General features: G+C 43.3%; 3 protein-coding genes across 9 annotated transcripts; all 3 read left to right on the top strand.

Moving 5' to 3' along the window:
- Positions 1 to 101,203: 101,203 nt before the first annotated feature.
- Positions 101,204 to 187,175, top strand: PHF20 (PHD finger protein 20). Of its 7 annotated transcripts, none has more exons than XM_073683696.1 (20): positions 101,204 to 101,474; positions 135,228 to 135,344; positions 135,451 to 135,622; positions 136,101 to 136,185; positions 136,402 to 136,481; positions 137,713 to 138,088; positions 138,552 to 138,653; positions 139,170 to 139,373; positions 139,494 to 139,697; positions 142,510 to 142,557; positions 152,207 to 152,482; positions 159,796 to 159,981; positions 161,517 to 161,603; positions 163,679 to 163,828; positions 164,207 to 164,370; positions 165,880 to 165,979; positions 167,279 to 167,474; positions 174,664 to 175,024; positions 180,836 to 181,016; positions 181,777 to 187,175. In XM_073683696.1, the coding sequence occupies exons 2-20, from the start codon at positions 135,262 to 135,264 to the stop codon at positions 181,914 to 181,916; spliced, it is 3,195 nt and encodes a 1,064-aa protein (XP_073539797.1). In that variant the 5' UTR covers positions 101,204 to 101,474; positions 135,228 to 135,261; the 3' UTR covers positions 181,917 to 187,175. The 7 variants fall into 7 exon arrangements, with proteins under 7 accessions (XP_073539797.1, XP_073539794.1, XP_073539800.1 ...); XM_073683693.1 differs by having other exon boundaries at positions 174,664 to 175,057; positions 181,777 to 187,173; XM_073683695.1 differs by lacking the exon at positions 101,204 to 101,474 and adding an exon at positions 121,474 to 121,537 and having other exon boundaries at positions 174,664 to 175,057; positions 181,777 to 187,174.
- A 10,186-nt stretch (positions 187,176 to 197,361) lies between these two features.
- On the top strand, positions 197,362 to 203,692 carry SMIM19 (small integral membrane protein 19). Its single transcript, XM_073681155.1, has 4 exons — positions 197,362 to 197,510; positions 198,830 to 198,993; positions 199,788 to 199,912; positions 202,740 to 203,692. Exons 2-4 carry the CDS (start codon positions 198,860 to 198,862, stop codon positions 202,793 to 202,795), a joined length of 315 nt encoding a protein of 104 aa, XP_073537256.1. The 5' UTR covers positions 197,362 to 197,510; positions 198,830 to 198,859; the 3' UTR covers positions 202,796 to 203,692.
- Positions 203,693 to 206,793: 3,101 nt separating this feature from the next.
- EDEM2 (ER degradation enhancing alpha-mannosidase like protein 2) lies at positions 206,794 to 220,491 on the top strand. The gene is made up of 11 exons (XM_073683692.1): positions 206,794 to 206,996; positions 208,228 to 208,338; positions 210,470 to 210,509; positions 212,101 to 212,206; positions 212,585 to 212,710; positions 214,553 to 214,764; positions 216,730 to 216,871; positions 217,580 to 217,704; positions 217,877 to 218,021; positions 218,124 to 218,245; positions 219,940 to 220,491. The coding sequence occupies exons 1-11, from the start codon at positions 206,890 to 206,892 to the stop codon at positions 220,393 to 220,395; spliced, it is 1,692 nt and encodes a 563-aa protein (XP_073539793.1). The 5' UTR covers positions 206,794 to 206,889; the 3' UTR covers positions 220,396 to 220,491.
- The last annotated feature ends 51,561 nt before the right edge of the window (positions 220,492 to 272,052 follow it).

Below are 272,052 nucleotides of genomic sequence, written 5' to 3'. Positions count from 1 at the left end.
CCCATCCTGTAATGATGTCTCCAATCCTGTAAAAATGTCCCCTGTTCTATAATAATGTCTCCTGTCCTGTAATAATGTCCCTTACCCTGTAATAATGTCCCCTGTCCTGAAATAATGTCCCTCGTCCTGTAATAATGGTCCCCATCCTGTAATAATGTCCCATCCTGTAATAATGTCCCTTAACCTGTAATAATATCCCCTGTCTTGTAATAATGTCCCTCAGCCTGTAATAATGGTCCCCATCCTGTAATAATGTCCCCAATCCTGTAATAATGTCCCGTCCTGTTATAATGTCCCTTAACCTGTAATAATATCCCCTGTCTTGTAATAATGTTCCTCGACCTGTAATAATGTCCCCTTCCTGTAATAATGTCCCTCAGCCTGTAATAATGTTCCTGTCATGTAGCAATGTCCACATCCTTGTCCCCTCTTGTAACAATGTCCCCCATTCTGCTGCTCCTTACATACGTCAGTTGCTGGCCTCTGATTGGACAGTGGCTGGTATCAGTATTGCGGTACAGAGAGCTGGTCTCTACACTGCGATACATTTCAATTGAATCTGTCCGAGGATGCACATTCAGCAGAAAGGAAGCGCTGATGTCTGCGGGCTCCTGGCTCGCTGGATACGAATATCTCGGGCCCAAGGGCCGCACAACAGAGTCTCAGGGACCTCATGCAGCCCGCGGACCATGTGTTTGAGACCCCTGATATAACATACACAATGGCTACAATGTGGAAAATCTTCAATAAATTCTTGGCGTATGCAAGTACCGTTACGGACATATCTGCTGCAAAAACTTCATGGTTTAGCCTTGTTTCACCTGTCTGAGCTTCATGGTGTGTTTACAGACCAAGATTTCTGGACTGGTCATGGGTTTCCTGGCCTGAACTCAACAGCTTCATACTTGTTCAGGTCAAGAGACTCACAGCCAACTCTTATATTGTGGTCCATACTTAGAAACGTTTCAACGTGCATTGGAGAAGCCGGCCTTCAATGAGGATTTAGATGGTGATTTAAAGGTAAGCTGTCAAGAAGCTAGACCAAAGTGATGCTGCAGTTTGTATAAAAGCGATGTTAATCCCAGTGAATACCCGGACTAGTCCAAAATCGCTGTCACTCATCCTGCAGCAACACTTGGGTATAATGATGGGATTAATAAAAAACAGGAAGACGATAAAGGGCTCTTCCTAAAACAATACATTAAACTTGACGGGTTCCCTTTAACCCCATATTTGTCAGTTTCATAAAATTATGCTGCATGTCATTCCACCCATGATTAAAAAAAAACAAGTTTTGAAAGAAAAATGAATACTTCACAACTATCTCACAGGGTTTAACAACCATAAAACCCATAAAACGGTGTGCTTAATATCTGGACATTCCATGACCCTAGGTTTGTCTAACTAGATTTTTAAGGAAATAGTAAAAATTGTAACAAAATTTAAGTTTAAAACATTTCACAAATGTAAACACATTACAAAAACCTGATTTATAGGACAAAACTTACAACTTTATTATTTAAAAAGATAGACTTTTTTTTTACAATTTGTGCTGCATTGCTGCAACTCGTGAACGTTTTCTCAATAAGAGGCTTATAAAAACATTAACCATGGATCCTAGTAAGTTTGGGGTGAGTAGTGGAAACAAATGAAGATATTTATTGTAAACACTTAAAGGAATTGTGTAACATAAAATAAAAAATAGATATCTAAAGCATTTATTAGAAACAAAGGGATATTCTCCTGTTGTCTGCTGTTTAACCAGCGCTGTCCGATCAGGTGGTTGGTGCCAACCTTAGACATGATGACTGAGCCATCCAGATGTCACAGAATCGCTTCAGCCTGTGATTGGTTGCGGAGTACAGTATTACAGAGTATTGTTGGCTGGTACAAGATGGCACTGAATGTTTCTCATAGTTATAAGCTCCTGGAAACTGCTCCCCTCCCAAAAGATTACAATTATCTCCAAGTGTTTACTTGAATTAGAAGTCTCATACTCGAACTTTCTATGTAACAAAGGACATAAAAAAGGGCTTCCATCAACACTTGGGTCCTCTCAGTGCAGTAGTGATGGGCAATCCCCGAGCGATCTGAGACAAAGAGCCGGCTCCCTGCTATAAACTATGAGAGCCAGCATCCCAGTGAGAGCCACTAAATTCTCGGAATGGCTCTCACTAACTTAAAATGACAGTGTTCGGCCCACCCAAAACAAAGTGGGTGGGGGAGTTTTGGCTGCATTAATTTAATCTTAAATGCGTTTCACCTATGGTGAACAATGATTTAATAGGGATCCATTTAAGATCCACAAGAAACAACTCTTTTTGGAGAGCGACACCAAGTTATATAGATCACCAAAAACTGTCGGACTGCCATCACCACAGTGCAGAGGGTATAAAGTCTATTGGCTTCAATGGGCAAGTGAACTAAACACTAAACCCAGGGCTGTCACCAGGAATTTCAGGGCCCCATACTAGCAAAATTTTTGGGCACACTTGAGACTCTACCCAGGCTCCACTTCAGCTCCACCTCCTCCCCTTGAACCTTCCACAGTCCCACCGCTCACTCTTGGAAAAACTCCACTTCTGCACCACATCCTCACCAATCACACATTAACAGTTCCCGGCTGTTAGATTAAAAAGCTGCAAGATACGCCGCAAAATGCTCGTTGAGGCTGGTTCCTGTCCACTCCCCTCCCCCTCCTGGTCAAAGCATCCCAACTTTCATTGGTAAGGTTATTCGTGTTGCAGTTTATTATGGCACTGCCCTGTGATTTTTGTACTTAAAGCTACCTTGCCATGCAAGTATAATTAGTATAAGGATTGCTACCGGTACTGCACTTATTTGTAGCAGTAGTAACTATGGGATCTGTGATCCAGGTTGGTGGATCGGTCCAGTTTCACTGTCTGCATTTAACTATTTGTCTTTGTATTGCTAATACTTGTAATTATAATATAATAAAGTAACATTGTTTTATATACCATTCAACTCCTGATTCTCATTTATCTTCTATATTGTCCTGGAGCTGGTATGTTTATATGCGCCACGGCACCAGTATGTGCCTGGTGCGTGTGCTTTATAATATGACTTTGGCCTTTTCTATATTCATGTATATTTTAAATATAAGATTCCTCAAAATCCTGATAATTATTTGTGGGAATTATTTCTCTTATTTGTAGCTGCAGGATATATAATGAACACATTTTCCCCATATTATGAATGCCTGGTTGAAAATAAAGCATTATGTAAAACTAGCTGTATTCAATTTTAACCACAGATACCTACAATGTGTTAGTGCAGCCATCTGCATCCAGAAGGTATTTTGCAGACACAGTACACCTCATGACTGCCCAAAAAAACCTTCCAGGAAGCTGAGCACAATGCAAACAAATATATAAAAAACAGTGCTGTTTGTATGCTGGTCGCTATTCCATTATTACCCTCAAATAGTTAAAGCACCACTGCAGAGTTTTTTGTTTATTTTTATTGCAGCACTGGAGTGGTGCTACTATACTAAGTTCTGTGCCACTAGTTATATACTTACCAGCAGCTGTCTTCTGCTCTTCGTGGCACCGCTGCGGTCCAGATCCTCCATATTGTGACTGCAACTTCTGACTGAACAGAAATCAGAAAAAACGGTCACAAGCTCTCGATGTATGTGTTATACTCACCAGGTGAGATGGATCCTCTAAGCCAGGGATGTCAAACTTAAACACACAGAGGGCCAAAATGAAAAACTTGGACAGTCACAGGCCAACCAGTATACAGTATAATGGGCCCCACATAGTCCTCCATACAGAATAATAGGCCCCACATAGTCCTCCATACAGAATAATAGGCCCCACATAGTCCTCCATACAGAATAATAGGCCTCACATAGTGCTCCATACAGAATAATGGCCCCTCCACAGTCCTCCATACAGAATAATAGGCCCTACATAGTCCTCCATACAGTATAATGGGCCTCACATAGTGCTCCATACAGAATAATGGCCCCTCCATAGTCCTCCATACAGAATAATAGGCCCTACATAGTCCTCCATACAGAATAATGGCCTCACATAGTCTTCCATACAGAATAATGGCCTCACATAGTCCGCCATACAGTATAATGGGCCTCACATAGTCTTCCATACAGAATAATGACTCCACATAGGGGTGGTGATTCTGGTGTCATGGGCCAAATGTAACCACCCTGCAGGCCAGATTTGGCCCACAGGTCAGAGTTTGACACGTATGCTCTAAGCCCAAGGCCCAAGTGGGCACACAGGCTATTGGCGTCAGTACAGCAGGAGGGTGTAACATGTGGGAAACAGAAAGCAAAGCCACAAGAAGCCACAGGAAAAACATGTAGAAGCAAGCTAAAAGTTTTAATAAAGTCCTGGAAACCACAGACAAGCAGGAAGGATGCTGTAAATCGCAGGCAAGCAGGCAGGATGCTGGAAACCGCTGGCAGGTGGGAGACATTCAGGAGATCGCAGGCAAGCAGGCGGAATGATGGAAAACGTAGGCAAGCAGGTGGGATGCTGGAAACCGCTGGCAGGTGGGGGATGTCCAGAAAACCACAGAAAAGCAGGCGGGATACTGGAAACCTCTGGTAGGCTGGAGACATCCAGGAGACCACAGTCAAGCAGGTGGAATGATGGAGACCACAGGCAAGCAGGAAACATCCAGGAGACCACAGACAAGCAGGCAGGATGCTGGAAACAGCTGATAGGCGGGGAACATCTAGGAAATCACAAGAAGCTCTGAGCCTCCAGTTATCCGCTGCTGCTCCATCATATCGTCTTGCAGCAGCACAGTGTAAGTACAGCAGCTCTGCATTAACACTGCTTGCTGTGCTCCTGTTGTGTGAAGGGGGTGACCAAAAACTGAGGACTCGCAACATGTTTAATCTGAGGAGGGGGAGGGGAGTATGTCACATAAGGACTGGATCCTTGCTATAAATGTCCTGCTCATTCCCTCATATTCATGATATTATCCCTCTTTCTGTGTTCAGCATACAGGACAGGGATGTGGTTTCTGTAAGTCTGGCATCTCTGATCTGTTCCTGGACCTGATGGTGGGGAAGGGGGAGTTAGGGATGTGCAGGTCTGTGATCCTTCCCTGGTCACTCTGTCCTGGTCACCCTGCCCTGGTCACTCTGTCCTGGTCACGCTGCCCTGGTGTCACATTCCCCTTGTCAAGCTTCCCTGGCCACTCTGCCCTGGTCACTCTACCTTGGTCTCACTGCTCTGGTTATACTGTCCTGGTCACTCTTCCTTGGTCACACTGTCCTGGTCACTCTTCCTTGGTCACACTGCCCTGGTAACTCTGCCCTGGTCACTTTTTCTTGGTCACGCTGACCTGGTTACTCTTCCCAGGTCACACTGCCCTGGTCACTCTTCCTTAGTCACACTGTCCTGGTCACTCTTCCTTGTTCACTCTGCCCTGGTCACTCTTGATTGGTCATACTGCCCTGTTCACTCTTTCTTGGTCACACTGCCCTGGTCACTCTTCCCAGATCACTCTTCATTGATCACACTGCCCTGGTCACACTTCCTTGGTCACACTGCCCTTGTCAATTTTCCCTGGTCACCCGAGTTTGGTCTTTTTTTTACTGTTTAATAGGTAGGAGTAGCTTGGAGATTTTTTTTTATCTTGCTTTCAAAAAAAAAAAAGGATGCTTGCAATGATGATGAAAATTGATGCCTGGACCACAATTAGATGAAAATCAGATCCGGCACACTGAAAAAATATGTTTTTCTTGTATGTAAGAAAAAACCTGAATGAGGCTTTAGGCTGACTTACCAGTAGGGTGCATTAACCCCTTTACAGCCCATGACGTACTAATACGCGTCTGTGCCCTGGGCTTTAAGAGCCTGACAAGTATTAGTACGTCATCGCGATCGCACGCGCACACAGGCTGTGCGGGCGCGATCGCCGCCGGGTGTCAGCTGATTGTCACAGCTGACACCCGGTACTATGTGCAGGGAGTGGTCCCGCACCGCTCCCAGCACATTAACCCCCGCAATGCTGCGATCGAAGTCGATTGCAGCATTGCGGTGGCAAGGGGAGGTGACCGGTATACTCACCTCCTCTTCTGGCCTCCAGCGCTGTCTGCCGCGGCTTCCCGGGTGTTGCCATGACGACCCGATGTCGTCATGACAACATCCGGGTCACCAGGCAGCAGGAACATTGTTTGGTCATGCGCAGTGCACGAGCAAACAGTGTTCTCACTGTGCAGCGCTGACTGCCTGCATGGCACAGGGATGGTGCTCCATCCCTATGCTATACAGGCGATCAGAATAAAAAAAGTGAAAGTCCCAGAGTGGGACAAAGTAAAAAAGTGTAAAAACTCCCAGAAAGTGAAAAAAAAAAAAAAAATTGTAAAAATATTGAAAAAAAAAATAAAAAAAATAATCCACAAAAAAAAAAATAGAATGTACCCATCAATAAATATTATTATGAAAAAAAAGCAAAAAACAATAAAAGTACACATATTTGGTATCGCCGCGTCCGAAACGACCTGACCTATAAAACTGTCCCACTAGTGAACACGGTAAAAAAAAAAAAACGAAGCAAAAAACAATGCTTTATCACCATACCGTCAAACAAAAAATGGAATAACACGCGATAAAAAAGACGAATATAAATAAAAATGGTACCGCTGAAAACGTCATCTTGTCCCGCAAAAAACAAGCTGCCATACAGCTCCATCATCCAAAAAATCCAAAAGTTATAGCTCTCAGAATAAAGCGATGCAAAAAAATAATTTTTTCTATAAAATAGCTTTTATTGTGTAAAAGCGCCAAAACATAGAAAAACGATATAAATGTGGTACCGCTGTAAATGTACTGACTCGAAGAATAAAGCTCCTTTATCAATTTTACCACACGCGGAAAAGAATAAAAGAAACAAACAAAAAAAAATTCCTGAATTGGTGTTTTTTGTTTATTCTGCCTCCCAAAAATGGGAATAGAAAGCGATCAAAAAATGTCACGTGCCTGAAAATGGCACCAATAAAAACGTCAACTCATCCCGCAAAAAATAAGCTGTCACATGACTCTGTAGGCCAAAATATGGAAAACTTATAGCTCTCAAAATATGGCGATGCAAAAACTAGATTTTACGAAAAATGCGTCTTTTAGTGTGTGACAGCTGTCAATCATAAAAACCCCATATGATTCTGGTATCGCTGTAATCGCACCGACCCGAAGAATAAAGTCGTCTAATCACTTATACCGCACGAGGAACGGCGTAAAAAATAAACTCTCGGGTTAGGGTTGTGCTAGATTTAGGGTTGGGCTAGGGTTAGGGCTGGGGTTGGGGTTAGGGTTGTGATGGGGTTGTGATTTTTTTCAAAAGTAAGAAAAAAAGATGACGATATGGCGACTAGTGTTGAGCACAAGTGCTCGCTACTTGAGTTTGCATCGGGTGCTCGGGTATGCATTGAGTATCGTGGGTATTTGAGTGACATGCTCGAGTCTCCGCCCCATATGCTTCGCGGCCAAAATAACTTTGTGGGGATTGCCTGCCATGCACGAGCGATCCCCGCATGGTTTTTTTGGGGTGTCTAATAACCGTGAAACATCCGGGGCAGGGACTCGAGCATGTCACTTGAGCACACGCAGTACATGGTGCATACCTGAGTACCCGATGCAAACTCAAGTAGCGAGCACTTGCGCTCAAGACTAATGACAACTTATTCAATATGATGACCTAATGTTATCAAATTCTGTGTCGTACCTCTTGGCTCAAAATGTTCACTATACCCCTTGATAAAATCCTTAAGGGGTCTAGTTTCCAAAATGGGGTCACTTGTGGGTGTTTCCACTGTTGAGGCACACAGGGGCCCTCCAAACGCGACATGGTGTCCGCTAACAAATTGAATGGAAAATCGGCTCAAATTGTTAGCGGACACCATGTTGCGTTTGGAGAGCCCCTGTGTGCCTAAACATTGGAGCTCCCCCACAAGTGACCCCATTTTGGAAACTAGACCCCCATGGCACCTATCTAGATGCATAGTGAGCACTTGGAACCCCCAGGTGCTTCACAAATTGATTCGTAAAAATGAAAAAGTGGAAAAAAAAATACTTTTTCATTTTTAAGAATCAATTTGTGAAGCACCTGGGGGTTCCAAGTGCTCACTATGCATCTAGATAGGTGCCTTGGGGGGTCTAGTTTCCAAAATGGGGTCACTTGTGGGGGAGCTCCAATGTTTAGACACACAGGGGCTCTCCAAACACGACATGGTTCCAATTTGTTAGCGGACACCATGTTGCGTTTGGAGAGCCCCTGTGTGCCTAAACATTGGAGCTCCCCCACAAGTGACCCCATTTTGGAAACTAGACCCCCAAAGGCACCTATCTAGATGCATAGTGAGCACTTGGAACCCCCAGGTGCTTCACAAATTAATCCGTAAAAATAAAAAAGTGTTTTTTTTCCACTTTTTCATTTTTACGAATCAATTTGTGAAGCACCTGGGGATTCCAAGTGCTCACTATGCATCTAGATAGGTGCCTTGGGGGGTGTAGTTTCTAAAATGGGGTCACTTGTGGGGGAGCTCCAATGTTTAGGCACACAGGGGCTCTCCAAACGCAACATGGTGTCCGCTAACAATTTGAGCCGATTTTCCATTCAATTTGTTAGCGGACACCATGTCACGTTTGGAGAGCCCCTGTGTGCCTAAACATTGGAGCTCCCCCACAAGTGACCCCATTTTGGAAACTAGACCCCCAAAGGCACCTATCTAGATGCATAGTGAGCACTTGGAACCCCCAGGTGCTTCACAAATTGATTCGTAAAAATGAAAAAGTGGAAAAAAAAATACTTTTCCATTTTTACGGATTAATTTGTGAAGCACCTGGGGGTTAAAAATGCTCACCACCCATCTAGATAAGTTCCCAGGGGTTCTAGTTTCCAAAATGGGGTCACTTGTGGGGGGTTTCCACTGTTTAGGCACATCAGGGGCTCTCCGAACGCAACATGGCGTCTGCTAATTATTCAAGCAAATTTTACAATCGAAAATTCAAATGGCGCTCCTTCCCTTCCGAGCCCTGCCGTGCGCCCAAACAGTGTTTTTTCCCCACATATGGGGTATCTGCGTGCCCAGGGGAAATTGCACAACAAATTTTGGGGTCCATTTTTTCCTGTTACCCCTGCGAAAATAAAAAAAATTGGGTCTAAAGTAACATTTTTGTGAAAAAAGTTAAATGTTCATTTTTTTCTTCCACATTCCAAAAATTCCTGTGAAGCACCTGAAGGGTTAATAAAGTTCTTGAATGTGGTTTTGAGCACCTTGAGGGGTGCAGTTTTTAGAATGGTGTCACTTTTGGGTATTTTCTGTCATAAAGACCTCTCAAAGTGACTTCAAATGTGATGTGGTCCCTAGAAAAATGGTTTTGTAAATTTTGTTGGAAAAATGAGAAATCGCTGGTCAACTTTTAACCCTTATAGCTCCATAACAAAAAAAAATGTTGGTTCCAAAATTGTGCTGATGTAAAGTAAACATGTGGGAAATGTTATTTATTAACTATTTTGTGTGACATATCTCTCTGATTTAAGGGCATAAAAATTCAAATTTTGAAAATTGCAAAAGTTTCAAAATTTTCGCCAAATTTCCCTTTTTTTCACAAATAAACGCAAGTGATATCGAAGAAATTTTACCACAATCATGAAGTACAATATGTCACGAAAAAAACATTCTCAGAATCAGGGGGATCCGTTGAAGCGTTCCAGAGTAATTACCTCATAAAGTGACAGTGGTCAGAATTGTAAAAATTGGCCTGGTCATTAACGTGCAAACCACCTTGGGTTGTAAAGAGGTTAAAAATCAAAGTGCCTAGGGCAGCATGAGCGCTAAATACAACCCTGCATGTACGTAACAATAAGTCTATGAGAACCTCATTCTGGCTCTCATAGACTTACATTGAGTTATGACTTCTGGATCACCCAGCAAACACCGCAGTCACAAACTGCTGGAGACCGACCGGAGCGGTGCGGATAAAAGATGAGATTGTGGCTGGTAAGTATAAGACTAATGCCAGGGAACTTCGATTAGAAACACCACTCCAGAACTGCAATAAAAAAACAAAGGAGTGGAGCTTTAATAGGAGATCAGTGCAGAAGAGGCAGAAAGCTCAGAGCTTTTGATGGTGTTATCCAGTTGCAGAGAAAAATTATTTAGTGAAATCTAATTTGAATTATTAGTAGGGAACCTGCATAGTTTTTTAAATTGTTCAACCTGATAAGTTAGTTGTTTTCCTATTAAATTGAGGCTAGTGTCCGAGATGGCAAAAGTAGATTTTAAAGTTCACTGAGGACTGGGAATAGTGACAATCTCTGTACAATGTTACTGGATATATAGGTGCTATATAAGCAACTGGAAATAAATGCCCCTTTTAATTAAACATATTGGTCAGTTTTATTGCAGGAGCAGCAAGGCATTATGTGAAAGTTTTAATAAAACACCCTAAAACAATTCAGTGCCACAAGGACCTTGTCTTAAAGAATAACTATTGTTTTAACTTTTTTTTTTTTATAAATCAATAGTACATGTTAAAAAAGGAAACTTTGTAATATACTCTATCAGAGAAATCAGCTTCTTTCTCCTCCCGAACTCATCATTCATTCTCAAAATCCTCCAATTCACGGGTAAAATCTGTCTTCAGTGAAAACGTTTTTTCCGTTACTGATGGGAGTTGATGCTCATAAAGTTCTATGGAGATCTGTTAATATCGTTTCAGGAGAACTTGTAGCAGAATGTGTGACTGTCTCTGGCTCCTCCCTCCTCATCTCTCCCCTCTCTGTAGAATATTTGAAGCACCACTTGTCATCTGAGTAATGGCAAAATCTGTCTTCACTGAATACAGCTTTTACCCATGAATTGAAAGTGAAAGATAAGTCCAAGAGGAAAAAGCAGATTTATCTGATATATTACAAATTAGTTTATTTTCATATGTAGTATTGATTTATGAAATAAAAATAAATGTTAGTTACTCTTTAGTTGATGTGCATTATTTTTCTCTTGATGTGTTTTAACATTATCTTTCTTAAAATATTCTGATATATTCTCACCCTGCTCTGTTTTATACATTAGCAAGCACCTACCTACACAATGAATGTCACTAAAGTAATCTCTGTTGCCAAGCTGCCTTGCTTCACATCACATCTAGTATCCACAGTTGGGTAAACTCTGATGTAATCATTAACTTGAATTGCAAAACATATGCAAAAAAGGTGTCCTATTCCATATGTTTAACTGGGATATGTTGGCCCCAACTGTATTGGAAAGCATAGTTGACTGCACATTTCAATAGTCCTATATAAAAAAAGAAAGTATACTATGTAGCATACTTTGTATAGCAATCAATGAAAAAAGTATGTGACTGTAAAGGCAAACAGGGTGTCTGACTAAATGTTCAGTTGAACCATTATAAATAGTCCTATCTGAAGTTAATTTCTAACATTATCCTGCGTTTACTTACTCCTAACAGCAGCATAATAATGGGGTAATTCTGCCCCTATGGGCTGGTAGGACAGATGAAATTTTTAATACCATGGCAGCTAAACTAATTAAAGGGAATCTGTCAGCAGGTGTGTCAATGGCTGTGTGCCATTGTTTCCATACAATGAAGGTTTTATCTCCAGGAGATTATCACTGCAGGGAATGATGCTTGTGAGCCCTAGTCTGACCACGCCCCCCCTCTAATAAGCAGCTTATTGTCAATAGACAATGTACAGAGAAAGTTGTGGTGTGGATGGGGTCAGCTTTCTGAGCTCTGCTACATACTCCCGTCTCCAAGATTTCTTGCGTGCTGCACCAATCCTTTCGAATGCACTACCCAGGACAATTTGATTAATTCCCAATACCCACAGTTTTAGCGTGCCCGATAAAAACATTTCTTTAGACGGGCCTATCGCCTCAACATACTTATCTAACTGTCCCAGTTTGGTCCATATTAAAATTTTCTTCAAAATCATGTTCATGCCATCCATGCACTGAATAGCCTTTGTCTGTACTGTACACATACTGGCCAGCGACCAGTTCATGTAGTGTTATATATTTACCCTATTTGGCTGTATTATACAATATATGTACATTTTACCTTTTGTGTCTCCTCTATTTCCTTATAGACTGTAAGCTTGCGAGCAGGGCCCTCACTCCTTTTGGTATCTGAGTTATGCTTATTCTGTAATGTCTTTATTGCCTGTACAAGTTCCCCCATAAAATTGTAAAGTGCTGCGGAATATGTTCGCGCTTTAAAAATAAAAATTATTATTATTATTACTACATCTAAAAACTCTGACTGTGTCACAATTGCTGCACCCAGTAAACCAAGTCATAGAATCAGGGTCTATTTTCCTATATTATGCTGCTCTCAGATGCGGTAGCAAAAACCTGGTGACAGCATCCCTTTTAATGTCCCCTCTACTCTATAAATGCTAACCTAGCTCCACTTACTGTGAGTTTATTTTGCTGCTCTTAGGACTAAGGGAAAAAAAGATTCAAATTAGAAATAATATCTTCCCTAACGTCATACTAGTAACATAATAATGGGGACATAGCAAGAATACCCCACAAAGGGCAGCCTCTTCCAACAATGTAAAGTCCAATCTATAATGCCCTAAAAAAGCATCGTGCAAGCTCCTAAAAGTTGAATTGCAAATTTGATTCAACAGAATCAAAAAGTTCTTTAAGCCCAGGAAGTAAAACCTGGTCTGGTGAAACATGCAGTGTTTGCCTGTTTGTTAGGCAATCCCTGCATGTGTCACAGCTGTCTAACAGCCGCAACACATGCAGCCGCAGCGGCTCGAGTATAGATGCCGAGCACGCTGAAAATATTCGGGCAGCTCCCGAGCATGCTCGGTGAAAGGGTTTACCGAGCATGCTCGCGCAACACTAGTCTTCACAAAATCAGGAGGAATATGATTTTGGAAGTGATGAGAAATCTTTACTGCCTCTATAAGGCTATGTTCATATGTTGCGTTTTTGGTGAGTTTTTTATGCAAATTAAAAGCTGCTTTTTACAGTATCAAAAAGAAGGAGTGCAAAGCACAAACAACGATAATAGCCCAATTGTTAGAAAGATAGAAAAATACTTTATTGAATATTAAACATCAGAGAGTCTGGGGAGACGATAAATCCACATAAATCCAAATATAGTTGCATAGATCAATACACAATTGCATAAAAGCATTAAAATCAAGCACTACATCACACGAAGTGTGGCTATTACATGGAAGGTGTCCGTTATTTAAAGCAAATTGAAATGGACAAAATGCTGCACTATATGAATCAAATATACATACGAACATTTATGTTCAGTCAGGAAGAGCAGCATCATCACCATGAACCGATGGTCACATTCCCTATCACCACAATATATAGATGGATATAAGTCAAAAAAGGTTTTTTTACCTCTGTAGGGGGAAAAGAGCGTGTGATCTTTTCCCCCTACAGAGGTAAAAAAACCTTTTTTGACTTATATCCATCTATATATTGTGGTGATAGGGAATGTGACCATCGGTTCATGGTGATGATGCTGCTCTTCCTGACTGAACATAAATGTTCGTATGTATATTTGATTCATATAGTGCAGCATTTTGTCCATTTCAATTTGCTTTAAATAACGGACACCTTCCATGTAATAGCCACACTTCGTGTGATGTAGTGCTTGATTTTAATGCTTTTATGCAATTGTGTATTGATCTATGCAACTATATGTGGATTTATGTGGATTTATCGTCTCCCCAGACTCTCTGATGTTTAATATTCAATAAAGTATTTTTCTATCTTTCTAACAATTGGGCTATTATCGTTGTTTGTGCTCTGCACTCCTTCTTTTTGCTATATGTTAACGATGGCCCCTATATAATCCGACTAGTAGATTGCAATAATGATAAATGTGGATATACCATATATTACTTAGTTACATATTAGTGGCAATTCTAAGTCTGATTCTAATTTCTTTCTCTTTTTTACAGTATCAGCAAAAGCTATGAGAATTCAGAAATCTCATGCACACGCTTGGTATTTTTTTCCTGACTGAATTGGAAAACTGTTGCTTTTTTGAAAATTGTAGGATCTAAATTCTTTCATTGTTTTTGCAGCATTATTTCACCCATAGAAAGCAATGAGTAAGTGCAAAAAAACAGCAAAAACGCAGCAAAAAAACGTTGGCATCAGTTTTTGGACCGTTTTTGGTGATACAAACCAGGTACACCAGTATGAGAAACCCATTTATTTTTATGATTTTTTTCCAAGTTTAATCCATAATGTCTTGGTGTCCTCAACTGAGCATGGCAGTTAGAATTAGTACAATTTAATAAAATTAGTGATATGTGTAAAACTAAACAAAACCTTACCAATGTGTGAAAGTGAACAATATCTGACCATCTCAATGCCCAACCAATGTTTAAAAGTAAACAGTGTCTGACTAACTCAATGCACTGCCAATGTGTTAATTAAACTATGCCTGATCAATTCAACTCCCCCCGCTGTTTTTACATTTGCAATTGTGTATTTTTATGTAGTTACATAGGTTGAAAAAAAGACCGGGATCTATCAAATTCAACCTTTCTCCACCAATTATAAACTCACAAACTTTTTTGTTCAGCATAGTCACTATTTTTTCAGACAATAAACACTTTTTCCACTTAATAATTTAAAAAAAACACAACATTTGAGCTTGGTTTAAGTTGTTATACATGCAGCACATAAACGCATGTTCACAATGGCCATAAATCAGAAAAAAACTACAAGAAGCAAAATTAACATAAACCCTGCTGTAAATAAATAAATAAACAGCAAAAGTGCATTTAAATAAAATAGGGTTCTTAGTAACACTGTTTTTGATCAAAAATAGCATGAAAGCTATCCCACCACGGCAAGGTGAACCCATTCGAGATAGTCCTACTCTGCCTAACATTAAAAACCTTACCATGTATCAAAGGTGACCTCAGTATGTGAATAAGGGCAGACAGAGGACCGGGTCCCGAACTGTGGACACCAGCCTAGAGAAGCTTTAAACGTATTATCCAGCTCTAGGAAGGGAGGCCACACTCTGGCTTGCACAGAAGGCAAAAAATACAAAGGAAAAACACAAAATTTGAGCTTGGTTTAAGTTGATATACAACCAAGTAGGGAAAACAACACCCAATATATGAATAAAACATCATTTTTTATTGAATCAAAGTTATAAAAAATGTCACATGGCCAAATAAAAACATGTAAAACAGGGGAAAGAAAACAGGAAGAATCACAGGGAAACGTATACAAAGTGGGTATCTGTAGTTGGTATAAATAATGCAATAATATACTAGCAGTGAATAAAAAAACACATATATTAAGAATGTATGTGTCCAATTGTCCAAGAAAAGGGGAATGGTATCCTTCACATGTATTCATGAATATATAATATACTTAATGCTATAATAGGCATAGGACCAGAAACAAACACACATGTTATCCAAAATAATCAAAGGTATATCATAGTGCTAAGATAATAGAAAAGAGTATAATACCAAGTATGGCGACTCAAATACCAAATCAGGTTTTGGCTGCAGAAAAAAAGCAGCAAAAAAGCAACATGTGAACATAGCCTAAAGCTGAGGAGCAACATCTGTAATGGCTCGGTTGAGGATTTGATCCACTGACCTGTTGCTGCTTGGTCGTTCCCGTCTGCTGAGCTATTATCTTTTCTTCCCAGTCCAAATGCTGATGGTTCCAATTGTCTTTATTCTTCCTTCTGGGTTTGCTCATCTCCAGGTGTCTTTCATTTTCTCGTTTTGGCCTGCCCTATCACATTCTTGGTTGGATTTTATATGTTCTCCCTTCACTGCACTTCTTTGCTGGCTATACCTTTAGGGGGACTTGGGTTTAGGAGTTCAAGTCCTTCAGCTAAGGGATTTACCTTGCATGGTAAAAACCAGTTGAATTCCAGCAGTGAGTCTGTTTGTTTGCCTTCCCAGTTCCTCATCCTTCACCTCTTAAGGTTTCTGGCAGGTTATACTTGTTGCATTTACTTTTTGCCCTCCTTAGCTTTCCCTCTCTACCCTTTATGAATGTGTTTTAATTTTCTCCCCCTGGGTTTTCATACCTTTTGCACACTCTCCTCTTGTTGACAGTGTGTTGCGGCCTCCCCACTGGTTGCTCAGGCATTTTAGGGAGCCAGGTCCGAGGTGGTGTTTATGAGTTGTGCAGCTAGGGTCTTTCTAGTCTGTACAGTGACCAGGTGGGTGTGGGTGCGGCGTCTCCCTGTAGTAGGCTTTCCCTTTTTCTGTATCCCGTTAGTGAATGTGCGTTACGTTCATAACAGCATCATGAACAAGCATAACAGATTTGCTCACACAGAACTTCCTTAAGTGTCTCCCTGCTTGTTGTATTTCACAGCTGTCATATTGCCTAAGCGGAGTCTGACAGACTTCTTTTAAATGAAGGCAGCAGAATGCGAAATACAGGAAGGCATAAAGAACTACCCTGAGCTCGCTTTTAGATATAATCACATGTGACTTTCTAAGGAATTCCACAAGCCTTGGGCTATCATGTCTTGAAGGTTAGTTCTACACCTGTCTGTTTGGGATACAGCTGCAGCAAACAAGATCAAACGAAGTAGGACTATGAACTTTCCATTCTTGAGCTGACTTGATTGACAGGGAACACTTCATGTTCTATCTGGTTAGGTTGTGGTTTCATAAGGCAAAGACCTCCTTCTGTAGTAGAAAAGAAGGAGTAGGGTCCAAGGAACAATAGTGTGGCACCCCAGGCCTGGTTGCCACAAATGTAATTAATCTGCGCCTGAGAGCAGGAGGGAGGTTCCCTGGTTAGGGACAATTAGCATGCAGCACCTCCTGTCCTAGGCCAGTAGAGGCAGCTGGCTGCCCTATAAAAGCTGGAACTGGGGCAGGGTTAGGAAGACCAGAACCCACTTCTGAAGTGACCAGAAGGGTTTCTTAGAGGAAGGGACAGGTCAGCAGCAGCTGAGGAGGCCGTGAGGCAGAGGAGAGACTGCAAGCTAGGGACAGAGGCGATGAGAGCCGGTCCTGGCAGATAATCAATCTAACCGGACATTGGGGTCCGAGGCTGTCCGGGTTATCATTACTAGCAGCAAAGAACCAACCCGCGAGGGATTTCAGGTCCCTTGGCCTAAGAAGCCTGGAGGCTCCTCCACACAGAGGGATCAGTACAGCGAGGAGAAAGAAAAAGGTACCCAAGGCCCGAGTCGCAAGCCATACAGGCGAGAAGTACACGGCAAGCTCAGGGACGTGGGCTATTACACCACGAAGAGGGGGATAGTCAGAAATAGCATAGAGAGAACGGTAGGCCTACACACTCACCCTGACCAGTGGGGCTCCCCCGAATGCTCTTAGACACCCAGGCCCATTCCTAACCGGTACTACTGTTGGGTCATTAATAACATCTACAATAAAGACCCAGAAATGTTTTGAAAGGGACTCTGAACTTTTACTATTGCGGCCGGCACTATCACACCCAGCATCCACCTACACTGCCCTGAGGCCACACTCCTCCCGTGGGGAGTTATCCTACCCTTGAGCTGCACACCAACACCAGCCTCAGCGGTCTGCCTAGCAGCGGCGGTTATCCCTGACCGCAATCCACGGGTGGCGTAGTCGGACATTCACAAATCTATAAATAGACTGCCACAACATTGGTCTGACCACCCTGAGCCACGGGACCGGGTTGCCACTACTACCCCCATCAGCACCATACACCAGAAGACCCGGTTTCGAGTACCCCACGGCCCAGGGCGTGAGTCAATAGGACTAACACTCGTATACGAGTTCTAATGGAGACATCGGAGGCATTGAGAAATGAAATCCACAGCTACAAAAATACTTTCTTTCCTTACCAAAGGAAAATACAAAGACATTGGTCCGATTCATTATTGCTGTTACTCTAATTTTCTAGAGTAATTTGCTCTGTTTTAGAGGCTTTCAAATTTCCGTTTTATTCTCTACAGGATTAGTGTAATTTTTTAAACTAGCCTTTTTAATTCTTTTTTTTTTTACTTTTCCTTGTCAACTTTGCTGATCCAGATGTTTTATACAAATTCATGAAATGAGACTCTTACCAAATTCTGCATTTTTTTGCCGTACCTCACTTCAGTCCCTGCCTGAAGTAAGGAGTCTGGTGGAGTTTTTAATTTGACACAACAAAAAAAAAGTGGCATCAAGAAATCACAAACGATGAATCAGAGCAACAGTCTGGGAGTCAACTTAATGGTCCAACCTAAACTTTGGAGAAGATCAACAATATTTTGCAAATTGAAAAGCAGCAGTTCTTTGAATGTGGCTTTTGTAAGCCAGTCATCTAAATATGGTAATAAGGTGATCCCTTTAGTTGTTAGAATGGCTGCCAAAGCCATGACAGTCTTGTCAAGGTTTGATCAGCTGAGGAGATCCCAAAGGAAAGAACTATGAATTGGAAGTGTCTTATCACTCCTCTAAACTGAAATCTTTGGGCCCAATTCATCAAAGCTTTTACGAAAGAATTCTGGCATAATAGCTCTGAAAACTGCAAATCTTAGGCACAACTTGGAGTTTGGCATTTTAATGCCAATTTCTCATAATGAAAAAAATGGGCACAGCTAGGGCAGAACAGAACAGCTCATTTAATTCATGACGAATTGTGGTGTACCCTATGCCAGAAATCTCACTCCACTACATGATTGGAGTAAGATTTCTGGGGTGGCGCACAGTAACGCAAGCCACTCTTCAGACGCTTCAGATTCATTCATGAAGAGGTGTGCACCTCTTCATGAATCAGGAGCATCTGACTCCAGCAAGTCCCCTCATCATGCAATGCCGGTCTTGATAAATCAAGCACTTCATCTTTTAAATCTAAGGGACCATGAAATCTCTCTGATTTAATATGGAAAGCATAGTTCTGATGGTCAGTATACTTAACTTTTTTGAGAATGAATTGATTTAAAAATCTACTATTATCCTCCATTTTCCAGAAGGACAAGAAAAAAAAAGGGGGAGTAAACTGTTGAGCCTCTTTCATGGAAAGGAACATCCTCTAAGAAAACTTCTAAAGAAATGGAGTGAAGAAATCCAATAGATGTTTCTAGTATCACCTTGGAGCTAAGTCAGGGGGTTTTAGGAACCCCTGACGGTGGGGTGATTAAAATTAATGGAGTAGCCTTGTTGAACAATTTATAAGACCTCCTTGTCTTTTTGAGGCTTAACCAGAGATACAACCTTTCTAGCAGGTCTACTTCTAACACAGGGAACTCCACCTCTCTATTCAGTTTAGATTCACAAAGTCTACTAGGTTCAAAATTAAGACTACAAATATTATATTTGGATAAATCACTGACCCAAGGGGTTTTATTCATAAAGCCCTGTGAACAGCAACAGATCTGTCTGAAAACCTAATCTGTCAGGAGGCTGTATCATAAAAGAAATCAGAAGCTAAACTGATCTGTGTAAATGATGATAAAATTTCATCCCTAAGGGCTCTGGCATCAATGTTTTATTGATCCAGACAAATCCATTTACGCAGACTTTTAGTCACTTCAAAAGTGGCAGCAGTAATGGAAGCAAGAGAACAAGCTACAGAATATCCTCTAGAAGAAATTATAGCATTTTTTCAGATGATTGCATTCAGTCATCATAGCATTTTTGAAAGACTCATTTACTTGAAGACCCTGGTACCCCAAGAGGTAAAGTCGGATGCTTCAGCCCAGTCAATATCCTGATCGAAAGGCTGGATGGAATTAAGTAGTTTCTGTAATTTTTCCTATGGAAAATATGACATTCCAATATACTATTCTTCCTCTTCATAAGGCCACATTCACATGTTCAGTATTTGTAAGTCAAAATAAAGTATTTCTCCCAGAAAATTATTGCAATTGCACATGTTTTGCTATACACGTTTATTTCCATTGTGTGTATTGGAACAACACAAAGAAACAGAGGAGAAAAAGGCAAATTGGACATAATTTCACACAAAACCCCAAAAATGGGCCGGACAAAATTATTGGCACCCTCAACTTAATATTTGGTTGCACACCCTTTGGAATAAATAACTGTAATCAATTGCTTCCTATAACCATCAACAAGCTTCTCACACCTCTCAACTGGAATTTTGGATCACTCTTCTTTTGCAAACTGCTCCAGGTCTCTCATATCTGAAGGGTGCCTTCTCCCAACAGGAATTTTAAGATCTCTCCACAGGTGTTCAATGGGATTGAGATCCGGACTCGTTGCTTGCCACTTCAAACCTCTCCAGCGCTTGTTTTCATCCATTTCTGGGTGCTTCTTGAAGTATGTTTGGGGTCATTGTCCTGCTGGAGACCCATGACCTAGGACGCAAAACTAGCTTTCTGACACTGTGCACTACATTGCAACCCAAAATACTTTGGTAATCTTCAGATTTCATGATGCCTTGCACACAATCAAGGCACCCAGTGCCAGAGGCAGCAAAACAACCCCAAAACATCTTTGAACCTCCACTATATTTGACTGTAGGTACTGTGTTCTTTTCCTTCTAGGCCTCATTCCATTTTCGGTAAACAGTAGAAACAGTAGCTTTAGTTAAAAGGTAAAAAGATCTATATTGGTCTCATTTCTTCACAAGACGCTTTCCCAGAAGGATTTTGGCTTACTCACGTACATTTTGGCAAACTGCAGTCTAGCTTTTTTATGTCTCTGTCAGCAGTGAGGTCCTCCTGGGTCTACTGCCAAGGCGTTTCATTTCATTCAAATGTTGATGGATAGTTTGTGCTGACACTGATGCACCCTGAGCCTGCAGGACAGCTTGAATTTCTTTGGAACTTGATTGGGGCTGCTTATCCACCATCCGGACTACCCTGTGTTGCAACCTTTTATCAATTTTTCTCTGCCGTCCACATCCAGGAAGATTAGCTACAGTGCCATGGGTTGTAAACTTCTTGATTATGTTGCACACCGTGGACAAAGGAATATTAAGATCTTTGGAGATGGACTTGTAACCTTGAGATTGTCAATATTGTTCAACAATTTTGGTTCTCAAGTCTTCAGATAGTTCTCTTCTCATCTTTTTGTTCTCCATGCTTAGTGTGGCACACACAATGAAAAGATTGAGTCAACTTTTTATCTGGTTTCAGATGTGATTTTCATATTGCCCATAGCTGTTACTTGCCACAGGTGAGTTTGAACGAGCATCACATGCTTGAAACAAAGTTGTTTAACCACAATTTTGGAAAGGTGCCAACAATTTTGTCCTGCCCACTTTTAGTGTTTTGTGTGAAATTATGTCCAATTTGCCTTTTTTTCCTCTGTTTTTATTTTGTTGCTCCAATACACACAAAGGAAATAAAATAAATATGTGTATAACAAAACATGTGTAATTGCAATAATTTTCTGGGAGAAATACTTTATTTTCAAGAACAATTTCAAGGGCGCCAAGTCGGCCATGACTGTATACACCATACTGTGTGAATATATACAGTACAGACCAAAAGTTTGGACACACCTTCTCATTTAAAGATTTTTCTGTATTTTCATGACTATGAAAATTGTACGTTCACACTGAAGGCATAAAAACTATGAATTAACACATGTGGAATTATATACTTAACAAAAAAGTGTGAAACAACTGAAAATATGTCTTATATTCTAGGTTCTTCAAAGTAGCCACCTTTTGCTTTGATGACTGCTTTGCACACTCTTGATGAGCTTCAAGAGGTAGTCACCGGAAATGGTCTTCCAACAATCTTGAAGGAGTTCCCAGAGATGCTTAGCACTTGTTGGCGCCTTTGCCTTCACTCTGCGGTCCAGCTCAACCCAAACCATCTTGATTGGGTTCAGGTCTGGCGACTGTGGAGGCCAGGTCATCTGGCGTAGCACCCCATCACTCTCTCTCTTGGTCAAATAGCCCTTACACAGCCTGGAGGTGTGTTTGGGGTCATTGTCTTGTTGAAAAATAAATGATGGTCCAACTAAATGCAAACCGGATGGAATAGCATGCAGCTGCAAGATGCTGTGGTAGCCATGCTGGTTCAGTATGCCTTCAATTTTGAATAAATCCCCAACAGTGTCACCAGCAAAGCACCCCCACACCATCACACCTCCTCCTCCATGCTTCATGTTGGGAACCAGGCATGTAGAGTCCATCCGTTCACCTTTTCTGCGTCGCACAAAGACACGGTGGTTGGAACCAAAGATCTCAAATTTGGACTCATCAGACCAAAGCACAGATTTCCACTGGTCTAATGTGCATTGCTTGTGTTCTTTAGCCCAAACAAGTCTCTTCTGCTTGTTGCCTGTCCTTAGCAGTGGTTTCCTAGCAGCTATTTTACCATGAAGGCCTGCTGCACAAAGTCTCCTCTTAACAGTTATTGAAGAGATGTGTCTGCTAGAACTCTGTGTGGCATTGACCTGGTCTCTAATCTGAGCTGCTGTTAACCTGCGATTTCTGAGGCTGGTGACTCGGATAAACTTATCCTCAGAAGCCGAAGTGACTCTTGGTCTTCCTTTCCTGGGGTGGTGCTCATGTGAGCCAGTTTCTTTGTAGCGCTTGATGGTTTTTGCAACTGCACTTGGGGACACTTTCAAAGTTTTCCCAATTTTTCGGACTGACTGACCTTCATTTTTTAAAGTAATGATGGCCACTCGTTTTTCTTTACTTAGCTGCTTTTTTCTTGCCATAATACAAATTCTAACAGTCTATTCAGTAGGACTATCAGCTGTGTATCCACCTGACTTCTGCACAACACAGCTGATGGTCCCAACCCCATTTATAAGGCAAGAAATCACACTTATTAAACCTGACAGGGCACACCTGTGAAGTGAAAACCATTTCTGGTGACTACCTCTTGAAGCTCATCAAGAGAATGCCAAGAGTGTGCAAAGCAGTCATCAAAGCAAAAAGTGGCTACTTTGAAGAACCTAGAATATAAGACATATTTTCAGTTGTTTCACACTTTTTTGTTAAGTATATAATTCCACATGTGTTAATTCATAGTTTTGATGCCTTCAGTGTGAATGTACAATTTTCATAGTCATGAAAATACAGAAAAATCTTTAAATGAGAAGGTGTGTCCAAACTTTTGGTCTGTACTGTATATCCATACATACACACATTTGTATTGCAGCCACAGCACCTACATATTAATTAACTCATTAACTTTCATAGGTAGTACTGACCAGTCTCTATATTTCTGAACAGGGTTGCCAATCATCCGTAAATTCCTAGAAAGTCTATAAAAATATTAACACTTTTTGCATGTCCACAAAAAAATGGCCCATGATTCTTCTTGAAGCTGGATGAGATTGTTCACATTATTGTTATTGCCTCAATTGTACGGTTCACAGTAAATGCCACTAATGTGTTCAATCAGTACCCTGAGCTATAGTATGTCACTTAAATAGTTTCTAGCCCTATATTTAGGAAATTATCCACTAAGTACAAAAGACTAATCCCGAAGAGCAGAGCAACAGAGAGCTTAGTTAACCTAAAACTTTTGTATAGTATTCTACCAGAATTAAGTTAAATCAAAGGAGAGAAAATTGCCAAGATTATAAAGCAAAAATAATAACACTGATGAAACAGTCCTACAAGGGCAACTACCTTGTCTGTTTTAAACTTGCTGTAGACATTAGATAAAAGCTGGCTTAACCTGCCATCTACTGACTTTGAGAGCAGCCCAAAAAAGTTCAGGCATGTTGGAGTTTAGCATGTCTGATCATTTGTTTCTCTGGGGAACTCATCATTGCTAGCTGTGTCTTGTCTGTTCAATCTATATGGTCAGATCCACCCTTCCCAATATTTGCTTTATATGTTGGACATAAGCAAGGGCTGCTTCTCACAAAATGTACATTTGGCTAAGGTGATTGGGCGCAGCCTGGCTGTTACTGACAGTCCGACTCCCACTGTAAGAGCCGGGATTGGTGACAATTTAGATACTTGGCATTAATCCCTTAGATGTCATGGTCAATAATTACCACATTTACCCATGTAGTGTAAAGAGGAAGGGGGTTCTCTCTGTCATCCCATTTCTTTTCCCCGTAACAGAATCGCAGGGTGCTGAATGTTGCCATAGAAGATACTGTAGATCCCTAACAATGGCAATCTGATGTGACATGTATCCAAACCTATTACACTATAAAATATATTAAAAAACAGCTCTCTAATAGTACACATTATTACTGTGCAAGTAACTACCAATAATATTATGGTATTTAACCCTTTCACCCCAAGCCTGTGTTCACCTTCCTGACCAGGCCAAATTTTTAAATTCTGACCAGTGTCACTTTAAGAGGTAATAACGCTTCAATATATCCCAATGATTCTGAGAATGTTTTTTCGTGACACATTGTACTTTATATTGGTGGTAAATTTAGGTAGATATTTTTTGCGTTTATTTGTGAAAATATTAGAATTTTGGTCGAAAATTTCACAGTTTTCAGACTTTTAATTTTTATGCCCTTAAACCAGATAGTTATACCACATAAAATAGTTAATAAATAACAGTTATTAAGGACTGGAGTTGTGCATCCCTGTTCTGGAGACATGCACCCGTAAATTAAGCGGGCTCTCATCCCTACAGGAATGCCAAATATGTGGACGCTATATGTAGTTTAGGCTCACTGGGGCTCAGAAGGGACGGGGCATTTGGACTTAGCAGTGCAAAATTTTCTGGATTTCTTTTAGGGGGGCGAGGAGCCATAGCACTTTTCAAGAGCTTTTGTGCTACCAGTAAGATGGAAACCCCCTATATTTCTATTGACAGATAATGGACCTGAGTGGTTGCTTTTTTTGTGGATTGAGTTGAAAGTTTTATTGGAAATATTTTACATAACATTTTGGATCACATTTATCTGGCGCTATATGCTGAGCACTTACATCGGGGGTTTCCATCTAAATCTCCTAATGACTTGATACAGATGAAACCCCTGAGAGATCCATTCACTATAATGAGGCAGCAGAGTTACTCTGAACTCCGTCTGACCTCTGTTCACAGGTGTCCTTCTTTTCAAAGGCGCAGAAAACTGTGACCGACCCGACCGACACCACTGGATCATAGGCCAAACAGTTCACACTGCCTCCATCTGTCTCATTATAGGGAATCTTCCGCCAGGGGTTTCATCCAAATCATGTATTTTAGAAATGTACACACACACAGAAACCCCGATGTAAGCGCTCAGCACAGAGTGCAGGATAGATTAGAGCCGAGCCTTACTTTGGTCTTTGAGATGTAGAATGAAGAAATCAACAGCAGATCAAGAAGAGGAATTTTTATTTACATTCGTCTTTTTGATTGTGTTTTATTCCACTTTTTGCGGTATCGCGAGAAAGCATAGTTCTTTGCCAGGTTTTTTTTTTTTTACAGTGTTCACTGAAGGGTTTAATTAGCATGACCGTTTTATAGATAAGGTCATTCTGGAAGCAGTGGTACCAAATATGTGTACTTTTTTTTGTATATTTTTATATCAATATACTTTTGCATTAGTATAATTTTTTTTATTTATTTGGTTAGTTTTTTTTAAATATTTTCATTTTTTTTACTTAGTCTCTCTATGGGACTTCAACTTTTATTTCTTTGATCATTGGTCACATGCATTGCAATACAGATGAACTGCTATGCATAAGACCTAAAGAGATGAACTGGAATATAAGCTGGTATGCATGCAACGTGTAGGCACATGTTCACTCTGACCACTAAACAGAAAAAAACTAAGATAAAAACAAAATGAGCAAATACCCTGCAGTAAATAAATAAATAACAACAGTGCATGAAAATAACGTACTTAGTATACATAATTTTGATCCAAAAAACGTAAAAGCCGTCTCACCGCGTCAATGTGACCCTATTCGGGATGGTCCTAACCTCTAGTATTAAAACCTTACCATATGTCAAATGACATAAATGTGAATAAGGGCTGAGCAGGACTGAGATCCCGACAAATGGACACCCAGCCATAGTGAGAAATATATAAACGTAAGAAAAGGGAGGGCTCCCCCTTATTTGCACAGAGTGCAATAACCTAAAACAAAAAACCTAAGAGATGAACTGAAATATAAATTGGTATGCATACGCGTAGGCACATGCCCAGAAAGATTCAGGCAGCGTTGAAAGCAAAAGGTGGATTTACAAATTACTAACAAAATAATAAAAATTAAAATTGAGATTTTTAGGAGCAAAACAGTAACAATGCAGTGACATGACAGGAATCTGCATAACTAACAATATGCTAAATAATTGCAAGTCAAATTTATGTATGATTGTCTATACAATTATGGTAGTCACACGTTCGTAGCAGTAGTGGTGAGATATGAAACCTTTTGCTTGTCAGTGTATAGTATTCAAAATAGTGTTTAGCTTGTTAACCCTTCAAATGCTTTCCATCATCTAACGCAAAGTAGAATGAATAATTCAGTTTTTTTTCCATTAAGATGTAGACTTAGCCCCAAATTTGTATGTTCAAAAAGGAGTAATAAGAGAAAAAAGAATACTACGAATTTTGACACAATGTTTTTGGAAAATGGAAATATGTGGTTGTATACTGTTTGGGTGCAAGGCTCAGAAAGGAAGGAGTGCCATATGAAGCTGAAATTTTGCAGCAATGGTTTCCAGTTGCCGTATTACATTTGAAGAGCCTCTGAGGTATTAGTACAGAGGAAACCTCCCAGAACTGACCTCATTATTGAAAACTATACCCCACAAAGAATTTATATTGGCATGTAGAGACTATTTTGAACTGAAAAAATATTTTCAAGAAATTAAGGGGCAAAGTAGAATGAATTGTTTGCCGCTGAGGGCTAACAATGAAAATTATCTTTTTCCCAATTAGGGTTTATTTTTTTTCAACGTTGACTCTGTGGTACATATCATATATTAACTTTATTCTGTGGGTCAGTATGATTAATGACATAGGAAATTTATATAGTTTCGGGAGATATAAAAAGTATATACCCCTGTTAAAATTACACATTTTTACCATGTAAAAAAATATATATCTAGAAGAATCATTTCAGAACTTTTTCCAGCATTAATGTAATCTGTACAAATCCATTGAGAAACAAATTGAAAGCATTTTAATAGGGAAAATTAAAAATAAAAAATAAGCTAAAATAATGATGCGTAAGTGTGAATGCCCTCTTATAAGTAAGGATGTGGTTGTGTTCAGAATTAGCCAAGCCTAAATAAACTCGTGTTACATAGTAGTCAGTACACAGTTGCCATCATTTATAGCGATTCTATTTTAGCTGTACTTGTATGATTTTTCTGAGATTTTCTTAGTTGCATTTCAGTATGTCTTTGGCGTGTTGGAGGAAACCGGAATACCAGGAGGAAACTCACACATACACAGGTGGAACATACAAACTCCTTCCAGATGTTGCCTTTGAACTCAGGACCCCAAAGCTGCAAAGCAACAGTGCTAATCACTGAGACACTGTGCTAATTATTTTATGTCTTTGTTTTGCTTTTTCCATACCAAAAGATTTATGTTTGTTTTTCAATTGAATTGTACAGATTATTGGTGACATTAACCTCTTTCTGACATTGTCAGTAATAGTACATCCCTGTGTCCTGGGCCTATTGGACCAGGTACATACTATTATGCACAATGTGATCGTGCCCGCACACAAGCTGTGCAGGGCGATAGCCGCCGTGTGTCAGCTGATTCTCACAGCTAACACCCGGTGCTATGTGCCAGGAGTGGTCCCGCACCGCTCCCACCACATTAACCCCCGAAATGATGCGATCGAAGTTGATCGCAGCATTCCGGGAGCAAGGGGAGGTAAGCGCGCACCTCTTACCTTGTCTCCAGCGTTCCACGTTGTTTGTGCTATGTCCCTGTAGTTGCCATGGTGACCCAATGTCCTCATAATGACAATCGGGTCACCACGCATCAGCCCGTTAGTTAGATCATGCTCAGTGCAGGTTCTAACTAACTTGTTAGACCAACAAAGAGGTATAAAGAACTACAATATAGACAATTATTAATACATAATTTTTATTGAATACATGAAGAAATAAAAACAGACAACAAGACTAAAATTAAAAATAAATCTAAAACATAATTAAAATAAGACTCAAGAGGGGGAAGGGGGATGCTCACAAAAAATATATATAGTCAAATGGGTCTATCGCATAGATTTAATTACTAGGTAGATTATTCATCGTCACCATTTCAACAAACATACTCATCTAGATATGGCGGTATAGTGTCAATATATACAAAAAATGTAAAAAATATAAAGTGCCAGTGCAAAGAATATATTAATTATCAATTTATCCAAACTTTAGAAAAATTAAGTAAAAATAGCAGACATCGGGCGCCGCTTGCCGCGCATGCGCTCCCTCGGTACTTCCGGGGTAGGAGATCCGGAGCACGTCACTGAAGGTCGTATTGCCATTTATGACGCGTGTCCAGTACCAACCACTCCGGAGGCCGACAGGGTGCACGCGCGCTGCGGCGCATGACGCTTGCAGCAGCCATATTTAGTTGTGGAATTCAACCTATTTCTTGCCCATAGTGCGTGCACCAGAAAGAAAAACAGGGAAGGGAGAAAAAGAGGGAATGATAGAAAAACCAAACGGAAGTGACGTGCTCCGGATCTCCTACCCCGGAAGTACCGAGGGAGCGCATGCGCGGCAAGCGGCGCCCGATAGTAAGGCGCTTCCAATTGATTAATAATGCGGAGCAGCTGGCAGGACTACATTTAAACCCTTACTCCTCCTCACACCACACTCCCTGAAGAAGCGAGGAGCGAAACGGCGTTGGAGTGGTGTGAGGGGGCCAGGGTATGCTCACTTATCATTCTCTTTATGTTTATGTGGTCTCCTATATTTAGATGTATTATATGAATTTCTCAGGATCTCCCCATTAGCGAGAGCCTGCATATGACAGGAATTTAAGAAAATGTATGGCAGTTGATCTTTCCTAAATGGGTATTCTGTGATGAATTAAATTATATTTTTTCTTATATTTATTGCACAAGCACTTTACGCTTATTGATTTTGGAATATATATCTCTGTCATTACATTTCCACTTTTTAAGTGACTACATATGCCTAATTTATAATAGTGTGGGATTTTTTCTTTTGGGCTAATTCATGTGCTTCTCTATATATGGCGGTATTTATAGCAATAATTCAACACATATTGTCTGCTATTTTTACTTAATTTTTCTAAAGTTTGGATAAATTGATAATTAATATATTCTTTGCACTGGCACTTTATATTTTTTACATTTTTTGTATATATTGACACTATACCGCCATATCTAGATGAGTATGTTTGTTTTTCAATTGAATTGTACAGATTATTGGTGACATTAACCTCTTTCTGACATTGTCAGTAATAGTACATCCCTGTGTCCTGGGCCTATTGGACCAGGTACATACTATTATGCACAATGTGATCGTGCCCGCACACAAGCTGTGCAGGGCGATAGCCGCCGTGTGTCAGCTGATTCTCACAGCTAACACCCGGTGCTATGTGCCAGGAGTGGTCCCGCACCGCTCCCACCACATTAACCCCCGAAATGATGCGATCGAAGTTGATCGCAGCATTCCGGGAGCAAGGGGAGGTAAGCGCGCACCTCTTACCTTGTCTCCAGCGTTCCACGTTGTTTGTGCTATGTCCCTGTAGTTGCCATGGTGACCCAATGTCCTCATAATGACAATCGGGTCACCACGCATCAGCCCGTTAGTTAGATCATGCTCAGTGCAGGTTCTAACTAACTTGTTAGACCAACAAAGAGGTATAAAGAACTACAATATAGACAATTATTAATACATAATTTTTATTGAATACATGAAGAAATAAAAACAGACAACAAGACTAAAATTAAAAATAAATCTAAAACATAATTAAAATAAGACTCAAGAGGGGGAAGGGGGATGCTCACAAAAAATATATAGTCAAATGGGTCTATCACATAGATTTAATTACTAGGTAGATTATTCATAGTCACCATTTCAACAAACATACTCATCTAGATATGGCGGTATAGTGTCAATATATACCAAGAATGTAAAAAATATAAAGTGCCAGTGCAAAGAATATATTAATTATCAATTTATCCAAACTTAGAAAAATTAAGTAAAAATAGCAGACAATATGTGTTGAATTATTGCTATAAATACCGCCATATATAGAGAAGCACATAAATTAGCCCCAAAAAAATCCCACACTATTATAAATTAGGCATATGTAGTCACTTAAAAAGTGGAAATGTGATGACAAAAATATATATACCAAAATCAATAAGCGTAAAGTGCTTGTGCAATAAATATAAGAAAAAATCAAATTTAATTCATCACAGAATACCCATTCAGGAAAGATCAGCTGCCATACATTTTCTTAAATTCCTGCCATATGCAGGCTCTCACTAATGGGGAGATCCTGAGAAATTCATATAATACATCTAAATATGGGAGACCACATAAACATAAAGAGAATGATGAGTGAGCATACCCTGGCCCCGTCACACCACTCCAACGCCGTTTCGCTTCTCGCTTCTTCAGGGAGTGTGGTGTGAGGAGGAATGAGGGTTTAAATGTAGTCCTGCCAGCTGCTCCGCATTATTAATCAATTGCAAGCGCCTTACTATCGGGCGCCGCTAGCAGCGCATGCGCTCCCTCGGTACTTCCGGGGTAGGAGGTCCGGAGCACGTCACTGAAGGGCGTATTGCCATTCATGACGCGTGTCCAGTACCAACCACTCCGGAGGCCGACAGGGCGCACGCGCGCTGCGGCGCACGACGCTTGCAGCAGCCATATTTAGTTGTGGAATTCAACCTATTTCTTGCCCATAGTGCGTGCACCAGAAAGAAAAACAGGGAAGGGAGAAAAAGAGGGAATGATAGAAAAACCAAACGGAAGGGCAAAAGAGGGAAAATGGTATGAAAAAAGGGGAAAGAGAGAGAGTGAAAGGGGAGAATAGAGGAAGAAAAAGAAAGAATGTGAAAGAATACAAAATATGAGAAGAGAAAACAAATAAATAAGGAAGAAAAAATAAATAATAATTGTGTATGTAAAATATAAAGGGATGAGGTAAATAAATAAAGTGAATAAATAAATAATAAGTAATGGGAAGAAAAGAAATGTACATGGAAATGTATGTGAAATGAATGAAAATAATGTGAAAAAATAGAAGAATGATGAAAAAGTGTGGAGGTGAATATAATAGAGATAAAGCACAAAAAATAGTGAAATAAAAAACAATTAGAAAATTTTGAAAATTAGAAAATATGTGTTATGAGTGTGGAAAATGATGACAATCAAGTAAAAAAAGAATGTGATAGTGCAAAGTGCAAGATGGAAGTGCAAAAAAAAAAAAAAAAAAGGGGGATCAATTGAATCATAATACTAATAATAAAAAATCGAAAACACTGTGTGATCGTGCACATGACAAAAAATATATATATTGAGAGGGGATCAAAAAAAGATCTCTATGATCCCCCTTAAACATACAACGTCACGGCAGGCATGAAAGGATGAAAGATGCAAAAACAACATACATAACCCCATCACTCCAGTCAAAGAAAAACCATTGAGCCTAAAAGAAAAGAAATGAAATACAAAAAAACACAGATAAAAGAATATAAAAATATATAAATATATGAATATATATATGAAGGACAGAGGTCGCAGTGGAAAACAAGGTGACACATCAGAGGGAAAATTAGATCACTCATAAGAAGCTACCAAAACCCCACTGTTCATTAAGACCATCCGGTCTCATGCTTTTTAATGTGGTGATCCATTTACATTCCATCTGTAATAATTTTTTGGCTAAATTTCCCTTTCTGATGCTAGGATAAAGGCGGTCAATACCCCTGAATCTCAGAAGGTGTTCTTGATGGGGATGATACTCCCTAAAGTGTCTGGCTACCGGTTTTAATTTGGCAATGGCTTCCAGGTCATCAGGTTGCAATTTCATGGCAGATCTAATATCTTTGATGTGTTCCAAAATCCGGACTCGCAACTCACGTGTAGTCATCCCAACATAATACAATCCACAGGGACAAATGGCCAAATAGATAACATATGAAGTCTTACAATTTATAAAGTGCAGAATTTTATATTCACGCGTTGCCTTGGAATCAGAGAAGCTATTAGTCTTCTCTACCTGTCTGCATGCCTTACAGCTCCCACATTGCCAAGATCCCCATTTCGGGCCTTTAGAATTAAACAAAAATTTCGAAGGTGGTATTGTTTGATGGCTATGGAGCAATGTATCCTTGATTGTTTTTGCCAGTTTAGCCGTTAGGCTCGGTTTGTCTGATATAAAGGTGGAAATAGTTGTGTCCTGTCTTAGGATAGGCCAATATTTGCCTATTACCTCAGTCATCTCCTTCCATCTCGAATTATAATTCGTGATGAGTCTAGTATGATTTTTTTGATCTCTCTTTTTATCTTTAGCTGGAACAAGGAGAGACTGTCGATCCAGTTGTTTCGCCCGTAGATAGGCCCTATCTACATTTTGTTTCTTGTACGCACGCTGTGTAAATCTACGTTCAAGATCCTTGGCCTGTTGTTCAAAAACTTTCTCCTGACTGCAAATCTGTTTAGCCCTAATGAATTGGCCCGTGGGAATGGCTTTTATTACATGTGCTGGGTGTGCTGATCTGGCATGCAGAAAGGAATTTACACTCGTATCCTTCAGATAAATATCAGTGTTTATTCTTCCATGTGTATCGATCCTGATGCTGAGGTCCAGAAAGTTGATCGTGGTTTGGCTTATCACCGAAGATAATTTGATGTTATAGTCATTGTTGTTTAGATGAAATAAAAACAGGTCCAGGAGTTCCCGAGAGCCCTGCCAAACAAATAGCACATCATCTATGAAACGCATCCACGAGACCACAGAGCCAGAAAAAATATCCTCCTCATTCTGTACTAGTTCTCTCTCCCACCATCCTAAGAAGAGGTTTGCGTATGAGGGGGCACAGGCCGCCCCCATCGCCACTCCCCTCTTCTGCAGGAAATGACCATCTTTGAATAGGAAATAATTGTGGGTGAGAACATATTCCATCAAGATTAGGATTAATTCAGATAAAGATCCACTTAAGCTTTGGCTCCTCAGGAAAAATCTCAAAGCTCTCAAGCCATGTTGGTGTTCAATGTTAGTATACAATGACTCCACGTCACAAGTAACTAAAAACATATCCGACTCCATATGAACCCCATCCAATCTTTGAAGAACCTCCATGGAATCTTTAACATAAGAAGGTAATTCTCCCACAATTGGTTTCAAATAAAAATCCAAAAACTTAGATATTGGTTCAGTCAGGCTGCCATTTCCAGATAGAATTGGACGACCTGGTGGATTTTTCAAATCCTTGTGCACTTTGGGGAGTAAGTACAATGTGGGAATTAATGGAAAGTGCACTTTAAGGCCTTCCATAAGGCCCTTCGAAATGATGCCCTGCTCATGGGCTGAGTCCAAGATATGGAATAATTCCTTTTGAAAGACAAGAGTGGGATCACCGGGCAGGCGAGTATAGCACTCAGTGTCACCCAATTGTCTGAGTGCCTCTCTTTCATAGAGTTCTATTGGCCATGCCACAATGTTCCCACCCTTGTCCGCTGGCTTAAAAACCACATCTCTCATTTTCTTTAGCTCCCCCAAAGCCCGCCTCTCCCCCTTTGTGAGATTGTCAAAGGGTCTATGTGAGGGGATGTGAGTTAATTCCTCACATACCATACGGACAAAAATTTCAATGGAGGAGCTAAGACCCAAAGAGGGAACGCAATGGGATCTCTTCTCTAAAAATGTAGGTGTCTTACCCGCAATATTTTCCGTTTGTTCTGCCAGAAGATCTTCTAGCGCTTGAAGCGCCTCCAATTCCTCTTCTGAAGGAAAAGAGTGAGAGGATTGTTTATTTTCATGAAATTTAAGTAGGAGAAGTTTTCTGGCAAATAAAAACACATCCTTTATTGCCACAAAACTATCATAATTGGCAGTGGGACTAAAGCCAAGACCCAAAGATAATACTGATAATTGGTCAGCAGAAAAATTTATCCCAGATAAATTAATTACCTTTAAAGATCCATTTTCATCATTATCCCGATCCAGGAAGGCCTTTTGTTTATTAGCAGTCTTCCTAGTATAGTAACGGGATGCCTCAATGGCTGAGTTGGAGTCCCTACTTGCTGATTCATTTGTAGCCGTACTTGTAGATGATGCCATAGACATCGTCCTTTTTCTGACAGAACGGTTTTTCCACTTGTATACTTTATCCGTCTGATAATCAGATACATCCCTTTGATACTTGGTGATCTTGACCTGTTGGATATCCTTGTCCCATTTGCCCAAAGCCTCCTCCAATTCTTGTTCAAATTTCACCAATTGATCCTTACTAAGATTGTTGTTTATTTTATCTTGAAGGTTTTTAATCTTCTCCAGATCTTGAAGACTTTTTTTTATCAATATCAATCAGAATATTCAGAAAGGTGTATTAATAATTGTCTATATTGTAGTTCTTTATACCTCTTTGTTGGTCTACTTTGTATGGTTTGAGGTATTTTGTTATATACTTCTTTGAAACCTGTGGTATTTCCTTCTTCTATAGGATCTATTCTAACTAACTTGTGCCTGTGCAGGGCTGACAGGCTTCATAGCATAGAGATGCTTCTGCATCTCTATGCTTTGCAAGTGATCAGCCTGCAAAATATGAAAGTCCTATAGTGGGACAAAGTGTAAAAGTAACAAAAGTGTCAGAAAGTGAAACAAAAATAATTAAAAAAAATATATATATAAAAAAAAAGAAAAGAAAAAATAATCCCCCAAAAATAAAAATATACTGCACCCATTAATAAATATTATTATGAAAAAAAAACAAAAAACAATAAAAGTACACATACAGTTGTGGCCAAAAGTATTAGCACCCCTGCAGTTCTGTCAGATATTACTCAGTTTCTTTCTGAAAATGATTGCAATCACAAATTCTTTGGTCTTATTCTCTTCATTTAATTTGCTTGCAAGGAAAAAACACAAAAGAGAATGAAGCAAAAATCAAATCATTGATCATTTCACACAAAACTCCAAAAATGGGCCAGACAAAAGTATTGGCACCCTCAGCCTAATGCTTGGTTGCACAACCTTTAGCCAAAATAACTGCGAACAACCGCTTCCGGTAACCATCAATGAGTTTCTTACAATGCTCTGCTGGAATTGTAGACCATTCTTCTTTGGCAAACTGCTCCAGGTCCCTGATATTTGAAGGGTGCCTTCTCCAAATTGCCATTTTGAGATCTCTCCACAGGTGTTCTATGGGATTCAGGTCTGGACTCATTGCTGGCCACCTTAGAAGTCTCCAGTGCTTTCTCTCAAACCATTTTATAGTGCTTTTGGAAGTGTGTTTTGGGTCATTGACCTGCTGGAAGACCCATGACCTCTGAGGGAGACCCAGCTTTCTCACACTGGGCCCTACATTATGCTGCAAAATTTGTTGGTAGTCTTCAGACTTCATAATGCCATGCACACGGTCAAGCAGTCCAGTGCCAGAGGCAGCAAAGCAACCCCAAAACATCAGGGAACCTCCGCCATGTTTGACTGTAGGGACCGTGTTCTTTTCTTTGAATGCCTCTTTTTTTTTCCTGTACACTCTATGTTGATGGTTTTTGCCAAAAATCTCTACTTTTGTCTCATCTGATCTGTTAACATTCTTCCAAAACGTTTTAGGCTTTCTCAGGTAAGTTTTGGCAAACTCCAGCCTGGCTTTTTTATGTCTCGGGGTAAGAAGTGGGGTCTTCCTGGGTATCCTACCATACAGTCCCTTTTCATTCAGACGCCAACGGATAGTACGGGTTGACACTGTTGTACCCTCGGACTGCAGGGCAGCTTGAACTTGTTTGGATGTTAGTCGAGGTTCTTTATCCACCATCCGCACAATCTTGCGTTGAAATCTCTCGTCAATTTTTCTTTTCCGTCCACATCTAGGGAGGTTAGCCACAGTGCCATAGGCTTTAAACTTCTTGATGACACTGCGCACGGAAGACACAGGAACATTCAGGTCTTTGGAGATGGACTTGTAGCCTTGAGATTGCTCATGCTTCCTCACAATTTGGTTTCTCAAGTCCTCAGACAGTTCTTTGGTCTTCTTTCTTTTCTCCATGCTCAATGTGGTACACACAAGGACACAGGACAGAGGTTGAGTCAACTTTAATCCATGTTAACTGGCTGCAAGTGTGATTTAGTTATTGCCAACACCTGTTAGGTGCCACAGGTAAGTTACAGGTGCTGTTAATTACACGAATTAGAGAAGCATCACATGATTTTTCAAAGGGTGCCAATACTTTTGTCCACCCCCTTTTTTAGGTTTGGTGTGGAATTGTATCCAATTTGGCTTTAGGACAATTCTTTTTGTGTTTTTTCATTGAAGACAAATTAAATGAAGATAATAATACCAAAGAATTTGTGATTGCAATCATTTTCAGGAAGAAACGGAGTATTATCTGACAGAACTGCAGGGGTGCCAATACTTTTGGCCACCACTGTATTTGGTTTTGCCGCGTCCAGAATGACCTGAACTATAAAACTGTCCTACTAGTTAACCTCTTTACTGAACATGGTAAAAAAAATAAAAAAAAAAAAAAGAAGCAAAAAACTATGATTTATCATCATACCGCCAAACAAAAAATGTAATAATACGCGATCAAAAAGACGAATGTAAATAAAAAAGGTATCGTTGAAAAAGTCATCTAGTCCCGCAAGAAAACAAGCCACCATGCAGCTTCATCAGCCGAAAAATTAAAAAGTTATAGCTCTCAGAATAAAGCGATACAATTTTTTTTTCTATAGAATAGTTTTTATTGTGTAAAGTGCCAAAACATAAAAAAAGATATAACTGTGGTATCGCTGTAAACTTACTGACTCGAAGAATAATGCTTTCTTATCAATTTTACCACATGTGGAATGACATAAAAAAAAATACAATTCCTCAATTGTTGTTTTTTGTTTATTCTGCCTCCCAAAAATCAGAATAGAAAGTGATCAAAAAATGTCACGGGCCCGAAAATGGTACCAATAAAAACGTCAACTTGTTCCTGCAAAAAACAAGCTGACTTTGTCAAACATAAAAACCCGATATGAATCTGGCATCGGTGTAATCGCACCGACCCGAAGAATAAAGTTGTCTAATCACTTATGCCGCACGAGGAACGGCGTAAAAAATAAACTCTAGGGTTAGGGTTGTGTTAGGGTTAGGGTTGTGCTAGGGTTAGGGTTGTGTTAGGGTTAGGACTGTGCTAGGATTAGGGTTGTGCTAGGGTTAGGGTTGTGCTAGGGTTAGGGTTGTGCTAGGGCTAGGGCTGTGCTAGGGCTAGGGATGTGCTAGGGTTAGGGATGTGCTAGGGTTAGGGCTGTGCTAGGGTTAGGACTGTGCTAGGGTTAGGACTGTGCTAGGGTTAGGGTTGTGCTAGGGTTAGGGTTGTGCTAGGGTTAGGGTTGTGCTAGGGTTAGGGTTGTGCTAGGGTTAGGGCTGTGCTAGGGTTAGAGCTGTGCTAGGGTTAGGGATGTGCTAGGGTTAGGGCTGTGCTAGGGGTTAGGGTTGTGCTAGGGTTAGGACTGTGCTAGGGTTAGGGTCGTGCTAGGGTTAGGGTTGTGCTAGGGTTAGGGTTGTGCTAGGGTTAGGGTTGTGCTAGGGTTAGGGCTGTGCTAGGGTTAGGGATGTGCTAGGGTTAGGGCTGTGCTAGGGTTAGGGTTGTGCTAGGGTTAGGCTTAGGGTTGTGCTAAGGTTAGGGTTGTGCTAGGGTTAGGGTTGTGCTAGGGTTACGGCTGTGCTAGGGTTAGGCTAAGGGTTGTGCTAGGGTTAGGGTTGTGCTAGGGCTAGGGTTGTGCTAGGGTTAGGGTTGTGCTAGGGTTAGGGTTGTGCTAGGGTTAGGGTTGGGATTAGGGTTGTGTTGGGGTTGTGATTTTTCGAAAGTAAAGAAAAAAAAATGATGATGATATGGCGACTAGTGTTGAGCGCAAGTGCTCGCTACTTGAGTTTGCATCGGGTATGGCCCCATATGCTACACGGCCAAAAAAAACTCGCGTGGATTGCCTACCATGCATGAGCGATCCCTGCATGTTTTTTTTTTTGGGTGTCTACCAACCGTGAAACATGCAGGGCAGGGACTCGAGCATGTCACTCAAGCACCCGCAATACATGGTGCATACCCGAGTACCCAATGCAAACTCAAGTAGCGAGCACGTGCGCTCCAGACTAATGACAACTTATTCAATATGATGACCTAATGTTATCAAATTCTGTGTCGTATCTCTGGGCTCAAAATGTTCACTATACCCCTAGATAAAATCCTCGAGGGGTCTAGTTTCCACAATGGGGTCATTTGTGGGGGGTTTCCACAATTTAGGCGCATCAGGGGCTCTATAAACACGACTTGGTGTCCGATATCGATTCCAGCCAATTTTACGTTCAAAAAGTCACACAGTGCTCCTTCCCTTCGGAACCCTGGCGTGCGCCCAAACAGTGTATTTTCCCCACATATGGGGTATCAACATACTCAGGAGAAATTGCACAACAGTTTTGGGGTCCATTTTCTCTTCTTACTCTTGTGAAAATAAAAAATTTGGGGCTAAAAGATCATTTTTGTGGAAAAAGTTTGATTTTTTTATTTTTATGGCTCCATGTTATAAACTTCTTTGAAGCACCTGGGGGTTCAGGGTGCTCACCACACATCTAGGTAAGTTGCCTGAGGGGTCTAGTTTACAAAATGTGGGGGGGTTTCCACTGTTTAGGCACATCAGGGGCTCTCCAAACGCAACATGGCGTCCGCTAATTATTCAAGCAAATTTTACATTCAAAAAGTCAAATGGCGCTCCTTCCCTTCCGAATCCTGCCATGCACCCAAACAGTATATGGGGTATTGGCTTACTCAGGAGAAATTGCACAAAAAATGGTATGGTGCAATTTCTCCAGTTACCCTTAAGAAAATACAAAATTGGAGGCTGAAAAACATTTTTGTGGAAAAATGTGAACGTTTTATTTTTATGGCTTAATTTTATAAACGTCTCTCCTCCAATCATTAGGGCAGCGCAGGCAGCTGTAACAGTCACTGCAGGCACCTTTCACTATACATTGAGCGCGCTGTTATCGTTTCCCCTGGCCGTTGACTGACTACCAGCTGTGCACAAACATGCCCGATAGAAGGCTGCCACTCAAGATGTAGAGCACACATGCCAAACTCTGACATGTGGGCGAAATTTGGCCCGCAGGGTTTTAGTATTTGGCCCACGATGCTGGCACTGCCCCCCTGCATTGCACCTTCAACTGTATCGGCATCGTGGATGCTGATACAGATAAAGAAATGATGGAAGAGGGGGCCCATCAGCTCCCTCTGCATGTGACATCTCAGCATAGTGGGAGCAATGATACCACTATTTCGAGCCCACTGTGTTGAGCAGTGAAGAGCTGCAGAAGACACGCTGCAGAGACCGGAGCAGCAGGGGACCGGGGTAGATGTATTTTACTTTTTTTTAAATGTGGGGCCCGTTATACTGTATGGAGGACTATGTGGGGCCATTTTACGTACGGAGGACTATGTGGGGCCCATTATTTTGTATGGAGGACTATGTGGGGCCATTATTCTGTATGGAGAACTATGTAGGGCCCATTATTCTGTATGGAGGACAATATGGGGCCATTTTACTGTATGAAGGACTATGTGGGACCCATTATTCAGTATGGAGGACTATGTGGTGCCATTATTCTGTAAGGAATAAGGAAAAATGTCCTCAATTGTAGACATGTTTTTAATAAATATCAAGGTTGGCCCACTGTTACGCTCGCGCCGGGACTGACTGGCATGAGCGTGATTAGTGATCCCACTGTACCATGAACCGAGGAGTGCCTGGAGGGGCGTAACTAAGTATCAACCCGATCCGACCAAGGTCGCACGGCGGCTCAGTCGACTCTGTGAACCAAGGAGGAACCGAGCAGAGGGACCAGGTGCTACTCCAGGTCAGACCCCGGTCACAGCTGTTTACCCACACTGGGGAATGCAGGAACAGGCAGGTTAGACTGGCATACAGGCAGGTGGGTATTGGCAGGCATGGCTGGTATGCAGACAGGTGAATACTGGTAAGCACGGCTGGTATGCAGACAGGTGGGTACTGGCAAGCACGGCCGGTATGCAGACAGGTGGGCACTGGCAAGCACGGCTGGTATGCAGACAGATGGGTACTGGCAAGCACGGCTGGAGGGCAGACAGGGAGATACTGGTAAGCACGGCTGGAGTGCAGACAGGGAGATACTAGCAGGTTGGAGCGCAGGCTGGATAGGGTCCAGTACAGACTGGGAGACAGGAACAGAGCCGCAGATGCGGTAGACAAGCAGAGTAAAGCGAAACCGCAGGTGCGGTGGGCAAGGCAGAGCAGAGCAGAACCGCCGGAGCGGTGGTCAAGGCAGAGCAGAGAGGAACTGCCTTAGCGGTGGTCAAGGCAGAGCGGAGAGGGACCGCCGAAACGGTGGACAAGGCAGAGCAGAGCGAAACCGCAAGTGCGGTGGACAAGGCAGAGCAGAGCGAAACTGCAAGTGCGGTGGACAAGGCAGAGCAGAGCGAAACCGCAGGTGCGGTGGACAAGGCAGAGCAGAGCGAAACCGCAGGTGCGGTGGACAAGGCAGAGCAGAGCGAAACCGCAGGAGCGGTGGGCAAGCAGAGCTGAACAGGGCTGAAGGTGCAGGCAGAGAGGACAGGACTCTGTTCACATGGAACAGACTGGAAAATACAGGAAGATGGCTAGAACACAGGAGGTAGATACGGAGGAAGGGAAAAGGGACAAGCAGAACCAGATACACACAAGGTACTTACTATGAAGTAGCGAGTGGACACAAAACTCACAAACAGAAGTACAGAGACAATGAGTAGGAGTTAGGTGCAGGTTCAGACACTGCAAGAAAAGGGAAGGTATGGACATAGAGACAAACAGGTAAGAGGCTAGGAGACAGTTCAGACAGGAACTGATACTGCAACGAGATACAAGAATGAGCCTGGGTATACAGCCCCCAGGGTGGCGGAAAGAGACTAGAAGTCACAGGTAACAGGCCTGGGTATACAGCCCCCAGAGTGGCGGAAACAGACTAGAAGTCAGAGATAACAGGTCTGGGTATGCAGCCCCCAGAGTGGCGGAAACAGACTAGAAGTCAGAGATAACAGGTCTGGGTATGCAGCCCCCAGAGTGGCAGAAACAGACTAGAAGTCAGAGATAACAGGCCTGGGTATGCAGCCCCCAGGGTGGCAGAAACAGACAAAATACAGGACAGGACCTGGCAATTCAATTGCAAGGACAAACTGAGTGAAGGTGTTGCTCAGGCACCTCCTTCTGGGTGGAGGGGGTTTAAATATCCAGTGACTCACAGCAATAGGCTGGGGACTCATTAGGAGCTCGCCCACAGCAGCTATAAGAATCAGGAAGTAACAGGGCTGCCGCCCTAAGCCATCAGACAAGAGACATGCACACCGCATGAACTGGAGCAAGGTTTGCAGGCTGGACTGATGGGCAAGATTGCGGTCTTGCATAGTGGGAGGTGGTGCACTATGCAAGCATGCCGCCAGGGATGTTACACCCACGATGTTGTCTAAGTTTTTAATTTTGGTCCTCTGTGTTTTTGAGTTTGATATCCCAGGTGTAGAAGGCGTGATAACCGCATGCTCACTGTATAGTGAAAGGTGCCTGCCTGTGCTGCTCTGATGATTTGAGTAAGTGGCTGCAGGGAGAATATAACTACAATTTCTCCCTGTTGACGTGCTTCCAACTTTAAACTGAGCTCTGAATTGCTGCAATAGCTACAATCCACGGTGAGACATGGCAATTAGTAGATAGGATTTATCTCATATATCCCTTGCTACTGGGTTGCCACCTTGTAAGAGATGTCCTTTAGATGTAAAGAGTTACCATAGAGGAAGAAAATAGAAAAAAAAATTGAAGCAAAAAATGTGGTCATGACAAACTGTTATGGGGGGGGATCTGCTGCTGACACTGTTATAGGGGTAATGTACCCCAATTCTGTACTAATATCCCCCATCCTGATATATATATATATATATATATGTCCCCATCCTGGTATACATGGCACCCCCATCCTGGTATACGAGGTCCCCCAATCCTGGTATACATGGTCCCCATCCCCAGCCTGGTATACATGGTCCGATATCCTGGTATCCATGGCCCCTATCCCCATCCTGGTATGCTTGGCCCCCCATCCAGGTATACATGGCCCCCATCCAGGGGTGTACATAGAAATCATGGGGCCCCATAGCAGAAGTTCCAATTGGGCCCCCTACCCTTCAAAAAAAATTAAAAGAATTAAATATTTGTCGGGATCACAGAAGAGCATATCTCACAACTTTCCAGCCTTTACATAGTAATTTTCCTCCTGCTGAAGTCCTAGATTCCTCTTTCATTGTCCCCATAAAATATGATGCACACAAAAGTGCCCCCTAAACACAGTATGATACCCCCTTGGTGAATTCCTCCACATTAGCCTCCACATGCACGGTATAATGACCCTACTGTACCCCACTTCAACTACCAAGGCAAAGTATAGTGACCCCAACACAGTATGATCCCCCAACTGTGACACCCACACAGCTCTCCATACAATATAATAGCCCCACACTGTATAATGGCCAGCACTAGCCCTCCAAACAGTATGATGGACCCCACACAAACCTTCACACTGTATAATTGCTTGCTTACAGTATAATACACCCCCCATGATCCTCCACAAACTATAATACACTTCCCATGGTCCTCCGCAGAGTATAATATACTCCTCATGGTCCACCGCAAAGTATAATACGTTCTCATTGTATAATACGCTCCCCATGGTCCTCCACAGAGTATAATACGCTCCCCCCATCATCCTCCTCAGGGTATAATATGCTCCCCATGGTCCACCATAGGGTATAATATTCTTCCCATGGTCCTCCACAGGGTATAATATGCTTCCTATGGTCCTCCACAGAGTATAATAAGCTCCCCATGGTCCTCCACAGAGTATAAGCTCCTCATGGTCCTCCACATGGTATAATACGCTCCCCATGGTCCTCCACAGAGTATAATATGCTCCCTATGGTATAATATGTTCCCCATGGTCCTCCATAGGGTATAATACGCTCCCCATGGTCCTCCACAGAGTATAATACGCTCCCCATAGTCCTCCACAAGGTAAAATGCAGCCCCCTATGGTCCTCCATATTGTATAATACGCTCCCCATGGTCCTCCACAGGGTATAATTGTTATGATCTGCAACAAGTACTAAGGAAAGATAGTCTTACTGTAGGGACAGCTTTCCCCTAAGCTGAATCCCTACGATGTAGCGGGCTGCCTGTTCCTAGTGAACAGACCCGCCTTAGTCCTCGGCTAGTCTGAACAAAGACCTATACAATTAAGGGAGGGGTCCCTAAATGAACTAAGGACTGGGACAAAAATGGGACACCTCCTAAACAGAAGTTGTTGCAGAGCACAAAAGACAAACTGACAAAAAGTACTAGAGGTCCCAGAGGACCAAGCGAACTGACAGAGATAGGCACCGAAGCACCTGGCTAGAAAGACAGTCAAATAACACTGAAGTCCAGCAAAGCCAGAAGGGCGGAGCTGGAATATATAGGCAGATGGTCACGTGACCGCAAAACACAATATAGCAAAAACTAACAGGAGGGTTCTATCAGTACCCCCTCTTTTTTGAGGATCCTCCAGATCCTCCAGGCCCAGGCCTATCCGGAAACCTCCTGTGGAAAGCTTTAACACGCCTAGGAGCAGGGACATCATCCGTCCTTACCCAGGAGTTGTCTTTGGGACCGAAACCCTTCCAAGAGACAAGATACTGTAATCTCCCTCTATGCCATCTAGAATTCAAGATACAAGAAATTTCAAACTCGCCGTCCTCCACCACAGGAGGGACTGTGACAGTGGCGCCCCCACCAGACACGTCAGCCTTTTTCAACAAGGAAACATGAAACTCAGGATTAATCTTCCAGGAAGTAGGGACATCCAACCTAACAGCAGATGGGTTAACAACCTGAAGCACTTTAAATGGACCCACAAACTTAGGACCCAGATTTTTAGAGGGAATCCTCAACCGCAGGTTCTTCGAGGACAACCAAACCATGTCACCCACAGTAAACAAAACCTCTTTATGTTTCCTGTCAAAATACATCTTGGACTTCTTGTTAGCCTCTTGCAGGTTACAACGTACATTAGTCCAAACTCTCTCCAAATCACAGGAAAAATTCTCCTCCTCCGGCACCGCCGACACCAATTTGGAGAACGAACCAAAAGACTGATGTCTCCCAGTACAACAAAAAAAACGAGAACACCCAGCAGAGGAGGATGTATGATTGTTAAGAGCAAATTCTGCGAGAGGCAGAAACTCAGACAACACCTCTTGATTGTCTGCCACAAAACAACGCAAAAACTGTTCAACATCCTAGTGCCCACCTAGCTTGACGGGCATTCAAGCTTGGCAGCATCCAGATAGATCAAATTTTTATGATCTGTGAAAACCTGAAGAGGAAAGCTAGCGCCTTCCAAAAAATGACGCCAGTGTTCAAACGCAAGTTTAATAGCCAGCAACTCCCGATTTCCAGCATCATAATTCAGTTCGGTTTCCGAAAATTTTTTCGAAAAGAGGGCACAAGGATGTACTCCACCCTTGTTCTCCTGAGACAAAACTGCTCTGACCCCCACTGATGAAGCATCGACCTCGACCAAAAAAGGCTTGGTCTCATCAGGCTGCATAAGGATAGGGGCAGAACTGAACCTCTCTTTGAGATACTCAAACGCTTCAATGGCCTCAGTAGTCCACTGGGCCGTATTCGCACCTTTCCTGGTGAGATCGGTTAGAGGTTTAACAATTACAGAAAAATTCTTAATGAATTTCCTGTAATAATTGGCAAAACCCAAAAATCTCTGTATAGATTTCAAACCAAAAAGCCTAGGCCATTCCTGCACAGCCTGAACCTTCACTGGGTCCATCTCAAAGCCCTCGCTGGAGACAATGTAGCCCAAAAAACTAATTTTCTGCACAGCGAACTCACATTTCTCCAGCTTAGCAAAGAGTGAATTATCACTTAATAACTGCAAAACTTCACGTACACTCTGCCAATGGGACTCAGGATCTGGTGAATAAATCAAAATGTCATCCAAATACACAACCACATTCTTACCAATCAAAGGTCTCAGGATGTCATTAATAAGGTTCTGAAAAAAAATGCAGGTGCATTGGTAAGACCAAAAGGCATCACCAGATTCTCAAAATGACCTACCGGAGTGTTAAAAGCAGATTTCCATTCATCACCCTCCTTCACACGTAACAAATTGTATGCCCCCCGGAGATCAATTTTGGAGAACCACTTGGCACCCACTAACTGGTTAAACAAGTCAGGAATTAACGGCAATGGGTAGGAATTGCGTACGGTAATCTTATTCATTTCACGAAAATCCAGACATGGATGTAAACCGCGTCCTTTTTTTAACAAAGAAGAATCCAACTGCCACAGGTGACTTAGAAGGTCTAATGTGACCAGCAGCAAGGCTAGTCTGTATGTACTCCTCCAAGACCTTTCTTTCAGGGATAGTCAGATTAAACAAGCAACTTTTGGGAAGAGTAGCACCCGGAACAAACTCAATGGCGCAATCATAATCCCTATGAGGAGGTAAAACTTGCGACTCCTCCTCCGAAAAAAACGTCCAAAAATCTTGAATAGGTGCCAATAATTCCCCTTTTCCCACAGCCGCAATGCGACCATTACAACATTTATCATAGCACTTCGGACTCCAAGACTTAATCACATTAGTAAGCCAGTCCAATAAAGGATTATGCAGTTTTAACCAAGGCAATCCTAGAACAACTGGAGAGGGCAAATTATCCAAAACGACCAAGTCCAAAATTCCTTGGTGACCTCCATTGATAGTGAGAGGAAATGCAGCAGTCTTGTGAGTAATACATTTCAAAGGAGTTTTATCAATTGCAACCACAGAAATAGGTGATGACAAAGGTTTGGATTTCAATTTAATGTTTTCCAAAAACCCTTTATCAATCACATTAAGTGTTGAACCACAATCCACAAATACCTGAAATTCAATCAAATCTCCCTGCATAGTAGTACTCCCAGAATGAAACACTCATGCAGAGCGTAAACAAGCTATACGGGCGTAATATTTTCGTTTGAGTCCCAGGTCCTCTGGGAATGAATCACAGCGCATTGGGTTTATCATGTCACTTTTGCACAAGGAACCACAGGGATGGGCCTTTTCGCTCCAACCTAATGATCCGTGTTTTAGATCAGTGGAAGATTTTTTTTCTGCTATGGGGTTGTTGTATGACGATCCTGATCGAGTCTCTTCTGCTGAGACACAACTGAGACGTTTAAAGCAGGGGTCAGGTGATGTTGAAAATTATTGTACACACTTCAGAAGGTGGTCTTCTGAAGTGAGATGGAATGATTCGGCGTTAAAATGTTTGTTTGTTGCTGGTCTAAGTGAAAGGGTTAAGGATCTGCTGATTGCTTTCCCTGCACCTGGAAACTTGCAAGAAGCCATGCAATTAGCTATACGGGTGGACAGGAGACTGCGTGCCAGGGTTAATGAGGCGAAAACTCCTGCTATGGCAGCTCCTAGTCATCAGAGGGTCTGTTCGGACGACGGAGAACCGATGGAGATTGGGGCGATGTCACTCCGCTCTCAGGAAAAAGACAGCAGGTTTTCCAAGGGATTGAGTTTTTATTGTGGTAAATCTGACCATTTTGTTAAGAACTGTGAGCTTCTGTTAAACAAAGAAAAAAAATGTCAGTTACGCCCGTATTGCTTGTTTAAACACTAAGGGAGTATTTGTCACGCTGTCTTTGTATACTGGAGGTAGGGGGCCTAAGCTGACCCTAAGCTGGGGCCCTGACTAATCCCTCAACCTGGAGGTACTGTTAAAGGTACAGAGGTCCAGGCCGCCAGCGTAACCCCTACCTCCTGAGGATCCCTGCACCTAAGTAATCTAGTCCTGAGAAGGACCCCGATCACAACAAAAGGGGACAAGTAATAATATGCCCACACACAGTACTTAGACGAACGAGACAGTACAAGGGAAAAACCAAAACCACCTTGCATACAAAAACTACACAACTACAACAGAGGGAACACCAACGGGAAAGGAGATAAATGATAAAGCGAGGAAGGGAAAAAACACTCCAAATACACTTATCTCTGAAACTCCAAATACCACGATCCGCTCTGTTAGTCTGCATGAAATGCTTTCACCGACACTTCCCTAACAGACCAGCAGGCATTTGAAGGAGTCTCACTACAGCAGCATTTATTGCAGCTGGGCGAGGCTGGACCTCGTCTAGCACAGAGAGAGAGAGAATTAACTCCCTCACTGCCGAAAAACACAAAGCACCAAAAAGTCAGCTGCGAGAAGTCAGGCTGTGTAATCGTGACGATCTTCGTGGCGACACACCCGTGACAGTACCCCCCCCTTCTACGAGGGGCCTCCGGACCCTCAGGGCCAGGTTTATCCGGGTGAGTTGTGTGGAAGGCCCGAACTAATCGGTCTGCGTTAATATCCGACGCAGGAACCCACATCCTCTCCTCAGGACCATACCCTTTCCAATGAACCAGGTACTGAAGGGACCGGCGATTAAAGCGTGAATCGATGACCCTCGATACCTGGAACTCCAAGTTACCCTTGACCACCACTGGAGGGGGAGGTAAAGGTGACGGTACCACCGGCGCCACATACCTCTTAAGCAACGATCTGTGGAACACGTTGTGAATTTTAAACGTAGGGGGGAGGTCAAGACGGAATGCCACCGGATTAATAATAGAACTGATTCTGTACGGCCCGATGAACCTGGGACCCAGTTTCCAGGAGGGAACCTTAAGTTTTATATTCCTGGTAGACAACCATACCCGATCGTTCACACTTAGGTCCGGACCAGACACTCTCCTCCTATCAGCCATACGTTTGTATCGGTTCCCCATAGTATTCAGATTCTTCAGCACCCCTCTCCATACTGAAGCGAGTGATGAGGAAAATCGTTCCTCCTCAGGAACCCCCGAAGAGCCCCCCCCTACTGAAAGTACAAAACTGTGGGTGAAAACCATATGCCCCAAAAAACGGGGACTTACCAGTGGACTCGCTCCGCCTATTATTAAGAGCAAACTCTGCCAGAGGTAAGAAAGAAGCCCAGTCCTCCTGGTTCTCTGACACAAAACACCGGAGATATGTCTCCAAGCTCTGGTTCATACGTTCCGTCTGACCATTGGTCTGAGGATGAAAAGCCGATGAGAACGACAAATGCATCCCCCGCCGTGCACAAAACGCCTTCCAGAACTTGGACACAAACTGAGACCCCCGATCAGACACCACCTCGGAGGGTACCCCGTGAAGCCTCACAATCTCCCCAATGAACACCTGCGCAAGAGTTTTAGCATTAGGGAGAGCCGGAAGAGCGATAAAATGTGCCATCTTGCTGAACCTGTCCACTACAACGAGTATGACCGTTTTACCCGAAGACGGAGGGAGGTCCGTAATAAAGTCCATAGACAGATGAGTCCAAGGACGCTCCGGGATCTTCAAAGGTAAGAGGGCCCCAGACGGACGGGTATGTGAGGTCTTAGAGCGCGCACAAACCCCACAGGACGCGACAAAAGTTACCACCTCCTTATGTAAATTAGGCCACCAAAACCGACGCGAGAGGAGATCCACAGTTGCTCTACTCCCCGGGTGTCCTGCAAAAACTGAGTTATGGTGTGCCTCGATCACCTTTTGTCGCAACTGATCTGGAACAAACAGTCTACCCGGAGGTCCAACAGGGGCGTCCCCCTGAGCCTCCAATACCTCCTCCTCCAGCTCAGAGCATACTGCCGAAACCACCACCCCCTCCTGAAGGATAGGAATCGGGTCGTCCGTATTCCCGGCCCCAGGGAAACTACGAGATAAGGCATCCGCCTTTACATTTTTTGACCCAGGACGATATGTAACGACAAAATTAAACCTGGTAAAAAACAATGACCACCTAGCTTGTCTGAGATTCAGACGTTTCGCGGACTCCAGATATAGCAGGTTCTTGTGATCGGTGATGACGGTGACCGGATGGACTGCCCCCTCCAAAAAATGGCGCCACTCCTCAAAAGCTAACTTAATGGCCAAGAGTTCCCTATTTCCGACATCGTAATTCCTCTCAGCGGACGACAATTTTTTAGAGAAAAAGGCGCACGGATGCCACTTACCAGGGGACGAACCTTGTGACAATACTGCTCCCACCCCTACCTCGGAAGCGTCTACCTCTACAATGAATGGCTGTGACGCATCAGGTTGAATGAGTATGGGTGCCGAGGCAAAACATTTTTTCAAGGAGGAGAATGCTTGACAAGCCTTGTCAGACCACCTAGAAAAATCCGTCCCCTTTTTAGTCATGTCTGTGAGAGGCTTAACCATGGACGAGAAATTACGAATGAACTTCCGGTAATAATTAGCAAACCCCAGGAAACGTTGTAGTGCCTTAAGATTCTCAGGCCGATCCCACTCAAGAACTGCCCGCACTTTCCCAGGGTCCATACGAAAACCGGATGCTGAAACCAGGAAGCCTAAAAACTGGAGTTCCTGTACGGCGAACACACACTTTTCCCATTTGGCATACAGTTTATTATCCCGCAAGATCTGTAACACCTGCCTAACGTGCTCCTGATGAGACACCAGATCCGGCGAGTAAATTAAGATATCATCCAGATATATGACAACAAACTGTCCCACCAGGCGGCGAAAAATGTCATTAACAAAGTGTTGGAACACCGCCGGGGCATTAGTCAGACCGAATGGCATGACAAGGTTCTCATAATGCCCCTCCGGAGTGTTAAACGCCGTCTTCCACTCATCCCCCTCCTTCATCCTAATCAGATTGTACGCCCCCCTGAGATCCAACTTAGAGAACCATTTGGCGCCCACGATCTGATTAAAGAGATCGGGAATAAGTGGGAGCGGATACGGATCTCGGACCGTAATCCGATTAAGTTCACGGAAATCCAGGCAAGGGCGTAGGCCTCCATCTTTCTTCTTAACAAAGAAGAACCCCGCAGCCACCGGTGAAGATGAAGGTCTAATATGCCCCTTAGCCAGACTTTCTGAAATATAATCCTTCATGGCCTGCCTCTCAGGACCAGAAAGGTTATACAACCTAGCTTTAGGTAACTTGGCCTCAGGGAGCAGTTTTACAGAACAGTCATACTCGCGATGAGGAGGTAGTTCCTGGCACCCTTTCTCCGAGAATACATCCTCAAAGTCCGCCAGAAATGGAGGTAAGACCCAAGGAGTAACCGCACCGATGACCGTGTTCATGCAGTTTTTATTACAGAATTTACTCCATTGGCTTATCTCTCTGGTTTGCCAATTAATAACCGGGTTATGCTTAGTTAACCAAGGAAGGCCCAACACTATAGGAGTGGGAAGACCCTCCAACACGTAGCAAGACAACAGTTCTTTATGTATCGCCCCCACTTGAAGTTTTACGTCATGCACAGCTTGCAAAAAACTTCCCTGACCGAGAGGCCTGGCATCGATCGAGAATATGGGGATGGGTTTAGCCAACTCACTCAATCGCATACCTTGAACCCGGGCAAACCGAGCATCAACCAGATTAGCCCCGGCCCCACTATCCAGAAGAACAGATATCCTCTCAATTCTCGTACCCACCACCACCTCCGCCGGTACGAGAAACTGAGACGAACCTAGGGACGAAATACCTACTCCCAGATTGCCGTCCACCACACAACCTGGGATCAACAGTTTTCCGACGACTCTTCACTCTGCAAGGGACGGGATGGACACCCCCCAATAAAATGTCCCTTTCTCCCGCAGAAGAAACACCTTCCTGTCTTATGGCGCACCACCGGTCCCCTCCCCTGAAATGATGTCCCTCCTAATTGCATAGGCTCCTCTGGACTGACCAGGGGAACCACCATATGAGGGGACCTTGTAGGAGGTGGAGTCATCACAGGGGGTAGAGTTATCCCGCACCTCTCCCGAAGCCGTCTGTCAACGCGAATAGCAAGGGCCATAGCGGCTTCCAGTGACGCGGGAGAGTCATACTGTGCCAACACATCCTGTAATTTGTCAGATAAACCTTGACAAAACTGGCTCCTAAGAGCCGGGTCATTCCACTGGGTGTCCGTGGCCCACCTACGGAACTCCGAACAGAATTCCTCCGCCGGACGATCTCCCTGCTGGATCCTACGTAACTTAGACTCAGCAAGGGAGATCCGATCTGGGTCATCATATACGAGTCCCAGAGCAGCGAAAAACCTATCCACTGACTGGAGAGCCGGGGAGCCCGGGGGAAGAGAGAACGCCCAAGATTGTGGGTCCCCTTGTAGGAGCGAGATGACAATTCCCACCCTTTGTTCTTCACTCCCCGATGACCGAGGCCGCAGCCGAAAGTACAACTTGCATGCCTCCCGGAAAACAAAAAACTTGTCCCGCCCCCCAGTGAACCTGTCAGGGAGAGCTACTTTAGGTTCTGGTCCGGCTTGCTCCTGAGGATACAAAACCTTGGACCTAACGTCCGCCAGCTCCATGGACAAACTCTGCAACTGCCGAGCTAGACCGGCTACTGGATCCATGGTAGCTGGAGAAAAACTAAGTGGTCGGTGAAAATGTCACGCTGTCTCTGTATACTGGAGGTAGGGGGCCTAAGCTGACCCTAAGCTGGGGCCCTGACTAATCCCTCAACCTGGAGGTACTGTTAAAGGTACAGAGGTCCAGGCCGCCAGCGTAACCCCTACCTCCTGAGGATCCCTGCACCTAAGTAATCTAGTCCTGAGAAGGACCCCGATCACAACAAAAGGGGACAAGTAATAATATGCCCAAACACAGTACTTAGACGAACGAGACAGTACAAGGGAAAAACCAAAACCACCTTGCATACAAAAACTACACAACTACAACAGAGGGAACACCAACGGGAAAGGAGATAAATGATAAAGCGAGGAAGGGAAAAAACACTCCAAATACACTTATCTCTGAAACTCCAAATACCACGATCCGCTCTGTTAGTCTGCATGAAATGCTTTCACCGACACTTCCCTAACAGACCAGCAGGCATTTGAAGGAGTCTCACTACAGCAGCATTGATTGCAGCTGGGCGAGGCTGGACCTCGTCTAGCACAGAGAGAGAGAGAATTAACTCCCTCACTGCCGAAAAACACAAAGCACCAAAAAGTCAGCTGCGAGAAGTCAGGCTGTGTAATCGTGAAGATCTTCGTGGCGACACACCCGTGACAGTATTTCTTCCAGGGAGTACCTCATTGCAGGAGGAGTTGATTGAATTTCAGGTATTTGTGGATTGTGGTTCTACACTGAATGTGATTGATAAGGGATTTTTGGAAAAACTTAAATTGGAACCTAAACCTTTGTCATCTCCTATTTCTGTGGTTGCTGTTGATAACACTCCTTTGAAATGTGTTACTCACAAGGTTTTTGAATTTCCCCTCACTATTAATGGTATTCACCAAGAGAATTTGGATTTAGTGGTATTAAATAATTTACCTTCTCCAGTAGTGTTAGGTTTGCCTTGGTTAAAACGGCACAATCCTTTACTGGACTGGTCTACTAATGAGATTAAATCTTGGAGTCCTAAGTGTTATGATAAATGTTGTAACGGTCGCATTGCTGCTGTGGAAAGAGGGGAATTACCTGTACCTATTCAGGATTTTTGGAAGTTTTTTTCAGAGGAGGAGTCACAAATTCTACCTCCTCATAGGGACTATGATTGCACCATTGAGTTTGTTCCTGGAGCTACTCTTCCCAAGAGTTGCTTATTTAATCTTACTATCCCTGAAAGAAAAGCCTTGGAGGAATACATACAGACGAGCTTGGCTGCTGGTCACATTAGACCTTCTAAGTCACCTGTGGCTGTTGGATTTTTTTTTGTAAAAAAAAAAGACGGCGGTTTACGTGAATGTCTGGACTTTCGCGAAATTAATAAAATTACCGTACGCAATTCCTACCCACTGCCGTTAATTCCTGACTTGTTTAACCAGTTAGTGGGGGCCAAGTGGTTCTCTAAAATTGATCTCCGGGGGGCATACAATTTGTTGCGAATGAAGGAGGGTGATGACAGGAAGACGGCTTTTAACACTCCGGTGGGTCATTTTGAGAATCTGGTTATGCCTTTTGGTCTTACCAATGCACCAGCGTTTTTTCAGAACCTTATTAATGACATCCTGAGACCTTTGATTGGTAAGAATATGGTGGTGTATTTGGATGACATTTTGATTTATTCACCAGATCTGGAGTCTCATTGGCAGAGAGTACGTGAGGTATTGCAGTTATTAAGTGACAATTCACTTTTTGCTAAGCAGGAGAAATGCGAGTTCGCTGTGCAGAGAATTAGTTTTTTGGGCTACATTATCTCCAGCGAGGGCTTTGAGATGGACCCGGTGAAGGTTCAGGCTGTGCAGGAATGGCCTAGGCCTATTGGTTTAAAATCTATACAGAGATTTTTGGGTTTCGCCAATTATTACAGAAAATTCATTAAGAATTTTTCTATAATTGTTAAGCCGCTGACCGATCTCACCAGGAAAGGTGCGAATACGGTCCAGTGGACTACTGAGGCCTTTGAAGTTTTTGTGTATCTCAAGGAGAGGTTCAGTTCTGCCCCCATCCTTATGCAGCCTGATGAGACCAAGCCTTTTTTGGTCGAGGTTGATGCTTCTTCGGTGGGGGTCGGTGCGGTTTTGTCTCAGGAGAACAAGGATGGGGTTCATCCCTGTGCCTTTTTTTCGAAAAAAAATTCTGAAACCGAAATTAATTACGATGTTGGTAATCGGGAATTGCTGGCTATCAAACTCGAATTTGAACATTGGCGTCATTTCTTGTAAGGTGCTAAATTTCCCATTCAGGTTTTCACTGATCATAAGAATCTGATCTATCTAGATGCTGCCAAGCGCTTGAATGCCCGTCAGGCTAGGTGGGCACTTTTTTTTTTGCGGTTTAATTTTTCTGTTACTTACATCCCGGGTACTAAGAATGTTAAAGCTGATGCTTTATCTCGCAGCTTTTCTCCCATTGTTGGTACCGAGGAGGAGGAGAGCATTTTACAAGAAGGAGTTGTGATAGCAGCATTGGACTCCGTTTTGGAAGATGGGATTCTGAAAGCCCAGGAGGATGCCCCATCTAACACTCCCCATGGGAGGTTGCTTGTACCTAGAACCTTTAGGAGAGAGTTGTTTGTGGAGTATCATGAGTCTCGGTTGGCAGGTCATCCAGGAATTTATGAGACTAAGAGACTGGTAGGTCGCAGTTTTTGGTGGCCTGGGTGGCAGAAGGAAATCATTAAATGGGTGCGTCAATGTACGGTGTGTGCTAGATCAAGGGCTTCACATGCTCCTGCTGTGGGGTTGCTTTGCCCTCTGGAGGTTCCTAGTGCACCTTGGACGCATCTTGCAATGGATTTTATTACTGACCTTCCTGTGTCCTAGGGTTTCACTGTCATCTGGGTGGTCGTGGACCGTTTTAGCAAGATGTGTCACTTGGTTCCTTTCATTAAACTACCCTGCGCTAAGACACTCGCTAAGGCTTTTGTCAAGGAAATTGTCAGACTCCATGGCGTTCCCACCGACATTGTTTCGGATAGGGGACCTCAGTTTGTGGCTCGTTTTTGGCGTGCCTTTTGTGACAGGTTGGGAGTCTATTTGTCATTTTCTTCTGGGTATCATCCTGAGTCTAATGGACAGACAGAAAGAAAGAACCAGGATGTTGAGCAGTTTTTGCGTTGTTTTGTGGCAGACAATCAAGAGGGGTGGTCTGAGTTTCTGCCACTTGCTGAATTTGTTCTTAACAACCATATATCCTCTTCTGCTGGGTGTTCTCCGTTTTTTTGTTGTAGTGGGAGACATCCGTCGTTTGGTTCGTTCTCCAAATTGGTGTCGGCGGTGCCAGAGGAGGAGAATTTTGCCGGTGATTTGGAGAGAGTTTGGACTGATGTACGTTGTAACCTTCAAGAGGCTAACAAAAAGTCTAAGAAGTATTTTAACAAGAAACGTCAAGAGGTTTTCTTTACGGTTGGTGACATGGTTTTTGGTTGTCCTCAAAGAATCTGCGGTTGAGGATTCCTTCTAAGAAATTGGGTCCGAAGTTTGTGGGACCATTTAAGGTGCTTCAGGTGGTTACCCAGTCTGCTGTTAGGTTGGAGGTTCCCTCCTCCTGGAAGATTAATCCGGTGTTTCATGTTTCCTTGTTGAAAAAAGCTGATGTATCGGATAGGGTTGCCACTGTCACAGTTCCTCCGGTGGTGGAAGACGGTGAATATGAAATTTCTCGTATCCTGAATTCCAGAAGGCATAGAGGGGAATTGCAGAATCTCGTCGCTTGGAAAGGTTTCGGTCCTGAGGATAACTCCTGGGTAAGGGCAGATGATGTCTCTGCTCCTAGACTTATCAGAGCATTTCACAGGAGGTTTCCTGATAGGCCTGGGCCTGGAGGATCCGGAGGATCCTCATAGAAGAGTGGGTACTGTTAGAATCCTCCTGTTAGTTTTTTTTCTATTTTGTGGTCACGTGACCTGCTGCCTATTTAATCCAGCTCCGCCCTTCTGGCTTTGCTGGACTTCAGTGTTACTTTGACTCTTAATCTAGCCAGGTGCTTTGTACCTATCTCTATAGTTTGCTTGGTCCCTGGACCTCTAAGTATTTTTGTCTGTTTGTCTTTTTACTCCGCTACAACTTCTGCTAGGTGTCCAATTTTGTCCCAGTCCTTAGTACTTTTAGGGACCCCTCCCTTATATCTATAGGTCTGCGTTCAGACTAGCTGAGGACGAAGGCGGGTCTGTTCACAAGGAACAGGTTGCCCGCTGCATCGTAGGGAATCAGCTTAGCCCTATTGTAGGGACAGTTTTCCTATCTTTCCTTAGTTCTTGTAGCAGATCATAACAGTACTAAGGAAAGAGAGGGGAAAGCTGTCCCTACAGTAAGACTAAGCTGAATCCCTACGATGTAGCGGGCTGCCTGTTCCTAGTGAACAGACCCGCCTTAGTCCTCGGCTAGTCTGAACGAAGACCTATAGAATTAAGGGAGGGGTCCCTAAATGAACTAAGGACTGGGACAAAAATGGGACACCTCCTAAACAGAAGTTGTTGCAGAGCACAAAAGACAAACTGACAAAAAGTACTAGAGGTCCCAGAGGACCAAGCGAACTGACAGAGATAGGCATCGAAGCACCTGGCTAGAAAGACAGTCAAACAACACTGAAGTCCAGCAAAGCCAGAAGGGCGGAGCTGGAATATATAGGCAGATGGTCACGTGAAAGCAAAACACAAGATAGCAAAAACTAACAGGAGGGTTCTAACAATAATACGTTTCCCATGATCCTCCACATGGTATAATACGCTCCCCATGGTCCTCCACAAGGTAAAATGCAGCCCCCTATAGTCCTCCATAGGGTAAAATGCATCACCCAATAGGGTAAAATGCACAGCCCCATAGGGTAAAATGCACACACCATAGGGTAAAATGCACCCCTCCTACCCCATAGGTATAATGCAGCCCACAGTCCTCCGGTATTATGGCCACCATGTACTCACTGATTTAAATAAATAAATAAATAAATACAATACTCACCGCTCCTTGTTCCCCTGCTGCTTCAGTCTCCGCAGCGGGTCTCCTCACCTCAGCAGCTCCCTTGTCTCTGACACAGCATGGAGCGCAATGAAGTGAAGTCATCGCATCAGACACAGAGGGGGAATTATGGGAAAGGGAGTGTCAAATTACGCTCCCTCCTCCATCATTGCTTTCAACTACCGATACAGTTGAATGCAGGACGAGGGTCGCTGGCTGGCCAGCGGGAGGGTCCAGTGTGGGGAGGGCCCGGTGTGGGCGCTGACACCGGGCCCCCCTGGCTCATGGGCCCCATAGCAGTCGCATGTCCTGCCGCCATTGGCGGTAAGCCACTACCCCCATCCTAGTATGCATAGCCCCCCCATCCTGGTATGCATGGCCCCCATCCCCATTCTGGTATACATGGTCCCCCATCCTGGTATACATGGCCCCCATCACGCTGCACTTATAAAAAAATAAAGGATTCTCCTCACCTTCCCTCCGCTCCCTTGCGGTGTGGCTGTTCTGATGACAGCAGCTGATTTCAGCGAGTGAGCAGCTCATGACATCACTGCCATGCGCCCTCACACGCCGAGGTCAGCTGCTGGAATATTCACTGCTCCCCACACCCAGGACTATAGCAGTGGAGAGCAGTAAATATTCATTCTTCTTACTGGTGGGCACACTGTTAGCCGGAGCCCCCGGCTCCTGCAGTGGCTTGGCGATCATGCGAGCCCGCTATTAAAGAGAATGAATAGTCACTGCTCTCCCCTCTCATAGTCCCTCCCACCTCTCGCTTCAGTGCATAGAGGTGGGTGGGATTATGGGCGTGGGGAGAAGTGAATATTCATTGTCTTTAACAACGGGCACACGTGATTGCCCCTGCCTCCTGTGACCTGACCTTTTTTACGGGGTCCCCCTGTAATCTAGCCAGCAAAGGCTAAACAAACAGCTATGGGATGATATTAATAGCCAAGGAACATTGTTGGCTAATGGCCCCTTCCCCGGCTACTAATATCAGCCCCCAGTGGTCGGCTTTCCCTGTGCTGGTTATAAAAATGACACGAGAGCCCATGCCATTTTTTTTTTTTATTTTTGGCTCAGTGCCCACGATCCGGACGTAGCAGCGCTTTGGACGCATATTTTTTGCTGCATCCAAAATGTTGCATTCTATTGAACGCAGGTAAATCCACATGTTTTCACTGAACCATGCGGATTTACCTAGTGGTCAAATTTCTGTTGCGGAGACTAGCGACTCCGCATGAGAATTTGACATGCTGCAGTCCTGAAAGATGCGCTGCATGTCATTGTCCACGGGTGATTCGCAGCCTCTGATGCACGCATAGTGGACATGGGATTTCTAGAGATCCCATCCACTATGCTGTAACATCTGGATGCTCCGGGTTTGACTCTGTATAAACACGCAGCGTCAGACCTTCACCAGCTCCTGATGGTGGCCACGTACCCAAACTCACCTGCAGCATGTCAATTTCTGTAGCGAACACGCCAGTCTCCGCTGCAGATTTTGAGAGATTGAAGTGTCAGTATATGCGGTGGATTCACATTTACCGACAACAAAAGTGTGGCATTAGAACACCGCATTTTGGACGCAGCAAAAATAAGCTGTGTCCAAAGCGTTGCTGAGTGCTGATCGGGGGGAAGTAGCGGCTAACGAACCAGCTGTGAGATGTTATTAATGGCCACAGACCATGTTTGCCTAATGGCACCTTCCCAGGCTAAAAATAGCGTCTCACAGCAGCCACATAAATTACATGAATAGAAAAGCTAATGAAGATTGGGTAAATGGGACTAGCTGACACCTAGCTCTTTTGTTTGGCGATGACAAGGTGTCAATGAGACCTTTTCATGACCAAACTTAATTAAAGTAAAGTAAAGATTTAAATAAACACACAGACACAGAGCAAACACTTTATTTGAATTACAACAGACACATTCTTTAATCATTCAAATTAACCAATATGCTCACCCCAGTTCTGATGGTAATCCAAGGTTTAAGGAATGTCCTACCAAATAACTTTATTTAACTCTAAAAATCATTCATTGATGTACAAAAACGCTTAAAAAACGCATCAGCAAATGCGTCAAAAACGCATAAAAAACGCATGTAAAAACACATATAAAAAAGCATGCGCTTTCCCTGCCAAGGAGAAGCAGAAATGCACCGAAAATTTCTGCTTCAAATACGCATCGTACGCACATAAATAAACACCAGTATCTCCACAATCAGGTCTGTAGATATGTACAAAGTTCCATACTCTCAGCTGCGTTACCTATTCCTGATATTCTGGAAATCCACATGCTTTAAAGCACCACTCTAGCATATTTTTATTTTACCACTGGAGTGGTGTCACTAATGTAAGTTCCCTGCTCATAGTAATATATTTTCGAGTGCCATCTTCATCTGTTTACAGCGCTGCTGAAGTTGTCTTCTGCAGTTAGTGACCTGCCAGATCTCTCCAGTGTTTGGTAGGTGAGCCGGAAGTCACTTCTCAGTGTAAGTCAGAGAGCCAGAATGAGTCTCTCAGACTCACGTTGAGAGCTTGTGACTGTTCCCTCAGACTGGTGATCAGTCAGAAGTTGCGGTCACAAGAGGTGTCGGGAACAGCTGAAGACAGCGGCTGGTAAGTATATTACTAGAGGCAGGGAACATGGATTAGTGCAACCACTCAAAAAAAAAAATATTAAAAAATTCTGGAGTGGTGCTTTAACAAAAATACTGTAAAACAATAACCATACTGACATCTTGTGGCTGTTCTTATAACAGCAATCATAGATGCTTAGATAAATCCAATATAACTGAACCTAACTCTTTATGTCCACCACAGTTTCCTTAATATTACCTGAATGTACTGCTCCTAATACTAAGCAATGAACTCTCACATTGACTGTTGCACTAATATTGCTAAATCACAAGCAACCAGTAGATAACATCTTGTTGCCTGGCTCTAACATTGTTCACAGATTTTTATGGCCTTAGGCTTCAAGTCTGAAGTCATATGTGCATACTTCCAGACACATTCGCACTCGGACAGGAAATACGGTCATGTGCACAAGCCCAAAAAGTAAGATCTTGCTCTTTCACTAACCCAGCGCTGCCATGTAGTTAACTGGTAACAGCTTGATAAACAGCTTAAAATACGTGGCAGCGCTGGATTAGTGAAAACAGCGAGATCTCACTCACTGACAGTAATTCCTCATAAACTGGGAAGAAATGGTTGATGAGGTAAGGGTGGCTGGGACCCTAGGAGGTAGCGATCATGCTATCATAGAATTTCGCATAACTAGAGGAGGAAAAAATGTGAAGAGTCAGACTTAAAGGTTGGATTTCAGAAAGGCAGATTTTAAGAGACTCAGAAAGAGGATAGGAGGGATCAAATGGCTGGATGTCCTTAAGGACAGAAATGTCCAGGAAGGATGGAAAATTTTGAAAAATGAGACTCTCAAAGCACAATCGTTAACAATCCTTAAAAGAGGGAAGAATAGGAAGCATTTAAGGAAACCAGGATGGATAAACACAGAACTTAAACACATGCTAAAAAGGAAGAAAGAAATGTTTATCAAATGGAAAGAGGGAGGCATATCTAAAGAAGAATATAATGCTGTCTACAGAACCTGTAAGGATCGTATCAGATTAGCTAAAGCTGATAATGAATTAAGGCTTGCAAGAGATGTCAAAAGCAATAAGAAAGGTTTTTGGGGTTTTGTCAAAAGTAAAAGAAAAGTCAAAGAAGCTATAGGATTTTTACAGAATGAAAATGGTAAAGTGGTAAAAAATGATGCTGAGAAGACTGAACTTATAAATTCCTATTTTGCATCTCTTTTCTCTCAGAAAGTAAATGTAACATCAACTGATCTTCACTGTACTACTGAAAGAATAGAAGAATCCATACTATCTATAAACAAAGAGATATCGAGGGAATACTAAGCTAACATAAATGAATCCAAATCTCCAGGGGAATCCTTAGTTAACATAAATTAATCCAAATCTCCAGGTCCAGATGAATTACATCCTAGGGTACTGAAGGAGCTAGCAGAGGAAATTACTCCCAGAAGACTAGAGAAGAGCAAATGTTGTCCCTATCTTCAAAAAGGGGAAGAAGGTGGATCCAGGGAACTATAGGCCTGTGAGCCTTACTTCTATACTAGGAAAGATCTTTGAACAGATTATTAAACAACATGTATGTAGGTACATGGATAAGAATGAAGTGATTAACCAGAGTCAGCATGGGTTTGTAACTAACAAGACATGTCAGACAAACTTAATTTCCTTCTATGACAAAATCACTGACTGGGTGGATCAGGGAAATGCAGTAGATAAAGTATATCTTGACTTCAGAAAAGCATTTGACAAAGTATCTCATTACCATCCTTATTGAAAAAATGACCAAGTATGCAATGGACCAGGCAACTGTTAGGTGGATCCATAACTGGCTTAGTGATCGGACTCAAAGGGTGGTTGTAAATGGCTTCACATCCAGCTGGATGAATGTCTCAAGTGGGGTACCACAGGGCTCTGTCCTGGGACCTGTATTGTTCAACATCTTTATCAATGATTTAGATGAAGGAATTGAGGGTAAACTGATTAAATTTGCTGATGACACAAAGCTAGGAGGGATAGCTAATACTAGAGAAGAGAGAGAGAGGATTCAAAAAGACCTAAATAAACTGGAGCAGTGGGCAGCAACCAACAGAATGGTTTTTAACAGGGAAAAATGCAAAGTACTACATCTGGGCAATAGAAATGAAAAAAGCATATACAGAATTGAAGGAATAGATCTAAGCAACAGTACATGTGAAAAAGACTTAGGTATACTAATAGATCATAGACTGAACATGAGTCAACAGTGTGATGCAGCAGCAAAAAAGGCAAATACAATTTTGGGATGTATTAACAGAAGCATACAGTCTAGATCACGTGAAGTCATTATCGGTCTTTACTCCTCTTTGGTCAGACCTCATCTGGAATACTGTGTACAGTTTTGGGCACCACATTTTAAAAAAGACATAGACAAACTGGAGCAAGTTCAGAGAAGAGCGACCAGAATGGTGACTGGTCTGCAAACCATGTCCTATGAGGAACGGTTGCAGGATTTGGGAATGTTTAGCTTGCAAAAAAGAAGACTGAGAGGAGACTTAATAGCGGTCTACAAATATGTCAAGGGCTGTCACATTGTAGAAGGATCATCTTTATTCTCATTTGCACAAGAAAAGACTAGAAGTAATGAGATGAAACTAAATGGGAGGAGACACAGATTAGATATTAGAAAAAACTTTTTGACAGTTAGGGTGATTAATGAGTGGAACAGGCTGCCACGAGAGGTGGTGAGTTCCCCTTCAATGGACGTCTTCAAACAGAGGCTGGACAGACATCTGTCTGAGATGATTTAGTGAATCCTGCTTTGAGCAGGGGGTTGGACCAGATGACCCAGGAGGTCCCTTCCAACTCTACCATTCTATGATTCTATGATTCTATGAGGAACAGTTAGAGGGTTTGGGAATGTTTAGCTTGCAAAAGAGAAGACTGAGAGGAGACTTAATAGCGTTCTACAAATATCTCAAGGGTTGTCACACTGTAGAGGGATCGGCTTTATTCTCATTTGCACAAAGAAAGACTAGAAGCAATGGGATGAAACTGAATGGGAGAGAGAAGATACAGATTAGATATTAGAAAAAACTTTTTGACAGTGAGGGTAATCAATGAGTGGAACAGGCTGCCACGAGAGGTGGTGAGTTCTCCTTCAATGTAAGTCTTCCAACAGAGGCTGGACAGACATCTGTCTGTGATGGCTTAGTGAATCCTACATTGAGCAGGGGGTTGGACACGATGACCCTGGAGGTCCCTTCCAACTAACCTTCTATGATTCTATGACTGCGAGAAGGGTTGCATAAGGTTGTGGGATCCGGCTCTGCATGCAGGAATCCTATGACTCAGAAGTTTGGGCCTGACGTTTGCTATGAAGTCGGGCACGTTCAGTGGCATTAAGGTTACTTATGAGCACAGTTGCAAAAAACGTACAGTACAGACCAAAAGTTTGGACACATCTTCTTATTTAAAGATTTTTCTGTATTTTCTTGACTATGAAAATTGTACATTCACACTGAAGGCATCAAAATTATGAATTAACACATGTGGAATTATATACTTAACAAAAAAGTGTGAAACAACTGAAAATATATCTTATATTCTAGGTTCTTCAAAGTAGCCACCTTTTGCTTTGATGACTGCTTTGCACACTCTTGGCATTCTCTTGATGAGCTTCAAGAGGTAGTCACCGGAAATGGTCTTCCAACAATCTTGAAGGAGTTCCCAGAGATGCTTAGCACTTGTTGGCCCTTTTGCCATCACTCTGCGGTCCAGCTCAATCCAAACCATCTCGATTGGGTTCAGGTCTGGTGACTGTGGAGGCCAGGTCATCTGGCGTATCACCCCATCACTCTCCTGCTTGGTCAAATAGCCCTCACACAGCCAGGAGGTGTGTTTGGGGTCATTGTCCTGTTGAAAAATAAATGATGGTGCAAGTAAACGCAAACCGGATGGAATAGCATGCTGCTGCAAGATGCTGTGGTAGCCATGCTGGTTCAGTATGCCTTCAATTTTGAATAAATCCCCAACAGTGTCACCAGCAAAGCACCCCCACACCATCACACCTCCTCCTCCATGCTTCACAGTGGGAACCAGGCATGTAGAGTCCATCCGTTCACCTTTTCTGCGTCGCACAAAGACACGGTGGTTGGAACCAAAGATCTCAAATTTGGACTCATCAGACCAAAGCACAGATTTCCACTGGTCTAATGTCCATTCCTTGTGTTGTTTAGCCCAAACAAGTCTCTTCTGCTTGTTGCCTGTCCTTAGCAGTGGTTTCCTAGCAGCTATTTTACCATGAAGGCCTGCTGCACAAAGTCTCCTCTTAACAGTTGTTGAAGAGATGTGTCTGCTGCTAGAACTCTGTGTGGCATTGACCTGGTCTCTAATCAGAGCTGCTGTTAACCTGCGATTTCTGAGGCTGGTGACTCGGATAAACTTATCCTCAGAAGCAGAGGTGACTCTTGGTCTTCCTTTCCTGGGGTGGTCCTCATGTGAGCCAGTTTCTTTGTAGCGCTTGATGGTTTTTGCAACTGCACTTGGGGACACTTTCAAAGTTTTCCCAATTTTTCGCACTGACTGACCTTCATTTCTTAAAGTAATGATGGCCACTCGTTTTTCTTTACTTAGTTGCTTTTTTCTTGCCATAATACAAATTCTAACAGTCTATTCAGTAGGACTATCAGCTGTGTATCTACCTGACTTCTGCACAACACAACTGATGGTCCCAACTCCATTTATAAGGCAAGAAATCCCACTTATTAAACCTGACAGGGCACACCTGTGAAGTGAAAACCATTTCCGGTGACTACCTCTTGAAGCTCATCAAGAGAATGCCAAGAGTGTGCAAAGCAGTCATCAAAGCAAAAGGTGGCTACTTTGAAGAACCTAGAATATAAGACATATTTTCAGTTGTTTCACACTTTTTTGTTAAGTATATAATTCCCCATGTGTTAATTCATAGTTTTGATGCCTTCAGTGTGAATGTACAATTTTCAAAGTCATGAAAATACAGAAAAATCTTTAAATGAGAAGGTGTGTCCAAACTTTTGGTCTGTACTGTATATGTAGTAAAAATCACCAGTCTGGGGCTGCCCACTCTATTATTAAATTAAAGAGTAGCACCAGACTGGGGATAAGTACTCTTTAAATATTCAGGATATACAACCATGCACACCCAATATTAGAAAAATGAAAAAGTCTTTATTGCATGATTACACACTGACAACACAAGAAAAAATAAAAACAATTAAAAACAGACAAGGCATAGCAATATTCATGGGGGAGGAATAATAATAGTGTTCCAAAGCAATAAATCCCCCTTAGGTCACAGGTATCATTTTTATTTTTACTATCTCATAATACAATAATGCTTATTGACCAAGCTATGTCGCCCTAGTAAAGGGTAGCACAGCGCCACTAGACCAAATATAGATGATAAACCAAACACCCCCAAGTAATCAAACCATACATCATAATAAATCAATGAATGAAGGAATGAGTGGGAGTAGTAATCTACTAGAACTAGGGGCCCGTATAATATCAGCGTTTATCAAAACATATCATCCCACCTGATATACGATATAGGATAATGAGTAAAAGCCATGTATGGCAAAGCGGGCACTCCTAAGTGGTCAAGGGAAAAGTCAAAAATAATAAAATGACATAGTTACCTGTTGGCACCAGAGACCCTACGCGTTACGCTGCTAGACCGCAGCTTCGTCAGGGGTATGTTGTCAGTGAACACATGTGTATATTAAATAGTCTATCCAATTTAGTGTGATTCCCTTCAGGTGAAAATTAATGCCCTCACTAAGTCTCTCCAGCATCGTGGCGGATCGGACGGTCATTTCCTGTTTTCACAGCGTGCAGCCCACGTGCTGTGGTGTGACACAACCGGAATTGAATAAGACGTCATATCCGGTCGGCGAATCGCCGCCCCTTCCTATCTCTCATGCGTTCCACCCAGACGCCTTGGTGGAACACAACCGGAGCTAAACAGAAATCATCATATCCGGTTTTAGGAACCGCCCCCTCAAAGATCGTGCGGGACACAGTCCCCCAAAATAGTCACGATAGGAAAATGGCCGACATTCCAGGGGAGAACAAAATGTAAAAACATATATGTACCTCAGGAAGTAGCGCGTCCGCTACAAAAAATATACCGGTACAGAGACAAAAAGGGCTAGCCCTGATCAAGGAAAGTGCCTGACCAGGCCAAGAGCAAGATAAAAGATGTGATTGAAGTCAGAAAGTCACCAAATGTGCATAAGAATGTGACCAATCATGACGATACAAACATAAACATAAGACAAACCAACCACAGACAAACATAAAACAGACAACAATCATATACAGATTGTAGGCCATTACAAGGTGGCTGATAAAGTCTGATGGCAATATATATAATATACATACAAATATAAGGACATGGCATTTGAAATGATTACTGGAGATTAGCTTGTTATGGAATGGAGGAGATGCACAAGCCAGCCACACGAGGGGAGATGAAAAAATAAAAAAAAAAAAAAAAAAAAAAAAAAAAAGGAAAGGAAAAGAAAAAGAAAAAAAAAGGGGGAGACCAGAGAGCCCTCAATCTAAAGCTGGACTCCAATAGCAAGGATACCATAGGAATTTAAGCCAAGTAACCAGTAAATGAAAAATCCTCATTTATGCCCCTAGGGGCCACTGTATCAAGAACAAAAATCCACCTTGATTCAGATCTCAATAGATCCTTAGTGTGATCCGAGTTACGTGAATTAGGCCTCATTTTTTGAAGGCCCATAACTCGCATTTTATTGGGGCTACCAGAATGGCATTGGAAGAAGTGCAAAGCCACCGATGAGATGGCCTTGCCCTTCTTCAAATCCTGCTCAGCAAGATGGATGTTGGAGACATGTTGCTGTACCCGTCTGCGGAGTTCCTGCGACGTTTGACCAACATAAACCTTCGGACAGGGACAGGTCAATGCATATACAACATTAGTAGACCTACAGTTGATAAAATCCCTCAAAGGGTATTGATGGTTGTCAATCGGATTAGTAAAAATTTTACCAGATGAGAAAAATGGACAAGCAGAACAATCGCCACAAGGGAATGAACCCTTAAATTTACTGCCGCCCGAGGTACTACAACTGGGGCGTGTATAATGACTATGCATAAGTTTATCCCTTAAATTAGGGGCGCGTCTAGCCGTCAACAACGGTCTCTCTGGTAAAATGTTAGAAAGACGACTATCCATCTTAAGTATATTCCAATGTTTCCGAAATAGACTACCCACTTCATTCCATTGATTGTTAAACCTGGTAATAAATCTAATCTGTGTATCCTCCATATTAACACGCGATTGTAGCAACATCTCCCGTGGTTTGACCAAGACCTTCTGGTGAGCCTTGGAGATTACCGCTTTAGGATATCCACGTTCCCGAAAGCGTGAGGTTAAATTTCTGGCCTCGGTATTGTAGTCCTCCTGTGTTGTACAGTTCCTTTTGGCCCTTGAAAATTGTCCCACCGGTATACTGTCTCTCAAGTTTCTAGGATGAAAACTTTGGTAGTGTAGGAGACTATTAGTGGCAGTCGATTTCCTATGTAATTTGGATACAGCCTGGGAACCAACCCCAGAATTTAAGGCCACATGGGAATCAGGTCTATCACAGTGTTCTAATGTCCTAGTCAATATGCTAATCCAACATGACAGGGATCTTTTTCAGACATTGAAAATTCGTATTAAATCATTGGAAACTCAGATGTCCAAATATGATTATAACAAATTCATAGTGCCCTTCCAAGCCAAGTTGAGGGACACCATTGATCGTTTTGATAAGGATACCATGGAGAGGAAAAGAGCCAAGTTAAATAGGGATAAAGCCGATTATGACAGGAATCAAGCCTATAAATGGAAACATAGGGGTAATTTGCGCAAACTTTCATCTGTTAAATATACGGAAGGAGGTTCTCTGTCAAGTATAGGCCATAGTGATCATTTTTTAAGCTCAGAAACGAGCGACACCGACGGCGGACGAGACGGGGGAAACGTAAGCAACGGCAGCAAAAAAATAGGATCAAATTCTGTGAGGACCATGGCCACCAGGACATACAAGAAGAGGAACAGATTCTAAGCCAGAACTCTGACCAACTCCAGATTATCAACCTTTCTACTTATACACTAAATGATGTTGAAAGGTCTGTATTACAGAAGGGTCTTTCCTTCTCCCCCATGGTACCAGTCGATAAATTCATCTTGCTAAAAGACTTATATCTCTTTTGTAGGAGAATTATTCTCAAGGTCATCTACACTAAATCTGATTTATTCTCAGACCTCTCTTCCCCCACTGATAAACAGGTCTTCCGAGACTTACTTGAACTTCTAGAGGACAACCAGTCTTACCAAGGTAGGAAAAAGTTTCCGCATCGATCACCCTCTAATATTTTACCATCTTTGTCTTTGGTTCCAGCAGTCTCTACATTTTTTGAAGTTATGAAAGATGAGATCAGGAGATTACCTGTCAATAATATATCTCATCAAAATTTAAACATTATGGAGAGGCGTGCCCTCCTTTGCCTGCAGAAAAACCAGGAATTCCTGATAAAGGAAGCAGACAAAGGGGGAAACATTGTTTTATGGCCTCGTGGTATGTACACTGCTGAAGTACATAAACAGCTTAATAACACCAGATTTTATTTGAGACTTCCTTCGGACCCCACACAGGTCTTTTCGGCTAAGCTTGAACGATTACTTTTGAAGGCTTTTTCTATGGTAACTATTAATAAACAAGAGAGGGAATTTATGATAGTGAGGAAACCTTCCATACCCACCTTCTATGTTTTGCCCAAAGTCCACAAAAATCTGGAATGTCCACCGGGTCGACCTATTGTGTCAGGCATAGGAAGTATTTGTGAAAAGGCATGTATTTACATAGATTTTTTCTTGCAGCCCCTCGTTACCAGTTTACCCTCTTATCTCAGAGATTCATCTCATCTGATACGGACTCTCACCTCTCTTTGTCTACCTGACCATTTCCTATTCATCACTGTTGATGTTGAATCGCTATATTCAAATATAGCCCATAAAGACGGCATAGCAGCAGTCCTTTATTTTCTGAATGCTACAAGTGGAGGTAATCGCCTACATGACTCTTTCATTGTGGACCTCTTGAATTTCATTCTTACTCACAATTATTTTGTGTTTGATCATATCTTCTATCGACAAATCTCTGGGACCGCCATGGGGGCGCGGTGTGCACCCTCCTTTGCCAACCTTTTCCTGGGTTGGTGGGAGGACACACACGTGTACCCCTTACAGGCATACAACCGGGGGGTCTTTAAATGGCTACGCTTCATAGATGACATCTTGATTATCTGGACGGGCACGGAAACTGAGGCACTTGCATTTATTGATAGGCTGAACGTCAATGATTTTAACATTCATCTTACCCACTGTATATCTTCCTCTGCAGTGAACTTCCTGGATCTGGAGATCAGGAAAGTGGGTGACTCACTTGTATCCAAATTACATAGGAAATCGACTGCCACTAATAGTCTCCTACACTACCAAAGTTTTCATCCTAGAAACTTGAGAGACAGTATACCGGTGGGACAATTTTCAAGGGCCAAAAGGAACTGTACAACACAGGAGGACTACAAAACCGAGGCCAGAAATTTAACCTCACGCTTTCGGGAACGTGGATATCCTAAAGCGGTAATCTCCAAGGCTCACCAGAAGGTCTTGGTCAAACCACGGGAGATGTTGCTACAATCGCGTGTTAATATGGAGGATACACAGATTAGATTTATTACCAGGTTTAACAATCAATGGAATGAAGTGGGTAGTCTATTTCGGAAACATTGGAATATACTTAAGACGGATAGTCGTCTTTCTAACATTTTACCAGAGAGACCGTTGTTGACGGCTAGACGCGCCCCTAATTTAAGGGATAAACTTATGCATAGTCATTATACACGCCCCAGTTGTAGTACCTCGGGCGGCAGTAAATTTAAGGGTTCATTCCCTTGTGGCGATTGTTCTGCTTGTCCATTTTTCTCATCTTGTAAAATTTTTACTAATCCGATTGACAACCATCAATACCCTTTGAGGGATTTTATCAACTGTAGGTCTACTAATGTTGTATATGCATTGACCTGTCCCTGTCCGAAGGTTTATGTTGGTCAAACGTCGCAGGAACTCCGCAGACGGGTACAGCAACATGTCTCCAACATCCATCTTGCTGAGCAGGATTTGAAGAAGGGCAAGGCCATCTCATCGGTGGCTTTGCACTTCTTCCAATGCCATTCTGGTAGCCCCAATAAAATGCGAGTTATGGGCCTTCAAAAAATGAGGCCTAATTCACGTAACTCGGATCACACTAAGGATCTATTGAGATCTGAATCAAGGTGGATTTTTGTTCTTGATACAGTGGCCCCTAGGGGCATAAATGAGGATTTTTCATTTACTGGTTACTTGGCTTAAATTCCTATGGTATCCTTGCTATTGGAGTCCAGCTTTAGATTGAGGGCTCTCTGGTCTCCCCCTTTTTTCTTCTTTTTCTTTTCCTTTCCTTTTTTTTTTTTTTTTTTAAATTTTTTCATCTCCCCTCGTGTGGCTGGCTTGTGCATCTCCTCCATTCCATAACAAGCTAATCTCCAGTAATCATTTCAAATGCCATGTCCTTATATTTGTATGTATATTATATATATTGCCATCAGACTTTATCAGCCACCTTGTAATGGCCTACAATCTGTATATGATTGTTGTCTGTTTTATGTTTGTCTATGGTTGGTTTGTCTTATGTTTATGTTTGTATCGTCATGATTGGTCACATTCTTATGCACATTTGGTGACTTTCTGACTTCAATCACATCTTTTATCTTGCTCTTGGCCTGGTCAGGCACTTTCCTTGATCAGGGCTAGCCCTTTTTGTCTCTGTACCGGTATATTTTTTGTAGCGGACGCGCTACTTCCGGAGGTACATATATGTTTTTACATTTTGTTCTCCCCTGGAATGTCGGCCTTTTTCCTATCGTGACTATTTTGGGGGACTGTGTCCCGCACGATCTTTGAGGGGGTGGTTCCTAAAACCGGATATGATGATTTCTGTTTAGCTCCGGTTGCGTTCCACCAAGGCGTCTGGGTGGAACGCATGAGAGATAGGAAGGGGCGGCGATTCGCCGACCGGATATGACGTCTTATTCAATTCCGGTTGTGTCACACCACAGCACGTGGGCTGCACGCTGTGAAAACAGGAAATGACCGTCCGATCCGCCACGATGCTGGAGAGACTTAGTGAGGGCATTAATTTTCACCTGAAGGGAATCACACTAAATTGGATAGACTATTTAATATACACATGTGTTCACTGACAACATACCCCTGACGAAGCTGCGGTCTAGCAGCGTAACGCGTAGGGTCTCTGGTGCCAACAGGTAACTATGTCATTTTATTATTTTTGACTTTTCCCTTGACCACTTAGGAGTGCCCGCTTTGCCATACATGGCTTTTACTCATTATCCTATATCGTATATCAGGTGGGATGATATGTTTTGATAAACGCTGATATTATACGGGCCCCTAGTTCTAGTAGATTACTACTCCCACTCATTCCTTCATTCCTTGATTTATTATGATGTATGGTTTGATTACTTGGGGGTGTTTGGTTTATCATCTATATTTGGTCTAGTGGCGCTGTGCTACCCTTTACTAGGGCGACATAGCTTGGTCAATAAGCATTATTGTATTATGAGATAGTAAAAATAAAAATGATACCTGTGGCCTAAGGGGGATTTATTGCTTTGGAACACTATTATTATTCCTCCCCCATGAATATTGCTATGCCTTGTCTGTTTTTAATTGTTTTTATTTTTTCTTGTGTTGTCAGTGTGTAATCATGCAATAAAGACTTTTTCATTTTTCTAATATTGGGGGTGCATGGTTGTATATCCTGAGTCTTTTTTCTTCCTTATTATATCATATAACTATATCAGGTTACTGTAGCACCCCGTAACATTTACTATTTCATAGCAGTGCCCACCTTTTTGCATAGGATACTCTTTAAATATTCTTGTAAAAAGAAAAAAATGAACTCTGTGTGTAAATCATGTTGCCATAGGAATCAAGTTTTTTTAATACAGTAAAAAATTCTCTCAAACATTTGGGTTTATTCATGAGAAGTAGAAGTGGCTGTGTTTTCTTGTTTTAGTAAAATACAAAGAGCGCTAAGGCTAGGTGCACACTGTGTCTGTGCACATTGTGGGACACATATATTCAGGAACTATGTGCCCAATAATGGCCTCAGTCAGGATCAATACATAGGCATCCGTCCACCAAAAACACCCACCGTATATACACTGCTCAAAAAATAAAGGGAACACTTAAACAACACAATGTAACTCCAAGTCAATCACACTTCTGTGAAATCAACCTGTCCAGTTATGAAGCAACACTGATTGTGAATCAATTTCTCCTGCTGTTGTGCAAATGGAACAGAAAACCGGTAGAAATGATAGGCAATTAGCAAGACAACCCCTATAAAGGAGTGGTTCTGCAGGTGGTGACCACAGACCATTTCTCTGTTCTACAGTGTCCATTTTAGGACATGATCAGATATCAAAATCAAACATCAGAATGATGTCAGTTTGAGGCTAAATACCTTGCCTGAGAACTGATTTTGATAAGTGATTCTGACAAGTGATTCTGACAAGTGATCCTGACAAGTGATCCTGACAAGTGATTCTGACAAGTGATCCTGACAAGTGATTTTGACAAGTGACTTTTACAACTGTAATAATAATAAAAAAATATTCACTGTTCGCCGATGGGACTTTAACCCAAAACTCCACATCTAGAAGCCAGTGTACTAACCACTAAGCTATAAACTCAGCTGATGAAACCTAGGAGTTCTATTTGGTTATATGATTTTTAGTGCAAACCTTGTCTGAAATTGATTGGGACTTTCAGAAATCCCCCTCCCCCCGAGCCAAATTCAAATGATGTTTTATTTTGATGTGTGAGTCTGATGTGTGACTTTCTTCAAACATCAGAATCACAATGACTTTTAGTCACCCTGAGTATTTTCATGGTTGATCTCATAAGACAAGAAAAGCTCCCAGTCAGTATCACTTGACTGGATAGCTTAATGGTAAGGCATCAGCCTCTAAAACTACAATGTCTTGTTTCAAATCCCATTGGGAATGTTATTTTTTTTTGTAATTATGCCTATTTAGCACACAAGCTACAGGGGTGTTTTACTTTTAATATCTATATCTAACATTCAGATTGTCATCCTAACGTGTTAAGAGTTTCAGACACTGTCTATTTGCATGGTAAATTACTCAGGGTGATTCTGATTCTGATGTTTGAAGAAAGTCACACATCAGACTCACACATCAAAATCAAACATTATTTGAATTTGGCTGGAAGGAGGTATTTCTGAAAGTCCCAATCAGTTTCAGACAAGGTTTGCACTGAAAATCATATAACCAAATAGAACGCTTAGCTTTTCTCAACTGAGTTTATAGCTCAGTGGTTAGTGCACTGGCTTCTAGACGTAGAGTTTTGGGTTCAAGTTCCATCAGCGAACAGTGAATATTTTTTTATTATTATTACAGTTGTAAAAGTCACTTGTCAAAATCACTTGACAGGATCACGTGACAGGATCACTTGTCAGGATCACTTGTCAAAATCACTTGTCAGAATCACTTGCCAGAATCACTTGTCGAGATCAATTGTCGAGATCAATTGTCGGGATCACTTGTCAGGATCACTTGTCAGAATCACTAGTCAGGATCACTTGTCAGAATCACTTGTCAGGGTCACTTGTCAGGATCACTTGTCAGAATCAATTGTCAAGATCACTTATCAAAATCAGTTCTCAGACAGGGTATTTAGCCTCAAACTGACATCATTTTGATGTTTGATTTTGATATCTGATCATGTCCTAAAATGGACACTGTACTGCTCTCACTGGCTTCTAGACGTAGAGTTTTGGGTTCAAGTTCCATCAGCGAACAGTGAATATTTGATTTTGATATCTGATCATGTCCTAAAATGGACACTGTACTGCTCTCATCCTTGTTGGTTGTTGTTTAAGTCACTTTTGCATTTTGCCATTGCTCTCACCCCTAGAGGTACAGTACAGTAGCATGCGGCGGTGTCTACAACCCACAGAAGTTGCTCAGGTAGTGCAGGTCATCCAGGATGGCACACTAATTAGAGCTGTGGCAAGAAGGGTAGCTGTGTCTGCCAGCACAGTGTACAGAGCATGGAGCAGATACCAGGGTACAGGCTAGTACACCAGGAGATGTGGAGGTGGCCGTAGGAGGGCAACAAACCAGCATCAGGACCGCTACCTCCTCCTTTGTGCAAGGAGGAACAGGAGGAGCAGTGTCAAAGCCCTGCAAAATGACCACCAGCAGGCCACTAACATCCATGTGTCTGCTCAAACTGTCAAGAACAGACTCTATGAGGGTGGTATGAGGGCCCAATGTCCACAACTGGGTGTTGTGCTTACAGCGCAACACCGTGCAGGGCAATTGGCATTTGCCAGAGAACACCAAGATTGGCAGATTCGATATTGGCGCCCTGTGCTCTTCACAGATGAGTGCAGGTTCACGCTGAGCACATGTGACAGACATCACAGAGTCTGAAGATGCCGTGGAGAAGGTTCTGCTGCCTGCAACTTCCTCCGGCATGACTGCTTTGGCAGTGGGTCAGTAATGGTGTGGGGAGACATTTCTTTGGAGGGCCGGACAGCCCTCCATATGCTAGCCAGAGGTACCCTGACTGCCTTTAGGATGCTGAGATGAGATGCTCATACCCATTGTGAGACCATATGCAGGTGCAGGGGGCCCTGGGTTCCTTCTGATGCATGACAATGCTAGGCTTCATGAGGCTGAAGTGTGTCAGTAGTTATTGCATGATGAAGGCATTGATGCTTTGGACTGGCCTGCCCATTCCCAGACCTGAATCCAAAGGAGCACATCTGGGACATAATGTCTTGTTCCATCCACCAACGCCACGTTGCACCACAGACTGTTCAGGAGTTGACTGATGCTTTAATACACGCCTGGGAGGAGATCCTTCAGGAGAACATCCGCCATATCATCAGGAGCATGTCCAGGCATTGAAGGGAGGTCATAAAGGCATGTGGAGACCACACATACTACTGAGCATCATTTCCTTGTCTTGAGGCATTTCCACTGAATTTGGATCAGCCTGTAATTTTATTTTCCACTTTGATTTTGAGTATTATTCCAAATCCAGACCTCCATGGGATATTAATTTTGATTTACATTGATCATTTTTATGTTTTACTGTTCTCAAAGCATTCCACTACGTAATGAATAGAGATTTGCAATTGGAACATTTCATTCAGTGATATCTAGGTTGTGATATTTTAGTGTTCCCTTTATTTTTTTGAGCAGTGTATATATTGTAGGGATTGTACTCACTTGGGTGCGATGGGAGGCAAACAGGAGGCATGTTCCTTTAAATCTTCATGTTGGTTTACCTCATAAACCCAGCAAAAGTAAAGGAATACAAACAGCCTTTAGTTCAGGCAAAACAAAGTAAAATGTCCATTAAGCAAGTCTCTGCTTAAGCCAGTCCTGTGGACACACATATGTTGGCCAATCTATGTGCTAAGAACCTTCCTTTACTGTAATTTTTCATAATAATATTACAGAAAACATTTTTGAAATATTTCATGTGTACATTTTGTAGCGCTTTCTTATGTTTTTATAGCAGCAATGCAGTTTCAATGTCTTAGAGCAATTACTCTTAGCAATTTAGGAGGCAACTTTGACCTTTTTTCATAGTTTGAATTTTTTTAGTTGGCTCCTGTTCATATTAGTTAGGATGTGCTGGCCATTTTCGCTATGTTTCTAATTCTCTTTTTGGCATGTGCACTCCCTCCCCCATCAGCCTCAGGTGATTTTAAGCAGTTAGCTGGTTTAGTCCTGACACATAAATTGTAGGCTTGCATTTCAGCCCTAGAGAGGTGACAGAAAAAAATAAGGATCCAACAATGAAAGACGCCTTGATGCTGTGGCTGTTAACCACACCCAGAGGTGAGGTATGTGGGTAGCTGGACCTGCCCAACTCTCCAAGCTACCCATAACCCTGTCCCAGTTGCACCAAATGAACCTCTCAGTGCTTATGTGCACTAAAGGAACACTCCGGGTTATATCACAGAGGACAGCCATCTCTGTGACACATACCTCCCATCGACTATGCGACCATCAGCCACCTTACATATCTCCCCCTCTGCCTAAAGCCGTTGGGGCTTGGCACCTTCTACTACTAGACAGGGGATTCTCGAGAGGGCATCGGCATTACCATGTAGCTTGCCTGCTCTGTGCGCTACATGTAAGTTGAAATCTTGTAGGGCTAATAAGCAGCGGTTGATCCTAGCATTTTTCCCCTTTCTTTCCCTCATCCATCTGAGTGGGGCATGGTCTGACACCAATTTAAACTTCCGACCCAACAGATAGTACCGTAGCGTGTCCACCGCCCACTTTATGGCCAAGCATACCTTTTCTATGACCAAATAATTCTTCTCACATGAGGATAGCTTCCTACTTGGGTAGAGAACAGGGTGCTCCTCCCCGTGAAACTCCTGGAACAGGACTGCTCCTAAACTGACATCTGAGGCGTCAGTTTGGAGTATAAACTATTTCTTAAAGTCGGGGGCAGCCAGAACCGGTTGCCTACACAGAGCCACTTTCAGTTCTTGAAAGCCCGTCTCCGGCTCTTCAGTCCACTTGGCCATAGCTGATTTTGTCCCCTTAAGGATGTCAGTCAGGGGTGCGGCCATCATGGTGAAGTTTAGGATGAATCTCCTGTAGTATCCCATGATCCCCAGGAAGGCTCTAACTTGCTTTTTTGACAGCGGTCTCGGCCATGTTTGGATTGCCTCCACTTTACTGATTTGGGGTTTGATCTCGCCTCTACCCACTACATATCCCAGGTATTTGGCTTCTTCTTTCCCCATGGCACATTTCTTTGGGTTTATTTAAAACCCCGCCATCCTTAGAGCATCAAACACCACCTGGACCTTTTCCAGGTGACTCTCCCAGTCTCGGCTGAAGATAACAATATCGTCCAGGTACAGTACAGACCAAAAGTTTGGACACACCTTCTCATTTAAAGATTTTTCTGTATTTTCATGACTATGAAAATTGTACATTCACACTGAAGGCATCAAAACTATGAATTAACACATGTGGAATTATATACTTAACAAAAAAGTGTGAAACAACTGAAAATATGTCTTATATTCTAGGTTCTTCAAAGTAGCCACCTTTTGCTTTGATGACTGCTTTGCACACTCTTGGCATTCTCTTCATGAGCTTCAAGAGGCAGTCACCGGAAATGGTCTTCCAACAATCTTGAAGGAGTTCCCAGAGATGCTTAGCACTTGTTGGCCCTTTTGCCTTCACTCTGTGGTCCAGCTCAACTCAAACTATCTTGATTGGGTTCAGGTCTGGTGACTGTGGAGGCCAGGTCATCTGGCGCAGCACCCCATCACTCTCCTTCTTGGTCAAATAGCCCTTACACAGCCTGGAGGTGTGTTTGGGGTCATTGTCCTGTTGAAAAATAAATGATGGTCCAACTAAACGCAAACCGAATGGAATAGCAAGCCGCTGCAAGATGCTGTGGTAGCCATGCTGGTTCAGTATGCCTTCAATTTTTAATAAATCCCCAACACTGTCACCAGCAAAGCACCCCCACACCATCACACCTCCTCCTCCATGCTTCACGGTGGGAACCAAGCATGTAGAGACCATCCGTTCACCTTTTCTGCTTCGCACAAAGACACGGTGGTTGGAACCAAAGATCTCAAATTTGGACTCATCAGACCAAAGCACAGATTTCCACTGGTCTAATGTCCATTCCTTGTGTTCTTTAGCCCAAACAAGTCTCTTCTGCTTGTTGCCTGTCCTTAGCAGTGGCTTCCTAGCAGCTATTTTACCATGAAGGCCTACTGCACAAAGTCTCCTCTTAACAGTTGTTGAAAAGATGTGTCTGCTGCTAGAACTCTGTGTGGAATTGACCTGGTCTCTAATCTGAGCTGCTGTTAACCTGTGATTTCTGAGGCTGGTGACTCGGATAAACTTATCCTCAGAAGCAGAGGTGACTCTTGGTCTTCCTTTCCTGGGGCGGTACTCATGTGAGCCAGTTTCTTTGTAGCGCTTGATGGTTTTTGCAACTGCACTTGGGGACACTTTCAAAGTTTTCCCAATTTTTCGCACTGACTGACCTTCATTTCTTAAAGTAATGATGGCCGCTCGTTTTTCTTTACTTAGCTGCTTTTTTTCCTGCCATAATACAAATTCTAACAGTCTATTCAGTAGGACTATCAGCTGTGTATCCACCTGACTTCTGCACAACACAACTGATGGTCCCAACCCCATTTATAAGGCAAGAAATCCCACTTATTAAACCTGACAGGGCACACCTGTGAAGTGAAAACCATTTCCGGTGACTACCTCTTGAAGCTCATCAAGAGAATGCCAAGAGTGTGCAAAGCAGTCATCAAAGCAAAAGGTGGCTACTTTGAAGAACCTAGAATATAAGACATATTTTCAGTTGTTTCACACTTTTTTTGTTAAGTATATAATTCCACATGTGTTAATTCATAGTTTTGAAGCCTTCAATGTGAATGTACAATTTTCATAGTCATGAAAATACAGAAAAATCTTTAAATGAGAAGGTGTGTCCAAACTTTTGGTCTGTACTGTATGCCGCGGCGTATTGCTTATGAGGTGCAAGGATTCGATCCACGATTCTCTGGAAGGTTGCAGGGGCCCCCTGCAGTCCAAACGGCATCCGGACATACTGGAAGCACCTATCCGGGAAAGAAAACGCAGTCTTCTCCTTGGCTCCCTGTGCCAATGAGATCTGCCAATATCTCTTCATCAAATCCAAGATGGTAATGTACCTTGCTGGCCCAAGTCTCTCAATCAGCTCATCGATGAGTGGCATGGGATATGCATCGAATTTGGAGACCTCTTTCAACTTCCGATAGTCACTGCAGAATCTCCATTCGCCATCGGGTTTTGGGACCAGGACAATCAGGCTCGACCAACAGTTCTTGGATTCCTCAATGACCCCGAGTTTCAACAAAAGATCCACCTCCTTGTAGATCACTTCTCGTCGGGCCTCCGGAATTCGATAGGGCTTCAAGTTTACGCGCACATGTGGCTCCGTCAGAACTTCATGTTCTACGACCTTTGTGTACCCCGGCAATTCCGAGAACAGGTCACTGTTCTGGAGCAACTCCCAGCGCTGCTGTTTTTGGGCCTTCTACAGCGTCTCCGCTAAGGCAACACCTCCAACCTCGCCTTCTGGCTTGCCCAGCAAGCACGGAGTTTCAGCCAGCTCTCTGTCTTGCCATGGCTTGATGAGGTTGCCGTGGTAGATTTGATATGGTTTCCGCCTTCCTGGTTGATGAATCTTATAGTTCACATCACCATGCTTCTCCACCACCTCATATGGCCCTTGCCATTTGGCCAAGAATTAACTATCCACAGTAGGAATTAGCACGAAGACTTGGTCTCCCGGATTGAACTGCCTCACTCTGGCTGACCGGTTGTAGACCCTGGCCTGAGCTTCTTGTGCCTTGAGGAGATGTCCTTTTACGATGGGTATCACCTTCGCAATCCTCTGCTGTATCAGTGCAACAAGCTCGATGACGTTTCTGTGGGGCATGACTTTGGCTTCCCAGGTTTCCTTTGCTATATCAAGAAGACCCTGTGTATGTCGGCCATACAGGTGTGTGAATGGCGAGAACCTAGTAGAGGTTGGTGGAACCTCATGGATGGAGAACAATAGATACGGTAGGAAACAGTCCCAGTCTCTACCGTCCTTTTCTATGGCCTTCCTCAGCATACTCTTCAGCGTTTTATTAAATCTTTTCACAAGGCCATCTGTCTGAGGATGGTACACTGAAGTCCTCAGTTGGGAAATTTGCAGGACCTTGCATAACTCCCTCCTCACCTTACTCATAAAAGGTGTTCCCTGGTCGGTCAGGATCTCCTTCGGTAAACCTGTCCGAGAAAAAACGTGGACCAATTCGCGGGCTATACTCTTTGCGCAGGAGTTTCTCATGGGAAGTGCTTCAGGATAGCGTGTGTCATAGGCCAGGATGACCAATATGTGTTGATGCCCACGAGCAGATTTAACCATCGACCAAGTCCATAGCAATTCTCTCGAACGGCACTTCAATAATGGGCAATGGCACTAGGGAACTTCGAAAGTGAGAGGTGGGGGCTGTTAACTGACATGTAGGGCAAGACCTGCAATACTTTAATATTTCCAGGTGATGCCCAGGCCAATAGAACCTCAGCACGATCCGTTCCTCCATTTTTTCCACTCCCAGATGTCCCCCAAAGATATGTGAATGGGCCGTGTCCAACACCTTCCGTCTATAGGGGTCCAGCACTATTAACTGTTCCACAAGCTCCTCCCTCACTTTCATGACCCAGTACAACAATTCCCCACTCATCATAAAATAGAGAAACCTTGTGTCAGACCCCCTCCTGTACAACCATATTTATGACCATGACATTATTAAAGGCTTTCTTCTGAGTTAGGTCCCTATGTTGGACAGACCCAAAATTCTCGCTGGTCAACCCTAACTCTGGAATGTCAGACTCAGGGGACAATACCCCCTCATCCCCCACAAGGACACAAAAGGGAAACTCGTCTGACTCTGGGTGTGGTGATACCTCATTAGGATTAACTGGTTTTGATATCCGAGCCAGCAAACCCAGAACCCTTCCCCCACAGATCCCAAAACAAACAAAAGTCCCGGCCTATAATAATAGGGTGCAACAAGTCCTGAACGATGCCGACCTTGTAAGACTCAGTACCGTGGACAGTTTCAATGTCCACTCAGGCCATGGGGTAGTCCTTAGCATCACCATGAATGCACCATACGCCAATCTTTATCCCCAGGATCAGTTGGAGAGGAAGGGTGGCCCTCACAAGGGTCACCAGACTCCCGATGTCCAGCAGTGCCATTACCTGCCGCCCGTTCACCTTCACGGTACACGCTTGTGGCCACTCGCTGGGTGGACAGTTCACGTTGCAGGTTGGATACTCATAATATGAACAGTCCTAGGATGGAGTCCATCTGCTCAGGGGTCAGGGGACAACGGGTGGCTATATGGCTTGGGCCGTGGCACCTCCAGCAAATTACATCACCTGTAGGGACCTTGGGCATTACATCCCCCGCCCCTTTGCCTTTGGCCTTGGACACCCCACCCCCTTTTGGGCCTCTGCCCCCTGTTGGGACCCTCAGTATGGAGTGGGCTGCCTTCCCAAGGAACCATTAAACCCCCTGCTATCTCTCGACCAGTCCAATCAGTTCATCAGCATTCTGGGCATCACCTTGGGCAACCCAAGTCTGTATTGGCCTCGGCAGGGAGTGCACAAACCAGTTCATCACCACTCGCTCTACCATCTTTGCAGGCGTAGAGGACTCCGGCTGCAGCCACTTCTGGACCAGGTGCAAAAGGTCAAACATTTGGGAGCGAGGGGGTTTTACGCCCAGCGGTGGACCCACTGTGCCCTGACAGACATTGTCACCCCCAAGTGCGCCAGAATCTCAGTCTTTAGCTTGCCATACTTCTTAGCATCCTGCAAAGCTAAGTCATAGTACGCTTTCTGGGGCTCCCCTGTCAGGTATGACGCCAGCACCTTAAATAAATATAGAAAATTTAATAAATTATGTAAAAAACAAATCAAGGCAGCAAAGACTGAGGCAGAGAGAATCATTGCCAGAGAAAGTAAAAATAACCCCAAAATATTCTTTAACTACATAAATAGTAAAAAAACTAAAAAATGATAGTGTTGGCCCCCTTAAAAATAGTCGGAGTGAAATGGTGGATGAGGATGAGAAAAAAGCCAATATGCTAAATGATTTTTTTTCAACCGTATTTACACAAGAAAATCGCATGACAGAAAACATGATTAGTGATAACAAAAATTCTCCATTAAATGTCACTTGCTTAACCCAGCAGGAAGTACGGCGGCGTCTAAAAATCACTAAAGTTGACAAATCCCCGGGCCCAGATGGGATACACCCGCGAGTACTGCAGGAATTAAGTAACGTCATAGATAGACCATTATTTTTAATCTTTAAAGATTCCATAATAACAGGGTTTGTACCACAGGACTGGCGTATAGCAAATGTGGTGCCAATATTCAAAAAGGGGACAAAAACCGAACTTGGAAATTATAGGCCGGTAAGCTTAACCTCCACTGTGGGTAAAATCCTGGAGGGTTTCCTAAGAGATGCTATACTAGAGTATCTGAAGAAGAATAACCTCATGACCCAATATCAACATGGGTTTACGAGGGACCGTTCCTGTCAAACTACTCTGATCAGTTTTTATGAGGAGGTAAGTTCGGGATTGGACCAAGGAAATGCAGTGGATGTTGTGTATATGGACTTTTCAAAAGCTTTTGATACGGTTCCACACAAAAGGTTAATACATAAAATGAGAACAATGGGGATAGGGGAAAATATATGTATGTGGGTTAAGAATTGGCTCAGTGATAGGAAACAAAGGGTGGTTATTAAAGAAAAACACTCAGACTGGGTCTTAGTTAACAGTGGGGTACCACAGGGGTCAGTATTGGGCCCCCTTCTTTTTAACATATTTATTAATGACCTTGTAGGGGGCATACAGAGTAATATTTCAATATCTGCAGGGTAATCAATACAGAGGAGGACAATTTTATATTACAGGAGGATCTATGTAAACTAGAAGCTTGGGCTGATAAATGGCAAATGAGCTTTAATGGGGATAAATGTAAGGTAATGCACTTGGGCTGAGGAAATAAAATGTATAATTATATGCTTAATTTTAAAACACTGGGCAAAACTGTAACTGAAAAAGACCTGGGTGTATTGGTGGACGACAAGCTCACGTTTAGTGGCCAGTGTCAGGCAGCTGCTGCAAAGACAAATAAAATAATGGGATGCATTAAAAGAGGCATAGATGCTCATGAGGAGAACATAATTTTACCTCTATACAAGTCATTAGTGCGACCACACTTAGAATACTGTGTACAGTTCTGGTCTCCGGTGTATAAGAAAGACATAGCTGAACTAGAGCGGGTGCAGAGAAGAGCGACCAAGGTTATTAGAGGACTGGGGGGTCTGCAATACCAAGACAGGTTATTACACTTGGGGTTATTTACTGTGGAAAAATGAAGGCTTAGGGGTGATCTTATTACTATGTACAAGTATATGAGGGGACAGTACAAAGACCTTTCTACTGATCTTTTTACTCTGAGGCCTGAGACGGGGACAAGGGGGCATCTTCTACGTCTGGAGGAAAGAAGGTTTAATCATAATCACAGACGCGGATTCTTTACTGTAAGAGCAGTGAGACTATGGAACTCTCTGCTGCATGATGTTGTAATGAGTGATTCACTGTTAAAATTTAAGAAGGGCATGGATGCCTTTCTTGAAAAGTATAATATTACAGGTTATATATACTAGATTCCTTGATAGGGCGTTGATCCAGGGAACTAGTCTGATTGTCGTATGGAGTCGGGAAGGAATTTTTTCCCCAATGTGGAGCTTAGTATTAGCCACATGGTTTTTTTTTGCCTTCCTCTGGATCAACATGTTAGGCTATGGGTTGAGCTAGATGGACTTAGTCTTCCTTCAACCTTAAAAACTATGTTACTATGTTACCTCTGCCCACTGCTCTGGCGGAAGTTTCTCCCTCTCAGCAACCCTTTCAAATACAATCAGAAAAGCTTCCACATCTTTCCCAGGGGTCATCTTCTGCAAGGCCAGTCTTACCGCCTTTCGGTAGTGGGAGTCATCAGCCGGACTTGGGGTTGGGGCGGCTCATCCTGCCCTGGATGGCAGTTGCCAGAAGCTGCATCTGCTGCTCCTGCTGGAGCTGCTGGATATGCTGTAACAACAGCCTGTTGGTCTCCTGCTGGTGCTGCTGCGACTGGATCCGGTGTTTCAGCAGGTCCTCCATTTTGTCCGGCGTCGCTTGCTGACTTGTGGCAGACTTCACTTAGGATATGCAGTCCTGCCTGTAGCAGTCACACGTATCATTAAATGAGGTGTGTCCAAACTTTTGGTCTGTACTGTATATATATACATACATACATACAGTACAGACCAAAAGTTTGGACACACCTTCTCATTTAAAGATTTTTCTGTATTTTCATGACTATGAAAATTGTACATTCACACTGAAGGCATCAAAACTATGAATTAACACATGTGGAATTATATACTTAAAAAAAAGTGTGAAACAACTGAAAATATGTCTTATATTCTAGGTTCTTCAAAGTAGCCACGTTTTGCTTTGATGACTGCTTTGCACACTCTTGGCATTCTCTTGATGAGCTTCAAGAGGTAGTCACCGGAAATGGTCTTCACTTCACAGGTGTGCCCTGTCAGGTTTAATAAGTGGGATTTCTTGCCTTAGAAATGGCGTTGGGACCATCAGTTATGTTGTGCAGAAGTCTGGTGGATACACAGCTGATAGTCCTACTGAATAGACTGTTAGAATTTGTATTATGGCAAGAAAAAAGCAGCTAAGTAAAGAAAAACGAGTGGCCATCATTACTTTAAGAAATGAAGGTCAGTCAGTCTGAAAAATTGGGAAAACTTTGAAAGTGTCCCCAAGTGCAGTTGCAAAAACCATCAAGCGCTACAAAGAAACTGGCTCACATGAGGACCGCCCCAGGAAAGGAAGACCAAGAGTCACCTCTGCTTCTGAGGATAAGTTTATCCGAGTCACCAGTCTCAGAAATCGCAGGTTAATAGCAGCTCAGATTAGAGACCAGGTCAATGCCACCCAGAGTTCTAGCAGCAGACACATCTCTACAACAACAGTTAAGAGGAGACTTTGTGCAGCAGGCCTTCATGGTAAAATAGCTGCTATGAAACCACTGCTAAGGACAGGCAACAAGCAGAAGAGACTTGTTTGGGCTACAGAACACAAGAAATGGACATTAGACCAGAAGAAATCTGTGCTTTGGTCTGATGAGTCCGAATTTGAGATCTTTGGTTCCAACCACCGTGTCTTTGTGCGAAGCAGAAAAGGTGAACGGATGGACTCTACATGCCTGGTTCCCACCGTGAAGCATGGAGGAGGAGGTGTGATGGTGTGGGGGTGCTTTGCTGGTGACACTGTTTGGGATTTATTCAAAATTGAAGGCATACTGAACCAGCATGGCTACCACAGCATCTTGCAGGGGCATGCTATTCCATCTGGTTTGCGTTTAGTTGGACCATCATTTATTTTTCAACAGGACAATGACATCAAACTCACCTCCAGGCTGTGTAAGGGCTATTTGACCAAGGAGGAGAGTGATGGGGTGCTGCGCCAGATGACCTGGCCTCCACAGTCACCAGACCTGAACCCAATCGAGATGGTTTGGGGTGAGCTGGACCGCAGAGTGAAGGCAAAAGGGAAAACAAGTGCGAAGCATCTCTGAGAACTCCTTCAAGATTGTTGGAAGACCATTTCCGGTGACTACCTCTTGAAGCTCATCAAGAGAATGCAAAGAGTGTGCAAAGCAGTCATCAAAGCAAAGGGTGGCTACTTTGAAGAACCTAGAATATAAGACATATTTTCAGTTGTTTCACACTTTTTTGTTAAGTATATAATTCCACATGTGGTAATTAATAGTTTTGATGCTTTCAGTGTGAATGTACAATTTTCAAAGTCATGAAAATACAGAAAAATCTTTAAATGAGAAGGCGTGTCCAAACTTTTGGTCTGTACTGTATATACACACACAGACACACACACACATATCATCTTACCGCAAGGTGTACTTTTTTTGCAGTGGCCATCTATGTGCTGCACTTTCCTAAATACTAAAACAAACTGTATGCAGACGCATGCTAGCCAGACAGAGGCCAAAAAAACACACATTTTTGGCCTCTGTCTGATGAATGGGGGCCTATGGGAACATTATAATATACATTGAAAAAAGTAGGCTTATGTGCACAAGACGCAATGTGCACCTAGCCTTACTCAAAGAGCACACTAGATTTATTTGTACTCAGAGCTTAGGCTAAGTTCTCCCCCTGCTGGTTAAACATGTTCACATACATTACATACTAGATTATTGTTTTTTTTTACTCGAATAACTTTATGGTAGATTTATATATGGCATATACTGTATATCAACTGCAAAATCGGCAACAATAATTCTGCATCAAATATTTAAGCGAACTTACTTTTATTTATATTGTGGCATATTTAAATCAGTGCAGTGAGTATCCTCTCCGGTGGAAAAATCTACAGCAAAAGCATACATACTTGTGCAGTTTTGATGCAGATTAGACCCATAGTAATGACTGATAGTTTTTTCCATGTGTGAAAGCCCTGTTCCCTTGCTTTATACTGTTATCTTCCTTTGGACATTGCAACACAAATCTCATTATCGCCAAATCAAGAAGTTTGGAAGCTTGCACCCACAGCTAATTTCAACACCCAGCCACAGATAAAAAGCCACCTCCTGGTGGTAATTAACTATCCATTGGAAGAGGTACCCCGGAAATACAAACTGAAATCACAGGCTCTCTGATGGGCATTCAATACTGATACGGTTGTGTTCCCCTGTAACATATCAACAACGTATGAGCCAAATGAGAAGGTAGATTTGCATTTATTGTTTACTTTTTGATGAAAATTGTAACAAAAATCATTTCTTAGGCAGCCAAAATGACTAGGTAAAGCATTAAGGGGGTTTTCCAGGACTATTTTTTTTTCTTATTGGGTTAAGAAGGGACAGGCAGATAGTTGCTAATTATCTGCCTGTTCGACCTAGCACCGATCTCTACTGGCTCAGAGCAGTCATGGATCGCTCTTGCTGCTTCATGTCAACTGAGCAGCTCTTCCTAGTTGCTGTTGACGGGCCATGACCAGGGCCGCCATCAGGGCATTACTGCCCTTACTGCTGTATGGGGCCCGGTGAACAGCAGTAAAGAGCGGGGGCCCGGGCCTGGTCCGGGGCCCCCCCCTCTTGTGCTTCTGCTCACTGGGCCCCGGGGTAACGCGCGTTGTCGTGCCACCGCCGCCGGCATATATCTCGGTGCTGGAAACTTCTGCCTTGGAGCCCGTGCAGCTCCAAGGGAGACCCTCCGCCTCTTCTGTGAAGCGCTAGAGTCGGAGCGTACGTGATGACGTCATTGCATACTCGCCGGTATCGAGCGACAGGATGCCAGTACGGAAGTGGAGCTGCAGGGATCGTTTGAGGCGTAAGTATGAAAAACTTTTCTTTTTTTTTTATATAATTCATTAAATGGTCTTGGGGAGAGCATAAGATGGACTGGGGAGTGGGCAGAGCATTATGCATAAAATGGACTGGGGAGTGGGTTATAGTTAGTGGGGGCGCAGTGGTGGATTACAATTTATATTTGGAATGGTGGGTTGCATAATAACTAATTATATATTAATAGTGGGTGCACGTCTGTATTCAGCTGCGTAGTGTAGAAGTTGGGAAATGTGCTCTAGATAATTGTGTGTTATTTTATGCAGAGACGAGTCCTGGCTGGAAGAAGTAATGGCGGTCTGCGCTTGATGAAGGAGAAAAGCGAATATGAAGGACTTCAACTAGAGACGTCACTGGTGAGTCAGTGTGTTATCTGTACATTGACACTATACTATGTACAGAGCTCCTGTGTATAATGTCACTGGTGATCACTGTATTACCTGTACACTGACACTATATACAGAGGTCCTGTGTATAATGTCACTGGTGATCCCCGTATTACTTGTACACTGACACTATATACAGAGCTCCTATGTATAATCTCACTGGTGATCCCTGTACAGTGTGGAAAAAAAGTATTTAGTCAGCCACCAATTGTGCAAGTTCTCCCACTTAAAAAGATGAGAGAGGCCTGTAATTGACATCATAGGTAGACCTCAACTATGAGAGACAAAATGAGAAAACAAATCCTGAAAATCACATTGTCTGATTTGGAAAGAAATTTTTTTAAAATTTTGGTGGAAAATAAGTACAGTATTTGGTCAATTACAAAAGTTCATCTCAATACTTTGTTATATATCTTTGTTGGCAATGACAGAGGTCAAAAGTCTTCACAAGGTTGGCACACACTGTTGCTGGTATGTTGGCCCATTCCTCCATGCAGATCTCGTCTAGAGCAGTGATGTTTTGTGGTAATATTAGTAGTGTGTTTTTTTTTATTAATGATCAGTATTGTGGTATTCGGTCACTATGTGGTGGCAATATGTGGTCTGGTCATGGTGTGGCAGTATTTGTCCCTTGTATGTGGTATTATTTGGTCACTATGTGATGGTAATATGTAGTCTGATCCTGGTGTGGCGGTATTTGTTCCTTGTATTTGGTATTATTCGGTCACTATGTGGTAGTAATATGTGGTCAGGCTATGGTGAGACGGTATTTGTCTTTTGTATATGAAATTACTGGTCATTTTAAAAAAATTATGTGACACATTCCCTTAAGGAAAAATAAATAAAAATATACCTAAAAAGAGTATTGGATATTTTAAGAAATGTTTAATAGGTTAGAGAGGAATAGGGCCCGGCTAAAGGAGTCTACCTTGTCGTGGTGGCGTCTTAAAAAAATCTTTTGGCCAAAACAAAAGCTGATGGCTATGTATGTGATCTGGTTCGATGGGAATTGTTAATGTGTGATTGGTGAGGACGTGGTGCAGAAGTGGAGTTTTTCCAAGCGTGGGTGGTGTGACTGTGGAAGGTTTGAGGGATGAAGGCGGAGCTGGGGTGGAGGCATAGTCTCAAGGGGGCCCGAAAATTTTGCCAGTATGGGGCCCTGAAATTCCTAGTGGCAGCCCTGGCCATGACTACAGATGTCATGTTGATTGACAGCCGGCTCTCTGCAGTTATGCACACTTTCAGTATTTGGTGAGTTTTTTACCTCAGTATTTGTAAGCCAAAATCAAGAGTGGAACAGTCAGAGGAAGAATATAATAAAAACACGTCATCACTTCTGCATTTTTCACCAATTTCTGGTTTTGGTTTACAAATTCTGAGGTAAAAAACTCACCAAATACTCAGCGTGGGTACGTGGCCTTACATGCTAGATCCGAGCAGCTACTTCAATATGGGTCTATCATGGGCGGGACATGCAAATTCATCATAAAGTGGTGTAACTTACTGCAGGCTGGCAAACATTCCTGATGACAATGTATGCTGGGTATTAGATGAGCCTGATTCATTAAGCAGCACATGCCTCTTAATGATTTAGGTTAGCGTACACATCATTAACTGGCATGTGCTATGCAAGTCCTAATGAATCGCCCCTATGTCTTCTGTTTTCATCAGATTTTACCTAATCCCCACAGATTTTTAAGAGGTTGTCCACTACTTTATCACTGATGACCTATCCCTTGGATAGGTCATCAATGTCTGATCAGTCAGGGTCAGACACCCAGCACCCCCCCCCCCCCACGCCAAACAGCTGTTCTCGTTGACATTTCTTCTTCTGATAGCGGCAGGGTACTGAACATCCGCTTCCTATTCAAATAAACCAAGAACAGCTGATCCGCGGGGGTGCCAAGTGTCAGACTCCTACCGATCAGACATTGATGACAAATTCTTTAATAAAAAACAGATGTATGTATGGATCAAAAAATCTCTATGAGTTTGTATGCTTTCAGTTTAAAAAATGGACAGCACTCTGATGTGTATGAAAGATGTGTCAATACAGCCTTAAAAACATTTAAGCTTTTCATATAAAAAACATTTTACAAAATACTCTAATTTTTACATTAGCCATTAGAGAAGACAGCAGCAGGGGGTTGTAATTTCCAACCCAGAGTGCCCAGTATGTAACCCCATAGTGATGAAGCCACATCTTTCAACTATTACATGTACCACTTTGTGGTAATAACTTTGGAATGCTTTTCCATATTCCAGTGATTATGAGATTGTTTTTTCGTGACACACTGTACTTTATGTTAGTGGTAAATTTAGGTCGATAAATTTTTTTTTGGAACCAAATTTTTTTTTTTATTAGGAAGTTATAAGGGTTAAAAGCTGACCAGCGATTTCTCATTTTTCCAACAGAATTTACAAAACCATTTTTTAGGGACCACATCACATTTGAAGTGACTTTGATAGGCCTTTATGACAGAAAATACCCAAAAGTGACACTATTCTAAAAACCGCACCCTTCAAGGTGCTTGAAATCACATTCAAGAAGATTATTAACCGTTCAGGTGCTTCCCAGGAATTTTTGGAATCTGGAAGAAAACAATGAACATTTAACATTTTTTCACAAAAAATTTACTTTAGACCCATTTTTTTTTATTTTTGCAATGGTAACAGGAAAAAAAAGGACCCCAAGATTTGTTGTGCAATTTCTCCTGTGTAAGCCGATACCCCATATGTGGGGAAAAAAAACTCTGTTTGGGCACATGGCTGGGCTCGGAAGGGAAGGAGCGCCATTTGACTTTTTGAATGTAAAATTTGCTTGAATAATTAGCGGACGCCATGTCGCGTTTGGGGAGCCCCTGATGTGCCTAAACAGTGGAAACTCCCCATAAGTGACACCATTTTGGAAACTAGGCTCCTCAGGGAACTTATCTAGATGTGTGGAGAGCACCTTGAACCCCCAGGTGCTTCACAGAAGTTTATAATATTGAGCCATAAAAATAAAATTTTCACATTTTTCCCACAAAAATGTTTTTCAGCCCCAATTTTGCATTTTCATAAGGGTAACAGGAGAAATTGCCCCGTACCATTTGTTGTGCAATTTCTCCTGAGTAAGCTGATACCCCATAGGTGGGCAAAAACCACTGTTTGAGTGCATGGCAGGGTTCAGAAGAGAAGGAGCACCGTTGACTTTTTGAACGCAAAATTGGTTGGAATCGAGAGCGGACGCCATTTTGTGTTTCGAGAGCCCCTGATGTGCCTAAACAGTAGAAACCCCCCACAAGTGACCCAATTTTGGAAACTACACCCCTCAAGGATTTTATCAAGGGGTATAGTGAACATTTTGAACCCAGAGATACGACAGAATTTGATAACATTATGTCATCATACTGAATATGTTGTCATTAGTCTTGAGCGCAAGTGCTCGTTACTTGAGTTTACATCGGGTACTCGGGTATGCATCAAGTATCGCGGGTGCTCGAGTGACATGCTCGAGTCCCCATCCCGCATGTTTCACAGTTGTTAGACATCTGTTTAGCTGTGTCCTTTTCTTCAGAGGTTCACAAAACTGTGGCCGACTGCACTTTTATGCACACCTAATAAAAAGACGGACACTGTGGGATCACAGGCTGGACGGCGTCCACGGTGCCTCCATCTGCTCATTAAAAGGAATCTTCCGCCGGGAGTTTTGTCTGAATCACGTGTTTCAGAGATTTATAAGGAAACCCCAGTGTAAGCGCTCAGCGCAGAGTAGATGTTAGCCGAGCCTTACTGCGATCTTTAGGACGCAGAATGAACAAATCAGTAGCTGGTGAAGAATTGGTTTTATTTATTTTTTACGCAGTTCCTCGTGCGGTATAAGTGAATAGACAACTTTATTCTTCAGGTCGGTGCGATTACAGCGATACCAGCTGTCAATCGGGTTTTTTTTAATGACAGCTGTGACACAATAAAAAAAACTTTTTTTTTTAAAAGATTCGTTTTTGCATCTTCATATTTTAAGAGCTATAATTATTCCATATTTCGGCTGACAAAGTCATGTATGGACTTGTTTTTTGCGTGACAAGTTGACGTTTTTATTGGTACCATTTTGGGGCACGTGACATTTTTTGATCGCTTTCTATTCCGATGTTTGGGAGACAGAAAAAAAACAAAAAACAACAATTCAAGAATTGTTTTTTTTTTTCTTATGCCATTCCGCGTGTGGTAAAATTGATAAAGCAGCTTTATTCTTCAGGTCATTAAGTTTACAGCGGTACCACATTTTTATTTATACTCGTCTTATTGATCATGTTTTATTCCACTTTTTGTTCGGCGGTATGATGATAAAGCACTGTTTTTTGCTTCGTCTTTTTTTTTTTTTTTTTTTTTACCGTGTTCACTAAAGGGGTTAACTAGTGGGACAGTTTTATAGATCAAATTGTTCTAGACACGGCAATACCAAATATGTGTACTTTTATTGTTTTTTTTTTCCATAATAATATTTATTTATGGGTACAATATATATTATATATATATAATTTTTTATTATTATTATTTTTTTTAAATATTTTTACAACTTTTTTTATTTACTTAGTCCCATAGTACTATGGGACTTTCACTTTCTGCATTCTGACTGCAGTTATAAGGTATAGCAGTGCAAGATCACTGGTGTCCGGTGACCCGAATGTCGTCATGATGAAATCGGGTCACCATGGCAACGATCGGGACCCTGCGCTAATCGCGCAGGGTCTCCAATCCAAGGTAAGAGGGGCTGTTTTTCCTGTCCCTGCTCCTGAAATGCTTAGATCAACTTCGATTGCAGCATTTCTGGGGTTAATTTGCCGGGAGCAGTGCGGGACCGCTACTGGCACCGAGTGCCGGGTGTCAGCTGTGAGAATCAGCTGACACCCGGCAGCGATCATGCCCTCACAGCCTGTGTGCGGGCCCAATCGCCGGTCAGTAATAGTACGTCCCTGGTCCAATAGGCCCAGGGCACAGGGACGTACTATTACTGACCACATCATAAAGGGGTTAAAATGTCCAACTTCATGAATACATTGGGGAGCACAGGAACGTGGGTATATGCACTTCTACTATCTGAGAAAGAGTGTTAGCTCCGCCTTGTGGGCTATACCTTCTCCTCAGACAATAGGCAACTCAGCTTAACGCCAAAAGCAAGACAAAAGTAACCCCCCCCCCCCAAAAAAAAAAAAAAAAAAAAAAATTCTATAACAAAGAACAGCCAGGAATCAACATGACCTAAATACGGGAAACAAAAAAACATTGACCACAGGCAACCAGAACTGACCCCAGGATAGAAGAACAAGTAATGGGAATTGTGTCCTCTACTGTATTCAACGAGAAAGGAATTTTACAGTAAATGGACCACCTAGCAGACAGTGTCCTGTAGCACCTTACACTCCAAGCTGGCATCTGTAGAATCCATAAAGTGGATCTTGTAGAATTTGATGAAGGTGTGCACAGAGGCCCAGATGGCAACCGTGTACACCTGAGAAATCGAAGCCTGATGAATGAGCACCCAAGAGGCCCAGACCGCCCTTGTGGAATGAGTGGTAACCCAAAAGGGGCGTAGACATTTATCTAGGCCTTGTAGGCTTGCACGATACATAGCCTGATCCATTTACAGACTCAGAGACCCTTCCGTGGCCCATTATGGTTCATGAAAAGAGAATCAATGCTGGAGGGCTTCAGTAACAAAAAAATAGGCCTTAATGACACTGACCAGATTCATCAGAGAACGCTCCAGGGGATGAACTGGAGATGGGCAAAAGGAGGTGAGGATATCCTCCATTGATGTGGAAAGCTAACAACACCTTCAGAAGAAAGAATGGCACTGAGCGTGTAATGCATGTGTCTGGATGCAAGGCACAGAGATAACGAGGCAGAAACAGTCAGGGATTGATCTAATACTATTTATATACAGTTACAGTTAAATAAAATTTCCCAAAATCATATTAAACTAGGGCACATCAACATGCATAAGTAAGAGTGTGCCCATGCAACTCCAAAAATATGAAAAAAACAAAGGAACTAGGAGTTTGTTGTGCAAAAATATGACAAAATCTTTATTAAATACACATGTATACATATTAGCAAAAAGACAATATAGGTAAAAGCAGTGTGCATAAAGACCAGTGTCAGGAAACCCCCCCCCCCCAGGGGTATAGAGGCATGCAGGGCTTTTATATCAAGGAAGTCTTTCCTGTGGGTCACCTGATCATGACCAGCACCCAAAGTCACTCCACCTGCAAATCTTCCAGCACAATTCAGTTCCGCTTGATTTCGCCTGGCCAGCAGATGGCAGTCTTTCCTCATTAATGGCACATTCTGCAAGAGATCTTCAGGGAATTCACTGCTTCTTATTACAACTGTAACACTTTTTCCTGATGAAGAACAAGTAAGGAAAGGGCAGCGAACTCAAGACACTCTGTGCATGGAAGTTATGGCACCATGAAAGGAACTTTGGTGAGATACTATAAAGAGGCTCAAAGAGAGACCCAGTGAGTGCAAACAGAACAAAATTGAGGTCCTAGGATTCCAATGGATGCCTGTGGCGAGGTACAATAAGCCTTGTAGAAATGTTTAACTTGTCTGTTAAATGCCAACATACGCAGAAAGAGTATGACAAAGGCAGAAACCTGTCCTTTTAAGAAGGTGAGACTGAGGCCTGCATCCAGACTGAACTAAATAACTGGAGAAAACCAAGGCATGAAAATCCTTCTGTTTTCACTAACGAAAGTAGGACCTCCTGGTATGTAAGGTAAACATCTGGAAACTGAGGCTTATGAGCATTCAGCGTGGTCTGGACAACAGTCAGACAGACCTGTAGATCTTACAACCTTGCCTTCTACAGTCTCAACAATTAAGCAGATGAGGTACAATTGAGATGGAACAGAAGATAGTGCAAAGGATCGTCTTGACGAGGAGGAAGGACGATGATAAAATTAGATAAGGTTGTGACCGAAGGAATGCCCTTTCCCTTGACCTGCTTGAGAACTCAGGGGGAGGAGCTGACGAACAGGAGGTAAGATATGGATTTTTAAGTGTGCAAAATGTGTTTATTTATGTACTTTGTAGCAAGTTTTTTGCAGCAGAAACATACCAAAATAAAAGCATATAGTAGCTATACCTCATGTTATCATTAAAAACAGTCTTTTGATAGCTGTTTTTAGATCTATATTTTACAGCCAGAAAGAGGGACATATAAACACTGAAAATATAGCCAAAGGGTATATTCACAGTTTATTTTTACGTGAATTTTTAATGAAATACTCTCAAATATCCAAATCAAAAAGCGCTTAAAATGCTTTGAATACTCTAATGTGGATTTTAGAGCAGATGCTTTGAAATCCTAGTAAAAAACTGTGATTAGTAGTGATGAGCGAACGTGCTCGCCACTACTCGGTACTCGCTCGAGCATCCCTGTGCTCGACATGCTCGGCACGTATTTCCAGGGTTGCTCTTTAGAGAGCCAATGAACATGCAGGGATTGCCTGCCATGCACTGTAATGCCGTAGCCATGTTGGTTGTGGCATTACAGTGATTGGCTGGGCCCATAGCGTCATCGAGTCTATTTAAGACCTGGTGCCTCTATGCTCGTCACAGTCTAACCCGGACACAGGCAGAGTAGGGAGAGCTGCTGCTGAGTGAGGGATAGAATTGGTGCTTGTTTTAGTGAGGTATTCCACAGCTATATATCCATCTAAACTAACAGTCCTTCTGAGGACTAATTCAGCTGCATATATTCAGTGGTGATAGCAGGAGTTAGGCAGGCAGGGTATGTGACAGACTGCAGTGTATACAGCACAAGAGGGTCCATTGCACGTTCTGTCTGCTGCTGTTACAGATATTTGTAGACAGAGCCCCAGATATCAGGGGCCAGGGCTAATTTTTTTTGGATCTTAATCCTGATTATTTGCTTAAAAGAGTATACCATTTTTCTGCTCCATTCGCTTGTTAGCACTGCAGAATACAGTCAGGTCTTTTCCATATTACAGCGATAAAAATCCAGAGATTTGTAGTGAACGTGGAAAATATTGGCCTCCATTTACATTTTGTTGCAGCGTGTCACTGAAGCTATTCACACAAGGTCGTTGTGAAGAATAGTAAGCTACAGGCCTGCTATTTAAAACCGTGCTTGTCCATCAGACGTATCACATATAACGCGGTCCAAATTCAGCCATTTCTGTCCTCCATTTACAGTTTGTTGCAGTGTGTCAGTGAAGCAATTCACACGTGCTCGCTGTGAAGAATAGTAAACGACAGGCCCGCTACTTAAAACCGTGGTTTTCTGTCATACATATCACATATAACGCGGTCCAAATTCAGCCATTTCTGTCCTCCATTTACAGTCTGTTTCAGTGTGTCAGTGAAGCTATCCACACAAGGTCGCGGTGAAGAATAGTAAACTACAGGCCCGCTATTTAAAACCGTGGTTGTCCATCAGACGTATCACATATAACTGGGGTCCAAATTCAGCCATTTTTGTCCTCCATTTACAGTTTGTTGCAGTGTGTCAGTGAAGCTATTCACACGTGCTCGCTGTGAAGAATAGTAAACTACAGGGCCGTTATTTAAAACCGTGGTTGTCGGTCAGACATATCACATATAACTGCGCTCCAAATTCAGCCATTTCTGTACTCAATTTACAGCTTGTTGCAGTGTGTCAGTGAAGCTATTCATACAAGGTCGCTGTGGAGAATTGTAAACTACAGGGCTGGTAAGACGTATCACATATAACTGCGGTCCAAATTTAGCCATTTGTAGTGCACATGGAAAATATTGTCCTCCATTTAAAATGGGCAAGGAGAATGCCAAGGGACAGGGAAGTGGATGTGATGATGATGGTGCATGCAGAGGCCAAGGCCGTGGGCAAGCTCAAATTGTGCCACAACAAATACCCACATCTGGTCGCCCGACCTTCCTGTCCAAATTAGTAGGGGACCGCAGAACACCACTATTGAACACAGAGCACTGTGAAAAGTTTGTTGGTTGGATAGCAGATAATGCTTCCAGTTACTTTGCCACCACCACCCTGTCTTCCACACAATCAAGTCTCAGTAGCCGTGAGTCGGGACCGCATATTCCTCACCCTGATCCTCCTTCCTCCCACCATGCCGAGTGCCCAGAGACAACTGACTCCACACTTGGTCACTCCGAAGAGCTGTTCACTTTTCCATTTATAGATTCGGGCCTCTCACCCAAGCCAGCTTCGAGCGGGGCAAGAGAAGAATGCGTGTAGCTATGCCCAAATATCTGAGCAGTCACCGTCACACGAAGGCAACGATGATAAAGTGCAATTACTGTCGCAAGAGGTGTATGATGATGAGACACAATTGCCAAAAAGTCAGGAGGACAAGGGTGCAGAAGTGGAAGACAAGGTGGTGGACAATATAGTCACTGACCCAACCTGGCAGGGGGACATGCAGAACAAGGCAGCAGCACACAGGGGGAGGGAGGCATAGCACCACAATATGCAGGAAGAAGCAGTGTGATGGCCACAGACACAAGGCGGGCAAGCGTTCCCCGTAACACCAACATGACGGAAGTTGCCAGTACAACTCTTAGGTCTTCCCAAGCCTAGTTGTTTTTTAAAGACTCTGCAGATAACCCCAAAAAGGCCATTTGCACCATGTCAGGCCAGCATCAGCAGGGGTAGCAGCCTGACCACCACCAGCATGATCAGGCACATGACAGCAAAGCACCCGACTAGGTGGGCCGAACGCCAGGGCCCAGAAACAGTGTCTGCGGGTGACACCACTGCTTCTTCAGCTGTTGTGCGTGCATGCCAATCCCTTGTCCATGGCGCATGCGAAGATGCCTCCCGCCCTGCAACTGTCGTTGCGCACTCTCAACTAGCACCATCAGCAACCACGTCCACGTGCCAGCGCAGCGTTCAGTTGTCCCTACCCCAGTCCTTGGAACGCAAGCGCAAATAAGCAGCCAACACCCCACAGGCCACACTACTAAATTCACACATTTCGCGAATGCTTGCGCTCAAAATGTTGCCTTTTAGGCTTGTGGAGACGGAAGCTTTCCGCAACCTTATAGCGGCGGCCGTCCCTTGGTACTCGGTCCCCAGCCGCCACTATTTCTCCGGTGTGCTGTCCCCGCATTACACAAGCACGTGTTCCAGAACATTAGCCGTGCCCTCAACAATGCAGTTACTGGGAAAGTCCACCTAACCATGGACACGTGGACAAGTGCTTGTGGGCAGGGACGGTACATCTCGCTGATGGCACACTGGGCTAATATAGTGGAAGCCGGGACCCAGTCGGACCTAGGGCGGAACACGTCCTTCCGACGTCAAGGATTGCGGGCCCTGGGTCAACCAGGGTTGCTCCCACATTCTACAGCTCCTGCACCTCCTCCTCTTCAGCCTCCATCTACGAAATGACCACATCAGTCACAAGCTGGAAGCACTGCGGCACTGCCTTGGCCAAGCGGCAACAGGCTGCGCTGAGGCTAATATGCTTAGGTGACAAACCGCACACCGCTGAAGAGTTGTGGACAGCTCTGAAAGAGCAGGCAGATCTGTGGCTGACACCGCTGAAACTACAGCCAGGCATGGTCGTGTGTGACAAAGGTCGGAACCTGGTGGCGGCTCTGAAGCAAGGCGAGCTCACACACATACCATGCCTGACACATGTGCTTAACCTCATGGTTCAGCGGTTTCTCAAAACCTACGCGGAGCTGCCGGATCTGCTTGTCAAAGTACACCACGTGTGTGCCCATTTTAGAAAGTCAGCTACAGCTTCCACCGCCCTTGCAGTGTTTCAGCATCGTTTGCAGCTTCCGGCTCACAGACTGGTGTGCGATGTCCCCACGCGTTGGAACTCTACATTGCAGATGTTGGGAAGGATTTGTGAGAAGCAGAGGGAAGTTGTTGACTACCAGCATCAACACAGCCGTCGGTATTCAGGTCAGCCTCCACACATAAGGCCTCAGGAGTGGGCATGGATGTCAGACATCTGTGCCATCCTCCAAAACTTTGAGGACTCCACCAAGAAGGTGAGCGGTGATGACGCCATAATTAGTATCACCATCCTGCTTCTCTGTCTTCTGAAACGCTCGCTGTTCACAATTAAAGAGGAGGCATTGCAGGCGGAGCATGATTAGATGGAGCAAGGAACCATACAGGGTGATTCCATACAGCCCAGCCTCATCTCATCCCAACGTGGATTGGGTGACAATGAGGAAGAGAAGGAAGAACAGGAGCTAGTTTCCTGCACTATAGAAGGTACTACCAGCACAACTGTCATTCCGTCTGTTCAGCGTGGATGGCCTGAGGAGAGGGGGGAGGAGGAGGATGAGGAGAGCATGGTCAGTCGTCTTGGTGAGGACATGGAAGTCTTGCCTGTTAGCAATCTGGGACACATGGCTGAGTTTATGTTACGCTGCCTTTCCTGTGACCCTCGCATTCTCCAAATTTTGGGTGACAGTCATTACTGGTTGGTGACACTTTTAGACCCACACTACAAGGAGAACTTTCTATCTCTTATTCCCGCGGCGGACAGGTCTGCTAAAATGGGGCAGTACCAGAAGGCCCTTGTTGCGGAATTACACATTTTGTTGGACAACCAAGGAGTACAGGGGAGAGACACAAATCTGATCCAGCAGAGGTAGGGGAACACGGTCAAAGTTCTGGGACAGCTTTCTCAGACCCTACCATCGCACAAGCCCTGATGCGCAGGGTAGTCTCATAAGGAGGGAAAAATTTGGGAAGATGCTGAAGGAGTACCTTTCCGACTATACCAACGTCCTCCGTGATTCCTCTGTGCCTCCTATTATAACTGATAGGAGCCTGTCAACTAAAAATGCTGACAGACTGACTCTTATAAAAATGAACAAGGGCTGGATTGGTCCAGACATCTCAACACAACCGAATGATAGCAGCGTAACATAAACTCAAATACAGTGTCTTTTTATTGGGAGGTCTAACTCTACTCCCATGCACCTGTCTTCACACCCAGACATCGGTATACTCTTCCTGATTTTGTCTATTTGCTCTTGTCCTCCCCATCCTCCAACACCATAACACCACCACATCACCATATCTACATCTCTTGCAAGGGTCATAGGAGTGCCTTAAATTTTTTGGAAACCGTTGCATTCACTGCATAGGCAAACAGTATGGGAGACCCAATTCCCAATAAGGCTATGTGAAAATTTCTGCTTCATTTCCGCATGTCCTCTCCCGGAAAAACGCATGCGGAATTGCGCACGCGTTTATCGCGCGTTTTCGACATGCGTAGTTGCCTTGCGTTTTTTATTGCATTGCAAAGGCAATTCCGCTTGCGGAAACGCAAAATTAATTGACATGCTGCGGATTTTTGCGCACATCAAAAACGCAGCGGAAAAATCCACAGCATGGGCATAGAACCTGCGGATTCCCCTTGGGGACCATGGGGGCGGATTACCTAGCGTTTCACAAGGGTTTACGCTGCGGAAATTCCGCAGCATATACGCTTGTAAAACGCTACGTGGGCACATACCCTAATAGGAACATTTTTTCCATGAGGCCCTCCGACCTCTACATCTCTTGCAAGGGGCATTGGAGTGCCTCCAGATTTTTTTCAGCCGTTGCATTTACTGCATAGGCAAAGAGTATGGGAGACCCACTTCCTTATAATGGGTACATTTTTTTCATGAGGCCCTCCAACCTCTACGTCTCTTGCAAGGGTCTTTGGAGTGCCTTCAATTTTTTTGGCAGCACTCACTGCATACCCTATAACTGTATAGCAGAACTGCTCCTTTCTAATGGGACCATGTCGTTACTGAGGCCCAGCTCTACGTGTCTTTAAATTGGAATTGGGGTTTTCCCAAATTTTGGCAGCCGTTGTACTCTCTGCATACCCTGAAACTGTATAGCAGAACCGCTCCTTTCTAATGGGAACATGTTGTTACTGAGTAGTGATGTGTCGGTTGCGAACGATCCGACACAAAGAGACGGCTCTCTGCTGTGATTGATGGGAGCCGGCACCCCAGTGAGAGACACTAACTTCTCTAAATGGCTCTCACTGGGTGTAAAATCGTGGTGTTCGTAACTCTGTCCACTCTTCAATTTAATTGGCTATTTGTGAGTGGCCGGAGTTTTGGCTGTGGATGGGCAGAGTTTCGGCAGCATCTACGTCATCTTAAATGTGTTCACCTCTGTGTCTTTAAGCTGTTATTGGGTTTTTCTCAAATTTTGGCAGCCGTCGTACTCACTGCATACCCCATAACTGTATAGCAGAACCACTCCTTTCTAATGGGAACATTTCCTTACTGAGGCCCACCTCTATGTGCCTTTAAATTTGTATTGGAATTTTTCCCAAATTTTGGCAACCCTTGCAGTCACTGCATGGGCATTACCACTATAGGAGACCCATTCCTTTGCAATAGGAAATTTTTTTTATTACTGAGGCCCTCCTCTATGTCTCTTCAAAGGGGTATTGGGGTGTGTCCAAATTTTTGGCAGCCCTTGCATATGCGATAACAGTATAGGAGACCCGCTTGTTAATAATGGGAACAACAAAGCATAGCCGGCTGATGGCTCTCTAACAATAGCGAGGGCCACCTGATGGCCCTATAAAAATAAGCTTTGTGACTTTCAGAGTCCCTCTTTCATAAATGAAACAGGATGTGTCTGATCATGTATCACACACCACATGGCCAGATAAGGTAGTAAAATGTTAGAGTTACATTTACCAGTGAATGTATTTTTCACCATTGAAAGCAATGCAAAAACGCTATATCTGAACACAGCCCAAGGTGTGGAGGAGTATTTTTGTTTTCGGTTATTTAGTTTGCCTTATAAACAAGTCATTACCCTGAAAGGATGTTCCTTTACATATTTCCCAGGAAATTCCATTTTGGATTAGTTTTTGTATGTTTTATTGTGAGTCGGTAAGTGGCGTAATACTCTGACCACGTTGATGACAGCAGTGACCTGGGTGTGAGAGACGCTGTAGCGAAATGCTCACTCAGATGTGCATGCCTCTTCATGAATCAGGAACATCTGATAAGTGGCCAGTTGGAGATCGACTAGCCACCAATTTAATGGGTGGGGTTGCCACTCTCCCAAACCCCTTTGCCACAGCTATGCAGAAACAGCTTGAGACCATGGCCAGTTACAATACATAAACTGTTAACAGAAAATACTGCCCGTTTCTGAGGGTCAGCCCCTTACAGCGTACGTGAGCCGTAGGGCTAGTACATGGCGAGAGCACTTTACCACAGGACTATAGTCATTCCCTCACACAGGAGCAGCCGGCTGCCCACACCATGACTCAGCAGCACCACCCAGCCTCACAGCTACGCCACGCTCTGAGGAAGAAAAATGCGCGCCAAAGCGCAGGTCACGTGACGATCCCGCCCACAGAAGGCAGGCGGGAAGGAGACGCCCCGCCCACTGTGCGTCCTATCACTCAGACCAGTCCGCGGCGACACGCCCCCTCCCGGCCGGCGCCTAGTGCTTGTCTTGTGCGCGTCCACGTCTCCTCCAGCACCGCGGGAGCGCGCACAGGCCATGCCGCGCAGTGTTAAAGAGAAGGAGGGCTGAATGTGCTGGAGAGAAAACTCGTATTTATCCTTTAGTAAGTGGCACAGCGTCCCAACGGCACCGAGACGAGGAAGAAAGAACTGCACTTCTCTGAGGCGAAAGAGGAGGATGTCACCGGCCTGAGCAGCACGCAGGTAACAGCTACACTCCCATACTCCCCACACATGACGTTGACACGAGTGTCCGTGAGTGGGCTGGGCGGCGCATGCCGCTGTATGTTTTCTGAGTTGGTCGGCGATGGTAATCGCACAGTGCTTCTCCGATGCAGATCGTGCGATTAGTGATCGGGGAGCTGCAGAGTAATGGGGTGACGGAGGGGGCGACACCAACCCTCCGGTCTCCCTCTTTCTGCCTGCTGCTGATGGAGACACTGGCCAACCAATCACAAAGTGCGCACCGCTGATTGACAGGCGCGCTGCCCTTTCCGCGGAGTGGGCGGGACTAATGATTCTTTTATCAGGTCCCTTTAAAACTATAGTCCATGCTGCCTTAGACACGTTTCCCTCTGAGTCGTGGAGGGTGACGGGTTAATGATCACCACGTAGGGTTACTATTAGAATCGCGGCGGAGCAGCGCTGACTGTAGCCGTCTAGTCGCCTCATACAGGATGGAGCGGGGCTGTGACGCAGCCCGATTGTCGCATGGTGACTCTCTGGTGTGAGCGCAGTGCTCAGCAGGGAGGTGGCAGTGCTGCCCGCGCCTGTGCCTGCTCATTAATCCGCAGGCTGCCGGGCCAGGGCAGATCCTGGTGCTGACCTGCAGGCCTACTGCCCCCGTGTGCCCTGCACTGAGGCTGGGGGATCAAGCCCTTTATTAACTGGACTACGGCTCTGTTCACATTTGGCATCTCAGCAATGATGGGGGCGCCTGAGCCCTGGCATGCTGAACTCTAGTGGTGCCAGAAGGACCTGACCACGTAGGGTCTTGTCATCGTATCTGGCATTTTACCATTTTGTCCGGATTCGTGACGGAGCCTCCAGTGTGAACGTGTGCTAATGTCGTGTCACCGCTGTCGTAGGATTGGGTTGTGCACACCACATGTTTGAGAAATCTTTATAAAGGGGTTTTCTGATCTAAGAAGAAAAGTCTGCAGTGACTCTGACCTCAGCCTGCCAAACCGTGCCAGTGTGTGATGGGCAGCTGTCACGATTCCCTGGTATTCCCCGTGCTGGCGGGCGATCACGTGACCCCATGTATCTGATTTGCATACTTACCGTCACATCCCGACTGAATTCCTGCTTTTCTCTGTATTGAATAAAAAAGTTGCCGCGTTATTACAAGTATGCACATCTCATACATGTGGTCACGTGATCGCCCGCCTACAGGCAGAGAGTGCACACTGTCAGGATTCAGCAGTCACAGAGTAACTATAGGCTCTTTTTTTTTTTTTTTTTCAGACTAGAAAGCCCCCTTTTTAAAGTGAGACTAACATTTATGAATGACTTTAGGTTCCTAAGCAAATAAAAAATAAATAAAATCTGTCGTTGCCTCCTGGATCGGCTCTGCTCTCAGCTGGACCGGCTCTGATGTCTCATGGCCGCTGATCAGCTGCAGCACTCAGAGTGACTGTTTATATCAGGAGATGACCAGGGGCACAGGGCTGTGAGGAGCAGTGGTACTGGTCTGGGAGGGAAGTGTAGATCATTAGGGTATGTGCACACGATGCAGAAATGCTCGGGATTTTTTCCTGAGCGTTTCTGCATCTCTCTGGCAGGAAAAAACGCATGCGGATTGTACATGCGGTTTCCTGCCAGGGACATGCGGAAATGAAGCGGTCTTCACTTTCATTTCCGCATGCGGGTTGACAAGCGCTTCCCAAGCGATTTTAGCATCACTTGGAAAGTGCTTGTCAACTTCACACTATATAAATCCATGCAACCGGCATGGATTTATATAGTGTGTGATGTCAAAAAATAAATCTATACGTTACCATCTGATGGCCCCAGGTGTCCTGCTTCATCGGTCCCGGCTGCCGGCAGTGAAGACTGTAGGACCTTCCGACGTCAGCGTCACGTGACCCGTCACATGACTCTGACGTCAGCGAAGGTCCTTCATTCAACCGCGAAGTGCGCGGGAAGCCGGCAGGACGCAGCGCGGGCCGTCAGAAGGTGAGAATATATATATTTTTTATTTTATTCTTTTTTTTTTATGGTACCTGGGTCTGGATGAGAGTCCTCTCATCCACACCCGGGTACCATCCGCACATTAGACCGCATGAAAAGCGCATCAACATATACAGTGATGCGGATTCCATGCGGTCTAATGCAAGTCAATGGCGGCAAAAGAGCAGCGTTTCCGCAAAATTAATTGACATGCTGCGGATTTGATGCTCCGCATCATGGGCACAGCACATGCGGATTTCCATTGGGGAACATTGCTGCCCTTCTACCATGCGTTTTTCATGCGTTTCCGCGGCGTTTACGCAACTGCAAAAACGCCGCGGAAACGCATGAAAAACGCATCGTGTGAACTCAGCCTTATTATTATTTTTTTTTAACCCTGGGCCATAATTCTCCTGCAGTGGACAACCTCTTTAGTATTTTTATTATTTTACAAAGAAAGTAGCGGTCACTTACTACTTCAAGTCTTCATATGTAAAATGCCTACAATGGATGACTAGTATGGAGAACTTGTGGATGGGGCATGAAAAGAGCTCGCTCTGCTCCTCATGGTCCCCTCTAATCATAGACACCTCCCTTGAACCGAACTCACTTGAGTCGGTGTTATTGCAATTTAAAAATGTTGCTAAAACTTCTTTATTCCCTAATCCGTCCTCTGCATGTAGTGGTGTGTAAGTGTACTGAAATACTTACCCATCACCATTTTTCCTGGTTTCTAGCAGCCCTACGGTTCTCCTCTGAAATCTGACTAGCCACCTCACACGGGGGTTTGTGTGGACCGGAAGTCGCTTTCTCAATATAAGTCTATGGAGCCTGGTTCTGAGTCTCAGACTTATCCTTGGAAAGCTGCTACTGCTCCAGACAGTAGAAGCTGTGAGCAGGGAAAACTGAAGAACAGTAACGTGGTCTAGAAGAGGACTGAAGCGGCACTGGAAACCAAAGTGAATATCTCAATACATTTACACACCGCAACATACATAAATGGATGGATTACAGAATACAAATTTGAGGAGACCTCTTTAGACTATCTGCCCACGATGCAGAAATGCTCCGGATTTTTCCTGAGCGTTTCTGCATCTCCCTGGCAGAAAAAAACGCATGCGGATTGTACATGCGGATTGTACATGCGGATTGTACATGCGGATTGTACATGCGTTTTCCTGCCAGGGACAAGCAGATGTGAAGCGTTCTTCACATACATTTCCACATGCGGGTTGACAAGCGCTTTCCAAGCGATTTTAGCATCACTTGGAAAGTGCTTGTCAACTTGGTCACACTATAACCGGCATGGATTTATATACTGTGACCGAAAGAATAGTAAAAAATAAATATATACTTACCCTCTGATGGCCCCCAGTGTCTTGCTTCACTCAGTTCTCCCTTGCCGGCAGCGATACACTATAGGACCCGCCGACGTCAGCGTCGCTTGACCCGTCACATGACTATGACGTCAGCGCAGGTCCTTCAGTCCATCTCTAGCTGCCGGCATGAAAGGACGAGTGCAGCGGGGGTCATCAGAAGGTAAATATGATATTTATTTTTTATTTTATTCTTTTTATCAGTTTCTATGGTACCCGGGTCCGGAGGAGAGTCTCCTGTCCTCTAGACCTGGGTACCATCCGCACATTGGAACGCATGGAATGCACATCTACATATACAGTGATGCGTAATCCATGCGGTCTAATGCAAGTCAATGGCGGCGAAAACGCAGCACTTCCGCAAAATTGGTAGTGCTGCTTTTTTTTCCGCAATGATAATCCGCAGTGGAAATTTCTGCAGCATATGGACAGCACATGCGGATTATCATTGGGGAACATTGCTGACCTTCTACCATGCGTTTAAGCGTTTCTGCAGTGTTTTTGCCGCTGCGGAAACGCTTAAAAAAACGCATTGTGGGCACACAGCCTTAAAGAGGACCTTTCACCAGTTTTATCATGATAAACTGGCCAAGGGTGCATTATCAGATATTCTCCTCTAGGGGCAGTTACTTTTTCTTTTGCATGACAACTCCTGATAATGATTGGGCAACGTAAGTCACACTCGGGAAAATAAAAAAAAGTACACTCTCCACCACACTCCCCTAAAAGCCTAAAACTCGACAGCCCTGCTCTCCTTTGTGACCACTGCACCTACTTTGTATAGAAGAACGCTTTGTGTCATTACAAGCACTATTGCAGTTCATATTTCATGGCACTGTTAGTGTGGGGGGATGGGGAGTAGAGCAAAGCTGTGTGCCATTACAGACCCCTCTTGCAGCTTTTATCTCAGGGCACTGTCAGCTCTGCTCCACGTTGTGAAGAGGTTTTTCAATCCAGCAAAGAGAATTAAAAGCAAAAATATGATGACCATTAAAATAATATATTGCATGGGCATAAAAAATATATTTGCTGCATTTTGAGGCTAGCTGACTCTTGATCGCAGATAAAGTCCAAAAAAGGTCAAAACTACTAGTATAAAAACATAGAGCCCACTAATTAGATTATATCACACATTGACAGTACCTGAATAACAAAGTATTAACCCTAGAATGGGCATATGTACCATCGACCACCATGTAACAAAAAAAGAAACACTCTTGTAATGTAATGAAGTCTTATACAAGCTGAAAGATGCTAATGCCCGTGAGTGCCGAATCTATAGCCGACTAATTCCAAGTATTGAAAATAAATTGTATCGTGTCAGTACAAACCGACAACCACCATCTTTTATACATACTTTGTATTGTTATAAGCCTATTGTGCACTGAGATTGTTTATTATAGCCAGAGATGAACTGAAATTAACCATTTCTTGTGAATACTTTGTATCAGTGTGAAGCTTACACATTACAATAGCTTCAATTAACTAATGTAGAGAGAGAAAAAATATTGTCAGTATAAACTGACAAAAATATTGTGTTGTGATCATTCCACATCAATACAGAAACATTAATGCATCAAAACTGTCAACCATATCCAGTGGCTCGTGTCAGTATAAACTGACATCAAATATTCCTTTGTGAACACTACATTAAAGCGAGCCTGTTGTGCACCATCATTGCCAATTAGCTACTGTAAAGAAAATGCAACGTGCCAGTGTGAACTGCCATCAGCCCGATGCACACTTAGCATTAATCCAAATCTGCTGTGCACAAAAGGTTGCCAAACATAGCCACCATAGGGAAAATGCCCAATGTCAGCGCAAACTTACACAAACCATCTCTCATGAAAATTCTGCATCAATACAAATCTGTTGTGGACTAAGATTGTTAGTAGTAGTTATTACAGGAAAGTGTATAGTGTCAGTATAAACAAGGGCTGGAGTCAGTAAGCCAAACCTCCAACTCCTCAATTTCCCTGACTCACTCCCAACTGACGCACTGGTCACTACTCAGCATGTACATAAAGTGCAGCACAGATTCATCTCCACTAAAAGACGAGATCCTTAGATCAGGAACAGAACAGACATTTAATAACTTTCCCAAATCCTTATGAAAACATTTACAGCACATCCTGCATTGTACTACTGTACCCAATTTATTATATATTTTAGGAGTCAGTCCATTTTATACAGGGCTGTGGAGTCGGTAAGCCAAACCTCCGACTCCTCAATTTCCACGACTCCGACTCCCTCATACACGGCTCATGTTTAAGTGATAAATTTACTGTAGAACAGATTCATCTCAGCTAAAAGTCTAGACCCTTAGATCAGGAATAGGACAGACATTTATAGGACATTTCATAACTTTCCCAAATTCTCATGAAAAAATATTCCCCACAAATTGCATTGAACTACTGTACCCAATTTATTATATATTTTAGGAGTCAGTTGGTCCATTTTGTACCAACACCACCAAAATGGACAGCCTTGATTATAAACTGAAATCAATTATCTCCCATAAATACTTTGTACCATTATAAGACTATTGTGCACTGAGATTCATTTTATTCTAGAGAGGGTTTATGGCATCAGTATAAACTGACATCAGCTATCTTTATGAATACTTAAATAAATGTGAGCCTATTCCTTAAAAAAATATATATATTCCTGGAATGTATGTCATGAATTGGTGGGAATCCTATATATTAAATTAATCCATGAAATTTAACAAATTAGTTTTGTAATTTTAAGCCTTGAGGGGTTTGTAGCTGAACGATCCAGAACGCCTCACGGGGGAGAACAATTCTTTTCCAATCTCCAGCCCTTCTGGGTTTGGAGACTCTCAATACTGTGAAATCTAAATGAGCTTAAATCAGCATTGTGAACGGTCAGGAAATGTTTGGCTGCTCCTGATGGTTTCAAACATTGAGAGTTTGAGCTGTCTGCAATATGCTCCGATACATATGTCAGACAGCGAGCTGTGCAATGTATCCTAAATATCAACGTGTGTGTGCTCACAATTGATAAATGATTTACTGTAATTCTAAAGGCACATTTGCCATTGCTGGAGTGGAACATTTTCGTTTTCAGAACTTAAGATAATTGCAGACTTCGGTCCTGAAAGACGCGCTGCATGTCAGTTTCCGCGGGTGATCCGCAGCCTCAGATGCGAACATAGTGGATGTGGGATTTCTAGAAATCCCATCCACTATTCTGTAACATCTAGACGCTGCGAGTTTAACGCTGCATAAACACACAGCTTCAAACCTGCAACATTTCCTGATGGTTTGCACATACCCTTAGGAGAGCAGGGATGTGTCATTGCATGTCTCTCAGGAGAAAACCTATGCAAAGCTTCTCTGGGGGTGTAGTTTTTTTTCGCCCTGCATGAGGCCTCCTAATTATGATTGGCCAGCATCATGCAGGAGAAACATTACACGCCCCCCCCCCCCCCCAAACATTTCTGCTAATACTTCTTTGGTTGAAGGGGAAAATAGAATCTTGACTTTGTAAGCCAATATCGTCATAATGGAGATAAAAATTAAAATATTCAGCCCTGCAGCCACTATTCCATGATCTGGCCAGTTTAACATGCTGAAGCTGGCAGAATTTTTGCTTTCTTGGCCTTGTTTCAGAGAATATGAATGATGACAAAAAAACTTTTTCTCCACTCATGGTTATTGGTTGGGTGAAGCCATTTATTGTCAAACTACTGTGTTTTCTCTTTTTAAATCTTAATGACAACCAAATCTACGGATCTACAGGAAAAGATAGTTGAACTGTATAACACAGGAAAGGGATACAAAAAAAATATCCAAGGAATTGATACTGCCAGTCAGCAGCGTTCAAACTGTGATTAACAAATGGAAAATCAGGGGATCTGTAAAAGCCAAACCACGGTCAGGTAGACCAACAGAAAATTTTGGCCACCACTGCAAGGAAAATTGTTTGGGGTGCAAAGAAAAACCCACAAATAACATCAGCTGAAATTCAGAACTCTCTGAAAACTAGCGGTGTGGCTGTTTCAATATGCACAATAAGGAGGCGCTTGAAGAAAAATGGGCTGCATGGTCTAGTCGCCAGAAGAAAGCCATTACTACTCAAATGCCACAAAGTATCTCACCTACAATACACCAAACAGCACAGAGACAAGCCTCAAAACTTCTGGAACAAGGTAACTTGGAGTGATGAGACCAAAATTTAACTTTTTGGCCACAACCATAAACGTTACATTTGGAGAGAGGTCAACAAGGCCTATGATGAAAGGAACACCATTCCTACAGTAAAGCACGGAGGTGGATCGCTGATGGTTTTTTTTGGATGTGGGAGCTACAAAGGGACAGGAAACTTGGTAAAAGTTGAAGGAAAGATGAATGCAGCTCGTTATCAGCAAACACTGGAGGTAAATTTGCACTCATCAGCCCGGAATCTGCGCATGAGATGTACTTGGACGTTCCAACATGACAACGATGCAAAACACAAGGCCAAGTCTACCTGTCATTGGCTACAGCAGGACAAAGTGAAGGTTCTGGAGTGGCCATCTCAGTCTCCTGACCTCAATATCATTGAGCCACTCTGGGGAGATCTCAAGTGCGCAGTTCATGCTAGACAGCCCAGGAATTTACAGGAACTGAAGGCTTTTTGGAAGAATAGGCAGCTTCACATCTGAAAAAATAAAGAACCTCATCCACAACTATCACAAAGACTTCAAGCTGTCATTGATGTTAGAGGGGCAATACACGGTATTAAGAACTGGGGCATGTGAACTTTAGATCAGGGTCATTTGGATGTGTTTTGTTGTCATTAAGATTTAAAAAGAGAAAACACAGTAGTTTAACAATAAATGGCTTCACCCAACCAATAACCATGAGTGGAGAAAAAGTTTTTTTGTTATCATTCATATTCTCTGAAACAAGGCCAAGAAAGCAAAAATTCTGCGTGTGTGTGTGTGTGTGTGTGTGTGTGTGTGTGTGTATATACACTATGCTGACAGACACAACAAACCTTCTTGCCACAGCTCACATTGATGTGCCATCCTGGATGAGCTGCACTACCTGAGCAACTTCTGTTGGTTGTAGAGTCCGTCTCATGCTACCACGAGTGTGAAAGCACAACCAACATTCAAAAGTGACCAAAACATCAGCCAGAAAGCATTGGTACGGAGATGTGGTCTGTGGTCCCCACCTGCAGAACCACTCCTTTATTGAGTGTGTCTTGATAATTGCCAATAATTTCCATCTATTGTCTATTCCATTTGCACAACAGCATGTGAAATTTATTGTCAATCAGTGTTGCTTCCTAAGTGGACAGTTTGATTTCACAGAAGTTTGATTTACTTGGAGTTATATTCTGTTGTTTAAGTGTTCCCTTTATTTTTTTGAGCAGTGTGTGTGTATACAGTACAGACCAAAAGTTTTGACACACCTTCTCATTTAAAGATTTTTCTGTATTTTCATGACTATGAAAATTGTTCATTCACACTGAAGGCATAAAAACTATGAATTAACACATGTGGAGTTATATACTTAACAAAAAAGTGTGAAACAACTGAAAATATGTCTTATATTCTAGGTTCTTCAAAGTAGCCACCTTTTGCTTTGATGACTGCTTTGCACACTCTTGGCATTCTCTTGATGAGCTTCAAGAGGTAGTCACCGGAAATGGTTTTCACTTCACAGGTTTGCCCTGTCACGTTTAATAAGTGGGATTTCTTGCCTTATAAATGGGGTTGGGACCATCAATTGTGTTGTGCAGAAGTCAGGTGGATACACAGCTGATAGTCCTAATGAATAGACTGTTAAAAATTGTATTATGGCAAGAAAAAAGCAGCTAAGTAAAGAAAAAAGAGTGGCCATCATTACTTTAACCCCTTAACAACATCTGACGTACTAATATGCGTCTGTGCCCTGGGACTTAAGAGCCAGACCCGTATTAGTACGTCATGGCGATCGCGCGCGCACACAGGCTGTGCGGGCGCGATCGCCGCCGGGTGTCAGCTGATTGTCACAGCTGACACCCGATACTATGTGCAGGGAGCGGTCCTGCACCGCTCCCAGCACATTAACCCCTGCGATGCTGCGATCGAAGTCGATCGCAGCATTGCGGGGGCAAGGGGAGGTGATCGCAGATACTCACCTCCTCTTCCGGCTTCCAGAGCTGTCTGCAAAGGCTTCCCGGGTGTTGCCATGACGACCCGATGTCGTCATGACAACATCCGGGTCACCAGACAGCAGGAAGATTGTTTGGACATGCGCAGTGCATCTCCAAACAATCTTCTCCCTGTCCAGCCTGCATGACACAGGGATGGTGCTGCATTCCTGTGCCATGCAGGCGATCAGAGAAAAAAAAGTGAAAGTCCCAGAGTGGGACAAAGTAATAAAGTATATAAACTTTCAGAAAGTGAAAAAAAAAAAAATTGCAAAAATATAAAAAAAAAAAAAAAAAAAATAATCCACCCAAAATAAAAATATAATGTACCCATCAATAAATATTGTTATAAAAAAAAAAAACAATAAAAGTACACATATTTGGTATCGCCGCGTCCAGAACAACCTGACCTATAAAACTGTCCCACTAGTTAACCCCTTCAGTGAACACGGTAAAAAAAAAAAACGAAGCAAAAAACAATCCTTTATCACCATACCGCCAAACAAAAAATGGAATAACACGCGATCAAAAAGACAAATATAAATAAAAATGGTACCGCTGAAAACGTCATCTCGTCCCGCAAAAAACAAGCCAACATACAGCTCCATCAGCCGAAAAATCAAAAAGTTATAGCTCTCAGAATAAAGCGATGCTAAAAAATATTTTTTTCTATAAAATTGCTTTTATTATGTAAAAGTGCAAAACATAGAAAAACGATATAAATGTGGTACCGCTGTAAACGTACTGACCCGAAGAATAAAGCTGCCTTATCAATTTTACCACACGCGGAACAGAATAAAAAAAAAACAATTCCTGAATTGTTGGTTTTTGTTTATTCTGCCTCACAAAAATCGGAATAGAAAGCGATCAAAAAATGACACGTGCCTGAAAATGGCACCAATAACAACGTCAACTCATCCCGCAAAAAACAAGCCGTCACATGACTATCTGCCAAAATCTGGAAAAATTATAGCTCTCAAAATATGGCGATGCAAAAACTAGATTTTACAAAAATGCATCTTTTAGTTTGTGACAGTTGTCAGTCATAAAAACCCCATATGATTCTGGTATTGCTGTAATCACACCGACCCGAAGAATAAAGTCGTCTAATCACTTATACCGCACGAGGAACGGCGTCAAAAATAAACTCTTGGGCTAGGGTTAGGGCTGGGTTTGGGGTCAGGGTTGTGCTAGGGTCAGGGTTGTGATGGGGTTGGGATTTTTTTTCAAAAGTAAGAAAAAAAGATGACGATATGGCGACTAGTGTTGAGCGCAAGTGCTCGCTTCTTGAGTTTGCATCGGGTGCTCTGGTATGCATTGAGTATCGTGGGTATTTGAGTGACATGCTCGAGTCTCTGCCCAATATGCTTCACGGCCAAAAAAAACTTTACGGGGATTGCCTGCCATGCACGAGCGATCCCCGCATGTTTTTTTTTTGGGTGTCTTAATAACCGTGAAACATGCGGAGCAGGGACTCGAGCATGTCACTCGATCACACGCTGTACATGGTGCATACCTGAGTACCCGATGCAAACTCAAGTAGCGAGCACTTGCGCTCAAGAATAATGACAACTTATTCAATATGATGACCTAATGTAAACAAATTCTGTGTCGTACCTTTGGGTTCAAAATGTTCACTATACACCTTAATAAAATCCTTGGGTATAGTTTCCAAAATGGGGTCACTTGTGGGGGAGCTCCACTGTTTAGGCACATCACGGGCTCTCCAAACGCGACATGGTGTCCGCTAACAAATTGAATGGAAAATCGGCTCAAATTGTTAGCGGACGTCATGTTGCGTTTGGAGAGCTACTGCGTGCCCAAACATTGGAGCTCCCCCACAAGTGACCCCATTTTGGAAACTAGACCCCCCAAGGCACCTATCTATTATGCATCTAGATAGATGCCTTGGGGGGTCTAGTTTCCAAAATGGGGTCACTTGTGGGGGAGCTCCAATGTTTGGGCACACAGGGGCTCTCCAAACACAACATGGTGTCCGCTAATTATTCAAGCAAATTTTACAATCAAAAAGTCAAATGGCGCTCCTTCCCTTCCGAGCCCTGCCGTGCGCCCAAACAGTGTTTTTTCCCCACATATTGGGTATCTGCGTGCCCAGGGGAAATTGCACAACAAATTTTGGGGTCCATTTTTTTCTTGTTACCCCTGTGAAAATAAAAAAAATTGGGTCTAAAGTAACATTTTTGTGAAAAAAGTTAAATGTTCATTTTTTTCTTCCACATTCTAAAAATTCCTGTGAGGCACCTGAAGGGTTAATAAAGTTCTTGAATGTGGTTTTGAGCACCTTGAGGGGTGCAGTTTTTAGAATGGTGTCACTTTTGGGTATTTTCTGTCATAAAGACCTCTCAAAGTGACTTCAAATGTGATGTGGTCCCTAAAAAAAATGGTTTTGTAAATTTTGTTGGAAAAATGAGAAATCGCTGGTCAACTTTTAACCCTTATAGCTCCCTAATAAAAAAACATTTTGGTTCCAAAATTGTGCTGATGTAAAGTAGACATGTGGGAAATGTTATTTATTAACTCTTTTGGGTGACATATCTCTCTGATTTAAGGGCATAAAAATTCAAATTTTGAAAATTGCTAAATTTTCAAAATTTTTGCCAAATTTCCCTTTTTTCACAAATAAACGCAAGTGATATCGAAGAAATTTTACCACAATCATGAAGTACAATATGTCACGAAAAAAACATTCTCAGAATCAGGGGGATCCGTTGAAGCGTTCCAGAGTAATTACCTCATAAAGTGACAGTGGTCAGAATTGTAAAAATTGGCCTGGTCATTAATGTGCAAACCACCCTCGGGGCTTAAGGGGTTAAGAAATGAAGGCCAGTCAGTCCGAAAAAATTGGGAAAACTTTGAAAGTGTCTCCAAGTGCAGTTGCAAAAACCATCAAGCGCTACAAAGAAACTGGCTCACATGAGGACCGCCCCAGGAAAGAAGACCAAGAGTCACCTCTGCTTCTGAGGATAAGTTTATCTGAGTCACCAGCCTCAGAAATCACAGGCTAACAGCAGCTCAGATTAGAGACCAGGTCAATTCCACACAGAGTTCTAGCAGCAGACACATCTCTTCAACAACTGTTAAGAGGAGACTTTGTGCTGCAGGCCTTCATGGTAAAATAGCTGCTAGGAAACCACTGCTAAGGACAGGCAACAAGCTGAAGAGACTTGTTTGGGCTAAAGAACACAAGGAATGGACATTAGACCAGTGGAAATCTGTGCTTTGGTCTGAGGAGTCCAAATTTGAGATCTTTGGTTCCAACCACCGTGTCTTTGTGCGACGCAGAAAAGGTGAACGGATGGACTCTACATGCCTGGTTCCCACCGTGAAGCATGGAGGAGGAGGTGTGATGGTGTTGGGGTGCTTTGCTGGTGACACTGTTGGGGATTTATTCAAAATTGAAGGCATACTGAACCAGCATGGCTACCACAGCATCTTGCAGCGGCATGCTATTTCATCTGGTTTGCGTTTAGTTGGACCATCATTTGTTTTTCAACAGTACAATGATCCCAAACACACCTCCAGGCTGTGTAAGGGCTATTTGACCAAGTAGGAGAGTGATGGAGTGCTACGCCAGATGACCTGGCCTCCACAGTCACCAGACCTGAACCCAATCGAGATGGTTTGGGGTGAGCTGGACCGCAGCGTGGAGGCAAAAGGGCCAACAAGTGCTAAGCATCTCTGGGAACTGCTTCAAGATTGTTGGAAGACCATTTCCGGTGACTACCTCTTGAAGCTCATCAAGAGAATGCCAAGAGTGTGTCCAAACTTTTGGTCTGTACTGTGTGTGTGTGTGTGTGTGTGTATATATATATATATATATATATATATATATATATATATATATATATATATATATATATATATATATATATATGTATATATGTATATGTGTGTGTGTGTGTATGTGTACTTCAAGAGATTAAACGTGAATAAGGCTTTACATGGTCACTCAATGCTTTGTGAATAGGAGGCCATTTTCAAATAATTGAAGAATTGGATTCTCTTGTTGTGGATCCTCTGATTTTTGGCTTGCAAATACTCAACAGAACACTAAGTAAAAAAAAAAAAAAACAAAGCCCAAAACATGGGATACGTTCCTATGTAGCTAATATGCAGCAGAAGATCCACTCCAATTTACAGTACTCGCATGTACAGACTGAAAAATACCCACAACCTAAAATGGCCTTCTCGAGGTCAGTGCCCATTTGCAATCCAAAGAATGACATTTGCAGTTTACCAGCCCTACTTTTTTTGTCATCAACCAAAGTGGAAATACCCTCTGGATACTTTCCTACTTTGTATGTTCACACAATGCGATCTCGCTGCATATTTTTGTGGGAACTTCTGAAACGATGGTAAAATAATAATAAAAACTAACAATTGCATCGTGTGAACATGTCCAGGTTTGTTGCAAAAATATCCATCTTTTTGTTCCATACCTGTGAAAGATTGTTTCTACAGAAGGAGCCCCCTCCCCCGAGAACTAATAGCCAACCGTTCAGGGCTGTCAACATCCAAGTGAGCTATGACCAGGGAGCGCTTGGACTCCTATCCTCTGCAGAATCTGCTGCTGGGGGGAAAATAGCACCCACGAAGGGTGGGTTGTTTTTGTTTTTTGTTTTTTCTTCACAGAGGGGTTTGAGTAGAGGACCCTCTTTTATTAAATCCTTTTCCTATCAAAAGCCATTTATGCTGAAGTCAGATGGTTTTTGTCCGCTTTTTATGGTAGTTTTTTTTTTTAACATCTAGACGACAGGGTGCAATGCAGAGGACAGCTTTTTACTACGTAGCTTATGCCCTTCCTGACATGGCCAATTTTTGTTTTCGTTTTTTCTTCGTACCCTTTTTCCAAGAGTCATAACTCATAATTTTATTTTGCTGTCCACATAGATGTATGAGGGCTTGTGTTTTGCAGAAGTTGTACTTTTGAATGAGACCATTAATTTTACCACATGGTGTACTGAAAAATGGGGAAAAATCCAAATGCTCTGAAGTTGGGAACAAAAAAAACAAAGGCAATTCTGACATTGCTTTTTTGGGAATAGTTTGTTTTTACGGCATACATTGGAAAAAATGACCTGGCAGTATGATTCTCCTCATTGGTACCATTACGGAGATAACAAATTTATCCAGTTTGTTTTGTTTTTTCCTTTCATTTTAGTGGTGAGAAAAAAATTGTCACTATTGTCCAAGACACTTAATACTTTTCTTTTTTGGTCAATGGAGCTGTGTGAGGGCTTTAAATTTTTTGGCGGGGAAACATGACATTTTTTTTATACCATTTGAGGATAAATATAACATTTTGATAGCTTGTTAAAGCATTTTTTTTTTTTTTTTTTGCAAAATTGCAGCGCCAAAAAAAAAAACAATTTTGGCGTTTTGAATAAATTTTTCCAGTACGTCCCCATGACCGCAACATAGGAAGAGTAATCCCATATTCTGTGTAGGGACAGGAAGCGCAAGAGGTTAAAAGCCCTCCCACCCCCCAACCTCCTCAGTGTTTTTCCTATCCCTACACAGGACAGGGTGTACAGGAGGAGCGCTGATGCAGGAGCACTGGTGTCAAGATAATACCTCAGGGGACCCTGGGGGATCGGGAGGGGGGCGAGGCTCTCTCCTTCCCGCTGTCAAGCGGGTCCTGGGCCGTCACTCCCTGTCGGGAGTCCCTCAGCCCTCCGGTGTGCTGGAGCCTCCGGGTGTTGCTTCCCCCATCGCCAGGGCTCTCGGCGTCCTGCTCTGGGTGGGTCCAGCTTCTCCCGGCTTCAGGACCGCCTGGCGTCGAAACCGGAAATCCGGAGATGACTACTTCGGTGGCGGTCGCACAGGAAATTCAAACCGCGGTTAGACCAGACGCCAGGGAGCAGGAGAAAATGACTGGACGACCAGGTAAGGTATAAGAGGGGGGGCTGGGGAGCATCAAAGGCAGGCTTACAGCTTGGGCACCCCTGACAGCAAAATGGCAGAGATGTCTCACCCTGATACATGACTGTGGGGCGATCCAGGGAGGGTAAGTGTACCATTACCCTTTTTTATATGGCTAATGGAGCTTACGCTTACCAGACCCTCCATATTTTTTATAGGATGTCTCTGTGCAATTACCACCTCCTTCTGAGAAAAAGGAAGGATACGGTGAAAAAGGCCACAGTAAAATCCAAGAGGTGCCTGGATTGTAACATCAGACTTCCCAACTCATACAAAATGTCTGTGCTGAATGTAGAGCCTCCATGCTAAAGGAGGAGCACGGGGCTTTATTGAACGAGATGCGTAATATAATCAAAGAAGAGGTTCAGACTTCTATTTCATCTCTGCAGCCCCCAGGTTCAGGAGTCCAGGATGTCCAGTGCACCAAAAGACCCAGAGAAGAGATAGCACCATCTTCTGAGGGTGAAATCGACCCATCTGGCGACTGACAGTGAGACCATTAGTCCACCTCAGGGCGGGGAACGGAAAAGATATATGTTCCACTCAGATGGTATGGATATTCTTCTACGAGCAGTCCGAAACACAATGCAGGTAGAGGAAACGCAGAAGAGCAGTAACATTCAGGATGAGATGTATGGTGGTCTTAGAACCCAGAGATCCATGTTTTTTCCTGTTAATGCCCATGTGAAGGACATGATACTAGAGGAATGGGAGGATGCGGAGAAGAGACTCTCTATACCACGAGACTTCCGCTTCCGACTATCTTTTGACCCAGAGGACACCAATGTGTGGGACACTATTCCTAAAATTGACGTCCCGGTGGCTAAGGTGGTCAAGAAAACCTCTATCTCATTTGAAGACTCTTCAGGACTTAAAGATCCTATGGATAGGAAGGCGGATGGACTTTTGAAAAAAGCCTGGGAAGCTTCAGTGGCAATTATTAAATCTAATATCGCTGCTACATCTATTGCCAGATCCATGAGAGTCTGGCTAGAAGAGCTAGAGAGTCACCTACGAGATGACACCCCGAGGGAATCTCTCCTTCAATCATTGCCCCTATTAAAAATGGCAACAAATTTTATGGCCGACGCTTCAGCGGAATCTCTCAGATTTGCGGCCAGAAATAATGCGCTTTCCAACTCAGCCCGTAGAGCTGTTTGTTTAAAAACCTGGTCTGGAGATACAGCTTCCAAGAACTAACTGTGCTCCATTCCATTTTCAGGGCTCAGAGTATTCGGACCTGTACTAGATGACATTCTAGAAAAAGTGTCCGATAAAAAGAAGGGCTTCCCTGAGGAGAAAGAAGGAGCAGCCGTTTCGTAAACCGTTCCCCTCCCGTAAATATAAAAAGGGGGGTCCACAAGCTGGAGTTTTAATAAGGGGAACAAAGATAGAAAATACCAGCCCAGTACTAGTTCCCGTCCAAAACGACTGACTGTCAAGAGTAGGGGGGCGATTAAAGTTTTTCTGAAACAGTTGGCATCGGGTAACTCAAAATCCCTGGATACTAATAACTATAGCGCAGGGTTGCAGGATAGAATTTTCTCAAAATCCCCCACAAAAATTCCGCCTGACGAGAGGTTCCCCTTCCTCTCTTTCCTGTCTGCAGGCAGACATAGAGAAGCTGCTACATCAGAGGGTTATTGTACCAGTTCCAGAACACTAACAACATCAGGGCCATTACTCCTCTCTGTTTTCAATAAAGAAACGATCAGGGGAGTTCCGTACGATTATCAACCTGAAACCCCTAAACTGATGGGTCCGCTACAAAAAATTCCGCATGGAATCGGTAAGATCAGCCATCCCTCTAATAGACATGGATGCGATAATGTGCACCCTGGACCTCAGAGATGCATACTACCACCTGCTAATACATTCCTCAAGTCAGCAATATCTGTAGTTTGCACTACCATCAGGCAGTCAGATTCTACACTACCAGTTCCGATGTCTTCCCTTTGGCCTGTCCTCTGCTCCCAGAATCTTAACAAAGATCCTGGCAGAGGTGGTAGCCTATATCCGACTCAGGGATATTGCCATTATTCCGTACTTGGACGACTTCCTGTTGGTAGCAGGATCTCCTCTAGGTATGACGCAACATTTGGAATTTGTCCTACAGACATTAACCAGCCTGGATTTTTCTTTGTTCACAATCTTGTCCCAAGTACATCACACATCTTCCTGGGAGCCCATCTCGACTCTCGAATACGAATATCTTGCCTCCTGGAAGACAAGATGCTCTCAATTCCACAAAGGATTCGTTCTTTTGCAAGAGAGAAGAAACCTTCAATCCAGAAGGCAATGAGTATTTTGGGAATCATGACGTCATGCATCACCTGCGTCAGATGGAGCCAGTTCCATTCCAGGCCTCTACAGAAATGCATCCTGGAAGTGACAGACGGACATCAGAATTGCCTAGACCGGAAGATGTCTTTGTCCAGAGACGCCCAGGACTCTCTACACAGGTGGCTCGACCAGAAGAATCTACAGAAGGGAGTGCAGTGGATTCTGGAACCTTGTCTTTTAGTGACCACGGACACAAGTCTCTCAGGATGGGGAGCTCAAGTGGGAGATTATCTCCAAGGAACATGATCCACAGAGATTCAGACCTGATCATCGAATTTTCGGGAACTACAGGCAATCTGGGAAGCCTTACAGAGAAGGGGGCGGTCTTAAAGGACAGACATGTAAAAATTGTCAGACCACATCTCGGCAGTCTCTTTCATCAGACATCAGGGCGGACCAAGACATCCACTTCTCCAGTCCCTGGCCAACAGGATATTCTTAGGTATAGAGAAGATAGTGAGCTCCATTTCAGCAGTTCACCTTCGGGGATCCGATAATCAGGAGGCAGATTACCTCAGCAGGCGTCATATGAAGGCTTCATAATGGGAACTGAAGGAAGAGGTGTTCCAGCAACTAACTCGCAGATGGGGTCAGCCGCACCTAGACCTTTTTGCAACCAGTACAAATGCAAAGATGACATCTTTCTTCTCTCGACCCAGGAGATCATCCTCTGGCAGTGGACGCACTCTCACAATATTGGGGAGAGGGCCTAACATATGCCTTCCCACCTGCTCCTCTAATTCCGAGAATGCTGCGGAAAATTCAGGAAGATCGGGCGACAGTCATAGCAATTGTCCCGTTCTGGCTAAGGAGAAGTTGGTTCTCCCTTCTACGTCATCTAGCGTTGGAAGACCCAATCCTTTTACCATTTCAGGAAGATCTTCTGACGCAAGGTCCACTGTTGCATCAGAATCTTCAACAACACCAGCTCTCAGCCTGGCTTCTGAAGGGGAGATCCTGAGGAACCGGAACTTATCCGCCAGAGTGATCCAGACTATGCAGGCTAGTAGAAAACCTGTAACCCAGGCCATATATATATAAAAAAAAAAAAGAAGTATGGAGGACCTTTTGTCAGTTCCACAGGACGGTAGACACCTGCGATCCTTGATTCCTTGCAGGCGGGATTTGACGCAGGTCTTAGACCAAGTACCTTGAAGGTACAGATTGCGGCACTAGGTGCTTTCTTCGACACCTCATTGTCCTTGCATCCCTGGATAATCAGGTTTGTCAAGGCAATCCAGAGACTTAGGCCTACCCAGAGAATTTCTTCCCCTCCTGTGGGATCTGAATCTTGTCCTGAGAGTCCTTTGCAAACCTGCCTTCGGCCCAGTTAATGAATTGGGAATAAAGAACTTGACTCTGAAAACAGTCTTCTTGGTGGCAATCACCACGGCTAAACGGTTGGGTGAAATCCAGGCTCTATCTGTTGTCGAGCCTTGTATGCAGATTCGGGATGATTGCATCATTCTGAAGCTGAATCCAAGTTTCTCCCCAAAGGTGGTGTCATCGATTACCTTAAACCAAGAAGTGGTTCTTCCATCATTCTGCGAAAACCCTAGGAATCAGAGGGAGGAAGAGTTCCACCATCTCGATGTCCGCAGAGCAGTGTTGGCCTATTTGGAAGCCACTCGGAATTGGAGATTAGACTCTAATCTTTTTATACAGTTTGGGGGGAAAAATAGAGGCAGGAAGGCTTCAAAACCATCCTTAGCTAGATGGGTCACATCCATGATTAATCTAGCATATCTTTCAGAAGGACAGCCTCCCCCTGAAATTATCAAAGCCCATTCCACCAGAGCAATTTCCACCTCATGGGCAACTAGAGCAGGGGCTATCATTGAACAAATATGTACCGCAGCCACATGGTCAGGACATACTACCTTCTGCAAACACTACAAGCTAGATGTTCTCACAGCAGAGATCTGCTTTTGGTAGGAAGGTACTTCAGGCATTTATTCCACCCTAAGCTATGAGTTCTTGGGTTTACTCCTATGGTTCTGTCATGGGAAAACGGAATTAGTCTTACCGGTAATGATGTTTCCAGGAGTCCTCATGACAGCACCCTTATTTCCCTCCCTATATTGCTACTGTATGTGACTCTAACATATGTCTAAGCAGTCTAAAATAAAATTTTGTTGTACCCAGCCAATGTGGTTCTTGGAAAATCACTGAGGAGGTTGGGGGGTGGGAGGGCTTTTAACATCTTGTGCTTCCTGTCCCTACACAGGAGATGGGATTACTCCTCCTATGGTGCTGTCATGTGGACTCCTGGAAACATCATTACCGGTAAGACTAATTCCGGTTTTCTGTTTATGGTGTTTACCAATTGGGTTGATTATTTTTAGCTTTAGATAATCAGACTTTTCTGGATATGGCAATAACACATAAATGTATTTTTATTTTTCATGGATGAAAAGAAGAGTGATTTGAACTTTTTTTTTTTGTGCAGAAATATTGGGATACTTCACTTAAGGCTAAGTGCCCACGATGCAGAATTGCTGCAGATTTTTTCTGCATCTCCCTGGTAGGAAAAACGCATGTGGATTCTACATGCATTTTTCCTGCCAGGTAGAAGTGTTCTTCACATGCATTTCTGCATGCAGGTTATCAAGCGCTTTCCAAGCGATTTTAGCATCACTTGGAAAGTGCTTGACAACTTGGTCACACTATATAAATCCATGCAACCGGCATGGATTTATATACTGTGACGAAGTTAATAGTTGAAAAAAAGAATAAAAATGGTAAAAAAAAACATACTCACCTTCCGATGGCACCTGGTCTTTTCTCTGGTGCGTCCAAGCTCTTGTACGGCTCACAGTGGTATAAAAGGACCTTTCATGATGTCATTTAGTCATGTGACCGGTCACGCGACCGACGTCAGCGGTCGCGTGACCTGTCACATGACTAAATCACGTCATGGAAGATCCTTTTACACCATCGCGAGTCGCCGGGGGACATCGGAAGGTAAGTATATGTTTTGTTTTTTCTTCTTTATTTTTTACAGGTACTATGGTACTCGGGTCTGGAGGAGAGTCTCCTCTTCTCCAGACCCGGGTACCATCCGCACATTGAATCGCAGAATATCCGCATGTGCACATGTAGTAATGCGGATATTATGCGATTCAATGCAAGTCAATGGCGGCAATTACGCTGTGTGTCCGCAAAATTAATGGACATGCTGCGTATTTTTCTGCAATGATATCATTGGGGACCATGGGACACGTATTACCAAGCGTTTTTGCTGCGGACATTCCGCGGCAAAAAGCGCATAGTGGGCACACAGCCTAAGAGAGCGACTCCATGTTCTGCAGCGCAAGTGGTGAATAAAGCATAATAAAGTTAATTTTCTTCTTATAGCAGCACTTTCAGTATGGCTCCTGTGCAGCATTTTAATGCTATTAACCTGCTGATTAATCCTATAGCTGCAGGTTAATAATATTTGGGGACATAACCAGCTTCATTTTTAAATAAGACTGGATTAACACGTGATATACACACTTTTTGTATATCCTGGCCCAACCACAGATCTGATCACCACAACTAATGGCATCATAGGTCTTAAGTTTTGACATTTTGGTGATTTTCCATGACAGGATTTAATTACATGTAATATATGGCTCACTTGTAGCTCTCTGATTTTTTATTTATAATAGTAATTCCTGGCCTTGGGTATGTAAAAGACTTAACAGCATGACTTTTTATGACTTGTGTCTTCTCTTTTGGACAGTGGAATATTACCAGAATTTTATGAAAGATTTTTAAAGTAAAGTTTTATCTGTAGGGAGCCTGTAACTGTATTTTAGGGTAATTCCAAGATCATTGTGGCATAAAGAGAAAACAATACAACTCTGGCCACAAAACAAGCCGTCATACTGCTATGGTAAAAGAAAAAAGCTGCTAGAGTGGCACTGTCACCTCACTAGAAGGTGCTATCAGTCCATGTGGTAGCACAAAAAGCTATACTTTATTCATACAGTGTCTTGTATAGTTACGGGGTATATGAGCTTACAAGATGGGTTTACTTTTCAATTTTGTGCTACATTCACAAGAGATGAGTGCTATCGCTTGTATGAAATTGAGGTGTTAAGGGCGTGATAGAGCACCTTTAAAGGGACATTCTGGAGTCTGTCAGCAAAGAATGACTGTTCAAACCAAGTGCAGGCGCTCTGTGCAGCCTGCAAAAACATTACTACATCCTTAACTTTCAATTTTGCAAAAACCCCTTTATCTCCTACCCATACAAAGGTGGCACACAAAAAACATCTCATGATAGGTAAACTCTGTGAGCTGTTGCAAGACCTTTGCAACCTTATTGTTTCAAAACATACGAATGGCATTGGTTACAGAAGAATTTCTAAACTACTGAAGGTTCCAGTGAACAATGTTGGGGCCATAATCCGGAAGTGGAAAGAACCTCATTTCACCATAAACCGGCCCCGACCAGGAGCTCACTGTGAGATTTCAGACAGAAGAGTGAAAAGATAAGTCTTCTGACAATTCAATAGCCAAGGACCACCTGTGGAGAGCTACAGAAAGACCTGCAATCAGCAGGTACAATTGTTTCAAAGAAAGCAATAAAGTACTCAACCTCCACAGCTTTTATGCACGCTCACCATGCAAGACTCCATTGCTGAACAAAAAGCATGTTTAAAGTTTGGTCAACAATTAAACAAGCCTGTGAAATACTGGGAGAATATAGTCTGGTCAGATGAGGCCAAAATTGAACTTTTTGGATGCCATAATACACACCATGTTTGGAGACCAAAGGGCACTACATATCACCCCAAAACACCATACCAACAGTGAAGTTTGGAGGTGTGAACATTATGGTGTGGGGTTGTTTTTCATCATACGGCACTGGCAAACTTCATGTAATTAAAGGAAGGATGAATGGCTAAATGTACCGAGAATTTTTTTTTAAAAAATCTGCCATCTTCCAGGATGATGAAGATGAAGCGAGAGTGGACAGTTCAGCAAGACAAGGATCCCAAATACACAGCCTGGTCTCTGAGCTAGACAGGAACAGCCATAGGGCTGGATGTGGCTCACAGGCCAGTTTGAGATCTGTTGGTGCTCAAGTAGACCAGGGCAATGAAGTGTACTGTAGAATATAGCACAAGGGATACTTTAAATGGTTACCAATAGTGAAGACATATTCCCGCTTTCAATTTTTTCTTTTTCACAGCAGATTAGGAAAATAATATCAATAATCTAATTGCTTACCATTAACAATTGCTCCAATCTGATTTGCTTCTCAGCTGCACAATGGTAGTAAAAACTTGTCATAAGATAAGTGGCAATAGGCAACCGCTTTATTTTTCTTGCGCTGTTTTTTTGGCACAGCCACCATAAATTTTTAGTGAAAAAGACTTTATAACACAGGTGAAGCTGGACAGAAGTAGCTGTCCAGCCAAAACTACCACAAAACAACCTAGGAGAGCATCCAAAGAACACTACAAATCTGCATGCAGATTAAAAGAGGTCCTGAAAATTACTTTTCCTTGACAATCCTATTTGTGTGCATCATGAGAGCGTATTTAGAGGAGTAATTGCAGCACATCCATAGAATATAAACCTGGCTTCAAAGGGAATATGTTGTTATAACCCAGCCCTTTAACTTGGAGAGTCTGTAGGTGTGTCTCATAATACTGTGCCCTGTTTGTATTGCAGTCCCTTTTTTGCATGGTCTTGCAGATGTGTTTACAGCATACCTACTCCTTTTTCCGCATAATCTGACCATCTGGAGTGATTCAATGCTGCTGCAAGCTGGAAAGTATAGCTGTCATGGCAGCCATACCACGCCAGGAGACTATTGTCTAGCGTGCAGGTACATAGCACCACACTAGATGGCCAGATTGCTTCAGGAAAACACAAGTGTAGTGTACGGGCCAACATTTCTTCTGGAATAGTGAAGGCCAAGGAAATTACCCGGCCCACTCCAGGCCATCCACGTTTACACAATCCCCACCCCTGTGAGTCAGGTTTGCTTCAAATTTGCCAGGATTGTAAATTAAAATTCGGGACAACTTTGGCAAATGTGGGACAGGTGGCAAGTAATTGTATAGGTTTGCCTTCAATGAAAAGGAACTGCCATAAAGACAGGTTCCATTGTTAACGGTGTTTTTTGGAAGTTTAAAGAGTAAATGAACTTATGTTGAATCTCTTTACATGTGGTAGGCCCTTTTACTTGTGCGCAGATCGGTGAAAGTCCGGACGCTGGCAACCCTTATAGATCATTAAGAAAAAAAAAAAATCTTATGCATTAGATGGCTGTCGTTCAAACAATGAGTACGCTGAATCTTCTTTCTCTGCCAAAATTGATCTGTCATTATTAAAATTCTAAATTCGGAGGTAAAATCTGTGTTCAGTGAAAACATTTCCCCATTACTGAAATAGGAGATGGCAGCTGCTACTGATAGAATCTTAGGAGATGGCAGCTGCCATCTCCTATGTAGACGGGAGGAGGAGGAGCTAGAGGCAGAGCTCCGCCCTAGATAGAATCTTATCAGTAGCAGCTGCCATCTAGGGCGGAGCTCTGCCTCTAGCTCCTCCTCCTCCCGTCTAAATAGAATCTCATCAGTAGCAGCTGCCATCTCCTATCTCAGCAATGGGAGAATCAGTCTTCACTGAATTGAGAATTTTGATGATGACCAATTTTGGCCGAGGAAGAAGCAGATTTCTCTGAGATATATTAGAGGTGCTTATTTTCATATGTACTGTTGACTTAAGAAAAAAATAAAAATTAAAACGACTGTCAGTGAGTTAGCAGCCATCTTGGTCTTCAGTTGCAGCGCTATCCCTGCCGATATCTGGGAATTTGGCTGACCTTAGACCGAGAATGGGGGGAGGGGTGTCTTTAGAAGTATACCGCTCAGGTCACATTTAATTAATCGAAGGATTTGCTCACATGTTTTTTGTCACAAAAAAATGCAGCATTTTACTGTACCAGCAAAGTGAATGAGATTCCTGAAGTCTCGTGTAGATACTGCTTATTTTTTTTCCTTGCAGATTTGAGCATGTCAATTATTGCAGCATTTTTCACCCATTCAAATAATTGGGGGAACTCCTATTTTACGCAGCGTTTTTTCCTGCTGATGGACGCATGTTTTTTATTTACTTGCATGCTCTTGTAAAATGAAAGCGGAGCGGTGATGGGCAACATTAGTGTTTCTTTTAGATACTTCTGCTAAAAGTGCCCCCAAGCGTGTGGGACTGAGCTGCAGTACTAGGCCCAGCCGGTCATTGTTTCATAGCAGGTTTGTGTTCTCCAGTGCTGGATCTGACTGCAGACCGGCATAGAAAGGGATTACAGTCAGGCATTCATATTGTGGATCATATTGTGCTAGCTTAGGGCACTCGGGCTGAAACAGCCTGGTCTTGAGGTCAGAATGTGAATTTGCTTCAGAGGTGTGCCCAGAACGATCAAGGGTTGGGCAAATATCTGGAAAACATTGTAGCTGCACATGCTTCTATGTATTCTAAGCAGTGGCCCTCCATTACTGCTGCACCCAAAGACGTGTGGCCCCTTCTCTGTAAACTATGTTGTGGGTTTTTCACCCCTTAAGAACCAGGGGGATGTTATTTATGTATTTTTCCCTTTCAGTTTTATGCTTCTCATTTTTTTCCTTCTCCTTCTTCCAAGAGCTATAACTCTTTTTTTTATTTCCATTTAAATAGCTGTATGAGGGTGTGTGTGTTTTTTGTTTTTTTTGTGCAGGACAAGTTGTAGTTGTGAATGATGCCATCTATTTTATCATCTGATGTACTGAAATACAGGGAAAAAATCAAGGGTGATGGAAAATGGCAACAAGCACAATTTCCACCTCCCCCAAGACCAGTAACCTTTTATTTTCCCACTGATACATAGTATGGATCCTGGTCATCTGTCGGAGGAGTCGGGAAGCCCCTATACACATTAGGCTGCTGGGGGGTTTGCCTAACTTTAGCCTATGGGCACTTGATGCAGGGTTTCCCTTTTACTTCTAGGGTATAATTTATCATTGTAAGGGCGCCATCAGAGGCCGTCTAGATCGGAGCACAGTGCTCAGACTGGCCGGCGGCTCACCCTACCTAAGCCTTGCAGCCGTCACTCTCTGGTGAGGAGAGCCGCCGGCCAGTCCGAGCACTGTGCTCCGATCTATAGGGCCTCTGACTGCGCCCATACTGATGTAAATGTGATTGGAGGGAGCCTACAGCAGCAGGACGGCTGCAAGGCTTAGGTAGGTAGAGCCGCCGGCCAGTCCGAGCACTGTGCTCCGATCTATAGGGCCTCTGACTGCGCCCATACTGATGTAAATGTGATTGGAGGGAGCCTACAGCAGCAGGACGGCTGCAAGGCTTAGGTAGGTAGAGCCGCCGGCCAGTCCGAGCACTGTGCTCCGATCTATAGGGCCTCTGACTGCGCCCATACTGATGTAAATGTGATTGGAGGGAGCCTACAGCAGCAGGACGGCTGCAAGGCTTAGGTAGGTAGAGCCGCCGGCCAGTCCGAGCACTGTGCTCCGATCTATAGGGCCTCTGACTGCGCCCATACTGATGTAAATGTGATTGGAGGGAGCCTACAGCAGCAGGACGGCTGCAAGGCTTAGGTAGGTAGAGCCGCCGGCCAGTCCGAGCACTGTGCTCCGATCTATAGGGCCTCTGACTGCGCCCATACTGATGTAAATGTGATTGGAGGGAGCCTACAGCAGCAGGACGGCTGTCTGATCAGTCAGGGCTCCTTCATAAACCAGCAATAATTAGTAATAAAGTAACATCGCTGTGGGTTTTTAGGGGAGTTAGATTGCGAGAACATAAGCCTATCCAGTAGTAGTGATGGTGTCTGTACATGTCTATCGGCTCCACACCTGGAAGTGGATGCGTTTTCTCTGCGGCAGCGCTGATATGCGGCCAAGCGGAGGCCACAACCATTGGTGGCGGTCACCCTGCACATGTCGGCTGAGCAGGCCTCCCGCTGCGGGGCACAGGCTGTGTGACCCTCCTGCCATCCTGGGAGTAGTCCCGCTCCGGAGGTCACATCCTGCCGGCCTCCTAGGACTAGCCGCTGTAGTGGACTCTCACCAGCAGGGGGCGCTGGCGGCAGAGCACGGGATGCGTCAGCTTGTTAACCTTTTGTGGTGCCCGCGGTCCCCGCTCCTGTCCAGCTCTTCGCCTGTGCTGGAGCCTCGTGTACATGGCGGAGCTCGGTAACACGCCCTGCCGGTAGCGCCGGCTGCTCCCCACGTGGGTCGGGGGCTGTGCCTCAGCACTGACTCAGGAGGAAGGGAAGGCAGCGCCGGCCCTGACGTGACTGTCTGCAGCGGGGAAATCACTCCGTGCCAGGTACTGTATGATCGCCCCATCTGCCATATGTGACTGGGAGAAGACATGGAGCGCGCTCCTGTGTCGCGATTTGTGACAGCGCGGTTGTCGGCTTTTGTCTGGCGGGCAGGGATGAGATGCGGTCGGGGCAGCAGTGGGGCTGGAGAGCGCTCTCCGCACATTGCTCTGCTCTCTTGTTCATTGCAGTGAAAGCTTATGAATGGCGCTGTGTTGTGTGCCAAGTCCGCCAGAGGGCGCTGCGTGCCAGCTGCGAGATCTAGTAATGCCTGCTGTCAATGGAGCCTTATGTGATGGAGCTGTGTGCACCGATCCTTTCCCCACCGTGCCACACTGCTGTGCACGGATCGCATCCCCCACCGTGCCACACTGCTGTGCACGGATCGCATCCCCCACCGTGCCACACTGCTGTGCACGGATCGCATCCCCCACCGTGCCACACTGCTGTGCACGGATCGCATCCCCCACCGTGCCACACTGCTGTGCACGGATCGCATCCCCCACCGTGCCACACTGCTGTGCACGGATCGCATCCCTGGGGAACAATTGATGGATCCGCTGGCTGCATGTTCTCATAGATTCTTATGATGGGTTGAGAAATGGACAGCACCACATGGGAAACTTCCTTCTGGTAGGATCTGCTGATTCTGACCAATTCTGCTAATTGCACAGCAGATGGGGACATTTTATACTCCGTTCACACACAGCGGAATGTGCTGTGAATTTTAAAATTGAAACGGTGTTCACTATTCGTGCTGAAAAGCTGCAGACTATCCCCATTGAAAGATGGCGTGGCTGATCCACGTGCAGATCTGTATCTGTAGCTTGGATATTTGTTGTGGATTCTTTGAAAAGTACACATCTGATCATTACCTAGTGCTAAGAGCAGATCAGAATCCTTCCCGGCTGCTCCATAGGCACGCTGACGTCAGGAGCTTGTCTGCCTCTGTCAGGAGCAATATTCCAGGACAACACCAGATATGGGAACATTAATACATTGAGCCAGCACTATAAATGTGATTGACACGACTACTGAAGCAAATCATCAGCCTGAGTGCACATATTAAAGGGCTTCTCTGTGGCATCAAGAGGCCCTGATGACATTGTCAGTAGATGTCTACCAAGACGCATTATAGGACAGCTCTGCCATACCTGCTGATCCTGCCATCTGCTAGCGCATCATCATCAGCATTGCTCGCCTGATGTGGAAGTGATTGGTAACGGAGAAGACTTTTGTCACAAAAGTAGTCTCCTGTTCAATAACCCCCACTGCCATATTGGCCAAGGCAGAGACCTGCTAAGGCAGAAAGGCTGTCTCTGGCAGTATTGGTTTGGCCACCTAATGGCTGGCATGCAGTGCTGCAATGTCCACTATGGCCGCCCTCCTTTTCTGACCTTACCAGCTGTTTGCTGGGGGTGATTGAGAGCCCGATCAGCTAATTACTAGTTTACTGGTGTGTATCAATTAAGGTGAAATGTCAATGCCTGATTTTGGGTGGGCTTTTTAAATTGTTGGGAGTGTTGTGTTTTTTTGTTTTTTTTTATCGTGGTAATGTAAAAAACAACAAACTTTTGGTAAAAAAAAATTAAAAAAAATGCTGACTTTAATTTGTCCTTTTATCCATGGCTGATAATTGTAATTGTTACTTTAGTATGTTTGTGTACTGGGTTTGTCATTGTTTTTAAGATTGTTGGTAATCTTTGTAGAGCTTTCAAGTAAAGCCCCCTTCACACTAAGCGAGATCGCTAGGGAGATCGCTGCTGAGTGACAAGTTTTGTGACGCAACAGCGACCTCCACAGTGATCTCGCTACGTTTGAAACGTAGCAGCGACCAGGCCCCTGCTGTGAGATCGCTGGTCGTGTCGAAATGGCCTGGACCATTTTTTGATCGTTGAGGTCCCGCTGGGTAGCATGCATCGGTGTGTTTGACACCTTACCAACGACCTCGTTGGCGACTGAGAAGTCGTCCCTCATCGAGGTCTGAATCGTCAGAGTAGCTGCTATGTGACAGGGTCCCAACGACCGCTGACCTCGTTATACAGGTCGCTACGGGTCGCCGTATCGTTGCTGCGTCGTTGGGAAGATCTGACTGTTTGACATCTCACCAGCGACCACATAGCGATGCAGCAACGATCCCTGACAGGTTGTATTGTTGTCGGGATCGCTGTAGCGTCGCTAAGTGTGACGGGGCCTTAAGGCTGCAGTCGTATCACAATTATCGTGCAGTGTAAACAGGCTGCTGATGCTTAAGCAAAACGCTCAGTCATCAGGTGAAATAATGTTTTATGAAACATAAAATGATCATTGTTCTCGACAGGGCTGTGTAGTCTGAGCCCATTTTGGTGGAGTTGGTATAAAATAGACCAACTCTAACTCCTAAAATATATAATAAATTGGGTACAGTAGTTCAATGCAATTTGTGGGGAATATTTTTTGATGAGAATTTGGGAAAGTTATGAAATGTCCTATTCCTGATCTAAGGGTCTAGACTTTTAGCGGAGATGAATCTGTGCTGCAGTAAATTTATCACTTAAACATGAGCCGTGTATGAGGGGGTCGGAGTCGTGGAAATTGAGGAGTCTGAGGTTTGGCTTACCGACTCCACAGCCCTGCTTCTTGACCTAGTATAGATTGCTCATTGCGCATCGTTTACTTTCGTCTGCCTGTGTAAATGGACCCTTGTATATGGGGGCCCCAGACAATTTGTCGGGGAAGTTCGTTTCAAGTCTGGAAGTTATCTCCTATCCATGAGAGAGGGGTTCAGGCTATGTTCGCATGTCCAGTACTCATCAAATTACTTCATCAAAAAAATTTCAACTGGATCCGTTTATCAGCAATCCTGAGAACCGGGGCTCTGAAGTACCCCTGCTGAATAGAGTGGAGGTTGATCATGCGCACTGCCACTCCATTCATTCTATTCGGAATGCCGGGGATCAGCTGAGTGCAGTGCTTCCCAATCTCCAATGCTCCCATTATGGGCAGAATCACAGAACAGCATAAAAAATCGTTTCATCCAGAAAAGTAGGAAGATTTTTTTTTCTCACTTGTCATCTGTATACAGTCCATTTTTTTACAGTAGCAAATATTCATTTAATTGCAATTCTGTAACATAGGAAACGGTATCTTTAAAAACCAGTGGCCCTGTATGGCAGTCGACATCCGCTTTTTTTTTTTCTCTCGCACTCGTAGACTTAAATGGGTGAGTCTCGTTGAATTTCCAGAGGAAAATAGTGCATGCTGCTATTTCCTCCCTCCTTCACCCAAACAAATTTGGTCAGTGAAAAAAAACATTCATCTGTACTACCTTATTGAATGGCATTGGTACGGTGTGATATTTTATTTTATAAATGGATAGCACTCAGACCAAAAATGCGGTTGGCCATAAGAGTGCATCGGTAGTGTGCAGAATTGATCACCGCTCCATTCAGATGGGGCTCTCCAGTTCTCAAGATCGTTGGGAACCATGGTAGTCAGCCCTCCAGGGATCGGAAAGTCATTCCCTATCCTTTGGGTAAGGGATACATTTCAAATTTAAAGGGATTGTCCACTACTCGGGGAAAACTTCCTTCTCAGTCCTCGTGTTTCCTCCTTGTAAAATAATAACACTTATACTTGCTGCCAGTGTCGGCACTGGCTCCTCTGGGGATCGTGTAACAGGTCACCCGATTCCTGCTGCCAATCAGCACTTTTTTCATTCTCCCCTGTTCGGAAAAATCGCGTACATCCAGAGGAAGTGTGAGCTGCTCTCTACTTTCCTCCAGATGCATGTGATTCGATGGAAGGCGGGGAGAGCGAAGTTGGCACTGATTGGCTGCAGGAATCGGGTGACCTAATGTTACACGATCCCCCGAGGAGCCAGTGCTGATGAGCTTAAGGGGGTTTTCCCACAAACAAAGTTAATTTTAATCAATAGATTTTGGAATAATAATTTCCACAATTGGATGTTTAAATAAAATGTTCCTGTGCTGAGATAATCTTATAAATGTGCCCCTGCTGTGTCCTGTGTAATGGATGTGTCTGACCATACAGGAATGCAGGAATATGGTCTGATCATGTTCAAGGCAGCAAGTGGTTAAAAGAAGTGTCTGGACCACTCTTCTGGCATTTTCTGCTATGAAGACATGCTGTACAATAAAAGTAATTGGGAAGAATCAAAAGAAGCCCTTGGGCGTATTTTTGAGCATTTTGCCATGGTCTGCATTTCAAAAACCACTAGTGCTTCCTCCTTCATTAGTCACTGGAGTTTAAAGAAGAAACGTTGGGGTGGGGGGGCTAAACGCTAGGAAACTCCTCAAGAGTATGCTGAAAAAGACTCTTCAGGGGAAAAAAGTCTGGTGTTTCCTGAAATATCTTCTTAAAAACTGCATTCGCCCACCAGAAAGACGCAGTGTACACACACCTCTCCCTGCATGGATGGTTTTGAAACCAGTGCCAGGAGTGAATCATTAAAGGGGTTTTCTGGGATAAACTTAGTTCCACAGAGGCTTGCAAACATGTAAAATAATAAACTGATCTGTGAAACTGCCTTCCCGGTCCAGCTGTCTCTTCACTGCTGCCTATCTTTGACAGGCTGAAACCGTGACATCATGACTACAACACACGTGACCTCTGCAGCCAATCACTGAGCGTAGCAGCTTGTATCATTCACATAAGAAGGGTGAAGAAAGCCTCCTGCATGTGCTAAATGAATGCCAGTTCTTCTTCACAAAGCCTTTCTATAAATTAGAATCAACTGGTATAATTGAGCAGAATGAATGTTAAATGCTCATCATAAAAAATCTATAATGCATAAAAATTTGTGATAAGTTGTCATAATTCAGAAGACAATCTGGCTGTGGACTTGTCTCTGGCATATATTTTTTCTCATATAAGACTTGTATCATGTCTCCGTGAGTCATCCAAGAAATGGCTGTGTTCATCCACAACAAAGACCTCTGGGGACATCAGTGGATGATCAATCAAGGAGTGATTAAAGGGACAGTGTCACCTAACAAGTAGAGGAGCAAAAAAAAAAATCGCCCATTTGCTCTGTACATATATTTATTATATTTTAATATCTGTGTCCTTATCTTTGTTTCCATCGTTACTTGTGTCATAGATATAGCCGTAATGTTGAGTGAGTTCTGCAGTCTCCCTGGGTCTTCAGTAAGAAACACAAATGACAGATTTAGACTATGTTCACATACAGTGTTTTTATTTCTTTTTGCTACTTTTATTTTAATTCAAATTAAAATAGCGTGGCAACAGAAGCTGTGAGACTTAAGAAATCTCATGCACACATTTTATTTTTATTTTTTTTTACTAAATTTGAAATCTGCAGCTTATCAATTCTTTCAGCGTTTTTTGCAGCATTTTTTTCACCTATAGGAAGCAATGAGAAAGTGAAAACCCGCCGGGAAAAAAAATGTAATGATGTTTTTGGTGAAATAAAATTAACTTTATTAAACATATACTGTAAACAAAGCACACATGTAATCCGCACCCGAAAAACACATTAAATGCTGAAAAATGGGAGTTTTGAACACGGCGGTTAGGCTGCAGATAAAAATGTAACAAAAATGCTGCATGTGAACAATAGCCTAAGAGTTATTCATCTGTGTAGGTGAGCAATGCTAGATCAGTGAGGGTCCTGACCACTGTGTTGCCATCAAACATTGGTCTCATACGTTGGTTTTCTTATATTTTAAGCTTATGGGTACATGGCAGTATATATTTAGGATTTTGTTTTAGTTTTTTTCTATCCAAATAGATTCTCTAAACCTTTAAAGGAACCTGTCAGATACGTCCCTGCCTCATTCAGCTAGATTGACAGGTCTCTCCCCATACACACCTAGTGAGAGGGAGTTGGTCAGCCTGGTCCCTGACCTCCTGTATATTTTCTCTGAAACCCCACAGTTCTTCAAAATAAAGCATACATATTTGCAATAACCGAGCTGGTCTCTGATTCATACTGCCTGTGGTTCTGACAGATTACCGTATCTTTTAAGTTTCTGTCCTAGTGGCAAATCCCCTTTAATGTTCAGGTTTGACCAATGTTTGTCCACCAATGTAAGACCAATGAGATTCTAAACCTTTTGATTAGTAGCTTAAAGTTAGAGACGGAGACTCTGATTCCAGCGATGAGTCACTTACTGGGCTGCTTGCTTTAGCTTTGACAATCTACTTCTAATAAAACTGTTCTGTTTTTTTTCTTTTGTTTTCCCTTGTTTTGTTTTTTTTGTATCATTTGAGGACTACTAAACCTGCTGCAGTGGAGTCCTCCATATTAATGATCTCTGTATAACCTTGCCCCCACGACTGATGGGCAGCTTTCTGCCTATGCAGAGTGTACACACAAAGCTGCCTATGAGCGGTGTGGGCGGGGTTATACGGAGCTCAGAATTCAGAGAAAACAGTGATTTTATAAATAAAAAACACACAACACGCAGCTCTGTAAGTGATCACTAGAATCAGTGTCTCTGCCCCTACATTATGCTGCTGTCAGATGGGGTAGCAAAAACCTGCTAACAGATTCCATTAATCCCAGTCTGGGTCAGAGCCTGATATGCTCCTCTGCTAAATAGTTAGATTAGTGAAAATATCTATTTGCCCTTCTCGGGTACATGGCGGTACAGAGAAGACCCTTTGCATTAACTATTTTTTGTTTGTTTTAAATAGGCTTGAATGGCTTTAGTAAAGGTTGGTGTGTACGATGACGAAGCACCCACCAAACCGTAGAGGAATCTCCTTTGAAGTTGGAGCACAGCTGGAAGCCCGTGATCGACTGAAGAAATGGTATGCTTGGCTACACTTGATGCCCCCTATAATGTGCCTGCCTCTCGGGCATCTTTGACCATTGCATTATTGTAATAACTGGTTGTTTTGCCTGTCATGCTGCCAGGTATGCTGCACACATTGAGGAAATTGATTATGAAGAAGGCAAAGTGTTGATCCATTTTAAACGGTGGAATCACAGATACGATGAATGGTTTTGCTGGGACAGCCCTTACCTTCGTCCTTTAGAAAAGATCCAGCTAAGAAGGGAAGGCTTGGTAGAAGATGAGCCCACGGCGGTAATTATACATTTTTTTTTTTTTACGTTATTTTTTTCTTTGTCCTTTTGAGGCTTTTCTTGTTATTTAGTAATAAACTTTTCTCTATATATGAAAGGACAAAGGCTCTCTGAAGGGTACAGATTGGCCTTACCCCTAGTCATTTTAGTGAGCCAGTTTAAAGGGATTTTCCAGTTTTGGGTTAACCCTTGTCTACAGTGTGTTAAGAAAATAAACTGCTCTTCACTTGCTGTCCCGGGTCCAGCCTTGAGTCTCCTTTAGTGCGCTCAGACAGATTGTCTGCAGCGCTGACATCACATTGAGGCTGGGGTCACACCTGTCTATTGTCTCTCATCCAAGCGAATCGGGCTGATTATGTTAATCACACTCTGACCACCGTGTTATCTGATTTTCTTGGACGTGGAGATTTATTATTTAGGGGTCCTCTACTTATCTCTATGCTACGTGTTATTACTTATATTCATTGTTTTATTTTTAGGTTTTTCGTGTAAATGAACAAGTTTTGGCTTGTTGGTCCGATTGCCGATTTTATCCAGCAAAAATAACATCTGTCAACAAAGACGGTAAGAATATACAGTTAAACGCTGTTGACCAAAAGGATAATCCAGACCGTAATTGACAGTCTCCCATATGTACAATAGAAATGGCTGTATAGTATATTATACATGTGAGCTAAAAGCCCCCAAATCTATGCTGTTTGTATGTGATGTATCCCTGTAATTTGCATTATTTTTTATGACTACATAAGTTTATTACACTGTTCCCTTTCTATATTTTAGGCACTTACACTGTAAAGTTTTTTGATGGCGTTATTCAGACAGTTAAAAACATTCACGTGAAAGCCTTTTCCAAAGATCAGGTAAGTGTCTGAGGTCCTCATGTTTTATGAATTGGATTTCCATTGATTGGATCTAGTAGTAATTGCATTTTACTGTTTTTTTTTTTGTTTTTTGTTTTCCTTCGCCATATTTTCTTTGATTTTCATTACAGAACTGTTCAATTCTAAATGACTAATATCTTTGTAGTGTGTTTCGGGGTTGATGTGTCTTTGATGATTTGCAGCCAGGAGTAATGCAGTGACTTGCTAATGTTCATTTTTTTCTGTCGTGACTCTTGTGGGATCTTTAATAATTTTATATTGGTCGTGTTCTCTTCCAGTTTGTAAGAAATTAAAAGTAGAAAGAGTATTCTCACCTCAGGCATTTATCGACTGGATTTGTCATAGATTGCAAAGAGTCCAGCAACTTTTTCTTTAGGCTGGGGCCTCACGGTAACTTTGGCTGTGCCACTAGTCGTGCGACCAAAGTTTACTGGTATAGCGCAATGCAATACAAGTTTTTGGGGTCACATTGCGACCATGAGGGTATTGTGAAAAGCAAGTCCAACTGCGTCAGATTTTCTGCAACTTGCTTGTCACATTACCCTTGTTGCAATGCCAAACCATTCACTTCTATTGCACTGTGATGTAGCAGCGACTCCGAGCAAACTCTAGTCGCACGACAGGTGTCTTTGCGTAGCCTTCCCCCCCACACTTCTAAATCAATTGCAACATATGCAGCCATGTTTCATGTTCGTTTGTTGGTGTGTGTGTGTGTGTGTGTGTGTGTGTGTGTGTGTGTGTGTGTTTTTTTGTGTTTTTTTTTATAATCTCGCTACCATCAGTGGGTACTCTTTGGATTTTTGGCACATTTTGTGGTATACCACTTTAAACATGGAGCTAGCCTCTTGGTTTTGATTAAAATTATATTTAGTAAAGCGGGAATTGATGTTGCGCTACAGAGATGACATAATTGCCTGACTGCTTTGCATTAGTGAAGTCACTTAGCTAAATGAGTTCCCAGAAGATGAAGCGTCATTATAGTATCATTATAATCGTAACCTATGTAATATTCATAGGCTTTAGTGATTGAGCCGACAGTCCATCATTTATTTTATTTTTATTTTTTGTGGACATGAATGTTTTCCTATCCTCTGTGCCTCGTCATTAGGACGGCACCATATGGCTGTGGTTTTATTTCATGTACGCTGTAGGTTTTCTCAGCTTCCAGCAGTAAAGCTGTGTGTATACTAACTGGGCACTTCCTCTATAGGCGAATGCTGCTCGTTCGAAGCACAGCGAGCGGCCCACAGAAAGCACTTCACCTCCCGATAAACACAGAGGGAAATTTCGGGAACAGAGGAAAAGTTCAGAGAACACCACCATAGAGAAAGAGAAGCCGCAGACCCCAGATAAGAAAGCCGGGCAGGCGAACAAAGATAAGAAACCTGTACCCTGTGAAAAGAGCAAAGTTCCTGCAGTAAAAAATGAGAAGGAGGACAAGGAAAATATATCGGAGAATGAAAGAGATTCCTCTGCAGAGACCCGCTCAGAGGAGAGGAGTGGGCAAAACGACAGCTTGAAAGTACCGCATGAAAATGGAGACCGGAGGAGGAAACGTGATCGTTCATCCTCTCTAACATCATCTGGTAGGTTACTCTCATGGGAGATGGAGGCTGGCTATATGTTGTAGCTTTGATAAATCTGAATTCCTAAAACCACAGGACCATCCTTTTTGGAAGAATTTTCCTAAATTGAATAGATATATTTCTTAACTTTTTTTTTTTTTTTTTTTTTGTGACTGTGGAAATCAGCATTTAGTTTTGTGAGCATGAGACAATGCTTCTCCCGACCCCACTCTTCCTGACCCCTACATACACATGCATGCTCGGCTTACAGAGCGTGCATGTGTCTTGTATGAAGAGAAGGGACTAAGTTGCTGCCAGACAGCACTGCCTGCTGCCCTTTCCAGAACCAAAGGATCAGAGTTTTGATTTCAAACTTCCGGATCCTTCTAGCAAGAGGCCCCCATGTATGTTAGTTGGTCGACCGTTCCTGCCAAAATGGGTCAACTTTGTGTATGGAGCTTAATTGTTAACATATTATTGACAGATCCAGGTTCTCAAACTCTTCAACCAGTGACCTTAGAGCTAAGAAGAAGGAAGATCTCCATAGCATCAGAAACTCATAGCAAACGTCCGCGCCTGGAAAAAAGTTAGTACACCTAACATGCTTGCATCTGTGCAGCCATTTCATGTCGTAAAGAACTGTCCGACAACTGTATACATTGTTAGTTAGATCTGTGACCTGAAGAGGCTGGTGTATGTACCTTGAAAATACATGTACAAACACTAGCCTCATCAGCTCCATAGCGACCTTTCTTCTATCTCTACCCCTATTTGAAGCAATTGCCAGCTTTTACAGCTGAACAGACAACTGGAGGTCTCTCTCCTTGGATCCCCCATCTCAAATATTTATGGCATCTGTCTCATCAAGAGGCCCTTTTAACTGGCAATCTGCATTGCACGGCATCCAAAAAAAAATACTGTATTAAAATTTGTGTAATTCCTATTATAAACTCAATGAAATAATTTACAAACTGATTACAATGATCTAAAGTAACAAAAGTAGTAATACTCCCCTTTCCAATACCATGCCACTTATTTTAGACCACTCTAATCTGTTAAAAGTAAACCCTAAATAAATGGACATAATTTATTTTTCATCTAGAAAAGAGTGTCGCTGCTGCGAAAACTGAAAATGTGTCTGACGGAGAACAGCCTAGTGCGGATGATGAGAGTGAAAAGGATCCTAAAGCGGTGCAGCTCTCGCCCAGCAGAAGTCAGGAGGACCTTAGTGTTGTGGAAGTGAAGGCAGAAGCTGCACCAGAGGTGGAATTGGTGCATCAGAATGGTCCATCCGTGGAACAAGATGGTATGTTTGTGTCCTGACATTTGTTCTTTCAGTAAATTTTCAGAATCTGAGAAATGTGAATTTTTGAATGTACTGTCAGCTGAACGTAATTTCCCATATCTGTCTCCACGCCACTTTCAGTTAAACTGAGAACAGAGGTCTGTACATCTGTGGATCATGTGAAACCTGACCCCCCTGAAGTGAAAGGATCGCCGCTGCCTTTAGAGAATGTTGTCAAGCCTGCCACGGCCGATGAGCCGTCTGTTCTCCCAGACATCAAAACCGATAGCCATGAGAAGAACCTCTCTGGACCAAATGAAATTCAGATGATCACGACACTATCAGGTGAATATGTAATGTGTTCTGTAACTGCAGTCATGATGTGGAATGTGTATATGCTAGAAATACAAGCATAGCATGGAGAATACAGGTCCTTGTCTGCTTCTGTTAACCTGACTTGCACAATATAATGTCCTCGTGATGTGGCTGCTGCTTTCTTTACCGGATGTATGTACAGTACATTTGTGTTAGCCCTAGTATCTTCTGTATGTAACCCTTGTTACTAGCAGTTTCGTAGCCTATTTGACTTGCTTGGCACATCTAAACAGCATGATCTCTGCCGTATCCTAAATACCAGTCTGCATGAAGGGGTAAGAGGTCTTTAGTCTTTTCACTAATCTGCCACCATTTGTGTCTAGTTTGACATTAGCTTCTTCCATTGTGAGTTTTGACGGTCAGCCATTGAAAGGACAATTCCATCTCTGAATGTTATGACCTATTGCTACGATGCCCAATAATCTCGAGGCGCCAGAGGATAATCCATGAAAAGTTAGATCCTTATTCCATAATATTAAAAATAAAATCATAATTGGAAAACAATGCAATGTTTCAGTCATATCTCACCTTTCTCAAGCCTCAAATACAGTTGTATTTTGAGGCTTGAGAAAGGCCAGATATGGGCGAAATGTTGCCTTGTGTTCCTATTATTGTGAATTTTTTTTTTTTTTTTAATAATATGGAATAAAGCTCTAACTTTTTATGGATTATCCTCTCGGGGTCCTCTGGATTCTTGGATATTGTACTGTTTTTGGTCATAGTGGTAGGCTCTACCGAGCAAGCGCAGAATTTCAGTGGTGCTTGGGGCTTGGACTGTTGCTAGGATGCGCTATATTAGTATGATTGTTGGGGGGTCAAGCTATGGGACACCCCCATCACTTTAATGCGAAATGCTGTGGTCCCTTTAGGTTTTCTATTGCACAGCCAGTTGTTGGAAATAGGGAATATGTATGTCAGAGCCTTTTCATTATCCGAATAGGTGTCAGTCTCTGTAATTGAAATCCCTATCTCTGAGGAAGTGATGGCATATAATCCCATTTAAATAGTAGCGGTCACCAGTCTGAGGCTGCCTTTTTTTATTCAGTGAAAGAGTGGGCAGTCCGTGATGGTGGTTTAATAATTAGGTAATTGTCAAAAGTGCTCATAAGTAACCCTAATGTCCCCTGAAAATCCTTGGCTTTGTAGCAAAAGTTGGGCCCGAACTTTCGGGTTTTGAGACCTAGGAATGCACAGCTGGATCCCACAACCCTCTGTGGCCCCTCCTGCAGTAAAACTGTTACCAAGCGAGTGCTGTGTTAGTGCAAAGAGTGAGATTTCGGTGTTTCGCTACAAGAGCAGTCGCTTAGGGATGTGAGATACCGCTCAGCTTTCCAGGATCCCACAACCCAGAAGTTAATGCCTGACTTTAGTGGAAATTCGGGCCCTTTCGCTGTGCATTAGAGCAATTTGACAGTATCTCGAATGTGGTTCGTTAAATAAAAAGCGCAGTCCCAGTCTGGTGATAGGTACTCTTTAAGTTATTAAAGAAATGCTAGATTTTAGCCCACCTCCCCTGTAATGCTTGATTGCTTTACTAATTGAATGCCTGTTACTGCACATACTAGGGAACAGCGAGCGCCTCCAGCGTGCACTGTCTATTTGGATTCTTACATTTCCTTACCTACCAAGCATGAATTGCACATTCCTCCCACCCAATTTTATGTTTTATGTAAGCATCTGTAATAATCAGGGAATTTTGTAAATTTTGGTAACTATTTTAATCGATTTTAAATAGAAAAGTATTCGAAAATGCAACCTATATAAATATTCCATCTTCTGCTTTGTTCACACTAAACTGAAGCCTCCTGGATCTTTCACAGGTTCTGTAATCTTAACTGGAAGAAAGTGCAGCATTTAGCGCTTTTTTTTTTCCCACTAAAATGACAGACAAACTCTGGAAACCCAGTGGCCCCCATTGTAGTCAAAGGGTCTGTCGGGTATTAATTTATGGATCTGTTTCCTGCTCCTATAATGGGGACAAAAACAGAAGTCGCATAACAAGTGTGAACCTAGCCTTAACTATTTTAGATGTTCTTACCTTCCTTGTATTGCACTTAAAGGGGTTGTCCATTACTTGGCCAACCCCTATTTGATCTAAATGTTTGTCCCCAATTTAAAACAAAAAAGCTTCTACTCCCCGTGCAGCACTTTTAAAAGCCTCTTCCGAGTCACAAAGAGCACAGTGTAATCCGGAGAGTCTGAATGGCCGGCACGTGACTCAGAAGAGGAGCAGAACATTCCTGAATACTGGAGAAGATGACAATCAGTCAGTATATGAACACTGACACTAAACTAATGTTTATACAGGTCTAGGGGAAAAAAATTAACTTGAGCGCTTCTTTAAAGGAATGGTTCAAGTTTACGGTCACTATGTGACTGCAGACTTGTAAATCCTCACAGTGTGCACAGTGAGGACTTGCCAGCACCAGAGAATCCTGACAGTGCACACTGTGCGCTGCGAGGATTCACAAGTCTGCTGTCGCTTAGTGACTGCAAACCTGAACCCCAAGTCTGGACAACCCCTTTTAACCTTATCAGCAAAGTATTCCAAGATAATTATGGGACAAGGCATCCACCGCATGTCTAAGGACAAGTAAAGAAATTATGCCATGTACAGAGAAAAAACAAATTGAAATATGTGAATATATAATAGATACTGAGCTAATGTTAACAAAACGTGGATGATACAAACACCAGAGCTAAATCTTCTGATCGTATAAGTCACCGCTAATAATGTGAGGTGTGGTAGTGCTAATGTCTTTATCTGGGTTTTTTCCCTTAGCTCCTATGAAGCGGAATCCACGATCTGCTAAATACAGCAGAGAACCTTGTAAGATGCTTTGCTTTATCGCTTTGCACAAATATATCCTCAATATGCCCAATAGTGATCTAGTGGCCTAAAATCAAAGTTGTGCACACCCCTCTATAAGTAATGCTGCTCTTTTTCTCCAAAGGCAAGCTTTCTGCATAACTTTCTATCTTTTAACTTGTACACATCTTTGCTTGTTTTTTACTGGCTGCATTTAAAGCACAATGCCACACTTCTTAGTGCTTATCTTTCTTTCAAAGTTAAATAGGATGCATTCCTTGGTATTAACCTTTTAGGTTATGGTAAATGAGTTTTTGCTTCCTCCAAGTCAGGCTTTAGATGGCCATAATGTGACTGTATTTTAGCACCTGTATCATGGCCACAATACCGGCTTCCCTTTCCCCCTTATAACGACATAAGTTCAAACGATTAGGACGTGGGAGATCCAGTTATTATGGCAATAATGCAGGGCAAAAGCGAGTTCATTTTTCAGCCATCTGAAAGTGGTATGGATTCACAAGCAATTTTTGTCCATTTTCTTTATTCTTAAAACCAGGATTTAAAAAAAAAAACATTAACTTTTAATTGTGTAATGTATTGCAATTTCTTTTGTAGCGACAATTTTTTTTTTTTTTTTTTTTTTTTTTTTTTTTTAATGATTGCATTTAAACATAAACCACTTACACCTGTTTGGAGGTTTTGAATGTTTTTTTTTTTTTTGCATATTTAGATAATTTTCACATTTGAGTCCAGTAATACAGGAGAACCAGTTGCAAGTGTTGACCCAACTGCAAGTCTGAAGATTGAAACTAGCAGCATTATAAGAATGATGCTGTTAGTGCGAGTGATCAGGGTTGTCCGGTCTCTTGCTAAAAGGCTGCAGTCATTTTGTGACTGCAGAATTCTGAAATCTCACAGCATGCACTCCGCACGCTGTCAGGATTCTCTGGTGTCTGCAGCAAGAGAATCTGGTCATGTGACCGAAAGTACTTTCATATGATTTGCATTCTTCCAACCACATTCCGACTAGACGTGCTCTTCCTCGTCCTCGCTTGTATTAAGCGAAGTCGCACACGTCTAGTCGGAATGTGGCCGCATGCATGCAGGTCCCTTTCTGTCAAGGGACTGCAGACACCAGAGAATCCTGACAGTGTGTAGTGGACACGCTGTGAGGATTCAGAAGTCTGTATTCAGAGTGACTGCAGACTTTTAGCAAAAGACTGGACAACCCCATTAAGCATGTCTCTGTATTGGGCCTGTTTTAAGTAAATTTACAGGGGTTTTTAATTTTCATGACAGTGGTTTCCTACCTATGGAATACAAATCATAAAAAAAAATAGCAATAGTACTCCTCCTCCCCTGGCCTGTGATTTGGCTGCAGCTATGAGGCCACTGAGCACAGTGATTGTCTGCAGCAGTGATGTGCACTGTAATCATGACGTCACTGTTGCAGCCGAAACAGAGCCTGGAGTAGCTGCTGGGACTGGGAAAGGGTGTACTTTCTTCGGAGACCACTATATTAAAAGTGGGAAAACCCTTTTAAGTTGAAAGGAGACCAGTTCATGAATAATTCTTACATTGTAATGCTGCTTTTCTGCTGGTGTCGAGCACATCAGCCAGACCTCTTTTAACAAGGACACTTGGGGAATCATGGTGAACATGCACTTCTCGTGTTATTTCCCTTATTCAGTACTGGGTCCTGTATACATGAGTTCCATGTACAGGTGCAGAGCCTGATAGGCGACATAGAAATTACCTGCACCCTTGTATGAGCGGAGATGGCTGCGATCTCCTTTACTGGAGAAGATGGTGTGAAGCTACAGGGAGTTTCTTTAGTTTGGACTGGTTAAACATATTTTTATAAGGTTTCCCTGCTGAAATAGGTTAGTTCAAATGAAGTTTAGGGCTTAGCTCAGACAGACTTTGAAATAATTTTTTGCACGTCAGTAGAAGTGGAAAGCACACGTTTCTCAGCAAAGATAGTCCATTAAGGAACTCAAAAAGGGTTTTCTGAAGTTCTGTGTTTGGAAGCACCTGATGATTGAGGATTTGGGCCAGCGACTTGGTTGTGCCACTGGCCCGAACTGTGCACACGCCAATGCTGCAAGCAGATGGAGTCTAGTCCCAGCTTCAGAGTGGCGTTTACCAGCTTTGTGCTCCTTGCCTTGGAGACTGGCCATCTCTGGTAGACTGTAGAGGTGGCCAATATACTTGGGAATTAATAATCCCCACCCCCATATTCTGTTTTTACAAGAATTCTGCAATTTTGTCCATTTGTAGAAGATGAGACAACCCTTTCAATGGGCATCTATATCTAGGTTTATGGTTTCTATTCTGAGATCAGTGTAAAGCTATGTTCCCACGATCAGTATTTAGCGAGTGTTTGATGTTGCAGATTTATGTAGCATTTCTGCACCCATTAGGTTACTTGTTTATTTTTTCATTGCTTTTTTTTTAGTGGGTTGTTTTTTGTTTTTTTTCATGTGCCATGTTTTAACTAAAGCGGCTTTGTTTTTTATTCTTCCTGGTATTCAGCTGTGATAAAACTTTGATAGTCGAGTGGTTTACATGAGTTTTTTTACATTACGTATTTTCCGCATCTAATGCCAATTTTTGAGGAAAATGTGCACATAAAACGTAGCGTACCCGTAAGAAGTTAACGCGTTGCTGATTTCAAGCGCATACTGCAGGTCAGTTTACACAGCCTAAAAAAAAAAGCAGTGGGCATGAGATTTCTACAAAACCCATTGCTTGAACTGTGAGAAGATTATTTTTTTTTTTCTTCCAATGCAGAGTCAAAAACTCATCATGGAAACTTAAAGTGCACCTGTCAGCAGGATTGTGCTCAGTAAACGACATATCCTGTCAGGTGGGCGACACTACACTGATTAAAATGATACCTTGGTTGATGAAATCCGTACTGATGTTCTTGTGTAATCTTTATTTTAAGTTTTAAGATAATGTGATTCTGGTGCTTCGGGGCAGGACTTTTGGGCAGGGCTTTGTGGTGCTCTGCTTATATATTCACCTGTATGCCTTCTGACAGGTCACTGTGCCTTTACTGACCTGCCTCCTATTTTACATACATGCATATAGTATTGTGGGTTTCTAAAAAAAAAAAAAAAAAAAAATTCATCCATCAAAATGGCGTCGCTATTGCACAGGAGTCGGCGCCATTTTGATGGATGAAAATTTTTTTTAAGAAACCCACAATACTATATGCAGTATGTAAAATAGGAGGCAGGTCACTGAAGGCACACAGATGAATATATAAGCAGAGCACCACAAAGCCCTGACCACAAGTCCTGCCCCGAAGCACCAGAATCTCATGATCTCAAAACTGAAAATAGTGCAAAATCCTGCTGCCAGGTGCGCTTTAACCTAAAATAGGGTTTGAAGCTGAGATTCAAGCTGTCACTTACTGGCTCCATGCTCTAGTTTTAATAAAAATCACTGTTTTATCTGCGGCAGCTCTTCTAGTCCTCTCATGGACAAGCTCTGTATAACCTTGCCCATGCCATTAATTGGCAGATTTCTGCCCACACTGCGCACATGCAGGAAGCTGTCAATCAATGATGTGAGACCGGGATAGCTGGAGCTCATATTTTATCCGCTGTATAAGTATTGAACACATCACCAATTTTCGAAGTAAATTTATTTCTAAAGGTGCTGTTGACATGAAATTCTCACCCGATGTCGGTAACAACCCATCCAATCCACACAGGCTAAGAAATCAAACCACAGATGTCCTTAAATTGTGTAATAATGAGAAATGACACAGGGAAAAAGTATTGAACACACTTGCTGAAATGTAATAATTCGTACAAAAGCCTTTGTTGGCGATGACCACTGCAAGACGCCTCATGCATGGAGAAACTAGTCACATGAAATGTGTTACAAGGAAAAAATGAGAACCTGTAAAAAACAAATAAAGATAGCGAAGGAGGAAACAGAGAAACGTATTGCTAGGGAAAGTAGATCAAATCCCAAACTGTTCTTTACGTATATAAATAGTAAAAGGATTAAATCGGATAATATTGGACCGATAAAAAGTGAGGAAGGCAAAATCATAGAGAAAGATGAGGATAAAGCTAATCTATTAAATAATTTTTTTTAGACAACTTTCACAAAGGAAATCGAACTAACAGGAGAAATGAGAAGTGACGAGCTTAATCCTCCACTAAGTATGACAAATCTAACCCAAGCTGGGGTACAGAAACGCCTCAGTAACATTAAAATAAACAAATCACCAGGACCTGATGGCATACACCCACGGGTACTAAGGGAACTAAGTAATGTGATAGACAGACCGTTATATCTTATATTTAAGGACTCTGTTGAGACTAGGTCTGTACCACTTGATTGGCGACAGGCGAATGTAGTGCCAATATTCAAAAAGGGAGCGAAAAGTGACGCCGGAAACTATCGGCCGGTGAGTCTGACGTCCGTTGTGGGCAAAATTTTTGAAACCTTCATTAAAGAGGCAATTACGGAGCATCTTGATGCTAATAATCTTTTAATCCCGAACCAACATGGATTCATGAGGAATCGCTCCTGCCAAACAAACCTGATTGACTTCTACGAGGAGGTTAGCTCTCGAGTAGATCAGGGGGAACCAGTGGATGTCGTGTATCTCGACTTCTCAAAAGCGTTCGATAGCGTGCCACATAATAGGTTGGTATACAAAATGAGAATGATGGGGCTGGGGGAAAATGTCTGCAAGTGGGTAGCAAACTGGCTAAGGGATAGAAGGCAGAGGGTGGTTATAAATGGAATATACTCAGATTGGGTAAGCGTCACTAGTGGGGTACCACAGGGGTCTGTACTAGGCCCAATGTTATTTAATATCTTTATTAACGACATAGTCAACGGGATAAATAGTAAAATGTCAATATTTGCAGATGACACAAAGTTATGTAAAACAATTAATACAAAAGAGGACAGTGCAGACCTACAGAGGGATTTGGATAAGCTGGGTATGTGGAGCATTAAATGGCAAATGAGGTTTAACGAGGAGAAATGTAAGGTCATACATATGGGAAGGAAAAATGGAAGTCACCAGTACTCACTGAATGGGAAATCATTGGGGAATTCAGAGATGGAGAAGGACTTGGGCATCTTGATTGATAGCAAACTAAATTGGAGTGCCCAAAGTCAGGCCGCTGCTGTAAGGGCAAACAGGGTAATGGGATGTATCAGAAGAGGTATAGCTGCAAAGGATGAGAACATTGTTCTTCCACTGTACAAAGCACTGGTCAGACCACACTTGGAATACTGTGCTCAGTTATGGGCCCCAATATATAGAAAGGATATAAATGAGCTTGAAAAGGTACAAAGGAGGGCAACAAAATTAATAAAGGGAATGGAGGGACTGCAATACCCAGAGAGGTTGGCAAAACTAGGACTATTCAGCTTGGAAAAGAGAAGGTTGAGGGGGGACATAATAAATGTGTACAAATATGTTAGGGGACAGTATAGAGATCTTGCCCGGGATTTGTTCAAAAGGAGGGATATTACGGTAACAAAGACTGGAAGAGAAAAGGTTTCAGCACCAGCATAGGAAGGGGTTCTTTACGGTAAGAGCAGTGAGAATATGGAATTCACTGAGTGAGGAGACGGTAATGTCGGATTCACTACACCAGTTCAAGCGGGGACTGGATGCATTTCTAGATACCAGGCAGATTTCAGCATATACTTAAAAATAAAATAGTAGGTTGATACAGGGATTTATTCTGACTGCTGGTTTCAGAGTCGGGAGGGAATTTTTCCTCAGGTGAAGGTTGGCTAAATCATTTGGGGTTTTTGCCCTCCTCTGGATCAACTTTAGCAATTACAGAACTAACAGGTCGAACTTGATGGACGCAAGTCTTTATTCGGCTTTACAAACTATGACTATGAATTGCTCAGGTTTCATTTTGGCCCATTGTTCCACACACTCTACAAATCCTGCTTGTTCTGTGGGCTCCTCCTATGAACTCTGAACTTTAGTTCCTTCCATACATTTTCTATTGGATTCAGGTCAGGTGATTGGCTGAGACATTCTAGCAGCTTTATTTTCTGTCTCTGAAGTCAATTGAGAGTTTTCTTGGCTGTGTGTTTGGGATCATTGTCTTGCTGAAATGTCCACCCTCGTTTCATCTTCATCATCCTGTTAGAAGGCAGCAGATTTTTATCAAGAATGTCTCTGTACATTTGTCCATTCATCCTTGCTTGAAATTATATTAAGTTTACTAGTGCCGTATGCTGAAAAACAGCCCCACACCATTATGTTCCCATGTCCAAACTTCACTGTTGGTATGGTGTTTTGGGGTGATATGCAGTGCCTTTTGGCCTCCAAACATGGTGCATGTTATGGCGTCCAAAGAGTTAAATTTTGGCCTCATCCAACCAGATTATACTGTACCAGTATTACACAGGCTTGTCTAAATGTTGTCGAGCAAACTTTAAAATCGCTTGAACATGCTGAACAAAAAACAATAGTTTTGCGGGATGAGAGTGCATACAGGTCATGGAGGTTGAGTGCACTACTTATTGTTTTCTTTGAAACCATTGTACCTGCTGATCCCAGGTCTTTCTGTAGCTCTCCACATGTGGACCTTGGCTCTTGGATAACTGTTCTGCTAATTCTTTTCACTCCTCTGAGTGTAAACAGTGCTCACTGGAACCTTCAGTAGTTTAGAAATTTCTTCTGTAACCAATTCCATCAGTATGTTTTGCAACAATAAGATTGCAAAGGTCTTGAGACAGCTCATTTGGTTTTACCCATCATAAGATGTTTCTTGTGTGGCCCCTTGGTAATGACACCTTTTTATAGGCCATCAGTTGAACCAGCTGTTACTATATTTCACTAAGTGATAGAATTGCTTTCTAATTACTGATAGCTTTCAGCTGGTGTCATGACTGTCCATGGATTTTTGCACCTTTCTTCATGTGTTCAATACTTTCTAATTATTACACACAGCTTAATTTATGGCCATCTATAGTTTGATTTCTTTGCCTGTGTGGATTGGATGGGTTGTTACTGACATCTGGTGAAAACTTCATGTCAAGAGAACCCTTAGAAATATATTTACTTAGGAAATAGGTGACGTGTTCAATTGTCAGTAGGACAGACCAGCATAACCTACCGGTCTTAAAAAAAACAAAACAAAATCCTGCTGACCCTACCAAGCTGAACTAATACTTTCCATATTCAGAAGGAATGTCCGTTCTTGCTCCCTTGTTTGTGCATGTACATGCTCTTTGGTAGGTTGATGTAGTTAGCACTATTTTAAAGGCATCTTGTCAGCAGGTTGTCTTATAGTGTAAGTGGTTTAACGTTGATCTGTCACCAGATTTCTAAATTAAAACTGAATACATTATTACATAGGTTTTTTTTTTTTTCTCTCCAGGGTTTTAAAATAATAAACTCCTGCATTGCTGACTAATCTCTCCCCTCTCCTCCACTGTTGGCTGTTGGCCTTTGACGGGCTGCAGCAGTGACATCGCAACTACAGCATATGTGACTTCAGGCAATAACTGGGTTCAGCAGCGCTGCGGATTTAGGCTGCATGAGTTGCTGAGTCCAGTGATTGGCTGCAGTGGTCATGTGCTTTGTAGTTGTGATGTCACCACTGTAGCCCGTCAACAAACACCAAGAGTAGTGCTGGAGAGCAGGAGTTAGTGAGTATTGGTGATGGGTGCAAGTGCTTGTTACTCAAGTTTGCCTAGCGTGCTCGGGTATACACAGAGTGACCCATTCGAGTCCCCGCGGCCGCTTGTTTTGCAGTTGTTGGACAGCCACCAAACATGCAGGGTTTGCCTGACAAACCCAGGTAGGGAACTCTAACATGTCACTCAAGCACCTGCGATACTCTGTGCGTACCCGAGCACCCTAGGCAAACTTGAATGACGAGCGCTTCCACTCATTGCTAGTGAGTGTAGATAATTTCATTATTTTTATCTACAACAGTGTTTCCCAATCTCCAGTCCTCACAGCCCCCAATAGGTAATTTTTCAGGATTTCCTTAGTATTGTACAAGTGGTGGAAATATCATCAAGATATCAGGAGTTCTCTCACCTGTGCAATGCTAAGGAAATCCTGAAAACATGACCTGTGGGGGACCGTGAGGACTGCAGCTTGGAAAATGCTGATCTACAGCAAGCCGATGGTTAAAAAATGTATAGATGGAAATTCCCTTTTTAAAATTTAGCACTTTGAGTCCAGATGAAGAATGGAAAGAAGTGTAAGTGTGTAGTCTTTCCCTGCCCATCTAGTGTGAGATCTCAGCAGCAGCAGGGAAGAGACCTAAGAGTGTAACCTCAGTCTCCAACTGATTACTCCTCAATCATAAGGGATTATACAGATATTCTGACATGGGTTGTCAAGGTAAGTATACCAGTCTCATCGGGTTTCTGAGATCTGTTTTATAATGTGTGCAGTTTGTGATGTGAAATCTGATGACAGATCCGCTTTAAGAACATTTTACCGTTTGTAAATTAAGACCATTTCATAGACCATTTGAAACGTCCTATTTGAGTATTGTATTGAGGAGTGAACGGAGAAATATAATTCTTTCTTAGTGACTTTTACTAACCTTTTTGTCTTGTGTATTTGTACTCTATTCTTGCCGCAAAGCTATTGTAGTTACTCTTGGAGGCATTCAGCTTTCAGAATCTCTATGTACTTCTTTTAGGCCGGGTTCATTTACAGATGCTCAGTATGGTTAAGGAATACTTTAACCTATAAGGAAGAGTATTCCCTGTAGTTTTATTTATACATTTTTTTTTATTATTATTAAAGAACCCGAAAATTTCAATACAATTTTTTTTTTTTTTCTTTTTCTGTCCTTTTTGTATCTCTCGAGAAGAGTACCCCACACACAAGCGTTCTGCTCAGCCGAACGTTCATGTGTTTTCAAAGGGGAGAGAGGAAAAATCTACTGCCAGACTCCCCTTGGGGCCCCCATGCACATTAAGCCTAACGTCAGCCGAATCCTCTGATATCGATGGGTTCAGCCTACCGTCTGTGTATGGAGGTCCCCGAAAGATCATTGTTGGAGATAAGGATCCAGCATGTCCAATTTCGGAATACCGATCCTTGTGTGTTCTGAAATAAGCTGCTGCCAGAAATGTCTGGCACCATCTCTTTCAGAAAACACGAGCACTCCTGTGTATGGGCAAGGCAGCTTTCTAAAGTCATTACATCGGCTTATCTTCCCTGAAAACAAAAGAATTTGACATTAAAACTCTACTGCCCAATCCTTCTCTCCTTTGACATCATGGGTCAAGATAAAGCCTGGTGGCCCTCATACATATCAAATGATGGGGCCACGCCTCCAAATTATCTGCTGTAAAGGACCTTCTTTTAATGTATATCAGGGCCTAAAGTGAGGAATGAAAATTCCTTCTGGTCTTGCATTAGCATCAGACTATTAAGGATTTATGTACTTCTATATGAACTCTGTTTGAACCCGACCTTAAAGCCTCCCCTCCCCCCAGCTTAGAGAATAAATAATGATCGACAGAGCCGCTCTTTAGTTGCCTTTTCTGTTTTTAGCTTCTATTCCTTTTTGATTTTAATTTCCTACATTTTTACTTTTATTTTATTTTTTTGTATTTTTTTTTGTATTTTATTTTATTTTTTGTTTTTATTTTATTTTTTGTTTCTTGTTTTGTTATGTCCTTGCAGTAACAAATACTTTGAAGAAGCCAGATGATCCAGCTGCCAAAGCTGTGACCTTGGAACTGGACGCCAACAGGTTTAAATGCAAAATTTTGGATTGCTCCAAATCCTTTCGCAAAGCCAAATTGCTGCATTATCATATGAAGTATTTCCATGGAGTTGAAAAGGCAGAGCAGGATCTGGTGCCTATGACCAGGCATATGCAGACGAGAGGCTCTTTAGCTCATGAAAAGAACAGCCAGCAAACGTCAAAAAGGAGGCGCACCACGTCTGGCTCTTTGCGTAAGACCGTTCGTCTATATGTCCTTTGGCTCTTGTAGACTGTAGTGTTCTTTTAGTCATGTCCTATGTTTTACCCGATCACGGTTGAGACATTAATCAGTCCCTGCCTTAGATGTTTTACCTCTTGTAGTGAGTGTTGATTATTTTTCTTTCCTCTCGTTTCTCTTGCTTGATTTTGACTACAAAAATGACTGTATACTGTAAAGGCACTTCTCAAAATGGAGCCACCCTAGCAATCTGATGAGGTTTTCTCACGCCAGCTGCAGCTGGCAACACATTGCCTGCAGCTGAACTATATTATTACACTGCGCTCAATGTAATGTAATAACGTACTTACTGGCTATGATGCTAGTGAGTACAGCACGTGACCACGAAGGGCAGCAAAATGTTTATCGGGTGACATGATCTTTTGCATAGCGCAAAAGATTATCGTTTGCGGCGGTGAATCGTCCTGTGTAAGCCTCGCCCGTACTGCCGAGAACCATTGCAGCCTTTGTGCACCTGGCTATCTATTAAAGATGGCTCCGTACGCAACGTTTACTTAGTCTGCCGGTATAAACTGGCTGGTATGTGATCGCCGATCGGTAAAGGTTTACTGCTCGGCTGTCAGATCATGCCACTGGTCGGTTAGCTTTTTGGCTGAACTACAGCAGTCTCCAGTATACTCCCATTCTAAATTATCTGAGTATTTTCAATGCAGAACATAGAGAAAAGCAACCTGGTGCGGTGTCAAATATGTATTTTGGATGTGGCCTGCTGTCATGCCTTTTTTTTTTTTATTCTTTTTTGGGGTTGGATGGGGGGGGGGGTGTGACAAGGAAGTGGACAACCGTGTATATTGAGTAATGTCTCACATAGGGTTTAATACAATTACATTTTTGGAAATTTACTCTCTGTTCCATTCGCATCTGAATATAAAAGCGCCAAGTGCTGGGTGATAAAAAATCGCATTGCACTCTGACCAATGTTATTTAATGAGGCAGGGTTCATCTGCGAGTTTTTCCTCAGCTGGAATTGGGCTGAGGGAAAAAATCTTAGCATGCTGCATATGGCCGCGTAAAACGGCTGAGACTCCCCAGTGTGAGGGGGAAAAAAACTGCATATGCCGTCCAATTTTTACACCCACATCTCAAAGAAACCACGAAATGTCATCAGCCAAGTACAGTAAACTCACAGCCAGAACCCTCCGAATAGATAGAATGGCTACAGTGGGGAAAATAAGTATTTGATACACTGCTGATTTTTCATGTTTCTCCACCTACAAAGAATGGAGAGGTCTGTAATTTTTATTGTAGGTACACTTCACCTGTGAGAGACAGAATCTAAAAAAATCCAGAAAATCACATTGTATGATTTTTACATAATTAGCATTTTATTGCATTAAATAAGTAATGTGATACAATGGAAAAACAGACCTTAATATTTGGTACAGAAACCTTTGTTTGCAATTACAGAGGTCAGATGTTTCCTGTAGTTCTTCACCAAGTTTTCACACACTGCAGAAGGGATTTTGGCCCACTCCTCCATACAGATCTTCTCCAGATCTTTCAGGTTTTGGGGCTGTCTCTGGTCAACATTGAGTTTCAGCTCCCTCCAAAGATTCTGTATTGGGTTCAGGTCTGGAGACTGGCTAGGCCCCTCCAGGACCTTGAAATGCTTCTTATGGAGCCACTCCTTAGTTGCCCTGGCTGTGTGTTTCTGGCCATTGTGATGCTGGAAGACCCAGCCACGACCCATCTTCAATGCTCTTACTGAGGGACGAAGGTTGTTGGCCAAAATCTCGCTATACATGACCCCATCTATCCTCCCTTCTATACGGTGCAGTCGTCCTGTCCCCTTTGCAGAAAAGCACCCCAAAAGTATAATGCAGGATTTTAAGCCATGACCGCGTAGTGTGTTACTAACAGTAATGTTTGAGACTGTGGTCCCAGCTCTCTTCAGGTCATTGACCAGGTCCTCCCATGTAGTTCTTGGCTGATTCCTGACCTTTCTCAGAATCATCTTTTACCCATGAGACAAGATCTTGCATGGAGCCCCAGACCGAGGAAAATTGACAGTCATCTTGTGTTTCTTCCATTTTCTAATTGTGCCAGCAGTTGTTGCCTTCTCACCAAGCTGCTTGTCTATTGTCATATAGCCAATCCCAGTGTGTCTACAATTTTTTGTCCCTGGTGTCCTTAGACAGCTCTTTGGTCTTGGCCATGGTGGAGAAGTTGGAGTGTGATTGATCGAGTGTGTGGACAGTGTCTTTTATACAGGTAATGAGTGTAGAGTAGGAGTGCTTCTTAAAGAAAAACTAACAGGTCTGTGAGAACCAAAATTCTTGCTGGTTGGTAGGTGCTCAATACTTATTTTGTGCAATAAAATGTAATTTAATTATTTAAAAATCATACAATGTGATTTTCCTTTTTTTTTTTTTTTTTTTTTTTAAGATTCTGTCTCTCAGGTGAAGTGTACCTATGATAAAAATTACAGACTTCTCCATTCTTTCTAGGTGGGAAAACTTGCAAAATCTGCAGTGTATCAAATACTTATTCTCCCCACTGTAGATGTATCCTGTAGGTATATAAATTTACAAGCCCTAGCACGCACTATATGGCCCTATGCCCACAATACGGCCTGGTCCCAGCTCTGCCCCACCTCTTACCAGAAGGCAATCTGTTGGATGGTAATACAGTTTAAGGACGTCCTCGTCTGCCTTGAATGAACTCTGGTGAGACTGTTCCATATTATTTTTCATTTTAACATAAATAACCATCCAACTACCTTCTTTATAGAGGCATAAAATTGTCATATTGACTAAACCGTGTATGTATGTGTGTGTGTGTATATATGTGTGTATATGTATATTTTGATTTGTTCTTTATCCACCGCTGTGTTCTAAAAAGAATCAAAACCTGTAAAATCAGGAACCTTTGTGTTTTTATTAATGTGGGGGAGTGGTTTTTCAAATAAACTATTTTTTGTATGACTGACCTGCTTGGCACTTTTTTTTTTAAATTGAAGATCCAGGGATAGTGTTGAGGAGGGTTTTTTTTCGTCCACCTTAGGCTGTGTGCCCACGATGCGTTTTTTAAGCGATTCCGCTGCGGCAAAAAAAAACGTTTAAACGCATGGTAGAAGGTCTGCCATGTTCCCCAATGATAATCCGCATGTGCTGTGCACATGCTGCGGAAATTTCCGCTGCGGGTTATCATTGCGGAAAAAAACGTAGCACTACCAATTATTTTGCAGAAGCGCTGCGTTTTCACCGCCATTGACTTGCATTGGAACACTTGGATTCCGCATCACTGCATCTGTAGATGGGGAGTCCAAGCGTTTCAATGTGCGGATGGTACCCGGGGCTGGAGGACAGGAGACTCTCCTCCAGACCCGGGTACCATAGAACCTGTGAAAAAAAGAATAAAATAAAAAATTAAATATTATATTTACCTTCTGATGGCCCCCGGTCTCCTTGTCCTCCCTTGCCGGCAGCTCGCGGTGGACTGAAGGACCTGCGCTGATAGTCATGTGTCGGCTGGTCCTTCAGTGTAGTGTACCGCGAGCTGCCGGCAAGCCAGGACGGAGCGCAGCAAGACTGCGGGGGCCACCAGAACGTAAGTATATATATTTTTTTATTATTTTGTACCATTCTTTCGGTCACAGTATATAAATCCATGCCGTTTGCATGGATTTATAGTGTGACCAAGTTGTCAAGCACTTTCCAAGTGATGCTAAAATCGCTTGGCAAGCGCTTGTCAACCCGCATGTGAAGAACGCTTCACTTCCGCATGTCCCTGGCAGGAAAACGCATGTACAATCCGCATGCGTTTTTTCTGCCAGGGAGATGCAGAAATGCTCAGGAAAAAACCCGGAGCATTTCTGCATCGTGGGCACATAGCCAAATAGTGTTTTTTCTGTCTTTTTATTTTTGATTACTGGGTTAGTAATGGGGGTGTCTGATAGACACCTCTCCAATACTAACTCCAGGGCTTGATGCTAGCTGTGATTTTTTTTTTTTTTGACAAATCACAGCTGATGTCAACCCCAACTACCATTACCCTGATTGCCGATTACCCTGGTGCAGTGGCAAAGTGCCAGAATTGGTGCATCTCATGTGATGCGCCACACTTCATTTAATGAAGTGAGATATTTGGGGCTTAGATACCCCCACACTTAATGTTTGTGTTTTTTGTTTTGTTTTTTTTGCTAGCGGTCATTTGAAAACCCCCTCCCCCTCCAACCCCCCACACCCCCACACCAACCTGAAAAACCTATAAAGAGAGAAGTTAAAATGAGACCCTTTCCCACGTTCACAAATTTATCAGAAAACAAAAAATTCCCATGCAGGTCTGACATAGTCCATGGTGTTCCCACGACGATCCCCGAATCAGACGTCGAAATGCTATAGAGCCTCGTTCAGAGAACAAAGCTCCATAGGCTATAGTAGGAGCCACTCCAGGTCCTGGTGGGCTGTGATGAGCGGTGACATCAGTAACTACACCACTAAGTTGCAGAGCCCCACTGCCTTCTGAGACCCAGCGACTCTGATAAGCGGCGTAGCTACCGACGTCACCTCTGTTAAGAGCCGTGGGAGCCGTCGATTCTGATGAGCGGTGACTCTCAGTAACTACACCGCTCATCAGAGTTGCCAAGTTGCTGTTCAGAAGCACAGGGCGTTTGGGAGCGCAGCGGGAACTGGCGATTCTGATGAGCGGTGACGTCAGTAGGCGAGAAAATTACACACGCCTGACAGTCACCTGATACACTCTGGCTGAGAATCTGCATTATTTTATATACGCAGATGTGAACGAACCTTAATACAGTATTTTCCCAAATCTGTCCTTAAGGAACCTCAGTAGTCCATATCTTAAGCATTTCCCATAAAGATGCATGCTATAAAATATTCAATTTGGCAGAACTAATTAAAATATTGTAAAATATATTAAATGGTTATTCCAGTGTAGAAAAATGATCCGCTATCCACACAATAGTGGAGGTCCCATACACACTTCTCATCTGCTGAGTGCTCCTGCAAGGGGTTAATCTATCTTCACTCACTTAGTGTTGCACTCCCTTCCACTAGGGCTCCAAATTCATACCTCCAACACAGTCCACACACCCGATACACAACACTACTCGTCAAACAAATTGGGTGAGGAGTCCCCAAAATACCCACTTCTCGCTAGCAAAAAATTCTAAACATTCTCAGGCTGTGGATTCTTTAGACCATACAAGGTCCAAAAGTATTAACGTTTCAGGCTTTAATATCCAAAAGTACAGTGCTTACAAGAAAAATGTGTAAAACAAGACCAAATAAGGTGACATACATATATGCGCAGAGACTCAGTTCGAAACTCGAACCATGGCATAATAAAGCCATCCACAACCTGTCTCCTCTATACATCTGTGACCTAGTCTCCCGGTACTTACCTGCACGCAACCTCCGATCCTCACAAGATCACCTTCTCTACTCCCCTCTTATCTCCTCTTCCCACAATCTCATACAAGATTTCTCCCGTGCATCCCCCCTACTCTGGAACTGTCTACCCCAACATATCAGACTCTCGCCTACCATGGAAACCTTCAAAAGGAACCTGAAGACCCACCTCTTCCAACAAGCCCACAACCTGCTGTAACCACCGCTGCACCATACAGCTGCACGACCAGCTCTACCCTCACCTACTGTATCCTCACCCATCCATTGTAGATTGTGAGCCTTCACAGGCAGGGTCCTCTCTCCTGTACCAGTTGCTGACTCGTTTTTGTTCAAATTATTGTACTTGTTGTTTGCTATGTATACCCCTTTTAAACATGTAAAGCGCCATGGAATTAATGGCGCTATAATAATAAAATGCAAAACGGTTGTAAAGTAAAAGGGAGAAATAACAGAAAATATCTAAAGATTTCAGATGTTCCTCTGTTTACCTGAGGGTAGAATAACTATGGAGCACACTCCAGCCCATCTGAACCCCCTCCAATGTGAACACCTCTCAATTGTCCAAATCCTCCTTTTTATATCCCCAGTTCTAGGCTCAGGTTTTCAGGACCAACTTATTTTTCAGGTCTATATATGGACAGTGTTAATAATGGGAAAGGACAATTAATATTAAATAGTTGAATTTTCTTCTACCCCACTATAATATCCTTTACTATACTATAGAGAAACCTATTCAGTTTGGATAATATATGTCCATACGCCCATCCTTTTTTGAAGCTTCTACCAACCAGACTAGGTGTTCAGAATGACACTCGCTCTACTCCAAGAGATAACCTACCTCCGATCTGGTTCCTGCTGATCCCGCAATGAAAGTTGAGTTTTTATGGTCCTTTTGTACAAAATCAACCATATTAATGTCAGACTTATGTCCTTTAAATTAAAATTTCCCCTATAGGTGATAATTAGTAGATTGCAGAGCTTTCCAATGGTTGACAGGACATGATAATTGAATGGAGTGCTCTTCCACTTCAAAGTCTATGGCACTGCACCAAGGGGCTGCACTCGGCTGTGATGGTCAGTCACATTGCCAATAAGTAGAGCAGCTGGGCACGTGCACATTTGCCCATTCCATTTAAGCCCTCCAGTCTGAGGGGTTCCTAGTGGAGGAATTCACACCGATTGAAGGAATTAACCCTCAAACTCAATGTGGAGATACCTATTCACTGGATAGCTGAGGCTGTTACCTTTTAAGTTCTCAGTGGTGTTGGCTTTTCTGGAGGGCAGGTTTGGGGAACCTGTAGTTTATTGGATTGTTACAGATCCCAGTGACATTTACTAGTTATTTGCTGCCCAGTATTCTAGATTGTCATACGGACAGTGCTATCCAGTATTAGTTAGCAAAAACAACATTACTGCTAACGTTAGACCCTGAATCATGGAGCTGGCCATTAATACAATATTGGCTGCTGTTTGTACCACCGGTGTGGCCTGTTCTTACAGCATGCATGTTTGTCAGTAATCGCATATGAATCATTTTATTCCAGATCTCATTTTTACAATGCATGTTTTTGTTCTTTTTCTTTGATCTTGAATAGATTTCTAGTGATACGTGGTTCCATCAACCATCTTCAGCAATACATTTTTTTCTTTCTGCCATTGGATTAAATGGTGGCACAGTTTGGTGGCTATTGGTATTAGTCAGACTCTGATTTGGTCTATTGGTTACGATTTTAAGCACTTTGCCTGACGGTCTCAACCCTGGTTTGAGTATATTAAAGCATGATTGATGTTTGTTTTGTCTGTTGTCCTATCTTAGTCCCGTCTATGAATTTGTTTGTCGCTTTTCCTTGTGGTTTATGTCAAACTTTTATTGATGCATCTATGGCTTCTTTAGACCCCCCACTTCAGATTTCTCTACGGAGTTCTCCCCATCATGGGAAAGACTTAATTTGTGAGAAGAGACGGCATTCAAGCCCTGCAACAAATAGCTCAAACGTCCAAAGACCCACACTCAAAGAGAAGAGCAAAGAAAATCAAATTCAGAAGACTTGTCACCGGCCAGAGAAGAGTTCAGACAACGGTAAGGATCATTACTTCCTTTTTTCCAAAACCTCTGAACAGTTCTGCAACTTTTTTTTTTTTATTTAAGACCAAAAGCAGTTTTATAGTTTAATGTATCTAAAATAAGACTTTACACTTTTTTTTTTTATCTGATCCTGCAGTCTTTTTTTTTTTTTAAAACCTCTTTCATAAATGTTTACTTTATCTTATTAAAGGGGACCTGACTGCTGACACATGCTGCTCGTGGATCGGGCAGCTTGTATCAGATGCTGACTACATGATTCCCTGCATGTATAGGGAGAGACCTGTCACTCCAGGGCTGTGTCCAACTAATCTTCTGTGAGTTTCGCTCCCCAGTGGCTGTTAGTGTGCTTTCCTCTAAAATGCCTCATTATTTCAGAGTCAAACGTACATGTCTGAAATCATGCAGACAGTGTCTGATACATGCTGCTCGTGGGTCTGGCAGTATAATCAGCTGTCAGGTTCCCTTTAAATTAAGACCATCTGTAAATTTGCTTCTTTTTTTACTGTAGTTGCATTGGAGCAATACAAACTTTGGTATCTGTGTTGTGTGTTATTCTGTATTGTCTTTTTTATTGTCTGTACAATTCCCCTCCTAAATGTAAAGTGCTGCAGAATATGTTGGCGCTATAGAAATAAAATGTATTATTATTATTGGAGATGCCATGGTGATAGGCTTGATGTCCCAGGGAAATCTGCAGGCAGTTACCTCCACTGATAAATAGCTATCCTTGTAGTACATGGATTGATTGTGGCTTCCAGATGAGCCACTGGGTATTGGCACCCATAGGGAATTTTGAACAGGGCATTCATCCAATCCATAGGACACCTGATAATTTACTGACCGATAAGTGCACGACTATCACTCAGCTTTAACTGTGCATTTTAGAGCTCCGTTCAGGGAGTGGTGGTGGTCCCAGCAATCCGCAAATCAACACCTATCCTGTAGATAGGCGTTGCCTTACCAAGTTATCAAGACTGGTGTAGCTTAAGCTTGTGTAATGCCAGTCTTTACTCATTAGGAGGCTCCCGCCACTTAATTTGGCGCCTCTGGTAAGTGTAGCGTGCTTCTGTGCGCTACACCAAAAAGGTTACTCCGATCAAAGACTGGAGTAGCATTTCATGCTTAAAAAATGGCAGCATATTTAATTCAATGGGTACGTAGCCATAACCCCGCCCTTTCCCCAGCTTTGCTTATTTCGGTGGAGCTGATCGAAAGTGGCGTGAAAACGGTAAAAGTTGCAACATTTTTGCAGAACTCCTCGTTGTGCAAAAAAAATTACTTTTCGAAGCTTTTACTCCACTTTTGTGGCGTAAAGGCATTGATCAATTGACCTCGTATTTTTCACATTTTTATATTTTGTTTTGGCCTATGTTAAATGCATATACTGGGAGCAATTGTCTGAGGACTCTTTTCTCCCTGTTTGATAATATTTTGGGGTCATCCTGAGCATATGAAAAAGCAAATGTAGATTTCAATATATTGCCCAAACTTCCCTACAATTTTGAATAACTTTCAATCCTTATCTACAGTTAAGGACAATGTAAAAGAGAAGTTTAAAGACCTTTTGAGCCTTAAATCAAAGAAAAAGAAAAAAAAGAAGAAAAGGACAAAGTCAGGTAATTTTGTTTAAATTTACTTTGTAGTTAGGGAACATTGATTGACATGTGGGGTGTTTTATTCATATACTAGATTATCGTTTATTTCCTGCAAATAACAGAAGTGGATCCACCATAGAAAAATAAGACCACCACCTTTTCTTCCAAAAACAGTTATTGGATGACACTAAGGGCTGTCATTACCATACCCATGGGGTTTGTAAGGGAACATCTATTTCCACTTAATAGCCAAGGTAATTTAAAGAAACAAAAGCTTAAATGGATAGTACAAGCTTGGGGTTCAAGTCTGCAGTCAGTCACTGTCAGATTGCAGCCTTGTGAATCCTCAGTGCGTACACTGCTCGCTGTCAGGAGTCTCTGATGCCAGAGTGATTTGCGTACATGTGGTCACGATCAAAGCCTTTATGTCACGAATTTTTTGTGCAACTAGGAGTTGCACGAAAATTTTTTTGCACCTTTTTATCACTGCACTTTTTAAATCCATTCGACCAAAATAGGCAGAGCTGGGGGAGGGGCAGGGTCTTGGCTACACCTCCATCAAATTAATAAAGTCCGCCAGCATTTTCTATGCATGAAATACTTCTCCAGTCTCTGATTGGAGTAACCTTTCTAGTGCAGCTCACGGAGGCGCGCTCCACTTACCAGAGGCATCAAATTAAGTGGCGTGTACCTCCTTATGAATTTGGCGCCGTGTACTGTCAAGAATGGCGAAGCACGAGCTTGCGCTTCCCCAGTCTTTATGAATCGGTCCCAAAGTCTGCACCTGTTTAATTTCTGAAAGGAAAAAAAAAGTAGAGCGATTTTTGTCCTGGTCTAGCAAACCCGCTTTCAGATTCTTCAATAAAGAATTAAAGGGGTCTTACCAGCTTGGCAAGTTACCTACTATCCATAGGGTAGGTTGTTAAATTGCTGTTTGCTGACAGTCTGACCGATGGGACCACCACCGATCCCAAGAACGGGGAACGGGGCTCTAAAATGCCCAGTTAGAGCTGAGTGACGGTCGTGCCGACTAGACGGAATGTGGATGGAAGTATGCAAATCGTATTCTTGCAGTCACATGTCTGTCAGCTTCCAGCACCGGAGAATCCGGACATCCAGCTTTTTGCACTGTGAGGAATCACAAGTCTGCAGTCACATAGTGGGTACTTCTGGCCACATTCTAGCTATACTTTTCCAGTCCTTGCTCAATTCTCTTGTATTGAGTGAGGCCACACACTTCTAGTCTGCACGTGATCGCATGCAAAATGCACCAGCAGGGGAGAATCCTGACCATGCGCACTGTGAAGATTCACAAGGCTGCAGTCACACAGTGTGAATGCAGGCTAGAACCCAGAGACTGGACAACCCCATTAAAGGACCATTCATTTGTGTTTTTAGTTTTTGTTCAATATTTTATTTCAGCATTTGTATTTGTCATGTCTGTTCAGTTTGTGCATTAAACTGGTTGCCGTCTTCTGTTGTTTTTCCAGTGCTATTCCGATCCCTCTCCTCCATCTTGTGACCGCAGCTTGCCAGATCACACTGTGGACTGTTACTAAATTTCTTAATGTAAATTTGAGAGCCCCATTGTAAGTTTTGTGGTCTTAACGTAAAGACACTGTCTTCCGGTCACAAATCATGTGCTGAAGTGAGCTGGCTAGCCAAAATACAGTCACGATGTCCAGGAGAGGGACTGGAGCAGTGCCGAAAATGGCAGAAGACTGATCAGTAAGTAATTTTAATGCACACACTGAACATACTTTACTGATGGCTCACAGGTGGTGAAATAAGATAACAATTGATTGGTACTCTTCTATATTTTTATGAATTTAAGGACAAAATTATTTTCATCATCAGGACTTTCATTTAAAATAAAGCCATTACCAAAATGCTGGATTTATTTGCAAATTGTACTTGGGTTTCTTACTCTTTGCCACCAAACATAATGAACAGAACCTAGAAGGATAGACTGTTAGATCTCACGTCTGCTGTGCCCGCTTCATCTTCTTTACACTTACTGCATGACTTGTTCTTTGTTGGCACATTTTTACACTGGCGTCTGACTATTTTTTTCCACTCCTCTGTCGTTACTGTAGAACTATCTGGAAGTGAAGAAAATGTTGATATTTCAAAGACGCTGTCACCCAAAAAAACAAGCCCGATAAAGATTGGTGCAGATTATAAAATTTCTTGTTCCATAAAAACCTCCGATCATGTGAAGCGCAGAGAAACAACCAGGCTAAGTGGTAAGTAACTGTGAGCTGGATAGTATTGAAAAGGCTGCATTCACACTCACATTTTTTGGACACGTTTTTATGAAAAATCAAGGTTTTGTGTGAATTCATCCAAGAATGATGAAAACCTGTTTTGCGGGTGTTAATTAGGGGACATGGGAACTATGGGGTTTGTCTGCTGCACCCTGAAAGGTGGACACCAAGGCCACGGCCCCACTATTAGTATTTGGTCAGTATTCGGTCAATGTTTTTTCTCAGGAGGTGAGGAACAATCAGAGAAAAGGTATAATAGAAACAAGTCACCAATTCTGCATTTATCACCCACTCCTGGTTTTGGCTCTCAGTGCAATGTGTAGTACATGGTTGTAACTTAGTTTTCGGTTTGAACAGATGAGGAGACACTAAGTGATTCCTGCACAGAAAGTCTGCTTTGGAGCGATGACGACGATTACAATGAAGAAATCGATGTCACAAATGCTGAGGATGATGAAGCAGAGTGTGAAATTGTTCGCTGCATGTGTGAGGTGCAGGAAGAAAATGACTTCATGATTCAGGTAGAATTTGGAGATGTGATTCAAAATATTGTCTACACACACACATTTATGCCAAGGAGGCATTGAAAGTGTGTATCTCACAGATTTTTTCCGCACACAAACTAAAACTATGGTTTTGTATCCTATTTTATATATACTGCTCAAAAAAAAATAATAAAGGGAACACTAAAATACCACATCCTAGATATCACTGAATGAAATATTCCAGTTGTAAATCTTCATTATGTAGTGGAATGCATTAAGAACAATAGAACATAAAAATGATCAATGTAAATCAAAACTAATAGCCCATGGAGGTCTGTATTTGGAATAATGCTCAAAATCAAAGTGGAAAATCAAATTACAGGCTGATCCAACTTCAGTGGAAATGCCTCAAGACAAGGAAATTATACTCCGTATTGTGTGTGGCCTCCACGTGCCTGTATGACCTCCCTACAACGCCTGGGCATGCTCCTAATGAGGTTGCGGATGGTCTCCTGTGGGATCTCCTCCCAGACATGGACTAAAGCATCCGCCAACTCCTGGACAGTCTGTGGTGCAACGTGACATTGGTGGATGGAGCGAGACATGATGCCCCAGATGTGATCAATCGGATTCAGGTCTGGGGAACGGGCGGGCCAGTCCATAGCTTCAATGCCTTCATCTTGCAGGAACTGCTGACACACTCCAGCCACATGAGGTCTGGCATTGTCCTGCATTAGGAGGAACCCAGGGCCTACCGCACCAGGGCGCCAGTGGTGACTTTGCCAATCCTGGCGTTGTGGCAAATGCCAAGCGTCCTGCAAGGTGTTGGGCTGTAAGCACAACGCCCACATGTTGAGCCCTCATACCACCCTCATGGAGTCTGTTTCTGACAGTTTGAGCAGACACATGGATGTTAGTGGCCTGCTGGAGGTCATTTTGCCGGGCTCTGGCACTTTATAGTGGTTGTCTTGCTAATTGCCTATCATTTCTACCAGTTGTCTGTTCCATTTGCACAACAGCAGGAGAAATTGATTCACAATCTGTGTCGCTTCATAACTGGACAGGTAGATTTCACAGAAGTGTGATTGACTTGGAGTTGCATTGTGTTGTTTAAGTATTCCCTTTATTTTTTGAGCAGAGTAGAAACAGTGTAACTGGATCTGACCTTAGGCACCAGCTAGTGTATTAGGTCACCTTGCTAGAGGAAGCAGTACATCTTTTTAGCTATAAATTAATCCACCACAAATAACGCCTTCCTCTAAGTGGGGAATCACATTGCAGTTTGTCATTCATTCATATGGATCTAGGTATGGCATAGACGGAATTAAAGCAGTTTTCTGCCTTCTGGAAATGGACAGCCCAGCGGATTGCTCCACCTTCCCACCACTCCTTCCCCAATTGATTTGCAGTTATCCCTGGCGCAGAATTTTGAAAGACTCATATTCGCCAAAGTTAAAACCGTATATCGACCTGCTACTCTTAATAAGCAGTCTTATAGGTTAGAACTAGAGTTTTCTACTAATTTTCTTCCATACATTTCGGCAGTGTGAAGAATGCCTATGCTGGCAACATGGAGTTTGTATGGGGTTATTAGAAGACACTGTACCTGAAAAATACACTTGCTATGTCTGCCAGGATCCACCAGGTACTTTTTTTGTTTATGGGTTGTTTGTTTTTTTTGTTTTGTTTTTTAAGTTTACATTTAAAGAACTTGTCAGCTGGATTTTATACTGCAAGCTAATGGTATATATGTAAGTTCCTTTATTGATGTAAGTAAATCCTGACCTACCTTTTGTACAAATCTTTTTTTCATAGTTGAAATTGTAAGATAATGATGTGCAAGGGAGTGGGCCCTACACTTACAGCTCTCATGCTTAGCTGCCTTTTTCCTGTCCGCTGCCTGCCTTCCCTCCTTTCTGACGAGTCCCTAAAACAGGAGTGACCTGTCAGTCAAAGACTAAGTGGGCGGGGAATAGGGAGAGGCAGAAGCACTGTCAGTGCAGTACCTGCACCCTGCTCTTGCAGCTCACTAGAATATAGTTTCAACTATGGATTTTTCTAAAACCTCAAAACTGATTTCTACAAGGAAATTGTTAAGATTTACCAGGCATTAAAACACCTCTACATACATGCTGTTAGTTTGGGGTATAAAATTCTGATGACCAGTTCTCTTAAGTGCATTTTATCATTGCTACCTATTCTAAAAAAATTCCGTAGCACTTTAACATTTTTCCCATCGGCAATATAAAACTATCTTGGGATTGGAAATTCCTTACATTTTCTCAGTGTGTATGTGACTTTTACACCGTAAATTGACAATATACAGTTCTTCATGGTGCAGGAATGTACAATAAATGTTTTTCTAAATATATTGCCTAGTAGATTCTACAGTACAGGTTTTATCATCTTGCTTCCTTTTTCATTTTCTCCAGACTGTTCCATCATCACCCGGATAATTGGACTGCATTAGGGGAGTCTGTCAGCAGGTTTTTGCTACCTCATCTGAGAGCAGCATAATGTAGGGAAAGAGACCCTGATTCCAGAGATGTATCACTTAGTTCACTGGGTGCAGCAGTTGTGATACAATCAGAGTTTTTAGATATAGCAGAGCACAGAAAGCTAATACACCACAGCTTTCTGTGTGTATTGACAGGATGCTAATTAGTGCTGGGGCCAAGGTTAGGTAAAGATGCATACAAGCATCTAGTCAGGCAGTGCTAATCTCCTGCTTCTTAAACACTTATTGTATTGAAACTGCACATTGCCTAATAAATGACACATCACTGTAATCAGTGTCTCAGCCCCTACCTCATGCTGCCCTCAGATTACATGGCAAAAACCTGCTGACTGATTCCTTTTAATTGAGTCATGATTTATTGAGTATTTTTTTATTTTAGTTTTCCGTTTGTAAGGTTTCTTTTTTTTTTCTTTTTCCTGCTTCTAGGACAACGTGTGAGTCTAAAATACTGGTACGATAAAGAGTGGCTGAATGAAGGTCATATGCACGGATTATCATTTCTAGAGGAAAACTACTCCCATCAAAATGCAAAGAAGATTGTGGCAACACATCAGCTCTTAGGAGATGTGCAGCGTGTGATTGAGGTCCTGCATGGATTGCAGCTGAAGATGAGCATATTACAGTAAGTACATACCACCAGTACATTAGAAGACTAAATACTGCTTGTTTATTATAGAGATTTTAGAGAAATACAGGACAGCACTTTATTATAAGCGTATGTTCACGCTTGGAATATTTGTGCCAGAAATTTCTACAAGTGTCTCATTCATTTAAAATTCGCTTATCTGTGCACATGTATGGAAAGCATTTTTCAGTTGCAGAAATCTCTCTGGATTTTTTTTTGTGTGAATATGTGCTAGTGGTTTAATATGGATTGATCTCCTTTAGTATTATTCACCAATGTTATATTGGTGACAGACCAGCCTCCTTTGAACTACGTGGTATTGTCTACACTAGAGGTCTGCGTCCTGTGGCACTCCCGCCCTTGGCCTTAGTTTCACAATGGATGGGGTGCTGCAGGTTGCTGCCCCCTGGTCAATCAATGTTTATTAATCCCCATCTGTTGCACTAAATGCCCCTGGCACTAACTTTTTTGCAGTCATCATATTATACAGCACTGTGTACTTACAATTGCTCATTTTGCCTTTCTATCCAGTTAATTATTTTTTTCTCTGCTCTATGTAGAAGCAGGAAGTCTCTTGTCCCTGCATAAATCATTCCCCTCTGCAACTTCTGACCCAGTTGCTCCCTCCTCCCTTCTGCCAGGGACTTTTGCAGTGACTTATGACTCATACAGGGAAAATTGATTTCATGTTAATACATAGAGCTTAGAAGGATTCAGCTAGTGGTTTTTTAATCTCGTGAGGTCATAGACCTAATGGAAAAGAGAATAATTAGCTGGGTAGAAAGGTAAAATGAGCAATTGTAAGTACACAGTGCTATATAATATGATGATTGCAATGTACTAAGAGGATAAAAACTTTGATTGGAGGAGTGCTTCGTTAAAAAAAAAATTCACTGCCATCATCAGTACTCCAAATGAGTTCTCATATCAATGCAGGAAAATAGACTAGTAAAAATCAGGGGTTTGACAGCCATTTGAGTGCAAAGTGTTTTGCATAACTTGTTTAATTTGCCATGCTGGTCAAAAAGTGGACCAAATTAGCTTAGTTACTTAAAATTGCAAAATGCTTGTAAGAACAAGCAATTTTATAAGTTTGCCATTTTTAAAAAAAATTCTCTCCGCTCTTAAGATCGGGAGGATTTGTAATCCTTTAGTTTAGTGTTTGTTGCCTAGGTCATCGGCTACCTCTGCAGTCTATCATCGCTGTCCAGTCACCTAGATCTCTTTTCTGTAGAGCTTGCAAGTGCTGCTTTGATGCTGTACCTGCGTTCTCCTGATGCTGCAGAGGCAAAGTTGCCTTAACTTGCAGCATTGGAGAGCACAGCGTTCAGGCCAGTGGTACAGTCATGACACTGGTCTGAACGATCACTCATGAGGAGGGTGAGGAGCTGTAATCCTCAAGACAGAACATGAGGCAAACAATAAGTCTAGGGAATCTGTTAGCAAGTTTTCGCTCTGCAATTTGAGTACAGCATGATGATTGAGCAAACACGCTGATTACAGTGATGTTGCTTACTGGGTTGTGATTTGCTGTTTCAATACTATCAGTGTTTTATCAGCAGGAGATTATCACTACAGGACAAGCTGAGCACCCCCACCACTGATTAGCAGCTTTGTGTCAATATACAAACTGCACAAAAAGCTACCAGTGATGTGGGCGGGTTACACAGGACTCAACATTCTGAGCTCTGCTAAATCTGCAGCAGAGAAAAAGGGTCTGTGCCCTAACATCACCCTGCTTTGGGAAAAAACTGCTGACAGATTCCCTTTACATTAGAGGAGAGATAGATAGATAGATCTCAGTGATGCATAGTTATTATAAAATGTCATGTCTTGACCTTAAAATTCCCCGCAGGAGAGGTTAAATTTATGATTTTAGTGGAAGTGTTCCCTAATTTTTTCAAACATGCATTGGTTAAAGGGTATCTGTCATGTTATATATGCAGTCCAATCTGTGGACATCATGGTGTAGAGAAGATGAGTAGAATGACAGGTTTGTTGAGAAAAATTCAGTATAACTTGTATTTCATTCTTTAAAATCCCAGGTATCTGTATACATGAGTCCTGTAGGCGGTCTTACCAGTGATTGACAGCTATCTCCACATGCAGTCACACAGGGAAGGGTGTCAATCACTGAATTAGGACTGGCCACTGGACTCGTATCCATACAAACACCAGGGATTTCTATTAATAAAACTCAAGTTTCACTGAAACTTTTTCCACAAAAATATGTATCAATCTGAGCAGCTCCTCCAGCTCTAGGATGGCCTGCAGATGAGAGAGCACTTTTACCATAATAGGTTCTCTTTTAAGATTCAGAATTCATCCCTTATCCATAGTATTCTGTCCTGTCCTGAGAGTGGGGCTCTGAAATGCCTCATCTGAATGGGATGGTGGCCGGACATGTACAACTCTGCACATTCTGTTACTCCTGGTGAGAAGAGTACATCTCTATTTTTTCCGGCAGTCCCATGGAGAATGAGTGGAGAAAGTGATGTACATATCTGGCCACTGCCCTGTTCAGACTGGGCTCTTTAACCCCTTAAGCCCCGCGGGTGGTTTGCACGTTAATGACCGGGCCAATTTTTACAATTCTGACCACTGTCACTTTATGAGGTAATTACTCTCGAACGCTTCAACGGATCCCCCTGATTCTGAGATTGTTTTTTCGTGACATATTGTACTTCATGATTGTGGAAAAATTTATTCGATATCACTTGTGTTTATTTGTGAAAAAAACGGAAATTTGGCGAAAATTTTGAAAATTTTGCAATTTTCAAAATTTGAATTTTTAAGCCCTGAAATCAGAGAGATATGTCACACAAAAGAGTTAATAAATAACATTTCCCACATGTCTACTTTACATCAGCACAATTTTGGAACCAAAATTTTTTTTTGTTAGGGCGCTATAAGGGTTAAAAGTTGACCAGCGATTTCTCATTTTTCCAACAAAATTTACAAAACCATTTTTTTAGGGACCACATCACATTTGAAGTCACTTTGAGAGGTCTTTATGACAGAAAATACCCAAAAGTGACACCATTCTAAAAACTGCACCCCTCAAGGTGCTCAAAACCACATTCAAGAACTTTATTAACCCTTCAGGTGCTTCACAGGAATTTTTTGAATGTGGAAGAAAAAAATGAACATTTAACTTTTTTCACAAAAATGTTAATTTAGACCCATTTTTTTTTATTTTCACAGGGGTAACAAGAAAAAATGGACCCCAAAATTTGTTGTGCAATTTCCCCTGGGCACGCAGATACCCAATATTTGGGGAAAAAATACTGTTTGGGCGCACGGCAGGGCTCGGAAGGGAAGGAGCGCTATTTGACTTTTTGATTGTAAAATTTGCTTGAATAATTAGCGGACGCCATGTTGTGTTTGGAGAGCCCATGTGTGCCCAAACTTTGGAGCTCCCCCACAAGTGACCCCATTTTGGAAACTAGACCCCCCAAGGCACCTTTCTAGATGCATAGTGAGCACTTGGAACCCCCAGGTGCTTCACAAATTGATTCGTAACAATGAAAAAGTGAAAAAAAAAAACACTTTTTCATTTTTATGAATCAATTTGTGAAGCACCTGAGTGTTCCAAGTGCTCACAATGCATCTAGATAGGTGCCTTGGGGGGTCTAGTTTCCAAAATGGGGTCACTTGTGGGGGAGCTCCAATGTTTGGGCACACAGCGGCTCTCCAAACGCAACATGGTGTCGCTAACAATTTGAGCCGATTTTCCGTTAAATTTGTTAGAGGACACCATGTTGCATTTAGAGAGTCCCTGTGTGCCCAAACATTGGAGCTCCCCCACAAGTGACCCCATTTTGGAAACTAGACCCCCCAAGGCACCTATCTAGATGCATAGTGAGCACTTGGAACCCCCAGGTGCTTCACAAATTGATTCGTAATAATGAAAAAGTGAAAAAAAAAACACTTTTTCATTTTTACGAATCAATTTGTGAAGCACCTAGGGGTTCCAAGTGCTCACTGTGCATCTAGATAGGTGCCTTGGGGGGTCTAGTTTCCAAAATGGGGTCACTTGTGGGGGAGCTCCAATGTTTGGGCACACAGGGACTCTCTAAATGCAACATGGTATCCGCTAACAAATTGAATGGAAAATCGGCTCAAATTGTCAGCGGACGCCACATTGCGTTTGGAGAGCCCCTCTGTGCCCAAACTTTGGAGCTCCCCCACAAGTGACCCCATTTTGGAAACTAGACCCCCCAAGGCACCTTTCTAGATGCATAGTGAGCACTTGGAACCCCCAGGTGCTTCACAAATTGATTCGTAATAATGAAAAAGTGAAAAAAAAAACACTTTTTCATTTTTACGAATTAATTTGTGAAGCACCTAGGGGTTCCAAGTGCTCACTATGCATCTAGATAGGTGCCTTGGGGGGTCTAGTTTCCAAAATGGGGTCACTTGTGGAGGAGCTCCAATGTTTGGGCACACAGGGACTCTCCAAATGCAACATGATATCCGCTAACAATTTGAGCCGATTTTCCATTCAATTTGTTAGCGGATACCATGTTGCATTTAGAGAGTCCCTGTGTGCCCAAACATTGGAGCTCCCCCACAAGTGACCCCATTTTGGAAACTAGACCCCCCAAGGCACCTATCTAGATTCATAGTGAGCACTTGGAACCCCAGGTGCTTCACAAATTGATTCATAAAAATGAAAAAGTGTTTTATTTTCACTTTTTCATTTTTACGAATCAATTTGTGAAGCACCTGGGGGTTCTAAGTGCTCACTATGCATCTAGATAGGTGCCTTGGGGGGTCTAGTTTCCAAAATGGGGTCACTTGTGGGGGAGCTCCAATGTTTGGACACACAGGGGCTCTCCAAACGCAACATGGCGTCCGCTAACAATTTGAGCCGATTTTCCATTCAATTTGTTAGCGGACACCATGTCGCGTTTGGAGAGCCCGTGATGTGCCTAAACAGTGGAGCTCCCCCACAAGTGTCCCCATTTTGGAAACTATACCCCTCAAAGATTTTATTAAGGTGTATAGTGAACATTTTGAACCCAGAGGTACGGCACATTATTTGTTTACATTAGGTCATCATATTGAATAAGTTTTCATTATTCTTGAGCGCAAGTGCTCGCTACTTGAGTTTGCATCGGGTACTCAGGTATGCACCATGTACAGCGTGTGCTCGAGTGACATGCTCGAGTCCCTGCTCCGCATGTTTCACGGTTATTAGACACCCAAAAAAAAACATGCGGGGATCGCTCGTGCATGGCAGGCAATCCCCGTAAAGTTTTTTGGCCGCGAAGCATATGGGGCAGAGACTCGAGCATGTCACTCAAATACCCACGATACTAAATGCATACCAGAGCACCCGATGCAAACTCAAGTAGCGAGCACTTGCTCTCAACACTAGTCGCCATATCGTCATCTTTTTTTCTTACTTTTGAAAAAAATCCTAACCCTAGCACAACCCTAGCCCCAGCACAACCCTAGCCCCAGCACAACCCTAGCCCCAGCACAACCCTAGCCCCAGCACAACCCTAGCCCCAGCACAACCCCAGCCCCAAACCCAGCCCTAACCCTAGCCCAATCCTAACTCAAGAGTTTATTTTTGACGCCGTTCCTTGTGCGGTATAAGTGATTAGACGACTTTATTCTTCGGGTCGGTGTGATTACAGCAATGCCAGAATCATATGGGGTTTTTATGACTGACAGCTGTCACACACTAAAAGACGCATTTTTTGTAAAATCTAGTTTTTGCATCGCCATATTTTGAGAGCTATAATTTTTCCAAATTTTGGCAGACAGTCATGTGACGGCTCGTTTTTTGCGGGATGACTTGACGTTGTTATTGGTGCCATTTTCAGGCACGTGACATTTTTTGATCGCTTTCTATTCCGATTTTTGGGAGGCAGAATAAACAAAAACCAACAATTCAGGAATTGTTTTTTTTTTTTTTTTTTTATTCTGTTCCGCGTGTGGTAAAATTGATGAGGCAGCTTTACTCTTCGGGTCAGTACGTTTACAGCGGTACCACATTTGTATAATTTTTCTATGTTTTGGCGCTTATACACAATAAAAGCTATTTTATAGAAAAAAATATTTTTTAGTATCGCTTTATTCTGAGAGCTATAACTTTTTTATTTTTCGGCTGATGGAGCTATATGGCGGCTTGTTTTTTGCGGGACGAGATGACGTTTTCAGCGGTATCATTTTTATTTATATGCGTCTTTTTGATCGCGTGTTATTCCACTTTTTGTTTGGCGGTATGGTGATAAAGCATTGTTTTTTGCTTGGTTTTTTTTTTTTTTTTTTTTTACCGTGTTCACTGAAGGGGTTAACTAGTGGGACAGTTTTATAGGTCAGGTTGTTCCGGACGCGGCGATACCAAATATGTGTACTTTTATTGTTTTTTTTTTATTTTTTTTATAATAATATTTATTGATGGGTACATTATATTTTTATTTTTGGTGTATTATTTTTTTTATTTTTTTATAATATTTTTGCACATTTTTTTTTTTTTTTTTTTTTCCACTTTCACACAGTTTATACACTTTATTACTTTGTCCCACTCTGGGACTTTCACTTTTTTTTTTTCTGATCGCCTGCATGGCACAGGAATGGAGCACCATCCCTATGCCATGAAGGCTGTCAGAAGTGCACAGTGTGAAGATTGCTTGGAGATGCACTGCGCATGTCCAAGCAATCTTTCTGCTCTCTGGTGACCCGGATGTTGTCATGACGACATCGGGTCGTCATGGCAACACCCGGGAAGCCTTTGCAGACTGCGCTGGAAGCCGGAAGAGGAGGTGAGTATCGGCGATCACCTCCCCTTGCCCCCGCAATGCCGCGATCGACTTCGATCGACTTCGATCGCAGCATCGCGGGGGTTAATGTGCTGGGAGCGGTGCGTGACCGCTCCCTGCACATAGTACCGGGTGTCAGCTGTGACAATCAGCTGACACCCGGCGGCGATCGCGCCCGCACAGCCTGTGTGCGCGCGCGATCGCCATGACGTACTAATACGGGTCTGGCTCTTAAGTCCCAGGGCACAGACGCGTATTAGTACGTCAGATGTTATTAAGGGGTTAAAGATCAGCAAATTCTCATCCGTCTGTGAATAGGTGACCAATTCTAAAGATGGGAGTAACACTTTTTTAAGCTGTACAAAATTGTATGTAATGAAGACCACTAAATCCATCTCTGATTTAAACAGAAGCAAGGAGCATCCGGATCTGCGGTTTTGGGGCCATCCATGGAAGCAACATGCATTAAACGACAGATGTTACATCAGGCGAACTGTGGAGGAAAACTCCTGTAAAGAGGATTCCACAAACTACAGGACTTACAACGGTGCAGTGGATAAGCCTTCCCCAATTCCTTTTGTGGAGGAATCTTATATCACCAGTGAACACTGTTACCAAAAACCTCGGACCTATTACCCTGCAGTAGAGCAGAGACTGGTTGTAGAAACTCGCAGTTCATCCTTAGATGGTGGAGTAGACCGAATACGGCAAAACAGGGAAGACTCCATTGCTGAACGATTAGGCTGGGAATTGGACAGAGAGTTGCTAAAGGTAGAGAGCGAATCAAAGCATAATTATTGTAAGGTGGGTAATAGAAATATGATTTGGAGAATTGTCACTTGGGTTGGGGCTATACGGCGACAGCGGTTCCCTGCACAAATGATTTTTGTGGCACGACTTTTCAACTTGTCTGCGACTTAATGCTGTGTGACTATTATAGAGCTCTGACTTTGCTGTTAAAAAGGGTGGTTGCAGACAAGTCACATTTTGCGTGCAAGTGCATTGAAGTCTATGGCAAGTATGTCATGCGCGACTTGCAACCATGGATTGTAAATCCAACACACTCAGTCACAGATCACAACACCATAGGACATCACTACATCCAATGTTGCAAGGGGTCACTGATTTCAGTGTCTCAAGACACAATGCCATATATCCTCAGCTTTAAACTTTCATTAATTTGTGATACTTAATTTATTAAATTGATCTGCTAAAATCCAGTGTCTTAAATGGGAGGAACCTGGATTATTACTTTTTTTTTTTTTTTGTAACCCATTGACTTTGTGTGGTGTTAAAGTGAATTTAATCAAAACATTTTTGTTCCTAATTTAAAGCACCATATGTCACGCCTGACGTAAGTGAGCAGATCTCCTTTTAATTTATTTTGCAAATAGAGGGCTCACATTACCAGCCAGTGGCATGTCCCTTTTTGTTTTAAAATTTCTATCTCTCCAGAGTTAAAGGGGGAAAAAAGTCATAAGAGATTGATTTTCTGTTTAATTCTCTTATTATTTTTTGGAGGGGAGGGTAGTGGGGGTTATATGTCAATTGTATATTTTACATTTTTTTTTTAACTTGTACTTCAAAAGTAGTGTGTGTCCGCATCTTTCCCCGCTTTTGATGGCTGATTTAATCAGTTAAATGCTGCTGCCAGTCTTCGGTCTCGGACAGCGGCATTTAACACATGCCGGCGGGGAGCATATAATTTTTTGCGCCCCAGTGACGTGATCTCAGAAAATCACCAGGTAGTGAAGAGGTTAAATATTGCAATATGTTAAGGTTTTTTTTTAAGAAGAAAGTCATCTGTACAGAACAGTAAGTGTGAGCCCAGTATAGTGTTTAGTTGCCAGTGTGAAAATTGTAAGACTCCCTTCCCACAGAGTAGAATAGGTAGTATAACCTGATACTTCACTGCCCTGGTAGTTTTGTTTTGTCTTGATCAGGTCAGATTTTACCCTGCCCCCCAGAGTGGATGATGTTGGGGAAATGGCTCATAAGTGAAGTAAGAAGAATATTTTTCTGATGTATTACAACGTTTTTCTATATTCACTTGTAGTATAGATTTATTCAAAGTTTGATTTAAATATTTGTAGGTCGTGATATTGGGGGGGGTAAGAAGTCTGATAGCAGTCATACAATATAAGAATACATTAGTTGCACAGGCGTCGCATTATGTTCAACCTGTTGCCTGAAAGCTACTAATAGGAAATGCATGGATGAAACGCCGTCTCACAAATCTTGTCATCAGTTTCAATAGCAATTTTCAAAGTCTATAAAGTCCCTGCTTTATCCTCTTGTGGATTATCTTTTTTTTTTACACTTAATACTGGTTGTCTGCTAATAAGATATTGACCTATCCTCAGTATCATCACCAGGCGCCCATGATGATCAGCGGCAGCCGGATGAACTCCGTGTCAGAACACCACAGCTCCCTTATTTGTGTAGTGGCTGTTATTGGTGCCTATTGATATATTGTGAGCTTCAACTGCAGTACCCAAGAACATCTCTAGTATATGTCATCAATATCGAAGTAGTTTATAACCCTTTTAGTATTGGTATAATGCACACACCGGGAAAGTTTCCATTATACATATTATTTCCAGAAACCTTAAACGACACATTCTCATGTCAGAACCAGATAATTAGAAATGAACAGGTATCTCTATATAGGCGCTTATTACTGTAGTGCTCACTTTGCAAGAGGTTCATGAGAAACTGCCTCAGCTGCTGCAGAACACTAAATTAATTTTCATTAATAAAAAATGAAAAAGACACGAGCCTGCACACGGTAGTAGAAAATTAATATTCAGATGCACAATTACGCTTCGGCTTATATTCAAAATATATTTACATGTAAGGTACTCCTTGTTGTATTTAGATAGCTTTTACGTATTTTATTTAAAAAAACAAAGTTAATGAAGTACCTCATGTTTTAAATGTTTTAATTAGTCCCATACGTATGTGTGTGTATGTATGTGTGTGTGTATAATAAATATATATATATATATATATATATATATATATATATATATATATATATATATATATATATATATATATATATATATATATATATATATATAATTATTATTAAAAAAAATTTTTTTATTATTATACACACGCTCGGCATGAATGAGTACACCCCAAAAGTTTTGTCAGAGAACCTTTTCGCTGTTTCCTGTCAAAATCCACATTTTCTATGGGATTCCATACTACAAATGCAGGCCATTGATTGTAAACAACATTTTTTTTTTTTTTTTTTAATATTGCACACCCATTCTTAAATTCACTTTAGGATATTGTTTCAAAAATGAGTACACCTTAATGAAAGTCTTTAAAAGCAAAGCTAAAATTTAGGCTACAAAATTCTAATTAAGAATTCAACCACAGGTAAGTCAAACTCTAATCATTAATCAGGTGTCCAACAGACAGTTGACTTTAAAATGGTGTTACTTAACAAAGAAAACTCCTTCCCATCTCATGCTGTGAGCAATAGCACCACATTGTGCAAACCTTTACCAAAGATGCAACTGCAGACATCCAGGCCAACAACAGGTAACACCTAAACAGAAGCATCTTCCAAGAAGGATTGAAAATAGGCCAGTTCATTGCAGTTAATTAACCCCTTCATGACCTTTGACTTATAGGTACGTCAAAGGTCGTGTCCATGCCTGTTATGCGGGCTCTGGCGCTGAGCCTGCATCTTTCCCCGCACATGACAACTGATCTGATCAGCTGTCATGTGCCTCTAACAGTCACTGAAAGCGGAATTTAATATGCGTCGGGCGGAAGCGCGTCCCTGTCACGTGATCGCGGGGCGCCAATGGGTTGTCATGCCAGCCAGGGGTCTGCAAAAGACCTCCGTGCCTGTCATTGTGAATCTCCTGTGAATGCCGTCTTGTAGCCGGTATTCATAGGAGATCATAATTTTTGCTAGACATAGGGCTGAAGCAGTGCTATGCATACCACTGGCGATCGGATGATCGCAGCTTCAAGTCTCCTAGAAGGGACTATTTAAGCCAGTAAACAAAAAAAAACAAAACACAAGTTCAAAACACTCATTTTTTGCCCCACTGAGAATGGACCCAAAAAAAATACATTTTGTTTTGCTGCATTCAGAAATTTCCATTCTATCAAAATATAAAGTAAATTAATCAGATCGGTAAATGGTGTAATGAGAAAAAAAAAAAGTAAACGCCAGCATTACCTTTTTTTGGCCACTACAACGTTGCAATAACGGGCTATTAAAACATCCTGTCTACCCCAAAATTGTTTCAATAAAAATGTCAGCTCTGGTTGCAAAAAATTAAGCCCTCACCCAGCTCCAGATCCCGAAAAAATTGCGACATAAGCAAGCAAATTTATTTTTTTCATTACAAATAATGGATTATTTACTTTTTTCACCACTTGACCTATACATGTTTGGTATCTGCATCCTCATACTGACCTGGGGAATCATATTGCTAGGTCAGTTTTAGCATTTACTGAACATGTTAAATGAGAAAAAAACAATTGTGGAATGGCACTTTTTTTTTTTTTTTTTTTTTCAATTTCACAGCACTTGTACTTTTGAATGACACCATTGATTTTACCATACTGGAAAACGGGAAAAAAAATTCCAACTTGTCATTCAAAAAACAAGCCCTCACACAATAAAAAAGTTATGGCTTTGGGAAGAAGGAGAGCAAAAAAAACCCAGAAAATCTCAAGGTCTTTGAAAGGGTTAAAGAAAGTCAAACTTGTTTGTATTTCCCGTGAAACAATATGGCGCACACCGTAGACGAATGGCATGCATGGGTGTCTTCCACAACGGAAGCCTCTCTTTAAAACCCTTGTGCAAAAAAAGCCTGACTACAATTTGCCAGGGCCCATGCTGAAAAATATGAAGACTATTGAGACTCTATACTCTGGAGTGATGAGACAAAGAAGTGTTTTTACAACTAATGGTTTCAAGAAAAATGCATGGAGCTTACAGCAAATCATCGTGGTGGCAGTATGGAAGTGATTCAGTGGCTAGGAACATCTCCTGATTTGAACCCAACCGAACAGCTATGTGGAGTTTTGAAGAGACCAGTTCAGCATCACTGTCCATCCAGCATCCAAGCTCTAAGAGGTCGTTCTTGGAGGACGGAAAAAAGATAGATGTTGCAACATGTCACTAACTTGTTCATTCCATGCCTAGAAGACTTGATGCTGTTCTTCAAAATCATGCAGGTCATACAAGATACTAGATTTTGATGTGGGGTGTACTCATTTTTGCATCAACAAATTTGAGTAAAACTGAAGCTTTTGCAATGAATGTTATATTCTTCACCAGTGGTGTAACTTGAGGTTGCGACTGGGCCTGTGCGGGTTCGGGGGCATGCTGCTCATGTCCGGCTTTTGCTCCACTCATTTGTCTATGGGAGAAAGCACAGCACTCAATTTCCAGTAGTCCTATAGACTTTGAATTGAGTGGAGATAGAGAATGTGCACCTCCATTCATAGCGAAGCTATGCAGAGCCTGGTCCCTAGGTTCCAAAGCACCATTTTCAGGATTCCCCAGCTATCAGTAAGTTATTCCCTATTCTCTAGATGAGTGGTCCCCAACCTTTCTGACATCCAGCTTGCGCCTCCCTCAGTGGTGGCAACCACAGCTCCCAATTCGGGTATAATGAAACCAAAGCTTTTCCACAGAAATCACCCCGAAGCAGTATACCAATATCCAGGGTTTCCCACAATTTTCCCGTTCAGTATTCTCCCATCAAGCTCTCCCAACACACTGTTGCATCCAGCACCTCCTCTGACAGGTAGTATCATCGTGTTTCCAGCGTACCATACTTAAATTATGTCTAAACCACGAAGACCAGTAATGTGCATTCAGATCTGCTCTTCTGTGCAGGTTACTCACAAAATTCACCATTTTGAGATGTGTTCTTCATACCTGTCTGATAGACCTGGAGCTAATGCACCAAGCTGGCAGATAGCCACGAGCCACAATTTATGGGGACCATGAACCACAGGTTGGGGGACCCCTGCTCTAGATAATGTTATCCTCTGGATAAGGGGATTACTTGCTATCTTGGAATAACACATTAATACCATCAAGTGTTTTAATCAACGGATAACCTTTTAGGTGACAGTGCAGAATTACAAGACCTGATTATGTAGAACTACAGTAATCTATGAAATTATCCAGTATAGATTATTCCTACTAGACAATAAAGCACAACTCTTGAAGTCCCTGCTAATCCTTATTTTTATGTCCTTTTGAACTGATTGGAGTTGTAGCCTAGTTGTTTTAATCTGAAGGACGCAACATGCCATGTTGCCTGAGACTGACTCTCTTCAGAGACAGCTTAGGTGGCCTCCTAGCGATATGACCCCAGAGTCTGTCGTGACACAATCTCATGCAATTTTTATTAAATGTGTCCTGAATTGGAATCCTTCTGTACACTTATAATTTCACTGACGGTCCTAAGGTACGCGCCTAAGGGTATCTGTGTTATATAATGGAGAGAGTCAGATCTCAAGTGCCAGCAGAAAGGGCATTGATTTTTGCTTGCAAATGTGGAATTTTCATTTCTTCCTTTTGGTCTTTAGGTGAGAGAGTGTCTATCAAAGAGGAATCCACCTCAGGAATCGCCTCACGCCCAACCTGCAGACAACGGGGATGCTACGGTCAGTTCACAACTACAGTGGCAACTTAACCTTCTGACACATCTGGAGTCCCTACAGGATGAAGTTACTCATAGAATGGATTTTATAGAGAAGGAACTTGATGGTGAGCAGTTTCTTCTTCCCTTTTTTTTTTGTGCTGGTTCCCTTCCCCATACAATCTGAATATGAGGAGAGAAAATGGTGCTATGGATTCAGCCATTATCCCTTTGGGATCTTCAGTTGAGTGCTACGCTTTTGATATTCTGGAATCTCCTAATCTTGTATCTTAATTTTAGGAGTAATTATGGGGATTATCTGTCATCACCAAAAAATTTTATTAATTTTAAATGCATCACTACCTCTGCTTATTCCTTGGACAGGCAGCTAATTCCCTGTCACTGCATAGATTTGCTTGTATTTGGGATGCTTTATTGTGAGTGCTCATTTTTTACTAATTTATACAGCACAGGAGGAGCTTAGTTGTTTTGTATTTTGTGTTGGCGCCAAATGACACCTGTCATACACACAATGGCCGCAAAGTGTCAATTGGTACAAAGCAAAAGGAGTGGTTGGAAAATGAATGCAGCATTTTGTTTGGTTACATGTAAAGGGCTTTTGGAAAATATGAGCCGAATCTCTTTGATTTGTTTGGACAAATGCTCCATTTTTCCTTTTGGACATGTTTTTGGTTACTTTTATTCCCTTTTTTGATAAGCATCCTTTTCTTAATAAAAAAAAATTTGGGGTATCGCAGCTAATTAAAACTCTGCTTTAATTTATTAATCATCACTCGAAAAAATAAAATCTGCCCTGTAATTGGTTGCTCTGGACAATGTCTACTTCATTTATTAGTTGTAAAGACCAATCCTCTTCTTGTTTTGCAGTTCTAGAAAGTTTTTTGGACTACACTGGTGAACTTGAGCCACCAGAACCACTCGCGAGGCTTCCTCAACTAAAGCATCGAATCAAACAGCTTCTAATGGACCTTGGCAAAGTTGAGCAAATAGCTCTTTGCTCGACATGAAAGAGACTCGAGCCGATGATGGAAACGGCTCTATGAAACAGAAAAGCAAGGCGTCCAGCACTGCAGAGCCTTGAGTAGCATGCAGGCTGCATGTAACGTGGACAGACTGCTGGGATGAAGGAGGACATTGCTTGTTCATACAATGAGAGCAAAGCTGCTCCTACTGTCTGATAAAAGGATAGAATATTACATGAATGTAGTAACAAGGCTTGTATTCTTTTCAGTTTGTTCATATTTCTCTCGGTTGTCTGGAATTGTTAGTTGCTATATTGTTTGCTTTCACCTGATGCTTTTTGCCTGCTGTATTTCGTGTATTAATTTCTCTCCTTCAACTGCTATTAACTAAATACAGTAAAATCAACTTCATGTTCTCCCTTGAACAGGCATTTAACACATAAGTTTAAGAATATTATTTTTTTTTTCTTTTCATGAAATTAATATTGGCACTAAAAGAACAGCAGAAGGGGGCAAAAACTTTTTTTTTTTTTTTTTTTTTTCTTTTTTCCTATTGCAATCAGTTTACATCTTATTCTGGCCGATTCCTAGAGCAGTATTTAATCACTAAGAATATTGTCCTGGCTTCTTTCTCATGTATCGCAGTGGAGAAATGTTCTGACTTCAATTGTATTTTATTGCTGCAATGTTTAGTAGGTATTATGTTAAAACAATCTTTTTGCTTGTTGTACTTGCGGTAGTGGTACATGAGCACGGTTATTCTTCTAGGGCATGACTTCCGGCAAACGTAGTAAATGGTCTACATTATGCTTTCTGTATAATTAAAGTCTAATAAGTTATGGTAAAGCTGGGCCTACACAGTGAGGGAAACAAATCAATCTATTTGAATGAATGTTTGTATATAACATGACGTTCCATATTGGCTCTATGGTATGTATGATGAGCAAATTCTTTTGTTTTATTTTTTTTATGGGTTTCAACTTTTGAATGATTACTGGCTTCATAGAAAAGTAACAGGATGTGCTCTGCTTGTTTGGATAGTATTTGAAAAAAAAAAAAAGGCTTGGGGTACGTTAATATGTAGCTGTAGTATTTTATTACAATGCAGATGTTGCATTGTAGAGAATGCGATTTGTTAGGTTATCCTCACTGCCAACATTGAGGCACACAAAACCATGTGATGCTTTAATCTGAAAAGCAGTAATAAGACTTGTGCTTTAACAGAAAACTGTGCTTATTTCAGCACTTAGTTTTGATAGTTCCATAGTTGTGAAGCTTCCTGACCACCACCACTACCGATCTGTGTGGACGTACCCTTGAAGGCTCTTCAACTCCATAAAGGTTATCTGAATTTAATTTTTTTTTTTTTTGCGTATGTTACATCCATGTACTTTGGCCAAATATGAGCCTCCAATGAATCCTTTAGATGAGATCAATTTCAAATAGTCTTCAAAAATCAGAAGGTAAAACGAGCATTGAAAACGAGGCCATGTGACTGCTTCCTTAGTTATTATATACTCTTGCATGTATGGAATCCCATAAGCCAATTTGCAAATTTCCATTTATGATTTTTGTAGTTTCCAGCTTCCTGTTGCTCTCTTTTTGCTTTTGTACATATGTATGTATATTTATTTACCCTGTCACAGCTTGATGGAAGTTGTAAACAGGTTTAAGTTGATTTTGTCCTCAATTTGTTTTTGTAAGATCTTTATGATTTGATGGTTGAGGCTGTGTGGCAGGTAAAAAGGAACAATTGTTACCTTTTTGAATGTTTCTTGTAGTTTTTGGTTCTGCATCCTGGATGTCTTGGCTGGAGACTTGATTAGGCACGATCTATTGATAATGATGCCTACTAGGGATGAGCGAGCGTGCTCGGATATAGTGCTATCCAGGCATGCTCTGGTGTTATCCAAGTAGCTCCAAGAAAAAAAGGGGTTTGGTACCGTGTTAGCCAATTGAAAAAAAGATTGCTCTCAGTGGGGAAAAACAAGATAATCTTGTAGTTATGATGCAAGCTTTTTAGACAACTTAGGTCCCTTCCTCAGGTTTTACCATAACTGAGGAAGGGACCTAAGTTGTCTCGAAAGCTTGCCTTGTAACCTCATTTATTTTATTTTATTTTTGTTAGCCATTAAAAGGTATCATAACTACAAGATTATCTTGTTTTTCCTACTGAGAGCAATCCGAGTAGCTCCGGCATGCTTGAGTCCCTGCATGTGTCGCGACTGTTAGGGAATCTCCGTATGTGTTGCAGCTGTCTAACAACCACGGGGACTTGAGCATATTATTATTCAAGCACGTCTGAGCTACTTGGATAACACCCGAGTATGCTCACTCATCTCTAATGCCTACTCATTCATCAGGGTAAGTTAATAAAATAATCCACAGCAGAAATCTGACACAGATATGCAGTTGCGCTGTGGATCCATACAAGAACTGGCCCCCTCACAAGTTGTTTTGGTACCCCTCTTTCCCCCTCCCCCCACCATCTGCTCTTGATAGATATGTCTCTGTAACACTGACAAAAACACAACCACATTTTTTTTCCTGATGCATATGAACAGGGTTATTAAAACCCTGCTCCCAAGTATTCTGTGCTAAGTTTTTAGTGTAATTTGAGGGCTTTGCTGTGGAATTCGTGCAGAAAACCTCTTCAAATCCTGATCAATGTGTGAATAGGATCTAAAAACTCTCAAAAAGTAATACAAAATAAAGTTCCAGTTAATCAATTAGCTTTATTACTCAATGTTAGACGAGTTTCACACATCCGTGTTATCACGGACCGTGATGTACTGGCTGGCATTGGATCTCCTGACCCCGAACGCGGCAGTCTCGTCTGCATATATGAGGAGGTAATCTGGGTCAGGAGACCCGCTGCCAGTCCGTACTCTGACTATGGTACACAAATGTGTGAACCCGGCCTTTATATGCACGTGACATGTAATCAGATTTGGAATTGGAAACAGACAATTCTCTTAAGGGGTTGTCCCCTTCCAGAATTTTTATTTTTTTTATTTTGAACTGTGCTGGCAAGAAAAACCCTGGGAAGGTAAAGAAACAGTGGATCTAATGAGCCAGTAATTTTCTGAAGGGGATACCCCCTTCAACACCTAGAACATATCCATGCGATAGTTATTAATAATGCCAAAGCAGATAATTTATATGGGCACCGGTTTACTAAAGGGGTTCTTGAAGATTCAGGGCACTGCTTTGTGTGCACATGCATCTATACACCATGGCCCCCCAATCTATATAGGTGTTAGGACTCCCTGGTTCTGGGGTACCCCTTTTTCTTTAACCACATATTAAAGCGCTAGTTGAATACAAGATGTTTCATATGAGCTCTTTTCTCCTTCCCATTGATTCTCTTTAGAAGCATCCTTTGTGCTCTGTAAAAGGCGTTTGTTCTTTATTTCCATCGGAATTGTAACTTACCAAATAATGAATTTTGGTTGGGCAAGGTACCCTTCTGTTTTGTTATGGTAATATGCTGCAAATAATGATTTGTGTAAATCTAACAGACTAAAATATTTTCAATGAAGGGTTGTATGTTTTGTTTCTTATTTTTCCTCCTTGTTTTACAATTGGGGTGTGGATTAGTTATACTTTTCATGCAGTGGTTTGTTAAAACAGTTGTATAAGGTAATGCCACACATTAAAGTGGACTATTTGGCCAGTTATGCTGCCCTATTTGATCTTCTCAGATTGGTATATATTTATTACAGACAGACCACAATCCAATATCGGTAGTGTCTATCGCACTCCAGCCTGGCCAGAGGGTAAAGTTCTTGCCAACACAGTGATTTACACTGTCACCTCTATAGCTGTCAATCAGTGTGGGGGTAAGGGGAAGACCACCCTCCACTGTTGCTAACTTAGTCTGGCTGCACTGGAGGCAGTAACAGAAATATCAAGCTTCTCTGATGGGGCAGCAGGATCAACCAGGCAGGGCCCACTTTAATCCTTTTTTTAGGATTCTGAACTGTATAAAAGTAGTCATTGAAGGGGACTTTTTTTTTTTTTCTTTATGAAGTTGTTTCTCCTAAAATAAAAAAAAATCTATTTAACTGTACTGATGAATGATGAGATGTTACTATACTTGAAATGAATGGTGGCAATATTGTCCATCATATAATACAAAAAAGCTGAAAATGTTGAAATTTACAATACTGTTATTGCAATATATGGTATTTCTGCCTAATTAAGAGTAGTCCTCAGAGGTTGCTGTGACCTGGTCAGTGGCCCGCCGACGCCAGCAGAAGCTTCAACTGGATTTGTGTCCTCGGACGCACATCCAGTTGGGTCTGTGCACCAGAATACACGTCGCCGGACAATCTCAGGCCAGGAGCTGACGCCAGCGTGCACGTGACTGGGTGCATGAAAGTGAAGTCACATGGTCCTGTCGCACGCCGAAGTCAGCTGCCGGCTTCACAAGAGGACGCATGCTGGGGGGGAGCTAAGGAAAGATATATATTTTTTTTAAATAAAATACTCACATCAGTGGCCATACTGGTGCATTATACTGTATAGAGAGAGAGAGAGCGAGATCAGCTTAGTACAAGAGAAAGAAGATAGTTACTGAAGCGAATGCGGTTTTTGTACAATTTGGCTGTCATCAGACAAGTAGCAGATCATGAACTGAAACCCTCACTATAATTTTCAAAGAAACTCCCATCTTTGCAAAACTACTTTTCATCTTTTATTTTCTAATTCGGAATGTTTGTAATTTAGTAGTTCACAGAAGAATGAGAGTGTTGAGCAGGGCTGTGGAGTCGGTAAGCCAAACCTCCGACTCCTCAATTTCCATGACACCGACTCCACTACACCGACTCCCTCATACATGGCTCATGTTTAAGTGATAAATTTACTGTAGCACAGATTCATCTCAGCTAAAAGTCTAGACCCTTAGATCAGGAATAGGACATTTCATAACTTTCCCAAATTCTTATGAAAAAATATTCCCCACAAACTGCATTGAACTACTGTACCCAATTTATTATATATTTTAGGAGCGCAGGGATCATACTATGTGTAGTGGAGTGATAGTACTAAACCCAGCACAGATCTCTGATTGATAAGCACTCAGCATGTTGTGTGTTATGGAGCTTCTCCTTTCAGCTCCCCATCGTTTCAGGGAAGGTGGGCAAATACGGTCAGTCCAATCTGTAATTAAAGCAAGAGTTCCTTAATCTACAGATTGGTGTTGGGAAAGGGTTAAAGAGTAACTTTTTTTTTTATTTCATAAATCAGTAGTATATTACCAAGTTACTTTTGAGGTGTATTTCATCAGCGAAATCTGATTTTTCTTTGCAAGGACTCTTCATTCTCACTTCATGGGTGAAATCTGTATTCAGAGAGGACAGATAGTTACATTACTGAGATAAGATTCTATCTGTCCTCTCTGAATACAGATTTCACCCATGAAGTGAGAATTTTGAAAATTATCAGTCCTGGAGGAGAAAGTAGTAGATTTCGCTAAGAAATATTACAAATGGCTTATTTTCAGGTGTACTATTCATATATTAAATTACCAGTTTATATATACCGTAAAGTTTCTTTAAAAAGTAACTACCATAAGACAACTTGCTCCTCCAGAAAAATGTCTCATCAGCCAACCGAGCTCCTCACCTGTAGACAGTCGTTTCAGGATCTTGATTGTCTTTTATTGTAGTACTAGGGGGTATATCTTTTCCAAACCTATTGAACAGGTGTATTCCTTCTGGAGAAAGCTAATGTACATCTTACTCAATTATCAATGCTTGTAAGTAAATATCCATACCCCAATATGATGTCCTTAATTATAAGCAACATTGCTCAGAACTGGACTAGTAATCAATACAAAATACTCAATTCCAGGAATTTCTGAGACTTGTTAAAAATATCTCAAATCAAGTTAGTCCGTGCAAACTGATTGTATAAGCTAAGGACATAGCCTTGTCAGGAAGATAGGCTCTATAACAAAAAATAAAAATTACACTTTTATTGTTCAGTTGCTGCAGAACGAAGACAGCGATTAGAAGTTTGTTCTGATGTGTTTTAATTAGTCTTATAGAAAGAAAAAAATATAATAGCAAAGAAAACCTGTTACTTAACCCTGTCCTCACATACAATCCACCATCCAGCGCGAGTTAAGCAAGAGGTGGTCATCAGTCTCCTTTTATAGCCAGCAGCACATAGCTACATTGTTCTTGGAAGTTGAGTTTCTTGTGGTCGGGGTCATATGTGTCACTGTTAATTGTGACAATGAAAGTCTATGTAACAAATGTTACAAAAAAAAAAATCACAACATTGCAAAATGTCATTTTGTAAGAGAAGAGCCAGAGCCTATGCACATTAGACAGCAACAGAATCAGTACAGATTAAATATCCTTGAAATGGTAAGGGGAATTGGTGCAAGACCTGGAGGGTCCAGCCAGGGCATCCACAGATATTCACATTGTTGTAGTGTACTTGTTCTTGTATGTTCATCATTTTCAAGTCTGATGATAATATTGACGTCCGAGGCATATTTGAGTGGCCCCTTGTCCTTCCAGTGGTGTGTACTATGCCTAAGCCTGGTATAAAATTGGCGATCTCGCTATCCTGTGGCTCTTCAATACAAAGACCCCGGATTCATTCATTATACATGCTACTCTTAATAAATCCTGCTGCTTTTACTCCATCCTGCCCCTTTTATGAAGAGATACATATAACTTAATCGGGTGTATCTTGCATGTGGTGTGCACCTTGCCAGAAATCTTAACTCAGAGACTGGAGTAAGAGTTCTGGCATAAGGTACACCATGTTTGGCAATGAATTACATGACCAGGCATGCCCTCGTCCCAGCTCCGACCATTTTGATGAGGCTGATGTGAAAAAGCCAAGTGTCACAAAATCTTTGAAAAGTTGTGCCAGATACAAAGTGTAACTAGGGTATGAGGGCAGAAGTATATCCAAGTAGCAGTGCTAAAGGATCTAGTGACAGATAGTATTAATATGCTGTGTTAATTGGCTCACATTAATATTGCCAGGGCCAATGCCACATAACGTGAAGTTTAATCAAGATGCTTGGTGCACTCTGGGTGTGGCCAAAAGCTCAGTTCAGCATTTTGTCCACTGACTTTGTATATTCTGCCTCCGTCATTGGTGATTAACAGCTCTAGCTTGCCTCGAGCTAGCACTGTGTACAAAAGGGGTCTCAAACTCAGCTGGGTATATGGGCCGCACATGGAAAAAATTTGAATTTGGGGGGGGCCGCATTCTTTGCAGGACAAAGTGACATTTTTAGTGATGCCTTTTTTTTTTTGTATATACCTTTTGAACATTTTTGCCGTGTTTAATTTCATTTTTTATAGCTTGGGTCGTTATGGATGTGGTGATAATAAACGTGCGTTTTTTTGTGTTTCCTTTAGTTTATATATAAAACAGCATTTTTAGTGCCAAAATATTTTTCATGTTTTTTTTTTTTTTTTTTTTACTTTTACAATTTTGTTTCCCCCTATTGGCCACATACATTAATATTGTCTTACAATTAGCACCATATAGTAATTCTGTCAAACATCTTACAGTAATGTTCTCCACCCTGGTCACCTTCACACACACAAAAGAGAAAAAAAAAAAAGATTTTTCTCACCTGTCCTCCATTCCCTCTGTGTCCTTTCTACACATGTGGGCCGCAGGCACCACAGAGTCAGACCCATTGACAATCCCGACCTGGTCCAGGAGGAGCCGCCGACAGCAGCGCTGCATTGCTGCGCACTGCGCGCAGAGACAGTCTCCCAGCACAGCATTACCAATGCCAGCTGCTGGCCAATCAGAGGCCAGCAGCTGATGACTGCGCATGGCAGTGATGTCATACGCTGCTGCGCTGGCATGCAAATGTCAGCTGTTGGCCTCTTGATTGGCCAGCGGCTGGCATTGGTAATGCTGTGCTGGGAGACTATCTTTGCGCAGTGCGCGGCAATGCAGCGCTGCTGTCGGCGGCTCCTCCTGGACCAGGTTGGGATCGTCAAGGGGTCTGACTCTGTGGTGCCTGCGGGCCACATAAAGCAGCCTCAAGGGCCGCGTGTTTGAGACCCCTGCTCTACACAGAAAGCTCAGAACAGCGCTGTTGATCACCATTGGGAGGAATGGTGCGCTTAGTACCCTCATTAGCATGTTTGATTAAACTTCAGATACTGCAGAACAGAGTCAGTGAGTAGAACATTGAGGCTTAGTGCCCACGATGCAGAAATGAAGCAGAAATTTTCCTGAGCATTTCTGCATCTCCTTGGCAGAAAAACGCATGCGTTCTTTACATGCGTATTTGCGTGCGTATTTGCCATGTGTTTTTCCAATGCATTGTATAGGAAAACACGCACGCAGAAACGCACAAGAATTGGTCATGTCCGTATTTTTTCTGCGAGTAAAATCTGCGCAGAAAAAATCCTGACCATGTGCACAGAACTTACAGAATGTCATGGGATAAGGTATGCAATGTGTTTCTGGAGCGTTTACGCGCTGCAAATACGCCCCAAAAACGCATCGTGGGCACACAGCCTAAAGGTGTGATTTTAGATTTTTTTTTTTTTTTTTTTTTTTTTTTAAATGGGGGCCTATATACCCTACAAAACTATGTGCTTAGTTGATCTCCGTTTTTGCTGATGAACTCCCCTTTAATTCTATAAATGTCTGAAGTAAGGCTGTGTGCCCACGTAGCATTTTTCAAGCGTATATGCTGCGGAATTTCCGCAGCGTAAACGCTTGAAAAACGCATGTATATCCGCACCCCATGGTCCCCAATGGGATTCCGCAAGTTCTATGCACATGCTGCGGATTTTTCCGCAGCGTTTATGCCGCGTTCAAAAATCCGCAGCATGTCATTTAATTTTGCGTTTCCGCAAGCGGAATTGCCTTAGTCCAATGCATAAAAAACGCAAGGCAATTCCGCATGTGGAAAACGCGTGATAAACGCGCGAAAAATGCGCGATAAACGCGTGCGGAATTCCGCATGCGTTTTTCCGGGAGAGGACTTGCATTTATGCAGCAGAAATTTTCTGCTTCATAAATGCAACGTGGGCACATAGCCTAAGAGTACATGGCCCTCATTCAGACCTTCTGATCTTAGGTTGCAACTTTAGTATCTGTATTAGGGCTGTAAGGTTTCGGCTAAGCACAGGTCAAGTGACTTCCTACACCATAGTAAAAACTAGGAGCAAAAAAATGCAATTAGGGTCTTATCTGTGAATAATAATTAAGCAAATAAAGGATATGCTAATCTGATGAACTATGAATACACATGAAAACAGCTGTTGCAGATCCACGGGTCTTCCGACCAGGACCGAGAAAGAAAATACTGTTTGTGTCCTGAGGAAGAAGTCTGGAATGGCTTTGAAACGTGTTGACTTAAGAAATTGAAATAAAAAATCCTTTATTATACTTCCATTTGGATCTTCATTGCTAGCAGTAGCACGGATGAACCACATTTCACTTCCTTTTTTTTTTTTCCCCCATGGTAAGTTTAGTTCACAGGCTCTGGGGTTTGTGGTGAAACTACACTTACTAAAATGTGTCCAAGTTGGGGCTCATGCAGATATCCATGGACTGAGAGGGGGTCTCCTGACCCGATCCTGTCAGCTTCTTGTATTTCTATAAGGCTGTCACGCTCCGGTCGGGAGGGGCGCTGCCCGTCCACGCTTGGACCAATTTGCACAGACATCTGAATGAGCGCTTATAGGTCAATTTGAGACTGGAGGACAAGGCTGATCCATTAGGCGCTATGTCAAGGATTTTTTTTTCTTTTTGGTCCTCAGTAATTTAGAACCATAGAAAAGTACAAGAAACTTCACACGCCTCCTAGATGCTCTATAAAACATGGAGGTGTAATAACCTTTGTGCACAAGATTTCAGAAGTCTAGAATGATTTTTTTTCTTGACTACAAATTAACAGGAACACAATTTAGGCTACATCACATGGCCATGTTCAGTTTTGTGTCTGCATTAAAACCTACCCATTTCTTTTTTTTAAAAGGCATCTGTGAGCCTTCTCCTTAGGCTGGAATGGCTGATTCTCATCCCCCTCCCCCCCCCCCCCCCAAAAAAAACAAAAACAAATCAAAACAGGACACTCAATAGGTTTAGCGAAACAGATACAAGTATCTGATCAAAAAAGAAAGAGATGTGTGAATAATGCTGGACTGAGATTTATGACGTGTACTGTAGGTCAATATCAGATCAGTGGACGCTGTACACCCATCCCACCAATCAGTTGATACCGTGTACCACAGTACCCTACACTCTGGTAGCAATAATTGGGCACTGCCACTCAGCTCCCATTTAAAGGGGTTACCCGCTACTCAGACACCACCTTAGTAAATACTGTGTTCCCCAGTGTAATTTTTTTTTTTTTTTTGTAATGTCACTTGGCATGTGTAACATTGGGTGCAGCATTTGTGTGGCATAACAATCAGCATCCACTAACGGGCTGTTTCACTTACACTTCCCACGGACGTCCGTGGGAAGTGTAAGTGAAGCAGCCCATTAGTGGCCACTGATTGGCTGCATCACTCAAGTGGTATAACATTGGTCACATGAGGCCGGTAACATTTCAGCAAATGCCTGCAGGAGGGTTTTGTTTTTTTCTTTTATACCCTGGGGAATATAATATTCAATAAGGGGCTTTCTGATTAGTAGACAATCTCTAAAGGGGGCCAAGCTATGGTAAGTCAGTAATCTCCATCCTGGACAATAAGGCTATGTGCCCACGATGCAGAAATGCTGCATATTTTTTCCGCTTCTCCCTGGCAGAAAAAACGCATGCGGATAGTACATGCGGATAGTACATGCGGATTGTACATGCGGATTGTACATGCGTTTTTCCTGCCAGGGACATGCGGATGTGAAGCGTTCTTCACTTGCATTTCCGCATGCGGATTGACAAGCGCTTTCCAAGCGATTTTAGCATCACTTATAAAGTGCTTGACAACTTGGTCACACTATATAAATCCATGCAAACGGCATGGATTTATATAGTGTGACCAAGTAAATAGTTAAAAAAAAGAATTAAGAATGGTAAAAAATAAAGATTATACTTACCTTCCGATGGCCCCCGGTTTCCATAGCGATGCGTCCAGTGTGTTGGGCAGCTCGCGATGGTCTAAAAGGACCTTCCATGATGTCATTTAGTCATGTGACAGGTCACGCGACCGCTGACGTCAGCGGTCACGTGACCTGTCACATGACTAAATGATGTCATAGATGGTCCTTTTAGACCATCGCGAGCTGCCCAACACACCAGATGCATCGCTATGGAAACTGGGGGCCATCGGAAGGTAAGTATAATCTTTATTTTTTATTTTTAAACTATTTTTTTCACAGGTACCATGGTACCCGAGTCTGAAGGAGAGTCTCCTCTTCTCCAGACTCGGGTACCATCTGCACATTGAATCGCTTAATATCCGCATGTGCACATGTAGTGATGCGGATATTAAGCGATTCAATGCAAGCCAATGGTTGCAATTACGATGCGTGTCCGCAAAATTAATGGACATGCTGCGTATTTTTCCGCAATGATAATAGGCAGCGGAAATTTCCGCAGCATGTGCACAGCACATGCAGATTATCATTGTGGACAATGGGGCACGTATTACCAAGTGTTTTTTAAGCGTTTTCGCTGCGGAAATTCCGCGGCAAAAATACTTGAAAAACGCATAGTGGGCACGCAGCCTATAACGGGTATTTTCAAGTTATCTCTTGAGCAGCTCAGAAAAATACAGTCTCATACTTTCTGGCAGGGCGAGCTCTCCTCCTTCACTGACAGCGCTGATGAATAGCAGAGCTGTAATATTAGTAGAACTATAAATCCCAGCACAAGTTCTGCTGTAATACATTCAGCAGTCAGTGGTTAGTTCTGGAGTGAACACTGCTATCACTGTATTTACACAGAGTTAACAGCATTTGAACAATCATACAGCGAGAGACGTGATTAGGAGACCAAATGGAAAAAGCCAATGCTGGGAGTTCGTGATTTTGCAAGAGTTGTAACAGCAGCTTGGCAGGAGCTGATGTATAAACATTATTGGGCTCGAGAGATAGGTGGCTGGTATGTTGGGAGTTAAAGGCAACCGGTCACGTGAAAAAGCGCTATTAACCTGCATGTATATATGTGTGTGTGTGTATATATATATATATATATATATATATATATATATATATATATATATATATATATATATATATATATATATATATATGTGTGTGTGTGTGTATATATATATATATATATATATATATACACAGTACAGACCAAAAGTTTGGACACACCTTCTCATTTAAAGATTTTTCTGTATTTTCATGACTATGAATATTGTACATTCACACTGAAGGCATCAAAACTATGAATTAACACATGTGGAATTATATACTTAACAAAAAAGTGTGAAACAACTGAAAATATATCTTATATTCTAGGTTCTTCAAAGTAGCCGCCTTTTGCTTTGATGACTGCTTTGCACACTCTTGGCATTCTCTTGATGAGCTTCAAGAGGTAGTCACCGAAAATGGTTTTCACTTCACAGGTGTGCCCTGTCAGGTTTAGTAAGTGGGATTTCTTGCCTTATAAATGGGGTTGGGACCATCAGTTGTGTTGTGCAGAAGTCTGGTGGATAAACAGCTGATAGTCCTACTGAATAGACTGTTAGAATTTGTATTATGGCAAGAAAAAAGCAGCTAAGTAAAGAAAAATGAGTGGCCATCATTACTTTAAGAAATGAAGGTCAGTCAGTCTGAAAAATTGGGAAAACTTTGAAAGTGTCCCCAAGTGCAGTTGCAAAAACCATCAAGTGCTACAAAGAAACTGGCTCACATGAGGACCGCTCGAGGAAAGGAAGACCAAGAGTCACCTCTGCTTCTGAGGATAAGTTTATCCGAGTCACCAGCCTCAGAAATCGCAGGTTAACTGCAGCTCAGATTAGAGACCAGGTCAATGCCACACAGAGTTCTAGCAGCAGACACATCTCTTCAACAACTGTTAAGAGGAGACTTTGTGCAGCAGGCCTTCATGGTAAAATAGCTGCTAGAAAACCACTGCTAATGACAGGCAACAAGCAGAATTGACTTGTTTGGGCTAAAGAACACAAGGAATGGACATTAGACCAGTGGAAATCTGTGCTTTGGTCTGATGAGTCCAAATTTGAGATCTTTGGTTCCAACCACCGTGTCTTTGTGCGATGCAGAAAAGGTGAACGGATGGACTCTACATGCCTGGTTCCCACCGTGAAGCATGGAGGAGGAGGTGTGATGGTGTGAGGGTGCTTTGCTGGTGACACTGTTGGGGATTTATTCAAAATTGAAGGCATTCTGAACCAGCATGGCTACCACAGCATCTAGCTGCGGCATGCTATTCCATCCGGTTTGTGGTTAGCTGGACCATCATTTATTTTTCAACAGGACAATGACCCCAAACACACCTCCAGGCTGTGTAAGGGCTATTTGACCAAGTGGGAGAGTGATGGGGTGCTACGCCAGATGACCTGGCCTCCACAGTCACCAGACCTGAACCCAATCGAAATTGTTTGGGGTGAGCTGGACCGAAGAGTGAAGGCAAAAGGGCCAACAAGTGCTAAGCATCTCTGGGAACTCCTTCAAGATTGTTGGAAGACCATTTCCGGTGACTACCTCTTGAAGACACTTTTTTGTTAAGTATATAATTCCACATGTGTTAATTCATAGTTTTGATGCCTTCAGAGTGAATGTACAATTTTCATAGTCATGAAAATACAGAAAAATCTTTAAATAAGAAGGTGTGTCCAAACTTTTGGTCTGTACTGTATATATATATATATATATATATATATATATATATATATATATAAAATACGGGGATAATGTGCAGGTTAATAGCGTTCTGAACCTGCCCGGTGCCGGGAGGAAATTAACTTTATTTTTCACAGGAGCGTTCGGCATTAGGACCAGCTGTCAGTCAGTGCTGGGGGAACAGTTACAATCATTGCTTTCTACATACTGAGCAGTAAAAAAAATCATCAAAACTCTTAAAATTCATTCATTTTATTAGACACTTTCATAAAAGGAATCTAAAATTCTAAACACACAAACCAACACAAATACCTCCACAAGAATTGCAAAAATACAATACAAAACCAAGAAATAGTACAAAACTACCCCAATCCAGCCCTAAGTGACCCTAATCTGGGTCTGCCTGACAGTGGAGGTTGGCACCCTAGGTATGATGACAGTGGCGCACCTGCTCCTCTGCGGCTGTCCCTTGTATCCCTGAAAAGCCCTTAATCTGGGAAATATCTCGATAATCCCTATAGTGAGACACAAAGAAAATACTACTATATAGGGTAGGTGAATCAAATTTCATATATAGTCAAGTAGATATCAGTAAACGGCATTCTATTAATTTAATCAGAATGATCTTATTGCAGAACAACATCCATCTCATACGTTATATGTCTGATCAGTAGCTGTTTTAGTCCTGAGATTCTGAATAAATCTGATGTATTAGATTTATACCTATTTTAATACTACAAAGCAAATAATCTGAGCCCACAGTGGTGGGGAAGAGAAATTGCCTCATGCCCAAATACCTCAAAACCAGATAAATACAATGCCCATGCCTTATACGGCTGATATATGTCAAAACAAAGACCCTGCCTATATAGGCTGCTATGTCCATGCAGAGACTGGGGTTACTTAGCTCTAATCCTATCGCCTCAACACTTTTCCCCATTGAAGGCCCATCAGGAGGCCTTTACTAGATGTGGACGTCGCCAATGAGGTAACAAAAGGAAGCATGCTGCCACTGGGCAGTGACTGAAACCATGCCGACTCCACCCCTATAACTGAAACCGTGCTGACTCCACCCCTATGACTGAAACCGTGCCGACTCCACCCCTATGACTGAAACCGTGCCGACTCCACCCCTATGACTGAAACCGTGCCGACTCCACCCCTATGACTGAAAGCTGCCGAGGGGAATAAAGCCGATTTCCTCCGGCAGCAGGACTCTCAGTGCAGGCACAGGACAGGTTCAGAACACTATTGACCTCCAGATTAACCCCATATCTGCAGGTGAATAGAATTTTTTCACGTGACAAATTCCCTTTAACACCTCTCCCGAGATGTAACTACTGTATATACTCGGCCAGCATCTGCGCAGGCGCTAGCGACCCAGCTCCTTTGAAATCAGCTTTACTCTATGAAAGATAAAAGCTCACACTGCAGGACAATATTTTCATGCTACCTAAACCAATTTAGTAACTTGAGAATACCCCCTTTGTATTGTATGGGTGTGTGTGTGCTCCACATAGGTGGGAAACCGTGTGATGTATATCCTAAAGGTACAGCCTGCCTATGTCCTAGCCAGAACCTTACATTACCCCTTTCCCTGCTTGGCCAATATATTACCACGCTGCTGCTTATCGTGACATCATTATCCATTATCTAGTCGTGATGAGTGGCTCACTACACCGATTAGAACTTTTACCATCGTCGCTCAGCTTCTTTTGTCTGGCGACGTCACTATTTCGGACAAGCAGTCGGAGCCGACCAATCGCAGTCTCCTTAGCTGTGACCAATAGCAGAGTGACTTAGCACAAAGAGGGCGGGTGGCGGTATCACGTGACCGGGCTCTGTAGTAGACGGTGTTGAGTGGCGCAGGTGAGACGCGGGCAGTTGCGGCAGCTCCGGGGCTGGTACTGAGGCTGCGTTTCTCATCCTTGCCATTATTACTAGGCTTGTGGAGCTTATTCACATGTAGTGTGAGGTTATTAATGTGGGGTGGATGGATCTGCGGTGGGGCCCTTTTTATTTAAAGGGAAGAGAGCCAGGTGGTGCTGTGTAACAGATCAGTGCGCATGAGCACCTCAGAACCTGCTCTGGTGTTAGTTATCCGCCACGTCAGGTCCTAGTGATCATAGGAGCTGCACATTATGAATGCCAGGGAGGTCCGTGGTCACAATGACGTCAGCAGCCATGGCCAGAAGAGCACTTTTCAGGGTGGCAGGGAGGACTGTAGCTGGCACCTCTGCACTGACTGCTGGGCACTTGGGTGTTATATATTGTAGAAGTCAGAGGCAGATTTCATCTAGTGAAGGAGATTATTCTGGGAATTAGCCCCGGCACAGTCATTGCCTTCATCCTAGTGTCTTTGCTATTTTGGGAATTGCCTTCGTTTTCAGCCAGAACTACTGGGCACAAGGGGCGTTATTCGTGGCAGCTAAACATCCCACAGGCTTCTCTTCATGCAATCCAATGCGGGTGCACTGACTGCCTATTGTAAAAGTGACCAAAATCTCCCAAATCCAGCAGTTTCATTGGACTGCTTGATTATTTTATGAGCTTCTGACTCCAGTCTGACAGATGAAGCTGGAGGAAAGGGGGATAGTCAGTCAGGAGAGCATAGACTCCCAGCGAGCAGAGGCAAGAGCCGTGTGCTCCTGAAGAAACATCATGGCACATCCCCTTTAAAAAAAGGGAATCCGTCAGCAGGTCTTTGCTACTGCATCTCACAGCAGTAGATGATGTAGCGAAAGAGATCCTGATTCCAGTAATGTGTCACTTAGTTTACTGGATGCAGGAGCTGTGATACCATGAGATATAGCATGTAGCAGAGCTGAGAAAGCTGACCACCACACCACAGCTGTCTGTGTATATTGACAGTGCACAAGGCAGCCAGTCTGGGCAATGATAATAGCCTGGTGATAAAACCTTCATTGTAAGTAAACAACACACAGCCTGATAAGTGACACATGGCTGAATTCAGTGTCTTAGCTCCTAAATCATGCTGTTACCGTACATAGCAACAACCTTCTGACAGATTCCCTTTAAGGATAGGTCTTCAGTGTTCTAGCCCCATACTGCATTTATCTGACAGATTTTTTCATTCCATTAGTGTTAAGTTTCCCATTGTTTCACAGCCAGATGATTGTATTTTTGTTAGTATATGTCTGTCTTCTTCAGTAATCACTTTATTGCAGTTACGACATTAGACGCCGCTCGTACAGGATATGGCACAAGGATTTGGTGTAATGGCAGACGATGGGGCCATTGACTATTCTGTACATGAGGCCTGGAATGAAGCAACCAATGTCTACCTGATAGTGATTCTTGTCAGCTTTGGCCTTTTCATGTATGCCAGAAAGTGAGTTTCTCTTAAGTTGTTTATTTTTTTTCTTTCATACCTTTAGGAAGCTTTAAAGAAGATCTGTGTCCAGATTTAAAAGTACAAACGCAGTACATTATTAAATAGATCTCTTATACTGAATAAGACTGGTGTACTTACTTTGAAAACCTATTTAAAAATTAATGTAGGATCCTGGTATTAAAATTAGCATTTTATGAATCGAGCAACAGAGCTCATGAGTCAAAGTGTGTCCACTCTCTGCCCAACCTGCCTGACAGAGCAGCTGGTGCTGAGCAGTGTGAGATCACAGCAGGGGGAGGGACACTGAGGAGCTGTCAGTCAGAGACTGAGTACAAGCTTTCAAAAAAGTATTATACAGCCATTCTGACATGGAATTGACAGGGCTGGGATTTGGGTCCCTGTCACTTATATGATGCCCTCAGATAAGGCAGTATGTGTCTCAGTTGGTATGTGGGATCGTAACATCATTGGCACCGCTCACCTCTAATGCGAAAGTGAACAGAGCCATATTATATTCTAGATCAGTAATTTCCAACCCCATTACAATGGGGAACCATTCCAAGGAAACCTCTACTCCTATAAATTCCTGAAGTAAGGTTCTCCAGGAAGGGGTCAAGTGTGTGTTTACATAATCCAATATTTTGGTCAAAATTGTTGACTGATGTATCTCATCTTTGAGAAAACAGCAAGTTTGTATACTATACTGTAAAGATGGCTCTTCTTCAGGGGACCCCTGGCCAGATGATAAAGATGCCCAGGCTGGAGTGACAGTCTAAGATGTTTTCTTACAGGAATAAAAGAAAGATCATGAGAATTTTCACTGTGCCACCAACAGTAGAACCTGCAACCCAGCCCAATTTCTATGATGACATGAAGAAGATTCGCCTCCGTCAACAATTGGAAATGTATTACATTGGTAAGCTTCCCGCTATTTGTCATCTCTAGTCTAAATATTAGAAAAATATATAGCTGTACTCTAGGTTGCTAGAATGGTAAATTTAGATAATTGGAACTACATTATTGCCATGAAAAATAGGTAAGTGCTACATTATGTACATATGGAATTTTGGAAAAATGGAACCACAATATTGCTCTAGAAGAAATTGCAGTAGAAGGAAGGTCCTTGGCTCACAAATTGGCCAATGTATATGAGCCCAACAGCTAATGTCAAAGCTCTCCTTATTGTTGGGTCCCTGTCCTGATGAAAAACCTTTCTTGGACTGAAAAGCCTACAAATTATGGGGCAGGAAGGAACCAGATAATTAAAACCACCTACGGCTGATGTGAGTAGGAGTGCACATGTCACAGGAGTTTGCTACAAACTTTAAATATGTTCTTTTGCTGCAAAGAATATCTACCGTATTTTTCAGATTATAAGACGCGCTATTCTTCCCCAAAATTTGAGGGGGGGAGGGGGTGTGTCTTATAATTCAAACTGTAGTGGAGCTTACCGGCGTTGGTGGAGTAGGGTCGCTGCTGCTGAAAGCTTCTGCCTTCCGACAGAGGCAGGAGTCGGGAGATGGCTGCGGGCCCCATGCTTGTAGTAGGAGGTGTTCGGTGGTGCAGGGGCTCCGCCGACATTTGTAAAAGCTGAAGCCCCGCACCTTCCATACTCTTCTATGCGGCGGACTCCGGGAAATGGCCGCTGGAGGCGGCGCATGCTCAGATTGAGATCTTGGCTCCCGAAATCTCAATTGCGTATGCGCCGCCTCGCCGCCACATAGAAGAGTATGGAAAGTGCAGGGCTTCAGCTTTTACAAAATGTCGGCGGAACCACCGAACACCTGCAGCATGGGACCCGCAGCCTTCTCCAGACTCCTGCCTCTGTTGGAAGGCAGAAGCTTCCGGCAGGAGCAGCCCTGTGACTCCGCTCCTCCTTCTTCAAGCATGGGGCCCGCAGCCATTTCCTGCCTCTCCAGAAAGCAGAAACTTTTGACAGCAGTGATCTCCCGACTCCTGCCTCGACCCTGCCACCTGGGACCCCGCTCCACCAATTCCTCCACACCCAAGGTAAGCTGATTATAACACGCATCGGTTTCTAAAAAAAACTTTTTTTTTTCCTATTCTCCTCCCCAAAATTTGGGGTGCGTCTTATAAGCCACAAAATACGGTATTTTATCAGGTAAAAATAGAAATCACAGAGCCATATGTGTAAAGTTATAAAAAGTTTCTCTATATGGCTAGAATTGATTGCCGAGACCCCTGCAGAGCACTAGAAGCAGAGGGATGCAGCCTCTTCTGAGAGAGTTTTTTTTGCTACAGAGATGATTTTCTCTGCATAGTACGTGACAGGGCTGTGGAGTCTGTATAAAATCTACGGATGCCGACTCCTAAAATATATAATAAATTGGGTACAGTAGTACAATGCAGGATGTGCTGTAAATGTTTTCATAAGAATTTGGGTAAGTTATGAAATGTCTTATAAATGTCTGTTCTGTTCCTGATCTAAGAATCTGGGCTTTTAGTTGAGATGAATCTGTGCTGCACTTTATGTACACGCTCAGCAGTGAGGCAGGGCTGTGGAGTCAGTGGTTTGCCTTACAGGCTCCACAGCCCTAGTACGTGTACACGGGTGGTCCTGTGCAGAGAAAATGGTTAAATGGGCCTTGACATTTAAATGCTTTTTCAGTGCTTTAGGCTGGAATCAGATGAGCGTATAACATATGATTCGAGAGCACCGGATGCGATATGCTAATGACACTCGACTCAAACTCTGCTGCGAGCGTGAGCTGATTGTCAGTTCATTGTGCTCCGATTCTCTTACATGAGAGCATGGCAGCACAGATGCGGAGGAGACAGAGAAAGTAACTTCTCCATCTCCTCCATTGTCTGTCTCGGCGTATATCTGACTGCACTGGGATGGCATCTGAATGCAGTGCATGTGAGCGGAGTCTCACTGCCAATCACTGCATGCTGCTATTGTTTTCTCATGCCAAATTGGCATGAGAAAATAATCTGGTCGGCACCTCCCCATAGAATAACACTGGGCTGAGTGCTATCCGATAAAACATCCGATAGCACTTGGCCGTGTTATACGCTCTTGTGAGCGAGGCTTCAAAGGGGTTGTCCACTTCTCGGACAACCCCTTCTGTATCCCTATGTCCCCCCCCTTCCCCAATAAAATAATACTCATACTTCCCTCCAGTGCCAGCGGCGTCCCAGCGGTGTTGGCACTTGCTCTTCCAGGGATGATATCACGGGATCCTTACGGCCAATCAGTTCTGTCTTCACTCTCTCCTTCTTCGGACATAACTGACATCTGAAAGAAGTGAGAGCTGCAGCTGCTCTCACTTCCTCCGGATGTCTTGATTTGTTTGAAGGAGGAGAGTGAAGCCAGTGCTAATATGCCACAGTGATCACGTGACATTGTCATGCAATCCCTGGGAAGCCAGTGCTGACACCGTTGGCACAGTGCTGGCATCGGAGTTCAGTATGAGTATTATTATTGTACTGGAGGGAAACATAAGGGATTCAGAAGGGGTTGTCCGAGTATTGGGCAACCCCATTAAATTTGATGGCTTATTCTTAGGACAGGCTAATTCTATTAGATTGGTGGATTTCGACTCTAATCTCACCCATGAATCAGTTGTTTGATGGGGCCTGGATACTCCAGCGAGCAACATATCCCTTGTAAACGATAATGCAGAGTGGCACTTATCACTCACAACTAATTGGCAAGCAAGCTGAGAGCCAGGCGCCTGTAAGTTGGTGAATAATAAGGAAACTGTGTCATTTTTTTTCAGCAAGGAAACATGATCAGCATAGTCAAAGTGAGAGCGTCCAGCTTACTGTGGAGTGACAGGTGGAAGAAGACCTGGCGCCGCGGACACTTCTAGTTTTTGTTTGCAGTGCTGAGTTACAGACGACAGAGACAAAGGCCAAGTTCCACCATAAATTTAGATGACCATTTAACGCCAAAAGAACTTTTTATTTATTTTTCTTGGTCTTGAGCTTGGACAGCAAGTTAGTACTGCCTTGTGTGTATATACATCTATGTGGCACACAGAATATCCTTTTTATTACTCTAAGAGGGTGTTTTTTTTGTTTTTTTTTTGTTGATCGGACAGTAATAAGGTGCAATATCAATAAACTTTGCAAAATGTTGTGACTTTTGGACTCGAGACAAATTGGATTTGACCAAGCCATTTTAGAGATTAATGACCATATATACATACATATATATATATATACATGGATTTTTGATTGATGCTGTAAGGAGATGCAGGTCAATGCCGCTTGTCATGAATTATCTGCTGTAAAAGATCGTCATCCATCTGTACTGAAGGGGTTATTATTTTTCTTCTCTCTTTGGAATAGAAACAATGACACTGATGTGAACAGAGCCTTACATGTTGCCTTTATATGTAAGTAGGTGGTTCACCTGGCCATGTTCAGACAAATACGGCAGTTCATGTGCGCTTGCAGTTTACATCAGAGTATAGGTCCATGTGCTCTTAAGTTTAAAGACCACTCATTCCAGAATCCAAATCTTACTTTTTTTCCGGACTGGTTTGCATGTTTTGCAAAACAAAAAAAATATATATTAATACTGACTAATGATGTAAGTCAGGATTCTACCAGAAACCATTGTATTCATAAGGGAAGGGGACATACGTGATTTTTATCTGTAGCGTTGTATATTATGGTTTTGTTTACTTTCTACTAATAAAGCTGCTATTAATAGCGAGATATTAAAGAGTACCTGTCACTTCGGGTATCTGCTCAGCATAGGCTGTCCATTGTGCATATTTCTGGTAATTATTTGATGTGTGATTTTTTTTTTTTTTGTTTTCACCAATTTTCCCTTCTGCAGGCTCTATTTCTAATTTTCAGTTGTCTCTCAGCTGGTGGGTGGAGACTAGTGGCGTACAGCTAATAGCTGCAGACTGCGCGACTGGGGCCCCTGAGTTGGTATCTGCAACCTACTGAATGCAATGATGGAACAGGGAGCCGTCAGTGTCCTATTCTCCCTGTCCTTCTGAGCTCAGCGGGGGCGATGACATTACTTCATTATACTCCCTCTGTGGTGCTTCAGAACGCATGATGCAGAGACTGGGGAGAGCTGAGTTGTTATCCTTTTTTGTTATAGAATATATAAATCTAAAAAATATATATATTTTATACACAGACAGAAAACACTGTGCAAGAACAATATATGGGCCCTTTGCAGCCCAAGCCCTCCTAACAGTGCAAAATTGCGCCTGCTTTGTAGGTAGAAATGGGCCCCCTTACCTCATGGGCCCCTGTGCGCACCAATGATTTGTCCATATATATATATATAAAACCATTAGTACATTGACAGGGATATACCTATGGGGATATGGGGCCATCATAAAGTATGGGGAGCTTTACAAGCAAATTGAGCAATACTAAGCACGACTAGTCGTAATGTGGCAGGACGTATGCAAATCCCATACTTGCGGGCTCATGACTGCCTGATCTTGCCACCAGCATCGAATAATCTTTGCACTGTGCAGTGTGCGCACTGTGAGGATTCAATAGTGTGTAGTCACATGCCGACTGCAGACTCTTAGCAAAAGACTAGAGAATCCCTTTTAATTGAATGGAGTTTCTCCACTAAAAATCCTGTTTTATTAGACAGAGGGGTGAGCAGGTAAGTTAGGCAGGGTTCAAACTTGTAAGCAAAGAGAGATTTCCAAGTACCCCATGCACATAACGTGAAAAATTAACTCCAATTTTAGGGCCTCCAGCAAAGTTTTTACAAATCCATCTTTTTACAATATGGATTTAAAGCAAACGCCTTAGGTAACATGCAGGTTTTCCTGTGGATTTTACACATGTAATCTCCACTGGATTACTGAGAATCACCTTTATTATACACCAGTCACCCGCTGAATTGTGTATTCATCTGGATCATGGGGCAACGACTGTTACTCAAGGGGCAGAAATCCCCTCGGTCATCTCTGCTGTGCCGCAGGAGATTCTGGAATTACTGCTGCTCATTACTCTGGGAAGGGGATTGTGGAGAATGAAGTGGTGAAGCAAATGCTAATTCAGCATAGTTTTTTTGGGTTTTGTCCTTAAGGCTTTCAGTGTGTGGTAAAGTATGACCTGGCAACATAATTCTCCAGGCCAGTACAATTGCAGCTATACCAAAATCATAGTGGTTTTTTTTTGTTTGTTTGTTTGTTTTTTGTTTTTTTTTAAGTTGTTTAAAAGGGAATCTGTCAGCAGGATTCCACACCCCAAACTATTTATATGGGCATGTAGCTCTTTCAAAGACAAGTTCGGCAATACATTTACATGGCCAGTCCATTACTGAGAAATCAACACTTGAATTGATATGTAAATGAGGCTGAAGGACTGTAGTAGATCTAAATCCTCTGTCACTCCAGCTCTATTCCCTGCCCAGCACCGCCTCCTCCTGCCTTACTGATGGCTCCTTTACCTGAAGTCACACAGCAGAGAGGCAGTTAATCAAGTAGGAGGAGGCTACGCTGATCGGGGGAATAAAGCTGGAGTGACGGGGGGCTTCAGCTCTACAGCCTCATTTACATATAAGTTGAAACGCTGATCTCTCAGTAACAGGAATGGACTGGCCATATAAAGGTATTGCGGGACTTGTCTTTGAAAGAGCTACATGCACATATAAATAGTCTGAGGGTGAAACCCTGCTGACAGATTCCTTAAAAAAAAAAAAATAAAAGCTTTGTGTTGCCGTTTCATGAGTCTCATAACTTTTTATTTTCTCATTGATGGCCTTGTTTTTTCACCTGGTGAGTTGTAGTTTTTAATGGGAATCTGTCTTGTAAAATAACACTATTAACCTGCGGCTATGGGGTTAACCTGCAGGTTAGTAGTGTCTGTGGCGACCGCACTGAGAGCCCCGCTGCCTGGAGAAAATTAACTTTATTCCCCTTGGCATCGCTGTACGTTCAGTCATAGGGGTGGCGCGGGCACGGGTTCAGTCACCGCTCAGTGTATAGAGAGCAGTAGTTGTAACCGTGACCCTGGCACTGACTGACAGCAGCTCAGCTTTAGGGCCGGCTATCGGTCAGTGCTGAGGTCGCGGTTACAGCCGCTGCTCTCTGTGCACTGAGTGGAGACTGGACCTGTGCCAGCACCGCCTGTATGACTGAATGCAGAATGATTCCAGGGGGAATAAAGTTAATTTCCTCCTGGCAGTGGGGCTCTCAGTGCGAGCGCCTCATGGTGTCAGAACACTACTAATCTGCAGCTTAATAGCGTTATTTTACATGACAGATTACCTTTAAGGGACCATTTTGTGGTACATAACTTTTTATTTCATTTTTATGGGATGCGTGGGAACTAAAAATCACCAGTTCAGGCTTTTTTTTGGTATTGCCAACAATCATGGTTAATAGAATGAATTTAGATCACTTGTGTCTTTAGTCTTCCGATGGGACTCTAAGTGGTCAGTGCAGAATTTGTGCAACCAGTGCACTTAACTAAGAAAGTGTACAGCCAGGCAAACCGTCCCCCGGGAAACGTCATCACAGTGCCACTACCCAATTATCACATTTCTATAATCCATAAGGACAGAGAAAACTGCTCGTGAGGAAACGTCCATGTGATCAGCAGGTGCTTCCTGCAGGGCTGCTGCACACAGTCTACACATCACGTGGCACAGTAACCAACCTATAGCGCAGAGGTGACTGATCACGTGGGCACTACAACTGAAATCCTTCAACCAACACTAATCCAGTCTATCGTCTACGAATGTAGCACGTGACTCTGAGTCTGCGCATGACGACGCACCAGAAAGAAAGATGGCTGCGAGTGACCTGTCATCCTTATGTAGGTGAAACTACATGGACCAATCGCCGTGCAGCTCCTGTCTGACCGAACAGGAAGTAGGCGGAGCATGTGTCAGAATGGTTCGAGCAGGCTAAAGCAGTGGCTTACGATGTGATGATCGGGCTGGTGTATCTTGTGTATGTGGGGGTGCTGGCTGCTGTTCTGCCCGGTCATAATGCCAGACACAGCCCGATCACACAGCAAGACATGGCGGAGTATAGGTAAGAGTCCTGTCTGCAGTGCTGGGCGCCAGCAGTCCCCTGCTCCTCTCCGGAGGCTGTAACGTGTGTCCTGCCAGCTCCGCAGCTGCAGCCCGGGCAGAGCTGTGCATTACTAGTGTGTGCAGTGCACCCTCTGCCAGGTCTGATCACTGTGGAGAGGTAATTACTTTTGCTGACCAAAATATTGTAGTTTGATCATCTGCAAAACCACGGCCAGCCCCTATAAGAGCCCCTCTGAGAGGCCCGGAAAGGTATTTAAAGGTTGGTGCTTCTTAATTGGTAAAATTGCAAAGTGCTTGTAAAAAGAAAGAGCTCTGTGACTTGTTATTAAATATCCTCTTTGTTTTCAAGAATGGAGGGATTTCTAGCTTTGTTTACAGCTCGTTTCCTAGGTTACTGGCCAAACTTGCGCTGCGCTTACATGTTTTCTGATAGCGCTTGTAAGCACTGCTCTGAGGTTGGTGGGATCACTAGAATGTACTTTTTATTCCTAATCCAGCCAGGTTCAGTGGCGTAATTGGAGTCTGATGGGCCCCAGTGCAAGCTTTGGACCAGAGCCCACCACCCATCATGAATAAAATATATCCTTCATCCTGGCCCCATGGGGTGTACATAGAAGTCATGGGGCCCCATAGCAGAAGTATAATGCACTCCCCGTAGTCATCCATGAAGCGTGCTGCACTCCCCGTAGTCATTCATGTAGTAGTATGGCCACAGATTTAAAATAAATTAATACTCCCTTCCTCTCCTGCCGCCCGGCGTCCTCTTGTGAAGCCAGCAGCTGACTTCAGTGTGTGACGGGAGGTTGTGGCGTCACTGCCATGCAACCCCGCTCATGTTCAATAAACATCAAAAACATAAACACTATGCCTACCTCTTTTACCTTAAAAATGTACACACCATGGTGATTTTTTTTTTGCTGTTTTCTGCAAAGCTGCAACATGAATGCAAAGTGTTACTCTACCCATGCAGTGTGAACTCCTCCTGCCTCATCTTCCTGGACATATCATTAGGGTAGTGGTTCAAAAGAATCATCTATACTCTTATTTTTGGGCTTTGCGCAGCATATTAGCTTTTAATGTCTCTAAAATACTATTTGCCAAAGCTAGAATGTGATAATATTGAGTTTTACTTTTGTATATGAAATGCATGAGCTGCTGATTGTACATATGTATTAATACTGTAATGCTGAGCTAGATTGTGTCCGTTTACAGTAGGCCTTTCTATCTAGGGATAGGGTGAAGACCATGTTTTATCATGCCTACAACAACTACCTGGACAATGCATTCCCATACGATGAGCTGAGACCACTGACGTGTGATGGACAGGACACGTGGGGGAGGTGAGGTAGTGACTCTCATCCAAGAAGATTTTTTTAGTGATTTCTAGTATCAGATCAATGGATGTAGTGGTTAATATGTATTGCACATTTGATTCAATCATCAGGTTGGGACTAGTAACATGTTTTTCTGTATGGTTGTAATTAGGATCCCTATTAAATACACTAGGGGTAATTAAACAACCTAAGGGTATGTGCACACGATCAGGAGCCGCTGCGTGTTTATGCAGCGTCAAACCCGCAGCGTACAGATGTTACAGCATAGTGGATGAGATTTCTAGAAATCCCATGTCTACAATACGTCTCCGTGCACCTTTCCAGACCGCAGCATGTCAATTTCCCTTGCGGGTCCACATGTGGACTTTCCCCACAGACCTAACCTCTATGAGGAAAGTCCACAGGTGAAAAAAGAAAAAATGGCACCGCTCATTTGCATAATGAGCGGAAGACGCTGGTGGCTTTTCCGGGGCGTGGGAGCCCCAGGTTGGTACGCATCGTGGGCACATATCCTACCTCTCTAAATGCTGTTATATACAGCTTTTTTTCTTTTTTTTTTTTTTTAATCTTGTTTTGCATAGGAAGATTATGTCCCCAAAAAAGTCACTAATATTGACCTAATTACTGACACCCTCTGGCGCTCTAGGTGACAATACTACTATACAATCTACATTACAAACGTCCCTTATATACAATACAGTGTGCAATGTCAGAGACATTTTTGAGTTGTTTTATGTTCACATGAACAGAAAGCCAAAGATAATGAAGTATGAGAGATTTTGGATTTAATTGACTGATCCTCTTGCATTAAAGAAGAACAGTATTTGGCCTCCGTATACTGACCATACACATTAGATATAGCTGCCTATTGTGTATAGGGCGGCTTGATATCCTGCCTTCTTTTGGGAAAGCAAACCTCGGATATGTTAAAAGGAATCTGTCACCTGATTCATGCTGACCAAACCCCAGGCACCATGAATCCAAGCCTAGCAGCTCAACTCCAGCCAGTGTCCTGATAGATATTAGCTAACGATCACAACGGAGACTATGGCCGGAGTTGGTCTAGCCTCGTCTCTGGCTATCTCTTCCCAGCGTCACTCCGAGTGATTGACATGGGAAAGACCTGTAAATCGCATGCAGCAGTGTTGGGCGAAGCCAGGCAGGGGCGGCACTGGATTAATCTCCTCTCTGGACCGGAGCATTTCAGAGAAAAATATACCTGGGTGCAGTCGTGCAACCTGGACCTGATTCATGGTGCCTGCAGATTGGGCAGCAGGAATCAGATGACAAATTAACCTATACAATACATGCCCCTTTAGGTGTCTGTCAGCAGCTGATGCCACCCTTGTGTGTTAATAAGCGTGCATGCTCAGCCGGAACTGACATGAATTGTGAGGGTGCTGAGGAACATCGCTATCTAAGGCTTGGTTACACCAAAAAGAGAACACAGCTGCACCCTGTAAGGGCCATTATATATGCTAATACATATGGAAACATGAGATCTAAACTACATTGTTGCTAAATAAAATGTACTTACAAAAAATGAAGGTTCTTATCTCATTAATTTTCCAATTCATGTATGCCCATCAACCATGGCAAGGTGACCTCCTTCTGATGGGTCCCTATCCTCATGCCACTCTTGGGCTATAAGCCTACAATTTTAAAAGAGCAGGTAGGAACCAGCACTGATTAGAAGCACCCTTGGGCTGATGGGTGGAGTGCACAGTCAGGAAAGGAGGCAGTGACAACCTCCAATGACAAACTGCAAAAAACCTGACCAGCATCTCCATATAGTGTGAACAGGTGCACGCTACAATGGTCAGGTTTTTTGCTGGGTTACATCAAGTTTGTTTTTTAAGCTTTGTCTTTTTGAAAGCGCCCATCATATATTCTAAACTTGTCCATAAAATTAGATTAACAAGGCCGAGACCAAAAGAGATATTTTGGCTGATATATGCACGTATCCAGAAAAATAATGCAGACATCGCCCCTGTAGGTGATATACTAGCAGAAATAATACTTATAAGGTGTTTTTGTTGCCCAGGGCCATACACTTCATCATGCGCATGAGAGTTGTATAATGCCATATAGGTTTATGAGTAACTTGTAGACTCACTGTTTTCTGTTTTTATTGCAGTTTTTCTTTGACTTTAATTGATGCCCTGGACACACTGTTGGTGGGTATTTACCTGTGGAGCTCCTATTAGCTAAACCTATATTATGGCACATACCGACTTAATACTAGCAATGGGTTCTGCTCACCGAGAATCCTCCACACTGGATACAATGATATCCCCCTCATGGCAGGACCTAGATCTGTACAGGTTCCTGCCTCTAGATAGCAGAATACACACACACAGTCGTCTTGGCCAAGCGTGAAAGTATTTTCAGTGGGGAAAAGTGAGTTGCAGCCAAAAACATCTAGTCACAACCTATCTCCCCTGGGATATAAAGAATCTGGTGTTGAAATTCAGCATATCTGTTCGTTTGTCAGTCAGGAGGCTATCATATACATTAGATGACTGGGTGGTTTCGCTAAAATTGTCATGTTTGGCCGACTTTAATCTGTGTTTAGTTTAAAGGAAATCTGTCAGCAGTTTTTTGCTTTCTAATCTGAGAGCAGCATAATATAGGGCAGGAGAGCCTGATTCCAGGGATGTGTCACTTATTAGGCTGTATGTTGTAGTTTCAATGCAAACAGTGTTTATCAGCAGGAGATTAACACTATCAGACTACAGCTCACATGCAGCCTAGTCCAACTAATCTGTGTAACCCCGCCCCCACCACTGATTGGCAGCTTGCTCACATTTTCAGATTCCTGTGTACACTGTGCAATCAGTGGTGTGCACTGGGTAATACTTAGTTTAACTCTTAGTTCTACATAAGACGAAACAGATACTCCATGAAAATTACAGCAAGCAAGCAGCCTAATAAGTGACACATCCATGGAATCAAGCTGTCTTGCCCTATGTTGTGCTGCTATCAGATTATATAGCAAAAACCTGCTGACAGATTTAATTTTAAGGTTGGAATCTGTCAGATAAACCAATAGAAGATATATAGTTTTCAATCTGTTGTGGCATTCCCGAGTAATTAGCAGAATAATCCATATGCAAATGAAGCAGATCTGGGTGGGACAAAGCATTTAACAAGCCTCGGCTTGATTGATGGCTCGCTGTCTATGTGATGTCAGGTACCAGGCAAGGAAATCGGACAATGAGGTAGCAGTCAAGCTAAAGAGGCTCTGGTGGGAAGGCAGAGGATTAGGAATTGCTCTGTAATGATCAGAGCACTTAACACATCATTTGCACAGGAATGAAAATATAAATTTCTCTGGAAGCAGCAACAGATAGAAGACATAAAGGTGTCAGTAGATTTATATTTCAATTACCTGCATGTCCTTATGTGTGAATTGGGGGTTATTTTACTGACCGATTCCCTTTAAGCAGTCCTTTATGAGATAATATTGCTTTACAAATTTCTCTTGTGTTTTTGATAATCTACTGCAAAATCTGTATATAGGTAAAATGCATCAGTCCTGGGTCCTTCTTGTGTAGCTCACCGACACTGTATACAGTGGCATCCTAAGGGTGAAAATCATTACTGACCTACGATTTACCATAGCTGTCAATGTAATGTATTGTTCATTGTACACATTCACTGCCGCCTTTTCAGTTATTATTGTGAGCAATATTTGTAAATCTGTTCCGAACTATCATCTTGCAGATCGGTACCTGAATATATCTTTTTCTGGTTTGGGCATTACAGATTATTGGCAATAGCTCGGAGTTCCAGAGAGTAGTGCATGTCCTCCAGGACACTGTGGATTTTGATATTGACGTCAACGCTTCAGTGTTTGAGACCAACATCCGAGGTTCAATTTTTGTTTTATTTTAATTGTAATACTAAAGTAAAAATAATTGGGATAAAACAATCACTTTTTAATTGTGTTGTGTTTTTTTGTTTGTTTTTTTTAATAAGAATTAGCTGATTTATGAAAGGGTGGCGTTCCCATCACTAATTCAGTCATCCGGCCCCTCTTAGAGCATTGTATACAGGAGCCCTGACATCCATTGTAAAGCTGAGATGAGTATCCGGCAGAGATCTTTCCCTGGATGACCAGTGATCTATTACACTAGGTTATCTTTTATGCTACACAGATGAATATAATTATTATGTGTAATATCACAGCGTGTCATGTAACTTCTGTGCTGGATATTTCATACTATAATTTAGATTCCTTCCATTTCAGTGGTAGGGGGGCTTCTGTCTGCTCACCTCCTGTCGAAGAAAGCTGGCCTTGAGCTGGAACCTGGTTGGCCATGTTCTGGCCCTTTACTGCGCATGGCGGAAGATGCAGCCAGGAAACTTCTTCCAGGTAAAGAGAGAAAGCGAATAATTAACAATTTACAGTAAAAGGATTATTTAATGGAACAACCCTGTTATCGAGGGGGGGGGGTCTCCTCTTCAGAAACACCCTCTGAGCCAGAGGCCAAAGCTGCTAACAAATGTTAGCTCTAGCAGACTCATTCCAATTCTATGTTAAAGGGACACTGCCTCCGCCAAAAGACACATAAAGTGATCTATACAGTGATATCGGGGACATAGCCCTTATAGAAATCATACTAGCACTGTAATGAGGAGGCTATGGTGGGCTATTGTGCCCCCAGAATTAGCATTTTGGGACCCTCTTGTACTTCTGATTGACAGCGCTCACTTGCCCAGAGCGAGCACTGTGTGAACTCATCGTGTGTGTGTGTGTGTGTGTGTGTGTGTGTGTGTGTGTGTGTGTGTGTGTGTGTGTGTGTGTGTGTGTGTGGTGACATTGATTGACCCTGGTCGCGCTCACACAGTGTATTCAGCTCATCTCCCTTGCCCCTCTCTGCGACCACCGCTTTCTACATTTCCAGGTGTATCAGTGTAGAGAGGGGCAACTGCAGAGAGGACCCAGGGAAGAGAACGTGCCAGCCCACCATGTGTGCATGTGCAGCGTCAGTGCCCATAATATGTGCAGGGTCAGTGCCCACAATGTGTGCGTGTGCAGGGTCAGTGCCCACAATGTGTGCGTGTGCAGGGTCAGTGCCCACAATGTGTGCGTGTGCAGGGTCAGTGCCCACAATGTGTGCGTGTGCAGGGTCAGTGCCCACAATGTGTGCGTGTGCAGGGTCAGTGCCCACAATGTGTGCGTGTGCAGGGTCAGTGCCCACAATGTGTGCGTGTGCAGGGTCAGTGCCCACAATGTGTGCGTGTGCAGGGTCAGTGCCCACAATGTGTGCGTGTGCAGGGTCAGTGCCCACAATGTGTGCGTGTGCAGGGTCAGTGCCCACATGCAGGCTGAGTATGGGAAACCAAAAAAAGTGCTTTAGTAAGTCAATAAAAAGTAGGTAGGAGTATTTAAAACAAGAAAATGATAAGGGTGCCCATACTTATGCACCTGTCAAATTTTGTTTGAATGCAGATTGCACATTTTCTGTTAGTACAATAAACCTCATTTCAAGGCAGAAACATTACTGTGTCCAACAGTTATTACATATACCAAACTGAAATAGCTGTTGCAAAAACACCACTTTTTATAAAACATTAAGCTTAAGATTAATAGGGGTGCCCAAACTTTTTCATATAACTGTAGTTGACTATTTGATTTGATTGGCCACAATGTAATGCTACACTTTCTCTGCCAGGTGATACGGCCCTTTTACATTTAGGATTCAATTTATTCCATATATCATATACACAGAATTTCCCTATTTATTAAAGGGAATACGTTTTCTGGGAATAGGTTTCTTCAGCTTACCGGCTTGCACTAGGTTAAAATAATAAAACAAGCTGTTTCTCATCCTCTGTTTCTCCAGTGACGCCTCTGATCCAAATATCCAGTCTTTGTTTACAAGCTGCAGTCTTGCCATCATGCCTACAGTGCACATCACCGCTGCAACCAATCAATGAGCTCAGCGGCTGAGCTGAAATACCAAAAATGGCAGGAGTTGTTGAATTCCCAGTAAACCCATTTAATTGCTTTCTTTGCAAGCAAGCGCTTATAATAGGGGAGCGCAGCTGCAGACACTCTTTAGCCCTGCATACTTTTCGTGGTGAATAGGAAATGACCACCTAATGCTTATATATAACAGAATTTCTTTAATGGTAAATCTTGACTGTACTCATCCTTTCCAATATACATATATTATGAAGTGTTTTTTATTTCATTTTTTTTCTTTTGCAGCTTTTGATACACAGACTAGAATGCCATATGGGACGGTCAACCTCCTGAGAGGCGTTAACCCTACAGAGACTCCAGTGACGTGCACAGCCGGTGTTGGAACTTATATCATCGAGTTTGCAACACTGAGTCGCTTAACAGGAGATCCAGAATTTGAAAGGGTAGCAAGACAAGCCCTCTATGGATTGTGGGAGAGTCGTTCTGAGATTGGACTGGTAAGGTGAAAGTGTTCCTTTATTACTAATATCTTGGCTACCGTACTTATTGGTAAAACACATTTAAGCTATTTTACAGGAAAGCAAAATATATTATTTTATAGTTGATAAAAATTATCATCTAAAGAGGGTCAATATACAAATGAAACAATGGAAATTGCAAATCTTGTAAAATAGAAAATGATATAATCACTGGCTGTTTACCAAAGCATATTCAGGATATCGTTATATGATCAATGTGGGCTTAAAGTGCAGACTCTCAACTTTAATTTGAGGGTATTCACATCCTAATTGGATCAAGGGTTTAGGAAAAACAGCTCTTTAATATGTAGCTGACTCTTTTTAAAGGGACCAAAAGTAATTGGACAAGTATCTCAAAAGCTCTTTATTGGGCTACATGGGCTATTCCCTTGTTAATCCATCATCAATTAAGCAGGTATAAGGTCTGGAGCTGATTCCAGGTGTGGTATTTGCATTTGGAAGCTGTTGCTGTGAACCCACAACATGCGGTCAAAGGAGCTCTCAATTGAAGAGAAACAGACTATCATTTGAAAACAAAAAGGAAAATAGGGGTAAGGAGAGTCAGCTCACCGGTAAGTTAGTGTTCCTTAGAAGGTCATCGCATGGAACCGCCCTGGTACCGTTCGAGCACAAGCACAGCAGAAAAAGATTTATCCAGCAATGATATTGTTAATAAAAATTAATTTCTCTTGATTGACTAAAATGTAAAAGATAATCCAGTGGATACAGTCAAAACCAACTACCATGCACCCTCCATCGTTTCGACTCATTAGGTCTTAGTCATGATCTCATCTCAGAAGTCTACCATAAAGAGAATAATTCATGAGAGCAACAAGGTGCAATCCATTAATCAGCCTTAAAAATAGAGAGGCCTGATGAAACTTTGCCAAAAAAAACATCTAAAGAAGCCAGCCCAGTTCTGGAAGAACATTCTTTGGACAGATGACAAAAAGTTCAACCTGTGGCAGAATGATGAGAAGAAGAAAATTTGGAGAAGGCTTGGAACGTCTCATGATCCAAAGCACACCACATCCTCTGCGAAACATGGTGGAGGCATTGTGATGGCATGGGCATGCGTGGCTTCCAATGGCACTGAGTCATTAGTGTTTATTGTTGATGTGACTGAAGACAGAAGCAGCTGGATGAATTCTGAAGTGAACAGGCTATACTTTCTGCTCAGATTCAACCAAATGCAGCAAGGTTGATTGGACGGCGCTTCACAGTACAGATGGACAATAACCCAAAACATACAGCGAAAGCAACTCTGGAGTTTTACTTGGCCACTGCAGAATATTCCACTTCTTTGCCTTAAATAATCACCAGATCTCAGCCCGATCAAGCAGTATTTCACATGTGTAAGACAAAACTTAAGACAGAAAGACCCACAAACAAGCCACAACTGAAGTCAGGTGCAGTAAAGGCCTGGCAAAGTATCACAAAGGAGGAAACTGGGTGTTTGAGGACATCCATAGCTTCAAGACTTCAGGCAGTCATTGCCTGCAAATGATTTGCTACAAAGTAATAAAAATGAACATTTTATGTATGATAAAGTTAATTTGTCCAAATACTTTTGAGCCTCTGAAAAATGTTTGCAATTCCTAAACGTTTCACATGATATTTTTGTTCAACTCTGTTAATTAAACCTGAAAGTCTACACTTCAGTTGCATCTCAGTTATTTCACTGTAATGAAAAAATTGTGGTATGTAGAGCCCAACTCACGAAGATTCGGTCATTGTCCAAATATTTCTGGTCCTAACTGTATATGCCTGGTCTAGCTTTATGCGTGGCCTTATGGAGAGCTTTTGTTATATGTGACAAGCAGCTAGTCAATACAACAGTTGCCTCAGCTAGAGAGCTGGGAAATGTGTTTTGGACTTTTGGATCAAATCTTTAGACAAGAGTTTTTTACGTTTTTTTTGTTGGTTTGTTTCTCTCACTTCCAGGTAGGAAATCACATAGATGTAATAACGTCAAAATGGGTGGCCCAAGATGCTGGGATCGGAGCTGGTGTTGACTCTTATTTTGAATATCTTGTGAAAGGAGCCATTCTACTACAGGATGAGAAGATGATGTCTATGTTTCTGGGTAAGCAGCAGGGACGCATCCTGAACCTTTTTATTTCTATCATAACTCTCTTTTTTTTTTTTTTCTTGCGACCTACAGCCACACAATAATACAGGAGCAAAATAAGTTGTGCAGACCTATACAACAACCTAGATTTACAGTGAAAGTTGCAATTTTACAGGAAAAAGAGTAAGCAATGAGTCCAGACCTAAAATAGGCACTTCCATATGTAAAAGGTTCCATTACATTAGGAAGGAGTAGAATGGCTTGATAGCTTTTTGTGGGGAGCTGATGGGCCAGTTATGAGACATGTAGTGTAGAAGCCATATGCAACTAAGGCTGGAAGTGCACTGAGGGTGTGTCTATGCACTTCGTCAGCATCTTTCATTCCTCTGAATTATAGTGCACTTTCAGCCTAATGTGCCCATTACTTATAGGCTAGATTTCTCATGACTGGCACATCAGATCTCTATAAAATCAAAGGCATCATTTTTAAAAGGGAACAAGCCCCTCTACAGACATACAACTCCTTGAATATGTAAAAACACGCAGGTTGGTTCCCTTTAATTGGTCACCTAAATCTGGCTATTCTCATAACAAAGTTATCAGTCCTTGTTATTTTTTTTTCTCACCTCCAAAATTAATATGCGCGCGCCCACACCCACACGAGTTTGAGATTACTCACCTTTCCCAATTGAAATAATCAATTACGGTATGTCCTTTCTTTAGATTACAACAAAGCGATACAGAACTATACCAAGTATGACGACTGGTATGTCTGGGTGCAAATGTATAAAGGCACCGTCTCTATGCCAATATTTCAGTCTTTGGAAGCCTTCTGGCCTGGACTACAGGTATGATATCTGCTTTTATGTAGCCTTAACGCTCTTCATTGAGACTCCAGTCTTAATTAAGCTCAATAAAAAGTAACAATTCTAACTACTTTATACCCATATAGCTCGTATAGCACTGTTAATAAGTACATATGTATTTAAGGTTTCTAATAATATGATCTTTGTCCCTTAGAGCTTGATAGGAGATATTGGAAATGCTATGAGAACGTTCCTCAATTACTACACAGTCTGGAAACAGTTTGGCGGATTGCCAGAGTTCTATAATATTCCACAAGGATTTACTGTGGACAAACGAGAGGGCTACCCACTCCGGCCTGGTGGGTTCTGATTACGTTCGGGAAAAGGTGGTCACTAAAAACCCAATGTTTGATTGCGTGTGTGAGTCCATTAAAATGATCTTTACTTGTGTTCTATTCCAGAGCTGATCGAGAGCGCTATGTATTTGTACAAAGCCACCAAGGACCCAACACTGCTGGAACTGGGAAGGGATGCTATAGAATCCATAGAGAAAATAAGTAGAGTGGATTGCGGATTTGCCACTGTACGTTCTTTATTGTGAGACTTGGGATTGTAAACGTAACTTTCTGCATATTGATAAATGACGGACAGGGGCTGTCAAACACGACTGCATTCTTCCAAAAAAAACAGCACCACATAGGTGTGTGTGGTATTGCAAATCAACTTCATTTACTTCAAAGGGGCAAAGGCAGCCATGTTTCTCTAGACCTGTACGACCATATTAAAAGGGTTACAATGGAGGAGAACAAGAGTCACTTTATTAATTTATTAGTAGCATTATCAAATTTTATTCAACATTTAAAACATAAAGAGGAGAAATATATTATATATATATATATTTGCAGTGAAGAAACCAAGGGAAAATAGGGCCACAGCTGCTTCCGGGTTGCAATAATAATGTTTGCATAAGGAGGATGATCTAATCATTATTAGCTCAGTACATTAAAGCGGTGCATGTCCCACCATAAAGCAAAGGTGTATATATAGTATATATATAGTACCCAGTGCTTTGATTCAGGCAGCACATTGACTGAACTTTTTTTTGGAGGGGGGGAGGGGTTATGACATTCAATGTATACATGTTAAAAAAAAAAAAAAACAGACTTTGTAAAAATAATTTTTCCTTTTTTTTATGTCACCATTTTCAGATCAATAACCTTTTTATTTTTCTATTGATGGAGCTGTATGAGGGTTTGTTTCAAAGTATGACAAGCTCTAATTTTTAATGGTACGATTTTGGAGCACATTCAAATTTTGTTACTTTTTTACGGCAATTTTAGAGGCAGGTACATTTAAAAAAAAATATATATAGCTTTTTTCATTTCTTATGTGGTTTACTATATGGGTTAATTATGTATTTTGATAAATCATACTGTTATGGATGCAGAAATTCCAGTATCAATAGGTGTTGTTTTTTTTTTCATTTATTTTCTGATTAGGAAAAATAATTTTAAAGTATTACTATTATTATTTAAATAAAAATGTAAAAAAAAAATTTTTCAGGTTCCCCTAGGGGACTTGATCCTTTGATAGTGTGATCACTTGTAATGTATAATGCAAACCTTTAGTATTGCAGTATATTGTGAAATTAACTATTTTCTATGAAGCCCAGCCACGGGTCTCTTAGCCCCTATATAAAAGACTCCTTTAGTTTATTATTCTGTCCCTTTTGCTCTGCTGAAAATTCCTTTAATCCAATATGCTAATTGGTGGGCCTCCCCGCTGAACATCTGCTTGTAGATGTGTAGTGAGTGATTGCAGCAGACAGGAGAGAGGGCTGAAGCTCTTGGACTCCTGTACTGAGCTCTAGTCTGAGGTCTCTATTCAGACAGTGCTTGTTCTGGGCAATCCAGCGCTGTCAATCAACATAGAGGGAGGCGGAGGCATGCAAAATCTGGAGGTGGAATAATGCATTGAACCGATTGGTCACATCAACAGGAACCTTAATTAGCATATTAGATTTTATCTATTTTTATCAGAACAGCGGGATTAATAAAAGCTGTGAGTTCTATAAGGGATAAGTCCCCGATATGGCAATATAGTTAATATAAAATGTGTTTGGGGGCTGACAGACCACGTATAGTCATTACTGCTAAATAATACACAAGCCGTCATACGGGAAAAAACTTGTCATTGCAAATCCCTTTGCGACCTTTTATGAAGTTTTGTAAGAATCTAGACTTGGTTCATGATTGGAGTACTTTTTCCCCCCACTAGATCAAAGATGTTCGAGATCATAAACTGGACAATCGAATGGAGTCGTTCTTTTTAGCAGAGACCATGAAATATCTCTACTTGCTGTTCGACCCGGACAACTTCATCCACAGTGATGGTTCTGAGTTTGACCTAGTAGTGACTCCCTATGGGGAATGTGTGTTGGGTGCTGGTGGGTATGTGTTTAATACAGAAGCCCACCCAATTGACCCAGCAGCACTTCATTGCTGCAAACAGGACAATACTGAAAAGTGGGAGGCAGAAGATCTAGTGAAGGAATTCTTCTCTGTCAAGCCGAAGAAGTTCAGGAAAGAAAAAATTGACGATCTGAAGCAACGGGATCCATTTGCTACTAGAACACAGAATAGAACGAACACCAAGCGCACCTCTCTTCTTCATTGCCCAAGCCAAGCCTTTAGCGCCAAACTGTCAGTTTTGGGACAAGTTTTTCTAGAATAATCCAATGAACTGGATATTTTTTTTTTTAACTTCCAAATTTATTTTTCTTCTAAATATAACTATTGTTTAAATTAAACAAAGCTTTATGCACAGCAATGGGGCAGATTCACTGGAACTCTTATTTCTAGGCTGTTTCTAAATACAAGTCTGCCACAGTGGCCCATGCTGGGTGATAAATTTGGTGCATCCTTAAATACTTTTGTCCAGCGTTGCATCACTTCTCAGTAGCATAAAATTTAGTTGCATGTGGTTGCATCATAAACTACCCACCCTTTCCACAAAGTCACACTTCTTTCCCTCTTAACTTATGCCCCTTATTGAGCAGTGTCTAAGACACATGCTAAATGTCAAGGCAGGTATGGCCGTTTTCTTGTGAATTTAGCTTAGTAAATCGTTTCCAGTATTTTTCATTAGACACATGATTATGAATTCAATAAACTGGCAAGATGGATTAATTAATGGCAAAAATCCAATAAGAATTTATTATCGACCAAATAATCAGTAGTTAAATAATTAATATGGTTTAAAAAGACAAATGTCCATCAAGTTCAACCAAGGGATGGGAAATGGCAAATGATAGGGTTAATACACTACAATGCATGTACAATACAAAGAACTGAACTTTTCCTTCTGATCCTAATTGTCGAAAAACTGGACTAAACATCATTAAGAAAGCAACATTACACATTTACATGAGCAAGTACTTAAAGGTGTGGTCTAGCACCTAAAAAAATGTTCTTTCTAAATGTCTATCTTTACACCCTAACCACTTTTGTAATTAGCTTTATTATACATACCCTACACTTCTCCCTATCTAATCCTTAAATGTGTTTGTTTTTTTTCTAGTGCACTTTCAGTGACATTTAGTTTTAGAGGAGTCTAAAACAGAACATCACAGGAGGCTGGGGCTGCACTCACTTCCCTGCAGCGTCTATCGACCCTCCTGGAACAGGATGTCATCAGGAGGTAGCACTCCAGTCACTTACTACAGTTTTTCCTGCATTGCTGCCCTCTGAAGATGTCCTGGATTCACGATGATAGAACCTGCAGGAGAGGTGAGGACAGCGCCGGCACTCAGCTTCTATCTCTGCCGCTGCTGCTGCTACTAAGACAGAAGATATTGTCAGGTGCAAAGATGGAAGAAGTGAGTGACACTAGCGCAGCCCCATCTTCTACCACCTGCCACAAATGAATCATCATCATTAATGGGCAGTGCTGGTGACACTCACTGCTTCTATCACTGCCCATTGACTGTCTTGTTTCATAGTTAGAAGATACAGCAGTGGAGATAGAACCAGAGTGCCGGCGCTGCACTCACAGCTCCCACAGCATCAATCACCAAGGATCCAGATCATCTTCAGAAGATAGCAATGCAAGGAACTGTAGTAGTAACTGCAGCGCTGCCCCTGATGATATCCTGTTCCAAGAGGGGCAATAAATGCTGCAGAGAAATGACTACACCCCCAGCCTCCTGTGATGTCTTGTTTGAGACTCCTCTCAAACGAAACATCACAGGAAGTGAAGTAAATAAAAACACATTTAGGGACTAGTGGGATAGGGAGAAGTGTAGGGTATTGTATAATGAAGCTAATTGCAATAGTGGTTAGGGTGTAAGGATAGATATTTAGAAGGGACATTTTAGGTGCCGGAACACCCTTTAATAGACCACTGCCATTTCCACAAACTTTTGTAACATAACTGGAGAAATATGCATCTCTCTCCACTTATGAGCCACTTCTCTTCCACCTGCCTCCTGAACTCACCATTTACTCTGAAAAAGAAGACAGGCGGAAATCTCACTGCGGCATGAGATTACAGTTGCCGATTAAAGTTTATGGAGAGAAGAGGGACGAAGGAGCAGAGAAAGAGGTTCAGAGACACAGGTTCAGCTACTAGATTATGTAAGGGTTTTATAACACCCTAGTGTGATATTCTGTAGAGCAGGATTCCCTCATGTATCTGTGTATAACAGATGGTCTCCACCCACTAGCTCAGAGAGAACAGAATATTAGAGAGAGCCTAAAGAGGGGAAAACTGTTGAATAATGCAGGATACAAGTCATATTGACCAGAAATAGTGCACGAACACAAGCAGTAGTTTGTTCTGAATATTCTAAACTACAAGAACACATTACAGACCAAGTTTTTTTTAGAGCGTTTGTGACTGTGCGGATTGGCAAAACTGTTGCAATTTGTCACATTTTTAAAAATCCTGAGTAAATCATTTGCATGCTATTGGCCATCTATGCAGCATTATACATCATATTACAGACACTTGAATACAGTATATTTGTTCTACTCCATTACTTCTACAGCTGCTTCAGTCATTTTGGCATTACATATTTTTGTGCTGAAATTTTGGATGGATTCCAAAACATTTCTCCAGGCCAAAATGAAAACTGCCTAGTGTTCCTTAAAGGGTTTTTCCGAATATTGAACAACACCTTTTTAACTGATGAAATAAATATAAGATTGTCATGTGACCACTGTAAGACATTGCTGGAACAGCATCGGAGCCGGGAGGTGTGTGTTTAGTTTTTTTTTGTTTTATCTGTGACACTCTAGCAGTTAAGTGCTTTTCCAGTATTGTACACAACCCCTTTATGCCTGGTGCATGTTTGCAACTTTGCTATTTGCTATATAGAGATCTACTGTATTCTAATTTACAAAGTTTTTGGTACAGTAAAGATTGTAATGGAGGTTCTACTTGATCTCCCAGTCATCTTACCTGAACTTTTTTTTTTACTCCTCTAACTTCCCACCCCCTCATTCATGCCATTTATAGTACAAGATGTTTCTGATTATCCCAGCTTTGAGACAATTAACTGGCAAAATATGACACTGCTGTGTGAAAGGTCCTGGTAGGGCTCTAGTGCAACAACTGTGTTTTTTTCAGGTTCGTGAGCTGCTTTATTTCATCCAGAACAAACATTACCGTATACTCAGTGAGTGTCATCCTAGTGCTTCTCTGTTAGGGCTCGTTCACATGACCCTATTTTCAGTTTGAGTACTATCTGTATAAAAAGGTCTTCACTGTGGCCAATGTTATTGAATGGAGCATACAGACAAGCGACTTTTTTTTTCATAATATACTGAATCTGTGTGTGAAAAAAAATCGTAACATGCACTAGTTTCTTCCGTTAATCGGATGAGACTCGCCTATTCAAGTCTATGGGTGATCAAAAAAAATTGGATGCTATACGGAGCCCCAGTATAGCGTCTGATTTTTACAGATCCATTGCAGATCTGTAACATAGGAAGCTGTAAATGGTCCTGTAAATAACTGCTGGTGTAAAAAAACGGATTGTATGCGGACTGCACAAGGATGACAAGTGAGAAAAAATTAAACTTAAATTATAATATACTTTTGTGAATCTACTCTTAGAGTGACTAAACGTTGTCTTTTTCAATGGGCGAGTGCTGTAAAGGGCAGTAATTAAATAGTGACATGTTCTCAGAGGGTCATTCACAGCAGGACAGCTATTTTCATTAAGTATGTCTTGCTTAGATGTGCGGGTACTTGTCTCCAGGAAGATTTTATGTTAGTTTTTTGTCACCCAGTTTTAACCCATTTAAAAAAAAAAAAGACGCATTTTAAGATCTTTGTATCTGGACTTTTGTACTTGCTCTCTTTAAAATGGGCACATTTTTTAAATAATGTGAATATTTATTGTGATCACTAAAGCTATAAATTTGTTTGGATTTCCATAAAATGAAGTGATTTTGCTATACTAGAATAATGTGTGGTTTTGTGGCGATCATATTATAAGGGAGTGTACCTAGGGAGAATCTTGAAAGAGGGATTTGTTTTTTATATATGGATCCATGGTATCAGCTAAAGATACATATCCTTTAGGGCACGATTCATCAAGAACGCGGTTGATGTTGGTCTTCATGAGGAGGTGCGCTGTACTCAAACGCTCCTGATTCGTGAATGGGGAGGGTCAGGCGTGTGGCATAAACCTTTGTGTGCACCCCACCACAAATCCTACTACAGTCGCCGCTGGAGTAAGATTTGGCTTAGCAAACACCGCCGCTCATCATGAATTTGAGCATCGACAGTCACCACGCCCCCATCCTGCTGTAGCTCCGCCCACTTTGTAGGAGTTGGGTGAAAGTTGGATGAGAATGCCAAATGTTAGCGCAGCCTCGCGTTGCACCAAAATTGTGACTTTTCAAAGCTTTGTACGTTCTGGTGTAAAAGCTTTGATTAATCAGACCCTTGACGTCCTGCATGAGTTTATATGGCATATTTTATTAAAGAAGCACTTCTCCCATTAAAGTTGTTATCCTCTTAATGTATTACAGTCATCATATTATTTGGCACTATGGACTTGCAATTGCTCTTTTTGCTTTTCTACCCAGTTACCGTATTTTTCGAACTATAAGACATGCTCAGATTAACCTCTGGCGGTCTCCAGCAAAATGGCACCTGTGGCTGCAGCGCATGCGCAGATTGGGGTCTTGGCTCAATGACGAGCTGAGATCTTGATCTGCGTATGGGCCGCCGCCGGCTTCCTGCAGCAGAGACCCCGCTCCACTGCCACACACCATTTCCCCTCCCCACAACGAGCCAGGTAAGCTACATTCAACATGTCGGCACTCTCTCTCCCGGGGGCTCTCGTGCTGCTGTTGTGACACGTGACGCCCAATCAGTGCTGGCTATCGAACATGAAAAGGAAGTCCCGGCTGTGGCTGATCTCTGACTTCCTCTCCATGTTCAGTTCGACAGGAGGCGGAGACAGTGACGCCAGCGCTGATTGGGCACCGGGATCACGTGTCACAACAACACGGGAGCCCCGGGGAAAGCGAGTGCTGACACCACTGGAATGGCGTCAGCGTGGGAGGTGAGTGTAAGCTTTATTATTTTATGGGCGCCAAGCGAGGGGTATGAACAGGGGTTGTCCAAGCAGTGGACAACTTCTTTAATATAGCATATTGTACAGGCATTCAATCTTCAGTCTATAGATTTGTATTATACACTTTTAGGCACTCTGTAGGGTGCAATGTTGTGTGCATACACCCATGATTTATGTTTGTTACTTTTAGGCACTCTGTAGGGTGCAATGCTGTGTGCATACACCCACGATTTATGCTGGTTACTTTTAGGCACTCTGTAGGGTGCAATGTTGTGTGCATACACCCATGATTTATGCTTGTTACTTTTAGGCACTCTGTAGGGTGCAATGCTGTGTGCATACGCCCACGATTTATGCTGGTTACTTTTAGGCACTCTGTAGGGTGCAATGTTGTGTGCATACACCCATGATTTATGCTTGTTACTTTTAGGCACTCTGTAGGGTGCAATGCTGTGTGCATACACCCACGATTTATGCTGGTTACTTTTAGGCACTCTGTAGGGTGCAATGTTGTGTGCATACACCCATGATTTATGCTTGTTACTTTTAGGCACTCTGTAAGGTGCAATGTTGTGTGCATACACCCATGATTTATGCTCGTTACTTCTGATGCCTAATAAATTTGGGATTAGAAATATACAGGTTAGTTTACCATTTAAAAGCCTGTATAGTCTGAACATGTTAGTGGAGATTTACTGCCACTGAAATCATTTTGGGTTGGAAAAATATTTCTAATTCTGCTACCTTTCTGAGACTGACAGTCCGATCAGCTCCGTACTAAAGAGCTGTAGCTTTCGCTTATGTTGGTGCCTTCATAAAGCACCGTATTAGGCAGGTATTTTCCACTAAAGCCAATGATCAATAATAATACAGCACATGTTGGACTACATAACCTTCCATATGATATAAAGCTTTTATTAATCTGCAGTGTGCATAAGAAGTAAACATTTAAAGCTAATGGACACTTTTGACATGAAAAAAGGAAATGTGTTTTAAGTGTCACTTTTTTAATTTAATGTGTCTACTACGTTTCGTGCTGCAAACTTTATTCATGCCTCCCAAGAGCGACACTGCGGCACATGTAACAGCAAAATTTGGGTCCACACCTTTGATCACACATCCCAGCCCACACGTTTACTATTTCGTTATACCGTGGACACATGAAGAAAATGTTAGAAAGTGATGGACAACCCCTTTAAGGCTACGGCCCCATTATCAGTATTTGGTCAGTATTTGTAAGCCAAAACCAGGAGTGGGTGATAAATACAGAAGTGGTGACGTGTTTCTATTATACTTTTCCTCTGATTGTTCCACTCCTGGTTTTGGTTTACAAATACTGATGTAAAATACTGACCAAATACTGATAGTGGGGCCATAGCCTGAGGCTGAGTTCATGCTAAACCCTTTTTCTGTCCAGTTGTAGGAATAGAGCAATGGAAAGTAGGCTAGGATAGATACATCAATAGATGTGCACCAGGACAACCCGACTGTCCCCACTGACGATAATGAAAATCTGTCAGTAGCATTTTATTAAGTAAAGTACAGACAGGGCCATATTGGCGCTGTCATACTGATTTAAAATGATACCTCAGGTAAAGAAATCCTTTTTGTAGATTTTCTTTAATCGTAGTTTGAAGTTTCCTCGTATTCATATCCTCTTGCATCAGACGGGCCTGTGGGGAGGGTCTTCAGTTTTGGTCTGTCCCCTCTGCTGAGTCTGGGTCTCTCTAAATCTTCATATAAAATTTTGCACCGTCCAAACCGTGGGCGGCGCTTGCGCAGAATGAGCTCTTCGAAGTCTTCAAGAAAATGGCGTCTGCGACTGCAGATGTGTAGATTGCTCAGTGCCACCAGCATCATGTTACTGAAATCCACCATTAGTCCTAGCTGATTGATCTAATGGTGGGCTTCAGTAAAATGGTGCCGGTGGCACTGCGTAATCTATGCATGCGCAGCCTCCCGCGCCATTTTCCTGAAAACTTCCAAGAGCTCAATCTGTGCAAGCACTACCCGTGGCTTGGTCAATACTGGCGCACAATTTTAAATAAAGAAAAAGAGACACAGCAGAGGGGACGGAACAAAGCTGAAGACCCTACCCACAGGCCCACCCCGATGCACGAAAATATGAATATAAGAAAACTTTAAAAAAAAAAAACAGATTTCTTCACCTGAGCTATCATTTTAATCAGCATGACCGCTCCACTATGGCCCTGTCTGTACCTTACTTAGTAAAATGCTGCTGACAGGTTCACTTTAAGTTCTCACAATGAGTATTTGGTGAGTTTTTGACTGGGTATTTTCCCTGCACAAAATAAAATGCAGCTTCTTACAGTTCTAGCAAACGGTATGGGATTTATAGAAATCTCCTTCCCGCTGTGCTTTTTTTTTTTTTTTTCCCTCCCTTTACCTGCGGTGCTTTTTTGATATTTGCAACATGGCAATTTCTCTTGCAGTAAATATGCGTTTTAATTATAGGTTTTCCCCATAGAATTGCAGTATTTCCCGAAAATAAATGCTAAATACCAGAGAATGACAAAAACAAAGCCGTTTTATTTAAAACATGACATACCAAAAAAGAGCTAAAAATGCAATAAAAATGCATATAAAAAAACAACAAAAACACTAGTAAGCGCAAGTAATCTAACTTAAAAAATGGGTACCAAATTCTGCAGAAAATCTGCAACATCAAAATCTCACCAAATACTTATCGTGGGAACGTAGACTTAAACGGAGCTGTCATTCCGTACACCATCACAGCTTGTGTTTAAAAAATAATAGGATCAGCATTACTCACCTGCCACTGCTCCAGTGCCGGCTCTCTGCCGCTGCTTCGGTCTTTATTTACGGTTTTCAGCAGTGATGTCATGACTGTAGCACATGTGACTGCTGCAGCCAATCACTGAGCTCATGCCAACTAAACCAACATCAATGCTGAGCCTTGTGTTTTTTTAGTAGAGAACTGCAGCTTTTCATGCCTGGAGAGAAGATGCTGGGTCAAAATGGTCATCTGTACGACACTGTCCAGCGGGAGCACAGCTGGTCAGTGCAGTGTTCACATTGTGCAGCACTACACAAATGATAGGAGATATCAGAGGGGGCATGGTGACAGTGAGTGACATTCAGTAGACCACCATGGACGTGGGGCAGAGACCCAAATCTGGGACTATCCCACTCTATCAGGGATAGTTAGGACCTATGGATTTACTTTTTCTTCATTCACTATATTCATAGTTGTAACCAGCCATCATTTTTTCATTTTTACACAAGCTTCGCTATATGAGGTCTTGCTTTTTGCTAGACAAGCTGTAGTTTTTAAGTGCCATTTTGCCAAACACATATCACTGTAAATAAACTTTTCACTGTAATGTAAAGGTTGTTATGATTTCAGGGATATTAAATATGTCCATATTTACTGATTTGGGATTTTTATAGGAAAAAAGTGTGTTATGAAATGTATAATATTATTATTGCAATTGATTTTTATGTTTTTTTTGTAATTTTATAGGGAATTTTTTTTTTTATTTTAACCTCTACTATACAGAAATAAAGATGTATCTGATGTATAGATATGAATCTCTGTATACCAATATAATGCACCTGTAAAGAATACAATTTACACATTCAGGCAAAGAAAATTGTTCTATACTGGGCAGTGCATCATGTGATTCACAGCTAAAGCTGCTGCCTGTCGTTCTAAAGGTCTAAAGACACCACACTTCAACAAAACGAAAGAATTATTTCAAGCGTATACATATAAATGAATATATGTGTGTGTATGTCTATACCCCCCTGCTGCCAGGTGTTTGTCGTGCAAAAAAAAAAAAAAAAATTCATACCAAGATGAATCATTTCAGACCTTATTACTTCTTCTAATATCACCTATAATTAGAGATGGGTGAACCTGAACAGTAAAGTTCGAGGTCCGTACCGAACACCTACTGTTCAGGCATGGACCCCGAACACGGACTTCCTCAGGAAGTTCGTGTTACTGTCTGGGTTCGGTGTTTCCTGCGCTGTCATCTGCGTGACAGCGCGGGAATTTGGGGCTCTGGACGGCGGTAGCATTGTTACCACAGGTCAGAGCGCTGCGGGATCATGTTGTCAGATGTCAGTGTGATCCTGCAGCTGTCACTGTGACCCTCTGTAAAAAGCTTACCATGGGTCACAGGCGTCGGCTTATGAGACTACTCCTCCCATCAGCCGGCGCTTGCTGTCATTGACAGTGAGAGCAGGCACCGCTGATGGGATAAGTAGCCTCTCATCAGCCAGCGCCTGTGCTGAAAGTAAAAAAAAAAAAGGTAAAACATAAATATTTATATAAAAAAACATTAAGCTCACCTACACCTAATCCCCTGTAAAAAATTTGAAAACACCGTATACTCACCTTAACACCTAATCCCCAATGCCCAAGTCACCTGTAACAAATAAAAAAATAATAAACCACCATATACTCACCTATCCACCGTAATCCAGGGTGTCCCACGTCAATCGGACCACCCAGCAGCAGGCTATACACTGATAGGAGCGTGATTGCTCCCGGCAGTGTATAGCGCTGAGCTGCCGAAAGAGAAGTCATACAATTTCATCAGCCGATGAACTCCTTTGACCTCACTTACGGCACCACCGCTGCGTGAGAAAATTTCTTGGTGTTTCTTTAGAAGAGAGTGAACAGCACATCTTGAAATCCCAGTCTGTTTGGAAATCTTTGCCTGGGAGAGACCTTACTGATGCAGTATAATAACCTTGTGTCTTGTTGCTGTGCTTCGTCTTGCCATGGTGTATGACCTGTGACATGAAACTTCCATAACTTCACTTTTGCAGCAAAGTTTGGCTGTACCTCCTTCAGTTTTAAGATGCTTAGGCTACGTTTCCACAATGAGCTTTTGATGTTGCAGATTTTCTGCACCATTTCTGCACACATTTAGTAAAATAGGTTATCTGTCGGTGTCCCCCCAAGGTTCAGTCCTAGGACCCCTACTCTTCTCCATCTACACCTTTGGCTTGGGACAGTGCATAGAGTTTCACGGCTTTCAGTATCACCTCTATGCTGATGACACACAGATCTACCTCTCCAGACTCGACATCTCCTCCCTACTAGTGATGAGCGAGCACTAAAATGCTCGGGTATTCATTGCTCGGGTCAAGCAAATTGGAATACCCAGGTGCTCGACCCGAGCAACAAGCCCAATGTAAGTCTATGGGAAACGCGAGCATTTTTCAGGCGTCTCCCCCCCGGTGGGCTGCAGAGGGCCTAAAAATTGCCCAAATCGATGGGAACAGTGCTCAAATGACATGGGAACAGCATGGGGAAGACCCCAGGAAGCATCTCTGACTCCAAGATCACTGCTGTCAACAACGTGGTCAGAGTATTACGCCACTTTTACGGACTCACAATAAAACATACAAAAACAAAACCAAAATGGATTTTCCTGGGAAATATGTTAAGGAACATCCTTTCCAGGGTAATGACTTGTATATAAGGCAAAATAAATAACCAAAAACAAAAATACTCCTCCACACCTTGGGCTATGTTCACACATAGTGTTTTTGATGCGTTTTTGCACTTTTGCATTGCTTTCAACCAAGACAAATGCATTCACCAGGAAATGTCATTTTAACATTTTACAACCTTATCTGGCCATGTGGTGTGTGACACATCATCAGACACATGCATACAGTGCTGAAAAGTCATGGGAACAGCATGGGGAAGACCTCTGGAAGCATCTCTGACTCCCAGGTCACTGCCTAAAAGTGCGCCCATCATAAGTGATCCTTGGCGCATGCGAAGATGCCTCCCGCTATGCACCTGTCATTGCAGCGTTCAGTTGTCCCTACCCCATTCCTTGGAATGCTAGCGCAAGTATGCAGGCAGTCACCCACCCACAGGCTGCAATACTATACTACCAAATTTTTGACAGCTGCTTGCACTTGAAATGTGGCCTTGAATTATTGTCTCTGCCTTCCACAAGCACGGGTCCCACATTACCCGTGCCCTCCCCAGTGAACTTACTGGGAAGGACCGCCTAACCACAAACACGTGGACAGGTGAATGTGGCGAGGGACGGTACGGAGCCAGTCCAGTAATGCGTTTTGAGAAATAACATGCATAAGCATGGCCGATCCACATTAAAAAAACAGCCATAGAGTGTCCGGGAACCTTCCCCCATGCTTTTCTTAGCCAGGGCTGCTTTTCGACAGGGTTGGACAGGCCCACCTGAGAACCGGAGGCTCCTCCGGCAGGCCCTGGCTTCTCCTTCAGGAGAGTTCATAGTGCCGAGGTGAGGCCATGATAATGATAGAGGCCACCAACTGCTTAGTTTTCTGTTACTTGGAATGCCAGTGCAAGTATGCAGCCAGCCACCCACCCACAGGCCGCAACACTAAACTGCCAGATTTCTGGGCAGCTCTTTGCACTTGAAATATGGCCTTTTAAGCTCTTGGAGGCGGAAGCTTTTCACAACCTCATGCCGACGGCGGCCGGGTGTCCATACTCGGTCCCCCAGCTGCCACTATATTTCCCGGTATCGCCTCCGCCTTCCACAAGCGCGGGTCCCACAACATTACCCATGCCCGCCCCAGTGCACTTACTGGGAAGGACCGCCTAACCACAAACACGTGGACAGGTGAATGTGGCGAGGGACGGTACGGAGCCAGTCCACAACTTTTTTTGCTAAGAGTTGTATTTAGCTCGGTGAAAGGTCTGGCATAGAGGGAAACCGTATCTACCCTCCGTGTCATTTCTCCCAGGAAGTCCTCTAAAGCTGCTTGCACTTGAAATGGGGCCTGAACATTACTGCTGGTACTTTTCTGTGGGAATTTGCTTGCCTCCTACCAGCCTGGAATATTTCCAGCGACGCCATGGTATTAGGACTGCCCCCAGTACCAGTAGCGAAGCCATCCCCAATTTCCTTCTCAGGAATTTTATTTGGTAGACTGAGTGGCTGCCCAAATGCATTTTTTCACAAAAGAGCTGAAGATAGAGTGGCAGTAGGTGCAAGTTTCTCCAGGCTGTTAGATATTAGAGGGTGAACGGCAGCACATTGGATCAGTGGTTAGCACTGAAGCCTTGCAGTGCTGGGATCCTGGGTTCAAATCCCAGTAAGGACAACATCTGCAAGGACTTTGTATGTTCTCCCCGTGTTTGCGTGTGTTTCCTCCTCAGTAAAAAAGCAGCCACAGAGTGTCCGGGAACCTTCCCACACACTTTTCTTAGCCAGGACTGCTTCTCGGCAGGGTTGGACGGTCCCACCAGAGAATCCTCTGGTGTGCCTTGGCTTCTACCTCAGGAGAGTTCATGATAGCGCTAACTTTGCAGCTGCTATGGGGCTCTTGAGCGGGTGAGAAAGGTTAGCCCTCAGAATCAAATCCTCTGGTGGGCACAATGTTTTTCAATCTGAAACAGCTTCTCAGTGGGAGTTGTATTTCACCACAGCCATATTCTTTAGCTCGGTGAAAGGACTGGCATAGAGGGAAACCGTATCTATCCCGGCTGTCATTTCTCCGTCACCAGGTTCCGCCCATTGTCACACACGACCATACCTGGCTGTATGTTCAGCGGTGAGAGCCACAGATCAGGCTGCTGTGTTACAGCTTTCAATAACTCTGCAGCGCTGGGCTGTTTGTCAATTAAGCATTAAGCATGTTATCTTCAGCACAACCTGTTGCCGCTTGGCCAAGGCAGTGCTGCAGTGTGGTCAGGTTGTGACTGATGTGGTCATTTCGGAGATGGAGGAGGAGGTGCATGAGCTGAACAATGTAATCACATTGAGGTTAAATTGGTGATGCTGTTTTTTATACTAAAGAAAGATCCTATTGTTTTGTTTTTTTAACGTTATTTTTTAAGACAAATGCATTCACCGGGAAATGTCATTTTAGCATTTTACAACCTTATCTGGCAATGTGGTGTGTGACACATCATCAGACACATCCTGTTTTATTTATGATGGAGGGACTCTGAAAGCCATAAAGCCTATTTTTATAGGGACATCAGACGGCCCTTACTATTCTTAAAATGCCAGCAGTCGGCCCTAGCTATTGTTAGAGAGCCATCAGCCGGCTATGCTTTGTTGTTCCCATTATTAACAAGTGGGTCTCCTATACTGTTATTGCGTATCCAGTGACTGCAAGGGCTGCCAAAAATTTGGACGCAACCCAATACCCCTTTGAAGAGACATAGAGGAGGGTCTCAGTAAAAAAAAATGTTCCCATTATAAAGGAGCGGGTCTCCTATACTGGTAATGCCCATGCTGTGACTGCAAGGGCTGCCAAAATTTGGGAAAACCCCCACTAAGAATTTAAAGACACATAGAGCAGGGCCACAGTAACAAGGTACGACATGTTCCCATTAGAAAGGAGAGGGTCTGCTATACAGTTATAGGGTATGCAGTGAGTCCAACGGCTGACCAATTTTAGGAAAAACCCCACTAAGAATTTAAAGGCACATGGAGCAGGGCCACAGTAACAAGGTACGACATGTTCCCATTAGAAAGGAGAGGGTCTGCTATACAGTTATAGGGTATGCAGTGAGTCCAACGGCTGACCAATTTTAGGAAAACCCCCACTAAGAATTTAAAGACACATGGAGCAGAGCCACAGTAACAAGGTACGACATGTTCCCATTAGAAAGGAGAGGGTCTGCTATACAGTTATAGGGTATGCAGTGAGTCCAACGGCTGACCAATTTTAGGAAAAACCCCACTAAGAATTTAAAGACACACAGAGCAGGGCCACAGTAATGACAAATTCCCATTAGAAAGGAGAGAGTCTCCCATAGTGTTGGCCTATGCAGTGAATGCAAGGGCTGCCAAAAATTTGGAGGCACTTCAATGACCCTTGGAAGAGATGTGGAGGAGGGCCTCATAAAAAAATGTTCCCATTAGAAAGGAGCGTGCCTGCTATACTTGTAATGCCCATGCACTAAGTGGATGGGCTGACAAACATACCCCCTGGGGGTATATATGAACATACTGTATAAAAAATTTTTTTTACGGGCATCATAAACACCATTTAAAAAAATTATATGGGTGTTGCATCACGGACCACGGTCACCCTGGTGATATGGTGGTGGAGGATGAGGAGAAGGAGGAGGACAAGAGCAAATAGCTAAAATCAGGAAGCGTATACCCATGTGTGGGTGTGAAAAGGTGCATAGGAATACACCTTCCAAGAAAAGACACTGGATTTGAGATTGTTACGCTGCTATCATTCGGTGGTGTTGAGAAGTCTGGCCCAATCCAGCCCTTGTTCATTTTTATAAGAGTCAGCCTGTCAGCATTTTCAGTTGATTGGCGGATGCGCTTATCAGTTATAATTCCACCAGCGGCACTAAAAACCCGCTCTGATAAAATGCTGGTGGCAGGGCAGGCCAGGACCTCCAAGGCATAGAGAGCCAGTTCATTCCACGTATCCAGCTTGGATGCCCAATAATTATAAGGCACAGCGGAATCACGGAGGATGTTGGTACGGTTGGCAAGGTACTCCCTCAGCATCTTCCCAAACTTTGCACTCCTTGTGAGAGTACCCTCAGGGCTTGTGCGATGGGAGGGTCTGAGAAAACTCTCCCAGAACTTTGACATTGTTCCCCTGCCTCTGCTGGATTGAAGTTGTGTCTCTCTCGCCTTGTACTCCTTGGTTGCCCAACGAAGTGTGCCCTCTGCCACCAGTGTTTTCAAATGGGAATTTTTTTTAATAGTTCCGCAACAAGGGCCTTCTGGTACAGCCCCATTTTTGTAGACCTGTCTGCCTCAGGAATAAGAGATATAAAGTTCTCCTTGTAGCGTGGGTCTAGAAGTGTCACCAACCAGTAATGACTGTCACCCAAAATTTTGAGAACGCGAGGGTCATGGGAAAGGCAGCGTAACATAAAATCAGCCATGTGTGCCAGACTGCTAACAGGCAAGACTTCCATGTCCTCACCAAGAGGATGACTGACCATGCTCTCCTCCTTCTCCTCCTCCTCCTCCTCTCTGTCCTCTGGCCATCCATGCTGAACAGACGGTATGACAGTTGTGCAGGTAGCACCGTCTATAGAGCATGAAACTAGCTCCTGTTCTTCCTCCTCCTCCTCTTCCTCATTGTCACCCAGTCCACGTTGGGATGAGATGAGGCTGTGTGTAATCACCCTGTATGGTTCCTTGCTTCATCTCATCGTGCTCCGCCTGCAATGCATCCTCTTTGATTGTGAGCAGAGAGCGTTTCAGAAGACAGAGAAGCGGGATGGTGATGCTAATTATGGCGTCATCACCGCTCACCATCTTGGTGGAGTCCTCAAAGTTTTGGAGGATGGTACATATGTCTGACATCCATGTCCACTCCTGAGGTCTTATGTGTGGAGTCTGAACTGAATACCGACGGCCTTGTTGATGCTGGTACTCAACAACTGCCCTCTTCTGCTCACAAATCCTTCCCAACATCTTCAGTGTAGAGTTCCAATGCATGGGGACATCACACACCAGTCTGTAAGCCGGAAGCTGCAAACGCTGCTGAAACACGGCAAGGGCGGCGGAAGCTGTAGCTGACTTTCTATAATGGGCACTCAGGCGGCGTACTTTAACAAGCAGATCCGGCAGCTCCGGGTAGGATTTAAGAAACCGCTGAACCATGAGGTTAAGCACATGGGCCAGACATGGTACGTGTGTGAGCTCGCCTCGCCTCAGAGCCGCCACCGGGTTCCGGCCATTGTCGCACACGACCATGCCTGGCTGTAGGTTCAGCGGTGTGAGCCACAGATCTGCCTGCTCTTTCAGAGCTGTCCACAACTCTTCAGCATTGTGCGGTTTGTCACCTAAGCATATTAGCTTCAGCACAGCCTGTTGCCTCTTGGCTGAGGCAGTGCCACAGTGCTTCAAGCTTGTGACTGATGTGGTCATTTAAGAGATGGAGGCTGAGGAGGATGAGGTGCAGGAGCTGTAGACCGTGGGGGCAACCCTGATTGACCTAGGGCCCGCAATCCTTGGCGTTGGGAAGATGTGTTCCATTCCAAGGTCCGACTGGGTCCCGGCTTCCACTATGTTAACCCAGTGTGCCGTCAGCGAGATGCACCGTCCCTGCCCACAAGCACTTGTCCACGTATCCGTGGTTAGGTGGACTCTCCCGGTAACTGCGTTGTTGAGGGCACGGCTAATGTTTTGGGACACGTGCTTGTGTAATGCGGGGACGGCACACCGGGAGACATAGTGGCGGCTGGGGAGCCCGAGTACTGAGGGATGGACGCCGCCATCAGGTTGCGGAATGCTTCTGTCTCCACGAGCCTAAAAGGCAACATTTCGAGCGCAAGCAGCCGTGAAATGTGAGAATTTAGTAGTGTGGCCTGTGGGGCGTTGGCTGCATATTTGCGCTTGTGTTCCAAGGACTGGGGTATGGACAACTGAACGCTGCGCTGGGACAAGGACATGGACGTGCTTCCTGATGCTGCTACTTGAGAGTGTGAAACGACAGGTGCAGGGCAGGAGGCATCTCCGCATGCACCATGGACAGGGGATTGGCTTGCATGCACAACAGTGGAAGAAGCAATGGTGCCACCTGCAGACACTGTTCCTGGACTCTGGGGTTCGGCCAACAAAGTCGGGTGCTTTGCTGCCATGTGCCTGATCATGCTGGTGGTGGTCAGGCTGGTCGTTTTACCACCCCTGCTGATGCTGGCCTGGCAGGTGGAGCAAATGGCCTTTTTGGGGTTATCGGCAGAGTCTTTAAAAAACAACCAGACTCTGGAAGACCTAACAGTTGTACTGGCAACTTCCTTCGTGTTGGTGTTATGGGGAACGGTTGCCTGCCTTCTGTCTCCGGCCACCACACTGCTTTTTCCTGCCTGTTGGGGTGCTCTGCGTCCTGTGTGCTGCTGTCCTCGCTCTGCATGTCCTACTGCCAGGTTGGGTCAGTTACTATATCATCCACCACCTCATCTTCCACTTCCGCACCCTAGTCCTTCTCCTGACTTTCTGGCAATTGTGTCTCATCATCGTCCACTTCTTGTGACACTTTCCCACCGTCGCCTTTGTGTGACCGTGGCTGCTCAAATATTTGGGCATCGCTACACGCGATCTCCTTTTGCCCCGCTTCAAGTGGACCGGGCAAGAGGCCCGAATCTATAAATGGGTGAGGAATATGCGGTCCAGACTCACGGCTACTGAGACTTGACCGTGTGGAAGACAGGGTGGTGGTGGCTAAGTGACTGGAAGCATTATCCGCAATCCAACCAACAACCTTTTGACACTGCTCTGGATTCAATAGTGGTGTGCTGCGGTCCCCTAGAAATTGGGACAGGAAGATCAGGCAAGAAGATGTGGGTGTTTGTTGTGGCACAATTTCGGCTTGCCCACGGCCTTGTCCTCGGCCTCTGCATGCACCATTACCATCACGTCCAGTTCCCTGTCCCTTGCCACGTGCCTTGCCCATTTTAAATGGAGGACAGTATCTTCCACGCTCACTACAAATGACTGAGTTTGGAGCGAACTTATATGTGATCCTTGTGATGGAGAAAACAGAGTTTTAAATACCTGGCCTGTAGGTAAGTAGTTTGAACAGCAAACTGCGGTGAATTGCTTCACTGACACACTAGAGGAAATTTTTAATGGAGGCCAGAAATGGCAGTATTTTCTGACAACGTATATGTGATCCGTGTGACGGAGAAAACAGAGTTTTAAATACCTGGCCTGTAGGTAAGTAGTTTGAACAGCAAACTGCTGTGAATTGCTTCACTGACACACTAAAGGAAATTTTTAATGGAGGCCAGAAATGGCAGTATTTTCTGACAACGTATATGTGATCCATTTGACGGAGAAAACACAGTTAAATAGCTGGATTTCTAGTGCTCTAATATGGAAAGGACCTGGCTGCATTCTTGTCACGCTGTCTCTGTATACTGGAGGTAGGGGGCCTAAGCTGACCCTAAGCTGGGGCCCTGACTAATCCCTCAACCTGGAGGTACTGTTAAAGGTACAGAGGTCCAGGCCGCCAGCGTAACCCCTACCTCCTGAGGATCCCTGCACCTAAGTAATCTAGTCCTGAGAAGGACCCCGATCACAACAAAAGGGGACAAGTAATAATATGCCCACACACAGTACTTAGACGAACGAGACAGTACAAGGGAAAAACCAAAACCACCTTGCATACAAAAACTACACAACTACAACAGAGGGAACACCAACGGGAAAGGAGATAAATGATAAAGCGAGGAAGGGAAAAACCGCTCCAAATACACTTATCTCTGAAACTCCAAATACCACGATCCGCTCTGTTAGTCTGCATGAAATGCTTTCACCGACACTTCCCTAACAGACCAGCAGGCATTTGAAGGAGTCTCACTACAGCAGCATTGATTGCAGCTGGGCGAGGCTGGACCTCGTCTAGCACAGAGAGAGAGAGAATTAACTCCCTCACTGCCGAAAAACACAAAGCACCAAAAAGTCAGCTGCGAGAAGTCAGGCTGTGTAATCGTGACGATCTTCGTGGCGACACACCCGTGACAGTACCCCCCCTTCTACGAGGGGCCTCCGGACCCTCAGGGCCAGGTTTATCCGGGTGAGTCGTGTGGAAGGCCCGAACTAATCGGTCTGCGTTAATATCCGACGCAGGAACCCACATCCTCTCCTCAGGACCATACCCTTTCCAATGAACCAGGTACTGAAGGGACCGGCGATTAAAGCGTGAATCGATGACCCTCGATACCTGGAACTCCAAGTTACCATTGACCACCACTGGAGGGGGAGGTAAAGGTGACGGTACCACCGGCGCCACATACCTCTTAAGCAACGATCTGTGGAACACGTTGTGAATTTTAAACGTAGGGGGGAGGTCAAGACGGAATGCCACCGGATTAATTATAGAACTGATTCTGTACGGCCCGATGAACCTGGGACCCAGTTTCCAGGAGGGAACCTTAAGTTTTATATTCCTGGTAGACAACCATACCCGATCGTTCACACTTAGGTCCGGACCAGACACTCTCCTCCTGTCAGCCATACGTTTGTAACGGTTCCCCATAGTACTCAGATTATTCAGTACCCCTCTCCATACTGAAGCGAGTGATGAGGAAAATTGTTCCTCCTCAGGAACCCCCGAAGAGCCCCCCCTACTGAAAGTACAAAACTGGGGGTGAAAACCATATGCCCCAAAAAACGGGGACTTACCAGTGGACTCGCTCCGCCTATTATTAAGAGCAAACTCTGCCAGAGGTAAGAAAGAAGCCCAGTCCTCCTGGTTCTCTGACACAAAACACCGGAGATATGTCTCCAAGCTCTGGTTCATTCGTTCCGTCTGACCATTGGTCTGAGGATGAAAAGCCGATGAGAACGACAAATGCATCCCCCGCCGTGCACAAAACGCCTTCCAGAACTTGGACACAAACTGAGACCCCCGATCAGACACCACCTCAGAGGGTACCCCGTGAAGCCTCACAATCTCCCCAATGAACACCTGCGCAAGAGTTTTAGCATTAGGGAGAGCAGGAAGAGCGATAAAATGTGCCATCTTGCTGAACCTGTCCACTACAACGAGTATGACCGTTTTACCCGAAGACGGAGGGAGGTCCGTAATAAAGTCCATAGACAGATGAGTCCAAGGACGCTCCGGGATCTTCAAAGGTAAGAGGGCACTAGACGGACGGGTATGTGAGGTCTTAGAGCGCGCACAAACCCCACAAGACGCGACAAAAGTTACCACCTCCTTATGTAAGTTAGGCCACCAAAACCGACGCGAGAGGAGATCCACAGTTGCTTTACTCCCCGGGTGTCCTGCAAAAACTGAGTTATGGTGTGCCTCGATCACCTTTTGTCGCAACTGATCTGGAACAAACAGTCTCCCCAGAGGTCCAACAGGGGCGTCCCCCTGAGCCTCCAATACCTCCTCCTCCAGCTCAGAGCATACTGCCGAAACCACCACCCCCTCCTGAAGGATAGGAATCGGGTCGTCCGTATTCCCGGCCCCAGGGAAACTATGAGATAAGGCATCCGCCTTTACATTTTTTGACCCAGGACGATATGTAACGACAAAATTAAACCTGATAAAAAACAATGACCACCTAGCTTGTCTGAGATTCAGACGTTTCGCGGACTCCAGATATAGCAGGTTCTTGTGATCGGTGATGACGGTGACCGGATGGACTGCCCCCTCCAAAAAATGGCGCCACTCCTCAAAAGCTAACTTAATGGCCAAGAGTTCCCTATTTCCGACATCGTAATTCCTCTCAGCGGACGACAATTTTTTAGAGAAAAAGGCGCACGGATGCCACTTACCAGGGGACGAACCTTGTGACAATACTGCTCCCACCCCTACCTCGGAAGCGTCTACCTCTACAATGAATGGCTGTGACGCATCAGGTTGAATGAGTATGGGTGCCGAGGCAAAACATTTTTTCAAGGAGGAGAATGCTTGACAAGCCTTGTCAGACCACCTAGAAAAATCCGTCCCCTTTTTAGTCATGTCTGTGAGAGGCTTAACCATGGACGAGAAATTACGAATGAACTTCCGGTAATAATTAGCAAACCCCAGGAAACGTTGTAGTGCCTTAAGATTCTCTGGCCGATCCCACTCAAGAACTGCCCGCACTTTCCCAGGGTCCATACAAAAACCGGACGCTGAAACCAGGAAGCCTAAAAACTGGAGTTCCTGTACGGTGAACACACACTTTTCCCATTTGGCATACAGTTTATTATCCCGCAAGATCTGTAACACCTGCCTAACGTGCTCCTGATGAGACACCAGATCCGGCGAGTAAATTAAGATATCATCCAGATATATGACAACAAACTGTCCCACCAGGCGGCGAAAAATGTCATTAACAAAGTGTTGGAACACCGCCGGGGCATTAGTCAGACCGAATGGCATGACAAGGTTCTCATAATGCCCCTCCGGAGTGTTAAACGCCGTCTTCCACTCATCCCCCTCCTTCATCCTAATCAGATTGTACGCCCCCCTGAGATCCAACTTAGAGAAAAATTTGGCGCCCACGATCTGATTAACCCCTTAAGCCCCGCGGGTGGTTTGCACGTTAATGACCGGGCCAATTTTTACAATTCTGACCACTGTCACTTTATGAGGTAATTACTCTGGAACGCTTCAACGGATCCCCCTGATTCTGAGATTGTTTTTTCGTGACATATTGTACTTCATGATTGTGGAAAAATTTCTTCGATATCACTTGCGTTTATTTGTGAAAAAAACAGAAATTTGGTGAAAATTTTGAAAATTTTGCAATTTTCAAAATTTGAAATTTTAAGCCCTGAAATCAGAGCGATATGTCACACAAAAGAGTTAATAAATAACATTTCCCACATGTCTACTTTACATCAGCACAATTTTGGAACCAAAATTTTTTTTTGTTAGGGAGCTATAAGGGTTAAAAGTTGACCAGCGATTTCTCATTTTTCCAACAAAATTTATAAAACCATTTTTTTAGGGACCACATCACATTTGAAGTCACTTGGAGAGGTCTTTATGACAGAAAATACCCAAAAGTGACACCATTCTAAAAACTGCACCCCTCAAGGTGCTCAAAACCACATTCAAGAACTTTATTAACCCTTCAGGTGCTTCACAGGAATTTTTTGAATGTGGAAGAAAAAAATGAACATTTAACTTTTTTCACAAAAATGTTACTTTAGACCCAATTTTTTTTATTTTCACAGGGGTAACAAGAAAAAATGGACCCCAAAATTTGTTGTGCAATTTCCCCTGGGCATGCAGATACCCAATATTTGGGGAAGAAACACTGTTTGGGCGCACGGCAGGGCTCGGAAGGGAAGGAGCGCCATTTGACTTTTTGATTGTAAAATTTGCTTGAATAATTAGCGGACGCCATGTTGTATTTGGAGAGCCCCTGTGTGCCCAAACTTTGGAGCTCCCCCACAAGTGACCCCATTTTGGAAACTAGACCCTCCAAGGCACCTATCTAGATTCATAGTGAGCACTTGGAACCCCAGGTGCTTCACAAATTGATTCATAAAAATGAAAAAGTGTTTTTTTTTTTCACTTTTTCATTATTACGAATCAATTTGTGAAGCACCTGGGGGTTCCAAGTGCTCACTATGCATCTAGAAAGGTGCCTTGGGGGGTCTAGTTTCCAAAATGGGGTCACTTGTGGGGGAGCTCCAAAGTTTGGGCACAGAGGGGCTCTCCAAACGCAATGTGGTGTCCGCTAACAATTTGAGCCGATTTTCCATTCAATTTGTTAGCGGATACCATGTTGCATTTAGAGAGTCCCTGTGTGCCCAAACATTGGAGCTACCCCACAAGTGACCCCATTTTGGAAACTAGACCCCCCAAGGCACCTTTCTAGATGCATAGTGAGCACTTAGAACCCCCAGGTGCTTCACAAATTGATTCGTAAAAATGAAAAAGTGAAAAAAAAAAACACTTTTTCATTTTTATGAATCAATTTGTGAAGCACCTGGGGTTCCAAGTGCTCATTATGAATCTAGATAGGTGCCTTGGGGGGTCTAGTTTCCAAAATGGGGTCACTTGTGGGGGAGCTCCAATGTTTGGGCACACAGGGGCTCTCCAAACGCAACATGGCGTCCGCTAACAATTTGAGCCGATTTTCCATTCAATTTGTTAGCAGGCACCATGTCGCGTTTGGAGAGCCCGTGATGTGCCTAAACAGTGGAGCTCCCCCACAAGTGTCCCCATTTTGGAAACTATACCCCTCATGGATTTTATTAAGGTGTATAGTGAACATTTTGAACCCAGAGGCACGGCACAGAATTTGTTTACATTAGGTCATCATATTGAATAAGTTGTCATTATTCTTGAGCGCAAGTGCTCGCTACTTGAGTTTGCATCGGGTACTCAGGTATGCACCATGTACAGCGTGTGCTCGAGTGACATGCTCGAGTCCCTGCTCCGCATGTTTCACGGTTATTGGACACCCAAAAAAAAACATGCGGGGATCGCTCGTGCATGGCAGGCAATCCCCGTAAAGTTTTTTGGCCGCGAAGCATATGGGGCAGAGACTCGAGCATGTCACTCAAATACCCACGATACTCAATGCATACCAGAGCACCCGATGCAAACTCAAGTAGCGAGCACTTGCTCTCAACACTAGTCGCCATATCGTCATCTTTTTTTCTTACTTTTGAAAAAAATCCCAACCCCAGCCCTAACCCTAGCACAACCCTAGCCCTAGCACAACCCTAGCCCCAGCACAACCCTAGCCCCAGCACAACCCTAGCCCCAGCACAACCCTAGCCCCAGCACAACCCTAGCCCCAAACCCAGCCCTAACCCCAAACCCAGCCCTAACCCTAGCCCAATCCTAACCCAAGAGTTTATTTTTGACGCCATTCCTTGTGCTGTATAAGTGATTAGACGACTTTATTCTTCGGGTCGGTGTGATTACAGCAATGCCAGAATCATATGGGGTCTTTATGACTGACAGCTGTCACACACTAAAAGACGCATTTTTTGTAAAATCTAGTTTTTGCATCGCCATATTTTGAGAGCTATAATTTTTCCAGATTTTGGCAGACAGTCATGTGACGGCTCGTTTTTTGCGGGATGACTTGACGTTGTTATTGGTGTCATTTTCAGGCATGTGACATTTTTTGATCGCTTTCTATTCCGATTTTTGGGAGGCAGAATAAACAAAAAGCAACAATTCAGGAATTGTTTTTTTTTTGTTTTTTTTTTAAATTCTGTTCCGCGTGTGGTAAAATTGATAAGGCAGCTTTATTCTTCGGGTCAGTACGTTTACAGCGGTACCACATTTGTATCATTTTTCTATGTTTTGGCGCTTATACACAATAAAAGCTATTTTATAGAAAAAAATATTTTTTAGCATCGCTTTATTCTGAGAGCTATAACTTTTTTATTTTTCAGCTGATGGAGCTGTATGGTGGCTTGTTTTTTGCGGGACGAGATTATGTTTTCAGCAGTACCATTTTTATTTATATGCATCTTTTTGATCACGTGTTATTCCACTTTTTGTTTGGCGGTATGGTGATAAAGCATTGTTTTTTGCTTCGTTTTTTTTTTTTTTTTTTTTTTACCGTGTTCACTGAAGGGGTTAACTAGTGGGACAGTTTTATAGGTCAGGTTGTTCCGGACGCGGCGATACCAAATATGTGTACTTTTATTGTTTTTTTTTAATTTTTTTTATAATAATATTTATTGATGGGTACATTATATTTTTATTTTTGGTGTATTATTTTTTTTATTTTTTTATAATATTTTTGCACATTTTTTTTTCCACTTTCAGACAGTTTATACACTTTATTACTTTGTCCCACTCTGGGACTTTCACTTTTTTTTTTCTGATCGCCTGCATGGCACAGGAATGGAGCACCATCCCTATGCCATGAAGGCTGTCAGAAGTGCACAGTGTGAAGATTGCTTGGAGATGCACTGCGCATGTCCAAGCAATCTTCCTGCTCTCTGGTGACCCGGATGTTGTCATGACGACATCGGGTCGTCATGGCAACACCCGGGAAGCCTTTGCAGACTGCGCTGGAAGCCGGAAGAGGAGGTGAGTATCGCCGATCACCTCCCCTTGCCCCCGCAATGCCGCGATCGACTTCGATCGCAGCATCGCGGGGGTTAATGTGCTGGGAGCGGTGCAGGACCGCTCCCTGCACATAGTACCGGGTGTCAGCTGTGACAATCAGCTGACACCCGGCGCCGATCGCGCCCGCACAGCCTGTGTGCGCGCGCGATCGCGATGACGTACTAATACGGGTCTGGCTCTTAAGTCCCAGGGCACAGACACGTATTAGTACGTCAGATGTTATTAAGGGGTTAAAGAGATCGGGAATAAGTGGGAGCGGATACAGATCTTGGACCGTAATCCGATTAAGTTCACGGAAATCCAGGCAAGGGCGTAGGCCTCCATCTTTCTTCTTAACAAAGAAGAACCCCGCAGCCACCGGTGAAGATGAAGGTCTAATATGCCCCTTAGCCAGACTTTCTGAAATATAATCCTTCATGGCCTGCCTCTCAGGACCAGAAAGGTTATACAACCTAGCTTTAGGTAACTTGGCCTCAGGGAGCAGTTTTACAGAACAGTCATACTCGCGATGAGGAGGTAGTTCCTGACACCCTTTCTCCGAGAATACATCCTCAAAGTCCGCCAGAAATGGAGGTAAGACCCAAGGAGTAACCGCACCGATGACCGTGTTCATGCAGTTTTTATTACAGAATTTACTCCATTGGCTTATCTCTCTGGTTTGCCAATTAATAACCCGGTTATGCTTAGTTAATCAAGGAAGGCCCAACACTATAGGAGTGGGAAGACCCTCCAACACGTAGCAAGACAACAGTTCTTTATGTATCGCCCCCACTTGAAGTTTTACGTCATGCACAGCTTGCAAAAAACTTCCCTGACCGAGAGGCCTGGCATCGATCGAGAATATGGGGATGGGTTTAGCCAACTCACTCAATCGCATACCTTGAACCCGGGCAAACCGAACATCAACCAGATTAGCCCCGGCCCCACTATCCAGAAGAACAGATATCCTCTCAGTTCTCGTACCCACCACCACCTCCGCCGGTACGAGAAACTGAGACGAACCTAGGGACGAAATACCTACTCCCAGATTGCCGTCCACCACACAACCTGGGATCAACAGTTTTCCGACGACTCTTCACTCTGCAAGGGACGGGATGGACACCCCCCAATAAAATGTCCCTTTCTCCCGCAGAAGAAACACCTTCCTGTCTTATGGCGCACCACCGGTCCCCTCCCCCGAAATTATGTCCCTCCTAATTGCATAGGCTCCTCTGGACTGACCAGGGGAACCACCATATGAGGGGACCTTGTAGGAGGTGGAGTCATCACAGGGGGTAGAGTTATCCCGCACCTCTCCCAAAGCCGTCTGTCAACGCGAATAGCAAGGGCCATAGCGGCTTCCAGTGACGCGGGAGAGTCATACTGTGCCAACACATCCTGTAATTTGTCGGATAAACCTTGACAAAACTGGCTCCTAAGAGCCGGGTCATTCCACTGGGTGTCCGTGGCCCACCTACGGAACTCCGAACAGAATTCCTCCGCCGGACGATCTCCCTGCTGAATCCTACGTAACTTAGACTCAGCAAGGGAGATCCGATCTGGGTCATCATATACAAGTCCCAGAGCAGCGAAAAACCTATCCACTGACTGGAGAGCCGGGGAGCCCGGGGGAAGAGAGAACGCCCAAGATTGTGGGTCCCCTTGTAGGAGCGAGATGACAATTCCCACCCTTTGTTCTTCACTCCCCGATGAGCGAGGCCGCAGCCGAAAGTACAACTTGCATGCCTCCCGGAAAACAAAAAACTTGTCCCGCCCCCCAGTGAACCTGTCAGGGAGAGCTACTTTAGGTTCTGGTCCGGCTTGCTCCTGAGGATACAAAACCTTGGACCTAACGTCCGCCAGCTCCATGGACAAACTCTGCAACTGCCGAGCTAGACCGGCTACTGGATCCATGGTAGCTGGAGAAAAACTAAGTGGTCGGTGAAAATGTCACTCTGTCTCTGTATACTGGAGGTAGGGGGCCTAAGCTGACCCTAAGCTGGGGCCCTGACTAATCCCTCAACCTGGAGGTACTGTTAAAGGTACAGAGGTCCAGGCCGCCAGCGTAACCCCTACCTCCTGAGGATCCCTGCACCTAAGTAATCTAGTCCTGAGAAGGACCCCGATCACAACAAAAGGGGACAAGTAATAATATGCCCACACACAGTACTTAGACGAACGAGACAGTACAAGGGAAAAACCAAAACCACCTTGCATACAAAAACTACACAACTACAACAGAGGGAACACCAACGGGAAAGGAGATAAATGATAAAGCGAGGAAGGGAAAAACCGCTCCAAATACACTTATCTCTGAAACTCCAAATACCACGATCCGCTCTGTTAGTCTGCATGAAATGCTTTCACCGACACTTCCCTAACAGACCAGCAGGCATTTGAAGGAGTCTCACTACAGCAGCATTGATTGCAGCTGGGCGAGGCTGGACCTCGTCTAGCACAGAGAGAGAGAGAATTAACTCCCTCACTGCCGAAAAACACAAAGCACCAAAAAGTCAGCTGCGAGAAGTCAGGCTGTGTAATCGTGACGATCTTCGTGGCGACACACCCGTGACAATTCTGCAGTGCCAACAAGCAAATGGCGCAGAAAAAACGGTGTTCTCTAGATTGCTTTTTAAGCAAATAATGAGGGTTAAGATCCAAAGAAAAGTATTCCTGGCCCCTGAGACCTGGGCCTTTGTATAGAAATATCTAACAGCAGCAGAAGGCAGAACTGGAATGGAGCCTCTTGTGCTATATGCACTGCAGTCTGCTATATACACTGCCTGCCTATATACACTGCCTCCCTGATATCTCTGCAGATGGATTAGTCCTCAGAAGGACTGTTTGTTAAGCTGGATATGTGTAATGTACGGTTTTTCTCCCTACACTACCTAATACACAATCAAATCTCTCCCTAACACAGCAGCAGCTATCCCTACACTGTCTGATCCGGAGTGACTGTGACGAGCATGGCGGCGCCAGGTCTGATATAGACCTGATGACGCTGTGCGGCCAGCCAATCACTGTAATGCCCACAACCAACATGGCTACGGCATTATAGTGCATGGCAGGCAATCCCTGCATGTTCATTGGCTCTCTAAAGAGCGACAAACATGCAGGGAGGGGACCCGAGTTCCCGCCCGAGCAACCCGGAAATACTTGGCGAGCGCTGAGCATCTCGAGCAGTGAGATGCTCGGGCGAGCACCGAGCAGTAGCGAGCATGCTCGCTCATCACTACTCCCTACTAACCAAAATCCCACAATGTCGGTTCGCTATTTCATCCTTCTCTGCTAGATTTCTAAAACTTAGCATGTAAAGAACAGAATTCATCATCTTTCCACCATCTTATTCACCCCCCGCCACCCGACCTATCCATCAACGTCAATGGCCGTTCACTCTCCCCCGTCCCGCAAGCTCGCTGCCTTGGGGTAAACCTGGAATCTGATCTCTCCTTCAAACCACATATCCAAACCCTTTCCACGTCCTGCCGACTCCAACTCAAAAATATCTCCCGGATCCGCACATTCCTCAACCATGAATCTGCAAAAACGCTAGTGCATGCCCTCGTCATCTCCTGCCTCGACTACTGCAACCTCCTGCTCTGTGGCCTCCCTTACAACACTCTTGCACCCCTCCAATCTATCCTAAACTCTGCTGCCCGACTAATCCACCTGTCCCCCCACTATTCCCCAGCCTCTCCCCTCTGCCAATCCTTGCACTTGCTCCCCATTGCCCAGAGACTACAGTTCAAAACCCTAACCATGGCATACAAAGCCATCCACAACCTGTCTCCTCCATACATCTGTGACCTAGTTTCCCGATACATACCTGCACCTGCACGCAACCTCCGATCCTCACAAGATCTCCTGCTCTATTCCCTTCTTATCTCCTCTTCCAACAATCGCATACAAGATTTCTCCTGTGCATCCCCCCTACTCTGGAATGCTCTACCCCAACACATCAGACTCTCGCCTACTGTGGAAACCTTCAAAAGGAACCTGGAGACCCACCTCTTCTGACAAGCGTACAACCTGCAGTAACCCTCACTCCACCATACCGCTACACTACCAGCTCTCCTCCTCACCCATTCCTTGTAGATTGTGAGCCCTCGCGGGCAGGATCCTCTCTCCTCCTGTACCAGTCGCCGTCACGTTTTGTTCAAGATTATTGTAATTGTTCTTGTATGTATACCCCCTTTTTCACACGTAAAGTGCCATGGAATAAATGGCACTATAATAATAAATAATAATAATAGGTTACTTGCATTTTTTTCGAAAATATGTAGAGTAAAAAAACTCACCAAAAACCCATCATGGGAACAGAGCCTTGCACAGCCTTTTCTGTTTTTGTTAAAGGGAATCTGTCAGTAGGCTCAACCCTCCTAAGCCGTCAATATGGGCATGTAAGTAATAAGAAGTTGATTAACCCCTTAAGGACTGAGCCACTTTGTATCTAAATGACCAAGCCTCATTTTTCAAATCTATAGTGTCACTTTATGTGGTAATAATTCTGGAATGTTCCAACAAATTACAGTGATTCTGATAATGTTTTTTTGTGACACATTGTACTTTATGATAGATGTAAATTTAGGTCGATATGATATCATTCTTGAAGTGACTTTTTTTGTTAAACTTTTAACCCTTCTAACAATTTATCTGCAATTTTTTTTTCTTTTTTTTAAATACATTTACAAAACCTGTATTTTTAGGGACCACTTCACTTTTGAAGTGACTTTGAGGGGACTATATGTCAGAAAACTGGCAAACAAGACCCCATTTAAAAATCTGCACCCCTCAAAGTATTCAAAACCACATTCAGAACGTTTGTTAAACTTATAAGTGCTTCACAGGAATTCATGCAATTTGGAAAAAAGAAATTACATTTTTTTATTTTTTTTTTAACTAAAATGTCGCTTTAGCCCCACATTTTTCATTTTAACAAGGGTAAAAAGAGAAAATGGACACCACAGTTTGTTGCCATTTCTCCTGAGTACTAAGTTAGAGAGTGCTGCCTCATTTTTATTTTTTTTTAGATTTTATTTTAGACACCTCACACATACTGTTTAACATCCAAAAAAAATAAAAACTTAATTTTAGAATAAAGATCCTTATTAATCCATTGGCTGTATTTATTGTAATTACTTTCAGGTGCATAACGATTGCGGTTGTAGACCGTGTGACCGTGACTGGTCCTGTGTAGGAGGTGGGTCTGTCAGGACTCACGTCCAGCTGAAAAGTATTGTAGCAAATACACCCGCTGGCTCCCTACACTGCAATATATGCCACCAGTCAATCAGAGGTCAGCTGCTGACGTCAGCGTGCTAGTCACAGGCGGCGCATGCCAATGATGTCCTCTGCGCCAAATATAGAAGAGGACACCGGGCAGCATAGGAGTGGAGGAAAGTGAGAAGAATCTTTTTTTTTTTTTTAATATGTTAAGAGAACAACAGCAGAATGAGAACATTATTGAAGGATAGGCCCAGAAGCTCGGGCATTATATCTGGAAGTAGCCAAGGATGTGGGACATACATTACTGGAAAGGGCCAGGATGGGCACATTAGATCAGGATGAGGGACATTATTACTGGAAGGGGTTCCAGTGCCGTAACTATAAACTTCGGGGCCCCGGGGCAAAACTTCATAGTGGGGCCCCTCAACATTTCAATCACTAGAGGTTGTGCGGAACGTGGTGAAGCCTGCTACTCATTGTTGTATACAACACACAGGCTTCATCGATAGATTTTGTTGTTTATGATGCAAGTTTTAGAAGTTAAATATTCAGTGAATATGTTTGGAAAATTAATAATGTGAATAATTCCAAATATTGCACAATTTTCAAATAACTGTATATGTTTATTAAATAGCAGGGCTTCTCACAGTTTGTCACAGAGATATTTGTGTCTGCTGAGACTGTCGCCTCTCAATGATGCTGAGAGTTTCTCATAGTCAGTGTGCACTGTGCCTTGCCAACTCTATGTGATCTCCAGACTAACATATTGTTACAAATCTTGTGCTATGAGACTCTCCAGGCCAGTGAAGGTTTCCATTCATTGACAGCTGGCAGAGCTCCTGGAAATTATTGAAATAATAGTCTCTCCTGTCCTCCGGGTGACATTGTCTGACAGGAATATAGGAGCTGGGTATTTTATGAGAAATTAAAGTATTAAAATACAATTTTTTACCATCAGTTTGGGGCCCCTTGGGTGGTTGGGGCCCCGGGGCAGTGCCCCGGCTGCCCTGGTTGTAGTTACGGCCCTGAGGGGTCCTTATATTAATGGAAGGGGCCAGGATGGTGGACATTATACCTGGAAGGGGCCAAGGATGGGGAACATTATTACTGGTAGGGGCTGATGATGGGGACATTATACCAGGAAGGGGCCAGAATAGGGACATTATTGCACAAAGGGGCTCAGGATGTGGGACATTATAGCAGGAAGGGGGCCAGGATGGAGAACATTCTTACTGTGGAAGAAAAAAGTACAGCATGTTGGAAATTATTTCTCGAAAGGGCACAGGATGGGCGACATTATTACAGGAAGGGACCCAGGATGGCGGACATTATACCAGAGGGGCCAAGGATGGGTGATATTAGTATAGGATGGGGGATATTATTACATTATGGGAGGGGGGAGTATGTCTTTATAAGATTTAGAACGCTACAAGGGCCCATACCTCTGACTAACATGCAGGGGGCACAACTCCAAATTTTGCACCGGGACCCATAGGACTCTAGTTACACCACTGATTACTTATATGTGTATCTATTCTATATCATGGTATAGTAGATGTGTCTGTACATAAATACACATATATGTACAGTATATATTTATATTATGTCTGTATATGCACAAATATCTTCATATATACACACACATATTCATATTAGAAATACGAAATACGTGTCATAGAAATACTTGTGTATATTTGTGTATATATATGTATATACACACTGCACACACATATATACATACACACGATGCTGAAGTTGGTTTTTTATTCGTCAAGTTTCTTATTCGGCAATTTATTTTTTTCTGTTTTTTACAGATTTAACAACAAAAATAAAAAATTCCAATAATATAATACAATGCAGCGAGGTGCCCTGAATAAGCGTGAATACGCTTAAAAGCAGCTACAAAAGTCATAAAACTGGCACAAAAATGGGCATCAATGTGGGGACTGAAGGGCATTATTGAAAGGGTTACCGTATATACTCGAGTATAAGCTGACCCGAGTATAAGGTGAGGTACCTAATTTTACCCCAAAAAACTGGGAAAACGTATTGACTCGAGTATAAGCCTAGGGTGGGAAATGCAGCAGCTACTGGTAAATTTCCCCATCCTGGTACGCATTGCTCCCTCATCCCCAATCCTGGTATGCATGGCCCCCTCATCCCCCAATCCTGGTATACATGGCCTCCTCATCCCCCAATCCTGGTATGCATGGCCCCCTCATCCCCCAATCCTGGTATGCATGGCCTCCTCATCCCCCAATCCTGGTATGTATGGCCTCCTTATCCCCTAATCCTGGTATGCATGGCCTCCTCATCCCCCAATCCTGGTATGCATTGGCCCCTCATCCCCCAATCCTGGTATGCATAGCCTCCTCGTGCCCCAATCCTGGTATGCATGGCCTCCTCATCCCCCAATCCTGGTATGTATGGCCCCCTCATCCCCCAATCCTGGTATGTATGGCACCCCTCATCCCCAAATCCTGGTATGTATGGCACCTCTCATCCCCCAATTCTGATATGCATGGCCTCCTCATCCCCCAATCCTGGTATGCATGGCCTCCTCATCCCCCAATCCTGGTATGTATGGCACCCCTCATCCCCCAATTCTGGTATGTATGGCACCCCTCATCCCCCAATCCTGGTATTTATGGCCTCCTCATCCCCCAATCCTGGTATGTATGGCCTCCTCATCCTCCAATCCTGATAGGTATGGCCTCTTAATCCCCCAATCCTAGTATGCATGGCCTCCTCATCCCCCCAATCCTGGTATGCATGGCCTCCTCATCACCCAATCCTGGTATGTATGGCCTCCTCATCCCCCAATCCTGGTATGTATGGCCCTCTCATCCCCCAATCCTAATATGCATGGCCCCATCACCACACACACAAAAAATAAACACTTATACTCACCTTCCTTCCTCACCTCTGCTCCAGTGCTGCGTCCTGTTCTCCTGTAGCAGCTCATGTCAGCATGAGAGCGCATGGCGTCACAGCCATGCGCTCTCAGAAGCTGATGTGAGCTGCTGCCAGCATATTCACTCCTCTCCACGCCGGGACTATGGGCATGAAGAGGAGTGAATATGCATTCTCTTTAGTAGCGGGCACTGTCAGCAGGAGCTGCGACTCAGCGCTCCTCCGTGCTCGCTACTAAAGAGAATGAATATTCATTCTTCTCAACGCCCATGGGAGTGGAGAAGAGGGAATATTCATTTCCCTTTAGCAGCGGGCACACGTGGTAGCTGCAACAGTGGCTACTGCGTGTGCCCCGCTCCACCGCTGCCCCCAAAATCCCCCCTCCCCCCAATATCCACCAACAAAATTTCTATATACTCAGTTATATACCCGAGTATAAGCCGAAGGGGACTTTTTCAGCACAAAAATGTGCTGAAAAACTCGGCTTATACGCGAGTATATACGGTAGATGTTTTTCAGGGGTTAATTGACTTTGGGCCATTGAGCTCACACCACCATTACATACATAGTGATGTCCCGCATCAAATTCAGGACACTTGAGCCTGGCCCAAATGGGTTCTGGGCATCAGATGGGCATCAAAGTGGGCAAATAGCCACTTTTCACAGATTTGAATAAGTAACTGGTGTTTTTCAGGGGTTAAGTGACTTTGGGCCACTGATCTTACACCACCATTACATACATAGTGATGGCCCGCATCAAATTCAGGTCACTTCAGCCTGGCCCAAATATGTTATGGGCACCAAAACTGACATAAAAGTGGGCAGTCGATTTTGATGATTTGAAAAGGCAACTGGTGTTTTTCAGGGGTTAAATGACTTTGGGCCACTGATCTCACAGCACCATTACATACGTAGCGATGGCCCGCATCAAATTCAGGTCACCCCAGCCTGACCCATCATACACTGGGGGAGCAATAAACTGGGGACTGGAGGCAATATACTGGGGGAGCAATAAACTGGGTACTGGAAGCAATACACTGGGGTAGCAATAAACTAGGGACTGGAAGCAATACACTGGGGTAGCAATAAACTATGGACTGGAAGCAATACACTGGGGGAGCAATAAACTGGGGACTGGAAGCAATACACTGGGGGAGCAATAAACTGGGGACTGGAGGCAATACACTGTGGGAGCAATAAACTGGGGACTGTAAGCAATACACTGGGGGAGTATCGCCAGATTGTCCACATCATAGGTGGTATGCCGGGCAGGAACATGTCCTTAAAGGGGTATTCCCATCTCCAAGATCCTATCTCAATATGTAGTAGCGAGTCAGAAAAACTATACAACATTTCTAAGTGGAGACATTTGCTAATATTATTATTATTACACCTACTACATATTGGGTTGGAATCTTGGAGATGGGAATACCCCTTTAACTTCCTGCCCGGCACTTTCTCTGTGACACAGGCACGTGCTTCATCATTCTGCGTGCGTCTGTGTCATTCTAAGTTCCCGGCGAAGTGAAGCAAGCGATGTAGTGGCAGGAAATGTGCGGAGAGGTGAGTGAATAAATGTCTGTGTGTGTTGTATTTTTTTTTTATAATACACTGGGTGAGCAATAAACTGGGAGGGAACTGGAGGCAATACACTGGGGGAGCAATAAACTGGGGACTGGAGGCAATATACTGGGGGAGCAATAAACTGGGGACTGGAGGTAATATACTGGGCGAGCAATAAACTGGGGACTGGAGGTATTATACTGGGGGAGCAATAAACTGGGGGGGACTGGAGGCATTACACTGGGGGAGCAATAAACTGGGGGGGAACTGGAGGCAATACACTGGGAGAGCAATAACCTGAGGGGGGGGGGCTGGAGGCAATACACTGGGGGAGCAATAAACTGGGGACTAGAGGCAATATACTGGGAGAGCAATAAACTGGGGACTGGAGGTAATATACTGGGGGAGCAATAAACTGGGGACTGGAGGTATTATACTGGGGGAGCAATAAACTGGGGGGGACTGGAGGCATTACACTGGGGGAGCAATAAACTGGGGGGGAACTGGAGGCAATACACTGGGAGAGCAATAACCTGGGGGGGGGGGGCTGGAGGCAATACACTGGGGGAGCAATAAACTGGGGACTAGAGGCAATATACTGGGGGAGCAATAAACTGGGGACTGGAGGCAATATACTGGGAGAGCAATAAACTGGGTACTGGAGGTAATATACTGGGGGAGCAATAAACTGGGGACTGGAGGTATTATACTGGGGGAGCAATAAACTGGGGGGGACTGGAGGCATTACACTGGGGGAGCAATAAACTGGGGGGGAACTGGAGGCAATACACTGGGAGAGCAATAACCTGGGGGGGGGGCTGGAGGCAATACACTGGGGGAGCAATAAACTGGGGACTAGAGGCAATATACTGGGGGAGCAATAAACTGGGGACTGGAGGTAATATACTGGGGGAGCAATAAACTGGGAACTGGTGGCAATATACTGGGGGAGCAATAAACTGGGGAAGGGAAGCAATATACTGGGGGAGCAATAAACTGGGAACTGGTGGCAATATGCTGGGGGAGCAATAAACTGGGAACTGGAGGCAATATACTGGGGGAGCAATAAACTGGGAACTGGTGGCAATATACTGGGGGAGCAATAAACTTGGGGGGACTGGAGGCAATACCCTGGGGGAGCAATAAACTAGGGACTGGAAGCAATACACTGGGGGAGCAATAAACTGGGGGGGGGGGCTGGAGGCAATACAAAGGAGGAGCGATAAACTGGGGGGGTGGCTGGAGGTAATACATTAGGGGAGCAATAAACTGGGGGGACTGGAGCCAATACACTTTGGGAGCAATAAACTGGGGACTGGAGGCAATACACTGGCGGAGCAATGAACTGGGGGGGACTGGAGGCAATACAAAGGGGGAGCAATAAACTGGGGACTGGAGGCAATATACTGGGAGAGCAATAAACTGGGGACTGGAGGTAATATACTGGGGGAGCAATAAACTGGGGACTGGAGGTATTATACTGGGGGAGCAATAAACTGGGGGGACTGGAGGCATTACACTGGGGGAGCAATAAACTGGGGGGGAACTGGAGGCAATACACTGGGAGAGCAATAACCTGGGGGGGGGGGCTGGAGGCAATACACTGGGGAAGAAATAAACTGGGGACTAGAGGCAATATACTGGGGGAGCAATAAACTGGGGACTGGTGGCAATATACTGGGGGAGCAATAAACTGGGGACTGGAAGCAATATACTGGGGGAGCAATAAACTGGGAACTGGTGGCAATATGCTGGGGGAGCAATAAACTGGGAACTGGAGGCAATATACTGGGGGAGCAATAAACTGGGAACTGGTGGCAATATACTGGGGGAGCAATAAACTTGGGGGGACTGGAGGCAATGCCCTGGGGGAGCAATAAACTAGGGACTGGAAGCAATATACTGGGGGAGCAATAAACTGGGGGGGACTGGAGGCAATACAAAGGAGGAGCGATAAACTGGGGGGGGGGCTGGAGGTAATACATTAGGAGAGCAATAAACTGGGGGGACTGGAGCCAATACACTTTGGGAGCAATAAACTGGGGACTGGAGGCAATACACTGGCGGAGCAATGAACTGGGGGGGGCTGGAGGCAATACAAAGGGGGAGCAATAAACTGGGGACTGGAGGCAATACACTGGGGGAGCAATAAACTGGGGACTGGAAGCAATACACTGGGGGAGCAATAAACTGGGGACTGGAGGCAATACACTGGGGGAGCAATAAACTGGGGGGGACTGGAGGCAATACACTGAGGGAGCAATAAACTGGGGGGACTGGAGGCAATACACTGGGGGAGCAATAAACTGGGGGGGAACTGAAGGCAATACACTGAGGGACCAATAAAGTGGGGGGGACTGGAGGCAATACAAAGGGGGAGCGATAAACTGGGGGGGACTGGAGGCAATACATTGGGGGAGCAATAAACTGGGGACTGGAGGCAATATACTGGGGGAGCAATAAACTGGGGATTGGAAGCAATACACTGGGGGAGCAATAAACTGGGGACTGGAGGCAATACACTGGGGGTGCTATAAACTGGGGGGGGGGACTGGAGGCAATACCCTGGGGGAGCAATAAACTAGGGACTGGAAGCAATACACTGGGGGAGCAATAAACTGGGGGGGGCACTGGAGGCAATACAAAGGAGGAGCGATAAACTGGGGGGGGGGGGGACTGGAGGTAATACATTGGGGGAGCAATAAACTGGGGGGGACTGGAGCCAATACACTTTGGGAGCAATAAACTGGGGACTGGAGGCAATACACTGGCGGAGCAATGAACTGGGGGGGGGGACTGGAGGCAATACAAAGGGGGAGCAATAAACTGGGGACTGGAGGCAATATACTGGGAGAGCAATAAACTGGGGACTGGAGGTAATATACTGGGGGAGCAATAAACTGGGGACTGGAGGTATTATACTGGGGGAGCAATAAACTGGGGGGACTGGAGGCATTACACTGGGGGAGCAATAAACTGGGGACTGGAGGCAATACACTGGCGGAGCAATGAACTGGGGGGGGGGACTGGAGGCAATACAAAGGGGGAGCAATAAACTGGGGACTGGAGACAATACACTGGGGGAGCAATAAACTGGGGACTGGAGGCAATACACTGGCGGAGCAATGAACTGGGGGGGGGGACTGGAGGCAATACAAAGGGGGAGCAATAAACTGGGGACTGGAGACAATACACTGGGGGAGCAATAAACTGGGGACTGGAAGCAATACACTGGGGGAGCAATAAACTGGGGACTGGAGGCAATACACTGGGGGAGCAATAAACTGGGGGGAGGGACTGGAGGCAAAACACTGAGGGAGCAATAAACTGGAGGGACTGGAGGCAATACACTGGGGGAGCAATAAACTGGGGGGGGGACTGAAGGCAATACACTGAGGGAGCAATAAAATGGGGGGGACTGGAGGCAATACAAAGGGGGAGCGATAAACTGGGGGGGACTGGAGGCAATACATTGGGGGAGCAATAAACTGGGGACTGGAGGCAATATACTGGGGGAGCAATAAACTGGGGACTGGAAGCAATACACTGGGGGAGCAATAAACTGGGGACTGGAGGCAATACACTGGGGGAGCAATAAACTGGGGGGAGGGACTGGAGGCAAAACACTGAGGGAGCAATAAACTGGAGGGACTGGAGGCAATACACTGGGGGAGCATTAAACTGGGGGGGGAACTGAAGGCAATACACTGAGGGAGCAATAAAATGGGGGGGGGGACTGGAGGCAATACAAAGGGGGAGCGATAAACTGGGGGGGACTGGAGGCAATACATTGGGGGAGCAATAAACTGGGGACTGGAGGCAATATACTGGGGGAGCAATAAACTGGGGATTGGAGGTAATATACTGGGCGAGCAATAAACTGGGGACTGGAGGTATTATACTGGGGGAGCAATAAACTGGGGGGGACTGAAGGCATTACACTGGGGGAGCAATAAACTGGGGGGGAACTGGAGGCAATACACTGGGAGAGCAATAACCTGGGGGGGGGGCTGGAGGCAATACACTGGGGGAGCAATAAACTGGGGACTAGAGGCAATATACTGGGAGAGCAATAAACTGGGGACTGGAGGTAATATACTGGGGGAGCAATAAACTGGGGACTGGAGGTATTATACTGGGGGAGCAATAAACTGGGGGGGACTGGAGGCATTACACTGGGGGAGCAATAAACTGGGGGGGAACTGAAGGCAATACACTGGGAGAACAATAACCTGGGGGGGGGGGCTGGAGGCAATACACTGGGGGAGCAATAAACTGGGGACTAGAGGCAATATACTGGGGGAGCAATAAACTGGGGACTGGAGGCAATATACTGGGAGAGCAATAAACTGGGTACTGGAGGTAATATACTGGGGGAGCAATAAACTGGGGACTGGAGGTATTATACTGGGGGAGCAATAAACTGGGGGGGGACTGGAGGCATTACACTGGGGGAGCAATAAACTGGGGGGGGGGGAACTGGAGGCATTACACTGGGAGAGCAATAACCTGGGGGGGGGGGCTGGAGGCAATACACTGGGGGAGCAATAAACTGGGGACTAGAGGCAATATACTGGGGGAGCAATAAACTGGGGACTGGAGGTAATATACTGGGGGAGCAATAAACTGGGAACTGGTGGCAATATACTGGGGGAGCAATAAACTGGGGACTGGAAGCAATATACTGGGGGAGCAATAAACTGGGAACTGGTGGCAATATGCTGGGGGAGCAATAAACTGGGAACTGGAGGCAATATACTGGGGGAGCAATAAACTGGGAACTGGTGGCAATATACTGGGGGAGCAATAAACTGGGGGGGACTGGAGGCAATACCCTGGGGGAGCAATAAACTAGGGACTGGAAGCAATACACTGGGGGAGCAATAAACTGGGGGGGGGGGCTGGAGGCAATACAAAGGAGGAGCGATAAACTGGGGGGGTGGCTGGAGGTAATACATTAGGGGAGCAATAAACTGGGGGGACTGGAGCCAATACACTTTGGGAGCAATAAACTGGGGACTGGAGGCAATACACTGGCGGAGCAATGAACTGGGGGGGACTGGAGGCAATACAAAGGGGGAGCAATAAACTGGGGACTGGAGGCAATATACTGGGAGAGCAATAAACTGGGGACTGGAGGTAATATACTGGGGGAGCAATAAACTGGGGACTGGAGGTATTATACTGGGGGAGCAATAAACTGGGGGGACTGGAGGCATTACACTGGGGGAGCAATAAACTGGGGGGGAACTGAAGGCAATACACTGGGAGAGCAATAACCTGGGGGGGGGGGGGCTGGAGGCAATACACTGGGGGAGAAATAAACTGGGGACTAGAGGCAATATACTGGGGGAGCAATAAACTGGGGACTGGAGGTAATATACTGGGGGAGCAATAAACTGGGAACTGGTGGCAATTTACTGGGGGAGCAATAAACTGGGGACTGGAAGCAATATACTGGGGGAGCAATAAACTGGGAACTGGTGGCAATATGCTGGGGGAGCAATAAACTGGGAACTGGAGGCAATATACTGGGGGAGCAATAAACTGGGAACTGGTGGCAATATACTGGGGGAGCAATAAACTTGGGGGGACTGGAGGCAATACCCTGGGGGAGCAATAAACTAGGGACTGGAAGCAATACACTGGGGGAGCAATAAACTGGGGGGGACTGGAGGCAATACAAAGGAGGAGCGATAAACTGGGGGGGGGGGGGCTGGAGGTAATACATTAGGAGAGCAATAAACTGGGGGGACTGGAGCCAATACACTTTGGGAGCAATAAACTGGGGACTGGAGGCAATACACTGGCGGAGCAATGAACTGGGGGGGGGCTGGAGGCAATACAAAGGGGGAGCAATAAACTGGGGACTGGAAGCAATACACTGGGGGAGCAATAAACTGGGGACTGGAGGCAATACACTGGGGGAGCAATAAACTGGGGGGGACTAGAGGCAATACACTGAGGGGGCAATAAACTGGGGGGACTGGAGGCAATACACTGGGGGAGCAATAAACTGGGGGGGAACTGAAGGCAATACACTGAGGGAGCAATAAAGTGGGGGGGACTGGAGGCAATACAAAGGGGGAGCGATAAACTGGAGGGGACTGGAGGCAATACATTGGGGGAGCAATAAACTGGGGACTGGAGGCAATATACTGGGGGAGCAATAAACTGGGGATTGGAAGCAATACACTGGGGGAGCAATAAACTGGGGACTGGAGGCAATACACTGGGGGTGCTATAAACTGGGGGGGGGGACTGGAGGCAATACCCTGGGGGAGCAATAAACTAGGGACTGGAAGCAATACACTGGGGGAGCAATAAACTGGGGGGGGCACTGGAGGCAATACAAAGGAGGAGCGATAAACTGGGGGGGACTGGAGGTAATACATTGGGGGAGCAATAAACTGGGGGGGACTGGAGCCAATACACTTTGGGAGCAATAAACTGGGGACTGGAGGCAATACACTGGCGGAGCAATAAACTGGGGGGGGGGACTGGAGGCAATACAAAGGGGGAGCAATAAACTGGGGACTGGAGACAATACACTGGGGGAGCAATAAACTGGGGACTGGAAGCAATACACTGGGGGAGCAATAAACTGGGGACTGGAGGCAATACACTGGGGGAGCAATAAACTGGGGGGAGGGACTGGAGGCAAAACACTGAGGGAGCAATAAACTGGAGGGACTGGAGGCAATACACTGGGGGAGCAATAAACTGGGGGGGGAACTGAAGGCAATACACTGAGGGAGCAATAAAATGGGGGGGACTGGAGGCAATACAAAGGGGGAGCGATAAACTGGGGGGGACTGGAGGCAATACATTGGGGGAGCAATAAACTGGGGACTGGAGGCAATATACTGGGGGAGCAATAAACTGGGGACTGGAAGCAATACACTGGGGGAGCAATAAACTGGGGACTGGAGGCAATACACTGGGGGAGCAATAAACTGGGGGGAGGGACTGGAGGCAAAACACTGAGGGAGCAATAAACTGGAGGGACTGGAGGCAATACACTGGGGGAGCAATAAACTGGGGGGGGGGGACTGAAGGCAATACACTGAGGGAGCAATAAAATGGGGCGGACTGGAGGCAATACAAAGGGGGAGCGATAAACTGGGGGGGACTGGAGGCAATACATTGGGGGAGCAATAAACTGGGGACTGGAGGCAATATACTGGGGGAGCAATAAACTGGGGATTGGAAGCAATATACTGGGGGAGCAATAAACTGGGGACTGGAGGCAATACACTGGGGGCGCAATAAACTGGGGGGGGACTGGAGGCAATACACTGCGGGAACAATAAACTGGGGGGGGGGGACTGGAGGCAATACACTGCGGGAGCAATAAACTGGGGGACCTGGAGGCAATAGACTGGTGAGGCAATACAGTGGGGAGCAATAAACTGGGGGAGAAATAAACTGGGGAGACAATACAGAGGGGAAGCAATAAACTGTGGAGGCAATACACTGGGGGAGCAATAAACTAGAGGAAGCAATACAGTGGGGAGGCAATATACTGGTGGAGCAATACACTGGGAAAGGACGATGAGAAGGGGTTGGTGGAGGGTTGGGATGGGACTAAGATACTGATTAATTTATATTTATTGGCCACCAGAAATTATAGTTAATGGGAGACAGAGCTAGGTTATCACTTTATATTTTTAATTCTGTGTGGCTGATAGTATATAAATTGTAAGGTACATATCTGTAGTCAGGGGCGCAATGTGGGGGAGACAAATGTACATACATTATATGTGACTGTTTTATTGTCAGGGCTGCGGTGATCAGTGTGACGAGTCGTGGCTGGGAGATGTCGACATAAAGGTCTGACCAAACGGAGATGAAACTACAGAAAATGGCTATAATTAGATGAGACATCAGCGGTCACTAGTTGTAAGTATTTATTCTTTATACTGTATGACTTGGAGTGAGATTGTTATTTGTAAAATCCCTTAGGCCACATTCTCACAAGGCCCACTGGCCCTGAACTTATTCACTCTTCTCAATTGCCTCCTGCACATACTTCAACGTTCCTACCAACTCTCCATCTCTGACTAACTGAATAAAAAATGTTGCTCTACTCTGGCCCAAACCCCTCCCACTTTTAACTGGACCAATCACAAACTCTCCCCCGTCGCAAGGGAAACTTCCCACTTACTACCCTACTGCGGTCCCTAAACCTCCTATGTCCTAAACTATGCCTCAAATATCATACACCAATGGGCCCAGCACTGCCTGTCAGCCCTAATGTTTCTATCTATCACTAACTAAACCCTGAACTATGCTTTCCCTATACACTATACACAGAATCGCGTTTTAATACAGTCACGAAAATACAAACCATACATTTGGCACAAACAGTTTAAAGAGGGAGAGGCATATGACAGTCCCTGTCACACCTTTACATAACCATGGATACTTAAGGTACTGCAATGCCTGCACATGGGATTAGCGACATAGCTATTTAGGAGAACTATACTACATTTCTAATTTGAGGTATTTGCTAATATTATTATTATTATTATTATTACACCTACTACATAGTGTGATAGGATCTTGTAGATGGGATTACCCCTTGAATTACATAGTTTCCTCCTTTATTATATATAACACCATCTCTTATTACGTACCATCCTCTCTAGCTATGTATGGTGCAGTCTCTTATTATATAGTGTCCTCTGTAATGTTCAGTGCGGTCCAATTATTATGTAGTATCATCTCTCGTTATATATAGCACTGTCCCTTACATAGCGTATTCTCATTATTTCTGTTATTCACAGCGCCTTCTCTCTATCACATAGTCGTCTCGTGTTAGATATAAAATGACTGCTGATGGAACAGCATCTGACCACGAGACCAGTCCATCAGCTCCTCCATGAGAAAAGAAGCTTTTCCCTGCTCCATCAGCCATCATTGCATTATATATCTAACAAGAGAGGACACTATGTAATAAAGAACAAGGTGCTATAGATAACAAAAATAACAAGGGTATCTGATATGTAAAGGACAAGAGGGCGCTATGTAAAATTATATTACATATATATATAGCTTTGTCGCCAAAAAAGGAAGGGGGCCCAGACACATTTCTTACACAGGGGCCCCAAGCTGTCAGTGTCCGCCCCTGCATCACTATGTATGTAATGGTGGTGTGAGATCAGTGGCCCATCGTCATTTAACCACTGAAAAACACTAGTTGCTTATTCAAATCTGTGAAAAGTGGCTATTTTCCCACATTGATGCCCATTCTGATGCCCAGAACACATTTGGGCCAGGCTAGAGTGACCTGAATTTGATGCGGGCCATCACTGTTAGAACTCTCCTGTTAGTTTTTTTCTAGTTTGCTGGTCACATGACCATTTTTGCCTATTTAATCCGGCTCCGCCCTCCTGGCCTTGCTGGACTTCATTGTATTTACTACTCTTGAGCTAGCTTGGTGCTCTGTTACCGTTCTCTGTTAGTTTTGCTAGGTCTTCGGACCTCTATGTTCTTTGTTGTGTGTTTGTCTTTGACTGCTACAATTTCTGCTAGGAGGTGTCCAACTTTATCCCAGTCCCTAGTTCTTGTAGGGATCCCTCCCTTGCATCTATAGGTCTTCGTACAGACTAGCCGAGGACTTTAGCGGGTCTGATCGCAGGATCAGGTTCCCCGTTACATCGTAGGGATCCAGTTTAGTTCTATTGTAGGGACAGATCTCCTGTCTTTCCTTAGTGCTTGTAGCAGATCATAACAGTAAGTCCAGCCCAAAAAAATTCTCTAAGGAAAGACCTCCAGTTTCCATCATGGTCTCGGTTCAAGATTTGGCTCAACGCTTGCAGGGACTCTCTCTGGAGGTGGCCGAGCTCCAAAAACACGTGAGTAGCTGTTCTGGAGCACATTTGGTAGAGCCAAAGGTACGTCTGCCTGATCTATTTTTTGGTGAACAACAAGATTTTTTTTCTTTTAAAAATGCTTGCTTATTGTATTTTCGTTTAAGACCCGGATCCTCTGGTGATGAATCACAGCGCATATGGTTCATAATGTCACTTTTGCGCAAGGATCCTCAGGGATGGGCTTTTTCTCTCCAACCTAGTGATCCGTGCTTTAGATCAGTGGATAGTTTTTTTTCTGCTTTGGGTTTGTTGTACGATGATCCTGATCGTGACTCATCTGCTGAGTCTGAATTGAGACGTTTGAGGCAGGGATCAGGTAATGTGGAAAAGTATTGTTCTCACTTCCGTCGGTGGTCTGCCCAGGTGGGGTGGAACGATTCAGCTTTGAAAAGTTTGTTTCTTGCGGGGCTAGGTGAAAGGGTTAAAGATTTACTGATTGCTTATCCCACACCTGGAAACTTGCAGGAGGCTATGCAATTAGCTATACGGGTGGACAGGAGACTGCGTGCAAGGGTTAATGAGAGCAAATCCTCTGCTATGTCAGCTCCGAGTCTTGAGAGGGTCTGTGCTGACAAAGGAGAGCCGATGGAGATTGGGGCGATGACACCCCGCTCTCAGGAAAAAGACCGCAGGCTTTCTGAAGGTTTGTGCTTCTATTGTGGAAATTCTGGTCATTTTATTAAGAACTGTGTGCTTCGTATGAACAAAGAAAAAAAAATGGTCAGTTATGCACTTATAGCCTGTTTAAATACAAAGGGAGTATTCCTATCTGCTACTACCGCTGCTCAGGAAGAATTAATTGAATTTCGGGTATTTGTGGATTGTGGTTCTACTCTGAATGTGATTGATGGGGGATTCTTGGAAAAACTTACATTAAAACCTAAACCTTTGTCATCCCCTATTGCTGTGGTTTCTGTTGATGGCTCTCCCATGAAGAGTGTTACTCACAAGGTCTGTGAGTTTCCCCTCACTATTAATGGTGTTCATCAAGAGAATTTGGATTTGGTGGTATTGAATAATTTGCCTTTTCCAGTAATATTGGGGTTGCCCTGGTTAAAATTGCATAATCCTGTACTGGATTGGTCTACCAATGAAATTAAGTCCTGGAGCCCTAAATGTTATGACAAGTGTTGTAACGGACGTATTGCTGCGCTGGAAAAAGGGGAATTACCTGTACCTATTCAGGATTTTTGGAGAGTTTTTTCTGAGGAGGAGTCACAAATTTTGCCTCCCCATAGAGACTATGATTGTACCATTGAATTTGTCCCTGGAGCGACTCTTCCTAAAAGTCGTTTATTTAATCTTACTATTCCTGAGAGAAAGGCTTTGGAGGAATACATACAGACAAGCTTGGCCGCCGGTCACATTAGGCCTTCCAAGTCTCCTGTGGCTGTTGGATTTTTTTTTGTTAAAAAAAAAGATGGTGGTTTACGTCCTTGTCTGGACTTTCGTGAGATTAATAAAATTACTGTACGCAATCCTTACCCACTGCCATTGATTCCTGATTTGTTTAACCAGTTAGTGGGGGCCAAGTGGTTCTCTAAAATTGATCTCCGGGGGGCATACAATTTGTTGCGCATGAAGGAGGGTGATGAATGGAAGACTGCTTTTAACACTCCTGTGGGTGATTTTGAGAATCTGGTTATGCCTTTTGGTCTTACCAATGCTCCAGCATTTTTTCAGAATCTTATTAATGACATCCTTAGACCTTTGATCGGCAAAAATGTGGTTGTGTATTTGGATGACATTCTGATTTATTCGCCTGATCTGGAGTCTCATTGGCGGAGCGTACGTGAGGTTTTACAGTTATTAATGGACAATTCGCTATTTGCTAAGCTAGAGAAATGTGAGTTCGCTGTACAGAGAATTAGTTTTTTGGGTTACATTATCTCCAGTGAAGGTTTTGAGATGGACCCGGTTAAAGTTCAAGCTGTGCAGGAATGGCCTAGGCCTATTGGTTTGAAATCGATACAGAGGTTTTTGGGTTTCGCCAATTATTACAGAAAATTCATAAAAAAAATTTCTATTATTGTCAAACCGCTGACCGATCTCACTAGGAAAGGTGCTAATGCGGTTCAGTGGACTTCTGAGGCCATTGAAGCTTTTGTGTTTCTAAAGGAGAGGTTCACCTCTGCTCCCATCCTTATGCAGCCTGATGTGACTAAGCCGTTTTTGGTTGAGGTTGATGCTTCTTCTGTGGGGGTTGGTGCGGTGTTGTCTCAGGAAAGCAAGGATGGAGTACATCCCTGTGCCTTTTTTTCAAAAAAAATTTTCTGAGACTGAACTTAATTACGATATTCGTAATCGGGAATTGCTGGCTATTAAACTCGCATTTGAACACTGGCGTCATCTCTTGGAAGGTGCTGAATTTCCCATTCAGGTTTTCACTGATCATAAAAATCTGATCTATCTTGATGCTGCCAAGCGCTTGAATGCCCGTCAGGCTAGGTGGGCACTTTTTTTCTCGCGGTTTAATTTTTCCGTTACTTACATCCCGGGTACCAAGAATGTTAAAGCGGATGCTTTGTCTCGCAGCTTTTCTCCCATGGTCAGTGCTGAGGAGGAGGAGGAGAGCATTTTACAAGAAGGTGTTGTGATTATTGCTGCTTTGGACTCTATTTTGGAGGATGAGATTCTTAAAGCTCAGGAGAATGCCCCATCTAACACTCCCCATGGGAGGTTGTTTGTGCCTAGGACCTTTAGGAGAGATTTGTTTGTTGAGTGTCATGAGTCTCGGTTGGCAGGTCATCCAGGAATTTCTGAGAGCAAGAGACTTGTGGGTCGCAGTTTTTGGTGGCCTGGATGGCAGAAGGAAGTCATTAAGTGGGTGCGTCAATGTACTGTGTGTTCTAGATCTAAGTCTTCGCATGCTCCTGCTGCGGGGTTGCTTTGCCCTCTGGAGGTTCCTAGTGCACCTTGGACACATCTGGCTATGGACTTTATTACTGACCTTCCCCCCTCTGAAGGTTTCACGGTCATCTGGGTGGTCGTGGACCGTTTTAGCAAGATGTGTCACTTGGTTCCCTTCATCAAACTGCCTTGCGCTAAGACACTCGCTAAGGCCTTTGTCAAGGAAATTGTCAGACTACATGGCGTTCCTACTGACATTGTTTCTGATAGGGGACCTCAGTTCGTTTCTCGTTTTTGGCGTGCCTTTTGTGACAGGTTGGGAGTTCATTTGTCGTTTTCATCCGGATATCATCCTGAGTCTAATGGCCAGACAGAAAGAAAGAACCAGGATGTTGAGCAGTTCTTGCGTTGCTTTGTGGCAGACAATCAAGAGGGGTGGTCTGAGTTTCTGCCACTTGCTGAATTTGCTCTTAACAACCATACATCCTCTTCTGCTGGGTGTTCGCCTTTTTTTTGTTGTACTGGGAGACATCCGTCTTTTGGGTCATTCTCCAAATTGGTATCGGCTGTGCCGGAGGAGGAGAGTTTTTCCGGTGATTTGGAGAGAGTTTGGACGGATGTGCGTGATAATCTTCAGGAGGCTAACAAAAAATCTAAGAGGTACTTTGATAGGAAACGGCAAGAGGTTTCGTTTGCTATTGGTGACATGGTTTGGTTGTCCTCTAAGAATCTGCGATTGAGGATTCCTTCAAAAAAATTGGGTCCCAAGTTTGTAGGGCCCTTTAATGTGCTTCAGATAGTTAACCAATCTGCTGTTAGGTTGGAGGTTCCTACCTCCTGGAAGATTAATCCAGTGTTTCATGTTTCTCTGTTGAAAAAAGCTGATGTGTCGGTTGGTGACGCCTCTGCCACTGTTCCTCCGGTGGTGGAGGACGGGGAATATGAAATTTTCCGCATCCTAAATTCTAGACGGTATAGAGGGAGTTTGCAGTATCTCGTCGCTTGGAAGGGTTTCGGACCCGAGGATAACTCATGGGTGAGGGCGGATGATGTTTCTGCTTCCAGACTTGTCAGAGCGTTTCACAGGAGGTTTCCTGATAAGCCCGGTCCTAGGGGATCCGGAGGATCCTCTTAGAAGAGGGGGTACTGTTAGAACTCTCCTGTTAGGTTTTTTCTAGTTTGCTGGTCACATGACCATTTTTGCCTATTTAATCCGGCTCCGCCCTCCTGGCCTTGCTGGACTTCATTGTATTTACTACTCTTGAGCTAGCTTGGTGCTCTGTTACCGTTCTCTGTTAGTTTTGCTAGGTCTTCGGACCTCTATATTCTTTGTTGTGTGTTTGTCTTTGACTGCTACAATTTCTGCTAGGAGGTGTCCAACTTTATCCCAGTCCCTAGTTCTTGTAGGGATCCCTCCCTTGCATCTATAGGTCTTCGTACAGACTAGCCGAGGACTTTAGCGGGTCTGATCGCAGGATCAGGTTCCCCGTTACATCGTAGGGATCCAGTTTAGTTCTATTGTAGGGACAGATCTCCTGTCTTTCCTTAGTGCTTGTAGCAGATCATAACAATCACTATGTATGTAATGGTGGTGTGAGATCAGTGGCCCAAAGTCATTTAACCCCTGAAAAACACATTACATATTCAAATATTCAAAATCGACTGGTTGCCCGCTTTGATGCCAGTTCTGATGCCAATATCCAGTTTGGGCCAGGCTAGAGGGACCTGAATGTGATGTGGGGCACCTTGAGCTATGTGTCTGCAGTGTGAGATCAGTGGCCCAAAGTCATTAAACCACTTCAATAACGCCCTTCAGTGCCCACTTTGATGCCCATTTTTTGTGTCAGTCTTATGACTTTTGTAGCTGCTTTTAAGCGTATTCACATCAGGGCACCTCGCTGCATTGTATTTTATTATTGGAATTTTATTTTGTTGTTCTTAAACCTGTAAAAAAAACAAAAAAAAAAAGAAATTGCCGAATAAGAAACTGGCGAATAAGAAACCAACTTCAGCATCATCACATACACACACATACACAAGTATTTCTATGACATATATTTCTATGATATATACACGCACACACACATGTACAGTACAGACCAAAAGTTTGGACACACCTTCTCATTTAAAGATTTTTCTGTATTTTCATGACTATGAAAATTGTACATTCACACTGAAGGCATCAAAACTATGAATTAACACATGTGGAATTATATAGTTAACAAAAAAGTGTGAAACAACTGAAAATATGTCTTATATTCTAGGTTCTTTAAAGTAGCCACCTTTTGCTTTGATGACTGCTTTGCACACTCTTGGCATTCTCTTGATGAGCTTCAAGAGGTAGTCACCGGAAATGGTTTTCACTTCACAGGTGTGCCCTGTCAGGTTTAGTAAGTGGGATTTCTTGCCTTATAAATGGGGTTGGGACCATCAGTTGTGTTGTGCTGAAGTGTGGTGGATACACAGCTGATAGTCCTACTGAATAGACTGTTAGAATTTCTATTATGGCAAGAAAAAAGCAGCTAAGTAAAGAAAAACGAGTGACCAACATTACTTTAAGAAATGAAGGTCAGTCAGTGCGAAAAATTGGGAAAACTTTGAGTGTCCCCAAGTGCAGTTGCAAAAATCATCAAGCGCTACAAAGAAACTGGCTCACATGAGGACCGCCCAAGAAAAGGAAGACCAAGAGTCACCTCTGCTTCTGAGGATAAGTTTATCCGAGAAATCAGCCTCAGAAATCGCAGGTTAACAGCAGCTCAGATTAGAGATCAGGTCAATGCCACACAGAGTTCTAGCAGCAGACACATCTCTACAATAACTGTTAAGAAGAGACTTTGTGCAGCAGGCCTTCATGGTAAAATAGCTGCTAGGAAACCATTGCTAAGGACAGGCAACAAGCAGAAGAGACTTGTTTGGGCTAAAGAACACAAAGAATGGACATTAGACCAGTGGAAATCTGTGCTTTGGTCTGATGAGTCCAAATTTGAGATCTTTGGTTCCAACCACCGTGTCTTTGTGCGACGCAGAAAAGGTGAACGGATGGACTCTACATGCCTGGTTCCCACCGTGAAGCATGGAGGAGGTGGAGTGATGGTGTGGGGGTGCATTGCTGGTGACACTGTTGGGGATTTATTCAAAATTGAAGGCATACTGAACCAGCATGGCTACCACAGCATCTTGCAGCGGCATGCTATTCCATCCAGTTTGCGTTTAGTTGGACCATCATTTATTTTTCAACAGGACAATGACCCCAAACACACCTCGAGGGTGTGTAAAGGCCCCGTCACACATAACGAGATCGCTAGCGAGATCGTTGATGCGTCACGGTTTTCGTGATGCAATAGCGATCTCGCTAGTGATCTCGTTATGTCTGACAGGTAGCAACGATCAGGCCCCTGCTGTGAGATCGCTGATCGTTACAAAGCTTCCTGGACCATTCCTGGGTCGTTGCGCTCCTGCTGGGCAATGTGCATCGCTGTATTTGACACCTTATCAACGACCTTGTTAGCGATTCAGAACTGAGACACGTAGGCGTGCATAAATTGGACTTTTCCGCGCCCCTCGTCCCCGATTGGTGGTCACTACTGGGTCCTTGTTGTTCGAATCCCACCAGCGTTCTCCGGCTGTGACTCCACTTTGAAGAAATCAGACATCTTTAGCAAGGTAGGTATTGTTTGGGGTCTCAAATGAGTTTCCATTTTTAATTCATTTATAGGACATCTACCAATTATCTGCTATCATTGCTCTTCAGGGAGGGAGGGAGGGATTGGTTTCTATCTGTATATATATGCTTTTGCATGGGCAGATATTTTAGGGGTCTCGTGCACACACACCCACACAGCACGATTTCTGACACGCTGTCCTGGCCAACCGCTTCAGAGTTTTTCACATGCCAATTAACATGAAGCTTAAATCAATAGACTCTGTTGTTTTGGCCTGTTGCACGCTTCACAACTTTCTTCGTCGACGTGATGCAATTACGTACTGTCCGCCTGGCTTCGTGGACTCTGTGGACCTAGCCAATGGGGAAGTGGAGCTCGGTGAATGGCGTGCAAACGATCCTGCAATTGCAGGCCTTCAACCAGTGGGACATGGCAGAAACACCCATGATGTGAAGACCTGCCGCTACAGGTCATTCTTTCAGTAGTAGCAGTAGTCACCGCAGTAAGCAGTCCATATATATATATATATATATATATATATATATATATATATATATATATATATATATATATACATATATATATATATATACATACATACATACATATGTATACACATGCGTATACAGATACATACACACATACATACACGCATATACATTCGTGTACTCGTATGTAAACAGATTCATCCATGTACTTGTACATATTTTTAAGTACATAAATATATACACACACTCATATACACATACGTATACAGATAACTATATATACACATACATACTCTCAAACATACAGATATGCATACACATAAATGGCCATTTACATCTATATATATATTCATATAAATATATGGACATCTATACATCTGTAGAGGAAGAATGCACACACCAGTGTTCCCGTCTGACCGGAGACGCAGTAGCGATCCCATCTGACCGGAGACGCAGTAGCGATGTTAAACCAAGGCAGCCCAATCAGAACACGGTAGTGTCCACCAATCGGAGATGAGGGGGCGCAGAAAAGTGATTTTATGCACGCCTTTGTGACACAGTACAGTCCCTATCAAGGTGTGGATCGTTGAAATATCTGCTGTGTGAAAGCGCCCCAGCGACCCCCGAGATCGTTAGTTAGATCGCTGGGGCGGCCGAAATCGTTGGTAAGTTCTGCATGTTTGACAGCTCCCCAGCGATCACGAAACGACTCTCCATCGATCCCAAAACCGTGACGCACTAAC

This window comes from Phyllobates terribilis, unplaced genomic scaffold (genome assembly GCF_046119375.1).
Source record: "Phyllobates terribilis strain yellow unplaced genomic scaffold, ASM4611937v1 Scaffold_5__5_contigs__length_657084704, whole genome shotgun sequence".
Lineage (NCBI taxonomy): Eukaryota > Metazoa > Chordata > Amphibia > Anura > Dendrobatidae > Phyllobates > Phyllobates terribilis.
The sequence above is the reverse complement of the archived record's forward strand: the minus strand, read 5'-3'. Positions and strand labels throughout refer to the sequence as shown.

What these genes read in the sequence shown, in the direction of transcription:
- SMIM19 (XM_073681155.1), top strand. Translation starts at nt 198,860, where the DNA reads ATGGCACAAGGATTTGGTGTAATGGCAGACGATGGGGCCATTGACTAT. An exon ending in CTTTTCATGTATGCCAGAAA is followed by an intron (nt 198,994 to 199,787) that starts GTGAGTTTCTCT and finishes GTTTTCTTACAG; the next exon opens with GAATAAAAGAAAGATCATGA. An exon ending in ATTGGAAATGTATTACATTG is followed by an intron (nt 199,913 to 202,739) that starts GTAAGCTTCCCG and finishes ATTTTTTTTCAG; the next exon opens with CAAGGAAACATGATCAGCAT.
- PHF20 (XM_073683695.1), top strand. Translation starts at nt 135,262, where the DNA reads ATGACGAAGCACCCACCAAACCGTAGAGGAATCTCCTTTGAAGTTGGA. An exon ending in CGTGATCGACTGAAGAAATG is followed by an intron (nt 135,345 to 135,450) that starts GTATGCTTGGCT and finishes TCATGCTGCCAG; the next exon opens with GTATGCTGCACACATTGAGG. An exon ending in AACATCTGTCAACAAAGACG is followed by an intron (nt 136,186 to 136,401) that starts GTAAGAATATAC and finishes TCTATATTTTAG; the next exon opens with GCACTTACACTGTAAAGTTT.
- EDEM2 (XM_073683692.1), top strand. Translation starts at nt 206,890, where the DNA reads ATGATCGGGCTGGTGTATCTTGTGTATGTGGGGGTGCTGGCTGCTGTT. An exon ending in ATGCCCTGGACACACTGTTG is followed by an intron (nt 210,510 to 212,100) that starts GTGGGTATTTAC and finishes TGGGCATTACAG; the next exon opens with ATTATTGGCAATAGCTCGGA. An exon ending in GTTTGAGACCAACATCCGAG is followed by an intron (nt 212,207 to 212,584) that starts GTTCAATTTTTG and finishes CTTCCATTTCAG; the next exon opens with TGGTAGGGGGGCTTCTGTCT.